Genomic DNA, 274,216 nt, shown 5'->3' on the forward strand with positions numbered 1-274,216 from the left:
TAGTAGAGACGGGGTTTCACTGTGTTGGCCAGTCTAGTTTTGAACTCCTAACCTCAAGTGATCCACCTGCCTCGGCCTCCCAGTGTGCTAGGATTACAGGCATGAGCCACCGCACCCAGCCAATACCTTCAGTTCTATATTTGTGCAAGTTGCATTCTGAGTTCTCTCTCTCCAGCAGCTTCCTACCTGACTCAACTATGCTCCTCAAATGGCCTCCAGGCTTCTGGCCTTGCCCCTGGCCTCCTTCTAGCAATAATCACAACCCCACTGGGGCTCATGGACGGTGGACAGCATGTGGGTAAGGCACAGGCAAGAGCACACACAAACTTCTCGTGAAGGCCTGGAAGTGAGATGCTTGGAAGCTGTATTTTTCCAATAAGGAAGCAAGCTCAGAGAGGCTGAGTGTCTGTCTGAGGTCCCATAGTTGCAGGTGGTAGAGCTGACACTGAACCTGAAATCTGGTTCCAGAGCTCCACCCTTGCTCCTGTTACAGGTGTAGCCTCAGATCGTGGCCCTGTGGCCCAGACTGGGGTCTGCCCAACACTTCTGGGTCCCTCCCACACTCCCCTCCCCAGGAAGATGCCCCTGAGAAGCTGGGCCACCTGGTTTTCTGCAGTCTCTGTGGCACCTGCCCCTGACCTTCAGCCAGGATCTGCCAGGTTTTAGGACATCTTAAAGGATGTTCACTCAAGTGAGAAACCTGTTGATAAGTATGTGTGCCTAGGACCAAACATCATTGTACACACAATGTGCACTGCACAATTTTACTCCATCTGTTGTCAGGAATGCAGTGATTTTGCCAACGGAAGGGAGACTGCATTGTGTTGAGAACTTTGGTTCAGAACCCAGGTTTTCACACTGTGGAAAACCGCATCCCCAGTGGTCAGGCTGAGTAAGGTAGGTGAGTGCTCCAGGTGCCACACTGCGGCTGGGTGCCAGCGTTTGCTGTGGGCCATCGTGGCAAGCGGATGACAGCCCTGTTTTCTCTTCCCCAGGGAGGTGAGGAAAACCTGTTATTTTACATTTATGGTTATTCCTTTCTGATCAGCTGCATGTTCCAGCTGGGGCATTATATGGCATCAGAGAAGGTGTTTTGTAGGTTTCCATGCATTTCATTTCAGGATGACAATGGACATGTAAAATTATTTGCTGTAAAGAAGGAGGTTGGTCTGTTGGGCTGAGCACTACCAGCTGAGCAGATGCACCCTTGGGGCCACTTGAATGCTTTTTAAATCGTTTCTAGCTCTGCCACTTGCTCTCTCTCTCTCTCTCTTTTTTTTTTTTTAAACAGCTTTATTGAGGTATGATTAATATATTGAAATCTGGCCAGGTGCAGTGACTCACGCCTGTAATCCTAGTACTTTGGGAGGCCAAGGCGGGTAGATCACTTGAGATCAGGAATTTGAGAACAGCCTCGCCAACATGGCAAAACCCTGTCTCTACAAAAAAAAATTAAAAAATTCGCTGGGCATGATGGCACACACTGTGATCCTAGCTACTCAGGAGGCTGAAGCATGAGAATTGCTTGAACCTGGGAAGTGGAGGTTGCAGTGAGCCAAGGTCATGCCACTGTACTGCAGCCTGGGACACAGAGCAAGACTCTGTCTTTAAAAAAAAAATCTGCACATATTTAATGCATAATTTGATGAGTTTGGACATAGGCAAACAGCCCTGAAACCAACAACAGGATCAGGAAAATCAACACACCCAGCACCTCCAGAGCACTCCCCATGTCCTCTTGATTGTGGTAAGAACACAGTGCAAGATTTGCCCTCAAACAAAGTTTTTTTGTTTTTGTTTTTGTTTTTTTGTTTTTTGAGATGGAGTCTTGCTCTGTTGCCCAGGCTGGAGTGCAGTGGCTCGATCTCTGCTCATTGCAACCTCCGCCTCCTGGGTTCAAATGATTCTCCTGCTTTAGCCTCCTAAGTAGCTAGGATTATGCCCAACACCACACCTGGCTGATTTTTGTACTTTTAGAAGAGATGGGGTTTCACCATGTTGGCCAGCTGGTCTCAAACTCCTGACCTCAGATGATCCACCAACCTCAGCCTCCCAAAGTGCTGGGATTGCAGGTATGAGCCACTGTGCCTGACCTATTTTTTTATTTTTATTTTATTGTATTTTATTTTGAGACAGTGTCTCACTCTGTCACCTGGGCTGGAGTACAGTAGTGCATTCATAGCTCACTGCAGCCTCAAACTCCTGGGCTCAAGCGATCCTCCCTCCTCAGCCTCCCAAGTAGCTGGGACCACAGGTGCATGCCATTACACTGGGCTAATTTTTATTTTTATTTTCATAGAAATGGGGTCTCAGTATGTTGCCCAGGCTTGTCTTGAACTCCTGGCCTCAAGCAATCCTCCCACCTCTGTGTGAGATACCGCACCCAGCTCCTTGATGTTTTTATGTAACTTCTTAAAATTAGCATCCAAATATTGTCCATGCCATGCACCTTGTGGTTCTGTTGCTCTTCCCTCCCTGGTCCCTTCTGATTTCTCGAGCCTCTCCCACCCCAAGACAGCGGGGACACCCACTTTCCCTGTGCAAAATGGCCTTCCTGTCTCCCATCTGTGCATCCAATCAAGATTCGAGGAGCACCCACTGCATGCTGAGAACTGGGGCACGTTCCTGAGGATGACCATGGTCCCTGCCATGTGAACAGCAGAGTCTATTGGAGGAGATAGTAGAGATAAGCATTAGAAAAAGAGGGCCGGGCGCGGTGGCTCAAGCCTGTAATCCCAGCACTTTGGGAGGCCGAGGTGGGTGGATCATGAGGTCGAGAGATCGAGACCATCCTGGTCAACATGGTGAAACCCCGTCTCTACTAAAAATACAAAAAACTAGCTGGGCATGGTGGCACATGCCTGTAATCCCAGCTACTCAGGAGGCTGAGGCAGGAGAATTGCCTGAGCCCAGGAGGCGGAGGTTGCGGTAAGCCGAGATCGAGCCATTGCACTCCAGCCTGGAAAGAGTGAAACTCCATCTCAAAAAAAAAAAGAAAAGAAAAGAAAAGAAAAAGAGTGGCCGATGGCTGCCGCCATCGCTGCTGAGACTCGAGGAGCCTCCCCCTGCCTGCTCCCTCCTCCCTGCGCTGATCCCTTCCTCCTGCCCCCAGCGGGCCGCCTGGTTAATTACTGCTGCCTCTCTCCAGCTTCTCCAGCTCCCACACCACCAACTCCCCAGCCTCCCTGGTCCCCATCCTGGATAATATTTACATGCCAGCCACACTGGGCTTCAGAAAGCAGGGTACTGTGACAATTTCCTTTTTATCAATGAGTCTCAAAGAAATCCATAACCTACCCAGAGTCACCCAGAACCTCTGAGGCAGGATTCAAACCCAGAAGGACCTCAGGGTCACACTGTTTTTTCCCCTAGGGTTGAGAGAGCAGAATCCGGGTGGACACTGGAGTCCCTCTGAGTTTAGGAGATGTATCAGGGGTTGGCAAACCATAGCCCTTGGGCCAAATCCCACTGCAGTCTGCTTTTGTTAATAAAGTTTTATTGGAACACAGCCACACCTGCACATTGACATACTACTTACGGCTGTTCCGTTTCTCCAATGGCAGAGCCCAGGGGTTGCAACAGAGACCATTTGTGCAAAAGCCAAAAATCTTCACTATCCAGCTCTTTATAGGAAGAGTTGGCCAAACTCTTGTGCTACATGCTTAGCAGGACACAGAGAGAGAGAAACCCGTGGGAGCCTCTCTTCGCCTAACCTAAATTACTTAAGATTTAAATTTAAAGGCACTTTCATGTAGTGGCCTATTCTTGAACTGGCTCTGAAAAGGATTCCTTGTTCTGGAAGGCAGACAGCGTGAGACTGTAGAGGTGAGAGTAAGAATCCTAAGGCCCATGTCTGAATTCTAAGCATATACTTCCCAATCTGTGCGCATTCCCTGCATGAACTATTTAATTTAAATTTTTAAAAAGAGGAAGAAAATAGCCATCTCCATGGTTTTTCCTTCTCATTGCTCCAATTCCATAACAACAAACCCTCCAGCAAGCCTCAATTTATTCAAATTCCTGAGCTGGGTTTGGAGGGGCGGTAGGCAGAAATCCTGTCCCCCAGATCGGATCGTGCTGTCACCAGAATGGGCTTGGTATTTTTTCCAGTGAGTGTCTTGGTTTGCATGAGGACAGACAACGGTGTCACACCCACGCTGGGTGCGACGGAGGAGAGGAGTCCGTGGGGAGCTGAGGGACTGCCCACTTCCTTGAAGCCTGAACTCACAAAGAGGCTTCAATGAGCCTCTCCGGAGCAACCCAACTGCCTGCCCACAGCCGGCAGAAATCAGTCCTGGCAGGTGAGTGCTTGAATTTCCCTGGACTGCCGCAACAAACACCACAGCGGGGGGGCTTAAGCTACAGGAACCATTTTCTCACTCTGGAGGCCAGAAGGCTGCGATCAAGGTGTGGGTGAGGCTGGTTCCTTCCCAGGGCAGTGAGGGGGCCCCTGGTTCAGGCCGTGCTTCTTCCCTCTGTTTCTTCACATCGGCTTACTATGGAGCATGTCTGTGTCAAAATTTCCCCTTTTTATGAAGATCCTGGTCATACTGGATTACAGCCCACCCTAATGACTTCATTTTAATTTATTATTTATTTATGTCTTGAGATGGAGTCTTGCTCTGTCGCCCAGGCTGGAGTGCAGTGGCACGATCTTGGCTCACCGCAACCTCTACACCCCAGGTTCAAGCGATTCTCTCGCCTCAGCCTCCTGAGTAGCTGGGATTACAGGCGTGTAACACCACGCCCAGCTAGTTTTTGTATTTTTAGTAGAGATAGCATTTCACTGTGTTGGCCAGGCTGGTCTCAAACTCCTGACCTCATGATCCGCCTGCCTCTTCTTGTCAAAGACAGATGCGGTGGCCCACGCCTGTAATCCCAGCACTTTGGGAGGCCAAGGCGAGTGGATTACTTGAGCGCAGGAGTTTGAGGCCAGCCCAGGCAACATGGAGAGAGCTCATCTCTAAAAAATAAAAAAATAATTAGCTGGAATTATAAATTTAAAATTTGCTCCCAGTGACTCGGGAGGCTGAGGCAGGAGAATGGCTTGAGCCAGGAGGTTTCAGTGAGCTATGATTGCGCCACTGCACTCGAACCTGGGCAACAGTAAGACTTTGTCTCAAAAATAGGCTGGGTGCAGTGGCTCATGCCTATAATCCCAGCACTTTGGGAGGCTGAGACAGGTGGATCACTTAAGGGCAGGAGTTTGAGACCAGCCTGGCCAACATGGTAAAACCCCCCTCTATCAAAAATATAAAAAAATTAGCCAGATATGATGGCAGACACCTACTAGGGAGACTGAGGCAGGAGAATTGCTTGAATCCCGGAGGTGGAGGTTGCAGTGAGCTGACATCGTACCATTGCACTCCAACCTGGGCGACAGAGCGAGACTCGATCTCAAAAAAAATAAAAAACATAAATAAATAAGTATATAAATAACACTAATCAGAATTTCTTTTCTTTTTCTTTCTTTCTTTTTTTTTTTTTTTTTGAGACAGAGTCTTGCTCTGTTGCCCAGCCTGGAGTGCAGTGGCATGATCTTGGCTCACTGCAACCTCTGCCTCCTGGGTTCAAGTGATTCTCTTGCCTCAGCCTCCTGAGTAGCTGGGATTACAGGCGTGAGCCACTGTGCCTGGTGAGAATTTCTTGTGTTCCACATTTCACAGACATTTTCACAGAATGCCCTGAGAAGCCCCATGAGGAAGGCCATGTAGGGAGAATGCTCAGAGATGGGAAGTCGCCTGTCTAAGGTCACACAGCTGAGACCTAAACAGGGTGCTGAGACCTGAACCCTGGACATCTGCAGAGTTGTCTCACTGACATCCTTCAACCACATGTGCACAGAGACAGCTGTCAGCAGGGATGCTGCCTGGAGGGAGGACAGCTCGCCTGGCGTCTGCTTCGGAAAAGTCAGGGAGAGGTAGAATGGGGCTGTGGAGCAGAGAAGATGGCTTCCAGGCAGAAGCTGGTGATGGGCCCCGGGTGGGCACCCCAGATATCACCCTAGGTGAGCACGAGGGGTTCATTATACTCTGCCTTCTTACATGGGTGCGTATTTGTCATTTTCCACCATAAATGGGTTTTTTCCAATGATCTTGAGTAAGTATATGAGATAGCCTTAACTATAAGGCCAACTTTCCCTCCATCCCCCAAACATCCCTTACAACAGAGGGTGTGGTGAATGTGGTGTAGCTAACACAAGACTGGCCATGCAGGAAAATTGCTTAGACCTGGGAGGCAGAGGTTGCAGTGAACCCCAGCCTGGGCAACAAGAGGGAAGCTCTGTTTCAAAAAAAGAAAAGAAAAGAAAAGAAAGACGAGCCATATATCAACCATTATGGAAGTTCAGTGGTGGGTACATGGGTGTTTTGTTGTTGCTATTGTTGTTTTGAGTTGGAGTCTTGTTCTGTTGCCCAGGCTGGAGTACAATGCACGATCTCAGCTCACTGCAACCTCCACCTCCCAGGTTCAAGTGATTCTCCTATATCAGCCTCTTGAGTTGCTAGAATTACAGGCACACACCACCATGTTGGGCTAATTTTTGTATTTTTAGTAGAGACAGGATTTCACCATTTTGGCCAGGCTGGTCTTGAACTCCTGGACTCCAGTGATCCACCTACCTCAGGCTCCCAAAGTGCTGGAATTACAGGCATGAGCCACCATGCCTAGCTATGGGTGTTTGTTATACTATTAACCCTACCCTTTTATGGGCTTGCAAATCTCCAAAATAAAAATGAAATAAGAAGAAGAACAAACTATATCAGTTTAAAAAGAAAGTCATCTAATCACTGAGTCTTTACAGGTTAGTCTTTTAATGATTTCACTTTGCACAGTCAACTATTGTTTGGAAAGACACTCTGTTTTGAAACAACCTCAACTGAGAAACTCTTAGAGGAAAACTGAGGCTCTAATGAGAAATTCTTAGAGGAGAAACTGAGGGAAGCAATAACAAAGGAGGCAAAAAAAAAAAAAAACCGCAGATTCAGTAGCTATTCCTGAGGGACGACCTCCCAAGTGCAGACGTTGCCTTTTAAACATGTCTTTAAAAAGAAATACTGGGCTGGGCACGGTGGCTCACGCCTGCAACCCCAGCACTTTGGGAGGCTGAGGCAGGAGGATCACTTGAGCCCAGTTGTTTGAGACCAGCCTGAGCAACATGGCAACACCTTGTCTCTACAAAAAAACAAAAATAGCCAGGCATGGTGATGGGTGGCGGTCGTCCTAGCTACTTGGGAGACTGAAGCCAGAGACTCACTCGAGCCTAGGAGATCGAAGCTACAGGAAACCGTGATTGCACCACTGCACTCCAGCCTGGGTGACAGAGTGAGACCCTCTTTGAAAAAAAAGAAAGAAAGAAAAGAAAAGAAAAAGAAACATTGGTTGTGAGGAGCGGAACCCAACCCTACAAGTCGAAAGGGGTGGGGGTGCGGATGCAGAATAAAGCCTGTTGTGATTTTTTTTTTTTTTTTTTTTTGAGTTGGAGTCTCACTCTGTCACCCAGGCTGGAGTGCAGTGGCATGATCTTGGCTCACTGCAACCTCTGCCTCCCACCTCAGCCTCCCAAGTAGCTGGGACTACAGGTGTGCACCACCACGCCTAGCTAGTTTTTGTACTTTTTTGTGGAGACAGGGTTTCACCATGTTGGCCAGGCTGGTCTCACAGTCCTGAGCTCAAGTGATCTGCCCACCTCAGCTTCCCGATGTGCTGGGATCACAGGTGTGAGCCCCAGTGCCTGGCAGAGAGTTGTGTCTTGATAAAATGACCCTCAACAGTGTCCAGAGTGTATTAAAATCTCAGAGAACTCAGAAGTGAAGAGAAGATGGTGTGTTTGGGAAAACAGAGTTAGAAGACGCAAGAAGGAGTTCTTGAAGTTGAGAACACTGATGTTGACGACACAGGTGATGGAGGTGAGTAGGAACCTGAGTGCAAAGTGGAAGAAGCGCGTCTTCCAAATTCATGCACCACATGAGAGTGAGGCAGCTGCTGTACTGTCAACCCAGACATTTACGAGGGGTGGAGCCGTGGGTTTGTTCTTCTTTACACAAATTCTACCTGGGTGTGTGTGGGTGGTCTTCCACAAGATGACTCAGGGCCCAGGCCCTTTCCTTGTGGTGGCTTCACCATCCCCTAGGCACCAGTGTCTCGGGAGGATCTTCCTGGCATCCAGCCAGCAGTTGGTGAAGACTTGGGAAGGAGGGGTGTTGGGAGTTTCCAAGGCCAGGCATGCCCACCGTTAAGTCCCAGTCTCACTGGACAGAATGTCATGTGACCGTCCTGACTGCAAGGCTGGGAAATGGAGATGACCTGCATTGTCAGGAGTAAGAGGAAGCAATTTGATGAACCGCCAGCTAGTCTCTACCCCACACCCTGTCTTATCTCACTATTGATTTCAAAATGCATTTCTAATTTAATTAATGAATTACGTTGTAAAAGCACTCTTGTGACTTTTCCATCCACAGTCAAAACATTTACATGTTCAAGATGGATAGAAAACATTTAGAGGATCCAGTTGGACATTGACTTGTATTTATGGTTCCCTTGTATGTACGACAAGTGTTAGTTCTTGGTTTGGAAAGATGTTAGCTCTAGATTCAGTGAAAAAAGCAAACTGAAGAAGAGTTCACAGCTACAGAGTTCCTACTGTCACCTGCCCATCAACAACTCGGGAGATGAGTGGCTTGGCTGGAGGGTTCGGGGTGAGACCCCCACAGTGTGGCTTCAGCATTTATTGCCTCCTGTGAAAACACGGGAGGTAGAGATGATTTTATCTTTCTGAGAAAAAATAATGTGTGTAGATGCGTGGCAAAATGTATATAAGGAAACAAGTCAAAATATTAATAGTGGCGATGCCTTGAGAATAGAAGGGGGGAAAATTTTAACAAAATACTAAATATTTTATTGCCCATACATATGGAAAAGTGCACAAATTGTGAATGTCCAGCTTGATGAATTTTCACAAATGAAACTCCCATGTGTAATCAGCACCCGATTAAGCCATAGAACATTCCAGACCCCCTTCCAGGCCCTCACTCCTCTCCCCAGGGTGGCCAGTCTGGCTCCGAATGCCCAGGCTAGTTTCCGAGGTTGTGGCCTCTGAGTCATCGTGAACGGAGCCTCCCAGGGTCCGGCCTCTTGCACTCAGACTCACACTGTGAGAGTCACCCTTGCTGTGTATGGAGTAGAGGCAAAGCTGTGCATTCCCTTGCTGTATAGTGGAGCAGAGACATTTCAGCCTTTCTTTAGGATACTTTCTATTTCTCATTTCTCTAAGGTGGAGATATATTGCTTGTATAAGGAAACAAAGTTTCAAAAATTAAATGGAGATAAAAACCATGTTGATTTCCAAGGAGAATTCTGACAAGAACCCAGCGCTGTCCTGGTTCCTCTGGTCGGGGAGGAATTGCAAAACATAACATTCTGGCCTCGGCCAGCCTGTTTGTCCACAGCGTCACCGCAGGCAGTCTCCTCTAGGGTCCCATGATCCAACTTCAGCAGGCAGATGAGGCCTGGAGCCAGGTGGGACACAGCCCGACTCAGCTAAACATAGGTGTGGGAGGCACCTCCCAGCCTGTGGGTCCCTCCTGGCCCCTTTCTTTCCCACTAAAGCCAGAGGTACAGGGCACAAAGGCAGCTGCCCCAGAAGAGCCAAGGCCAGGTGGGAGGTGCCCTGCAGAGTAGCCAAGCCTGTGAGCTGGGGCAGGGCTGCCTCTGCCAGCCATCGGCCATCGAAGAAGGTGTGCAGCTTATGCAGACCTCAGGTGATTTGGGAGCAAATCTCCCAGCACTTAGCTGAAACGGAAAGGGCTCTGCGGTCTGGAGGACATGTGGGGTACCCCTTCCTCTCCGAGGCCAGGCTGTAGGCAGGCGTTCTAGAGCCTCCCTGTCTCCCACACCACCCACACCCGACGAGCTTGCAGGAGCCTGCCTCCTAGAGTCCTCCCTCCCAACTGTGGAATGAGCACATGCGCCACATACACGCTGGTGTTCTTGCCTTCCTAGCGTGGGAAGGAGCTAGAACCGAGGGAAGGATGGCAGCCCAGAGTGTCCCTCTGCCATGTGGCTGGGGTAAACAGTTTTGCTCACATCTCCAGGATCTGCTTTGGAGGCTCAGGGGGTGGATCTGGAGCTGGCTGGAGGGCTTTGCATCCCAGCCCAACTGGCCACTACCTGTGTGGTCTTAGGAAAACCACTTCACCTCTGGAGTCTCAGTTCCGTCATCTGTAAAATGAGGATGACTGTAGGACCCAAATTATGGGGTTGTGAGAATTAAGTGGGTTAAAAAAAAGTAAAACTTTTAGAACAATATTTGACTTATGATAAGCACTTGATAACTATTATTAGGTGTGCAAACTCACACATGCACACATCCACAAATACATATACACACCTGCACACATTCATGAATATACACACATTCCAGTACACACATACACATATGTACACAGCCATGCACACAGGGACAATACACATATGTACACAGCCATGCACACAGGGAAAATACGCACATGTATATACACATGTATACACATGCAAGCACCTGACATATACGTATGCACGTTACACATGTACATACGCATACACATATGCATAAACACAGAGACACACTGACATACACACATATGTACACATGAGTCACTAGAATCTGGACCAAGGCCACCAGGGTCCAGTGGGGCCCACCCTCGGGTGCTGGCCCTGGGCTTGCAGGACTCCCAGAGAGCGCCCACCTGATGTGTCGCAGCCTGGACACCTCACCTGTCTCCTGCAGCCCCTGCCCAACTGAAACTTCATAGGAGGCAGCATAGCCTGGTGCAGACTGAAAGAATGAGCATCTTGCCATGTCTGGCGTAGTGACCTTGGGAAGGTCTCCTACTTGTTATTCATTCTCCTTATAAATTATTATTCATTCTGACTAATGGCAAAGTTGTTCCTCTTTTGGGCCAGAGGCTGACCCTGCTGTTTTAGATTGGGTTCCGTAGGCAGCCGGTTCCCTGGGAGGTGGGAGCTGGGATCCGAGTAGAAAGACTCTGTCAGGAGGGAAAAGCGGAGTGGGAGAGCAGGGTCACAGCGGGGAAGGGAAGGAGCCAGACTGGATGCAGCAGTGACAGCTGGGGCTCTATCTTGCTGTTGGGGGGTCGGGGGTGGCGGTTGTAGACAGCCTGCAAACCTTGACTCCTGTTTGCTGTTGGAGGGCAGCCCCTTGAGTCTAAACTCCCAGCACTTCCAGCCTGCCCTGTGCCCTGGCTTCTGGCGTGGCCCTCCCTCGTAGATTCATGGGCGCCATCTCTGCACACCTGTTAGCTCATACCTGGTCTTCTATTCACATGTGAACAGATACTCACGGCAGGCCTTCATGTGCCAGACCAGGGTTCAGGGCAGCGAGGCACACATGCCTGCCTGCAGGAGGCTTATCCCCATTATCTGGAAGGTTCCACAAAGCCAAGTAGGATAGGAAAGCGTGGGCAAGAATGAGAAGGAGGTGCACAAGGGCCAGGCAGCGCTGAGATCTGGCGGACTGGTAAGAATTGGGTGTGGTGGGGTTAGTTCCTCGAAAGTATATGGAGAGTCATCCTGTGACCTAGCAATTCTGCTCCTAGGCGTCTGCTCAAGAGAATTAAAACAGGTGCTCAGACAGATACCATAGCAGCATTATTCACGATAGCCAGAGGCTGGATGCTACCAAGGGTCTGTCGCTGATGAACAGATAAACACAGCGTAGTCCACGCATCCAATGTGGTGTTACTTGGCCATGAAAAGGAAAGAGGTTCTGAGTCCCACCACAGCCTGGCCTGGAAACCGTGGTGCAATTATAAATGTGACGGCATATTGTGATTCTGTGTATGTGAAATGTCTGCAGTAGGCAAATCTATAAACACATAAAGTTCACGAGTGGTTGCCAGGGGTTGGGGCAGGAGTCAGGAGGGGGAGTGGGAGTGGCTGCTAACGGAGATGGGGATTCTGTTTTGGGGTGATGGGAGTGCTCTGGCACTAGATGGATGGTGCTGCTGGTTGCAACAACTCTGTGAATGTGCCAAATGCCACTGTATTGTCCAGGTTAAAATAGGCAGGGTGGCATGGTGGCACAGACCTATAGTCCCAGCTACTCGGGAGGCCAAGGCAGGAGGATCACTTGAACCCAGGAGGCTGGAAGCTGCAGTGAACTGTTACCTCACTGCACTCCAGCCTGGGCGACAGAGTGGGATGTCGTCTCTAAAATTTAAAAATCAAATCAAATAAATAAAATAAAACGGTTAAAATAATAAATTTTGTGATGTGAATTTTGCCTAAATAAAGAGTTAGCAGGGAGCAGGGGGGATTCCAGGCCGAGGGATAAGTATCACTAGGGCCTTGGGGACAGAGGCGCTGCTCAGCATGTGTTGGAAATAGATACTGGAAGTAGTTGCTTGGTGCCACAAAGAAAAACGAGCACTGAGACAAAGGATTTTTCAGCAACGTGATTTTTACTTCCTGGAGGAAGGGGACTCTCACTAGCCATCGTGCCACGAGAGTACAATGAACAAAGGAAAACACACAAATTTATCTTGCACATTTAGGGTCGTCCTTACTGCTGTGTCTGATCTCCGTTGGCTGGAGTTAGACCTCACAATCTAAACCAAAACCTGATTGGCTAACAACTTAAAACTTTTCTAAACAGGTAAAAGCAATGGAGAGCTGGGACATGCCTGTGAGCATGTCCAGCACAGATATCTTGGTTAAAGCACAAGGACACAGAGTGTACTACGTGCCTGTAAGCATGGCACGTCTAACAGCTACATAGCACGGGGCTTAACAAAGTTTTCAGCACACTTGTTCTTTAACAAGAAAGGAAACTTTAAAAATAAACTTTTCTACTTCCCACAGCCTGGCTCCCACAGAAGCGGCAAGGCCTTGTACACAGAGCTGAAGGGGTGCAGGAGGGAGCCTCCCTGGTCAATCCCCGAGCTCAGCTAAACTACAGCCTGAGATCCGGCATGCCCTATGCACTGTCTGCTTCCTGTCCTGGAATCTTTGTCATCTGGAGGTAGGTGGATGACTGATCCCACTTCACAGATGAGGGGAGGGAGGCCTGAGGCTCAGGGAGAAGGGTGGTGGGTGGGAATAGGAAACCCAGGTCTGTCTGACTCCCAAGCCCCTCAGCACAGTGGCGGAAGTTCCAAAACCCTCCTGTGGCGAGGGCTGCTGGATTTGGTGTCAGCAGGTCAGATTCAGGAAGAAAGCTCCACTGAGGGTGGGCTCCCTGCAAACTGGGGCTGGCTCTGCTGATTCCAGAGTCAAGGCAGCGAGGGAATTGGCAGAGGACTAGAGAGAGCGCTGCCTGCCCGGAAGAGGGAGGAGGATTGCGAGAGGGAAGCTCTCACTATTACCAGGTCCCTCTGCAGATGGATGTGCTGGGGTTGGCCCTGGCATGGGCACAGCTCAGCACACTGTGACGGGGTTCATGTTGGTGGCTGCCACCTCAGGCCCGGGGTGTGGGTTGTCACATGCCCTCTGAGGCCAGGACATGATTGGGAAGAGGCGTCTGGAGGCTATGGGTGGTGGAACCAGCTGGGCCCAGGTTCCTCTGTGTCCCCTGGCCTCCTTGTGCTGAACAGGTTCCTCAGTTATCTGCTGCTGCCTAACACTCCCCCAGCCTCGGGGCTGAAGACAGCACGCATTTACCATCTCATGGTTTTTGTGGGTTGCAGAACATGGGGCTGCCTGGCTGAGTGGTGCCGGCCCAGGGATCTCACATGCTCAGAATCAAGGCCTTGGCCTGGGCTGGGGTCACGGTGGCTTCAAATGGGGCTGCAGGAGCCACTTCCAAATCACTGGCCAACCTCAGGCCTCCGCTGGCTGTTTGTGGGAAGCCGCTGTTTCTTGCTAGCTGGGACTCCATAGGGCAGATCACAGCACAGCAGCGGCTTTCCACAGAGAGGGAGAGAGGCTGAGGAAGCCGCGGGCTTTTTGTAACCTCATTTCGGAAGCGACATTGCTCCATGTCTGCCGTAATCTCTTGTTAGAGGCGAAGGTCTAAGTCCAGCCTGCACTCAGGGGCAGGAAAATTAAGCTCTCCCTTTGGTTGATCAGCATTGACTCAAGCAGCTCTCATCCACCTGCCATGTGGCTCAGGATGCTCCTCCACCTGCAGCGACGCGGCAGCTCACACACCATCCTCCTTCCTCCTGGCAGACGAGTGGTTTCACTTTTCCCTTGCAGTCTTTGTTTTTAGAGGAAGAGTGTTGAGGAGCAGAGTGCCCAGGAATCTGTCTTTAAAACCAGCACCACCAGGGTGCTCAGCCAGGGGGTTTGTAGTTTCACCGAGGCTCTGTGAGCTGCTGTGTAAACTCTGCCTGATGATGTGGCAAGAATGGGAGCTTTGGGATGGGCACGGTGGCTCACGCCTGTAATCCCAGCACTTTGGGAGGCCAGGTGATCAATACCATCCTGGCCAACATGGTGAAACACCATCTCTAGTAAAAATACAAAAATTGGCTGGGTGTGTGTGTACTCCTGTGTGTGCCTGTAGTCCCAGCTCCTTGGCAGGCTGAGGCAGGAGAATCGCTTGAACCAGGGATTTGGAGGTTGCAGTTAGCCGAGATCGCGCCACTTCACTCCAGCCTGGCAGCAGAGTGAGACTCCATCACACACTAAAGAAGTAATGGGAGATTTGGGGTCTGCAGCCTGGTGTGCGTGTTCTGGTCTTGCCACTTCCTGGCTGAGCAGCCTTGCACTCTTCCTCTAAAAACAAGGACTATAAGGGAAACGTGAACCACCTGTCTGCCAGGAGGAAAGAGGAGGATGCATGAGCTGCGGCGTGGCTGAGCTGTGGTGTGGCTGAGCTGTGGCGTGGCTGAGCTGTGGCATGGCTGCAGGTGGAGGAGCATCCTGGGCCACATTTCAGGTGAACGATGAGAGCTTCCCGAGTCAATGCTGATAACCAAAAACGTTGTATCATCCGGGCGTGGTGGCTCACACCTATAATCCGTGTTTTGGGAGGCTGAGCTGGGCAGATCACTTGAGGTCAGGAGTTCAAGACCAGCCTGGCCAAAGAGGTGAAACCCCATCTCTCCTAAAAATACAAAAATTAGCCAGGCATGGTGGCAGGTGCCTGTATTCCCAGCTATTTGGGAAGCTGAGTCAGGAGAATTGCTTGAACCTGGGAAGCAAAAGTTGCAGTGAAGAAGATTACCCCATTGCACTCCAGCCTGAGTTACGGAACAAGACTCCATCTCAAAACGAAAATAAAACAAACAAAAATGTGACATTGAATAGCAAAAAGCCAGTAGTTAAAGGATTGGACAGTGTGACGACCTGTATGCGAATCACGCATGCCGTGCGGTTTCTGGGTGTTGGCGTAGCACCAATGGCGGCAAAGCTTGCAGGGCGGGTAAGCTCTGTGGGGGCAGGGGAGGAAGGCAGAGTGGGGGTGGAACTGTAACTCTAACTCTCTAACTTTGATCTCCTTAAAGAACTCTACAAAGCAAATATGGAAAAGATGAACATTTGTTAAATCTGGGGGGTGGTACAGGGGTGTCTGGTACATGTTGAACTGTTCATAGCTGGAAATTGTGAGTGTATTTTGACAGGCTCAGTTCCATGAAGATGCTCTAGGGAGAGGCCCGGCTGGAACACCCCCATGTTGATAGGGATGCTGATACGGCAGGGCTTACGGGGGCTGTCACATTCCCTCAGTGACACACGTGTGAACACATACGTGTGTTGTGCATGCCACAGAACACTGCATCCGACCCCAGGAAGGGGGCTTGTCTGTGTGCGATAGAGTCTGACTCCATTTCTGGTAACTGGCTGCCCATGGCATTTAAGCCTCACCCTCTTGCTCTCTGCTCCAGGCCCCGGGCGGGCTAATGAGAAGGCCCAGGTGTTCCCACTAGACCTGGCGCTTGTACGAGGTTCAAACCTTCCCATGTGTGCGGAAGCCCTCGCCCACCCCACATGCTGACATGGCCCCCAGCTGGTCTCTTTCTCTTGCTACCGTAGCCATTTCTGGCCTGGATTGGGAAGCCAGCCTCCTCTCCCTGAGAGCCCCCTTCTGTGGGAGGCATGCTTCTCCCTGCACAGTTGGTACGTCTCGACATTTAAATGCAACTGCAGGTCGGTGTGGAGCTATTCCACTCCCTCTGTGTGGCCACAGCACGTTGACACCTGGGAAGCACTCCCCTCCTCATTCTGGAAGGGCGGGGCCCGGTGAGTCGGGTATTCACTAGCTGGCACTGGCGCTTTGTCTCCTGGACTCTGCCTCAGCTCGGCTGGCCGCAGCCCCTGGGTGAACCCTCTCCTCGCTGGGAGCTTGCAGGCTGGCCTCCCTCTGCCCACCGCGGTCCACGGCTCTCCCCTAGGACTGCCTCTCAACCTCAAGGCCCTCGTGGTAAGAACTGCCCCTGTCTGCAGGAGGCAGACACCTGCTTGTGGGCGGGAGGGGGCCCTTTCTCCTGGGCCAGCTCATCAGTCCTCACCGGTGTGCGGCTCTGAGCATGCACAGCAGCCCTGCAACTTTGGGGAGAACAGACTGCTTGCGAACCTGCAGAGCTCAGGCAGCGGCTTGCCTCTACCATCACCAGGCAAAGGGGCCAGAGCCCCTGATTCTTGGTGGCGTCTTAGGTTCCATGGAGTGTAAGGCAAAGGCCATCAGCAATTGTGTGGCGATGTGATTGGGCACAGGCCTGCCAGGGTCGTGCGTCCTGTGCCTGAGGTCGTTACAAAAACTGCCCTGAGGGTTTGCTGGGAGGGTTCACACCGGACCATATGAAATTGCCCTTTAAGAGATGTAAAGCAGCCAAATACTGACAATTTCTTTAAAAAAAAAAAAAAATTTCATATGGTTCATTTGATAAGTAAAAGAAACTAAACATTTTGCACCCTCCCCCAGCAACATTCACGTGGGTAAGAGGTTGGGTTACGAATCTCCCCAAGCCAGGGAGCGCACAGGCATTTGCAGCCTCTTGGGGGTGGAATCGCACACACAGGATTTTCCACATCGCTACAGCGCTGCATGGTCACTGCTGTCCAGACGGGGTCTCCCTCGGTCCACGATCCTCTCTGGGCCTGTTTGCCAGGCGAGCCTCCAGAACGCAGGCCCACAGACCGTGAAGCTGCAGGAGGGCTCTCCAGCCCCTCTGCACAGGGCTCCTACCTTTCCTGACGCCTCTGGCCAGGCCCTTCACTGCCGGGTCTCCATACGGAGAACGGGTGGCTCTGAGCCTCCCTGGGGCCGATCGGCTCGGCAGGAATTGGCTTGCATCAACAGCCTGGCTGGACTGGTGGCTGATGGCAGCAATTCAGGCACTGTGGAGAAGGCAGGAGACCTGCCCAGACACAGGCAGTGTCCCAAGAATGGGCTTCTCCGGCCTGATGACCACATGTCAAACCTGGCCATGAGCACACTCTCCTGGGCTGTCATCTGCCCCGGCTTCCTGCAAGAGGAGTGGTGGGGGGGGGGACGTGTACACCTGGGGCCCTGGCCACTCAGTATGTGGGCCCCAGACCAGCAGCATCAGCACCATCACAGAAATACGGAGTCTTGGGCCTCTCCCAGACTTCCTGGACCAGAACCTTCATTTGAACAAGAGTCCAGGGGATTCTGATGCACACAGGCAGGTAGGGAAGCCTGGCACTCACAGAACCATGGGCGGCAGAGGGTTTGCAAAGTGCCCATGCCCGCCCATCCACCTTTTGGGATTTATTGGAAAGAAGCAGCCAGACACACATACACACACGCACACATGCACACACACATACACACACACACACACACACACACACACGGAAATATTTGGAAGATGCATTTGGAAGCATTTGGAAGAGTGACTCCACACACACACACACACACACACACACACGGAAGCATTTGGAGGAGGAACCACACAACAGTCTCTCTCACACATACACACACGCAGAAACATTTTGAAGAGTGACCACACATACACACACACATGCAGAAACATTTTGAAGAGTGACCACACACACAGACACACACACGGAAGTATTTGGAGGAGTAACCACACACACACTCTCACACACACATATGGAAGCATTCTGAAGAATGACCACACACACACACACACACAGAAGCATTTGAAGGAGTAACCACACTCTCTGACACACTCACACACACTCACACACACACACACACCCTCTCACACACACACACATACTCTCACCCACACACACATACTCTCTCACACACACACACACACACACACACACACACACACGGAAGCATTCAGAAGAGTGACTCCATGCTTGCTGCAGATGTTGTGGCGCCCCGGCCCGGGTAGAGGCTCCCGTTTCCTCCTGGAAGAAGCCCTGGGAGGTGGCTGCTCTGACAGAGAAGACACTGAGGCTCTGGGGGCCTAAGGAGCCTCAGGCTGCCCAGCCAGGATGAGGTGGCATCAGGAGTTTAATGCAGACAGCCAGCTCCTAGACCGCTTGTCCCTGCCACCAGCCTCGGCAGCACATGTCCCCACAGCGGCGTTATTTACAATCAAGAGGCTGTGGGGCAATCCCAGCTCCAGCTCCAGGGCTGCCTAGGATCATGGTGCCTGTCTGTGCGCCTGGTGTCCTTCTCTCTAATTTGAGTCATGACTAACATCCCCCTTGTAGTACGTTCAGGTGCATTTGGTCAACACCACTCTGTATCAGCCCGGAATCTCTGCCTTCCTCCCTGGACTGTCTCCTCTCTCTGCCCCTGTAAGAAGTCCCAGAACCCCGGGGGCTCCTGTGGCTTCCCAGCGGGAGGAGCATGCCATCCAGCAGGCTGAGGCCCTCCTGGCTTTGGTTGCTGTGGTCGATGCTGGTGTCCTGGCTTCCACTGGCCAGTGACAGCCCTGTCTGTGCTGACCGGGGTGGCATCACCATGGGCAGCCCAGGGCAGTCCACATTCTAGAACCTAGTGCTCAGGACCAAGGGGTGGGAAGGGAAGGGCAGAAAATGATGCCCCCACCAACCCTGGTGTCACTATGTAACCATAGCTGTGGAATCTTCCCATTCAGTGGGTTCCCAGTACTTCTAGTGGGCACACGTGTTCCCACGGACAGCCATGGCCACCACCCCACTGCAAACTCCTGGGAATGGGCGGCCAGGGACACAGATGGCCCAGAATTGGTGACATGCTGGTCTAGAGCCAGCTGGCCTCCTGCCACGTCTAGTCTTCCAGAGCCCCAGAGAAGAAGCCCACCCTCCCCAGCACTGTTCTTGCCGGGTTTCTGCCCACAGTGAGGGTGTTTCAGAGGCCGTGTGAATTCTGGAGCCAGACTGCCTGGGTTCATATCCACACCCCGCTGCTTAGCAGCTGTGTGACTTTCAGCAAGTGGCTTTACCTCTCTGTTCCTCAACTTCCTCCTCTGTAAAATGGAGTCATAATAGCACACTTACTTCGCATGGCTGCTGTGAGGATTAAACGAGTTAATAATACAAGGAGCGTTTAAAAGTAAGCCCTATATAAACATTAGAAAGCTCTAAAGCAGTATGCAAAAGGTATAAACATAAAAACATTTGCTACTATTAATAGAGATAGAAGGGCACTAGCTTCCATTAAGTAGGACCATAGAAGATAATTTAATGAAATGGAAAAATGTCCAGAATAGATTGCAAAGCAAAAAAAAAGGTGAGAACCAATCAGCCTTTTCAGTCTGATCTTAATTGGTAAAACATATCTGTGTTAAATGTACATAGAAAAAAACAACTAGAAGGAAATAACCGTTAACCATCGTAAATGCTCTATAGTTTGGGACGACGATTTTCATTTTTTGTGACTTTCTGTATTTTTGTGAAATTTCTGTAATAACCACAATGGTTATAGTATGAACCAAGTGCATTTTTATGTTATGTTATGTTATGTGGTTATGTTATTTATTTATTTTCATAGAGACAGGGCCTTGCTCTGTTGCCCAGGCTGGCCTGAAACTCCTGGTCTCAAGGGACCCTCCCACCTCAGCCTCCCAAAGTGCTGAGGTTACAGGCGTGAGCCACTGTGTCTGCCCTCAGCTGCGTTTTTAAAAGCTGCTCTGCACAGTAGAGAGCTGTAGCTCATGGGCTCCCCACTCCTTTTGCTGCAGAGGAGCCCCCTTCCATCTTCCCAGAGCCTTGGCCTCCTTGGAAGGTAAAGGTGTCGGGGAGCTGGGGCAGTGGGGATGTGACAGGAACCCTGTTCTCTTTACTGTCACTGGTCATTCAATTTCAAGATGAAGATAATTATGAAAAAAGAGGTAGGAGGAAGGAAGAAGAGAGGGATAAAGCAGAAGGAATTCGGATGGACTAGCAGGAAGGGAAAGGAAAGTTTGTGATGGCGATGACGATATAAAGGATAGCAAAGATGATGCTGTGTCAGTGATATCCAAGGGCTTCCTGGAGGAAGGGCCGGTGCATTTTTCAGAGCTGCTCTTGGGCTCCCCACTTCTTGTTGGGCGGAGGAGCCACCTTTCATTTTCCCAGAGCCTTGGTCCCTTTGGAAGGTGAAGGTGTCGGGATGCTGGGGCAGTGGGGATGTGACTGGAACCCTGTTCTCTTTACCCAACTCTCCAGGAAACACACAGAGCTCCCGGGCCAGTGGCTGTGCCTCTCCCACCTCTTGGGACTTCTGTTCCTTTTCCTGGGGGTGCCTTCCGAGCAGGGCTGTGTGGACACAGTGGAGACATGTTTAGTCTCAGCCCCTGGTACACAGTTGTCCATGGATAGGAGGGATTGCTGCTGTTAACAGGGACAGTCACTTACATTCACCGCGTGCACACAGTCTCATTCTGTGCAGAGAGGAGGGGCTGGTGTTTTCTTCAACTCACAGGCTCAGAAAGGCTGTGTCATTTACCCAAGGCCACTCAGCTAGCAAGGGGCAGAGTCAGGACTGAACACAAATCTTCAGAGGTCACTCCAGGCTTCCGGAAGTTCTTTAGTTCTTATTCAGTTAGGAGATTCTGTAGCTGACCTAACTACTTGTCAGCCAGACCCATCTTCAGGTCATCAGCAACCGTACTTGCCCTTAGTTGACTGAAGGTGCTGAGCTTCGACAGTGGGTCACGTGTCAGCCACACGGGTCAAGTCCACGTCGGTTTTGTTCCTGATCGCATTCCCAGCCCTGGCCTCCTGTTTCTTGGATTCCTGAGTGAGCTGTTAAATGTTCAGGGTGAAGGGTCTGCTTTGGGGATGCAAGGGTGGGTGGGGAGGGGGTTGGAGCAAAAACAAGAGCCTTGATCCCACCCAGCTCCCCACCTGGTGAAGGGCAGAGACTTGCTTCTGCTCGCCCAGGACAAGACATGTTCTTGGCTGAGGTGGAGCTCACAGAAGCTGTCATGGGGTGGGAGAGTCACTCAGGCTCAAGGGAGCTCCATGGTCTTTGGCTCCCAAAGGGGTGGAGTTGCACTTGAGCTCTCCTTCTGTGACCTCCCCTCACGCACATCTTCTACTTGCCGATGGCCATCCTGGGACCAGCCCTTCCTCCAGGAAGCCCTTGGATATCCCGTCAGCTCTGGCCACAGTGTGGGGCAGTAGTGAGTGTCTCAGAGCCGGATTTGTCCTGGCCTGTCCATGCTCCTGAGTCACTTTCTCCAAGAACAGGCCACGGGGGCAGGACAAGACTGATGTCTTGGTTCCAACACATGCCCCATCCTCAGGGCACAAGGCTCGCCTTTGGGAGGCAGGGCTGCTACACCTGAAGTGGCGGCGGCTGGCACCACACGCTGTATTTCCTGTTCCCACAGGGCAGTGAGGGCGCAGAGCAGAGGAGGATGGATGTGGGTGAGCGTCCTCACAAAGAAGGTGAGTGGGTCAGTTGGGCTCCTGCAGCCACAGCATCCAAAGAAGGAGCTAAAAAACAGAAAGATTTTAGATTAAGCTTTATCAAAATTAAAAATTTGTGCTGCAAATGATACTAGGAAGAAAGTGAAAAGACAACCCACAGAATGGAAGAAAATATTCACAAATTTTATATCTGATAAGAGACTTGTATCCAGAATGTATAAAGATCTCCTGTAACTCAGTAATAAAAGTCTGGGCAAAGTCTCTATCAATAACTTGGAGAAAAATAAAATAAAACGGGCAGAGGGTCTCAACAGGCATTTCTCCAAGAGGACATACAGATGGCCAATAAGCACTTGTAAAGATGCGTAGCAGCTCTCATCATCAGGGAGAGCAAACCACAGCCTGACTGCACGTCTTTCTGAGGACGCTGTCATCAGAAAGACAGACAAAAACAAGTGTGGAAGAAGATTCGGAGAAACTGGAGCCTGTGTGTGCTGCTGGTGGAAAGGAAGGATGATGTGGCCGCTGTGGAAACAGTTTGGCAGCTCCTTAAAAGGTAAAAGAATACACAGTTACCATATGACCTGGCAATTCTACTACTTTTAGGTATATACCCAAGAAAGTTGAAAATTTATGTTCACCCAAACACTTGTACATGCATGTTCATCATAGCCCTAAGCTAGAAACACCCCACATGTCATCCACTGAGGAACAGAGAAAGCGTGGTCCAGACATGCAAGGGAAGATTAACTGGACAGAATAGGGATGAAAGCAGCGGTGCTCACTACAACACAGAGGAGCCTCAAAACCCAGTGCTCAGTGGAGGAAGCCAGCACAGAAGATCACATGTTACAGTTATATTCACATCGAATCTCCAGAACCAGGAAATCCAGGGAAATAGGAAACAGGTGAGTGGTTGCCAGGGTCTGGGGGCTCTGGGGGGGAATGAGGAGAGCCTGCTAATGAGTATGGGCTTGCTTTCTTTTCCTTCGTTTGCTCCTTTGTTTGTTCTGGTTTTTGTTTGTTTGTTTGTTTGTTTTTTGAGATGAAGTCTCACTCTGTTGCCCAGGCTGGAGTACAATGGTGCGATCTTGGCTCACTCCCAGGTTCAAGCGATTCTCCTGCCTCAGCCTCCTGAGTAGCTGGGACTACAGGCACCTGCAACCATACCCGGCTAATTCTTTGTATTTTTAGTAGAGATGGGGTTTCACCGTGTTAGTCAGGATGATCTTGATCTCCTGACCTCATGATCCGCCCACCTCAGTCTCCCAAAGTGCTGGGATTATGGCATGAGCCACCGCACCCAGCCCCTTTCTCCCTCCCCTCCCCTCCCCTCCCCTCCCCTCCCCTCCCCTCCCTTCCCCTCCTCTCCCCTCCTCTCCCTTCCCTTCCCTTCCGTTTCTTTTTCTTTTCTTTTTTCTTTTTCTTTTTTTTTTTTGAGACAGGGTCTCCCTCTGTCACCCAGCCTGGGATGTGGTGGTTCAATCACAGCTCACTGCTGCAGCCTTGACCTCCCGGGCTCAGGTGATCCTTCCACCTTAGCCTCCTGAGCAGCTGGGACCACAGGCGCGTGCCACCACGCCTGGCTAATGTTTTGTTTTTAGTAGAAACGGTGTTTCATCATTGTGGCCAGGCTGGTCTCAAACTCCTGGGCTCAAGGGATCTGCCTCCTTTGGCCTCCCAAGTGTTGGGATTACAGGCATAAGCCACTGCACCTGGCAGGATATGGGGTTTCTTTCTGGGGTAGTGAAAAGGTAAAATGACATTGTGGTGATAGCTTACAACTTTATGAATTACTGAAAACATTGAATTGTGCACTTCAAACAGGTGAATCATATGGAAAGTAAATTATATCTCCATAAATACTTTTTTAAAAGTTTTTCATTTTCAAATGCTAGAAAACCCAACTCAAAGTGATCTAGGCAAAAAGGGAATTTGTTGGTGCCTATTCCTTGGTCAATGGGTTGGTTCAGAGGTAGCTTGGCTTCAAGTACTGTTGGATCCAGTGTCTGAAATAGGTTGTCAGCTCCCAGGCCAAGACCATCCCACACAAGGGCTGAGCATATGGAGACACCTGAGTGCTTTTGCCCCAGTTAAGGGGTCTCTCCTTCTTCCAGGAAGCCTTTTGGCTAGGTTTCCTGGAAGAAGGCTTCCTGGAATTTACCTTCTATACAGTTCACGTCTTTGAAGTGTACAATTCAATGTTTTCAGTAATTAATAAAGTTGTAAACTATCACCACAAGTCATTTTACCTTTCCACTATCCTAGAGAGAAACCCCGCTGCCAGGCGCAGTGGCTAACCCCTGTAATCCCAACACTTTGGGAAGCCGAGGCAGGTGGATACCTTGAGCCCAAGAGTTTCAGACCAGCCTGGCCAACATGGTGAAACCCCATTTCTACTAAAAACAAAAAGAGTGGCTCGTGGGCAGCCCAAGTCCCCTGCAGGCTGCACTGGCATAGAAGAAGAGGAGGGCGAGGCCACCCTGGCCCATCTAGGCAGAAGGCAAGGTGGGGGAAGTTCTGGAAGAGAAAGGGAGCTGTCCTCAGTCCCTCATTACCTCTCAGTTGCTCTGTGATCCCAAGAAACTACTTCACCATCATATTCATACATTTGGTCACCCACATGCATGTATTGAATACGTAGTATATACAGACACTGACTGCCCTGGGGAGAGAACGTGAACACAGCAGACCTGGTCCCTGCCCTGAAGCATTTAGTGACAAGCGCTGATGATGACACAAACCCAGCCACAGGGGTGCCGAGCGCTGATGCCTTTGGTGGGTGGGAGCCCGGGCAGGCTTTCTGAAAGAAGGAGAGACCTGAATGAATACACCAGGCAGAGGGAACAGAATATGGACAGGCCGAAGCCGGCTGGAGCAGGTGGGATATGGGAACTGGAGCACGATGTGAAGACCGGGAGGCAGGCAGGCTCGGCAGACAGCAGCTCGGGAGAGCCTTGGGATCCCTGGGAAGGAGACTGGGTGCTATCTGAGGCCAGTGAATACTGAGGAAAACCTGCCTTGACGGGACAGGTGGAAACTCACCTGGCCTGGCCTGCGCGCTGCTGGAAGCTTGTCTACACCGGCCAGGGCTCCAATCCACTATTGTGACTTTTAGGTTCATCCCCCCCAGTTTCTGACCCTTTCCACCCTGGCTTTGACTTTTGGCTGCACCTGCCTTCTGGGAGTAGCTCAGCCTCTTCCCAAAGCCTTGCCCAGACTCTATGACTGTTGCTGCCTTCCTAGATGAACCAGAAGATTCACGAACGTCTTCCTGCCACCCGCTCTGCTCAGTGACCATCCGTGGGGATGAAAGAGTCGGATCCGTGGTAGGTAAGACAAAGGCACAAGGAAACTGCGAGCCACCTCAGCCTAATGAGGCCTAATCACACCTGTTAGCCCTGGGAGGCAGACAAGGAGGAGAGAGTAAATAAAAGCAGTTCATCTGGGAAGCGCTTCTTTGGATAGCTCTTCTCTCCCTTCCCCTTCCCTCCCCTCCGCTCCCCTCCACTCTTTTTCCTCTTCTCTTTTCGGAGATGGAGTCTCACTCTGTCGTCCTGGCTGGAGTACAGTGGCGCCATCTTGGCTCGCTGCAACCCCTGCCTCCTGAGTTTACACGATTCTCCTGCCTCAGCCTCTCAAATAGCTGGGACTACGGTACATGCCACTACACCTGTCTAATTTTTGTATGTTTAGTAGAGACGGTGCTTTACCATGTTGGCAGGGCTGGTCTTGAACTCCTGACCTCAGGTGATCTACCAGCCTCCCAAAGTGGTAGGATTACAGGCATGAGCCACCATGCCTGGCATGGATGTCTTTATGTGTTTGACATCCTCTTTTGAGCAGGAAGGGGTGAGTGGGACATCTGTAACTCTCTCTACAGCCATCCCCAAGTGCCATGTTGGCAATATCAGCTCATGTCAAACAAGGTCAAAACGTAGATCAGAAACAGCCACAGCTGAGTGTCTTAAAAGCCCTTTCAGACTGCACCATTCATTTTATGTGACAAGCATTGATTCAACATATGTTTAGGAGATGCTTACTGCCCATTCATGTAGTTGTTTGTTCATTTATCATTTACTCAAAAATGTAGCGATTGCACCCCTACTGTGTGCCAGACATCATGGCAGTTGCTGAGGAGAAGAGAGAAGGAGAGAGAAGAAGGGAAATCTGGCAGGGCTCCCCACTCCCCTTTTGAATGGATGAGATGGTGAGTAAAAAGAAAATTACATGGCAGAGTGGTATATGCTATAAATGGGGTACACAGGTGCTGACGGAGCTCACAGACACCTAAAGTGGCTCCAGGGACCCCGGAGAGGGTGTTTATGGTGAAGGCTGAGAGTGAATGAGTGTTCTGCAGTAAAGAGATGTGTGCACTCATTCCAGGATACACAGACAAGAAAGTAAAAGCAGTTGTTTTTTAACAAAAACAGCCACAAACCATAGGAACTTTATTTTTTATTTTTTATTTTTGACATGGAGTCTTGGTCTGTTGCCCAGGCTGGAGGGCAGTGGTGCAGTCTTGGCTCACTGCAATCTCCACCTCCAGGGTTCAAGTGATTCTCCTGCCTCAGCCTCCCTAGTAACTGGGACTATGGGCACGCACCACCATGCCCGGCTAATTTTTGTATTTTTAGTAGAGACAGGGTTTCACCATATTGGTCAGGCTGGTCTTGAACTCCTGACCTCATGATCTGCCTGCCTTGGCCTCCCAAAGTGGTGGGATTACAGGCATGAGCCACTGTGCCCGGCCACTATAAGCAACTCTCATGTCTACCTAGAGTAGAAGGGTTAAGTCACATTTGAGATATTCACAGGATGGAATACTATACAGGAAAGAGAACAAATGAACCTTAGAGACCCAGCCCCATGGGTGAATCTCGAGCACGATGTTAGGCCGGAAAGAATGCATTTGGTTTGATTCCAATCACATGAAGCTCAAAAACAGGAGAAACTAGGCCACGGTGCTTAAGACGCACACAGGCAGGTGGTAGCATTATAAAGAAAAGCAAAAGTGATCACAAATTCAGGTTAATGGCTCAGTCTGGAGGGAGGAGAAGGTTATGGTTGGAGAGGAACACACAGTGGGATTTGCAGGTTCAATAATGTTTAATTCCTTGAACTGGGTGGTCATTATCTGGGCATTTGCTATTTAAGTATTCTTTACATTATACAAATATGTGGCTTGGCCAGAGACAACTCCTTTTTTCCCAGCGAGGGGAGATTGACACACTTGAGACAGAAAAGTGTGGTGGCTGCAAGCCTGTGCTCTGCCGTAAACTGCTTGTTCACTTCCACCTTAGGTAAGTAAGTTGGCTTTAATGACATTTTACAGATGACATCTGTAAAATGATAATACTACCAGTCTCATAAAGTTGTTTTAGGATTAAATATGATGTGATAAAGTGTGTTCAGCACAGAGCCAGGCATATAAATGTAACCATTATCACTATCATTATTACTACCATAATCACCGTTCTCATAGTCCTCATCACCATCACTGTCATTGCCATCATCACCATTATCATCAAAACCATTATAATCGCAACCATCATCACCGCTATCACCATCACCATCAACACCATTATCATCACCATCACCACCACCATCACCATCCCCATCATTATAACCATCACCATCATCACTATCACCACCACCGTCACCATCATTATAATCATCACCATCACCACCATTACCATTATCGCCACCATCATCACCATCACTATCATCACCATCGCCACCATCACATCACCATCACTGTCATCACCATCATCATCACCATCATTATAATCATCACCGTCACCACCATCATCACCATCACTATCATCACCATCACCATTGCCACCATCACATCACCATCACTATAATCATCACCATCATCACTATCATCACCATTATCACCATCACCATCATCAACACCATTATCATCACCATCACCACCACCATCACCATCATCACCATCACCACCATTACCATCATCACCATCATTACCATCACCATTGCTACCATCACTGTCATCATCACCATCATCAACACCATTATCATCACCATCACCACCACCATCACCATCATTATAATTATCACCACCAACACCATCATCCCCATCATCATCATCACTAACATCATCATCTTCACTATCCTTTATATTACTGCCATCACAAACTTTCTTTTTCCTTCTTGCTAATCCATCCAAATTGCTTCTGCTTTATCCCCATCTTCTTCTTTCCTCTCACTCCTCTTTTCATAATTATCTTCATCTTGAAATTGAATGACCAGGGACAGTGCTATCTGGAGTCATGGGTAGTTCTAGATCTTAGTAAGTAAGGAAGTAAAATCATGCTTATCATTTTTTCAAATCTCTTCCATTCTCAATTTTAAATGTCTTATTGACAGAACTCATACCCCAATTTGGGGCTCAGAATTTGCTTCCTCTACTTGCACTAGAAATGTTGATCACATCTTTTCTGCCATCACAAGGGAGGACCCTGGCTCCCACTACTTGCACACAGCTGATCGAGTCAGGAAGGGACACATGACCCAGGCTGAATGTCTCTCTTAAGACTCAGGAATCCGGATCCCCAGAGTCCAGATTAGTGACTTCAGGATGGGAAGAGCAGACTGCAGCAGAGAAAGCTGGTCTGTGGAGGGCAGAAACACGAGGCAGACTGGTTGGCAGCAGAGATGCAGGGCCCAGTAAGAGAGAGAGGCTGGGGTCATGGCACAGTGGGAAAGTGGCCATCTGCAAGCTGGGCAGAGAACTCTCACCAGGGACTGAATCAGCCAGAGCCTTGATCTTGGACTTTTAGCCTCCAAAACTATAAGACGTTGCTGTCATTTCAGCCACCCAGTCTGCAGTATTTTGTTATGATGTCCCTCAAAGACTAATACACGGGACTTGGTAAACGTTTTCTGTAAAGGACAACATGGTAAATATTTTCGGCTTTATGAGCTATATGGTGTCTGTCACAACTACTCCACTCTTACGTGGTGGTGTAAAAGCCACTCTAGACCCACATAAATGAATGGCCATGGATGTATTTCAATGAAATTCTGTTTATGAAAATAGGCAGTGGGCTAGGTTTGGTCTCTGGGTCACAGTTTGTGTGATGCCTGGCTTCAAATGACAATTTTTTCCTCCCAGAAAATGGAAATTATGACAAGATGTGATGGGGAATGCTTGTCTCAGCTCCATGTGGTTTTAGGTGGGTGTCCTGCCTGGGGTCTGGAGGGTCTACTTTCAAGATGGCATACTTTTATGGCTGTCAAATGGTGCTGGCTGCTGGCTGGGTGTCTGGCTGGGGCTGTCGGCTGGAGGACCTTGTTTCTCTCCTTCTTGGCATGTCCAGGTGCTGCTTAGGCTTCCTTACAGCATGGTGACTCGGTTTCAAGCTTGACCACCCCAAGATCATGAGGTGGAAGCTGTGCTGCTGTTTATGAACTGACCTTTGAAATCACATTATGTCACTTTTGTGATAATCACACACTGGCACAGATTCAGGGGAAGGGAATGCAGAGCCCTCCTCTCAACAGGAGGGTGTCAACCCCACACTGAAAGAAGATCAGGTGGAATGGGGGATCTTGTGGACATTTCACAGTGTTATGGTAAACACAGGCAAAGACAAGAAGGCAAGCACAGATAAGATGATTGTGGCTCAGTTCTTTGGAGACCAACAGGCTTTTGTAGGATGAAGGGGGAACTTCCTTTCCGCAGTACAGTCAGGGAGCCTCTCTGGAGCTGAGACAGGAAAGAGTTCATGGTCTACTGTTATGGGAAGAGGCACCAGTCAAAAGAGCAAGGACCCACGCCTGGAGGCCAGAAAGGGTGCAGGTTGGAAGGCCAGGCAGACGTGGGCTTGAATCCTGTCCAGTCATTATTTTCCCTCTGGCAAGGCACTTTACCTTGGTGGGACTAAGTGAGTCTTTTAAAAAGGAGTGTGCAATTCTACATCAGTCGAATCCACGAGATCACCAATGTGCTGTCTTATCCTAGTGTCTGGCTCACATGTGGGTTACAGCTTTTTTATCTTTCTCCCTGGCTTTTGTTTTTAAATGGCTGGGTGGTACTATGTTTATAGGCTTGGAGAGTTTCCTCCCAAATGAAATCAATACTGCCAGCCCTACTTTACAGGGGAATGATTTCCAAATTGCACAGAACAAATGCCTCTAATAGCTGCCTTTCAAAGACTACAGCCTGTCAGTGCTGGAGTGATGGACTACAGGAAATGAAAAAGGGTCAGTTGGAGTTGGGGACAGGGGCTTGGAACTGCAAAGGAGTGGAGTGTACACTGGCTGAAGGTGGAAGGTGCTGACTGGTAACTGCTTGGAAGTAATCACTGTGTTCCAGTAGGAGCTCAGTTGCAATCCACTGTTTGTGTGAAGGCGGGCTGCTGATTCAGCAGCAAAAGGGTTGGAAATAAAATGGAAGAAATAAAAAGTAGAGCATAGGAGTGGTGGCAATGTTTATTTCAACAGGCAGAGGGCTGGGCCTCTCACGCAGGAATCCATGACCCTCCTTGCGCGGCTGGCCTCCAGGAACATTACTTCTTACTTCCAGAACGTTTACTGCATGCTGGGTGCTTAGCTTTTGAATTCCCACGGTAACCCTACGGGAACTATGTCATCTCCATTTTACAGATGAGAAAACGGAGCTCTGAGACATTAGGTGACCGCCCAAAGCCACACTGCTCGTGGGCCCGGGGCCAGGATTTGGACCTGAATCTCTTGAGGACAAGGGTGTAGTTCCTTTGGCCCACACATTTACAATAGGGAAATTTTCATGGACATGAAACAGCGCAGAGATGCTCTTCATCCCCATTTAGATGAACAAGATAAAATAAATGGAAAGAAAATCAGAAGTTTGAGGACACCAGTGTCGGCCAGGAAATAGAGAACCACCAACCCAGGCACGCTGCAGGGTAAGAGGTCAATTGCTCCAGATGTTTGGAAAGCGATTTGGCAGCTTCCAATAAAGTCCAAGATGTAGCTGGTCCTGTGATGCCACCGCAGATGTGTAGAGAATTTCCGCAGAGGGGCAGAGGGAGACAGTGCTAGAAAGCTCACTGAATCACTCTAACTGCACAAAACAAAACAAAGTAAGCCCATTGCCCTCAATGTCCCTCGTTGACTGTGGGTGTATGAGGAGGTGACTGTCCTCCTAGCCGCCTGTACTCTGGGGAGGGGGCTTCGGTGCCCAAGGCAAGAGGTTGAGATTGAATTCTGGGACTCCAAGGAGGGGCTGATTTTCCTGAGAGCCCGGTGAGCCAAGAGTGGGGACCATCGTGATTCTCTCCACAGGGGAAGAGCTGAGCAAGGCCTCTGGCTGATTGGAGGCTCCGGAGCGCACCTCTTTTCCAGTCCTAATCTCAGGCTCCAGGCCTGGCTTGCAGTTCCTGGCACACCGCGCTGTGAAGTTACCGGCCCACACTCCCAGCGCGGGGACCCTGTGTAGTCTCCCCACCCCCATCAGCCCACAGCACCGGGCTGCTGCCATTTCCCTGCAAGCATTCCAGGAGGGCTGGGGCCGCCGGCTTCTGCCTGACGATTTATGGTCCAGGAAATGCATTTTAAATGGGTCCCAGGATGCTCGGATCCAAGAACCAGACACCATCTCTCGGAGGGTGGCGGAGGGTGAGAGTATGTGTGGAGAGAGACCCAGAAACGCCCGAATGGGGGTCCCACTCCCCCAAAGCGCAACTGTCCCCGAGTGTGTGGGGGGAGCTACCTGTTGGCCAGGGCGCACGGAATTCGGGTGACTTTGCTCCAAGATACGTGCGCGTGTCCCGACTCTCACTTAATTTATAGGGGAGAGGGATTCGACAAATCCCTGTTTTCTGGGGTAAGCCCCCTCCCCCGACCCTTGGACCCAAGCTGCCCGGAAGGAAGAAGGAAGGATTGTTTGTCACCGGAGAAAACCACCTGTGGTTTGCAAAGGGCCTCAGTCGAGTCAGGGGCAGGCGGGGCAGATCCGAGCCCAGTGGGAGGGGCGACTCGCGGGGGCGAACAGGGGCAGGGGCGCCCAGCTCGCGGGGCCTGCTCTGCGGGCCTCACCGCCAGGTTCCCTGCAGGGGGCCGAGGGCGCCCTGGGTGCTGGGAGCCTTCCCATTACGCAGTTCCTGTACCTTTAAATCCCAGTCCCGGAGTGGGCGGGGGCGCCCCAGCTGGACCCCGGATTCCAGGCCGGCGGGGGCTCCGGGAAAGCCCCGGGAGGGGAGCGCGGGGCGGGGGGCGCGGAGGGCGCGGAGGGCGGGGCGCCCGGGGTCCCCGCCCGCGCGTCCTGCCGCGGCCCTCGCCCGCTGGGCCGCGCCCCTCTCGGGGCCGCCGTGCTCCGGGGGCGGGCGGGGGCTGGGGCTGGGGCGGGGGCGCGCGGGCGGGCGGGGTGCGGGCGCGCGCCGCGCGGCCTGAGCGCGCGAGCCGGGTCCAGAGCGCACGCCGCCGCCACCGCCGCCGCCGCCCGAGCCGCCGCATTGCTGCTGCCGCCGCCGCCCCGCGCCCGGCCCGCGGCCCCCAATATGGTGCAGCCGCCCGCGCCGCCGCCCGTGCCGCCGCCGCCCGCGGGCCCCGCCGCCGCCCTCGGGCGCCCGCAGCGCGGCAGCCGCAGGTGGGGGGCCGCGGCCCGGGCCTGAACCGCCCCCTGCCCGGCCTCGGCGCGGCGCCCTCCCCGCGGGGCTGCCGGCGAGGGGCCCTCGCCGCTGAGGTGGAGCCGCGGGCCCCGCCGCCGCTCCTGCCCCCTCCCTCCCTCCTCCCCTCCCCCTCCCCTCCGGTCCTGTCTCCAGCGGGAGCGCGAGACGCTGGTCAGGCTCCGCGGCGCAGCTCGAAAAGAAATAATCGCCACCGATTGACTGAAATTCCTCCGGAGCCGGCGCCGCGGCCGCCCGCGACCGAGACCGCGCTCCGGGGCCGAGTCCGCCTCTCCTCCGGGAAACGCTCGCGACCCGGGGCCGCCGGCGGCCGCGACTCCGCTCTGCCGATCGCCTGAGTCCGTTTTCGCCGGTTGCGGGATCTGGAACCGAGTTACATGCATGTCCAGTGGGGGCAGGTTTAATTTTGACGACGGAGGGTCCTACTGCGGAGGCTGGGAGGACGGCAAGGCGCACGGCCATGGCGTGTGCACCGGCCCCAAGGGCCAGGGCGAATACACCGGCTCGTGGAGCCACGGCTTCGAGGTGCTGGGCGTCTACACCTGGCCCAGCGGCAACACGTACCAGGGCACCTGGGCGCAGGGAAAGCGCCACGGCATCGGCCTGGAGAGCAAGGGGAAGTGGGTGTACAAGGGCGAGTGGACGCACGGATTCAAGGGGCGCTACGGGGTGCGGGAGTGCGCGGGCAACGGGGCCAAATACGAAGGGACCTGGAGCAACGGGCTGCAGGACGGCTACGGGACCGAAACCTACTCGGACGGAGGTAGGTGCCACGGACCGGGACGGACCGGGGCGGGAGGGGACCTGCCCGCGATCGCGCTCCTTCGGTGGCTCTCCCGGGAAGTTGAGCTGCGCCCTCCGCTTGGGCCGTGGGCACCAGGGGCGGCCTTTCCCGGGCTTCCCTGGAGGCCATGGTGGCTCCTGGCTACAGGTTGCCCCGCTGCTTGGTGGGAACAGTGCCCCTGTGCCAGCTGAAGGGTGTTGGGGGCTTTCAGGGGGCCGAACCAAGGGGGGCCCAGCAGAGCATCCTTGCGTCGGACACAGCAGGCCGGATACCTGTGAGAAGGGCCAGGCTGGGCCCGCGGCCCCGGGGAACCCAACAAGGGCAGAGGGGGCTGGGCGAGGGCCCCTCCCCTTGTTGGCTTTGCCCCCCACCCTATAGGCCCCCCGTCAATCAGGCCCCAGATTCGCTTCTGGTGTTCCTGCGGCGGCGCCCGAGGGCCTTCCTCGGCCCGAATCGGCCCAAGCCCAGGGAAAGGGAGTGATGGGGAGCGCTAGGGGCGGGGGATGCCAACCCGAACCAAAACAGCCAGGCAATAAACTTCTAGGTGGTTGGACGCGGGCTAGCGCTGTCGAAGCAGGCTGCTGGAGGGAGGAGGGAGGCCCATCTGCTCAGTGAGAGCCCAGGAATCTCGCCTTTCAGTGGCTGCATCATTTTCACCATTAGTTGAGGGAATCGGTCTGTTCCTTCATTCTAAGATGCCACCACATTCAGGGCAGAGCCGGGGCCGGAAGCCAGGGAGCTGCCTGCTCTTGCTCCTGCTGCTGCCGCTGCCGCTGCCGCTGCCGCTGTAAGATGGTTTCTGTGCAGGGAGCCTTGGCTGGCTCTGCAGCTGCCCGCCTGCCCAGATACTCCGGATATCCACTCCTCAGTGCACCTGACACGCACGGAGCCGGGCCTTTCCTGGAAGCCAGACCCCAAACAAACAAACTGGCTTCCCCAACCCGTCCACCCCCATGTGGGAGCTCATTCTCAGAGGCGTAGGTCCCCTGCCTCCCTCGGGCAGCTCGCCTGTTTCAGGCATGGATGCCTGGGAAGGGAGTGAGACGCAGCAATGACTCGTGCTTCTGCCGGGAATAAAAATCCTGAGCGAACGTGTGCTTCGGTCCTCCCCGCCCGATCGCCGCCTCTGAGTGTCATGAAGAAAGCTCGGAACACCTGCTCCCTGGCCACATCCAGGAGTGGCGGGGGGTGGGGGGGCGGCTGGAGAGTAATTATTATTTTGGCTTATGCAACTGAAAAGCAGGGTTCCTTATTACCCGAAGAGGAGGAGGAGTCTGGGGCAGTTAATTATATAATGCTCCTGCCTGTCAAAGCCGTGCCCAGCCCCGGTCTCAGGCGGCCTTTTCTGTGCCGTTTTTGTTTTCATGGAGCAGGTTAGAGAGCTTCCCTGACCCTGGGGCGCTGAGGGACGGGCGGGAGCAGTCGGTGCTCCCTTGGTTCCAGGCTGTGGGCCTGTGTATGTGTGTGTGTGAGCGCGCGTGTGCAGGCACAGGGAGGCCCGGGCAGCAGATGTGGGTGGCTGAGACAGGCAGGCAGCCTGGCGCTTCCAGCTGGGCTGTTTGGAGCCCAGGGGCTGCTGTCTCCCTCAGACTCTGGCCATGAGGCTCTGCAGAGCCATCCTCAGGAGTGCTCCCGTCCCAGCTGGCTCCAGGAGGACTGTGCAGGCCTGACTCACGCAGGACATGGAGAGGAGAGGGCCCAGGGCTCTCGTTGTCTCTGATCCCCAGATCCTGAGAATATCTAGGGGTGAGGCACCTCGCTCTGCCCACCCTCCCCAGACATCTCCAGTGTCCTGAGGAATAATTTCTTTCATTCAACAAATACTAATGGCACGCTTCCCGGGAGCCAGGTGTGCTAGGCTCTGGGAAAACCACACTGAGCAAAGCAGACACAGGTCTTTGCTTTCATGGAGCTTATGTTTGAGGGAGAAGGGGTGGCACTGTGTTGTGACTTTTTGGGGAAGAGAGGATCTGATTCTGTGGCTGGCCCTGAGTTTAGGATCTGATGGGTTAAGGGGAGGGACGTTTTTCTCTGTGGGTCGACTTCCCTGGGCTCTATACTCTAGCCAGCCAGCTCCCTCAGCGTCCTGCTCCCCTAAGCCCTTCCCCTCCTGGTGGTCCTGCCTGATTGTGTCCATTCTACAGATGAGGCCAGTGAGGCCCAGGCTATGTGATTCAGGAGTCCAGGGCCCACAGCCTTTGGCCGCAGGGGTTCCCGATCTGTCTGAGGCCAAACCCCCCTTGCTTCCATACCACATTGCCTGGAAGAAGCCCAGATTGTCAACATTCTCTCAAGGGGTTTGCAGTTCTTGGCTCTCCCATAGGTGAAGCCAGGCAGGCATGCAGATGGAGGGCTTCAAAGCTGGCTCTTCCTTTTGGTTGGCGACATGGCATGACAGGAAATGGAATTGACCCTTCTGGTCTGGAGGACTCAGGCCTGGACATCTGGGCTGCTTTTCTGGAGGGCTGTCGGCTTCCTGTTGGAGTGACTGTGGCACTGAGTATCCCCAGGCAGGCCATGAAGAGAGCCTGAAGGGTGTGGGGAATGCCAGAACAGGGCAGAGGCCTGCATGCCTCCTTCCTAGTCAACTGGTGGGTGGTGACAGTGGTGTCTGAGGGGCAGTGAGGAAGGAGTTAATGGTCGTAGCTCCACTCCAACTTTTCTTTTGCACAAGAGATGGGCAAATATTGGGCAGCCATCAGCAAAGCTCTGGAACCTTAGCCCAACTCTTGGTGCTGACTTGGGCAAATGGTGATTTTCATGAATGATGCACCAACAGCCAGTGTATTCCACGTGCAGCTGGAATCGGTGTGGAATTTCAGCTGGGGCCACCTGTGCCAACTCCTCCTCCTCCTCCAGGTGTGTCTCCCCTTAGGGTACTCCCTGACTGAGCTGACTAGCTTCTAGTATTTGCATGGTGAGGCCCGGGGGTGTGGGGTACAGGACCACCTGCCTGAAGTCAACCCTAGCTTGCATCCTGGGCTTCAATCCCTGCCCTACATGCCCTGTTTTGTGACCTTGGGTGAGTTACTTAACCTCTTTGAGCTTGTTTCTTCATCTTTACAAAAGGTTGATAACAATACCTGTAAGGTGGGTGAGGATAAATTGAGAATGGGGTGCATGGCTATGCCAGGAGTATAATAAGCATTCATTATTATTTACCATTAGTTTTATCATTACAGTTCCTAGGCAGTGCATGTCACTTGTAATGATCATTATTAGAACCAATATCTGGACATGAGAATGGTGATCATGTAAATGATGATATATAGCAACATCAGATACTTACTGTGTGTTAAGCCTGTGGCAAGTTTAAATGAATTATAGCTCTTAATTTTTATACCTCTAGAGGGTGGTTTTCTTGTTGTTCCCATTTTCCACACTGGGAGGTGGAGGCTCTGAGTGGGTGTGGCTTGGGAGGAACCGGGACACACTCAGGACAGCTGTCCCAGAGCCTGAGCTTTTGCTAGGTACACCTCTCTCTAAATGCCCCTGTGCAGAAATACCTTCTGTTCTTTCCTCTCCTTCATATCTCTTCTGTTGTGGGTATGGTGGCCCAGAATTGCAGGTGAATGCCTCTGTACAGACGTGCTCACCCATACCCTGCCCGGGACCCCTTGCCCCCTAAGACCCAGCATGCATGCCTATGCTGCACTGAACAGGTAGATCTTTCCTTTGGGTGCTGTGTACACAGAACCCCTCGAATCAAAAGTTTCCCCCTCCAATAAACCCTCCTACACCCTGAGAGATATGAGTCATCTCACGCCCAAGCCTCTCCCCCTCATACTCAGGTCCCGTTCACCGGCCCAGATTCCTCAGCCCACACAAATCACACACACCCACAGTCAGAATCAGATCCCCCCAGGCGCCTGCGCGCACACACGCGCACAAAACACCTGCTATCCGGAGACATTTTCCATCCGTCCCCTAAAACGCAGCCACTGTGCCCTCCTGGCCTTGTTTGCTCCCCACTGGACAAGGACTGTGAATCTCTACCAGCCTTGTAAATGGGGAGCTCAGATGACAGAGGCAGTGGTGTGCTTTGCTTCCATTTTAAACACGTTTATGCTGTTAGTACCCCTTTTAGGGAGAAAAATCCCTCGTTAAACAAAATAAACTACCATTGGGCATATTCTTTGTGCTTGGCTATGACTATGTGACAAGTGAATTCTTTTTAAAATGAGTGCCCAGGTTAGGAGGAAATAGGTTCATTGGTGTGGAGATGATGCCAGCGGAAAGTCACTGCAGAAACAAGCGAGCCCTGAGCAGTTGAAGATGAAAGCGTTTTCTCCCAGATTCTCTTTCCGCTACTTTGGGGGACGGGTGGTAAAAGGCTTTGTAAGGTGAAAAGAGAAGGGAAGAAGCAAACAGCTAGTTTTTTGTTGCCAGTTATAGCTGAGAAAGATATGTGGCTGAAGAGCACCGCTACCCACGTCAGCCCTCAGGCCCTTTGACGGGCTTTATCTGAGGAATCCTGAGATGAGCTGGCTGGGGAGTAAGGACCAGCACCTGCCTACAGTGGCGAACTGGAGTAGTGAGTGAGCAGCCCCAGCTGACACGGAGAAGGAGAGAGAGAACTCCGACCTCTTCTTCTCTGAGGACATCCAGTGGGAGAGAGCAAGAGGGGTAGGGGTGGGAGTGGGGGAAGGAACTGCTGCTGTTCCTTCCAAGACTTTTTCTTCCTGTTCTCCCCAGGCCTCCATGACTCTAAATATGACTAACTCTCAACTGTGAGCTAATAATGTTGACTGTAACGCCCTTTGTGTCCTTAGATGACAAAAAGAGTTGTGAGTACTAGAGGAGAGGGTGATGTTGGTGTGAATTTTCCACAATGGTCTGTGTCTCTGTGGATGGGGCGCTTCCCCCGCTGGTAGTTTCCTGGCTGTGAGACGCTGCGTGGTGGATGGTGCCACTGCTGCACAGGGGTGCTGGCTAGAACTTGAGCAAGGTGCTGGCTTCCTGTCTGGAGAGGAGAGGAGAGGCAGTCCCTTCAGGACCTTGGAGAGCGCTCCCGGCAGCCTGGGCTGCCTGGATGGCTTGCCTGCCTGCTTTCCCTCCAGGCATCCTCTTCAAGCCATACCACCTCCCTTTGCCAGTGGCTGCCTGGCCCCGGACCCTCCAACACACGTGACCACCAGAAGTGTGTCTGTGCTTGCGCCAGATGTGGGGGCCATGCCTGCGATCCCAGCACTTTGGGAGGCCCAGGTGGGAGGATCACTTGAGCCCAGGAGTTTGAGACCAGCCTGGGCAACATTGTGAGACCCTGTCTCTACAAAAAATACAAAAATTAGTCGAGTGTGGTGGCGCGCTCCTGTGGTCCCACTACTCAGGAGGCTGAGGTGGGAGGATTGCTTGTTCCCCAGAGGTCAAGGCTGCACTGAGCCAAGATGGGGCCACTGCACTCCAGCTTGCTGACAGAGCCAGAATCATCACAAAAGAAAAAAAAGGAAGTGTGCCTGGTCCTACTCTGTCAGTGCGTGGGCTCCACAGTCCAGGAAGTGCCACCACTTGGCATGCCTGCCTATTTTTTCACCCCCACACTGTCCTTCCTGAAAAAGTAAGTGTCTTCTGCAGGTCACACCCTCTTCTGGCCAACTGGGAGAACAGCTCCCAGCTTGTGGAGGTGGGTTTGGGGTCAGACCTAATTTTTTTTTGTTTTTATTTTATTGTTTTGAGACAGTCTCCATCTGTAGCCCAAACTGGAGTGCAGTGGCACGATCTTGGCTCACTGCAACCTCCGCCTCCCGGGCTCAACCGATTCTCGTGCCTCAGCCTCCTGAGTAGCTGGGACTACAGGTATGTGTAACCACATGTGGCTAATTTCTTTCTTTTTTTTTTTTTTTTTAGATGGAGTCTCTATCTGTCGCCCAAGCTGGAGTGCAGTAGTGTGATCTCAGCTCATTACAACCTCTGCCTCCCGGGTTCAAGCAGTTCCCTGCCTCAACCTCCCGAGTAGCTGGGATTACATGCACCCGTTATGTCTGGCTAATTTTTGTATTTTTAGTAGGGATGGGGTTTCACCATCTTTGCCAGGCTGGTCTTGAAGTCCTGACCTCGTGATCCACCCGCCTCAGCCTCCCAAAGTGTTGGGATTACAGGTGTGAGCCACCGCGCCTGGCATAGCTGGGTAATTTTTTGTGTTTTAGTAGAGACAGGGTTTTGCCATGTTGGCCAGGCTGGTCTCGAACTCCTGGGCTCAGGCGATCCACCTGCCTCAGCTTCTCAAACTGCTGGGATTACAGGTGTGAGTCACCACGCCTGGCCTGGGGTGAGACTTTATAGTAAGATGTGTAGAAGTTGCTCTGAAGTCTAAGGTGTATTCCTGCCATAGGTTGTGTGTGTTCAGTTCTCTTGGAGCATAACAGGGTCATAAGTCCACACCCTAAGGCAGACAAAGGAATGACTTGTCTGTATCAGTCAGTGAAACTGTTTTGCCACTGTTCTCTTTACATCCACCTTGACGGATGATTCCTTTAGACTAGCGGTCCCCAAACTTTTTGGCACCAGGGACCAGTTTCATAGAAGACAATTTTTCCACCGACTAGGATTGGAGGATGGTTTTGGGAGGATTCAAGTGCATTATATTTATTGTGTGCTTTATTTCTATTATTATTACATTGTAATATATAGTGAAGTAATAAGACAACTCACCATAATGTACAATCAGTGGGAGCCCTGAGCTTGTTTTCCTACAACTAGATGGTCTCATCTAGAGGTGATGGGAGACAGTGACAGATCCTGGGACATTAGATTCTCATAAAGAGTGTGCAACCTAGATCCCTGGCATGAGCATTCCTGTGCATTCCTGTGTGAATCTAAAGCCACCACTGATCTCACAGGAGGCAGAGCTCAGGCAGTAACGCAAGTGATGGAGAGCAGCTGTCGATAGATGAAGCTTCTCACAGCTCAGTTACCACTCACCTCCTGCTGTATGGCCTGGTTCCTAACAGGTCATGACCAGCACCAGTCACATTTCAAGGGCTCAGCAGCCACATGGGACTAGTGGCTGCCATGTTGGACAGTGTAGATCTAGAACATTCTATCAGTGCAGAAAGCTTCATTGGGCAACACTGGTCTGGAGTGTAAGCTTCATAGGGGAAGGGATGTGTATCCATTGCTGGTCACTGCTGTGTGCTCAGTGACTAAAACAGTGCTGGCATGTTGTAGTCAATGAATATTTGTGGAAGGGATGAACTGTGTGAGTAAATGTGGTGGTATTTGGTAATTTTGTTTACCATGATTATTTCACATGCCTGTTTCATTGCAAGACCTTAGAACTGGACATAGTTAAAGGGAAGTTTTCCCCTGAGACCCTCATGTCCACAGGTCAATCTCACTTTACAATTAGCATTAAAACGAGGCAGGTGGATTACGAGGTCAGGAGTTAAAGACCAGCCTGACCAAAATGGTGAAACCCTATCTCTACTAAAATACAAAAAAATTAGCCAGGTGTGGCAGGGGCACCTGTAATCCCAGCTACTCGGGAGGCTGAGGCAAAGAATTGCTTGAACCCAGGAAGCGGAGGTTGCAGTGAGCCAAGATCGCACCACTGTACTCCAGCCTGGGCAACAAAGTGAAACTCTGTCTCAAAAAAAAAAAAAAAAGAAAAAGAAAAAAAAAAAAGCCAGGCATGGTGGCTAACACTTGTAATACCAGTGCTTTGGGAGGCTGAGGCAGGTGGATCATGAGCTCAGGAGTTCAAGACCAGCCTTGCCAACATGATGAAACCCCATCTATACTAAAAATAGAAAATTTAGCCAGGCATGCTAGCACATGCCTGTAGTCCCAGCTACTCAGGAGGCTGAAGCAGGAGAATAGCTTGAACCCGGGAGGCGGAGGTTGCGTTGAGCCAGATTGCACCACTGCCCTCCAGCCTGGGCGACAGAGTGAGAGACTCCGTCTCAAACGAAATAAACCAGCAAACAAACAAAACATGCCTGTTCTAATTCCTTGATCAATTTTGTTTGGTGGTTGGCTTTGTCATTGCTTCTTAAGAGACTGCTAGTGTTTTATATCAGAAAGATGACGGTGTTGGATGCAGTGAATAATGGAGTGGTATCATTCTAATGATGAGAAGCAGTCATGACTGGGAGGCATTTTTGGACAACGATTTAATGAGTAACATTCACTGCAAGATGTGAACAAAGACACACAGAAAGATGAGTATCCTCCAGTCTGCTTAATTTCTCGCTATCTTTTTACTGCTACCTTTTCCTTGGCTCGATTCATTCTGTCATCGGAGAAGCATTTGCCGAGTTCAGACTGTGTTCAAGGCACAAAGACAGAAAAACTCAGGTCCCACCTCAGTGAATCAGCCCATAAATATTTGCTGAGTGCTATGTATGCAGTACAGAGTTTGCAGTAACATAGAAAAACAACCAAATAAATAAAAATGAACATGCAAGAAAATAGGATGTCATATATCCTATGAGAAAGAATAAGGAGTCTGAACAGGGATGCGAAGCCAAAATACATGGAATAAGTCAGGGTTTCTCATGCCACAGCGGGGGTCCTGAATGGAAATGCCACAGGGCAGGGGCCTGAGGAGGGGAGGAGGGGGGTGTGTGTGTCCTTGAAGGAGCAGCAGAGGCTCCCAGGGATAGGCAGCGCCTGAGTTGAGTCTGGAAGGGCACTAGGGTGATGGTTGTTATCCCAAGCCTGAGGTTGCAGACTTTGTTGGAGGCTGTGTCTCCCTTGGCCTCAGTTTCCCTGTCTCTTTGATGAAGTCATAACATTTTTTCGTTCTCAACATGTGCCATCTCCGTCTTTCCCAGGGATGTCATGGGTGTTCTCGACCCAGGAGGGCTCTCTGGTGCAAACGCTTTCCAAAAACCCTGAGAGTCGCTCTGTCTGCTGCTGGTGGAGTCTTAAGTTGGTCAGGATGAGGGCTTGCCTCTGTTTGCTGCCCTACGGCAGTGCTTCCCAAGCTTCAGTGTTATAAGAACCACCTGGAAGGTGTATCAAGACAGATAGCCAGCCCCACCCCTGAGTTTCTGGGCCTGGGATGCCACCCAAGAATTTATATTTCTTACAAGTTTCAGGCAATGCTGAGGCTGCTGCTCTGGGGACCTCACTTTAAGAACCACAGTCCTGGCCAAGCCGGTGGCTCATGCTTGTAATCCCAGCACTTTGGGAGGCTGGGGTGGGCAGATCACGAGGTCAGTTGCTCAAGACAAGCCTGGCCAACATGGTGAAACCCCGTCTTTACTAAAAATACAAAAATTAGCTGGGCATGGTGGTGCATGCCTGTCATCCCAGCTACTCAGGAGGCTGAGGCAGGAGAATCGATTCAATCCCTGGGGGCGGAGCTTGCATTGATTGCAGTGAGCCCACGTGGTACCACTGCACTCCAGCCTGGGTGACAGAGTGAGACTCTGTCTCAAAAAACAAAACAAAACAAAACAAAACAAAACACCGCAGTCCTGGTCTTATGCCTCGTCACCCTGGCTACACATTAGAGATAGCAAGAGTGAGTCCCTGGGAGACTGTTAGAAATGCAGGGTGTCAGGCCCACCACTGACTTCCAGGGTCAGAGTCTGTGTCTGGAGCTGCTCAGGCGTCTCCAATGCAGGAAACACTGCTTTAACACACTCTTTTTTTTTTTTTTTTTTTTTAGACAGAGTCTCACTTTGTCGCCAGGCTGGAGTGCAGTGGCACGATCTCAGCTCGCTACAACCTCTGCCTCGCTGGTTCAAGCAGTTCTCCTGCCTCAGCCTCCCGAGTAGCTGGGACTACAGGTGCTCACCATCACGCCCAGCTATTTTTTGTATTTTTAGTAGAGACGGGGTTTCACCATGTTGGCCAGGGTGGTCTCGATCTCTTGACCTCATGATCTACCAGCCTGGGCCTCCCAAAGTGCTGGGATTACAGGCGTGAGCCACCGCACTGGCCTAGTGCACTCATTTTAATCATAGCTGTTCATGGGGTTCATCTGGGTTGCTTTAAAAAATGCAGATGCCCAGGCCTCACCCATAGGTGATGATTGAGGTCCTCTGGGTGCAGCCTGGGCCTTGGAATTCTTTTTTAATTTTTTTGAGGCAGAGTCTGGCTCTCTCTCAGCCTGAGGTGCCGTGGTCTGATCGTGGCTCACTGCAGCCTCTGCCTCAACCTCCTGAGTAGATGGGACTGCAGGCGTGCACCCCTACACCCAACTAATTTTTATATTTTTTGTAGAGACAGGGTTTTGTCCTGTTTCTGAGACTGGTCTCAAACTCCTGAGTTCAAGTGATCAGCCCACCTGGGTCTCCCGAAAGGCTGGGATTCCAGGTGTGAGCCATTGCGCCCAGCCTGGGATTCTTTTTTGAACATTCCAGGTGATCCTAAGGCCCGGCACAGGTGCAGAATCACTCTTCTGGAGCATCGGTAGCTGGATGTCACTTGAGAGCTTTGATAACTGACCCATGCCAGGGTCCATGCAAGACCACTGACATGGGAAACTTTGAGGCTGGTACCCCAGCCTGAGTATTTGCTCAAAGCAAGCAGGGCCTGGAATTGCAGCTGTAGGTAGAGTTGTTCTAACTCTGGGTCAAGTGGTTAATGAAATTAATACAGTACATTAAAATAAAATGAAATATGTTAGAAAATTTCTAAGCACAATACTTATATTTCTTTTTGTTTTTTGTTTTTTCTTTTTTCTTTAGTCTTTGAGATGGAGTCTTGTTCTGTTGCCCAGGCTGGAGTGCAGTGACGTGATCTTGGGTCACTGCAACCTCTGCCTACCGGGTTCAAGAGATTCTCATGCCTCAGCCTCCTGAATAGCTGGGATTACAGGCACCTGCCACCATGCCCAGCTATTTTTTTTGTATTTTTAATAGAAACAGGGTTTCACCATATTGGCCAGGCTGGTCTCAAACTCATGACATCAGGTAATCCTCCTGTCTTGGCCTCCCCAAGTGCTGGGATTACAGGCAGGAGCCACTGCGCCCGGACAATACCTACATTTCTATAAGGAAAAGTGCTGCTCTGTTTCTGTGTCATCTTGTGGTCTTCTCCTCTGTGTCTGTGTCCTCTCCTTTTCTGTTTCTTTCTTTCTTTCTTTCTTTTCGAGACACTTTTGCTTTGTTGCCCAGGATGAAGTGCAGTGGCACGATCTGTGCTCACTGCAGCCTCTGCCTCCCAGGTGAGGCAAGCAATTCTCTTGCCTCAGCCTCCCGAGTAGCTGGGATTACAGGTACGTGCCACCACACCCAGCTAATTTTTGTACTTTTAGTAGAGACAGAGTTTCACCATATTGGCCAGGCTGGCCTCGAACTCCTGACCTCAAATAATCTGCTCGCCTAGGCTTCCCAAATATTGGGATTACAAATGTGAGCCACTGTGCTCAGCCTCCTGTTTCTTATAAGGACACCTGTCATTGGATTTAGGGTCCAGCCTAAATCCAGAACGATCTCAAGAAGCATATCTTTGGGGGGACACTGTTCTACTCACTACAGTGTCTTACAGATTTCAGTGGGAAGGTGCTGCAAAGCCCATGCATTTGTCCCTTGGCATCTTCAGGGGATTTGTTCTAGGACACCCTGGAAATACTGAAGTCCTTGGATGCTTAATTCCCTTGTAGAAAATGCTATAGTATTTGCACATAACCTATACACATCCTCCTGTGTACCTAATGTCATCTCTGCAGTACTTACAATACCTAATGCTACTTATACCATATATTTTGTATTATTTTATTGTACTGCTGTTTTTATTGTGTTGTTTTTATTTTTATTTTATTTTATTTTTCTGGGATGAAGTCTCACTCTGTCACCCAGGCTGGAGGGCAGTGGTGCAATCTTGGCCCCCTGCAGCCTCTGCCTGCCAGGTTCAAGCGATTTTCCTGCCTTTACCTCCCGAGTGGCTGGGATCACAGGCACCCGCCACCACACCTGGCTAATTTTTGTATTTTTAGTAGAGATGGGGTTTCACCATGTTGGCCAGGATGGTCTCAAACTCCTGACCTCAAGTGATCTGCCCACCTCAGCCTCCCAAAGTGAGAGGCATGAGCTACCATGCCCGGCCTGTTCTGTTGTCTTTAAATATATTTTTGATCTGCAGTTGATTGACTTTGTGGATTGAGAACCTGAAGCTATAGAGGGCTGACTGTGTCTGATAACCCAGGACTGCAAGGTCAGGGAGTTCCTTTCTTTCTAAAACACCTATTTTGTCCCAAGTATTGTGCTGGACATTTTTATCATAGATGCCTCTTACATTTCTTAAGATAATGCCTGGATATATGGCAGGCCACTCCTGGGTCACACTTGCTGAGGTCATGCAGCTGCAACGTTGTTTCCAGCTGCAGAGTTGTTTCCAGTGCCCCAAGATGCGTTTCTTAATGGAGCCAGCATTCCAGCTGCCCCCTTGCTTTACAGATGAGGAAACCGAGGCCCACCAAGGGAGGGCCTCTGCCCCGGGTCTCACAGTGAAGCAGGGGCAGAGAGGTCTTGGTGGGCCTTTGCCCAGCAATTTGTAAACTTGGGGGTCTGCCAGTGTGATGTGGACACAGAGCTGGGTGCTCCCTCCCAGGATAAACCCAGATCCCTGTACACACAAGGAGCCTCGCATCTCCTCCCAGGATAAAGGCAGGTCCCTGTAAACATGAGGGGCTACGTCCCCTCCCAGGATAAACCCACATCCCTGCACACATGAGAGGCTGTGCGTCCCCTTCCAGGATAAACGCTGGTCCCCACACACATGAGGGGCTGTGCATCCCCTCCCAGGATAAATCCGCATTCCTGAATACACGAGTAGCTGTGTGTCCCCTCCCAGGATAAACCCAGATCCCTGAATACATGAGTAGCTGTCTGTCCCCTCCCAGGATAAACACTGGTCCCTGGTCCCTGCATGCATGAGGAGCTGTGCGTCCTCTCCCAGGATAAAGGCAGGTCCCTACACACATGAGGGTTGGTGGCTCTTCTGAGGGTTCACAGGTTCCCGGCGACCCCACCACAGACCCCCAGATTAGAGAGAACCTGTCCATCCTCTGTGGGGCCTAAGTGTGCCTGGATTGATCTCATTTTGTAGTGAGTAGAAAAATAGGCCGGGGTCAGCAGATTCCTACTGGCCTGGTGAATCAGAAACGCGGTTCAGGCTTGAGTAGACCCAAGCTGAGTTGGTCTCTCACCTCATCTCCTTACGAAGGCCCTTGGGGTCAGCATCCAGGCAGCGCTGGATGCCCAGAACCTTTCTTTTCCTGAGCTCTCCTCCCCCAGCTTGACTTGGACTTGAATGTCAGCTGTTGTGGTCCTTTCCTGCCCAGCGAGCGGGGCCGGGCACTGGGGGCTTCCTCTGCTTCATTCGTTTCGTCTCTTGGTGAGGAAAGCATGGCTCCCCCATTTTCCAGTGGGAAACTGAGGCTCAGAGAGACAGCGGAAGTGAGAAGTGATGAAACAGGGACTCTGTAACTCCAGTCACGTCTGAGTCATCTGACCAGGCCTCCCTGAACCGGGCTGCCCAGAAGGGAGCCCAGGAATGCCCGGGAGGGTCACACAGCCAGGGCTGTTCAGTGCAGGCGGTCCTGGGACCACCCCTTGAGAAGCCCCAGTCGCCTTCCCCCGTCTGCTTCTGGAAACAAGGAGAGGAGGCATTGCTAGAGGGAGGCGGGTGGGGGCAGAGACCCAGTCTGTCAGGGTCAGCCCCGGGCACAGCGCCCGACAGCAGAGGAGAGCTCCGGAAGTCATGGCTGGATGGATCAATGATTGGTCAATCAGCCAAGCTCTGAGGGACAGGCGGGGTGGTCGGGATGGAGAGAGGGAGAAAGAGCCTGCTGGAGGGAGACAGCACATGCAGGGGTGCCACAGCCGGAGCCCGCTTGGTGTCCAGAGAGCCCTGTGGCTGCTGCAGTCGGGACGGGGCACGGGGTCTGAGCACAGAGAGCGTCCAGGCCGGCGGGGGATGTTGGATCTTGTCCAGGACGTGGGAAGGACGCTGTCTGATTTAAGCAGAACAGCAATGCATTCTGGTTTTGTATTTTTGTAATGAAAACACTTTATTTTGAGATCACTGTAGATTCCCAGGCAGTGGTGAGGAACAGATCAGAGATCTGGTGTCCGCCTCATCCCGTCTCCCCTGAGGTAGCATCCTGTGAAACTGACGGTGTGTGGAACCGGATATTGACATGGACACAGTCAGGATGGGGAGTACCTGAGCCCCGGGATCCCTCGTGTTGCCCTTCTATAGCCACACCCCCTGCCCCTGTACAGCAGCCTCTGAGCTGTTCTCCAGTTTTTCAGTTTCGTTTCCAAAATGCTCTGTACACGGAATTGCAGTTCATCTTTGGGGCTGGCTGTGGTTACTCTGCCTCATTCGCTGGAGATTCTTGCAGGTGTTGCCTGTATCGGTAATTCCTTCCAGGCCGGGTGCAGTGGCTCTTGCCTGTAATCCCAACACTTTGGGAGGCCGAGGTGGGTGGATCAACTGAGGTCAAGAGTTCGAAACCAGCCTGGCCAACATGGTAAAATCCCATCTCTACTAAAAATATAAAATTACCTGGGCATGGTGACATGTACCTATAGTCCCAGCTACTTGGGAAGCTGAGGCAGGAGAATCACTAGAACCTGGGAACTGGAGGTTGTAGTGAGCCAAGATCATGCCACTGCACTCCAGCCTGAGTGACAGAGCGAGATTGTCTCAAAAAAAAAAAAAAAAATACAATATTTCTTTCCTTCTTACTGCTGGGTGGTATCCCACAGTGTGGAGGGACCACAGTTTGTTTAACCATCTGTCCCTTGAAGGGCATCTGGGGTGTCTCCAGCGTGGGGCGTTGTGAATTTAAAAAGCTGCTGCCAGCTCCCAGGTCCAGGTTTTCCTGTGCACAGACGTCTTTGCTTCTCCAGAGTGGGTGCCAGGAGTGCTGTTGCTGTGCTGTGTGGGAGTTGTATGGCTGAGTTCAGGTCATCACTCTGGTGCTGGGAGGGCAGGGAAGTGGGGGGCCAGAGAGGAAGCTGGGGGTTGTGGGAGGAATACCAGGTCTAAGTAGGGGTGCCTTGTCTGAGGAGTGGAGATAGTGGCTGGGTCTGGTGGGGGCTGTGGAGGCGGGGGCCAGGGATCTGGGGCTGGGTGGTCCTGTCTTTGAGGGGATTTGGAGAAGGAGCAGGTGTGGGGGCCGCGAGTTGCCTATGAAACATGCCCAGCAGAGAAGCTGTGCACAGCCGGGGTGACAGAGCGAGACGCTGTCTCAAAAAAAAAAAAAAAAAAAAAAAAGAAAGAAAGAAAAAAAAGAAACTGGTGCCCTGGAGTGCTGGGAGTCAGCAGCTAACTTCTTGCCTTGGTGGCTGGACCCGACTTGGTGCACAGTGCCAGGGCCAGCACCCCCATCTGCTCTGTGTCTGGAGGGGCTGCTGTCAGGCAGAGGTGGCTATTCTGAAATCCTACAGGAGTCAGGGGGAGAGAGGGTTTGGGGCAAGAACAGCTCAGACCTGGGCAAGTGGCTCCAGGGTGGTCTGGGCCTGGTTCTGAGCTCTGTGAATCCAAGTCCGCAGGGCTGGGGCTGGAGTGCCTTCTAGCTCTCAGGAGCATTGGCCAGTGCAGCCCCCAGGGCTTCCCCTCCCGATTCTCCCTCTGAGAGAAACGTACCCACCCACAGTCACCAGCGGGGAACAGTTGCTGTGCAAACACCCGCTACGGTCTCCGTCAGTGGATGCAGCCAGCCAGGCCCACAGAAGGCTGTGGCTGAAAGGCCGGGTGTATTCCTCCTTGCAGTGAGGGTGGACCCTCCCCCAGGAACCTCGGGGCGAGAGGGTGTTGGGAAGAGCCCGTGCAGGGTTGGGGTTTGGGTGGGTGGTGGGGAGGGGAGGGTCTAGAGATCTGGGGCTCAGTAGACCAGGAGCTGTCAGAAAGTGGGTGATTCTCTTGTGGGTGCCTTGGCCACTGCCCCTGGTCTCAGCTGAGGTGGGGATGATGGGTGTTCGTGGGTGGCACAGTGACCTGTTTTTGTCTCACTCTGCTGTGATCTCAGAGTGACCTTGTCTGCGTGTGGTGTTCTGGGAGATGGTTTTTGTCCAACAGAAGAATGACGCAGCCTGGTGGGAGCTCCAGGTGTCAGGGTGCCCCTTTAGGTGCTGCCTGCCTCAGAGCTGCCTGCCTTCGGAGTCCTGCACTGGTCCTGTGCTTCCCTGCGCCTCCAGGACTCTTGGGTGGTGGCTCAGGGGAAGTTTCTAGAAAGCCCAGTCATTTACTCCTCTCCTCCTGGAATTGGTTCTGAGGTCAGCTTCCCCGGGGGCACTCAAGCCTCTGTGAGCCAGGACAGAGTGGCCGGAGTGAGAACAGGTGCCACTGACGTTTGGTGGTGGTGGTAGTGGGGGTGTCTCCAGCTGCGTTCCCTGCATTCCCAGTCCTCAGTGATCACCGGGTGCTGTGGTCTTGGCTGCAGAGGTGGGTGTATACAGCCCCTCCTGTGGCAGGACCCGGAGGGAGAGCTCTCTCCTCTGTGAGGCTGTGGGTGTGCCAGATACAGGCTCAGAAGAAGTTCAGTGAAGAACTGAGGGCTGGGACCTGCAGGAAGAGCTAGGGGTGCACGGGGTCTGGGGGAGCCCCAGAGATGGTCAGGGTCTTCTGATAAATCAGAGCACCCCCCAGAGACCCCCTACCAGAGGCCCAATCCCGCTCCAACCCTGGCAGTGGACCAGGAGCATGGGCTGGGCTGGGGAGATAGGATAGCTGTGCATTGCTCCCCACTCAGCCTTCGGTCACCATTCCAGGGCTGGCAAGGCACTGGGTGTGTGAGAGGGCCCTGGGGTTCCAGTGTCATGGAGGACTTGCCTTCTCTGCCATGGCCACTACTACCTGGGTCCTGCTGAGGTGTAAGGCCAGAGGGGGACCTGGCGGAGGTCGGCTGTGGGCAGGGCACACCAACGGTGTCCAGGCCCCTCACAGGCCAGCCCTGCAGATTCTGGCCCAGTAGTGGGGGCCTCGATGGAGGGGTCACTCTGCTCACCCGAGACACTGCCCAGCCAGCCTGGGTCCCAGTGTGGGCCCTCCCTTGTCCTGGCCTTCTTGGAGCTGTCTGGCCTTGCACGCTGCAGACCCTAAGAACCCTCCTTGCTTGGGCGTCCCTCACCCCAGGCCTGGCTGACACCAGGAGCCAGTGTCCATGGAGGGCTGCCAGGGGTGGATGCTGCTGTCCCTGGCCCATTCCTCCCTGGCTGACTGCTCTGACGTCTGGCAGAATGGGTGTGAGGCTCATGGCTGGCTCCCTGGCCAGGTCAGGCTTGAGGGTAACCCTATCCCGGGATGTTTGCTCCCACTGTGTGGGGACGTGCTGTTTCTGTGAGTGACAGAGTCACCGACGTGGCCAGTGGCGCTGTGGGCTGAGGCAGCTTCTAGTTTAAGGAAATGCTAAATTTCAAGTAAAGCTTGGTGAAAGTAAGGATGCAATTTCATTCCCTAAGGAAGCACCCTCGCCTTCCCTCTGTGGACCTCTTGGGAGCCACAGAGCCCAGGTGACCCCTGTTCTCACCCTCCTCCTTTAGAGCAAAAGTGGTCCCTGAAATCTGAGGCTCCCTCTCTCAGTCCTGAGCCAGTCCTGCCCAAATGCTCCCACTTCTCGGGGGCCACAGGGACTCTCAGGGCAGATGTTGGGGTGTCTGTGGAGGTTTAGGGGCATAGCTCAAAAACTGTGGGGTCCTCCCTGGGGACCACATGCCCAGCTGTGGGGTCCCCCCAGGTGGCAGACAAGCTTTCTGGGAAATCCTCCTCCTGTGAGAGCCCCCCATGGAGCCCCTGTCATGGGAATGGAGGGTGTGGCCATCAAACATGGCCTTGGCATTGCCAAGAAGTCTAGGCGTGTCCCTGCAAGCTGGGAGGGGACAGTGTAATTGTGCAGACCCTCCAGGGCTGAGGCTGGGGCAGCTTCCAGAAGCCAGAATGTAGCTGTCACTCCTCAAATGGAGGGTCTCCTCATCCTCTGATTGCAGAACAAGTGCGCCTATAAGCCTGGCTTTTAAAAAATATAGCTTTACTGACATATAGTGCATACACTGTCCAGTTCACCCACGTAAAGTGTACAGTCCAGTGGTTTCTAGAACATTCAGGCTTGTGTCACTCTCACCATATTCAATTTTGGAACATTTTCATTCTCTCAAGAAGAAACCCTCTACCTAGTGCTCATTCCCCCATTCCCATGCTCCCTGCCCCGGTGACCGAGGCTCCGTTTTCTGTCTCCGTGGGTTTGCCCGTTCCTGGCATTTCACTTGCGTGGAGGCACATGCTGGGTGGTCTTTTGTATGTGGCTTCTGTTGCCCAGCGTTGTGTTTTCAAGGTTCACCCATGTGGGGGCTGTGTGAATCGATTCCTTTGTATCGCTGACTGATGTTCCACTGGGGCACACTGTGTTTTGTGTGAATCTTTGTCACCAGCTGCTGGAGGTTTGGGCTGTCTTGAGTCGTGCTGCTGTGGACGTTTGTGTGGTTTCGTTTCCTCCTCGGTGGAGGCGGCGGGGGTGGCCTGACAGGGTTGCAGGGTAGCTCTGGGCCAACTCTCTGAGAAGAGCTGTTAAACACATATCCAGAGCTTCTTTTATTTTTTACTTTATTTTCTTTTTTTAGACAGAGTTTCACTCTGGTTGCCCAGGCTGAAGTGCAGTAGTGCAGTCTGAGCTCACTGCAACCTCCACCTCTCGGATTCAAGCAATTCTCCTAGCTCAGCCTCCTAGGTAGCTGAGATTACAGGTAGCTACCACCATGCCTGGCTAATTTTGTATTTTTAGTAGAGATGAGGTTTCCCCATGTTGGCCAGGCTGGTCTTGAACTCTTGACCTCAAGCGATCTGTCCACCTTGGTCTCCCACAGTGCTTGGGATCACAGGCGTGAGCCACTGCACCTGGCCTTATTCATTTATTTATTTTTGAGATGAACTTGCCCAGCCTTATTTTATTTTATTTTATTTTCAGACGGAGTCTTACTCTGTCAGCCAGCACACCTGGCCCACGGGTTCTTTTAAAAAGAGACTGGGAGGCCAAGGTGGGCAGATCACGAGGTCAGGAGTTCGATACCAGCCTGGCCAATATGGTAAACCCTTATCTCTATTAATAATAAAAAAAAATTAGCTGGGTATGGTGGCATGCGCCTGTAATCCCAGCTACTCGGGAGGCTGAGGCAGGAAAATCACTTGAACCCGGGAGATGGAGGTTGCAGTGAGCCAGGATTGCGCCACTGTACTCCAGCCTGGGCAACAAAGTGAGACTCCATCTCAAAAAAAAAAAAAAAGAGAGAGAGAGAGACTTCTGGAAGCTGAGGTCTTTTCTAGGGTCACACCTGGGGCCTGACCACTGGACATGGTGAGGTCTGTGTTTGGAGGAACTAGGAGGACGGTGAGAGCTGTGACTACTGGAGCACGCAGTTGGTGCCAGGCATCGGAGTCATTCCTGAACCCTCAGTGTTCCCTCCTCGGGGGTCTTGGCCAGTCCCTACCCTCCTCCTCCACACCTGCCCCAGCAGCCTGCAGGTCACCAGGGCTCAGCCCCCTCGTCAGCCGCCGGGGACCCACCTGAGAGGTCTGAACCCTGCTGTCAGGGCTGCAGGGTCATGGGCCATTTTCACGGAGGGGCTGCTGAGCAGCAGGAGCAAGGCCAGCACGCACCTGCCGCTGAGGCCTTGAGCAGGAAGTGGCAGGGAGGAGGAGGGGGGAGGAGGAAGGGAGAGAGGAAGAGCGGGGAGAGGAGGAGGTGGGGAGGGGGGGAGGAGGAGGGGGGAGAGGAGGAGGGGGGGAGGAGGGGGGAGGAGGGGGGAGGAGGGCGGGCCCCACCTGCTGGCCTGTGTCTCAGAGTACACACCAGGGGGACATGAGGATCTCACAGGGATTCCTGGGAGGCCTCCATGAGGCTGTAACAAATGTCATGCCAAACCCCTGTCAACTCCGGTGGGTATGGCACAGGGTTCAAGGGCTGAAGAAGTGGCCAGGGCTAGCAAAAGACACCTGGGGTTTATTGGGGGCCACAGGGCGGGACGGAGGGGAGAGTGCGACTGGCTGGGCGGGAGAACCGCAGCCGCCTGCAGACAGCGCGAAGTTCATATGGCGTGTTCACCCTGTACCTCCGCTAACCGCCTCCGCCTGGCAATCTTCATTCAACCCATACTCAGGGCCTCAAGCCCCCGCACAGCCTAGGTTCCACAAGACAGGCCAGGGGCTCAGATGTTCTTCATAGCCAAGGAACCAATCTCCAGGCTGGCCACTCCCGGATTCCTTAGTTCAGGTGGTTCTTGGCGAATGCATAAGTTACTGCAGTGGGGGGCATTTACCCTACAGCAGGTATTCGGTGGGGCAGGAGTCTCCTTGGGGGTGCCACGAGCAACAGTGGCTGGGGTCTAGCATCCGTGGGGCCACTCTCTTTACTTTGTGCTTAGTAACTGTGTCTTCAGCTGGGTGTGGTGGCTCACGTCTGTAATCCCAGCACTTTGGGAGGCCGAGGTGGGTGGATCACGAGGTTGGGAGTTTGAGACAAGCCTGACCAACATGGTGAAACCCTGACTACTAAAAATAACAAAAATTACCCGAGTGTAGTGATGTGTGCCTGTAATCCCAGCTACTTAAGAGGCTGAAGCAGGAGAATCGCTTGAACCTGGGAGGTGGAGGTTGCGGTGAGCCAAGATTGTGCCATTGCACTCCAGCTCGGGCAACAGGAGTGAAACTCTGTCTCAGAAAATAAAAAGGAACTGGGTCTTAAAGGCAGCCCTGTGGGGTAGGAATCATTTGTATCCTATACTTCATTTTATGCACGTGCAGACTGAGGTTGCCTCACTAACCCCAGGCTGTACACTTATCCCCATGGAGCTGGGATGCTGGTGTCTTAGGATGGAGCCTATGCACACAACACCCACCCTGCTGCCTCTCCTTCTGACCGCGAGTCCTCCAGGAGGACTGGGGCTCTCCTCCCAGGACCACCGTGGCCGTTGAGCCCAGCACCCTGGAAGCTGAGGCCTGAGGCTCAGAGACAGGGTGTGGGGGGCCCCTGCGCCCAGGTTTTCCCTGAGGCTCTGGCTCATAGCTCCACATCTCCAAGGGCCTGCCTGAGCCCGGCTCTCCAAGCCATGCCCCGAGGGGGCCGGCTCCCTCCCATGCAGTCCTCAGCCTGAGAGTACCACACTCAGAGCCCCCCGGCCTGTGGGGTTGTGCCCATCCAGAGCCCTGGCCCTTGGGAAGAGGGGTGGTTGGAAATGCCCATGTTCCAAGGGAAAGTGGCGGGAACAGGTGCCTGCTGGGGGCCAGAGGATCGCAAGTGAAGACGTGAGCTTCACTCATGCACAACTCTTGAGCAGCAAGACTGTCGGTCCTAAAAGATCATGTAAAAAGAGGAGGGCATGGGGGCTCATGCCTGTAATCCCAGCACTTTGGGGAGGGCAAGGTGGAAGGATTCCTTGAGGCCAGGAGTTCAAGACCTGCCTGGATAACATAGCAAGGCCCCATCTCTATTCTAAAAATTAATTTTTTGAAGATAATTTTATAAGAAAAAGGTGGTTGGTGCTGAAATAAGAATCACCTGGGAAGCTCTTGAAAGCCTCGTGTCCCGGCCTCCCCCAGCCCTGTTCAATCAGCATCTCTGGGCCGGAGGGCGAGACCAGTCATTAGTTTCCAAAGTTCTCCAGGTGATTCCAACTCAGACCTCTTTGCCCTAGAGCTGTGGCTCAGCTTGAGGAGCGTTGGGGCCCCTGGGAAGGGTGTTGAACCGAGGTTGTGGGGCCCCAGTCCCCAGTTCCTGATATAGCTGTTGGGGTGAGCTGAGAAGCCGCTGCAGAGCCTGCTTTTCAGAGTTTCCAGGTGGCACCACCAGCTTGAGAGGACTTGGTGCCACTGTAACGATAACAGCAGCAGCCTCCGAAACCTTCTGTAGGCCTCTGTGTGCTCACGGGTTAGACCACCAAGACCACCGTGCAGTTTACACACCAGACCCAGTGCGGGCCTTGTGCCCAGTGCTGTCTAACTTTGCAAATGCAGACCCATTCCCCCAGTGCTCTCGTAGGTGGAGACGTTGGTCCTCGTTTTACAGGAAAGGACAGTGAGGGGACCGTGACCACTGTTAGTGCCGGCATCTGGCTCCAGCTCCCAGGCTCTCCTCTGCAGCTTGGAGGGAATGATTTTTATCTCCATCTTGCTGATGGGGAAACTGAGGCTCAGAGAAGTCAAGGTCTGCGTCAGGGGTCACGCATCTAGGAAGCTAACAGACCGGATCCAAGCTCAGATCTGCCCAACTTTTGGCCATGCGGGCGGGGAGTGGGGAGTCTTCTTGGAGAGGGAGCAGCCCTGCCCGGACCCGTGGCGCCGTCTCTGCACAGGTAAAAGCATCAGCCACGCACTAGGCCGGCCACCCCGCACCTCGTAGGCATTTCCACTAACCCTCCTGTCTGCCAGGCCAGCCCATGGGCCCCACTGCCTCCTGGGTGAGCATTCCCAACATCAGAGCTCTGGGCAGTGAGGGGAGCATGGGTCCTTATGGGCAGGCCTGGGAGGGGGGCCCTTCTGTGCTACGTCCCCTCCCTGCCTCCCCTGTACATACCCACGTGAGAATTTGGGGGAGAGGGCTCCAGGGAGGAGGGAGGAAGCCCAGGAAGCCAGGGTTGAGGGCAAGGGTCAGTTCCTGCTTGCCCAGGCCCCACAAGGCACGCATGAGGCTAAAATTTCGGAAGGCAGCAAGAGGACGCCCAGGTCTTCTGGGTCTGTGTGTCTGATCGGCCCACCGAGGAGAGGACAGTGTTGGTGTGGATGGGTCAGAAGGAGCGTCAAGACCCTCCCACAGCCCAAGACAGGATGGCCCTCGGGGACCAGAGCCCCCATGCTGGGTACTGGGCTGCCACCTTGGGCAGTGCTCTCCCCAGCTGCCGCTCTTCGGAGCAGACACTCCTCACTGGCATCTGCCCTCCTGGGTGAGTGAGTGAGGGAGGGTCTGGGTGGGCTGTGGTATGATCAGAGCCAGAGGTGGCCTTCGTACAGAGTGTGGGTTTTGGAAGCAGACACGCCTGGTAGGGGTCCTGGCTCAGAAGCTTCCCCGACGTTAGCACCTGGGCAAGTGGCTTAACCTCATCACTCAGTGTTGGAATCTGTAAAATGGGCATGACAATATGCTAACGTCTCCCTTGCGGGGCTGTGCAAGGTCAATTCAGTGGCCTGTGGAAACCCTTAGCGTGATGAGTGACCTTGGCGGCATCAGCCTTAATGGTAGGTGGAAGGAGAGCCTTGCTTTCCCCGGTGTGGTTGGAATAAGAGAAAGCAGAGTTGGTCCCCAGCAGGTGTGGCTGGGAGGATGTTCCAGGGCCAGTGGGAGCACTAGGGGGTCACTGTGCTCCCAGTGGACAGTGCGGCTGATAGGGTCTACAGCTGAGCCCCACTTCTCAGCCTTGCCCTGGACCCACAGATCAGCCAGAGTCACTGCGTATGGGGCTTCCCGGTGGGATGGGAATGGGGATGAGGGGGGAATAGAAAGGCTGGGTCCAGAGTCTCCAAGGCTCCTTCCAGGCTCCAGGGATAGCCTGCGGGGAGGGCTCGGGTCTCCACCTCTGGTTGCTCTATGGCCTTGGGTAAGTGACCTCACCTCTCCAAGCCTCAGCGTGCTGTGGGGGAAGTGGCGCCATGCCTGCTTCTGTCTCAGTGTTGCATGAGTGCTTCTGAGCAGCAGGTGCCAGCAGACTGTCCTTCAGACGTGGCAGCTGGGATTCCTGACTGCTGGCGACTGCTGGGGTGGCTCATGAAGGTTTTTCTGTCCCCTTCAGGCAGCTGACGCAGGAGATTTAGTAAAGATAACGTATATTTGACTTAAAAGAATGCCGTGTATTCTGAGATTTGGCCCCTCCCATCTTTGTGGGGTTTTTTTTTGGGGGGGGTGGGGGAGACGGAGTCTCTCTCTGTTGCTTGGGCTGGAGTGCAGTGGTGCGATCTCAGCTCACTGCAACCTCCATCTCCCAGGTTCAAGTGATTTTCCTTTAGCCTCCTGAGTAGCTGGAATTAAAGGCACCCACCACCATGCCCAGCTAATTTTTTTTTTTTTTTTTTTTTTTTTGAGACGGAGTTTCGCTCTTGTTACCCAGGCTGGAGTGCAATGGCGCGATCTCGGCTCACCGCAACCTCCGCCTCCTGGGCTCAGGCAATTCTCCTGCCTCAGCCTCCTGAGTAGCTGGGATTACAGGCACGCGCCACCACGCCCAGCTAGTTTTTTTGTATTTGTAGAGACGGGGTTTCACCATGTTGACCAGGATGGTCTCGATCTCTCGACCTCGTGATCCACCCGCCTCGGCCTCCCAAAGTGCTGGGATTACAGGCTTGAGCCACCGCGCCTGGCCTAATTTTTGTTTTTTTAGTAGAGACAGGGTTTCACCATGTTGGTTAGGCTAGTCTCAAACTCCTGACCTCGTGATCTGGCCGCTTCAGCCTCCCAACTTTGTGGGTTTAAAAAAAAAATGGATGTGAAAAAGACATTCCCTTTATTTGTAATTGCTAAAAGTTGAAGGCAACGAAGATGCTGTTAAACAGGGAAGCAGAGAAGCAAGCTGCGGTAAGTAGCGAGAGGACGCGGAGCAGCCTCAAATGCGTGTTGCTCCGAGGGAGAAGCCCATGTGAAGAGCCGTGACCTGTGGGGTTCCACCTCGACGGCTTTCTGCCAAAGGCAGAACTCTGGAAACAGTGACAAGATCGGTGGTTGCCCAGGGTTGGGGGCGGGAAGGGATGGACAGGCCGAGCTGGGAGGATTTGTAGGGCAGTGAAACTACTCTAATGGCGAGTGCGTGTCAGGATGCCTTTGTGCACACCCATGGAAGGCATGGACCCTGATGAAAACCGTGGCTCTGGTTAATATCGTATCAGTGTTGGCCCACCAGTTGCAACAGATGTCCCACAAGATGCTATTATCAGGGGAATGGGGCGCGACGGGGTACAGTATACGGGAACTGTTTGTACTTTCCACTCATTTCTCTCTCAACCTAAAACTGCTTTAAAGAGTTTTTTTTTTTTTTTTAAAAGAAAAAGTTGAACAATGAGAACACATGGACACAGGGAGGGGAGCATCACACACTGGGGTCTGTTGGGGGAAAATGGGGGAGAGACGGGGGGGTGGGGAGAGATAGCATGGGGAGAAGTGCCAGATATGGGTGAAGGGGAGGAAGGCAGCAAATCACACTGCCATGTGTGTACCTGTGCAACAATCTTGCATGTTCTTCACATGTACCCCAAAACCTAAAATGCAAAAAAAAGAAAAAAAGACCTATTGTGATGAACCAATGTGGAGAGTGGAGGAAGCATTGTTAAAATGTTGCCTGGAGCCCACGCTGGGCGCCACTTGGGGCGTGGCAGCTCCTCGAGGTTGACTTCCTCTGAGTCTTGTCCCCACAGCACAGATTAGTGGACCTCCAGCCCCCACCCTGGGCACTGGAGGCACTGGCCTTCCGAATCCCTTCTCACCTGGGTGGGGTCAGGATGCACCTGGGTCCTATTTGCTGCTCTCCTCGAGGTGAAGATGAACCTGGGTCCATTTGCTGCCTGACTCTAGGGTCAGCTGCTGTTCTTGGCACCTCCTACCCTAGGGTGGTGGTGCCTGCACGTGGTGCTTGTGGCCTTTGGCGTGCCCACCCTGTCATAGTCATCTTCCTTGCCCTCATCTGCAGACCTTCTGACACCACCTCTGCTGACTCCTCTCCCCTTGTCCTTCTGAGGAGATCGTGGACCTGCCCTGTCGGTGCCCTTTCCTGGCATTCTCCACCAGCCTTCCAAAGACGCAGGGAAAGGGCATACACCAGCTAGTCTTCCATGGGGAGCAGGACTCCACCCACCTCGACAATGTAGGAGTCCCCTCTGAGCCTGAGTTTCCGTGGCTGGAAAAACAAGGTTAATATCACTATTGTGAGAATCTCCTCGTAAAGGTGTCTTCCCATCCCGTCCTCTTTAAAATTTTTAATCCTTACTGAGATATTATGTGCCCATAGGTTTAGTTGTCATTTGGTGCTAAAAACAAAATAGAGCTTGGAGCAAAAATCATGTGCATCTTTAGAGACTGACCACCACGTTTCCAACTGCGTGTTTTGCCATTTCCTGGTCTCATGCTGACTTGTAGCCACTATCTGTTGGCTTCCTACTGTGGTAGATGGACATTTTCAGTCTCTTAGACCCTCCATCCTCCCCCAACACCAGCTATGTTCAATATTGTGTTATCACATTTTTTTGTTAAATCCATACTTGATGTTCTTCATTATGGCTATGTAAGTATTCTTACTGCCGAGCCAGGCAATGGAGTCTGGTTCTATACACTCCTCGTGCATAATCTGAGTTAGTAATTGTCTTGCTTTTTTTCAATTGCAGTTTTCTTTAGATCACCCGTTTTTTTTTCTTCACCTTTCCACTTCTCAGTGAAACACTTCTCAAATGTACATTGTACTAGAGCAGTCCTGCCAGATTCTCTCAGTACACACAAATGTACAAATATGTTTGTTTATTGATTGATTGCCTTCTTCCCAATTCTTCCCCAATCTTCCTGGATATGTCCTTCATCTCTCATGTGTTTGATCTCCTCACGTTCCCTTTCATGGTTTCCTCCCTCATTTTGATGGAGGACATCCTGGAGTAGCTTCTGAAGAAAGGATGCATGGAAGATAATGTTTTTGTCACTTGATTATTTGATAAATTGTTATGTGTAGAATGCAAGGTTGAAAATCATTTTTGCTCATAATTTGGGGCAGTGGGGATGCAGTTTTCCACTGACTTCTAGGTTCATTGTTGCTGTTGAGAAGCCCGTGCTGTTCTGAGTCTGGTCCTTCATTTGTGGTCTGTTTTGTTTTTCTCTGGAAGCTTTTAGGGCCTTTGTTGTTTGAGTCTTGAATTTCATACCACTGTGTCTTAGTTGGGTGTCTCTCCCCTCATTGTGTGGTGTCTCTGAGCCCTCCAGTCTGGACACTCAACACCCTTCCATTCCAGGAGACTTTCCTGTTTAAATTTTTGCTCATTTTCCTTCCCTGCTTTCTATTTCCCTGTCTTTTTTTTTTTTTTTTTTAAAGAGATGGAGTCTTGCTGTGTCATCCAGGCTGGAGTGCAGTAGCATGGTCACTGCAGCCTGGACCTCCTTGGCTCCAGCCCCTCCTGAGCTGAAGCAGCTGGGACTCCAGGTGTGCGCCACTATATACGACTAATTTAAACAAAATTCTGGCTGGGTGCAGTGGCTTACACCTGTAAACCCAGCACTTTGTGGGGGCCAAGGCAGGTGGATCACTTGAGGCCATGAGTTCGAGACCAGCCTGGCCAACATGACAAAACCTTGTCTCTACTAAAAACACAAAAATTAGCCAGGTGTGGAGGCATTTGGGTCTTCTGGGTGAACCCTTTAAATTTCTTACTGTTTTGCCTACCTCTTTTTTGTTGTAGTTTTGGAAAGATTTTTTTGATTTTTATCTTCCAGCTCATTTAACAAAATGTTTCTTTTAGCCACCATACTTCTAATTTCCAGAAGCTTTTTTACCCTGAACTTTTTTTTTTTTTTTTTTGAGATGGAGTCTTGCTCTGTCACCCAAGCTGGAGTGCAGTGGCACAATCTCTGCTCACTGCAACCTCCGCCTCTTGGGTTCAAGTGATTCTCCTGCCTCAGCCTCCTGAGTAGCAGGGATTACAGATATGTACCATTATACCCAGCTAATTTTTGTATTTTTAGTAGAGATGGGGTTTCACTACGTTGGTCAGGCTGGTCTGGAACTCCTGATCTCAGGTGATCCACCTGCCTCAGACTCCCAAAGTGCTGGGGTTACAGGTGTGAGCCACCACGCCTGGCCAGTCTTTCCTTTTTAATTCCATTTTTTTTTCCTTTTTGTATTTTATCTCCGAGGATTTAAATTCTGGTTTCTTGATGTCTTCTCCCACCCATTGCATTTTTTGATTCCCCTTAACTTTTTTTTAAAAAAACTTTTTTTGTATGTTTTTGTCTTTTTCTTCCCTGCCCAGGCTTCTTCTCATGTCTGAGGACCCTTGACTGTTCATATATTGAAGTAAGTTACCAGAAAGCTAAGTGGAAACTTCTGTATGTGGCAGTCTTCGCTTCTGGCTGCAGTCTGGTTTTTTAGAGGAATTTTCCACCTCTCTCCTGGATGAAGTCATTCTCCCTGTTTGGGTGGGGAAGCGGGCAGGGTCTCTTGACTCAGAATGAGCACTTCCTCAGTGACTACTGAAGCACTGGCAAAAAAAAAAAAAGAAAGAAAAAAAAAAAGAAAAAAAAAGAAAAAAACAGAATGCACACTTGGATGTCAGTCCTGTGCCTCCCCTCCTCCTCTGCCTGGTGCCTCTGGGGTGGGCTTGTGTGAATCTGTTTGCTTAGAAACTTTCCTTCCTGGGTCTGCAGAAGGAGAGAAAACATTCTTCCTTTCATTCACTGTTGATATTTTCTCAGTGATCTGGCTTTTTATCTTCTCTCTTGGTTTGTCCTAACTTGAAGAGATGGAGTCTTGCCCTGTCACTTAGGTAGGAGTGCAGTATCGTGGTCACTGCAGCCTTGACCTCCTGGGTTCCAGCCCTTACTGGTCTGAAGCAGCTGGAACTACAGGTGTGTGCCACTACACATGACTAATTTAAACAAAATTCAGGCCGGACATGGTGGCTCACTCCTCTAATCCAGGCACTCTGGGAGGCTGAGGCAGGCAGATAACCTGCAATCAGGAGTTCAGGACAGTATGACCAACATGATTAAACCTCAACTCTACTAAAAACACAACAATTACCAAGGCTTGGAGGTGTGCACTAGTAATCCCAGCTGCTTGGGAGGCTGAAGCAGCAGAATTGCTTGAATCTGGGAGGTGGAGGTTGCGGTGAGCCAAGACTGTGCCACTGCACTCCAGCCTGAGCGACAGAACGAGACTGTCTTAAAAAAAAAAAAAAAAAAAGTTGGTAAAGATGGGGTCTTGCTGTGTTGCCCAGGCTGGTCTGGAACTCTTGGACTTAAGCAGTCCTTCCATCTCAGTTTCCCAAAGGGCTGGGGTTACAGGTGCCAGCCACCGCATCTGTGCTGTCCTAACTTTTACTTCATGATTTCTATAATCACCTTGCTCGAGACAGAGTTCTGTTTCTTTGCGCAACCATCACAAAATACCACAGACAGTGTGGCTTGACCCACGGTAGATTTCCTTGCAAGTTCTAAGGTGGGAAGGTCCGGGTCAAGGTGTGGGAGAGTTGGTTTTTCTTTGTCTTCATGGACTTGTCTCTGTGTGCCTCTGAGTCTCTTCTTAGAAAGACACCAGGCCTATTGGATTAGGGGGGCCCCCAGGGCCTTCATTTTTAACTCAGTCACCTCACTAAAGATCTTAACTCCAAACAGTGTGACATTCTAAAGTGGCAGAGGGTGAGGGGGGCTGGGTAGGCCTTAAGCATTCCCATTTTGGAGAAACGCAGTTAAGCCCGTAATGAACTCCAGTGGACATAACTATTCAGAGTTCTGCTAAGATTAAACTTTATCTGATGGGCTGGGTGCGGTGGCTCACACCTGTAATCCCAACACTTTGGGAGGCTGAGGCAGGCGGATCACCTGAAGGCAGGAGTTTGAGACCAGCCTGGCCAACATGATAAAACCATGTCTCTACCAAAAATATAAAAATCAACTGGGCGTGGTGGCGGGCACTTGTAATCCCACCAGTAATCGGAAGGCTGAGGCAGGAGAATCGCTTGAACCCAGGAGGTGAAGGTTGCATGGAGCTGAGATCACACCACTGCATTCCAGCCTGGGCAACAGTGAGACTACATCTCAAAAAATAAGTGTCTGATGTTGGTCCTAACAACGTGGGGGACATGGTTGCTCTTACAGTCTTTTCTGAGGATAGTTTGTTCAAAACCGTAGCACCAAAACCTTCCTTTTGAGCAAGCAATTTCATCCTAGGAATTGATCCTAAGGATAAAGTTTAACAACATAGAAAGATTAGCTGTCAAAACGGAGGAGTGACCTGAATGCCTGTGGCTTAGGATTAGCTTGTAATTTATGTGCTTGTGGAACATCGTGCATTGGATGGGGCCGAAGTGGGCGCAGAGAGACAGGAGGGCCAGGGCAGGTGGGGAACACGGGGCCGCCCCTGGAGAAAGGAGCCCTGGAGCTTTGTGAACGCCATCTCTTGGCCAGCACAGGGCTCTCCTCATTCTGTTAGACCGGTGCCCAGGCCCTGGTTTCTGCAAGGGTTCCAGAGGGGGACACAACAGGCAAAGACCCCAAGGACAGGGGTCTGTTCTGGGGCGTCTTGGGCAGAGAGGAGGTTCAGGGGACAGAAACCCAGCCAAAGTGACTCAAGTAGAAGGTGGGTGCTGGGCAATACGCAGGCTTGAGGGGTGTCGGAACCGGGAATAGGGAGGCCATGGGAAGCCCACAGGAGTCAGTTCTGAGTCCCCTCTGAGGGTGGAGGCCTGGCTGCCTTCCTGGTGGTGCCTTTTTCTGCCTTTCTCTGTGAATTGGCTTCTCTGCCTCCCCGTCTCCAGGTGGGAAGGGGTCCTGCTGGCTTTGTCTGCTCCCAGCTGCAGAGCCAGCTCCTGGGACTCCCCTGCCATGGGCACATACTGGTGTGGTTGGGGGAGCTAACTGGGGTTTGGTCAGCTGTGATGGGAGGGGGGGCTCTGGTCTGTGCCCACCCATAGGAAACAGGCCCTATAGGAGGCAGATGAGGCCAGCCAGCGTGAGTCAGTGGTCCAGTCCACAACAGAGGCTGTGACCTGCCAGGATGGGAGAGAATGGGCTTTGGGGTTGGGCCTCAGCCCCGAATTGGCAGGCTGAGAGACCCTCTGTGTGGGCCTTGGAATCAGCTCCGCATAGGTTGCAGTCTGACGCTAGCTAGGTGACACTGGGGAGTGATTTTACCTGTCTCAGCCTCAGTTTCCTTCTCTGTTAAGTGGAGCTCTGAGGTCCCAGGGTAGCGTGTGCATGAAAGCTGACCTCTGCCTGCACGGAGCTCTGGAAATGTTTCCCCTCTTCCCCCTCACTGGACCCTGGGATGGTTGTGTTACCCTTGGTGGGGAATTTTGGCTGCCGGTCCTCATGGTTCGGTCCATGCACGAGTGAGTCTCTCCCAGGTGGGGTGTGGCCTCGAGCTCCGGTCTGCAGTGGGCTCCTTGCTCCTCCCAGCAAAGGGCTGGCCTTGCCCAACCCTGGGGCCTCTCAGATGCTCTTTGGGGGTGTTGACCTGGGTGGCCCCTGCACCTTCATGACCCTGAGGAGGTGGAGCACACAGTGGGGGCTGCGCTCTCCCAGCTGGGACCCCAGGCTCTGAAACTAATGTTTTGGAAAGAATGTCAGCTGACGTGCCGGGCTCAGGAGGAAAAAAAAAACACGTGTGTGAGATGTGTGGACCCTGGTGAGAGACAAGCAACAGTAGAGCCCGTCGGCCACACGTACCCGCAAGGCCAGGGGCCTGGGCTTAGCCAGCTCAGGGGTGCGCTGTCCTGGGGCTCTGGTTTCCAGACGCAGATGATGCCGCTGACCATATAGGCCAGGCACCGAGTGACCATCCCAGCAGATCTCTGAACAGTGTTCCCTGAGCACTAGGAATGCAGCTTCCTTGGCCGAGCCAGCCTGGCAGAGCAGGAAGGGAGGGCCATGGCCCTGTGGGGGACGCAGGCACGGCTCGAGTGACACCTGCTGGCGGGCTCATCTTGTCTGCTCTCCTCTGTGAGTCTGTGGTGGTTCTAGTCGGGCAAGGTTTAGGGGGCTTATTCCTCACCTGAGATCTGTCCACACCTCCCGACTGCGTCTCATGGTGTTTGGGCCATCGGTGGGTGAGATGGCCACAGCAGAGCTGGGGGCACCTGTGTGCTGAGGCAGCACCGACACCCCCTGCAGCCATGCCCTCCTGAGAGGGTCTGGAAGGAACCAGGGCACCCCCACCAATCCACTTGCCTCTGGGGTGCCTTCCAGGGCCCCAGGGCTGGGGTGACTGGAGCAGACAGGACATGATTCAGCTCTGGGGGCCATGCTGACTGAGACAGACCCTTGCAGTGGCCGCAGGGATGGGTAGCTTTGTCTCCCCAGCACTGGGTCCTGACTTTTTGCATACAAGCCACCCGTTCTGCAAGTGACTAGTTGGGTTCGATGGAACAGGCTTTGGGAATCGGTACCTTGGATTTGACCCCCACAACTTTGGGTCTTGACCTTCGGAGAGGCTCCACCGCCTGCCCTGCGGTGGGTGGGGGCATTTTGCATGTGCGCCATCCAGCTCAGTTGCCCTCAGCCACAGCTGGCCGCCAAGCATGAGGGTGTTGCTGGCACAGCCAAGGAACTGAGCCCAGACTTTTTATTTACTTAATAAGCATAAATGCGAAGGGCTAGGGGTGGCTGAGCTGATTGTGAGTGCACCCAGTGGCTCATTCACAGTGGCTGTCACTTTATTGAGCCACCGAGGGAGGAAGGGGAACAACTGTCGTGAGTGTGGAGGCCCAGCCTGTCCTCCATCTGGGGGAAGCCCTGTCCCTCACTGCCTGTCTCCTGGGCCAAGCAGCTCTGGTGCCCACTGCTGTGGGGTGATGGGGCCAGGCTACGCAAGCAGTCATGACAGAGCTGAAGGGCATGTGCGTTCCTGTAGCCAAACCCCTTCTCTTATCGATAGCAGTTATAAAATCATAGCTGTGTTCCCACCAGAGGCAAAAACCCAACACCGTGCAGTGGCAAACACAGGGCAAGATAGGCTCCGTAGCCCTCGTTACTGTGGGCTGGGAGGTGTAGCCAGAGCTCCCTCAGCATCAGCTTAAACCTAGAGGTGGGTGTGATTGTCACCCCATCTTACAGGTGGGGAAGCTGACCGAGGTCTGAGATGTGACTGACCTCCCCCGGGCGTAGTGTAGGCAGCACAGTGGGACCTGCACATGGCTGCCTGGTTGCGGTGCACACGCTTCTTGTACTGGTGGCCGGAGGGCAGCATGGTGGGGATCAGGCCTCCACAAGGCCCTGTCGGCCACGGGAGTTTGCTCCTAGATCCTGGGTCCCTGACTGTTTTCAAAGCTCCTAGGACCTGACCAGCATTCCTTTGTGGTAGGAGTTGGAAGTCTTACATCTGTATTTTTATTTTGCTGGGCTTCTCCCTCCTGCTCTGCTACCCTCACTGTATTCTTTTACTTGCACAGTGTAAAATTAACCATTTTTAGTTTATTTTTTTGAGATGGAGTTTTGCTCTAGTTGCTCATGCTGGAGTGCAATGGCACAATCTTGGCTCACAGCAACCTCCGCCTCCCGGGTTCAAGTGATTCTCCTGCCTCAGCCTCCTGAGTTGCTGGGATTACAGGCATGCACCACCACGCTAGATTAATTTTTTTTTGTATTTGTAGTAGAGATGGGGTTTCTCCATGTTGGCCAGGCTGGTCTTGAACTTGTGACCTCAGATGATCTGCCGGCCTTGGCCTCCCAGAGTGCTGAGATTACAGATGTGAACTACCACGCCTGGCAGAATTAACCATCTTACCGTGTACAGTTCAGTGGCATTTGACGCATTCACAGTGTAGTGCGATCATCTCCTCTATCAAGTTGTAAGCCATTTTCCTCACCCCAAAACCCCGGCCCCACGGGCAGCCACTGCTGGTACTCCTCCGGCCACCATCTCTTTCCATTTCTAGATTTGCCTGTTGATGATACAGAAGAGTGAGTGAGGGTGTGTGTGTTTTAAACACAGGCTGGTGGTACTAGGTCTCTCCTGCTCACCTTGCGCCCGCATTGGGCCTGGGGTGTGTCCTGTGTGCACGTCTTTGACCCCCAGGGAAGAGGGGGCCCAGTCATGTGCTGCACCAGTGTGGAGTCTGAGGTCATTACGGACAAAGTTGGGTGAGTCTCCAGTGACTCCCAGGCCCTTCTGCTCTCCTTTTCAGAGCTGGGGCTTCCTCAGGGACAACCCTGGGATAACAGCCACCACCGGCCGTCTGTGCTTGAAGGCCACTGCACTTCGGGGTACACTGGGCAAATGTTGAGGGAAGGCAGATTCCTTGCACACCCGGGGTCGGCTTCTTGCTTAAGGACTCTAGATGCCCGCCTCCTGGGTGGTGTTCCCACGCTGAGCTCCATTGGGGGGTGTGACCAGCACACCGGGGGGCCCAGGGCGGTCCATGTTGTCAGAGCAGTGCTGCTTTGTATTTTTCTTTATATATATATAAATTTTTTTTTTTTTGAGATGCAGTTTTACTCTCATTGCCCAGAGTGGAGTGCAGTGACACAATCTCAGCTCACTGTAGCCTTTGCCTCCTGGGTTCATGGAAACCCAGGGTCCCCAGTAGCAGATCTTCAGGCTCTGTAGTAGCTGGGACTACAGTTGCCTGCCACCACATCCTGCTAGTTTTTGTATTTTTAGTAGAGATGAGGTTTCACGATGTTGGCCAGGCTGGTCTTGAACTCTTGACCTCAGGTGATCTACCCAACTGGCTCCCAAAGTACTAAGATTACAGGCATGCACAACCATGCCTTGCTAATTTTTGTATTTTTAGTAGAGATGGGGTTTCACCATGTTGGGCATGCTGGTCTCCAACTCCTGACCTAAGGTGATCTACCTGTCCGACCTCCCAAAGTGTGAGATTACAGACATGAGCTACCACACCTGGCCTCTTTTTAAAATTTTTAAAGAGATGGGGTCTCACTATGTTGTCCGGGCTGGCTTTGAACTCCTGGGCTCAAGTGATACTCTTGCCTCAGCTGTGTTTTGTGTTTGCTCCAGTCCTTTGCTGGTGAACAGACATGTTCACTGGATACCTAAGTGCCTGGACCACAGGGCACAGGGCGGGGGTGATGTTCATGGCCGGGACCCTGCTCTCCCAGAGGCTACTGGGAAGACACAGGAGTGACCACCATGGTCCATACACCAGGACTGCACACAATGCCAGGAGGGGTGGGCTCAAGAATTGTGGTGGGATGGTGAACATGAGGGTCCCGCTCCCCTCCTAGGACAAGGGCTATGTAGGAGGGGACAGGTTGGGGCTGAGGTGGGTGGCCTTGGTTCAAGACAGAGCTTGGGAAGTGAGGAGAGTGAGGAGCGTGCGGGACCTGGGGTCCCTGCTCTGCTCACCTGCCGAGAATGAGCCAGTGTTGGCCTCTGGTCTCCATGTCTGTAGAGCGGCTTCCCTGCTTCCACTCCTATAGAATGAGAGTGATAACATCCAGCCATGGGGTGGTGTGGGTTTGGGGACAGGACACAGATAAGGTGCCCCAGTCCCCCTTCCTGACCCCAGCCTGGCGTCCCCCCTGTATCCAAGGGAAGAAGCAGGGGTCCGCTTAACAAATCTCACAGGATGCAAAGTATGGTCCCCAGCCTGGTGCCTCTGCAGTGAGCCCAGGATGGAAGGTAGCCTTGGCATGTGGGAGGACAGGTGAACCTGGATCCAGGCTCTGCTTCAGGTGACAGCCCTGGGTTCTAGCCCTGCTCCTTCTGCTTCCTGGCTGTGTGTTTTTGGGGCGGCCACGGCCCTCTCCAGCCTTAGCTGCCTCACCTGGGAAGAGAGGTGCAGGGGTTTTATCATGATTGTAATAGTTGCCATCGACTGAGCATTAGCGACTTTCCAGCACCTGAAGGCAGTTGCCCTGTCATCTGCACAACTGCCCTTCCCCGTTACAGAAGAGGAGACTGAGTCATAGAGAGGTGAATGCAGACATTCCCAAGGTTGTAGATTCAGAAGGTGTTGAGTTGGGATTTGAACTGGAGTCTGTCTAAGGCCTCCTGTCTCCTTCCTGACCTTGGAGCCTTTCACACTTCATGGTCCCACCAGACCCTGCGTGAAGCTCCTGGTGAGCAAACGAGGCAGCTCCACCTTAAAAGCTGAGGGAGAGATACACGTCACCTAAAATGTCCCATCCCAGTCATCTTCACCAGAACTTCCTCCATCATCTTCCCAAACTGAAACTCACTCCCACTAAATGCTCGCTGCGCGTTCTCCCTCCCGGCCCCTGGCACCCTCCATTCTACTGTGTCTAGGAATCTGACGACTCTAGGGACCCCAGGAAAGTGAAACCCCACAGGATTTGCCCTTCATGCCTGGCTTACTGTACGCTGCACGATGGCCTCAAGGCTCATCCAAGGAGCAGAGGGTGTCCGGCTTTCCTTCCTTTTTAAAGCTGAGTGATATTCCACTGCATGGCGGGGGATCACGTCATTTTTTCCATGATGTCTTCACTTTTCAGCTGTTGTTCCCAACTGTGTCTGTAAGCTGGAACATGCCTTGACGGAGGAGGGATGTCTGGGAGTATGTGAGCCTTTCCTCTTTCCAGGATGATCCTTCACTTTGCAGGGGCAGCCCACCATCCTGGACTTCCAGCTGAGGGGCGGCCAAACTTTACAAATACAGGCTGTCCAGCTACATTTGAATGCCGCAAAATCCACAAATGCTTTCTATTTTTATTTATTTGTGTAGAGACGGAGTCTCGCTCTGTCACCCATGATCTTGGCTCAGTGCAGTCTTCACCTCCCAAGTTCAAGTGATCCTCCTGCCTCACCTCCCCAGTAGCTGGGATTATAGGCACCCACCACCGTGCCTGGCTATTTTTTTTTTTTTTTTTTTGTATTTTTAGTAGGAATAGGGTTTCATTATGTTGGCCAGGCTAGTTTCAAACTCCTGACCTCAAGTGATCCACTGAACTCGGCCTCCCAAAGTGGTAGGGTTGCATGCGTGAGCCACCCTACCCAGCCAACCAACGTTTTTTAAATATAATTAGGTCCCATGCAGTGTGTCCTCTAAAGAACAATGTTGTGTTAATCTGAGACTCGGATGTCCCAGGCATGCTGTGTCTTCTGACAACCCTGTCCACAGCCCTCACGAAAAGGGCTGCAGTCTTGGGGTGAAGGGAAGGGCCCTGCAATGGCAGCCTGTGCCCAGCTTGGACTGGCCATGGGAAGGCCACTGTCCAGGTGGATCTGGCCTTTGTTAAGGGCCACCCCCCGAGACCCACCAAGTCTGGTTCCCGTTTCCTCTTCACAAACTCCATCTTGGAAGAGCATCTGGGTGTGGAGCAAGCCACAAGGTTTCCCTGCATATGGTCCACACTGGAGTGCCAGGTAGTTTTGAGTCAGCTGGTCAGCTGGTCAGCTGGTCAGCTGCCCCTTCTGCCTCTTCTCCACACCCATCACAGCTGCCTCCAGTGCTGGGACCTTTGGGGAAGAGGCTGAGGCTGACATCTGGTAGGATGTGTAGCGGTGCTGTGGGGTCCTTGGGTCAGGTTCACACACATCCCTGCTCTCGCAGCCCTCGGCCTTCTGCAGGAGAAGGTGCCACGTGCTAGCAGATGCGAGGGCAGGAGCTCCATCACCAGAGTCGGAGGTTTGTTCCGGCGTGGATGGCAGCGAATCACTCCTAGGTTAGCTGCCTCCCCAAGCAGCTTTGGGTATAGAATGACCGACCAGTGTGGGAGTGCTGACGTCCAGACCCCTTGCCTCAATGTGGGACAAGGCTGAAGCTGGCCTCCCGCTGAGACCACCACCTCACTTGGCCCTGTCCCGGCTGCCATGTCCTTCCCCTGGCACCCCCACTTTTCCTGCCCCAAATCTATCCAGTTCACAGTCTTCCCAGCACAGGCTCTGCTCCTGGAGAAGCTGCCCTCAGGCTGCTAGCTGATAACTTTTTTATTTTGCAGTGGAGTGCAGTGGCACGATCTTGGCTAGCTGCAACCTCTACCTCCCAGGTTCAAGAGATTCCCCTGCTTCAGACTCCCAATAAGCTGGGAGTCTACAGGCATGCGCAACCACACTGGGCTAATGTTTTGTATTTTAGTAGAGACGGGTTTCACCATGCTGATGGTCTTGATTTCCTGACCTCATGATCCGCCCATCTCGGCCTCCCAAAGTGCTAGGATTACAGGTGTAAGCTGCCCATCACTTTTTAAACAGAGGCTTTAGCTCGTGGCAGGTGCCACCATCTTTTGGAGTGAGGTGGCCTCAGGGCCTCTGGTCAGGGCTACAGCCTGATGCGTGGTCTTTGCATACCCGTCCTCTGCCCCAACTGGGCCATGTGCCGCATGGGGTGTGAGGGGCCTGTGTTGCAGCTCCCTCTGGGGCTCGTGATGTGGTTGAGCTGGATGGTGCGTTCTGGAACATCTAACACCCTGGCTGCTGTCCTGAGTCAGGCCACAGTGTTCTCCTGCTGGTCCAAATGCCGTGGGTGCTGGGCGTGGGGGCTGTGGGCCTGGGGACTGGGGTGCTTGGAGGTGCTGTGGAGGAGGAGTGGGGCTGGCGTGGAGCCCGTGGGATTTGATTGGAGAGGTGGGAGTTTGAGAGGAGAGTGTGTACAGAGCCTTGGGTAGAAAAGGCTGGGGAGGGTCAGGACCCCTTGGCGGTGGTGGGTGAAGCTGTCAGGGTGTGGGGATACTCCTGGGATGGACAGGTCACTTAGGGCTGCACAGCTTTGTATTCCACACTTAGTTTGGATCCTGCCCTCTGGTGTGGAGGGTGTGAGTGGAGGGGGCCTCGCCGGGGAGGGGGAGGGGGAGGGGCAGCAGAGAGGGGAGGGGCAGCAGGGAGGGGATGGCTGCTTTGCTCTGAGAGATGGCGGCGCCAGCCACCTGTTGCAGCCTCTCTGTTGACAGATACAGGTGAGGAGAAGGAAGGCAGCAAACCACACTGCCATGTGTGTACCTGTGCAACAATCTTGCATGTTCTTCACATGTACCCCAAAACCGAAAATGCAATTTAAAAAAAAAGTAAAAAAAAAAAGAAAAGCCTTCCCTGAAAACGCAATGCCTGATCCTAAAACTGGTAATTGACTAATGATATTAAAAGTCAACACTGATATAGTAATACTAAAAAAAAAAAAAAAGCAACTGGCAGAACAGAAGCAGCTGCTGCCAGCTCCCATCCATTTTATCCTCTGAAAAGAGAGATTGGGGTGGCCAGGTCCTCATTTTTCACGAGACAACAGAGATGTGAACTTTGATGTGAAATCTCTTGGTTTTGAGATGTTGCCAGGTAATTCCAATTTATTTATTTTTTAAAAACAGGGTTTCACCATGTTGGTCAGGCTGGTCTTGAACTCCCGACCTCAGGTGATCCACCCGCATTGGCCTCCAAAGTGCTTGGATTACAGGCGTGAGCCACCACACTCAGCCTAATAATTCCAATTTTTTATGAAAACGCCGGTGCGGCAAATGAAACTTACATATCCGTAAGTCTTGGCCTCTAGACCTCTGGTGTGCAGCCTGTGCTACTGTGAGTTGGAAGTGTGCTGGGATGGACCCGCTGTTCTCCCTGCAAAAGCCCTTACCAGGGTGGCACATCCACTCTGTCATTGCCTGGCTGCAACAAGACGCTGGAATGACTAATGACACTTGAGGTTTGCTGCGATGGGCCCCGTGCTGAGACTGGGGTGGTCCTCACGATGACCTGTGGCATGAGGAGCCTTGGTTCCATTCTACAGGTGAGGAAAATGAGGGCCAGCAGGGCCCAGACACTTGCCTGAAGTCACAGCTCACAGAGCAAGACAGGGGCCCAGGTCTGCGGACCAGGTTTCTTATTTTGTTGTGGTAAGAGAAATACAAAATGTGCCACGTTACCCACTTTTAAGTATACAATTCAGTGGCATTAATGACTTTCACGGTGTTAGGTAGCTGTTGTCACTATTTACCTCCAAGTGTTTCCCGCCATCCCACTGTCCCTGTTCAGCACGGACTCCACACGCCCCACCCTAGCCCTTGTACCCACTGTGCTACTTTCTGCATCTCTGAGTGTGACTAAGGACCCTGTGTACCTGGAAGCTTCCAATATGTGGCCTCTTTTGTGCCTGGCTCAGTTCACTCCACGTAATGTCTTCAGGTTTGTCCACGTTGCAGCCTGTGTGAGAATGTCCTACCTTGTCAAAACTGACTGGTGTTCCGTTGTATGGATGGACCGCATGGAGTCTGTGCATTTACCTGGTGGTGGACTTGGGGTTTGCTGTTACCTTTCCAGCCTTGGGAACAGTGCTGCTGAGAACCCAGGTACACAGGCAGCTGCTCCAGTCCTTGCTGTCCCTTGTTTTGGGGATATCGGGTCTGCTAATTTTATGCCTGAAGGTCATGGGCCACTGCCCCTTCCCTATGCCCTCTCTTCCATGGTGTGCCCACTGTGTGGTCTTCCACACTCTTCTTGGATAACTCCAGCAATGGGGAGCTCACTGCCTCCCAGAGTAGCCCACTCAGTGCTGAGCATGTAGCACACGTGTGTCCCTGCAGCTGCCATTTGTCGGCCCCCTGACCCTGGGTGCATCTCCTTGTCCCCACCTCGGAGCTTCCGTGTTCGCTCTGGGTTCTGTGGTTCTGACTCTGCACCACAGACTCCAATGTCTCCCTTCTCCCTCAGTGGTTTCCAAGAGAGAACAAAATCTAACCATGAGAAGTAGGATGGAGGTGTCTTCAAAAATAGCCGCTGGTGATAGAAGTTGTAAGAAGGTTAGCCGGGTGCGGTGGCTCACGCCTGTAATCCCAGCACTTTGGGAGGCTAAGGTGGGTGGATCACCTGAGGTTGGGAGTTCAAAACCTTCCTGACCGAAATGGAGAAACCCGGTGTCTACTGAATATTCAAAAAATTAGCCGAGAGTGGTGGCGCATGCCCGTAATCCCCGCTACTCGGGAGGCCGAGGCAGGAGAATCTCTTGAGCTCAGGAGGTAGAGGTTGCAGTGAGCCAAGATGGTGTCATTGCACTCTAGCCTGAGCAACAAGAGCAAAATTCCATCTCACAAAAAAGAAGTTGTAAGAATGCACTGTGGTGTGTCTGCCTCCACATACCCCGCAGCAGGTTTCATCAAGATAGGAAGCACGCTAGTAGTGGTGTGGCTTGTGCCTGTAATCCGAGCACTTTGGGAGGCTGAGGCGGGAGGATCTCTTGAGCCCAAGAGTTAGAAACCAGCCTGGGAAACATGAGACCCCATCTCTACAAATAATTTAAAAATTAGCAGAGCATAGTGGAACGCGCCTGTAGTCCCAGCTGCTCAGGAGGCTGAGGCAAGGGGATCGCTTGAGCCCAGGGGTTTCTGGCTGTAGTGAGCCGTGATGGCATCACTGCCCTCCAGCCTGGGCAACACAGCAAGAACCTGTCTCAAAAAACAATTAGAAAGCTCAGGCAGGCCTGTGGCTGCTTCCACCCTGTCTGTGGCCAGACTGTGCCCAACCCTGTGTCACTAGGCACTCACCCTTTACTCATTGTCTCCCCAGGGACCTACCAGGGCCAGTGGGTCGGTGGCATGCGCCAGGGCTATGGCGTGCGGCAGAGTGTCCCGTACGGCATGGCTGCGGTCATCCGCTCGCCCCTGAGGACGTCCATCAACTCCCTGCGCAGCGAGCACACCAATGGCACAGCCCTGCATCCTGACGCCTCTCCGGCGGTGGCCGGCAGCCCGGCGGTGTCCCGCGGGGGCTTCGTGCTCGTGGCCCACAGTGACTCCGAGATCCTCAAGAGCAAGAAGAAGGGGCTGTTTCGGCGCTCGCTGCTGAGCGGCCTGAAGCTGCGCAAGTCGGAGTCCAAGAGCAGCCTGGCCAGCCAGCGCAGCAAGCAGAGCTCCTTCCGCAGCGAGGCGGGCATGAGCACCGTCAGCTCCACGGCCAGCGACATCCACTCCACCATCAGCCTGGGCGAGGCCGAGGCCGAGCTGGCGGTCATCGAGGACGACATCGACGCCACCACCACCGAGACCTACGTGGGCGAGTGGAAGAACGACAAGCGCTCCGGGTTCGGGGTGAGCCAGCGCTCCGACGGGCTCAAGTACGAGGGCGAGTGGGCCAGCAACCGGCGCCACGGCTACGGCTGCATGACCTTCCCCGACGGCACCAAGGAGGAGGGCAAGTACAAGCAGAACATCCTCGTCAGCGGCAAGCGCAAGAACCTCATCCCCCTTCGGGCCAGCAAGATCCGCGAGAAGGTGGACCGCGCTGTGGAGGCCGCCGAACGGGCCGCCACCATCGCCAAGCAGAAGGCTGAGATCGCGGCTTCCAGGTAGGTGGGTGAGGGGGCGGGGGGCTTTTCTCGGTGCGCGGAAGGTGTCTGTGAGCCTGGCCTGTTCAGTCCAGCTGTCCCTCGAGGCCTTGGGCTGGGTTCGGTTTGAGGCCTACGCTGCTGTTTTTCTCAAACTATGTCCCATGGAACCCTAGCGTTCCCTCTAGGTTCTCAGAGGGGACTGTGGGCAGGATTGGTGCAGGGAAATGGTTGGTTTGTGGGGGTTCAGAGACCTGTAGACTCCCTTGAAACCGAGTAGTGTCTCCGTTCTGTATGCTGATGTTTAAAACGTTGGTGGGTAAAGAAGGTGGCTTTTCTGTTGGTATAATGCATCAGACCACTGATGTGCTGGCCAGGAGGGGTGATGCCACCAGGTGGGGGTGGCAGGGCCAGCACTGCAGGCATGTGGGAGGTAAAGTTACAGAGGCCTGCTGTCTGGGTTCTTTCTGGTTCCTGCAAGATGACTGCAGCTGGAAGGCCAGTTGCAGGTGCCTGGTGAGGGGCTCACATGTGCCTGGTGCTTTGGGGCAGCTGCTGTTCTGGGTGGGCTGCATGACTTACTGGTTTTGGGGTCTAGTGGGGCCTCTGGGCCCTGAGAGGAATGGGTGCAGAGGTAGCTTATGGGTGGGACCCACGTGGCTTGTGGGTGCCTTTAGGGGTGGGTACAGGGTGGGCCTTCAGGGCTGGAGGAAGGTACCTAGGGTCTGGTGAGCATGTGAGCCTGGGGCTGGTCCCAGCGAGGCTGTGGCCAACAGGAGCCGCCTGTGTGGGAAGTTTCCCTGCAGAAACCCAAGGGCCCCACAGGTGTACATTTGGATGTTAAAGTAGCTGAGGTTACTCAAGGGCTTTGTCAAGACCTGGGAAGGCATTTTAGGAAGCCCAGAGCCTTTGCTTCCCACCTGTGTTTGCTTTCCTGGGCCAGAGGTGGGCCTTTGGAGTAGCCCCCAGAGTCTTGGGGCAGGGATCTGGGAGCTTTGAGGGAAGTCCTGGGCTGCCCAGGCAGGAGGCTTCCACGGGGACGTTTCCCTGCATCTTTCTGGATGCTTCTGTGTTCGAAGCCCGGGGCAGACATGGCATTCTTCCAGGAAAGCTCCCAGCTCCCCTACGGCTCAGGCCTTCCCAATCTGTCGCTAATTAAACTTCAGCCACGTTGGTTCTGATTTCAGTGACCTTTGATCTATAGTGAAAAGCAAAAGCGGTGGCTGTGGTTTGTTGGCAGAAGATGCCGCTTGCAACTTCTGTGGTTTTAGAGGGAAACGAGATAGATTCCAAGAAGCCTAAAGAAACGTGGAATACCACCTGACATCGAGGTCCAAAGCGCTCTGTTTGCCTGGTGTCTGCCCCCCAAGATGTGTTCAGGCAGGAAAATAAACAGGAGCCCATGTGTGGCTACTCACCTGGTATTTTAAGAACAAATTAGATTCAGTAGTTATTTTTTCCATCGTAAATGTAATGCTTGTTCCATAGGAAAATAAATAATACTGAAAAGGGGGAAAGCTGCGCTATCGAGCTGATGAAACAACTGAGCACTCTCTTGGCGCATTTTGGTGAATTTCTTTCCTCCTTGATTTGTTGTCTTTTGTTTTTCGACTCTTTCTATTTTGTGCATTTGTGACCCTGGTGGACAAGAAGTTTGGGGTGGCTTGGGTGCAGCAGCATCACGGATTTGAGGAAGCTCATGGCAGGTCCCGTGTGACCTGCAGATTGGTTCATTACTTCATCACTTCATTAGTTCTCGGCAGCTCGAGGACTTGGCAGAAAGTGCCCTGCGGGACTGAGCCTATTTTATAGCCGTGGCACCGGGAGGATGTCCATAGGACTTGGGGGACACGAGACGTCAGGCCGTTTTCAGACAAATTACCCTAGACATTAAGAGAAGCATCTTCCCGTTAAGGAACCGAGGAAGATGGACTGAGCTGGGGCCAGCATAGGTAAGGAGCTGCCTCGAGGCAGGTTGTCAGCCTTTCTGGGCCTTGGCTTCAAATCTCTGAAGGCCTGTGAAGCCTAGGGTGTAACAGCTCCCTTTTTGGGGCATCCAGAACACCCGCCTGGGGTTTTGGGGGGCCCACGGGGTCTGTGTGTGGGAGCCTTGGTGGGGGAGGGGTCTACTTGGAGGCGGGACCTATGTACAAGTAGGCAGCATGCTGGAGTGAAAGCCCGGGAGCTGGGCCGGAAGGGTGAGACCCAAGACCCCTGCAAAGGAGCCGGGGCCAGGGCAGGGTAGGTGAACCTCCTAGTGAGTCCCCAGCCTTGGCATGGCCAGTGCCCCTGCATCTCCTGAGGAGGCATTTTACTTTATGGGCAGAAGAACAGACAGATTTGTGGAGGGAGTGAGAGGGAAGGGGCGGGTCTGCAGGCCTGTGCACTGTGGAACTGGCAGAGCCCACCGTTCCCAGCCTTCGAGACCCTGCAGCCCGTGCTGCCTGGCGGGTTGGGCTCACCTTCTGTACTGGCGGAGTCACTGAGCTGACTCCATCCCTTCGCCTGAGCAGGTGCCGTGGGCAGGGAGGTGGTTCCTGCTTCCGACATGACTAGGGTCTTGGAGCAGCTCCTTTGTGAGAAAGGAACTGGCTCCCCTGACGTGTCCTGCTATCTACATGCACGGCTCTGTGTGCCACTCATGGCCTCCACACTGCCCTGCACAGCCTACACATCTGTGCACACCCATGGAGCCGGGATGTGTGGCCATAGGTGCACCCAGGTGAAGGGCGGTGTGGCCCCTCCTTACCCTCATCTCCTGGGTGGTTTCTAGGTCACTGGTATTTAAAGTGTCTAAGAGAGGAGGCGTCAGGCCTCAAATGGGTGCTAGGAACTGGCTTCTCACTCTAACCTCTGACACCCACAGACCCATGTCCTGCCTGGGTTGTCATGGCCGAGTGCCCCAAGCTAATCACCTCCCCTCTGTACTGGGTTCCCCACTGGAGGGGGCGGGGCTCCCTGCTCCCTGTGGTGGCTCGGTGTGGGCTGGGCCTCTGGGGCCTCTGGTGCCCTTGTCCCCCAGCCCTGCTGTGAGCCAGGCAGGGGAGGCAGGTGTGTTTGTGACGGGTTTGACTCTTGGAGGCGGGAGGCGACACAGTGTTTCTGGCCATCAGAGGTTGGAGGATGAGTCTCCATTCCGGGCTGCAGGGCCTGGAGCTGTGTTTTCTCAATGGGATTAGAATTTGGAAAAAAAGAAAACAAAAAAGGAGGGGACAGAGTCCGTGGCCCTGGAGAGCGAAGCTGATGAATGGCTGGCTCATGCGCCCACAGCCCCGGGGCCGACCCTCCACTGGAGCGTGAGCGTGGCTGCACCACGTGGGCTGAGGAGTCACTGGCCCCGGGCGGGCTCCTGCTACTGTCACAGCCGAGGACTCCAGGGAGCTACAGGGTGGCTGGCGCTGTCCTCGCCCGCCCCGGCCGGCAGGGCTTGTCAGGCTGTGTGAAGTGAGAAACGGTTTGCTGTGTCTTCCGCAGAGGGCCGGGCCCTTACCCCGAAGGCAGGAAGATGGGACAGTGTTTTCCTGGAAAATGGGGCAGCAGGCGTGGAGCTCAGAATCTGAGAGGTGGTGCTGTTGTTCCCACCTGGCAGGGGGCAGGCTGAGGTCCCATGCTGCTGAGGGGATTGGCCCCAGAGGGTGGGAGCCTGGCCTCAGCCCCAGGCCCTGGAGTCACTGTGGGTTCTGAGGGCCACGATGCCCTCCTTGGCCATGCGACATCATTGTGTGGGATGCGCCCAGGGTTTGGAGCCTTCGAGGCTCTGCAGGTGTCTGGGGGGCTTGTAAAGATGGTGGTCAGGCCTCATGCCTCAGACTATCGCATCGTGTCTAGGTGGGGCCTCAGGACCTGCATTCTGACCTGGTCCGATGGACTCAGATGCTGCTGGCCTCAGAGCCCCTGGCTGTGTGGGTGCTGCACCCGGAGACCTCAGCCCCACGGGGAGGTGAGGCATCACACGCACAACCGCAGTACAGGTGGGAGGCCAAGTCCAGCCCAGCGAGAGTGTGGCAGTGGAGAGGAGGGAGGGGTGAGGTAGGTGGTTCCAGGAGATTATGTCGGGGTGAGACCCTCTGCTGCAGAGAGGGGCAGGCAGGAGCTGGTGGCCCCCTGGAGCTGAGGTCAGGTGAGAAGGGGTTGCAGTCTCCCCGTGCCATTCTCCTGTGGGGTCCTGCTCACCCCAGTGGGCACTCTGACTAGTGAGTCTGCTGTGTCACCTAGCAGTGGACCACAGGGTGTTGGCCCTCCTGCCTTCAAACACTTAGGGCATTTTTATGGCCCATCTCCTGCCAGGAGGGCACATGCAGGGCACCCTTGCACAGAATTGCCTGTCCCAACACCCTCACTGTGCTTGGCAGCCATAGTGAATCCATCACAGTCCTTGAAGCCTGGGTTACTCTGGAAGATGAAACTCAATGCTGTTTGTGATCTGCTGCTCACTAGTAGCCCTGGGTTGGGAATCGGGATATAAATGTGTTGCCCATACTAGAGAGGAAAGTCCCGAGGAGTGACTTGGCTTCATTTTCTTTTCTTGTTTTTTTTTTTTTTTTTTTTTTTTTTGAGATGGAGTTTCGCCCTTGTTACCCAGGCTGGAGTGCAATGGCGCGATCTCGGCTCACCACAACCTCTGCCTCCTGGATTCAGGCAATTCTCCTGCCTCAGCCTCCTGAGTAGCTGGGATTACAGGCACGCGCCACCATGCCCAGCTAATTTTTTGCACTTTTAGTAGAGACGGGGTTTCACCATGTTGACCAGGATGGTCTCGATCTCTCGACCTCGTGATCCACCCGCCTCGGCCTCCTAAAGTGCTGGGATTACAGGCTTGAGCCACCGCGCCCGGCTTTTCTTGTTTTTTGAGATGAAGTTTTGCTCTGTTGCACAGGCTGGAGTGCAGTGGCGTGATCTCGGCTCACTGCAACCTCCGCCTCCTGGGTTCAAGCAATTCTCCTGCCTCAGCCTCCCGAGTAGCTTCGACTACAGGCATGTGCTACCACACCTGGGTAATTTTTGTGTTTTTGGTAGAGATGGGGTTTCACCATGTTGGCCAGGCTGGTCTTGTACTTCTGACCTTGTGATCCGCCCGCCTCAGCCTCCCAAAGTGCTGGCATTCCGGGCGTGAGACACTGCACCCTTGTTATTTGTTTGTGTATTTTTTAGCAGAGATGGGGTTTCTCCATGTTGGTCAGGCTGGTCTGAAACTCCCAACCTCAGGTGATCTGCCCACCTCGGCCTCCCAAAGTGCTGGGATTACAGGCGTGAGCTATCGCGCCCGGCCATTGCTTCATTTTCAACAGCCAATCCCCTCTGCCCCACAGTTCTAGTAGAAGCCGAGCTGGGGGCGATGGGACAGATTGTAGCCTGTTTCTCCTTCCCATCCCCTTCCTCACCGTGTGGCCCGTGGGACCTGCTCAGAACCCCAGGACAATGGTTCATGGCCCAGGAGGCATCTCAGAGTGTGACCCATGGGCTGCCTCTGCTGTAGGAGAGGGAGAGAGGGGGCAGCTCATGTGAAAGCCATGCCCCCTGCAACCTCGCAAAGCCTGCAAGAGCTCAGCCCGAGTTTGATCGTTTGCCATCATTTCTGCTGGGACCCCCGCTCTGCCTGCATCTCATGTAAACGTTGCTGTGAAGAGATGCCAAGGGGTTTTGCAAAGCCGAAGCCCAAGGTGAGAGGAGGAGGAAGGATTATTCTGAGGGCCAGGCACACCTCATTTCTGTGGGCTTCCCTTCCCTGTGCTTTGCAGATGCTGCGTTTTTACAGAGGGGAGGTTTGTGGTACCGCACGTGGAAGAAGCCCACTGGCGCCATTTTTACAACAGCATGTGCTCACTTCGTGTGTCTCTGTCCCATTTTGCTGATTCTCACGACATTTCTAGCTTTTTCATGGTTGTATCTGTTCATGGTGGTCTGTGATCAGTGGTCTTTGAGGTTACTACTGTGGTTATTTGGGGATGCCACACGTTGCACCCATATGAGACAGTGAACTTAAATAATCTGTGTTCCAACGAAGCCTTCAACCAGCCGCCCCTCCATCCCTCTCTCTCTCTCTTCCCGTCTCCCTAGCCCCTGAGACATGACAGTATTCAAAGTAGGCCAATTAATAATGCTACAATGGTTTCTAAGTGTTGATGTGAAGGAAGAGTCTTACATCTCTCAGTTTAAATGGAAACCTGGAGCAATTAAGCGTAGAGAGGAAGGTGTGTTAAAAGCCGGGACAGGCTGAAAGCTCGGCCTCATACACCAGGCAGCCTAGTATGGAATGTAAAGGAAAAGTTTACAAAGAAAACTAAAAGTGCTACTCCAGTGAATACATGAATGATGAGAAAGTGAAACAGTCTTATTGCTGATACGGAGAAAGTTTTAGGGTCTGAATAGAAGATGAAACTAACCACAACATTCCCTTAAGCCAAAGCTTAATCCAGAGCAAGGCTCTGACTCTCTTTCATGCTGTGCAGGCTCAGAGAGGTGAGGATGCTGCAGAAGAAAAGTTGGAAGCTAGCAGAGGTTGATTCATGAGGTTGAAGGAATGAAGGTGCTTCCAGAGCATCAAAGTAAAAGGTGAGGCAGCAAGGGCTGATGGAGAAGCTGCAGCGAGTCACCCGGAAGATCTGGCTGAGATTTTTGATGACGGTGGCTACACCAAACAGATTTTCACTGTCGATGGAATAGCCTTCTGTTGGAAAAAGATGCCATCTAGGACTTTCATAGCCAGAAAGAAGCTAATGCCTGGCTTTGAAGGACAGGCTGGCTCTCTTGTTAGGGGCTACCACAGCTGGAGACTTCAACCTGAAGCCCGTGTTCATTGACCATCCCAAAATTCCAAGGTCCCGTAAGAATTGTGTAAAATCTTCTCTGTCTGTGCTTTAGAAATGGAACAATAAAGCCTGGATGGCCACACATCTGCTTACAGCATTGTTTTTTTTTTTTTTTTTTTTTTTTTTTTTTTTTTTTTGAGACGGAGTTTCGCTCTTGTTACCCAGGCTGGAGTGCAATGGCGCGATCTCGGCTCACCGCAACCTCTGCCTCCCAAGTTCAGGCAATTCTCCTGCTTCAGCCTCCTGAGTAGCTGGGATTACAGGCATGCCCCACCATGCCCAGCTAATTTTTTGTATTTTTAGTAGAGACGGGGTTTCACCATGTTGACCAGGATGGTCTCGATCTCTTGACCTCGTGATCCTCCTGCCTCGGCCTCCCAAAGTGCTGGGATTACAGGCGTGAGCCACTGCACCCGGCCCCACAGCATGGTTTCTGGAATAGTTTTAAGCCCACTGTTGTGACCTACTGCTAAGAAAAAGATTCCTTTTGGCCGGGCGCGGTGGCTCACGCCTGTAATCCCAGCACTTTGGGAGGCCGAGGCGGGTGGATCACAAGGTCAAGAGATCGATACCATCCTGGTCAACACGGTGAAACCCCATCTCTACTAAAAAAAATCCAAAAAAATCAGCTGGGCATGGTGGCGCGTGCCTGTAATCCCAGCTACTCAGGAGGTTGAGGCAGGAGAATTGCCTGAACCCGGGAGGCGGAGGTTGCGGTGAGCCGAGATCGCGCCATTGCACTCCAGCCTGGGTAACAAGCGAAACTCCGTCTCAAAAAAAAAAAAAAAAGAAAAAAGAAAAAGATTCCTTTTAATATATGATTACTCACGGAAGAGCTCCCATGGAAATGTCCCAGGAGATGCATGTTGTTTTCATGCTTGCTAACATAACATCCAGTCTTCAGCTCTGGATCCAGGACTGATTTTGACTTCCAGGTCTTGTTATTTAAGAAATACATTTTGTAAGGCTATAGCTACTGTAGATGGTGATTTCTCTGATGCATCTGGGCAGAGTCTATTGAAACCCCTTCTGGAAAGGATTCACCATTTGAGATCTTGTTAAGAGCATTTGTGATTGAAGAGTGGAAATCAAAGTAACCACATTAACAAGAGTTTAGAAGTTGGTTCCAATCCTCATGGATGACTTTAGGGGCTCAAGACTTCAGGCCGGGTGCAGCGGCTCACCCTTGTCATCCCAGCAGTTTGGGAGGCTGAGGCAGGCAGATCATGAGGTCAGGAAATCAAGACCATCCTGGCCAACATGGTGAAACCCCATCTCTATTAAAATTAAAAAAAAAAAAAAAAAAAAAGCTGGGCGTGGTGCCAGGCGCCTGTAGTCCCAACTACTCGGGAAGCTGAAGCAGGAGAATTGCTTGAACCCAGGAGGTGGAGGTTGCAGTGAGCTGAGATCGCGCCACTGCACTCCAGCCTGGTGGCAGAGCGAGGCTCTGTCTCAAAAAAATGAAACAAAATAAAAGACTTTGGTGGAGGAAGGAACTGCAGACATGGTGGAAATGGCAAAAGAACTGGAATTAGAAGCAGAACCTGAAGATGGGACTGTGCTGATGCAAGCTCATGATCACACTTTGAAGACCATAGAGTTGCTGCTTAGGGGTGAACGCTGGCGAAGACGCTGTAGACAGTGTTGAAACGACAACAAAGGTTTAGTCTGTTTCTTCAGCTTGGTCAATAAAAGCAGCAACAGGGTTTGGAGATTTACTCCAGTTTTGAATGAAGCTCTACCATGAGTCACATGCTATCAAATAGCATCTTACAGCACAGAGAAATCTTTTGTGAAAGGAAGAGTCAATGGATGCAGCCACCATTGTTGTCTTATTTTAAGAAGTTGCCACCTCAGCCTTCAGCACTGACCACCCTGGTCATCCAACAGCCATTAACATGACGCCAAGACTCTCCACTGAGGGCTCAGATGATTGTTAGCGTTTTTCAGCAGTAAAGTATTTTAAAATTAAGACTCGTAATTTTCAAAGATATAATGCTACAGCCCACTTAATAGATTACAATATAGTATAAACGTAACTTCTTTCTTTTCTGAGATGGGGTCTTGCTCTGTTGCCCAGGCCGGAGTGCAGTGGCTCCACTGTGACTCACTGCAACCTTGACCTTCCAGGGCTCAAGTGATCCTCCCGCTTCAGCCTTCCAAGTAGCGTGTGGGGAGGGTGCATGTATCTGGGCTAGGATGGCCTGGGCAGGGTCAGCCCTGGTCTATCCTGGAGGGCAGGCAGGTGCAGAGCGTATGGAGGTGGCCGCCTGATGGCAGCACCGACTCTTGTGAGTTGAGGCCCTTGGATGTCCCTGGCGGTCAGCAGGACCGTGGTGGCAGGCCTGTGTGCTGGTTGTCAGCTGATGTCCCTGTGATTTTTCCATGTGAGTGCGGCCTTGACTGGGCATGTAGATCAGAGGTGACAAGTCCTGGCATCTCTACCACTTTTCCTCCTGCCCTGCACCCACTACAGACACAGCTAATTGGTGGCTGTGTCCAGAGTCTTCTTGCCAGACAGGCTCTTCTGGCAGCTCAGGACTGTCCTGCAGGCATAGCGGGAAGTGAACTGCGAGGTGAGGTTAGGCCCCGGTTGCAGAGGAGCACAGTGCGTGGTCTCCAAGCCGACGTCAGTGCCTGGACGGGACTGGAACTCTCACCCAGGCCCCTGCTTTCAGCCCTGTTCCTTCTTTCGCACCTTTCACACCCAGGCTGGGTTCGGAAATCCCTATTGATCGTAGCCTTGAAATGTCCTCTGAACTGCATTGCTCTGGGGATGTGCAAAACCCAGGGTGAGGCCTGCTCAGAAAGGGACTTCCAGATCCCTTGGTGTCTCCAGCACCTGCTGTGTGCCTGCCCCAAGCCAAGCCCGGGTCTGAACTGTGCCCGGGCCCCCGTCTGTCCCCGCTCCGCTCACTGCCGTGGCTTCCTGGCTGCAGGGCTCTCCATGAGTTAGGGATCTCCGCTGGCCGTTCCTGGAGCTGAGGGTAGAGGGAGGCACAGAAGCAAACCCTATAGGTGGGCCCGGGGAGGGTGGGTGATTTACAGAAAAGTTGCCTGGGACACTCTGATGGGCCATCTAGGAAATGCAGCCTTAATAGAGGGAGACTTTTTCGAGTTTTTTTGTTTGTTTGTTTGTTTTTTGAGGCGGAGTTTCACTTTTGTTGCCCAGGCTGGAGTGCAGTGGTGCAATCTCGGCTCACTGCAACCTCCGCCTCCCAGGTTCAAGAAATTCTCCTGCCTCAGCCTCCCAAGTAGCTGAGATTACAGGCATGCACCACGACAGCCAGCTAATTTTGTATTTTTAGTAGAGAGGGAAAGGTTTCTTCATATTGGTCAGGCTGGTCTTAAACTCCTGACCTCAGGTGATCTGTCTGCCTCGGCCTCCCAAAGTGCTGGGATTACAGGCGTGAGCCACTGCGCCCGGCCAGTCTCCATTTCTTGACCTTGTGATTCACCCCTTTTGGCCTCCCAAAGTGCTGGGAGTACAAGCATGAGCCACCGCGCCCAGCTATAACTGATTATTTTAAGCCCCTCAGTGGGGTTTCTTCATTTCTTGGAGAGAACTGTTACTCAGCATTGCCATGATAGCCACTGACTGAGGCAGGGCCTGGCGGGTGGCTCTTGAAGGCAGATGGGAGAATCCTGTCCACGTGCTGTCTTCCCACCATGAACTCTAGCCACACGGGACCACTGCTCCTCTGGACCACACGCCTCATCTTCCTCGTGTGAGTCTCCTGCCGCTGCAAACCACCACAAAGGGCTCACAGCAGCAGAAACGCACTCCCTCATTGAGCATCATCAGGGCTGCACTTCCTCTCAAGGCTCTCAGGAGGACCGTCCCTGCCCCTTCAAGCTCGAGGCTGCCCCTTGGGTTTTGATGTGTTTTTTTTTGTTTGTTTTTGAGATGGAGTCTTGCTCTGTCACCCAGGATGGAGTGCAGTGGTGCAATCTCAGCTCACTGCAACCTCAGCCTCCTGGGCTCAAGAGATTCTCCTGCCTCAGCCTCCTGAGTAGCTGGGATCACAGGCGTGAGCCACTACACCTGGCCCTCCCCTGGGTTTTGAAGGCCCTGCCGTCCCCTTGTCCCCATCTCACCGTCCTTCCCTCCTTTCTCCTAGCTCCCTCTCTCCCTGTCTTGGTTCTGATTTCCTTCTTGGGTGGAATTTCATGTTCCAGCAGGTGATCTATGTGTCTCAGGAAAGGCCATTGTGTCTGTGCTCACATAGTCCTTAAGGTTCCCAATCCTGGAGCTGGGGAGAGACCCGTTTCTCCAGGGCTTCGAAAGGCTTCGGTTGGCTCTGCTGAAGCCCCCTGCGCCATCCCCGCCTGTGAGGGATGGAATGTCCGATTGGCCGGGCACGTGCTCGCTGCAGATGTGAGGGCAGGTGGTCGTGAGAGGCGCATGCTGAGCAGCAGCTCCCCTAGGACGTGGGTGGGGAGGGCCTTGGAGGACGCTGTGAAAACCCATGTCCCAAGCCCGGGGAAGCGGTGTGGGGGTTCGTTCCTCACAGTCACAAGGAATGTTCCAGTGCCCTGTCAGTTTTCCTTTTCCTTTTTCTTTCCTTCCCTATCCTTTTCTTTTTTTTCCTTTTTTCCCCTCTCTGCTTTCTCATCTATTCTTTTTTGAGACAGGGCCTTGCTCTGTGGCTCTACCTCCTGGGCAGCTGGGACTACAGGTGTGCCCACCTGTCGTTTTATTTTGTTATTTCTTAGTATTACTTCTTTGTAGAGACAGGGGTCTGGCTATGCTGCCCAGGCTGGTCTCAAACTCCTGGGCTGAAGCAATCCTCCCGCCTCAGCCTCCCAAAGTTCTGGGATTAAGGTATGAGCTACTGTACCTGGCCCAATTTTCTTTCCTTTTTTTCTTTTCTTTTGAGTGTTACTCTGCTGCCCAGGCTGGAGTGCAGTGGTGGAATCTTGGCTCACTGCAACCTCCACCTCCCAGATTCAAACAATTCTCCTGTCTCCGTCTCCTGAGTAACTGGGATTAAAGGCATGTGCCACTATACCTAGCTACTTTTTTGTATTGTTAGTAAAGACAGGGTTTCACCATGTCGGTAAGGCTGGTCTCGAACTACTTACGTCAGGTGATGCACCCACTTTGGCCTCCCAAAGTGCTGGGATTACAGGTGTGAGCCACCACGCCTGGCCCAGTTTTCTTTTTATGGAGGTATGTCCACATACTATAATATTCGCCCTCTCAAAGTGTACGATGCAGTGGTTTTTTGTGCATTCAACAAATTGTGCAGTCTTTGTCAGTGTCTATTTCTGGAACATCTTCACCTCCCAAAAAGAACCCTGCACTCAAGAACGGTTCGTCCCCCTCCCTGTAGCCTCTCCCTCAGGCTCTGGCAACGGCCAATCTCTTTCCTGACCCTGTGGGCTTACGCACCCTGGACCTTCCATGTGAATGGAACCATACAACGCATTCTTTTGTGCCTGGCTTCTTTGACTCTGCGCTCTGCCTTCAAGGTTCACTGGGGTTCCGGGTTGTAGCGTGTGAGGGCGTTAGGGCTTCTGTCACTTCCACGTATGGCTGAGCGATACCCCCTGTGTGGATAGAGCACGTTTTGTTCATCTGCTCGTTAGCTGGTGGACATCAGTGTTGCTCACTTCTTACCTCTTACGAATAAAGCTGTTATGAACATTGCATCCGCATTTTCGTGTGGCTGTGTGTTTTCACTTCTCTCGGGTATACACCCAGGAGAGGAGTTGCTGGGACCTATGGTGACTCAGTTTAACTTCCTGAGGAGCCATCAAACTGTTTTCTTTCTTTCTTTCTTTCTTTCTTTTTTAAGACAGAGTCTCACTTTGTCGCCCAGGTTAGAGTGCAGTGGTGTAATCTTGGCTCACTGCAACCTCCGCCTCCCAGCTTCAATTGATTCTCCTGCCTCAGCCTCCTGAGTAGCTGGGACTGCAGGAGCCTGCCACCACATCTGGCTAATTTTTGTATTTTTAGTAGAGACAGGGTTTCACCATGTTGGCTGGGCTGGTCTTGAACTCCTGTCCTCAGGGGATGCACCTGCCTCGGCCTCCCAAAGTACTGGGGTTACAGGCGTGAGCCACCGCACCGGGCTTCATCAGACTGTTTTTGACAGCAGCTGCATGGGGATGTTCCCGCTAGCAGTGCCTGAGGGCTCCATCATGACGGTGTCCTCGCCAGCACTCAGCGCCGTCTGCCCGCTGCTTACAGCTGTGCTGGGGGGTGTGAGGTGCACCTTGCTGTTGCTGTGATTTGCAGTCTGTGGAGGCTGATGGCGGGGAGCGCCTTTCCATGTGCCTGTTGGCCATCGAATATCTGCTCTAGTGAAAGTCTACAGCTTAGGTTTCCAGTAAGCATTCACATCTCCTTCCGTGTTGAGTGTGTTTATATGTTGGCCTCTGCCTCCCTGCCTGAGACCTGGAGCTACCCGAGGGCAGGGCCCTGCCTGGTTCTGTGCTCAGGAGAGGTCTGGGCTGTGAGTTTGGTTAGGCCCCAAGGGACGGGGCTGTGCGGCTGGTCCCAGGTATTTCCCTGGCTCCACACCTGCCTCACCAGGCACTGTCTCAGAAAAGAAGCCGGGTCCCCGGGGGCCAAACCTGAGGGTAGCCCGTAGGCGCACATGGCTTTTGCAGCTGTGGTGGGAGGCTGGGTCCTTGATGAGCTCCCCTTCTGGAGCTCTTCTGTGAGCTCTGACCGGTGTTCTGCCCGATTCTTGCAGGAACCGGTGACTACTCGGCCTGGGTGTAACCACATATGTCCGCTGGCCGCCTGGTGGCCTTTGACAGGAACATGTGCTAAATCCCTGTTTGGCTTCAGGAAAACGCTGTTGTTGCGAACCAGCTCCTCTTTGTTGCAGGTGCCCAGGGGCGTGCCTGGCGAGTTTCCTTAGCCTGGGGCCAGTTTGCCTGGGGTCCGCGGGCAGTGCCTGGGGTCAAGTGTCTTGAGTGAGGCCCTACTTGGTCCCTCCTTGAAGGTCTGGCGGGGATGGAGCGGCATCAGCAGTAACCACAGGGAGGGGAGTGCCGAGGCTGCTGCCGGGGGCTTCCTGAGCCTTCCCGCCACCCCCCTGGGGCCCTTGGGCTGCGTATGCACACAGTCTACCGGGCCCTCCGACCTCCCGGCATGGCCACCAGGGAAAGTGGCTTCACTTTGCTGAGCCTCAGTCTCCCTGGTTACAAAACAAAGTGATTTTCTTTCTTTTTTGAGACGGTCTTGTTCTAGTCTGTCCCTCAGGCTAGAGTGCAGTGGACAATCACAGCTCACTGCAGCCTCGACCTCCTGGGCTCAAATGAGCCTCCCACATCAGCCTCCTGAGTAGCTGGGACCACAGGCATGTGCCACCATGCCCAGTTAACGTTTTTATGTTTTGTAGAGATGGGGTCTCACTGTATTCACCAGGCTGGTGTCTAACTCCTGGCCTTAAGAATTTTCGGCCTCAGCCTCCCAATGAGCTGGGATTCCAGGCGTGAGCCACTGTGCCCAGCCAATAATGTTCTGTTTTAGTTTCCTGTGTTCCCTAAATAATCACAACTGTTTCCAAGGGTGACATTCATAACATGTAACCAGTGCAGCCCAGACACAGGCCCGCCTCCCAGCCCCCCACGTAGAACCCCTTTGGCTGTGTCATGGTCCCCGATTCTACTCTGCCCGCCTCGTAGGAGGCTCTAGATTGAATGAGGTTCAACAGAAGGTGCTCACTGTGAGCCTTGCCCTGAGTCCACTCAGCGGTCTCACTTGCCTCTCTGTTGTTGCCACCGCCCCCCCATTCCTTTCGGCCATGTGCCCTCCTGGCCTCTGCACAGATGTCCTGAGTGGGACTGCTGAGGGTGGGGCATGGCTGCGTGGCAGTGGAGACTTGATAGTGGGTCCCTCGGGGCATTGCTGGCAAGCTGCAACCCCTCAGAGTTAACTGATTGGGGTGCATGGCTGTGAACTCCCTCCCTGAGCTGCTCAGCCCAGTGGATGCTGTGAGCCAGGCGCCCTGCGGGTGTCTCTGCCTGTGTATCTTCTGGAACATTCTCCTTGGTGCAGGTGGCATGATACCTATTTTACAGCCCAGGGAACAGATTCTTTCATCATGTTCCTTCCAGCTGAACCCTCAGCTGGAGTCACCCCAAAAGCCACAGGCAAGAGAGTTCCCACAAAGGACTGGACACAAATCTTCCTGAGGTCAGGGGTGGGCTGGGATTCCAGAGAAGGAAGCTGTGAAGCTGTGAACACCAGAGTGACCAGTCCATGGCCTTTGTTGGCAGACTCATAGAGGGGGCTGCCACTTCCTGGGAACGGGGAGATGAGCGAGGTTCAGCCTTGGTATGTCCGCAATGACGGGATCAGATTTCAGAGTCCTATGAGGGTGAAGGACCTTGGCTGAGGGCCAGGGCCAGTGTCCAGGCTTGATCTTCCAGTGTTCTGGGGCCACAACCTGAACAAGTGTATCAGTCAGTGCCTGGGAATGTTCAAGGCCCTGGCTTGGGTTCAAGGCTGCAGAAAAAGCATGCAGATGGTGGGTCGGGGGTGGTTAGGACAGAGGAGGAGGAATGGGGGCCACTGCGTGCCTTGGCTGTGTGCTCTTCTGTCTCCTGGAGTCTGCCTTCCTCCTCTGCCTCGTGGCTCAGCTCGGGCTGCCGTAACGAAATACCATAGACTGGGTGGCAGAAATGTGTTTTCTCCCAGCTCTGGAAGCCGGACAGTCCGCTTCTGGAAGAGCACAGTGCCTGTGGGGTTCTGACAGGGCCTCTGTCCTTGGGCTCCTTCTCACTGCGTTCACAGGGCTTTCCTTGGTGCATGGAGGGGATCTCCATTTCCCTCTTATTGTAAGGCCACCAATCCCATTCAGATTAGGGCTCCACCCATGTTGCCTCATTTAACCTTAATTACCTCGTTAAAGGCCCTATGTTCACATACAGGCACCTTCGGAGTGGGGGCTTCACATAGGAACCTGAGGGGGACTCAGTCCACAGTCCCTGGTGTGTAGGAGGAGGCCAGGCCAGTACTGAGCACCCTGCCTATGAGCGAGCCTTACTTCTCAAAGAACAGTAAAAAATTAAAAAGGAGGAGGCCAAACTGATCAGACCTAAAATAACAGCACCTCATGAATGAGCCTGAGAACATGCTGCTGAGTGAAGGAAGCTGGTCACAAAAGGACAGATGTGGCATGTGAAATACGTAGAACAGGTAAATTCATGCGGACAGGAAGTGGACTGGGTTACCAGGGGCTGGATGAGGGAGGAATGGGGAGTGGCTGCTTCATGGGTGCAGGGTTTCTGTTGAGGGTGATGACAGTGTCCTGGAAGTAGACAGAGGTGATGAATCCACAGCGTTGAATGTACTGAATGGCACTGAACTGTGAACTTTAAAATCATTTAAGTGGCAAGTTTTGTTATGTATATAAAAAAGGACTTTGTACTAAACAGGAGAAACTCATTTCTCTCAAGTACCAGTCACTCAGTATGGAGACTGCGCTGAGGTCATTGTGCCCAGGGCTGTTTTGTCCCTAGCCATTCCATCTCTCGGGTGTGACCCAAGCTCACCTCCACAACCACAAGAAGACAGTGAGCTGGTCCTTTAATGATGCAGCCCAGTAGTTGCTTGGGGACTGTGCTCACATTCTGTTGGCCAAAACTTGGTCATGTGACCTCACCTTGCCGCAAGGGAGGCTGGGAAATGTAGTCCTTCATCTGGAAGAGGGCATCTGCCTGGTTGACAGTGGGGCTTCAGTGCTGTGAGAGAGGAGGGCTGGTGGCTGCCAGGGATGGACAGCTGTCTCCACCACACCTGGCCTCACAGTCGTCACACTCCAGGACATAAATGTCCCCTCTGTGGCAAAGTCTTCCCTGGGTGTTGAAGGGACTGGGGACCCACACCCTGGTCTTTGCAAGATGGCCCCCCTGTTCCAGACAGCACCATGTGGCCCATGATTCAAGTGTGAAGATGCCACCTGTGCATTAACAGGCCCGATGCCAATCTGGGCGCAGGGCAGGTGCTCAGTAAACGCTGAACAGATGCCTGAGAGCTGGCTACTAAAGTGACCTGGGGAGGTCACAGGCTACCAACCAGTGCATGGCGTTTACAGCCCGGCTCGGGAGTCCTGCCGGGGATTCTGTGTTCTCTGCTTTTGAGAAAAGGGTGGGAGAGTTAGGACAGGAATTTTCTGTTTTCCTCCCTCCCTGCCTCCGTTCCTTTCCCGTTCTCTCCCTCCTTCCCTCTTTCTTCCCCTCTCTGTCCCTGCTGTCTTTTCCTGTCTCCCTATCTGCCTTGCTCTCTGTCTCTCTCCTGTCTTTCTCCATCTCTCTCCCTCCCTGCCTCTTTCTCTCACTCTGTCCCTCCCTGTTTCTGTTTTTGTTCCCCTTCTCTCTCCTCCGCCCAACTCCTCTGTTTCTCTGTGTCAGGCGTCCCCAAACTACAGCCCGCGGGCCGCATGCGGCCCCCTGAGGCCATTTATCCAGCCCCCCCGCCGCACTTCAGGAAGGGGCACCTATTTCATTGGTGGTCAGTGAGAGGAGCACAGTATGTGGCGGCCCTCCAACGGTCTGAGGGACAGTGAACTGGCCCCCTGTGTAAAAAGTTTGGGGATGCCTGCTCTGTGTCTTCACCTGTGGATTCCTGAAGCAGACCCAGGGCATGACACAGTGGAAGACAGGCACCAGAGGCATCCGGGTGTCCCCCGTGTCGGTGTTTGTAAGGCAGGAGGCCCCAGCAGGTGGAGCAGGAGAACTCACCTCCTGCAGTGAGGGATCAGAAAGAGCTGCCTTTCCTGAGCCCCTCTCTCCTCCAGCCACCCGTGAGCCCCTCTCTCCTCCAGCCACCCGTGAGACCCTCTCTCCTCCAGCCACCCGTGAGCCCCTCTCTCCTCCAGCCACCCTCACCTGGGGCCTGATGAGAGGATCATAGCAGATTCGGACTTGCTGTGGGGCTGGCGCTGAGGCAGGGGTGGGTGGCCCCTCAGCCCCCGTTTTCTCCTTCTCTCCAAACCCAACCATCCCAATTAGTTATTTGCTCAGCAGGGCAGCTTGACTGGCTGGTGCCTTGCTGGGTAATTACATGAAGCAGCTGAATAAGGGTGCAATTGCTGGGGGAGGCACAGTTGCAGACCTGGGCTGTCACAGCCCGGGATGGCTGCAGCAGCCACAGCAAAAGCCATGCAGCCCACCCCATGTGTGGCCTTGTTGAGACGGCTGCTGTGGCAGCTTTGGCAGTGGCTTGCTGCGGTGAGGTAGGTGGCGGCTGCCTAGGCAGAGGCTGAGGAGGATTGTGAGGCTGAGTCTGGGCTTACAGAGGGGCCGTGATGGGTTAGTAATGGCTGTCCCTGGCAGACAGGAGCTGCTCACTCCTTAGCTATGCAGACCCCAGCTTCCTGACTTGAGCACTACAGGGATAGCTGTTCACTTCTGCTCCTACGTGCCTCCAGCATTTTCCCCCCATGGGGGAGAAAATGGCTAAAATATACACAGTGCAGCCCGGTGCAGTGGCTCATGCCTGTAGTCCCAGCACTTCGGGAGGCCAAAGAAGGTGGATCACTTGAGGTCAGGAGTTAGAGACTAGCCTGGCTAATATGGCAAGATCCCCTCTCTACTAAAAATACAAAAAGTTTAGCTGGGCTTGGTGGTGCGTGCCTGTAGTCCCAGCTACAGGGACTAAAGGCATGAGGCTGAGGCATGAGAATTGCTGGAACCTGGGAGGTGGAGGTTGTATTGAGCCAAGATTGTGCCACTGCATTCCAGCCTGGGAGACAGAGTGAGACTGCCTCAAAAAACCAAACAACCCCCCCCACCCCCCCACACAACATAAAATGTATGCTTTTGGCTAGGCGCAGTGGCTCACACCTATAATCCCAGCACTTTGGGAGGTTGAGGTGGGTAGACCACATGAGGTCAGGAGTTTTGGACCAGCCTGGGCCAACATGGTGAAACCTCATCTCTCATAAAAATACAAAAATTAGCCAGGTATGGTGGTGCATGCCTGTAATCCCAGTTAACTCAGGAGGTTGAGGCAGGAGAATCGCTTGAACCCAGGAGGTGGAGGTTGCAGTGAGCCGAGATTGTGCCGCAGCTTGTAACCATTTTTAAGTGCACAGTAAGTGGCATTAAGCATATTGTGCAGCCATGACTGCCATCTGTGTCCAGAACTCCTTTCACCTTGCAGAACTGAAACCCGGCACTCTTTAAACACTAACTCCACCTCCCCGAGGTTCCCCCCCCCCCCCGCCAAGCCTGGGGATTAAGCACCTAGAAGCTGCTGTCTGGGGCAGGATAGCATGGCCCTGTTCCACCCCTTCTGGGCCCATTGAGCTCTGCTGCGGAGGGGATTTCTTTCTCTGACACTCCTAGTCTGGGGGTGGGGGGGCACCAAGCCCCAGCCCTGCTGCCTGGAAACCCCGGGCAAGTGGTGTCACCTCTCTGTGCCTCGGTTTCCACATCTGTAATGAAGAGCTGAGGACAGGACCTGCCTCCAAGGCTGGGGAGAGATGACGGTGCACAGGGACCAGTAATGAGAGAACTTTCCAGGCCAATGGCGTCCCTCTGAGAAAGACTCTCCCTGGATTCTGTTTCATGGAGTTGAGTCTTTCCCCAGAGCAAACGCTTTGAAACTGTCTTAGGTGGACAGAGGATGCTGCTGGGAGGGCACAGAGGACTTCCGAGGAGCGAGGTTTCCTGGGATTGAGTCCCAGCATGAAGTGAAAGGGGCTTTCCCAGAGAGTCTCTCCCACAACTCTGTTCCAAAGTGACCAAGCTAATTCGGTTCCGTCCAGGGCCACAGGCAGGACTGGGAACCACTCCCCATGCTCCTGTTCTGGGGCTGCACAGACCTGTGAGTGCACCAGGGTCTAGCACATGGCCCTCGCAGTCTGCGCAGCCCAGTACCAGTTTCCCAATTTTGTAGAGAAAGCCCCAGCTCAAGGCCATATGGGTGGGGCCCTAATCTGATGGGATTGGTGGCCTTACAAGAACAGGAAGAGAAGATCCCGTCCAGGCACCACTGGACAGGTGAGTCTCTGCCTCCTCACCAGCTGCCTCTTCCACAGATGACCCCCTAGTCACACCATCATATCACCTTCCTGAGCCTCATTGTGCTTGTCTGTAGGAGGGGTGCCTCCTTATGGTGTGTCCACATAAGGTTGGAGAGAAACAGCTCCGCCCAGTAGTTACGGGAGTCCCATGCCCTCCAGGACACAGGCAGGCGGATCTCCCATAGCCTGTCCCGGTTTCTCTGAGACTCAGTTTTCCCGTTTGTCCAATGGAAGGACAGTGGTACTGGCTGTGAGAATCCCTTACCTAAAATGACTGGGATCAGAAGTGTTCTGGATCTTGGCTTTCTTTAAGTTGTAGAATATTTGTATACACATAATAAGATATTGTGGGGGTGGGACGCAAGTCTAAACACGAAATTTGTAACACTTAAGTTTCTGGAGGCTCCCCAGGGAATCCGTTCCTCAGCCTTCCCAGTTTCCAGAGGCTGCCTTCGTTCCTAGGCTGTCGGCCTCTCCTTTGTCCTCAGAGCCAGCAGGGCAGCCTCTCCTCTCCTTGCTGACCTCCTGTCCCCCCTTACAAGGATGCTTGTGTTTCAGTGGGACCCACCTGGATAATCCAGCGTCCCCCTTCTCCTGATCCTTCACTTGGTCATCTCTGCAAAGTCTGTTTTGTTACGTGAGCGGACATTTTCACAGACATGCTCTGGGGATCAAGACAGAGACATCTTTGGGGGCTGTGATTCTGCTGACCATGCCCTCTTCTGGGCCTGCCCTTTGGACCAGAGGACAGCATTGGACTCTCTTTGAGGGGAGCAAAGCCTCCCGCCCTGAGCATGGGCTGGACTTTGGGGGACTAGCAATGGGAAGGGGTCGACATCATGGGTCACCACTGTGTGTGACTGTCCAGGGAGGCTGAGTGAGGGAAGAGCCGAGTGTCTGACTGGGGGAGAGCCGAGGACATACCTCACTTTCTCCTGAAGACCAGCTGTGCCTGCGCAGAGACAAAGAGTCATGGGACAGCCCCCTCCTGCTGAGGGTCCAAAAGCAGGGTCAGCACCTCGGAGAGTTCCCCACAGGCAGCTGCAGGGCAGGGAGAGAAGTCATGGGGCCTTAGATGGGGAACCGGAACGTACATGGTTTTCTTTTTTCTTTTCCCTTTTTTTTTTTTTGAGACAGATTCTCGCTCTGTCACCAGGCTGGAGTGCAGTGGCACCATCTCAGCTCACTGCAGTCTCCACCTCCCGGGTTCAAGCAATTCTCCTGCCTCAGCCTCCCGAGTAGCTGGGATTACAGACATGTGCCACCCCACCCAGCTAATTTTTGTATTTTTAGTAGGGACGGCATTTCATCATGTTGGCCAGGATGGTCTCAATCTCCTGACCTCATAATCTGCCCACCTCAGCCTCCTAAAGTGCTGGGATAACAGGCGTGAGCCACTGCGCCCGGCCCTAGGGTTGTGGTTTTCACTGCATCAGATGAAAATGCAGCATTTCTCCCATTATGAAGCTGGGGCTCTGGCCTGCAGCAGGAAGCTTGGGGTATTTCGATGCTCCATACATGTCCCATCCTCCGAGGGGCACTGATACCCCCACAACTCCTAAGTGGCCATTGATTTGACGCTCACGGATACATCCTGTTATTTAGTATGTTAATTCAGAAGGATATGCATGGCTGTCTCACAAATTTGATTTGATTTTTTTTTTTTTTTTTTTTTTTTGAGACGGAGTTTTGCTCCTTACTCAGGCTGGAGTGCAATGGCGCGATCTCGGCTCACCGCAACCTCCGCCTCCTGGGTTCAGGCAATTTTCCTGCCTCAGCCTCTGGAGTAGCTGGGATTACAGGCACGCGCCACTATGCCCAGCTAATTTTTTGCACCTTTAGTAGAGACGGGGTTTCACCATGTTGACCAGGATGGTCTCGATCTCTCGACCTCGTGATCCACCCGCCTCGGCCTCCCAAAGTGCTGGAATTACAGGCTTGAGCCACCGCGCCCGGCACAAATTTGATTTTTAAGCAATTTAATATTTCAAAAAACTTGGTTTCCTTGTAAATCTGAACCTTTTATTTTCTGTGTCTATAGTCATCCCTCAAGAGGGATCTGTAGGCCTCTCCTGCCTGCCCTGGGTGCAAGGACGTCCCGAAGCCCCAGTTGCGGAGTCTGAGCTCTGCTGCTGTTTCTCTGTGACTTGAGGTGAGGGATCCTGCGCTGCCAAGATAGCAGCCCCCCGCCTGGGGAGGCGAGTGTCAGGCCCCCGGCACACTCAGTCGATGTTTGAGGATCCGGTGGGCGCTGAATGAGTGTTTCTGTCAGGAGCACATTCTGCATCTCCTAAAACCCAAACCAAAACGACAGCCGGACTTCCCCCCCGCCGCCACCCCCTGGCTGCCTGACTTTAATAGGCTCGTATCTGATTTTTTTTTTAGGATTGTCAGCCTATGGGCCTGGGTTTACTGTATGGTTGTTTATAGTGGAATTGGGTGTCTTGTCCTGATTTGTTTTCCAGGATGTTTGTTTTGGAGTCAAGGGTCTTTGGGGTGGATGAGGCAGGAGAACCAGGCTCAAGTGAGGCTCTGCCCCCATTTCCTGGCCCCTGGTGGCCCCTCCAGAGTCTGTCGTGGTTGTAGACCCCAGTCCCCACTGACCATGCTGAGAGTTTGGGAGTAGTGCATACCTGCCATGGGGGCTTGACTGTGAGGCTATTTTCCTCTAACTCACCTTGAAGTTAAAATGTAGCTCAGACCCTCCTCAGCCCCCATGCAGGGTTGTAACTTCCTCCACCTGACTCCCTGTGAAATCCACCCTCGACGGGGCAGCCTGGGACCTGGGATGGCCCTCTCTGCCTGAAACCTTTCAGGGCTTCCGCTGCCTGCAGGGAAAAGCACAGGCTCCTTTCACAGACTTCCAGCATCCCATGGGGGTGGGTGCTGCCTGCTTGGTAAGCCCTGAGGTCACTAATCTGAGCTGTCACACGCTGTTGGGCACCAGCCTGTCTCTTTGGTCCATAAACACACCATGTTGGGTTGGCAGGATAAGTAGGCAAGTTTTGATCTAGGGCTACAGATTTCCTGGTTGTATTGTTTCAAGGTTAATTTTCTGTCTTTCTCTCTCTTTTTTTCTTTCTTTTCTTACTCCCGCAGTGGAGTCATGCCCTATCACCCAGATTGGAGTGCAGTGGCACAATCTTAGCTCATTGCAACCTCCGCCTCCCGGGTTCAAGCAATTCTCCAGCCTTGGCCTCCCAAGTAGTTGGGACTGCAGGCCCGTGCCCCCATGTCCAGCTAGTTTTTGCATTTTTGGTAGAGACGAGGTTTCACCATGCTGGCCAGGTTGGTCTTGAACACCTGGCCTCAAGTGATCCACGTGCCTTGGCCTCCCCAACTACTGGGATTACAGGCATGAGCTCTTGTGCCTGGTCAAGGTTAATTTCTTGGTAGTGATGGTTGGACAGTCAGTTTTGCTACAAAGCTTGTTTTGAAAACGAGAATTGGTTCCCGCATGATTGCTCTATCAGGGAACAGTTTGAAGATAACACAAGTTTTGTGTTTGCCTTTGTGAGATTTCACCCACCAAAAACCCTGGGTGAACACAGCCACTGCCCACAGCGTGACTGATGGGCTTGTGTTCACAGAGGAACACACAGAATGTATACGCGCCTCACACAGCCCCAGCTGCCCCGGGCACCCCATCCGCGTCAGGGCACCCCATCCTCATCAGGGCACCCCATCCACTGACCCTCCTCGGCCACTACCACCAGCTCTACAGCACACCTCCCTCGGGAAACTTACAGCATTCTCAAGCCCAAGTGCCATGTTGATGTGTCTCTCAACCCCTTAACCTGTGAAACCGTGCTGCTGTTTTTATTAGGGCTCCTGTCTGTTTCGAGTGCCCTTCCCCTCATCCTGCTCCCCAACAAGCCCTGTGGTTTTGACTGCGTGGTTTTGCATGCAGTGATTTCTAGGAACACAGGTGTCGAGTTGTAGTGGAATCTTCTATTCTGTGCCCATGTGAGGGAATGGCCTTGTTTTGAGGAAATCAGCGCTGAAGTACTGAGGGGTTAAAAATAATACAGTCAGCCAGGCACCAGGGCTCACGCCTGTAATCTCAGCACTTTGGGAGGCTGAGGTGGGTGGATCACTTGAGGTCAGTGATGCCTGGCCAACATGGTGAAACCCTGTCTCTACTAAAGATACAAAAGTTAGCCGGGCGTGGTGGCAGGCCTCTGTAATCCCAGCTACTCAGGAGGCTGAGGCAGGAGAATCGCTTGAACCCGGGAGAAAGATGTTGCAGTGAGCCAAGATCATATTACTGCACTCCAGCCTGAGTGACAGAGTGAGACTCCATCTTAAAAAATAGTACTAGTAATAATACGGCTGTCTCCTTCGCCACTGGAGGCTGGGGTCAGGGTGGAACAAGAGCTCCCCGGTGAGCCACCCCCAAGTACAGGCCACCAGCCTTCCCCATCCTTGCTGCGGTGCGTGAGTGAGTGTGTGACCCACAGCTCACATGTGGGGACACTGAGGTCCTGGGGGCTTTGTGACTTGTCCAGGGTCCCAGCTAGCAGGTGGCAGAGTGGGACCTACATGTAGAGGCCCGAGGAAGCATTGAGGACCCAGGTCCCCAGGGTGAGCCTGGCCCCTGAAATCCCCTGCCCGGCACGTTAGCCTGTCCCCTGAAACCACCACTACACACCGTTGTGTGCGTCTTCACAGCAGAAGGCGTCTCCTCTGTCTCTTTGCTCCTGTTTGACAAACAGCTGGCACTCAGTTGCTGCTCCTTGAATGGATAAACCAGGAGCCGGGTGACCCTCTTCCTTGCCCGAGCTTGTCCCTTTGACTCCAGGGAGGGAGGCCTTGAGTACCACCATCGTTAAGGGAGAGATCACTGGCCCGCCCCTCGTCTGAGAAGCCAAACTAGAACCTTCTTCCCGGGGTGAGCTCACAGGCTTCCCTTCCAGGACCCCCAGTGCTGGATCCCCCAGCTGGTCAGCGGCCTGGGACCTTCCGTTTTATCAGGGTCTCCCATTGCAAAGCCCCTGCCTGGGCTGGCTTCCCTGGGTTTTGATTTCTTCCCGATGTGCAGGCTCTTGCAGTGGGGTCTGACCAGGTTGCTCTGGAGAATGGACAGCACCGTCCCAGCCCAGCTGTGACCTGCTGACCCTAGACCCCACACTGTGCTTAGTGCGTGAGGTCTGGGGGAGCCATCTTTGGAGTATCCTGAATCTGGGACCCAAGCTCTGAGGGAACGACCTCCTCTGAGACCCCCACGGACCCCCAACACTGTGGGATGAGCCCCGCACCACAGATGCTGAGACAGGCCTAGAGAAGTAGAGCCCCTACCCCCACACCCATATAGCTCTAAGGCCTGGCCTCACCTGCAGGCAAGGGTCCTAGGAAGCTGGGGATGGGAGCAAGGTTTGGAGAGGCGCCCAGAACCGCGGCTCAGCACGGTCTAGAACTGGCCCCGCTTCCTCCCGGCTGCCCTGAGTCTGCTTCTGTCAGACCCAGCCTCCCTCCTCGGCCCGTTCCTTTCCCTCTTTGATGAGGCTGATGTGACAAAGATCTTTGCTTCCCAGAATGTTCTGTCCCTGGTTGGAATGCTGGTCATTGGGACACAGCCTGTCCTCAGCTTTGAAGTCAGATTTCATCACTGTCCCCAGGCAGCTGGCCGGCCTCCGCCAGCCTCAGCCTGGCCGCAGCTGGCACCTCCAGCAGGCGCTAAACCAGGGGTGCACATGGTCCCGCTCGGTCCATGGGCAGATCAGCAGATGCAAGTATAGGATGCCCTGCCATTGAATTTCAGATAATTAACAGGTAATTCTTTTTTTTTTTTTTTTTTTTTGGATAGTCTCACTCTGTCTCCGAGGCTGGAGTGCAGCGGTTCGATCTCGGCTCACTGCAACCTCCGCCTCCCCGGTTCAAGTGAATCTCCTGCCTTAGTTTCCCTAATAGCTGGGATTACAGGCACCCACTGCCACACCTGGCTAATTTTTGTATTTTTAGCAGAGACAGGATTTCATGATGTTGGTCAGACTGGTCTTGAACTTCTGACCTCAGGTGATCCACCCACCTTGGCCTCCCAAAGTGCTCATACTACAGGCATGAGCCAACATGCCTGGCCTATTTTTTAATTTTTTTTTTTTAATTTGGAGGCAAACTCTTGCTCTTTTGCCCAGGCTGGAGTACAGTGGCACAATGACGGCTCACTTCAGTCTCAAATTCCTGGGCTCAGGTAAGCCTCTCAGCTCAGCCTCCATAGCAGCTGGGACTACAAGTGTGCACCACCATGCCCTACTTTATTTATAATTTTTTTTGTAGTGGCGTGTGCCTGCAGTCCCAGCTACTCAGGAGGCTGAGGCAGAAGAATCGCTTGAACCCGGAAGGCAGAGGTTGCAGTGAGCGGGGATCGGGCTACTGCACTCCACGATGATGCCTAGCGTCAGAGCAAGACTCTGTCTCAAAAAAAAAAAATGTTGTTTTTGTAGAGACAGTGGTCTCAGTATGTTTGCCAGGCTGGTCTCAGACTCCTGGGTTCAAGCCAGAGGGGGTTCTGGGCTGGCGCTCTTGGTTCTCCGGGGTGACCTTGCTCAGACCCCTCCTGCCTTGGCCTCCCACAGTGCTGGGATTACAGGCAGGTGCCACCATGCATGGCCACATGATGGATGATTTTTAATATAAGGGAACCCCTAGCGTAACTGTCCCCATGCCCTTGTGAGGTGGGCAGTGTTGTTGGCCACATTCCATAGATGGGGAAACGGAGGCCACAGGGGCTGAGCAACCTGCCTGGTCACTCAGTGGGTGCCTGGCAGGGCTGGGATCTGAACCCAGGCCCTCGGCTCCTGTGCGCCTCATCCATAGTGGTATCAACTTCCTGCAGCTGCCGTGACAAAGCACCACAAACCAGGCCTTAAATGCAGAAATGCTGTCCCCCACCTCTGGGGCAGAAGCCTGAGATCAGGGTGTGGGAGGGCTGCGCCCCCTCTGCAGGCTCCGGGGAGGGTCCCTTCCGGCCTCCCTGGCATGGCCATGTGGCCTGTTGCTGCTGTCTCCATGTCACGTGGCCTCGCCTTCTCTGTCTCATATTTCCCTCTGAGCACAGCTGTGCTTGGATTTACAACTCACCTGTGTAACCCAGGATGCCCTCCTCTCAGGAGCCTTACCTTGATCCCATTCACAGGTACGCTTTTCCCAATGTGAGTGGAATATTCTGAGGATTAGGACGTGGCCTTGCCTTGTTGGGAGCCACCATTCAGCCGACTGTCTTTGCCAGGCACAGGCAGGTTGGGACAGTGTCGCACTCTGATCAGAACAATCGCCCTTCTCTTGACCGCCTTACTTCCCCAGCCCTGTTCAGAAAGACAGAAGGAACTCCTGTCCTGCCCGCACTGAAGTCTGGAGTGTGAGGACCCCTTATGTGGTCTTGGGAGGCCAGGTGGGTCACGGGCACAGGACAGCATCACAGGCAGGGCCTGGCATTGGAACGCCTGGGTCTTCGTCCTCACCTGTGACAGCGGGGGTCCTGGCCAAGGTCTCACCGCTCTTAGGACCTTGAAGATGAAGGGGTTAGATGCTGACCCCCTAGAGCTCCCCCTGGCTTAGGATCAACATGCTTTTTCTATAAAGGACTAGAGAATATTTTAGGCTTTGCTGGCCCTGTGATCTCAGTCACATGCTCTTCTCTGTTGTTGGGCTGCATTTAGCCTGTGGCCGTGTGCAGAGACCCCTGCCCTTGGCGGACACTCCGACTCCACCTGCAAATCCTGAGGTCTCACCAGCTCTGAACAGGCTCTGTGGCTGCAGAAACTTGCCTTCTGACTCTGTGGATTTTGCTGGTTTTCCCTGGAGATCCTGCCTCCTCTGACTGCTGCTGTGATGAACGGAGCACAGCACCCGGCTCCGTGCGCCAACATTTGGTGTCTTGCCCTGGCCGAGCCTATCCCCACTTCCTCTCCCTGCCCCTCCGGCTGCTCCGGATCCGCTGGGACGCCCTGGCCTCTTCACCCAGCTCTGTGCAGCTGCTTTATCTAGAGGCTGTGGCCGGTGCACGCATCTGATAACTGTTGCTGTCACTTATATTTAGTGGTCTGTGTTTGTGGATTCCACCTGGGTCTGTCCCTTCTCCGTGTTGCCTGAAGGCAGTTCCCAGGCTTGTGTCCTGCACCTCTCTGCAAATGCCCTTTTCAGATGCTGTTCAAACCCTGGCCCGGCTCATGGGAACTGGGGGGAGTGAGTTCCATCAGTGAGCCTTCCTGCCTCCCTGTTCAATGGTGATGACATCTCTCCTCTGTCGGACCACGGGAGAAGCTTCACACAGCACGGCGTGGCCGGCATACTCCTCCTACATCTGTCACAACACATACAGTTTACTCTTTTATAAATGGGAGAAAAACCCCTATCCTTGGGGCTTGTCAGGTCAGAATTAAATGAGCTGAGCCAGGGCACACGTGGGGGTCGCTGAGCGTTGGGTCCTGTGCCTGCTTTTCTTGGTGGGTTCTGGCCACATACCTCATCTGGTTCCATTGCTGTCAGAGTCTCTAAATGGGGCCATTTGTGCCCAGATCCCAGCCCTGGTGCTCACACCGTCACAGGCCACAGAACTGGATTCCAGACACTGCCTCCTCCACTGTCTCCACAGTGAAATGAGAAGGGACATCCCTGTGGAGTTATAACTTGCACCCAGACTGTCCCGCCCCCAGCTCCCACCGCCTCCGGCCACCCCAGAGGCAGTTCTCTGTGAATCTTGCGCTCGCCTGGGTGTGGGCTCCAGGGAACTGCACATGCGTTACAAACATCTCATTAATCTTCTAGGAGGTCCCATGAGGCTGGGCCTGTGACAGCCGTGCCCTTGGAGGACTGAGAATTAGCAAGGAAATGGCTGCTGCATCTCCAGGTGGCACAAGGCTTGGATGCGCGGCTGGCTTCCATCTTGCACCACGTCTTACCCTGGGCCCTCACGCCCATGGTGTCCTCTGCAGCAGAGGTGCAGGCAGTGGCCCGGGATCTGCAGCCTCTGGTCCACCCCCAGTCCTGCAGGAATCTCCATCATGTTAGTGAGATGTGGGATTCGGGATTCAGGATGCCTACCTGCTGGGTAGGTTGGGTGCTGAGTGAGGCTTAAAGCCCAGATGGGATGTCTGAGCTCTGCCATGCCTGACTTCGGAGGGGCTGAAAAAAGACTTGGTTATCTTTTTTTTTTTTTTTTTTTTTTTTGAGCTGGAGTACCTCTCTCTTGCCCAGGCTGGAGTGCAATGGCATGATCTCAGCTTACTGCGACCTCCGCTTCCCAGGTTCAGGCGATTCTCCTGCCTCAGCCTCTTGAGTAGCTGGGTGGCCTGCCACCATGCGCTGCTAAGTTTTATATTTTTAGCAGAGATGGGGTTTCACCATGTTGGTCAGGCTGATCTCGAACTCCTGACCTTGTAATCCACCCACCTCAGCCTCCCAAAGTGCTGTGATTACAGGTGTGAGCCACCACTCCCTGCCAAGACTTGGTGATATTTAGGCTAATAGATGGTGCTGTGTCACAGCTGGGAAGAGGGAGGTCTGCAGCATAAACCTGGGTCCCGACTCCTCTGGCCACTTGTCTGTCACTCTGGCAGGTTGCCTGGCAGCCTCTGAGCCTCAGTGTGCTTCTGTGAAGTGGGGAATTTCTGTGAAATTCCTAATTGTTGAGTCATCTGTCCAGGGGGTGCTCCTGGACAGATAGCATGGGAGTGTGGATGTGGCCCACGGTGAGAGCTGTGTCTGCTCCATGCTGAATGTCCACAGCGGCAAGACGGGCCTGGCTTGTGAAGGCCGTGAGGACGGTGGGAGGGCCGCGTGGTCAGAGGGGGAGGTGGGACCCCGCAGGGACACGGAGCCAAGACAGACCCCAGCAGAAAAGGGGGAATGACAAGAAGCCCAAGAGCTGTTGCTGCTGACGGGTGGGTGCAGCCCGTGGGCAGCCAGTGTGAACAGACTCTGGGGTCCTCTGTCCTGTTAGGGGACCTGAGGAACAGAGAGGTTGCAGCAGCTGGCCGGTGTCTCCCGGCGAGGGCCGGACTGCATATGGGGCTCAGAGGCTATGGGCGTGCCTGCCTGTCTGTGCCAGCTTCAGCCGTGAGGCCATGGGTGGTCCGAGGCTGTATCCTGAGGCTGTGGAAGCTCTGCCTTCATCCTTCCTTTCACAGGTAGGGATGCAGGGGTGAGGACTCCATGGTGCCTGTGAGATAGCCATTTCCTAGACCCCCAAGGCCCTGACGGAGATAGGCCCACCCTCAGGAGCAGAGGGTGAGGTGGGGTCTGCACTGGCCAATGTGGGTGACTCTGGCACCCTCGGAACCCAGCAGCAAGGGTGGAGGTCTGTGGGGAGCCAGCCGCAGCCACCAGCATTGCTGGAATGGCAACCTGCAAACAACCTTGGCCTCTGTTGACCCTGTCACCATGGTCCTGGGAGAAGCTAACCCACGTGTGGCGGTTGCAGGGTGGGCGGGGAGGTTCTCCCGGCCAGGCCTGACTGATGCCCCTGGTGCTTGCTCCCTGGGGTCCCCTGCGGTCTGGCCTGGCCTTGCCATCAGTTAATCTATCAGTAGCATTGGGCTGGGCACCAGGATCCAAGCAGTAGACTGCAGGCCAGGGCCTGTCCCGTCTAGTGACCTGTCGCTGTCCCAGGTCCTGGCCAGCATCCTGTCGGTCCTCCTTCCAAGCCCGTGCCTGAGCTGTGTGATCCGCCTTTCCTCCGAGTACTCCTCAGACAAATCCCTGGAGCACCCATTGGGTGCCTCACACTGAGGATGGGATGCCGGGCACCACACAGCCCCAGTCCTTGAGGAGCTGTTGGGGGGCAGCGCTGATGAAAAACCATGGCAGTACATTGATGTGTCACTTCAGCAGGGGCCTATGCAGGGTCTCGCCTTGTGCCAGGCCCTTTTTTTAGGGTGGGGGATGAAGACCCTGTTCCCGTGGCGCAGACGGTAGCGATCTGGGGACTCTGGCAGCTTGTATGGGGGAACAGGGAGGCGAGGGGTCAGGAACGGGCTTCTCGGGAGAAGTGACATTTGGTCAGAGGCCCAAGAGCAGGAGTCGATCCTGGCCCTCCCTGAACCAGGGTGGTATGACCCCTCCCCTCAGGTGAGGGCAGTAAGGGTGGTACCTGGGGCTGGCATCCTGGGGCTGTGACTGGTACAGTCGCTTGGGACCCCCGCCCAGCAGGGCCCTGCATCGAGTTGAACACTGGTCCTCACCTTGAAATTCCTAATTGTTGAGTCTTCGGAACTTGTGCTGGGGAGTCCAGTGAGACAATGGAATGCATGCAGAGGTCTTTGGAGCTTCAGCTCATGCACAGACACCTCTGTCTGCTCCTCGCCTCCCCAGCAGGCTCTCAGCTGCCTGCCCCAGAGACCAGGCCCCACCTGACCCCTTCATCACCCCAAGGCAGCCACTGGGTTGTGTTGGAGGAGGGAGGCCCACACACCACAACTGTCCTTTCCCCATCTGGGCTTGCTTCTGTCTGCTGTGGTTGGGGCAGAGGCCGGGGAAGGAAGTGACCACCAGGCCCTAAGAGCAGGAGTCACCCACACGACGCCTGCACCCAGCCCTGGGGTCCAGGCCACCCGCACCGGCTCAGCCCTGCTCCGAGCTCCCGGTGCTGGGATCTCCCACTCCTTGGTGTTGCCAGACCCTCCCTGGGCCCAAGGCTCCTGGAGCTTGAGAACCCCCTTCCTCCCCGACCCGCGGAGGCTGGGCCGGTCCTGAGTCTATTCCAGACGTAGAGCACAGACCTGCTTCCTTCTTAACTGAGTGGAACAGAGTGATTTTGAAGATAAGCTTTCAGCAGGGCAGTAAAAAGGCAAACTGGGAGGCTGTTGATGCAGCAGCTTCTAAAACCAGTTTTTAGGTAAATGTATCTTCTGTCCGTGGAGGGTGGCCGCACCCAGCCTGGCGTCAGGTGCCTGATGGGGTTTGTGCTGCGTTCAGTCCCAGGCGGGTGCAGGGCTGGGCGGGTGGAGATGCAGTGCCCTCGCTCAGCTAGGTCTAGGGGTGTGGAATGAGGGAGGAGAAGAGGGTGCACTGAGTCTGAACATAGGCTGTGGCCTGTAGGTGAGGGGAGGTGGCAGGAAGGAAGGCGAGGTCAACTCCTAAAGAGACTCGATTTCTAACACTCCGGGAGCCCTGCGGTGTCACGGCAACTGGCACGAGTCCGTCTCCATCCCTCCCCCACTCCCAGAAACATGGTCCCAGGCTAGTGGGCTGCTCTCTGGCCTGGCCCTGCTCCCAGACCCCGCTGTAGGTGGTAAACACACCAGCCACACCCTTGGCAGGAGTTCCATCCCAGGGGCCTCACTCACGGTGAAGTCAGGGGATGGCGGGCAGCTTTGGGGAGCCTCCTGAGCACCAAGGTGCACACATGAGGAGTGGGCATACTGGCCCCCCTGCCGTCCATCACTTTTCATGCTGTGTGGTGGGAGAACAGGGCTGGCTTGAGATCTGGCCTGGATATTCACAGTGTTGGCAGTGAACATTCTGAGTGGTGCAGGTGATGAGGACACAGTCGCAGTTGGGGGAGATGACCACAGAGCAGGGCATCCATGAGGCAGGCCACGTTTAGTGGCATAAAAGTGGCATTTATAAGTGGGTGGTGTGTGGAATGGGTAGTTCATTAAACGGCATGGGCTGCTCAGGTGGCCATCGGGGAAAAAGGTAAAGTTGGATCCCTACCTCATACCAAATAACTTCTAGGTGGATAAAAAGTTCAAATGTAGGCCATGCAGTGGCTCACACCTGTAATCCCAGCACTTTGGGAGGCCGAGGTGGGTGGATCACCTGGGGTCAGGAGTTTGAGACCAGCCTGGCCAACCGGGTGAAACCCTGTCTCTACTAAAAATATGGAATACTACCCAGGTATGGTGGCACGTGCATGTAATCTCAGCTACTTGGGAGGCTGCGGCTGGAGAATTGATTGAACCTGGGAGGCGGAAGGTGCTGTGAGCCGAGATCACGCCCTTGCACTCCAGCCTAGGCGACAGAATGCAGCTCTGTCTTTGAAAAAAAGTTTAAATGTAAAACATAATAAAAGCTGGTTTGCTTGCTGCATAAAACACTTCTACAAATCAACAAGAAAAAAAAAACCAACTGCACTCTTAATAACAGAAATATAAATTAAAACAGCAGTGAGATAATGCTGGATTTCACTTGTCTTGGGAGAGATTTGAAAAAAAAAAAAAAAATACTGATTTACTGAATTGCAGATGTGAGGAAACAGGCCCCCTCATGCTTTGCTGGTGGGGATGTAATTGTTCTCTCCTCCCTGGAGGGAAAATTGTGAATCTCTAGCAAAGTTCAGACTCCAGGAACATTTAAACTGCAGTTTTGATTCAGCAGTCGAGCTATGGAAATGTCTTCTGAAGATGGATTTGTGTGTGAAATATCTATACAAGGTTATCTTTAGTACGTGAATTGTAATAGGCAATAGAAGACAGCCTTCATGTCCGTCGGCATGGGCAGACTTGCTGTGTTTTGGCACGGTCATTAAAAAGAACAAGAGGCTGGGGGTGGTGGCTCATGCCTGTATTCCCAGTACTTTGGGAGGCTAAAGTTGGGAGGATCACCTGAGGTCAGGAGTTTGAGACCAGCCTGACCAACATGGTGCAAACCCGTCTCTAGGAAAAATACAAAAATGAGCCAGGTGTGGTGATATGTGCCTGTGATCCCAGCTACTTGGGAGGCTGAGCCAGGAGAATTGCTTGAACCTGGGAGGCAGAGGTTGCAGTGAGCTGAGATTGCGCCACTGTGCTCCAGTGTGGGTGACAAAGTGAGACTCTGTCTCAAATGAATAAAAATAAATAAATTTTAAAAATAAATAGAATGAGAAAAATGTGTTTACTGATACGGAACAATCTCCAATATATCGTTAGGTTTAAAAAAAAGCAAAAGCAGGGGCAGAACAGTGTGTGGTGGGCTAACACTTGTGTCCAGGTTTCTAGTATGTGAGAGTGTTTGAAAACGGGAGCCTGTCCTGTGACGGAGTTTTGTGCAGACATGGAAAACAAAAGGCATCTTAGTGACCTCCTAAGCAGGTACACCATGACATAGTAAAAGCAGAAACAAGTCATTGGAAAAAATACGTAGAGTATAGGCTTGTTGGTGTGGCAAAAATAAGGTGTGTATGTCTATAATCAATGGAGAAGAGGAACCGAAAGAGAACTGACCAGAATGAAGAGTCGTGTTCGTGGGAAGCTGAATACATGTGGAGGGGGCTGAAGGAGTTTTACTTTCATTCTCTACATTTTAGAATGTTTTATAAAGAAATTATATATTACTTTTGTATATATTTATTTAAAATGGAGTCTTGCTCTGTCACCCAGGCTGGAGTGTAGTGGCTCCATCTCGGTTCACTGCAACTCCGCCTCCTCGGTTCAAGCCATTCTCCTGCCTCAGCCTCCCAAGTAGCTGGGATTACAGACACACACCACCACCCCTGGCTAATTTTTGTATTTTTACAAAATGCAAAAAGACAGGGTTCCACCGTGTTGGCCAGGCTGGTCTTGAATTCCTGACCTCAGGTGATCCACCAGCCTTGGCCTCCCAAAATGCTGGGACTGCAGATCTGATCCAACAGATCTGATCCACCATGCCCGGCCAACTTTGTGTATTTTAAAAAATAAAGTATCCAGCCACAATCGCTGAGGATAACCGGACTGTGGAAGGTTTTAAACCCATGTCTTAAGGATGATTTCTGCCACCCCATGCCCTGCCCCCAGGCAGATGCCTCTGGCCCTAGTTGGCAGAAGTTTTCACTCCCCACTGTTTCCCTAACTTGCTGACCCCTCCCCTGCCCCTGGGCCTTTTGAGTCCTGGAGCTGTCTTCCTCCTGCCAACTCCTCATGCCTCCCAGGCCTCGGCCACTCCTGCTTCCTCTGGGCCGATGCTGGGCACCAACCCAGAATGTTGGTGATGCTGATTGCTCCAGTGAACCCGTCCAGGCTTGCTCTTGCTCCTTGGCAGCACCTGCCCTGTGCTTTGAGGCCCTGGCACCTGTACAGGTCCAGCCTGTGGGTGTGCCCTGTTCGTGTGTGCTGAGCCCGTGGACACATGAGCCCAACAGACAGTGCTGCAGCCAGAGGCGGCCGGCAGCCCGCAGCGGCACAGCCGTGCTGTGGGAAGACCTTTCTGTGCCTGGTTCACTGCAACTCCAACTTTCTGTGTCTGGGGCTTTTGTTTCCCACACTCCTCCTCTGACTCTTCTTGTTTTCCTCCAGGAGTATGGCTTTCTAGAGTTTTGTCTGATTTTGTAGCACAATTTCTTTTAACTTAAAAAGGGACTCCACAGTGAAGGTTTAGAGGTGGTCCTGGCTGCAGCAGGAAGCACGTATGGGGCACCTGCTGCCCAGGCCTTGTTCCCTGGCATCACCTCTGACCCAGGAAGGGCTGGGGAGGGGACCACCTTTCCCCACCTTTCACACGTGTGCATTCCCATCCTATTTCCCACCCCGCCCGCCTCCAGGCTGCCTACGCCTATGCCCTGCTGGCCCTTTGCTCCTTAATTCCTCTCTGAAAGAAATGCTTTCCATGAATCAACAGCAAAAAGAAAGCAGATCAGCCACTGCCAGGAGCTGGTGGGAAGGATGGGGAGGGCAACTGATGGATACGGGGTTTCTGTCACAGGGGATGAAAGGGCTGTAAATTAGATGACGGTGACGGTGGCCCGCTTCCGTACACGTGCTAAAAACCATTGCCTCATACGCTAAACGGCGGTATGATTGCTGTCTGCGTAGAATGTGCAGTCCCCGGAATGTGTTCTTTTTATGTGTTGACCTTTTTATCAGCTGTCTGCTCGATGGGACCCGAATCCCTGTCCACAAGGAGCTCGTTTCCCTCTCCCTTTCCCTGTGTCCTAACCCAGCAGTGTGTTTAGCTTGTAGTAGACACTCAGTCGACCGACAGCTTTTTGAACGAATGGATCCATAATGCACCACGTCACTCTGACTTCCTTCTTCGTGTTTGTGGCATATAAAGATAGTGTTTCTGATATCTTCATTTATGGCATATAAATGATACCTCAGCTGGGCACGGTGGATCACATCTATAATGTCAGCACTTTGGGAGGTCAAAGCAGGCGGATCACAAGGTCAGGAGTTCAAGACTAGCCTGACCAACATTGTGAAACCTTGTCTCTAATAAAAACACAAAAATCAGCCAGGCGCGGTGGCGGATGCCTGTAGTCCCAGCTACTTGGGAGGCCGAGGCAGGAGAATCGCTTGAACCTGGGAGGTGGAGGTTTCAGAGAGTAAGATTGCGCCATTGCACTCCAGACTTGCTGCCAAAGCAAAACTCCGTTTCAGAAAAACAAGCAAAATAAATGATACATCAGTAAAGCTGCTAAAACAGTAAAACTTGCCCAGCAGGTATCCATCAGGTATCTTACCAGCATCAGAACAGCAGGGCTGCGTGCTTCTGCGCCTCATCCCATGAATCTTTGCAGGGGTCCTACAGGGGTCATTCTTACTAAGCCTACTGCACAGGTCAGGAAACTGAGACTCACACATGATGCAGCTGGTTCCAGGTAAAGCAGCTGGTCACCCCCGAGGACAGCATCACCCCATCATACTCTCACCATTTGATGATGCCCTCCAGGAAGTCTGGGAAGTGGTGATCCATAGGAGCTGGCCGGGCCAGGGGGCTCATTACAGAAGATATGACTTGCCCATTCACTAATTCACAATTCACTCGTTCAGCATAACACCCACCTGCGAGTGTGAGTGTGTGCCAGGCCTGTGCTGAGCAGGGTGGCTCACAGTGAGTAAGGAAGACTCTTTTCTGCCTTCGAGGACCACAACCACAGAACTGTGTAAACAAAGTATGGCCGGAGGCCGGAGCTTGTGGAGATGGGGATTGAGGTCAGAACTGTTTTTCCAAGGAGTGATTTTTGGCATAGGATTGAAAGTCACGAAGGAATTGAACTTTAAGATGCTCTAGGCCGGGCGCTGTGGCTCACGCTTGTAATCCTAGCACTTTGGGAGGCTGAGGTGGGTGGATCACCTGAGGTCAGGAGTTCAAGACCAGCCTGGCCATCATGGTGAAACCCCATCTTAAAATAAAATAAAATAAAAAAGACTGTCTGGTAGGGTTGGGTGTGGTGGTTCACACTGTAATCCCAGCACTTTGGGAGGCTGAGGTGGGAGCTTTGAGACCGTAAGTTTGGAATCAGCTTGGGCAATACAGACCCCATCTCTAGAAAAATAAAAAAAATTAGCCATTTGCAGTGTCTTCCTACCTTCTTGGGTGGCTGAAGCGGAAGGATTACTTGAGCCCAAGAGTTCAAGACTGCAGTGAGCAGTGATCGTGCCACTGCACTCCAGCCTGGGTGACAAAGGGAGACCCTGTCTCTAAAAAATGAGAATACCAACTGGCCAGGCATGGTGGCTCATACGTGTAATCCCAGCACTTTGGGAAGTTGAAGCGATTGGATCACCTGAGGTCAAGAGTTCAAGACCAACCTGGTCAACATGGCAAAACCTCGTCTTTACTAAAAATACAAAAATTAGCCGGGCATGGTGGTGCACACCTGTAGTCCCAGCTACTCGGGAGGCTGAGGCAGGAGAATCGCCTGAACCTGGGAGGCAGAGGTTGCAGTGAGCTGAGATCACACCCCTGCACGTCAGCCTGGGCAGCAGAGCCAGACTCCATCTCACATATATATACACACACATATACATATATATATATATATATATATATATATATACACACACACATACACATATATATATATATACACACACACATATATATACACATATATATGTGTGTGTGTGTGTGTGTATATATATATATATGTATATATATATATATATATATATATATATATATATATTTTTTTTTTTTTTACACACACACTCACTAGTGGGCTGAATGGTGTCCCCAAAAGCTATGTCTGTCTGGAACTGCACTTCCACCTTCTTGGAATAAGGGTCTCTGCAAATGGATTTAGTTAAGGATCTGCAGATGAGATTCTTCTGGATCAGGCTGGGCCCGGATTGAAGAACAAGTGTCCTTGTCGGCAGAAGAGGAGAGACACGTGCCAGAGGAGGCCACGGCAGGGCAGAGGCTGAGAGGGGAGTAAGGCTGCCAAGAGCCGCCAGCAGCTGGACAGAGGACAGATGGAGGATTTTTTTTTTTTTTTTTTTTGAGACAGAGTCCACTCTGTCACCAGGCACTAGGCTGAAGTGCAGTGGCAAAATCTTGGCTCACTACAACCTCCGCCTCCTGGGTTCAAGCAATTCTCCCATTCTCCTGCCTCAGCCTCCAGAGTAGCTGGACTATAGAGCATGCCGCCACAGCCAGCTAATTTTTTGGTATTTTAGTAGGGACAGGGTTTCACTGTGTTGGCCACGATGGTCTCGATCTCTTGACCTCGTGATCCGCCCGCCTTGGCCTCCCAAAGTGCTGTGATTACAGGCATGAGCCACTGTGCCCGGCTGTGTTCTAAAGCCTTCTAATGGAGGCGTGACTCCTGGATTTTGGACTTCTGGACTGCAGGACCGTGGGAGGAGGAGTGAGTGTTAAGTCCACCTAGTTAGTGGTTGTTCATTCCTGTAGCCCAGGACACTTACACAAACCCCGTACCTCAGATCCTCCCCTTCCCACTGCTGCAGTCTCAGACCTGGGCAGTGGGGCACCTGTGTGTTTGTCCCCTGGGTGCCCAGGCTCAGCTGAGAGCTCCTCAGCCTCCTGTCTGTCCTAGCCACCCTTAGGAGTTCAAGTAGCTGGACCTGCCCATGGCCCAGACGCCCTTCCTTCGTTGCTTTGGGTTTCTCTTTTTCTTTGAAAAATAATATACATATTTTTTGACACACAGTCTCACTCTGTCACCCAGGCTGGAGTGCAGTGGCGCAGTCTCTGCTCACTGCAACCTCAGCCTTGCAGGTTGAAGCGATTCTCCTGCCTCAGCCTCCCAAGTAGCTGGGACTGCAGGTGCAAGCCACCGTGCCTGGCTAATTTTTGTATTTTTGGTAGAGGCAGGGTTTCACTATATTGGTCAGGATGGTCTCAATTTCTTGACCTTGTGATCCGCCCACCTCCGCCTCCCAAAGTGCTGGGATTACAGGCGTGAGCCACCACACCTGGCCTGCAAATATTTTAAATGAAAAATGGGGGTAAGGGAAGATGCGGTCTAAAGATAAAGAGAGGGTTCACCTGTCAGGGCTAGATCCAGAATGTTCTCTGGCTTTCCAGACTGCTCTGATTGCAGACTTCCTGTCTTTAACATCCATCCTAGGTCTAATCTGATGAAACACGCTTTCCAGGGAATCAGGGCGGGCTTGGGCTCTGCAGAAACTTCTCTCTTCCATCCTGCCACTGGGAAAAGCACATTAATATACTTGTAGGGAGAAACTGTTACCTTCTTTTCCTGCCCTTCAGCTGTGTGAGCTCTTCTTTGACTTTAATGGTTTTTAACCCCCTGCGGATCCCTGCCTTGCCCTGCTGGACGTGTTCAGGAGGTTGGGAAGCTGGTGCTCCCTGTCTCAGCTGGGTGATGCCGGCTGTCCGTGTGCACATGTGTGGGTCTGGCCTGCATGTTGACCTGCTCCTGGGCCAGGGCCCACAAGAGAGCCTCAGTCCTGGTGGCCAGCATCTGGGAGGCGCAGCCATGCCCTCTCTTACCTCAGTGCTCCTCCAGGCACTGGCGGGGGGCCTCTCAGCACACACATCATAGCTGGTCCCGCCCTGCCCATGGCTCTTCAGAGGCCCCCAGCTGGTCTTGGGAGAAGGAGGCCTGTGTGGGCCAGCTTTCACTGCAGCCACCGCCCTCTGCTCCAGCCTTGGGTGCACCCCAACCCCATCCCAGGTCTCCGATGCAGTCTCCCAGGTGCCCCCAACCTGTATTACCCTACTGCTCACCCTTCAAAGCTCAGCTCACTGTCACCTCCTCCAGGAAGCCCTCCTTGACCAAGTTGGAGTCTGTGGGGGCTCCTAGCAACACTCCTGCCCCCTGCAGGGCTGCATGACAGTTCCACCCACAGCGATGGTGATTGTCAGTCAATGCCTGTCTGACCCACTGAGGTTCCTGGGGACAGAGCTGGGTCTGCCTCCCTCCCTCCCAGGGGCCCAAGGAAGGCGGCTGCCAGAGTGATTGAAAGTGGAGACCATTCCTGACTCTGGTCTCAGCATCCCTACCAGGAATGCGGAGCCAGGGACAGGGGCCTTACTCAGGCCTGTGGGGTACCAGCCTCAACCCAGGGACAGGCACCCAGCTCCCAGAACAGCACCAAAGCACGAACCCCAGCTGCGTGGCAGTGTCTCACCAGCATCTGCAGGCTGGACAGAGCCTGGCCCTCTGGAGAGATGGGCGGGGCGGTTTCTACCCAGACCTCGCTGTTTCCCGGGATTTCCTTTCAGGGTGTGGCTTGGTCTGCGACCGTAGTCTTCCCGATGGCTCATCTGCCCCTGGAGCTGTCCCACGCTGGCCCAGCCGCTGGTTCTAGGTACATCTTCTCCCTCCCAGCCTCCCTCTGTGCCAGCCCCAGAGGCAGACCCCAGAAGCAAATGAAGCTTGCACTCTAGGCCCTGGGGAACTCACAGCTGTCCGCGTAACATTTTCTATTTTTTGTCTCAAAGGAGGATCCCCCAGGCATGTAAGCCTCATGATCCACAAAACCTGGCCTTCTCCCAGGCCCCTAACTTCTACTATCAGGGCTGAGATGCAGGATGGTGCCCCATCCAGGATGCAGGCTCAGCCAGGTTCGCAGCACCAAATCCCCCGGAGGAGGCTGAGGTCAAAGCTCCTGGCGCCTCTGCTCAGAGGGTTGGGGCCTGGGAATCTGCATTTCTGTGATGCACCCCCCCACACACACACACACAAACCCTCCCCAGGTGATGCTGCAGGCCTGGGGACTGCACAGGCCCTGGGCACAGGTGGGGACACCCCTGCAGGTTCCACCTGTCCTGAGCATGGACCCCACTGAGCTGCACCTACTTCCCTTCCTAGATGGGAACCTCTGGCTGTGCTCGGACAGGTCTCTCAGCCTTCTAGCCCCTGGGGCTCAGTCCACCCAGTGCCTGGCTCCAGAGTAGCGCTTCTTCTCTCCCTTGCCGGATGGGGGGTGGTCTGCTGCTCCCAGGCCCCAACTCTCCTGGCCTTGGAGAGCTGGCCCCTCTTTCCTTCCCCTCCGGCCCGCTGCTCTTGGAGGGGGTCAGGTGGGAGGAGGACACTGGTTGAGTGTGAAAGTCTCAGTGTCCAAGGCTGCAGCCTCCCATGGCCAGGACCACCTGCCCTGGGCACCCTCTGCATTTCGGGCCCCTGTCGGGGCTCACGGTGTGATTTTGCAGGGGCCTTTGAAACATTTTCAGACAGCTCTGTCACCCAGCATGGCCCTGTGCCTGCTTCCAGTTTGAGGACCCCACAGGCCTCAGACTAGGAGGGTGGTCAGTGTCCCCGTCTATGAAATGGGAGAGCAGTGCCCCTCCCCTCACTGAGCCTGAGGGTTCAGTGAGCTCACAGAGGCCGAGCCTGCTGCGAGGTATCTCGTGGGGCCATTCTCAAGATAATTTGAGCCCTGCCACTGCTCAACAGCCACTGGGCCTGCAGCACCCCATCCCCCACCACCCACAGAATCCATCTGCCCCCGAGCGGTGTCCAGGAAGGGACAGTGTGCCATCCCCCTCTGAAGGCACCTCAAGCTCTGGCAGGGTCTCTGGAGACTCCTCTTTTTCCCCACCAAGCTAGCAAAGGCTCCTGCCTGTCTCTCACCCCCCAGAGGGGCACCTCTCACAGGGCTGGGAAGACCCTTCAGCTGGCCCTTGTCTGCCACTGCCCTCCCCCTCAGGGAGCCCCTGGGAGCAGCCGGGTACCAATGGCTCTGGAGGGTGGGTCCTCGGCTCCTTGATGTCTCAGCCCCGGGGTGACAGGGCTGCCACTCAGCGTCCTTCTCCAGGGGTGTCCGCAGTTTCCAAACCGGGGAGTCGGGAGCTCTGGAGCAGTGTGAGACACAGGCCGGCTGGGAGCATGCCGAGGCGGCACCCACCAGGGAGGACCCTGCCAACCCTGTGGTGCTGCGGCTCCTGGGTGGCAGGGCCCTTCTCAGTGTGGGGGAAGGCTAAGATCCAGTGATGGGAGGGACGGTGGTCCAGTGATGGGGGGAGCTGTGGTCCTGTGATGGAGGGGACTGTGGTCCAGTGATAGGGGGGCTATGATCCAGTAATGGTGTGAGCTGTGGCCCCATGATAGTGGGGGCTGTGGTCCAGTGGTGGTGGGAGCTGTGGTCCAGTGGGGAAGAATATGGTTTTGGGGCTTTTCGGTCTCCACATTCTACAGATGGAGAGACTGAGGCTGTAGGGGGCCAGCAGGCAGCCCAGGTCCCTCTGCGGATGAAGGGCCGGGGCCAGCCAGGGCTGGCACTGCAGGTCCTGAGCCATCTGCTGACTTCAGTCTCCTGCAAGGGACGTCCCCACCTTCCTGGCCCCTGCGTTCATGGCAGGTGAAACCCTCAACGCAGAGGCTGTGTCTGACGCTGTGTGGCCCTTTTCCTGGCCAAGTTTCTCTGGAGCTACTCCCTGCCCCCTCTCTGTGCCCCAAGCAAATTGCCCCGGAGTCTTGGGGTGCTCTCTCTCTGTCTTGGGGGTTCTGAGAATCTCAGGGTAGGGACAGCGTGTGAGAAAGGCAGGAACCAGGGAGTGTGAGGGCTCTCTTGTGCCTCTGGCCCCACTTCTGTGACTAATGAGCCCTCGAACCCCCTGTTAAGAGGCAGGTTCCGACTCTGGGGGACTGGGCAGGGCCTGTGTATCTGCATTTCTGGCCAGCTCCTAGTGTGAACGCCCTGGCTGGGGCAGCCTCAGCGCAAGACAGTTACTTGGGGCCTCAAGGCCTCTGGCTCCCCGCTATGGCTTCTCTTCCTCTCCTCCTCTTAGTATCTTGTTCCTTGTTCAGGTGAAAACTGGGTGGGAGGTGGCCCGTCCTAGTCAGTGGCTGAGCCTGGCACTGAGCTGGCTACTGCCTCTGCCCACCCCTTGCTGAGCAACGCTAGAAAGTAGGGCCCGGGGATCCTAAGTCCAGCCTTCTGAGAGCGACCAGCCTGTTGGGGGGCCTGCAGATTCCACCTCCAGGCCTGGGTCTTCCTCTGGGCACCTGTGGGAGACAGGGCGTGGCCTCCCCACCCAGCTGCCTCCCTGGCAGAGACAGGGTTGCCTTGGCAACAGCACCTGAGGAGGAGGAGGTGCTTGCCCTGGGTGTGCTGCTTTCCCTGTCTTCAGTCAGGGAAGAGGCTGGCTTCCTCTGGTGGAGGGGGGCGGAGGATGGCACAGGGTGGCGGAGGGTGGTACAGGGTGGCACAGGGTGATGGAGGGTGGTACAGGGTGGCGGAGGGTGGTATAGCGTGGCACAGGGTGGTATGTGGCGACAAAGGGTGGCAGTGGCTCTCCTCCTTTGCCTTGGAGCCTGGTTTACTCTGGGCATCCCTGAGCCACCACATTGGTGGGATGGGCTGGAATGGAGGGTCTGAGGGTGGCTTCAGGGCCTGCGATGATGGCCAGGAAGGAAGCGCTTCGGGAGTGGAGGGGCTCTGTGCCCCGGAAGGAAGTGGTGTGTGGCTGTGCCAGTGTCCCTGGTCTGCTAGAGCCAAGCACCCCCACCTGGGGGCTTCAGCTGCAGGCATGATCCCCTCACAGTCTGGAGGTCCGAGGTCTGAGACTGGGGGTTGGCAGGGCCGGTGCCTTCCAAGGGCCCGGAGCGGGGACCAGGTCCAGGCTGCATTCCTCAGCTTGTAGCCAGGGGTCCCTCGCATCCTCCCTCAGGGCATGTCTGTGTCCAGATCTCTCCTTTCAGGATAACATGACAGCATCCTGACCACCCCAGTCCCCAATGTCACCTCACCACGTAGAGAACCCTTTGGGTCAGCTGCCGTGTTTCCTGGTTCTGAGTGTGGAAGTGCGCTTAGGCGATGTGGCCCCAGGGCCCTCCTAGGGGGTTCCCCACCTGCTCCTCCATCTCTGTGGGCCTTTCTTCTGCCTGGCACAGAAGATTGCAGCTAAGGCAGGAATAGACCATGGTCTGCGAGCGCCATGGGTAAGGTAGCCCTGCTCGGGGGCAGCGGAGCAGCCACCTTGACCGTCCTTTCAGTTTTCTCTGCTCGAATGTAACGCGTTTTGTTGTAAAACACAAAAACAGTGTGAAATGCAACAGTCCTCTCCTGTTTATAGACGTCCATCATAGCGGATAAGAGCCCGCCCTAATGGCCTCATCTTAACTCGGTCACCTCTGTAAGACCCTGTCCCTGAACAAGGTTCCAGTTGTGGGTGCCGGGGGCAGACGCCAACCATCTGTTTTAGGGGACATGGTTCAGCCTGTCATGTGTGTACACCTCCCTAGCAGAGCTGAAAGTTCTTTCTGCAGTGAGAAGAAAAACCCCTTTTAAAATAAGGACTGTCCACCATGTCTTTTGGCTGCAGCCACCTGCTGGCCTGATGGGCCTCTGGGTTCGAGATGCAGACCCCACCCCTTCCCCCTGGTGTGATACTGGGCATTTCCTTTCCTTTCCACGGCCTTGTTCCTCATCTGTGAAATGGGCAGTGTGGGGATTTGACCTTCCCCCAGTGCTCCCCTGGTCTGGCTCCCGACCCACTCAGTGGTCTCTGTCAGTCTGTAAATGTGGCCAGCTCCTCCATCTCCAGCCTGGCCTCTGCTCTCACATGCAGCCAGCGTCCCCTGCAGTGTGTATGGGCAGGGAGACAGGTAGGTGGGGGGAGCGTGGAATGGAAGGGGGAGTCTGAGTCTGGAGGACCTTCTGAGACCCCCTGAGAAGCCTCAAGAGTGTCCCTGGGTAGAGCCTGTTTCTCCTCAAGGATGTCACTCCCCTTTAAAAATGTAAGGCTGGATGCAGTGGCTCATGCTTATAAACGCAGCACTTTGGGAGGCTGAAGTGGGAGGGTTCATTGAGACCAACTTGGGCAACATAGCGAGATCCCCTCTGTACAAAAAAATGCAAATATTAGCCTGGCACAGTGGCTCGTGCCCACGGACCCTCTGTCCATTACATAAAAGGCCTCTCTGGGAGACGCTGGGCACTGACCACACCAAGGCTGGCCGGCCTCTGCCCCAAGAGCTGGGGGCTCAGTGCAAGAAAACTCAAGGCCAGACTTTGTAAAGGACGTAGACGTGGTGTGTGGCGCCCTCACCTGTCCAGTGTGGTCTGGACTTGTGATGCCACTTCCCCAGGGCCCCAGTCAAGTAGCTCAAGTCTGGCCTTGAATTTTCTCATCTGCAAAATGGGGGTCTTACATTCCTCATTGTTGGAAACAGACGAGTTGTCTGCCCGATGCTGCAAAGAAAAATCCGCTCTGAGACAAAGGATCTCTCAGCAAGCAGGTTTTGCTTCCTGGACTGCGGGAAGGGCACCCTTGCTAGCCATCACACCATGAAAGGACAAGGAACAAAGACACATTTTTCCCTTATACATTTGAGGTTGTCCTAGCTGCTGTGTCTGATCTTTGCTGGCTAGAGCTAGACCTCACAGTCCAAACTAAAACCCAATTGGCTGACAACTGAAAACTTACTTAAACAGGTAAGGGGCATAGGCTGGGAGCTGGGACATGCCTGTGAGCATGCCCAGCACAGATCTCTTGGTTAACGTACAAGGACATAGAACGTACTATGTGCTTATAAGCATGGCATGTTCAACAGCTACATAGGGTAGGGCTTAACAAAGTTATCAGCACACTTACAATTTGTTCTTTAACAAGAAAGGAAACTTGAAAGAGGAACTTTTCTACTTCCCACCCTCATGGAGCTGGGGGTGGGTCACATTACAAATGCATGCAGAGGGCCAGAGCACAGCCAGGCTGTCCACCAGGGCTCTGCGTCGGGGCTGTGGTCATGTCTCCTGCAGCCCTGTGACACTCAGTACCCACCCAAGGAGGAGCAGTAAATGTTGTGATTCCCACTAAAACTAAAAGCTGAGTTGTCTGCTGTCAGCCTCATCATTGAGGACCGAGTGGGTGAGGGCTTTTCTGGGACGCAGATGCTGAGTTCTCGTCCACGACATCCCGTGTATTAATAATTATTGAGATACGTTAGTCTGGGGCTGCAGGCATTAAGAATGCATTAAAAGGGGGAGCGTACCAGGCAGCCGCCTGGGAGGGCAGGCATTTGCACAAAGGGGAATCGGGCTGCATTTGCTTCTTCCTGAACTCTGGCTGTCCTCCGCCAGCTTCTCTCCAAGGGAAGTGCCGTGATGGGCTCCGCCCTGAGGATTCGGGGTCCCCCGAGGCCCCTGCTCACAGCCAGGAGACCCACAGAGAATGTCTGCACTGGGGCAGGCTGCCTCAATTTGGGGCACTTGGAGGCTTGAGGGAGAGGTGTCCTCACGGAGCGGGGACTGAGCCAGGTGGAAAGGACTGAGTGAGGGGAACAAGGAGCCATCCATGGTGGGGAAAACCACGTTCTGACAGGCCAGGCCATGGGGGTAGGGACCCCACTGTGGAATTGTGGGCTGTGGGTTCTTGTGGCCCCTCTTCCAGCAGGCAGGGAGAGCTGGGGCACTGTGGGTACGGTGCTGGCAGGGCAGGAGCCCTCAGCTCAGGGGTCGAGGAGGAGGAAGAGGGCTGTGTGCCATGAGCTTGTGGCTGGGCCAGTTCCCCTGGGGTGTGGGCGAGAGGACAGTGGGGTTGTGAAGCGGGCTCCTAGCAGAGTGGCTGCACAGCAGGTGCGAGGGGGGTCGAGGTATGGGCTGAGAACTCTGGAGTTTGCTCCTTCGGTGGTCCTCCAAGCGAAGTCCCTGCACCAGTGGAGGCCACCACCTCACCTGGGAGATTGAAATGCGGATTCCCAGGCCCCAGGCAGACCTGGGGAATCAGACACTCCAGGGGTGGGTCAGGCCATCTGGGTTTTAATCTCATCCTACACATATCCCATTTCCAATTAAAATCATATTCCCAGGTCTAGGAGGAATGAACATTTTGGGAGACACCATTTAATCCACTGCAGGTGCTGAGGGTGGAATTGGGGGGCCACCGCAGGCCCCACCCAACCCTCCCTCATGTATAGCCTTGGCCTCGTCTTCCATTGGCTATGGCTCTGTCCCCTGCACCGTCCACAGCAGAGGTGGCCTGGTAAATCCTGCAGTCCGCTCCCAGGTGGGAGGAGCCCCAGCATCTGGCCTGGCCAGCCCACGGTCCGCAGTGGCCCAGGAACCAGGCATGTTCTCACTGCCTGCCTCTGGGTCATGGAGCCGGATATGGGAGCCTCACATGTAGGGCCTGGCATGGCCAGAACGATCACATGTTACCAGAGCAGGTTGCAAGAAAGGCAGGGTCACGAGGTGACCAGGTGGTGGTGCTACAGTGCCACAGTGCAGGTGTGGGGGCCCTGTGTCACCACAGCTTGACCCTCCTCAGGTGCGAGCCACAGGCGTCAGGGGCCGTTACTCCTCAGCGAATGGGGCGCCCCGCCGAGGCCTGGTGTCTTATTTATACTGAACCTCTACAGTGCATTGGGGAATTGCCTTCTCTGTGCGATGCACTTGTCTCGGCTTGTTATATTTTAGTGTTGGCACTGCGTCTTTTTATATATGTGTGAACGTATATATGTAAATACACGTATGATGTTGGTGAGTTAACGTTGGTGGTAGTTTTACTAAGCAAAGATGTGGGAACCAAATACTGGCCCCTCTGGTGAGTTTCCCATTGGCTGCTGTGTGCTGTGTGTGTGGGGTGGGGGCTCTGTGGTCCAGGTCTGGACGGCTCGGGAGGCACAAGACCCCATCTTCTCCAGGAGCTTCCTGGAGTGGGAGAGACGTTCACAAAGTCCCAGCCACCGCACAAGTCACGGTCATTCTGGAAGGTGCCCTGGGACAGGCGTTTTCCTACTTGTTTTGGCTTCCGGGGAGCTCAGAGCCTGTTTTCCTTCCAGTTCTGGGTGATTCTCAGGCGGGAGCAGCTGCATGGCTGACTTCAGCTTCTGAGTCCAGGCCCAGCCATGTTCAGACCACGCGTTTTTAGTTTTGGGGCATCGCAAATCCTCCTGGAATCTGATGAAAGCCATGGATCCTCTACTTGTGGGAGGACCATGCAGAAAACTTTGAGTACAGTTTCAGGGGACGGACATAGCACCCCAAGACCTGGGATCGGAGCCCCTGCAAGATGGAGGGGGGCACCCTCTGGCTCTGGGAACCCTGGTGTGGGGCATTCTCAGCGGCTTGCCTCATTTCCTGGATACAGGTTCTTGGCTGCGGTTTTTATTACTCTCTGTATGTAAATATCATAGATGTATTTTCTTCTAGTAAAATTGTTCATGGTTAGCACAGTGGAATTTTGAAAGGAGGAAGCCGTCTCAGCAGTGTGTGCTTCCCAGGACAGGTGTGGCAAAGATGGGAGGCTCCGGCTTCGTGGAAGGTGCCTGTGCCCTGCCGGGTGTCTGTTAGTCCTCACCTCCAGGGCAATGGTGCTGGGAGGCGGGGCCTTTTGGAGGTGATGAAGCCGAGGATAGAGCCTCGTAGTGGGGATTATGCCCTGACATAAAAGGCCCCAGAGAGTGCCCTCACCCCTCCTACCGTGATGACATAGTAGGAAGGTGCAGTCCAGGACTCATGTCTGCTGTTGATGAGCCGCCAGAGCTGTGGTGCTTTGCTGCAGCCTGAACTAAGTCGGGAACTGTGAGGAAGAGGCCTCCTAGGGAGTCTGCTCGGAGGGGGGACTGGCATTGTGCCTCAGTTTGCCATGGCCACCAACATGCCCCCCTGGAGCCAGCATACCTGGTAGGAAGAAATGGAACACCCATGGTGCTGTGATGCACAGAGGCCCATGTTCTGTCTTTGGGGCATCAATCTAGGCCCTTGCCTTATGAAGGGCAGGGAGAGGCCAGAGGGGCAGCGTGCCCAGCCACTGACAGGAACACTGGTGCCTCTGTGGCACACATGGGTGTCGGTGTCATCCTGCAGCTGGGTAAGAAAAGTGCCCACCTGGCCAAGTCCCAGGGTTCCAAGTCAGAGTTGCTGTGATTATGGTCCCACAGTCAGCAGTGGGGCAACAGCAGGAAGCAGACAGTGCAGCGGCCTGTCACCATGTCCGCCCTGCGGGGTGGGATCGTCCAGGCTTGGACTCTTTCTGTGCATGTCCAAGTGTTTGTTGATAGTGAAATCAGAAATGTTTTCTTTTTGAGACAGTCTCACTCTGTTACCCAGACTGGAGTGCAGTGACATGTTTTCGGCTCACTGCAGCCTCCAGCGCCTGGGTTCAACCGATCTTCCTGCCTCAGTCTCCCAAGTAGCTGGGACTACAGATGCACCCACAGCTAATTTCATAATTTTGGTAGAGATGGGGTTTTGCCACGTTGCCCGGGCTGGTCGTGAACCCCTGAGCTCAAGGGATTCTCTTGCCTTGGCCCCTCAAAGTGCTAGGATTATAGGCCTGAGCCACCACCCTCTGCCTAAAGATGTTTTCAAGCATGTCCCAGTGAGTTTAATATAGGAACAATGTCTGAGCCAAGCCTGTTGTTTGGGGGGGGGGGGGGGGGTTGGCCTAGGACCTCCACCCATACACCCTGTCACCTGTGTTTCCTGCACCCCTGACATTCCTCCCTGTCTCCCCCAGGACCTCCCACTCTCGGGCAAAGGCCGAGGCAGCCCTCACAGCGGCTCAGAAAGCCCAGGAGGAGGCGCGGATCGCCAGGATCACTGCCAAAGAGTTCTCCCCTTCCTTCCAGCACCGGGAAAATGGTGAGTCTCACCTGGCTTGACACTGGCATTGTTGGGAACAGGGGGTGTGTGGATGGCCTGACAGCCGTGGCAGCACATACGTCCTCCATGGTGGGCAGGCTTAGATGGGGTTGGTCGAGCTGTTCCCTGCCCAGTGTCAACCTCTTTGCTGGAAGGTTATCTGTGCTGGAGCTGGGCCTGGCACTGTGGGATGCAGGTCTCACCTGTTCCTACAGCTGCATCCTTGTGGCAGCACGTGTTGCTTGCCAGCTGTCCCCAACGGTGAATGCCCACGTGCCTGTCCTCCCCCAGTGTTGCTGTAGAAGCTTCTGTGATGGTGGGACTATCCTGTCTGTTGGGTCCAGCATGGCAACCACTAGAGCTGGGTGTGCTGCCGGGGCTGACTCGACCCCACCTTGACCTGAACTAACCTACAATTAAACATACTCAGTGGCTGCTGCGCTGCGTCAGTAAGAGCAGCTCCTGCTGTCCCCTAGGAAAGAGCTGGAAGCTCCTGCCCCATTTAGGAACCTCGTCCCCCCTTTAAGGGGGGATCTTGGGTGATAGGGCACAATGACAGGGGCATGGAATACTTGGGAGGTGGGCACAGAGGCCATAGCCACTGCTTCTCCTCTCCTACCTCCCCTGGAAGCATCCTCTGCACCAGGAAGTCCCAGAGAGGTTAGGATTGCACTCCCTTAAGCTGAGCTCTGACCGGCCAGAGGCACTAGGAGCAGAGTCTGCATGCTGGAGGTCATTCGCTGTGGAGCCATCGGTGTCCCTGTGGTCACTGTCAGTGTCTCTGGCATCTCTGCCAGTCCCTGAATTTCCTTCTCCCTGGTGGTCCTCCTTGCCTCCCCCATGACCACGTGGTGGGGCATACACTGGTGGGATACACACTTGTGGGGCACACAGGTCATGGGCATATACATGTGGGGAGTGGGTGCGGTGCCCCAGGATGGACAAACGGAACAGAAGGCGGCAGAACTGAGCATCAAGGCTGCAGCAGGGAGGTGGCTCGAAGGCGCTGGATCAGACCTGCAGAGCCTTCACGAGTAGTGCCCCTGCCTCTTCACCGTGATGCTTCCCGGGGTGTTACCCGCACAGGAGCTTCTTTTAGCGGAGAATGCCCCGCCCCTGGTGCTGGGAGTGGGGGTGCCCTCTCGGGTGCAGGTCTGCTGGCCAGCCAGGCCTGATCTCTGTGCTACCGTGGGTCGACAGCCTCACAAGAAAGTGGGTCAGGGGCCCACCGACAGGGTATGGTGCCTGGCCTGCCAGGGCCCTAGCGTCTAATATATGAACATGGGTCCCTCAGAAGTCCCATTCCAGCTGGGGAGCAGGTATGATCAATGGACATGATCAGGGGTATCTGACAGGGCCAGGGCTTCCCACCACAGGCAGAGAGGTTGTAGGAGAGCCCAGGGCTGTGTGCACCTGCCCACACAGATCTGCAGTTTTGGCACGAGCAGGACAGGGATGTGCAAGGGGACGGGGGTCCAGGACCCTACTGGAGATGAACGTGTAACTGTTCCCTGAAGGGTAAGAAACACCTCATTCTTGAGTTTCTCTGAATGGAATAAAGTCCAGCGTGGCTCCTGTCTTGGCGGGAAACAAAATCCCAGTACTGTTCTTGGTTCCTGCTATGTGTAGGGGAGTCCCAGAGCTCCAGAGAAGTCGTGGGGCTGGTCCTATGACGCTGCCCTTCCCTGTCCAGGCCGTGGGGTCAGAGCTGCCAGGGACTGAGCCGCTAGCAGACAAGGGGGACACTGCTGGCTGCAGAGCTGTCCCCTGGGTCCTGCGGTGGCCTCTCATTCCCAGGAGCCCCCGGCCGCTCTTTGGAGACCAGGCCTTCTCGACCCTCTATAGGGAAGGGGAGCCCAGCCCCAAGACTCGAGGCCCCAGCGGCCTCGCACAACTGGGTGGGGTGTAGGGGGAGCGACCCTGGCACTGGCTGTTTCTAGCACCCTAAGACACAGTCCCAGGCAGGCAGCGGTCTCAGCAGCCTTAAATGTGACAGCCTGCCCTGGCTAGGCAGGTCGTCAGTTAGGGCAAGGGGTTTCCTCTCACCCTCAGGACAGGCAAATTAGTTCACCCCCCATTGTCCTTGAGCGCTTTCCAAGCCATGGAGTCTCCCTTGTAGTCTGGGGCAAGCTTGTCTTCCTCTAAGTGTCTGTGGGGTGGGGAGACCACAGAGGGCTTTGGGGGCCTCAGTCCCCTCCTTGCCTGCAGTGTTTCAATGAGTGGGAAGCATCTGTTGCCCCAAGGTTCTGCCTGGCACCCTGGCCAGGGGAACCCCATCCTCACAGGCAACGCAGCCTTGCTGCAGAACATGCAGGGTGACCCCGTCTGCTGTTGTCTTGTCCCCTAACAGGGCTGGAGTACCAGAGGCCGAAGCGTCAGACCTCCTGCGACGACATTGAGGTGCTGTCGACCGGGACGCCCCTGCAGCAGGAGAGCCCCGAGCTGTACCGCAAAGGCACCACCCCCTCTGACCTGACCCCCGACGACAGCCCCCTGCAGAGCTTCCCCACCAGCCCCGCAGCCACCCCGCCACCCGCACCTGCCACCAGGAACAAGGTCGCCCACTTCTCGCGGCAGGTGTCAGTGGACGAGGAGCGGGGTGGGGACATCCAGATGCTCCTGGAGGGCCGGGCCGGGGACTGCGCCCGCAGCAGCTGGGGCGAGGAGCAGGCCGGGGGCTCCAGGGGCGTCCGCAGCAGTGCCCTGCGCGTGGATGACCTCCGTGCCCGAGGCTTGGGCCGCAAACAGCCTGGGAACCCCAAGCCGCGGGAGCGGCGGACGGAGTCGCCCCCCGTATTCGCGTGGACTTCCCACCACCGGGCCAGCAACCACAGCCCCGGGGGCACCAGGCTGCTGGAGCTGCAGGAGGAGAAGCTGAGCAACTACAGGATGGAGATGAAGCCCCTGCTGAGGATGGAGGCGCAGGAGGTACACCCCCAGAAAAGACGCTACAGCAAGGGCGGGGCCTGCCGAGGCTCAGGGGACGACCACCGCCCTGACGACCGGGGTTTTGGGGTGCAGAGACTGCGGTCCAAGGCCCAGAACAAGGAGAACTTCAGGCCAGCCTCCTCCGCGGAGCCCGCAGTGCAGAAACTGGCGAGCCTGCGGCTGGGCGGTGGGGCCGAGCCCCGGCTGCTGCGCTGGGACCTGACCTTCTCCCCGCCCCAGAAGTCCTTGCCTGTTGCGCTGGAGTCTGATGAGGAGAACGGGGATGAGCTGAAGTCCACTACGGTGAGTGGGCAGCCACTAGGCTGACCCGGGGAGACAACTGCTCCACTGATCTGGGGTTTCCTGAGGTTTCCAGCAAGGGCGCTGCTCCTCTGTTCCTCTGCAGGGGTGGAACAGGGTGGGGGGACAGCTGGGAGGGTGGCAGCCTCCCCTAGGCAAGCCCTGTAGGGGCAGGTGTCACAGCTCTTTCCTTGAGGGGACTGCCCCGGGCTGTTATCTAGAAAGCACACGAACCTCCTGCCTTCCAGAAGGCGTGGGACCCCTGCGCTCCACATAACTTCCTCAGTCCCAGCTGCTCGGCAGAGTCAGGCCCCTGGTCAGTAGCCTTGGGCCTTGGACGTTGAGCTCCCTGCTTGAGTGTTATGTCCTGGACAGGAACTCAGAGGCCTAGAAACAGCTGGGGACGGAGCTGGGGGGGTCAGATCAGACACCAAGCAGTGGGGGGACTGCCAGCCATGTTTTATCTCACGTGTGGGTTAGGCTTGGAGCCAGCTCCTACGTGAGGTACCTATGTGTTTTGAGTGCCCCCGAGCCTCCCCCAGCACCCCCCACCCCACCACCCTAATTCACTCCTCCAGGGCAGGTGGCTTGGAGGGAAGAACAGCAGCCCCTTGGGCTAGACTCAAGTGTGTGAGGCTGGGGGTCCTGGTGCCTCACACAGAGCTGACTTCCCCTTGACGGGACCCTCACCCTGCGAATCCCATTCTGCAGCTACATACAGTGGCTACGTAGGGTCAGCCCATGGCCAGGTCCTCACCCACCAGGGCTCCGCCTGCCCGTGGTGGCCCAGGTAGTGCTTGGTGCCTTGGTTCTGGGTGCTGAACCTAAGTGCTGCAAGACCTGTCTGGCCCTTGGGTGTAAGGATGTCGGGGGCTGTCTGCAGGGGGTGCTCAGGGGGGCCAGTGGTAGGTTTATTGTCGACCTATTGAGAGGCCCATTTTTGCCTCTCCTGGGCTCCACTGCGCATGTCTGTCTTGCTGTCTGGTTCTTAAGATGCTTCCCCTCCCCCAAATGCCCACAGAGAACAGCCCCCTGCGCTCCTGCTGGGACCAAAATACCAGCTCACACTTACAACTTGATTTTCCCCATCGCAGCCAGAGACTTGTGCACATGGTTATTTTAGGAACAGCCAAGTGATGGGCAGGGTGGGAGGTGCAGGGACGGGTTCTATTTTTAGCCTGCTTGATGCGCTGGCACTTGTGGGTGCTTTTAAATGAACCTCCCTGGGGTCAATGCGTGAGTTGGGGACAAGTGCCAAGCTGGCCTCTGGGGTGTGAGCTAGCTATGGGACAGCCAGGGTGCTGCATGCTGGGTGTCAGGCCCATTCTCCAGCTGGGGCTCACTTGGGGGTCCCGTCAGCCACAGCATGGTGTTCCACCTCCTTGGAGGTGGCCGCCCTGGGGCACCTGGCGCTGGTGCAAAAACTTTTCCCTCCCCTCCTCTCTCCCACACCTTGGGGGCTGTGTCTTCTGCCAGGTCTAAGGGAGATGGGGTGGAGAGGCACAGTCACTGCTAAGCACTATCCCGGGCCCTGTCTGTGGGAAGGAGGGGCCTGTGCCAGCAAGCATCCATGTCAGGGGACAGGTGTTGGGGCAGTTAGGTGCCAGACTGGGCTCTAGAACCTTCAGTGTCACCCCTGGAGGGGCACAGCTCTCTGCCCTGTCTCCCCTGGGCCACCATGAAGGTCTGGGGAGCTGTCTGGCCATCCCCTTCCACCATTCCCAGGCCACCAGTGGCCACGTGATGCAGAGCTCACGAGGGTCTGGCTCTCATCCACTCACCCCCTCCCCCACAAGCAGAGGGGTCATAGGTCCCACTGGCCACACATGGGCCCAGGATTCTGGCTTACACAGGGTCCTGGCAATTCAGGGTAAAGTCCCTCGGGAGGGAAGCAGAGGTTCTCCCTACAGCTCTGGCGCTGAAATGAATTCTAGGGCCCGGTTTAGTTTCCCTCTCTGAAATGATGGGTGTGACCTGATTTTGGGGTCCAGGATCGGGGGATGACTGGGGAGACACGGCCTCCCTCCTGCAAGCAGTCACACCCTCACCCACAGCGTGTGCACCTGCATCCTGACCTAGACCATGGATTGGACTGGACTGGGGCTGACAGAATAGGTACCCCTGACTACTCCACTCCATCCCGCTCCCCAACTGCAGGCCAACCAGCACCCTGGCCCTTCCTCCGAGCTGGGGTGGGCGGTTTTGCTCCAGGGATGGCATCAGTGGGCAGGGCTGGGCTCTTGCCTACCCCATGGGGGCTGACCTGACCCAACCCAGTTGTCACAAGGCCCAAGACTCACAGTGCACCTGCCTGAGGTCATCATCCCTTGGAAAGCTGGGCTCGGACCACTGTCCCTGGTGCAGAGGGCTCGGAGCAGTTTCCTTTCTCTGGCTGAGTGGAGGCCCTCGCTGCTACCACACCTCCACTTCCATCTGCACACCAGGTACCTGCTGGGCTGGGAGGTTGTGGAGGGGGTGAGCCTGGTACTGCTGTGGCTGCTGTGCCCCCTGGGCAGGACCTGACCCTCGGAGGACCCTCCTCTCTGAGCAGCATCCCCAGGGCGACAGTTTACAAAGCCCTGTGCTGGCTGTAGCTCAGCTTGTTGGTTAAGAAACTTTCTTGGCTGGGCACAGTGTCTTAACCATGTAATCCCAACACTCTGGGAGGCCAGGGCAGGCGGCTTATCTCAGGTTGTGAGTTCGAGATCAGCCTGACCAACATGGTGAAACCCCGTGTCTAATAAAAATTAAAAAATTAGCTGGGTTTGGTGGCACGCACCTGTAATCCAAGCTACTCAGGAGGCTGAGGCATGAAATCTTGAACCTGGGAGGCAGAGGTTCCAGCGAGCCGAGATGGTGCCGTTGCACTCCAGCCTGGGCAACAGAAGACTGTCTCAAGAAAGAAAAAAGTTTCTCAAGCCAGTGTCTCCAGGACATGCAGGGTCCAGTCCGCAGTGGGAGGAGGCACGTGGGCCTGGGTGATGATGATGGCCACGATGTAGACTGGCGGGGCGGCGCTGGCAGCTGGGGGAGTCCCTCCCGGGTGCAGTGTGGAGCCTGAGGATGACGTCCAGACATGTTGCTTTCGCGCTAACAGGGATGAGAGATGCTCACTGGCACCTTGTCCTCAAGTCCAAATGCAAAACCGCCAGCTTGGGCTGGGCAGAGACAAGCACTCACACCCATCATCACCACCACCGCGCCGAGCAGTGTGTGCTGGCACAGACCGCGTGAGGAAACCATGCCAATGCATGGGGTGGCCAAAGCCTGGCCAGGCCACAGACAGGGCCACGATGAGCAGTGCAGCCCAGGGCATGTGGTAGGCAGCTCCTGGAGACCACAGGGAGGAGAGGTGGGAACCCAGGAGTGGAGTGAGCACCCAGGTATGGGCAGGACCGGACCAGGAAGAGGGGCAACAGCTTGCTCAAGGCAGGGTGTCTGCCCTGGGGCTTGGAAGGGGTGAGGGTGTGGCTGTTTCAGGCCATCTACTCAAGTAGGCCCCCAGGGGAGACCAGCCTGGGTGCTGGGCTCAGGGCTGTCAACGCCAGCTGCGACGTTGCGTCATCAGGGGCACAGCGCATGCACAGGATGAAACTGACCCTGGAGGCAAAAGGGTCCCTTGGCCAAATAGAAGAGCAGGAGGCGGCTTCTTGCCCATGGGATGTGGCATCCGAGCTTTGTATGGGAACCACAGGCTGACTTCCCAGGAGGGATTTCTCCCACTGGGGCCCTGCAAAGTAGCCCGTGGTCCCCATCCCTCCCCCGAAGCCACTGTCAGGCCCTGCTCTGCAGGTGTGGCCATGGAGAGCTGACTTCATCGTGGGTACCTGCTGTTCTTGGGTAGCTTTACTGAGAGAATTCATGGAGTATTTGGTTCACCTGTCCAGAGTATGTAGAAGTCATTGGTTTTAGTGTATTCTGCTAACTCAATCTAGATCAGTTCCATCACCTGAAACCTCAGTGCGCATAGTCATCCCGTCCCCTCCTCCGCTCCTGGCAGTCCCTGCTCTGCTTTCGGCCCGGGGGGTCCTGGTGCCTGGCTTCCCTCACAGCATGCGTCACTCCTGCCCGCTTCCTCTGGCTGAGTGGTGTCTGCTGTTACCTGGACCATGTTGAGCTGCCTGTGCATTCATCCGTCGACAGATAGCTGGTTTTGCTTCCACTTTGGAGCTGTTTTGGACCCCAGTGCTGGGGGCATGTCGAAGGTTTTGAGTGAGTCTTGAGTTTGCCCGCTTAGATTTATGCCTGGGAGTGAACTGCTCCGTCACAGGTAGTCTCTCTTCCATACTCAGAAGCCATCAGCTGGGGGTTCCCAGGACAGCAGGTGCTTCCTGCTTTGTGGGGGCGGGGGGACTGTTCAGACTCCCCTCATTGGCTCCTTGCTGCAGGCTGGAACAGGCCTTGCCTGAGGCCACAGGCTCTACTCAGTCTGTAACAGAGAACCCGTCAGGTCTTTGAAATTTGACCACAAAAGCTCCAGACTTAGGGGCTTAAAGGAGTCCACCAAAAACCACTCTGGTAACGGGGAGAGGAGAGCAGCCAGCGCTGTGGTATGTGCATCCTGCGACCTTCAGAAGACCTGGTCTGTCCGTAGTGCACCACAGCTGGACCTCTGTGCTAGGAAGTGGGGGACTCAGTGTGCTGGGTAGAAGCAGGCTTCGGGCAGGTGCCCACACAGCTCCTTTCCCCAGTGGGGTCCACCTCTCCTTCCAGGATGCTGTGAGAGGTAGAGCGCGGTGATGGGGGGGGTCCAGCACAAGTGTCCTCTGGAAGCAGACCCTGGACAAGGCTGTAGGGGGTGCCCTCCACCATTCCTGGGCTGGGGCCACCTTCTATAAGGTGCTGTTCCCTGTATCTACAGGGTGGCCCCCAGGCCTGCCCTTCCAGGAGACAGGAGCTTCCAGCAGCCTTTCCCAACCTCCATCCCTGAGGGGCCCTACTGTCCCTCACCCCTGCCTCGTGTGAGCAGCACAGTGGGGAGTAGGCTGCAGGAATCACTGCAGAAGGGTACCCTAGGAACAGGCTCCGGCGGGGGGAGATGCGCGTCTTACCTGGCCCCGGCACGCATGCAGCAGGTGGCAGCTCAGTCTGAATGCCCAGGCTATGCTGCTGAAGGGGGAGCCTGGCACTTGGGGCTCTTGCAGAGGCTGAGGACCCGTAAGCAAAAGCATCAGGGACCGTGGTCCAAGTCAGAGGCAGCTTGCAATTGGACACAGCCGTCCAGAGCCAGTTGACAGGAGGGGAGTTGTGTTGAGGAAGGTGTACTTACTGGCCTGTGGGAGACCTCTGAATTCCAGGGCCACTCTGCTGGGCCACATGTGACACTGGCTGTGGCAGCCGCCTGGGCACTTCTGAGATTCTGATCACAATGCCCGAGGTCCCAGTTCCACAGAGCAGGAGAAACCTGCTGACTGGCACAAATGCAGCCGGCACCGAGACGCTGGCTTACAGGGAGGCCTGGGTGGGTCTCTCTAAGGGGGCCCCGCCCCGGAAAAGCTGGTGCTCAGGTCTCAGGGATGCCAGGGAATTCCAATACCAGCAACCTCAGGCTTACAGGCAGGAGGGGCTTCTCTCCCCAGTCTGGACTCCAGGGGCTCGAGTTCTGGTGTACCTTTGGGGTCTAACCATTTCTAAAACCCTCACTTAGACTTTCGCCCTCCTGGGTCTGCTTGTTTGTTGAAGAGAAGTGGGTGGGAGGTGTGGTGGTCCAGGCAGAGGCCCCGCGGCCGTTGCTCACCTCTTCCCCTCGCTCTCTTCCAGGGCTCAGCTCCAATCCTGGTGGTCATGGTGATCTTACTCAACATTGGAGTCGCCATTCTGTTTATTAACTTTTTCATCTGATGAGATTGTCGTGGTAGCAAAAACAGGAAAAGGGTAGGAAAAGAGGACATCAAAAGCAAAACCACAAGCAGGGAAAGACCGCAACTCGGACAGCCCAGCGACTTCCAAGTCCTCTCACAGAAGAACCACATGATTGGGTATCACTCACAGTTTGCCTTTTTTTCTGGGTAATGTCTTTTGGATTTTAGCCAAAATTCTTTGCTTGTATAACACTCTGCTGTGTGGCATGGCAGAAGGAGGCCAGCACGCAGCCCCTCCAGCTCCAGGTGGAAAGAGAAGGGATCCCAGCACATCTCCAGTAACAGAGGACGTCATCCTCGTGATCACATGTCCGAGCTTGGGTGTGGATGGAGGGCAGCCCCCTGAGCACCTGGCTCCCGTCGACGAGAGTGGATTCGCTGCTTCCTCTTTCTAGAACAGATGGGTGACAAGTATGGGTGGGAGGCGTGGGACAGGTGGCCCACCGCCGTGGGCAGTAGCCCGGCCCTTCTCTGAGATCTGTGCTGCACAACGAGGAGGGGGTGGGACCGGCTGCCTCTTCCCCGAGACACGGATGCCATGCGGGCCCTTCCCTCTTCTCGGCACTGCCCCCGGCCTTCCGTGAGAAGCCGACTCCCCACACCGAGTTTTAAAGCAAAGCCCTTTTCTTCTGCTGCCCATTCGCTGTCGGCCCCATTCGGCCGTTCCCCCACCAGACCCCAGGGAAGCCAGGCCCACTGCGATCCCGGAAGCCAAGGGGCTGTGCCCTGGAGTCGGCCTTATGCCAGGGCTCTAGGTGTGTACGCTTGGCGTGCAGGGTGGACACATGGGCTTCCGTGTCCCCAGCAGTGAGGGCCCTCCAGGACGCCTTCTCCCATGGTTACTGACCTCCACGGGTTTTCACATCTTTGTACTGTGCCTGCCTCAACTTCCCCAAAAGATATGCATATTCCTTCCAGATGCCTCAGTGCTACACCAGAGCGGGCCTGGTCCCAGGACAGGAATGCAGTTCCTCCCTGTGGCTTCAGACTTCCTGAGAAACTGTAGCATATCCAACACCACCCCAAAAATGTACAACGTAACTTGTTTCGGTCCAAAGCAGGTTCCTTATGTTTCTGCCTTCCCCGCCAGGGTCGCTCCATCACCCACACAAAGGAACAAGGTTTGCCAGGATGTCCGAGTGCCCGGTGGCCTTGGCTCTCATGTGCATGGATGTGCCTGAGGGGTCCAGGCACGGCCACACATGGGGCCCTGTGCCTGGGGAGGCGCTGCAGGGGCTCCCCGTCCGGCCGTCTTGGGGCCACAGCCCGCCTTCTGGACTCTGCCTTGCTTTGCTTATGTTGAGCTGTTTCTCTGCTACCTTTCGAGCAGACTTCTTTACTACACTGCACTGGATTGCTATATTTTTAACCAGAAATAAACTAAAGATTAGAGCATGTTCCAGTTAAATTCAGTTTTATTGTTTTCCGTTACACGTTCACTCCCCGTTTCTGCTGGCAGTCTGCTTTGGGGGGCACAGGAGAGGGAGGGAGAGCTGGAGGTCATACATTTCTGATCATGTTGCTTTCTAAAGGGATGTGACTTCTTTTTGTACATCTTACTTTTCCGATTTTTTTAATACCAAGTGGTTGCTGCAGACCTAAAGTGAACCAAATAAAGATTCCTGCTCTTTGCAGCTCTAAGAATCACCCCTGCTGGGAGATGTGTTTTGTAGTTGTCTGCAACTCTTTGCAAAGATCACAGGCTGCTTTAGTATGTTCCAGTAACTGCATGACACACAAGTACCTGTGAGCAGAATACATGTTCACATGAGATGCACACAGAAGCAGGGGTCTCCGAGTGAAGCCTTGCGGATCCAGGCCTAGGGGCTGTCATCTGCTGCAGTGCACAACCTAGAAAACGAAGCCAAGGCCCGGCCCCTTGCCTTCCAGCAGCAAAGGCAGAGGCAAGGGCCACTTCTCCATGAATTACAGGAAGATTCAACCAGGCTAAAATGCACCTGGTCAGGGAGAATCCAATCTGTAATTCATTTCCAAACGGGGTGATCAAGGAGAAGGCTGCTTTCCCACCTGTCTGGAGCCTTGGCCTTCCTTGATGGGCGCGCAGTCCTTCCACACGGGTGCAGGGCTGTGCGCTTCCCTCCACACAGTTGGGCACGGCAGTGTGTGCCAGGCCGGTTGCTGCTGCATGGAGAATCTGACAAGTTTTCATTCACCCAGGGCAGCCTGCTCAGAGCCATTTGCCTTCCCTACAGCCTCTTCCAAGCTTTACCTGTACAACCCAGAGGCCAGGAGAAAGCAGCAACTTCCCCTGGAGGCAGCAGCGTGGTCTGGGTGTGGGGTGGTGGACTGCCATGGGCCAGACTGGCGTCTCCCTATCCTTGCCACCCTGCGGACACGTCCACCTCTGGCCCGGGGGCAGATCGGGACTCCAACCCTGCCCTGGAAGAGCTGGAGAAGACCCGCTGCCCTAGGGCCTCTGGTGACCCTGTGTGTGCCCATGGCTGGCCAGTTCTCCTTACCAGTCTCTGCACTGTGGGTGAACCGGTACCTTCTGAAGCTCAGGAGTGCACAGAATGTTCCTGGCTAATTTCGGGCACCTGAGAGACATTACCCATGCTTTCGGATCTAGGACCATTAGGTCACAGGATTCCCAGAGACACAGATCAGGCGTGCAGTGCCTGAGCCAAGCTCACTGACAAGGGGGACAGAGGTGACGTGGAAAAGCACGGCAGGCACGAAGACGGAACGCGCAGCTTCCCGTCCTCTGCAGTGCAAGCACACCGCACAGGCAGGCCCTCTCCTCTTGTGGCATCCCAGCGGGGCTGTGAAGATACACACTGTCGAACAGCGGGCCCTCCCCTGCATGCACTCAATTCACTCCCCGTGAGGCCCCAGGCCAGGCCATGGGTCAGCGGTCCACAGGGCATCACAGTCCAGGCCCTAACCACACGGCCACCCCGCCTCACCTACAGCCGTCAGTCACCCCAGAGCACTGCAGACCTAAAGGGAGCGCCTGAGCAAAAAGCGAAGTGTTTCTGTTGGTCACGCTTTTTGAGTTCAGGATTTCGGTTGTCCTTTACTACTTCGCCAGGAAGTTTTATCGCCAGCTGGACCCATGGGAGCGAAGAGGCCTCGGGGCCTATGGCGGCCCCCAAGCTGCTGGCGCTCCTGGGCTGTGTCAGGGCAGCACATCCAAGACCTCTCCCCCAGCGTCTTCATGGGACGGTGCGGATTCCAAGCTCACGTGCAGTAAGTCGAGCTCATGCTCGGTTTCTTGGATCCTAAGTCTGGTCCGACTGTTCTTGCCTTTGGTCTTAGAGATTTGGCATCAAGGTGCCTATTAGATGTTTGGATGTCACCTTCCATAGCTGCAGGGGCTGTGACCGCTTCTCCCTTCAGCCGGCTGACAGTGCCTTGCACAGCACGCTTGAGGACATCAGGACACTGCCCTCCTGCAGCACCTTTAGCCTCGCCCAGGCCACGGTCTGCCTCTGGCCCAGGCCCAGAACCCCAATTCCAGATAAGGCAGAGGGAGGAGGTTAGAGGGCAAAGGGATTCAGCTTGGGCACCTGTTTTAGCTTCTCTGGTGCCCAGGCCATGTGTCAGGCAAGGCCGTCGGAACGCAGAAACTCAGGAAGTGATCATACCCGAGTGCCAAGAAGGTTGCTGGCTCAGCCTTCAAACAGGCAAGCCAAAGTGCAGCTGCCTTTGTTTAAAGGAAAAAAAGCCACGCTGTATTTTAACCATGTGCCCCATGCCTAAAAAATGAACTATGGAACGCATGCTGGGGCGGGGGCGAGTGCCGGAGAGGGACAGAACCAGGGTCCAGGGCAAACCAGGAAGCCCCCAAGGGCCAGTGCTTTCTGACCAGTAGAGGCAAGGGCCGGCACCTGGCACTGGCTGCAGAGCGGCAGTCAACGCTGTCAGAACAGAGGAACTCAGCCACCCTGGTCAGCAACACGGTGGCAGGATGCTCAGGAATAGGCAAAGCCATGCTCTGGAGAAGTGAAATGCTCCTCCCAGACTGCGGCCTACCCATGAGGAACACATGATTTTTAAGTCTGTTTCTTCATGAACCCGAAGTGGAAGGGCCTGAGCTGTGAATGCGGCCACAACATTCTGTGCCAGCTTGTTCCCAAGCCTGGGAGACACAAGCAGCCCCGTGACGGGGACACGTCACGCGGGAGCTCACTCCATGCGCGTCTGAGTGCCAGGCCCAGGCGGCCGGGTTTCTGGGGTTGGCAGAGAAAGCCAGGCAACAACCTCACACCCCTACCTCACAGCCACTCATCCGCCTCGTCCACTCCTGGCATTTGGCATAAACATCCTCTCTCGGACACGCCGTTCTCATGCGTCTAGGCCACCTGCTCAGGCCCACACTGCCCGCCTGTCTGCCATCCTTCTTTCCTGCCTTGCCTGTGCCTCAGCTGCACCACCACCACTTGTTAACAGCTGCCACCCACACCGAGGAAGCCCCTTCGAGCCCAAGTAGTGGCTGAGGTAGGGGCCTCTGCTGTGCACCTGCTCCCCGGGGCCCTCCCAGCAGTGGCTGTGGGCGTTCTGCTCTGTCCTTCTTGGTCATCTTCTGCGGCCTGCAAGAAAGCTCAGCCCAGCAGCCACGAGGCTCCTTGCAGACGTCAACACTGGGTCTGGTCCCTTGCAGAATAATGCCGGGTCTGAGCCATCGACCTGAGGCTACCGTGAGAACTTCTGACCCCCAAGATCAGAACAGTCTTCAAGTACCAGAGCTTCCTGCGCGATTTTGTGTGGAACCGACCAGGAGATTCCACCAGAGCTGGCTTCAACCATGACCACCAATGGCCTCCCAGACCAAAGGCTGCCTCCCCTGACCACTATAGCCAACTCCTCCTCCACAGAAGCTCTGCCAGGCACCGAGGAGGACCAGTCTGCTGGGGGCTCCCAGGCCCTGGGTCAGGCTGAGAGAGGAAGAAGGGTGTAAGGGTGTGGGGGCAGGGGGGTGAGTCCTGCAGGGCAGTGTCTGGCCCATCCTGCACCCCCAGACTGGGAACCCCCAGCTTTCTCATATGGGCATCTGGGGAGCCAGGGTCCTCAAGTACAGCCACATCAGAGCAGATTTCCTCACGCAGCACCTTCCCGGACATCCACAGCCTCCTTGGGGTCTGGCACTCTGCTGATGCCCCCTCGTGGACACGGCGCAGGCCTCTCTAGCTGGACCCTGCTCACCTGAACCATCTGCTGTTTCCATGGAAACCCCATCCCCAGAGCCCAGCAGAGATCAAACCCGCAGGGGCCTCTGGGCTAGGGGAACCACTGGGAGGGCACACCCTCGCTCACCCTCACTCCAGCTGCGGAAGCCTCACCCTGCTGCCAACACCTCTGCAGGAACTTGGACCTACAACGGGGTTAACCCGCGTTTTCTTCCAAGTCTGCCCCGGCACATGTCAGCTGTCTGCTACTACCGTGCACAGTCATTCTGTGCAGTGACAGAGAACTTTTCTTACTGACGAAGTGGTTTAAAAAGTTACCTGAGCCTTTCTGCTTTGCTTTTAGCTGGAAAGAGCTTGGTTACTTACAAAATGAAAATCAAATAATTTTCCTAAATGAATGTAACAGTTTAAATCATACTGTTAGGAAAGCAAGAAACACTGTCAACAGTGAAGAAAAATTTTGCTCCTTGTAGTAGTTAAACAACGTCTGACCCTTTGGAATGCCTGTCTCGTCTCATGACAAACCTGCATCTTTACCGGCAGTTCTTCCACTGCAGAGCTGCGCGGTGGCCGTGGAGACAGAGCTGGGCGGCATGTGGAGGCTCTTCTGGCTTCTGAGCGGGAAACGCGCGGTGAGCACAAATCTCGATTCCTGCGGTATCCGGGTCTGCACACACGGGGTCCTGTGTCGCTGGCTCACCCGCGGTGGCCGGAGCATGCCTTCCCCAGCCCCAGCTCCTCACTCGGGAGCTACTGCGTCTGCAGGCAGCGTGGGACCAGGGCTTGTCACAGCCTGTCAGTGAATGGAGGACACAGAAATAACCGGAGAGGCAGGCTCTGCCCTCTGGGAGCGCACAGGCGATTTTTTAAAATGCAAGCGTTCATGTAATTAAACGTCCCCATTTCTGTCTCTCGGGACGTGGTTACTCGATCTCCTTCTCCCCAGCCAGAGCTCTGTAAACCTGCGCCTCTCACGCCTCAGTGATGCCTCTGAGTCCTGCCTCTATGGGTGGCTCCCCTGGGTAGCCTACAGTCAGCGGGGGCTTGGAAGGGCTCTGAGGGTTCAGACAAGGAAAACAAGGGGCGTGAGCTGGGCTTGCGGAAGCTGGGTCACTGTGATACCTGCATGACCCTCGGCCGTGACCATGCATCAGCTTCCAGCAGGGACTGCTTGGTGCCTCGGGACACCACTGCCAGCAGGGTCCCGGTGACCCAGTGTGGCCAGGCCCTGGATGGCACTGCCGAAGCTCTTGTCAAAGAGAAATGAAGGTGACTGCAACCTGTGCCAGGAGCCACGTGGGTTATGAAAACGAGACTGGCCTCCAGGGCCCACGGCCTCCCAACAACACTCTTCAACTGCCCAGGAGAGCAGCGGCCACTAACAAGTTCCTTCTAAGCACAGAGGAAGGCAGGCTGAGGCCGTGCTCACCACAGATAGAACTCGGCCCCTTCTCCATCCCCCAGTCCTTCCAGGGGAAGGCAGAGTCTTCCCCGATGAAAGCACATGGCACCACCTTCTCACTGCGGCGCCCGAGGGCCACATCCAGCACAGTGTCTCACCTCGTTACCTGAATGTCACGTGGAAGGTGGCTCCTGAGGGCACCCTCCAGCTCCCAGGCAAAGTCCTGGAAAGGGTCTCTCTCACCAAAGGCATCTTGGCATTTGGCCCCTCAGTGACTTTGTAACTGTCACCTAGCCAATGGCATCCTGCTGATACCAAGTCAATTAAAAAAAAATCAGATGTCAAACTGCAATCAACACTGCTCTCATCTAAAAACAAACACAAAGTAACTTGTCTGACAAGGATTTCTAAGTTCAACGGGTGGTTCCCTTGATGATCATTCTATCCAACACCCTCCACCGATTTCACCTACCAACCAGCAAGAAAGCTACCACTTGTGGCCAACTCCTCCAATTCATCCTCACACAGAGCACGGCCTACGTGGGAAGTGGGGAGAATGGAGAACAAGACAATTCATACTTAAGATCCCACATAGCTCTGTGAGGAGCTGTGGCCCTGCTGCCAAGTGAACCGGCCAGACTCCTCACCTTGCACGTCCACCCACCCTCCAGGGAGGGGTCCGGGGGCCGTGTGGGAGGGCTGGAGCTGAGGGAAAGGCTTCCTAACAGCCAGCCGTGCACCACACGGAGGAACCGGGCGAGAAGGCAGCACCGAGGATGGCGTGTCCCAGCGCTGCTGCACCAGCAGCTCCTGGGACACAGAGGCCCTGGGCTTTTGTGCCAGCCGCTCACGCCCTATGGTGGCTATCTGGACACCGAGTGGTTCGGTTCTGTAAAACCGGGCTCCAGCAGACAGGGCAGACCACAGGCCCGTGGGGCAGGCCCAGCTCTGCAGAGGACTCCACCATCCTGAGTGTTGTCGCGGGTCCCCCACAGTTCCACATTTAAGGTGCGCTGTTGGTGTCTGAATGACAGCTGCTCTGGGATGGGAGCTTATCTGTCTCACCCCCATTGGTTCTGATCAGCATCCTTCATTCAAACCAAATATTCAGCAATAAAAACAAAATGCTTTCTGTACCAGACAGTGTATAAGAAGTTTCTTCCTCTGGGCTTTTGTCATTTTTCTTTCAACCTGGTTGATTCCAAAGCACGTTTCCTTGGAATCCCATCTAATTAGTGACAGGCTCCTCTGAAAGAAAAACAGTATCTGCTAACAGACAACTGCATTGAAGCCACCAAGATCTTTCCATTCCTTCCTCCAAAAGCAGGAGGGAATAAAGAACCAGCCACACAACGGGGTCCATCTTCTGAATGAGGAGCCGAAGAGCCCGGGCGGACCTAGGTAGAGGTGTGGGGACGTAGACCTGGCCGCCTGCGCTCTGGCTTCCCGGCCCTGCCCAAGCACCTCCCAACCGGCTCAGCGGAGTGTGAAGCATCCTGATGCCCAGGACTCGAGACAGAGTGCCCAACTGGCTGCCAAAGCCTGACAACACAAACCCAAGCTGCAGCCCTCAGGGCAGACGGGGAGGGCCAGCGCCTGTAGCCTCACCCCGGCCGCACTGTCACCCAGGTCTGGATGCAGCAGACGTGTCCCAACCAGGGAGCAGGCAGTGCCCAGAGCCTTCCGCTTTCTCATCAGCTTTCCCATCAAGTGAGAATGGAAGTCTCAAGTGAGGTCACACCCATGGCAGTGGGCGGGGCCCTCGGGGCCAGTTCGAGTGCCGCCTACCCATGCTTCCGGAACACCTGGCTGACCAGGGGGCTCAGTATGTGCCCCTGCTGGGGAAGAGCCGGCCAAGTGCCCAAGATGATCCTCAGATGCGACAGTTCTGAAGCTGCTGCCCCAAGGTGACCTGGGTGTTGCTGGGCCCACCTGGAGCGTGGGGACAGAGTGGCCGAGGGAGCACAGAGGTGCTCGCAGGTGCCCACCGTCCAGTCAGCTTCTAGCCCTCTCCCAGCAGCACTTGCACCTGCCCAATGCTGGCTCCACCAGAAGGGGAGTCTCCTCACTTGCCTTGTTTTCAATCCCACCTAAGAAATGGGACGACAGTGGTTACGTCAACCCCATCACCGAAAACTAAGGACCCTATATTCCCACTGTTCAAAATATTTAAGATACACAAAACACTGCACGAGGTGTGGTTTCAATGCTCACCTTTTCATCCCAATTATTCAAATCAGAATTGGCCTTCAGTCTTGGATGGGGGCGAGCGTACCACAGCCTTCGGGGAAAAGGGAGCCGCAGCTCTGGAGCCAAGAGGAGCTGGATGGGGACACCCGGTGGCAGCCATGTGGGGACGGTGGGAGCCCTTGCCCTCCGGACTCCCTGTCATTTTGCAAATGCCAACCCTAAGCCCAATGGGGACAGGGACAGGGATGGCCCCACACTGTCCCCCAAAAGACTGTGCAGTGGCCGGGGAACTCTCAGGACAGGCCACGCTGCACGTGAGGAGCCTCCCACCAGGACACCTGTGAGGAGTGAGCTGGCAGCACTTCGCACAGACTAGAACTGGGAGGCTGTGCCCTGGCCACAGCTGTGTCTGAGTTTCTGGGCGTCAAAGGAAGATCCCAGGCGAGAGAATGCACAGGCAGCAGGCCCTCTTCCAGTTTCGCAGGGGGAAAGGCCCACGAAGCACAGCATATTCCAGGGTTTCCAGCGCAGAAACCTGCTTCCCGAGGGCCCCTCGAGTCCATGGTTCCACCTTCCACTGCGGGGCGGCCTTGCCCTAGGCCCAGCCCTGACCCCAAGAGGACTGTGGTGTGCCCAGGCCGCACAGAAGACAACCTTCTTGGTGCTCTCGTTTCAGGTCCACTTTATTTTACACAACACACAGACTGCTGAGGGAATCCACCCGCACCGCACTCGGTTTAACTTAGGCCCAGCACGGCATCAGAGACTAACTCATGGGAGCACGTTTACACCCTGGCCTGACCCCTTCAGCACCTTCTCCTGGTCGTCAGGGCACAGGCTGCCAAGAGCGTCACCCAACACGGCTGGGTCCTGAGCGGACGTTGGCACAGCACTCTCCAGGCGCCCCCGGCAGGGGCTCTTCAGATGCGCAAGGAGGAAAGAAAGACACACATTCAACCACAGGGAAGGCCTGTGCAGTTTAGAGAAAACTGACCACAGGAGCAGCACTCACTACCAAGCTACCCACATTATTCCAGGCACCACAGCATTTAAGAATTTAAACAGCATCTACAAAACAAAGCTGAATTCTACTAGAAATCCGATAAACACGGAAAGCCTTTCACGAACAGCCGGCAGCCGCCACCCGTGAGCCCAGGCTGCTCACCTCAGTCCTCCGCGCTGCTCTCCTCTGCGCTGTCCTCGTCCTCACATCCACCCTCGGCGCCCTCGACCTCCTCCTCACTGTCCTCTTCTGAGTCTGTCTCCTCCAGCCACTCTTGAGTTTCTTCAAAAGCACAATCAACACACACATGTCAGCACAGCCTGGGCAGGCCAGGGGAGCTGTGGGACGGTAGTGGCCACTTCCTGGGGAGATTCCATATTCTTAAGAAGTCGGCTGGGTGCAGTGGCTCATGCCTGCAATCCCAGCACTCTGGGAGGCTGAGGTGGGCAGATCATGAGGTCAGGCGTTCAAGACCAGCCTGACCAACAATGGTGAAATCCCATCTCTACTTAAAAAAAAAAAAAAAAAAAAAAAAGAGCCGAGTATGGTGGCATGCACCTGTAATCTCAGCTACACGAGAGGCTGAGGCAGAACTGCTTGAACCCAGAAGGCAGAGGCTGGAGTGAGCCAAGATCGCACCACTGCACTACAGCTGAGTAGTCTGAGTGGGACTCCCTCTCAAAAAAAAAAGAAGAGAAAAAGAACCATAATGTGAAATCAAACTCCTCTTTCCCAACTACTTTCAGACCCACAAAGAAAACAGAACGTGTTCCCCTGGGCCTTAGGGCAGAGATGCAAGACGGCAAGCATACGAAACCACCCCCAGAAGGCAGCATCTGGCCAACCCTCCTGCCACTCTCTCCCGGCTCACAGGCTCTTAGACAACAGCGAGCATCCTGCACCAATGGTTCGCACCATTCCCCAGATTTGTGGATTTTGCTTTAGTTTTAGTCTCAGATCTTTAAAAACGACATGGTGGCTTGAGCCCAGCAGCCACTGGGGAAAAAATGGAGGACGTGAGACTCAGCAGCAGAGGGACCCTGGGTCAGGCAACAAGGCCAGAGGTGCAAACCCAGGGCCTAGGGGCCCAGCGCAGACGGCCGCCCACAAACGAGCACGCTGTGGATGACAGAGCAGCAGACGCCCCGTGCCCTGTGCCGCCAGAACCACGGCCCCCGTCAGCACCCGGAACGAAGCAGGGATGTGCCCAGGGTGGGCCCCCCTTTCCACCACACGGTCCGGTTCTCACGTTGCTCTGACCGTGGAGGCAGGAACACAGGCCCGGCGAGGCACATCAGCACAGGCCGCCTCTGTTCAGCTTACACGACTGTGGGCTCTGGCTCCCAGGCACAGAGGCATCAAGCCCCCTGGCTCACCTGGGTCCATCTCCACCAAGGTCTTCCACGCCTCCATCCTGTGCAGGTCCAGGCAGTGCAGGTCGCTGAGGGTGACCTGACGGTTGCCGGCCTCAAACATGCCCCCATAAACGTAGAGCACCCCGTGCTTCACAGCCAGCATGGCGTTGGAGCGTGGACACGGCCCGGGCACGGGGTTGCCGGCCTCCTCGGAGCTGTCTTCATCCTCAGACTGGGGCTGCCCTGCTGAGCCTGGGGCGGCCAGCACCTGCTTAATGGTGACCACGGTCCCATCCTCAGCCACCACCTCCTTGACTACCTCCACGGGCCCTTGGGCGCTGGCTTCCCCACACGCCTGCTCGCTGCCTCCTCCTGGCTCCTCTTTTCTGCCCCGCCTGCGTTTTTTCTTCTCAGACTTGGGTCCCTGTTAACAGACCGAGTGAGCAGAGAGGCAGCAGCTTCAGTGAGGCAGGGATTGGTCCTGCTACACCCACGAGGCCAAGCAAAGGTTTGCAGTAACTGCCCACAAGCACGGAGAATAGCTGACCCAGGAGGACACCGCCCCTGACCGCTCTGGATGCAGACACTTAGGGCCGCAGGGGCATGCTCCTATCTCCCACTGGCCTCACCATCCACTATGGGGCTGGAGGAGGAAACCCCCCTTCGCATGTCCTCACTGAGGGGTGGCCCCCACCTCCACTCAGAGGTGGACATGCTTACCAGAACCCAGACTCAGTGCACCAGCCCTCAGGCTCCAACGCTCATCCTGGGAAAGCTCAATCCACCCACAGTGCTGGCTCCCAGAAGGGCTAGGTAAGCCAGGTTGAGGGGCTTCCTCCTCTTTTCCAAGCAAGACGGATGCTGGGACCCACAACCCCAGCAAACAAGCTGTAAATACACTACAGACAGTGAGCGAGAGACAGGCCCTTCCTCACCAAACGTGTCTAAAGCAGAGCTCTCGAGTCAGGTTGCCTCCTGCAGGACACCTGTCCGTCCCTCTTTGTCCCACTTCTCTGGCTGGGTTGCAGGGGTCAGTCTGGACCCTTCCATCACAAAATGCTGCCAACTCATGAGACGACATTTGCCAGGTCACCTCCAAATTTTCCAAGGATCACTACCTCTAGATCAACCCAAAGTCAGCTTCAGACTTCTAAGATCCACTTTGTCTCTGGACTGTGCCACAATGAGTTTCAAAAGCGAAAGCTCTCTGAGGTCCTCAGTAACCCTGGGGAATGTCAAGGGCCCTGAGATCACAGTCTGAGAACCCTGACACTAATTCTTCCACTGGGGCCAACACGCTCTCTGAAAAGCCACACAGAAACCTGTGCAGACTCTGGAGGGACTCCTCTGAAAACTGGGAAACCGAAGCGGACTTTGGGTCCAGAAACAAACCCTCGTGTTTCCCCAATTTCCGGCCCAGGTGCCACCACATGTCAAGAGCAGCTCCAGGAGTTTGCCACCAACAGGGACCAGCCCTCCTGGGCCATAGCCCTTTCTGGTCCAGCTGACCTGGTCCACTCAGAGACCCTGAGGCCAACTGGGGGGCCCACTTCTGGGGCTGTCACCTACTATCTGCCTGTGCTTGGCTCAGGCAGACAGTAAAGATGGTGCCAGGAAAGCAGGGATGCTCCAGTGCAGTAACAACCCAAGCCGGTCTGCACCAGAACCTCCGGCAAACTCTCCTCACACAGAGGGCCGGGGAGGTCCCAGGCACCTTGGCCCAGGGCAAGTAACTCCCGAGACAGAAGCACCACCAGCATCCAGGATGGGCTGAAGGGACCGTGACCAAGGGCTCCCAAGCCCAGTCGCTCAGGACACAGGCAGAGACAGGAACTCCCACCCCTCCTGAGGGGCCATGCGCTTTGGGGCCCCGACACCTGAAGGTACAGGAGGGAGGCAAGGAGGGCAGGGACCCGAGTTAGGGCTGTGTACCACGGCACATGCTACTCAGAGGCTGCCCTACCTTCAGCTGTCCTGCAAACCACCGGTTCCTGGTGGCATCATAGAAGTACAGATCGTTGAAGAACTCTCCCTCCAAGTTCTCCTCCTCTTCCTCATCACAGACACCCCCGAAGAACACGGTCTGGTGATTAGGGGCCGTGGCCACAGAAAAGCCAGACCGTGGAGTGGGCTTGACCCCCGAAGGGTTAATCCGAGTCCACACCCACTTGTCTGTCAAAAGAAAACAAGCAAATGGAATAAAAACAGAAGAAAAGAGCCAGGCCAGGACATGCTCAGGAACCCCGGTGCCCCTGGAAACGGGGTAAATGAAAACTGTCAGACTTCCGGCAAAAACTCTGCTCCCTCTGCAGCAAGACACCACTGAACACCCCATCGAGTTCCACCTTTCTCCTTAAGAGAGCTGGCAGTCAACAGCTTTCCACACATCCGGCACCTCTATCTATGGAGCCGCTTCAAGCCACAGAGCAAAGGCAGGGATGAGGCGGAAGCGGCACACGAACTAGACTGGCATGGCAGAGGGGCTTCCCAGGGAGGCCGCTCTGCACGAGGACCCTCCATCCAGGGTTCCGAGGCCTACACCAGCCCCCCTTAGGCACGCAGTTGGCCAGCTCTACTTTAGGAGGGCTCCGCTTCACGCTGTTTCTCGGCACACGCCTATGCGACATGCCAACCCTCAAACACAGCCCAATGTGAGGTGCAGGAACTGTCTTCCCACCACTTCTAAGAGAAAGAAAGGAGATTTTTTTCTCTCCTCTAATGAACATTTGGAAAAAAAAAAAAAAAAACAAAAAAAAAAACAGAAGCAGCAAAGGGCCGCATTCCGCGTGGTGCGAGCCATCACCCATCCATGCCCAGTGCCGGTGCGGCTTTGGGGCCATCCACCTCATTCCCGCCCGCACCACCTGTGTTAACAGGGCAGACCACCAGAACTCGCCAGTCAGGCCAGGATCCTCTCTAGTTACAGAACCCCACACACGCAGTGTGCACAGCTCCCCCCACAACGCTTTCCTCCTGGGGGCTGAGGAGCTGGGCACACTGGCTCCGGGCCACCCTAACTGGAACAAAGTCCAGCATCCAGGTTCGAGTTCACTGTGGTGTGAGCTGGGAAAGTGACTGAAAGAACAAGTTCTCATCAGCCGGGGGTGCAGTAAAGCAGGGCCATGGGAGAGGCACCTGGACCTTCTGACAGGCAAGTGGCTGTGGACTCAGACTAACCCTTCGGGTACTTCTGAGGCCTCAGCCTGAGGAATTTTAGTGCAAGAAGTGGGTACAGACACTTTGCACAACGGTCCCCTCTCCCAGGGAGGGTGGAGAACTTGCCATGGGTCACAAAGGCAGACCTGTCCTAGGCACTAGGTCTCCTGGGTCTAGCCCAGCCCTATGGTCCCAACCCACAGCCTCCCGTGAGGGAGCTGTCCCCCAGCTTCCTACGGCCACTGGGGACGCTAAGCTCCACGGCAAACACTCTCAACCCACACCTCCTGCCATCACTCCCTTGCTCTGGAGCAGGAGCAAATGCCATTTCTCCCTTTATTTATTTATTTATTTATTTATTTATTTATTTAAAAGATGGGGTTTCTCCATGATGGCCAGGCTGGTCTTGAACTCCTGACCTCAGGTGATCCACCCACCTCAGCCTCCCAAAGTGCTAGGATTACAGGCATGAGCCACCGCACCCGGCTATTTGTTCATTTTTGACACAAGGTCTCACTCTCTCATACAGGCTGGAGTGCAGTAGCACGATCTCAGCTCACTGCAGCCTCCATCTCCCAGTCTCAAGCAATCCTCCCATCTCAGCCTCCTGAGTACCTGGAACTACAGGCACACGCCAGCACACCTGGCTAACATTTTTTTTTTTTTTTAAAGAGATGGTGTCTCACTATGTTGCTCAGGCTGGTCTCAAACTCTTGGCCTCACGCAATCCTCCTACCTCAGGCTCCCAAAGATTATAGGTATGAGCCGCTGTACCCAGCCAGTAACACACACAATTATTTTTGTCAAAGTCGAGAAATTAATGATTGAAAAGGAGCCGCCCACTCCCATCCCCCTCTTGCTCCACACGTGTGCGGCTTCTCCCCCGCCTTCAGATGTCTGTGAGAACACATGGAAGCAGCCAGTGGCAGGAAATGTGGTCACCAGTTCATCTCAATGCAGGAACCCACACCAAGGAATACAGAGCGTGTCACACATGGAAGGTGGTGAGTAGCTGACACATCCTGGGCCCTGCTGGTGCCAGAGCCATGCAAAGAAGCTGTCCCCTGAGTTACCCCATGTCATCCTTTTAAGAAGTTCCAGAGAATGATTATCGTCTCCCTGTATGAAAATTTTGATTTAGACACAAGTTTAGCTAAAAGCTCTTAGAAATCTAGGCATTCGACAGCACGCTGAATTCAGTAACTCCTACTGCACAGTGGGCACAGCTGTCCTTGAAGGCTGTCATTGTGATGGCCAACGGCAGTCTCTGTGACCATTTCCAAAGGTCTGAGGATGAGCAATGCCGGCCCCTGGCTGGGCAGCCCCACACCTAGCCTACTCGGCGGCTGCCCACAACCACCCAAGAGCAAGTGCGTCACCACAGTGCCAGGTGGTCCCTGTGACTCCTATGGCTCATACTCAAGGCCCAGGACGGCTGTCCTGCAGAGCTGGAGACCCTTGCGGGGTCCGTCAGGAAGTGCTGAGGAAGATCGTGCTCACTGGGCCACAGAGGGCTGTCCACAGAGTATCAGCGCCCATGCAGCTGAGTCAGCCCGTCATCAATGCTCCCACAGGTGACCGCCCAGCAGGCGTTCCTGTGTCTGCAGACACCAGGACTACGGAGCCTGTTCTACCCACCCCACCCACAAAGGGACCATCTTGGCGGGCCCTCCACTCCAGGCCGGGTGCAGGGGCTCAGCGCCAGCCCCACATCCATGGGTGTCTCACTATGTTGAGGCTTGGGCTTTACCTACCACCAGACAGACCAGCCAGCCCCCACCCTACCTTCTCTTCCATCCTCTGGCTTCAGCAGGAACATGTCTGAGTGCCGCGTGCCTTTGTCCACGTCCTTCTTGACTCTCTGCAAAGGAAAGGAGCTATGTGAGAACCGGGGGCACCTATAGTGACTGCTCACAGCCACCCTCGCTGTGGGCTCATTTCGGACAGAAGGGACTGGAGGCCTTTCCCGCAGACCACCCTAAAACTCCAAAGTGTGCCTGCAGTGTGCTCAGTGCTGCTGCCACCTGACAGACAGGCATCATCCCTAAGACTGGGGCCATCTGAAGGGGCCACCTTTCCAATGGCCACGATCACACAGTACACCAGCGTGCTCATCAGAGCGCACACAGCTTCCACGGCAGCCCTGGGGCCTCTAAAACACTAGAGAGCTGCTCTTCATTCCTGGTTCCAGCAGAGTCTCAGTTCTCGCCACCTTTCAAACAACATGATTCAGGCTTTGGAGCATAAATCAAGTTACTACTGTGTGCAGAAGGCAGCCACTGCCCACTTAAAGACTTCTCTAAGCTTCGAGAACAATAAAGTCCATGTCCCTTAACCCTTAGTCTTCTGCCTCAAGTGAGCCTCAGCACCCCGGCCCAACCAGGCATACCATTCCCCAGCACCCACGATCTATGTCCTGGCGCCACAACCTTTACCTCAGACCTAAGGTGGTAAGGGAGACGCCCAGCAAAACGCGTGCCCTGGGTGGAAGGACCCAGTCCATTTCCATCTCATCTCTGTATCTGTCTACACTTTAATTCTCTATTTTTTTTAAACAATAATCTGTAAAAGTTTTACTACCTAAGGATTTTCACTCAAAGAAAAATGCATAGCAACACCAAGCTTGCCGGATGGTGAGTTAACAGATACACTTTCTTACTGGAAACTTAGCCAGCTTCAGTAACATTTCTGAATGAAGCATCAAGTTACTATGGCACATTTTTAAGATTGATCCAGCAGTGTTTCCTCTAATTTTAATTTCTCCCTTTCATTTAAAGTATTAGCAACAGCATCATTACATGAATTGTCTAGAATGTCCTCGCTTAATCCATTTGACCCTCATCAGTATTGAGCTGTGCCCTGGGTGTGTTCACTAACATTCATTTCCCAGGGACTGACCAGTACTCCGCAGCTCTGCCAGCCTTCTCTCCAAGGCCAGTTGTTTATCTCAATTCTTTGTTGTTGCTCTTCCGTTAGGCTTTCACTTGACTCAGAAGATGAGTTTGTCAGAAAGGGATCTCACTCAGCAGCAGTGACCGTACGTTCATTACTTTCCACAACTTCATCACTACTGCTAACAAATCTTCATGTAAAATAGGAAGATGAAGCCGAATTCGTTTTAAACAGGTCTAAACTTCCTTTTTACTTCCCAGGTATTGAACTCTGTCAATAAAACCCTCAAGCTACAGTTTAGGGAACAGTCTCTGTGCACAGTGCCTCCGTGTGTCTGAAGCGCGTCTTCAGGTCTTCAGCCTCATGACATCCGCCTTTGAAGTTTGGCTTATCAAACACATGCCTAAGGCTGGAAGTCCTCTGGGCATCCAGCCTGGATGTATTTCTGTCAGCTGTTCTCTCTGGAGGTGCAGGCACAGGTGCTCCACTTCCTGACTCTTCATCAGGCTCAGCTCCTTCACCATCTTGTCTCTCAAGAGAGGCTGGACGTGAGAAAGGAGGAAAAATTTCATCTTTTACATGCTCATAATCTGGTATGTCAATCATGCCATTCTCCTCTGGTTCTAGCATCTTTTCCTCTCATGCAGAAAGCCTAATTCTCTATTTTTAATACATTATTTTAGAAGTTTCATGTTTACAGAAAATCGAGACGACAGTACCAAGAGCTCCCACAGGCCTACACCAGTGTCCCCTGGGCACCAACACCTTCTTCTCCCTGGTGCCCTCGTGACGGCTCAGGAACCAGCACTGACCCGTTCCCGTGACTGAAGCCCACGCTTCATTCAGAGCCCCCAGGGCTCCTCAGGTCCTCCTGCCCCGCCATCCCACCCAGGGTCCCACAGGCCATTTTGTCCTCTTGCTTCCTCAGGTTCCTCTGGGCCGTGAGCTTCTCCAGGTCCCCTTTTTTCTGAGGACCATGATAGCAATGTAGACAGCTTGGGTGTTATAGAGTGCCCCTCTACTGGGACTGTCTGCTCTCTTTCTCATGATTAGACTGGGGTTATGAATCATCAGGATGACCCCAGGGATGAAGTGCCCATCTCATCAAGTCCCATCAAGGGTCTATACCATCAACAGGACTCATCGCGGTAGACCCTGACCTTGACCGTCTGGTTGAGGTCGTGTCTGGCAGTTTCTCTTGGGCTATGCTCTATGGACTCACAGATACTGACACGAACTGTGGTCATGCTTCCGCGGTCACAAGGGTATTGACAGACTTCGGATACGCTCTACGTTTCGTGGATATTGACGTTTCGTGGATATTGACGTAGACTTCAGCCATACTCTGTGGTCCCTGGGTACTGATGAAGACTTCCGGTACGCTCTACGTCTTGTGAATACTGACATAGACTTCGGTACGCTCTATGTATTGTGAATATTGACGCAGACTTGGGGGACGCCTGGCCTCATGGAGAGGTTGGACGTGGGAAAGGAGGAAAAATTTCATCACATAATCTGGTACGTCAATCATGCTCAATTTCATGCTCAGGCTGGTCTTGAACTCCTGAACTCAAGCAGTCTGCCCACCTTGGCCTCTTACAGTTCTGGGATTACAACGAATGTTGGTTTTCAATGGTATTCTCATTTGAATATGGTATTCTCATTCTCTTTTCTCAATTTCATGGATATTGATGTAGACTTCTGGTTCGTTCTATGTCTCACAGATATTGACACAGACTTTGGGTACTTGGGTACACACTGTGGTCTTGTGGATATTGATGTAACTTTGGGTATGCTCCGTGTCTCATGTAAGTAGCTGAGCCTGATGAAGAGTCAGGAAGTGGAGCACCTGTGCCTGCACCTCCAGAGAGAACAGCTGACAGAAATACACCAAAGCTGGATACTGAGAGGACTTCCAGCCTTAAGGCACGCGTTTGATAAAGCAAAATTCAAAGGTAAAGGTCATGAGGCTGAAGACTTGAAGATGCTCATCAGACACACAGAGCACTGTGCACAGAGACAGTTCCCTAAACTGCGGTTTGAAGATTTTACTGACAGAGTTGGATACCTGGATATTGTCACAGACATCAGGTGCACTCTGTCTCACGGATACTGACAAAGACTTTGGTTCACACTACGTCTCACAGATATTGACAGACTTCCGGTTCACTCTATGTCTCATAGATACTGACAGACTTTGGGTACATGCTATCGTCTTGTGGATACTGATGTAGGCTGGGTACGGTCCATGTCTCGTGGATACTGACCAAGACTTCAGGTACACTCTGTCTCACACATATTGACACAGACTTCTGGTACACTCTATGTCTCATAGTATTGACACAGACTTTGGGTACATGCTTTGGTCTCGTGGATATTGACACAGACTTTGGGTACGCTCCTTTCTCGTGGATGCAGACACAGAGGAGAGACTGGCTATGCTCTGTCATCACCCATCTTTGTTACTCGCGTTGTTCAATAACACAGAGCTGCCACTCGGGAGCCTTTATGGCTGTTCCTGGGTCCCTGTGACTTGCACCTTCTTGGTGGGTTTCTTTAAGCACTTCCTTAGGCTCTGGCACCATAAGATGCTCAACTCTTCCCGTATACCTCTGCTCAGCCCTAAAATTAGCCCTTTCTTCAGGAAGTCCTGGTTCCCTTTAATAGAGAATACCATTGAAAACCAACATTCGTTGTAATCCCAGGACTGTGAGAGGCTAAGGTGGGGCAGACTGCTTGAGTTCAGGAGTTCAAGACCAGCCAGGGCAATGGCAAAAACCCATCTCTACCACAAACTACAAAAATCAGCCAGGCGTGGTGGCATGCAACTGCAGCCCCAGCTACTCCCAAGGCTGAAGTAGGAGGACCACGTGAGCCTGAAAGGCAGAGGCTGCAGTGAGCCAGGATTGTGCCACAGCTCCAGCCTGGATGACAGAACGAGACCTTGTTTCAAAAACTTTAAAAATTGGCCGGGCGCAGTGGCTCAAGCCTGTAATCCCAGCACTTTGGGAGGCCGAGGCGGGTGGATCACGAGGTCCAGAGATCGAGACCATCCTGGTCAACATGGTGAAACCCCGTCTCTACTAAAAAAAATACAAAAAATTAGCTGGGCATGGTGGGGCGTGCCTGTAATCCCAGCTACTCAGGAGGCTGAGGCAGGAGAATTGCCTGAACCCAGGAGGTGGAGGTTGTGGTGAGCCGAGATCGCGCCATTGCACTCCAGCCTGGGTAACAAGAGCAAAAAAAAAAACTCCGTCTCAAAAACAAAAAACAACAACAACAACAAAAAACTTTAAAAACTAAAGAAAGAGACCAAGATTTGGACACTGGATGTGTACACTGCTGCTGGGAGTAGGGTTTCTAGGCCCTCCCATCTGGTAAAGCAAGGAAATATTTGTTTACAGTTCCCTTTCTTATAGCTAATATGTACTGTATTTACTATAATGGAAGAAAAACATTTTCCTTTTGAAACATGAAAATGATCCACTGTCCACAAAGACTCTGGATTTTCACCTGGGCCCGAGTGTCCTAAAACTAAGATGGCTTCAGAGCGACCTGAATCTCAGTAAGTGAAAACCGGGTGTGGGTCTCTTTTATTCTCCTGGAAACATCTGTGCAATTCAAGTGATGCACTTTCTAAACACTACAGACAGCAATTGAGACTAGTCTCTTTTTGTAGCAGGTTGATAGAAAATGGCTGTCATTTCTGTGCCTGCTTTTCCAAACCTGAAGGCCTAGCATTATTGGGACCTGAACTGAAACCCAGAGACTTCATCAGCTGGGGGGACAAGGAAGGAATTCAGTGACGTCTCCGTTTGTCATCACTTACATCATTGCTTAGCTTCAGCAGGTCTCTGTCTCCTTGTAGTACCCTGCACCTGTCTATGTTAACTGTCTTGTTTTGTTGACAGCAACACTTTCTTCTTAGAACTAACAGAGCCTTGCTCTGTTGCCAGGCTCGAGTGCAGTGGCACAATCTCGGCTCACTGCAACCTCCGCCTCCTGGGTAAAAGTGATTCTTCCACCTCAGCCTCCCAAGTAGCTGGGACCACAGGCATGCGCCACTATGCCTGGCTAATTTTTTGTATTTTTAGTAGAGACAGGGTTTCACCATGTTGGCCAGGATGGTCTCGATCTCTTGACCTTGTGATCCGCCCACCTTGGTCTCTCAAACTGCTGGGATTACAGGCGTAAGCCACCATGCCCAGCCTTTGGGGGAATCTTTTATGCTACCGTATTTCAGTACTTTCCCTCCAGACCATGGAAGCCAGAGAACTGGAGCATGTTAGAAGGCCTGCTCTGCTCACACACGTTCACAGGTTCCTTCCATGAGTTCCTTCTCAGCAGAGGGCTGGCCGGCCACACCCTCTAACAGGGCCATGGGTCGACCTCCCCAACAACCTCTAACTCCTTCTTCTACAGCAATTTCTTCTCTTGGGAGTGTTGTGGCTTTTCCCAAAATCCAACTTACCTATCTTCAAAGAAAATAACACACAGCAGCCTTGCTGCCCTGTTTGTCTGGATCCCCTGTGCTCAAGCTCTATTAATGGACATCGAGCCAGCTTTGCATTCATGCAGTCTTTCCAGAAAAACCGATTAGACTATATTAAAGAAGCCAACAGAATCTGAACGAATTTTTGGAGACGTCAAATTTCCGTCTAGGGAATAAAACGGACCTCGGGGTCACTGCTGTTTTAGGGACGAGCCCTTCACATGCAGCTTGGGAAGGGCTGGTGTTAATGCCGCCCTAACCATAACAGGCAGAGGCGCTACAGAGAAGCTTTTTTTCTAATCAGACTTCACTCTAATACACTATGGCTGGACTTCAAAGACATCTGCGAGAGGCATCAAGCATCAACACTGAGTGTGAATGCAACAGGGATGTCTCTGGAATTACTTAGCATCCAGCTGAGACACCAAAGCGCAGGACAGCTGAGCCTGAAAGTTTGGAAGGGCACTGGCCACACAAGCCACGTCCCAACGGGCTCCACCTCCCACAGAATGGAGCACAGGCCACCTAGCTTAGCCTGCAGCCACGTCCCCTGACAGGCCACCCACCTCCCACAGAATGTAACATAGGCCACCTAGCTTAGTCTGTAGCCACATCCCCTGACACGCCACCCCGCCTCCCACAGAATATTGTACAGGCCACTTAGCTGAGCCTGCAGCCACATCCCCTGACGGACCCCCACCTCCCACAGAATGTTGTACAGGCCACCTAGCTTAGCCTGCAGCAAGTCCTCAGTGCAGCCGCTTCAGCTCACCCAGCTGCAAGCTCAGACACCAACCCATTTCAACCATCAGGAGAGCAGAAGCCACTGCAGGGCCACCCCAAGGACCCCGTTGTTGGCTCAGGCCTGGTCACAGAGGGGTCCAATGGTGCAGTGGTGGATAAAGGCCGTCTACGGCTGCGGAACGTGTGGCGGAGGAGGCGCCTGGGAGTGGTCCTCAGAGAGGACAGCGCTGAAGGCAGCCCCGGTGTTCCCAGAGAACAAAATCAGGCAGGGAGAGGGTGTCAATTCCAAGCAGACGTGTGTGAACACAAACCACAGGGGCCACTCCTTCCCACATAGCCCCAACTCCTCACCACTGAGCCTGTCCATCCAGGTACCTGGGGACGGCTCCTAAACCACCGTCACTAGACGCTGGTCCAGCGGCCCATCAAGAGCATGGCTGGCGCAGGCAACGAGCACACACACCGCGCCCTCCTCCTCACACAAGCACAGGTGATGCGCCCCTGTGGAGATGCCGCACCACCTCAGTGCACAGCGGGCGTCTCAGGTTTCGCAGGGCTGTGTGAGAGAGGGACCCATGACAAGAGGACTCCCACCAACTCGTCACGTGACAGCATGGGCTCGCGCACACCTTCTTGGCAGGGCTACTGCTAAAGTAACAGCCTGCCAATTACGCCCGGCATCACTTCCGGTTGGCCTCCGTCTGTGAGGCTGTGCGAGAAGCCCGTGCCTGTCTGCTGCCACAGCCGCAGGCTCTTTGGGGACACTGCTGCCAGGATGGCTTCCGCAGAACCAGCCAGCAGTCCCCACCACACCTGCCTCTCCACTCAGAGGAGCCTGGTCCAACTATGTGACTGTCGCCACCTGGACAGGGCTCTGCCTGCCGTCTGTACCTAAGCTGGCCCCAGCACACCTTTCCGTCCACCTGCACCGTGGCCAACGGCCACTCAACACCTTCCAGCCAAGACTTCCTCTGGCACTTTCCAAAACTCACTATTTTCACCTTCTCCATTAAAAAATATACCCACAAACGGTCAGATGTGGTCATGTATCTGTATCGGGACGTGAGTAAGAGCCACTACTGTGCCCAATTCCCCAGCACGAGACAAGCTGACCCATCCCGCAGCCAGTGACCCAGGAGAGCTGGTCACAGAGCTCAGGGGCCCAGTGGGATGGAGCTCTGGCTCTGAGATCAACCAGCGTCTCGAGTGACACAATCCCCACACTTATGACGACTCAGGTCTCCCGAGCCACACGATCCTCACACTTCCGACGGTGCGGGGATGTCTGATTGCGGTCTTCCAGGAGCTCGACTCCCAAGTGGCAAATGGAAGGAAGTTCTGGCATCTCCTGCGTTCTCCACGGCCGCATGGAAACAGTGACGCACGCGGAGAGCAGCCCTCTCCTGGCTGTGCTCGGACCCTGTCTCCTGACCACAAGGCAGATGACAATGGCTGAAACCAAAACTCAGCCAGGAAGGAGGGCCCCGTCCTCAGCACTAGGTGATAAACCTTCCACGGTTGCGCCCCTCCACCATCCCCATCCAAATGCCATTTCTACAGTCACACCTGCATCTCCCCTTCAGGCTGGCCTCATGTGCCACCTTCTCCTTAGAAACCTTTCCGATTCTCTGAAGGAGGGACAAGCCCCTCTCTGGAAGCTCCCACAATGCCAGAAGACACACTCTAAGGACTACGTCCTTGCACATGTGGATACTGGCCGGGTGTCTGTTGTCCCACAAGTTGTATCTTTTGTTAGGATACAAGTCATCATAGTAAAAGCACTACCTGGACCCAGACTGACTTGGAATTCACAAAACCTGGTTAAGGTGACCGCCAAAGAGGTCAGTTCTTCGTGGCAGTGCAGACGCTGGGGGGTGTTTCAAGTACTCCCTAGGCTACACAGATGCATCTCCTGAGGGAGCCTGAGATGGGATCCGGTTATGGGAGGAGGAAGGTGGGCAGGTGTCTGTGAATCCCTCTTAATCTAGAGCCAGGCCCAGCCCCAAGGTCAAGGCTCTGAGCACTACTGTCCATTTCATGAACCTGGGCTCTTCACAAGTCAAAGAACTCTGCAGCCTTGCCACACGGAAGCAGGGTCAGAGAAGGCTCCGCTTGGTCTGATGAAACGCTGTCAAGCACGGCACTGTCCAGGCACTGGGCATGCAAGTGGACAAACATCCGGCCCTGTGAGACTCTTCTCTGGGCTGGGAGACAACAGCCAAGTCTGTCTCCAGCAGGGAGGGCGGTGAGTAGGAGGACAAGGACGCAAAGGTGGATGGAAGCCCAGAACCATGGGAGTTCTGTGCAGAGGAGACTGGCCTGACTTGCATCTCTGCAGCTCACTCTGGCTACTGCATGTGGCATGGTCCAGAGACGGCAGAGGGAGAAAGACCAGGCCCCAGGGAGGCACAAGCTCTGGCAGGAGAGCGGAGAGTAGAGTACATGGCAGCTGGCAGGGATCAAGTGCTCTCCCAGCCACCTCTACTTGCTCAGTGAAATGTGAGTGAGGGTGGGTGGCGGCTGGCAGGACCCTCTGGGAGCATGGATGGGGTCTGTGGGGGAGAGGCGTGTGCCCATGGTGTGTGGGGCCTTCTCTGGCCTCTGGGCTGCACAGCAGCACAGCACAGCTGGGTCCCGCCACGAGGACAGAGCATGCGGGGTGGCGGGTAATGACGCTGGAGCAAGGATGAGCTTCCTCCAGCCCCAAGCTCAAGCACAGGCCACGTGCCGAGGTTTCCGTCAGTTCCTGCACACTGCTGCCACCGCGCAGCTGACCACCTGCTTCAGCCTAAGCCCACTTCTTTTTACGCTCCATACCATTCACAACTCAAATCTCTCACTAATTCCAGTAAATCCCCCATGAATCCAAACAGACAAGCTTTTCGCTTCAACTCCAAAAGCCACAGGCTCAGAGCAAAGAGCTACTGAACTAAGTGGATTGAGATCATCCACCGTACGACTGAGGATGGGTGCACACGGCTGGAGGCAGCAGCTGCTGAGGATGACGGGATTCTGATGACGGTGATACGAGCTTAGCCGGTCTGACTGCTCACCATCCTGCCTCACTCCACGAAGCATCTGCTGGGATAAAGCACTACACCAGGCATCCCGCCCAACTTCTGGCCCAGTCAGCCTGCTCTCAGTGCCCTCCCGGACGTCAGAGTATCTAGACGAGCCTGACCAATGCAGCCACTACTCCAGAAAATAAGGGTGATTTTCTTTGTCCAGAACAAAAGATGACCAAGAGAAAAATCGGATTCAGGTGTGAGCCACCCCATCCAGCCACTGTAAACATTTGAAAGCAACGGCAGAAACCTTCTGTTTACTACTAGGTCTTGGAATCCAAGTGGTCATAAAACCATCTGGGAGAAATGTTTTCCACTGATACTGCAGGAGCAGCTCAGTACCCACAGACGCTTCTCCCAGGAGCTCTCCAGGCACAAGGGCCCCACTGCTTGGGGTCTACGCTATTTACATAAATAAGCGATGGCTCACAAATACATGATTCTCATTATCTAACTAGGCAACAGGAAAACACAGGCCTGACACGGATAGTCTGACACTTCCTTGGTGCCGCTTAAGAAATGAGGTGAAAGGAAAAATGCAGCCACTGCCAGCTTCCCTGGTGCGAAGGCGTCCTTCCTACCTCCATCAGCCTACCCATCAATAATGCAGTCACACACAACACCAGTCCCAAGCCATCTCCTTTCCACATGTCACATCTAGGAAGTGCTTACTGCAGACTGGCCATTAGCAGGCTTGCTGTTCCTTAACTGACCTGCCCTGCCAGCCTCCCGCCTGAACCCTGCACTATCTGTGCCAGCAGAGCACCCGCTCCCTCTCAGGCACTGCCTTGCTGACAACAGTTCCCTAGGGAGGAGCTCAATGCCCCCCAACATTCAGGGTTCTTGCCGTCCTCACAGACCTCTGAATTCCGGCCACGGCGGGTTCGCCGACTTTACCAGACGCACTCTGCATGATTCCAACCCTCCTCCGTTGCTCACGAACTTCCTCTTGTTTGGAAATTCACCCTAACCATCTCCTTCCTTCCAATCCTTAGGTCCCAGCCCACCCTGTGCCTCCCTCTTCATGGGTCTGCCTGCTCTAGGACAGTTGGTACTCACTTGGGCCTCTTAGCTGCAGTCTTGGCCAGTAAGAATGAAATTTAAAGCTTACAGAGACCCCAAGTCACACACTTTATGAAGTGAACACTCAGTAACACATCCCGAATCCTAAACTTGACCACCTAAAAGGACACTTGACGTACACTAAATAAGCATTCAGTGTCTTCCATGTTTTGCAGTTGAAGCTAAAAACAAAGAGCATTTTCCTATAGCTGCAAGAAAGCAAATCCCCTGGTGGGAAGAACTACAGAGAAGAAGGGGGTCTAGAGGCACACCTCCACTTGCAACACACAGGTTGCCGCTCCAGGAGGGAAACTGAGGCACGGGATGCTGGCCATGGTCTCACAATCACACGCAGGAGGACATACCCACTCAGAAAGACCTAGGCTGACTCTAGGGGGGTTACCTGTCTTCCTTGAGGGAGCTCTGCTCACAAAACAGCCCAGAAGTATTGGGCCAGCCTTTCTTTCCAGTGTCCAGAGAAGACACCTTCTCAGGACACTGCACATACCACAGCAGGCAGGAAAGAAAAACCGAATGCTGCGAGGACTGGAGGGGAAGAAACCCATCTGCAAATGGCACATCGAGACAGAAAACCTGAAAGCACCTCGAAGACCAATCACTAGAATAACTGACCATCAGTCAGGCTGCAGGCGCCAGGCTCAACACACAGAAAGCCGCTGTATCTTAACATGCTCCCAACAGGCAGAGATGCCATTCTGAATTCACAAAGAATATATTCTCTAGTCACAACGGAATAAGCAGAAGTCATGACCAATAAGACGTGGGAAAATCTCGGGCCGGGCGCGGTGGCTCAAGCCTGTAATCCCAGCACTTTGGGAGGCCAAGGCGGGTGGATCACGAGGTCAACAGATCGAGACCATTCTGGTCAACGTGGTAAAACCCCGTCTCTACTAAAAATACAAAAAATTAGCTGGTCATGGTGGCGTGTGCCTGTAATCCCAGCTACTCAGGAGGCTGAGGCAGGAGAATTGCCTGAACCCAGGAGGCAGAGGTTGTGGTCAGCCGAGATCGCACCATTGCACTCCAGCCTGGGTAACAAGAGCGAAACTCCATCTCAAAAAAAAAAAAAAAAAAAAAAAAAAAAGACGTGGGAAAATCTCAACGACCTGAAAATTAAACAACACACTGAAGCAATCCACAGTTCAATACAGCCACAAAGGAAATGAGAATCTATTTTAAATTCATTGATAAAACTTGTAAAATGTAGTTAAAATAGTTGTTTAAAAAACTGAAAGAGAAAAGCCGTATGATCAATAAATGCAGATAATGGATTTATCAAAATGTTCCGACTCATTTATAACAGAAATTCCTAGAAGAACACAACACAGAATGTAAAGGACATCTGGGAATCAGCCATAGCCAGTGGTCCTGGCGGTGGGTGTCTGGGCACCTTCCTCATGGGATAGAATAGCCCCCAGAAATCTCACTGCACATTTCCATTCAACACTGCACTGGGGCCCCAGCTGCTGCAGTAAGACAAATGAGGAAATCAAAGGCATAACGATACCAAAGGAGTAAGCAAGGCGGGGTGCGGTGGCTCACGCCTGTGATCCCAGCACTTTGGGAGGCCGAGGCGGGCGGATCACGAGGTCAAGAGATGGAGACTATCCTGGCCGCGGTGAAACCCCGTCTCTACTAAAAACACAAAAAATTAGCTGGGCATGGTGGCGTGTGCCTGTAATCCCAGCTACTCAGGAGGCTGAGGCAGAAAAATTGCCTGAACCCAGGAGGCAGAGGTTGCAGTGAGCCGAGATCGTGCCATTGCACTCCAGCCTGGGTAACAAGAGCGAAACTCTGTCTCAAAAAAAAAAAAATTAGGCTTGGTGGCACGTGCCTGTGGTCCCAGCTAACTCGGGAGGCTGAGGCAGGAGAATTGCCTGAACCCAGGAGGCGGAGGTTGCAGTGAGCAGAGATTACGCCACTGAACTCCAGCCTAGCGACAGAGCAAGACTCCGTCTCAGAAAAAAAAAATAAAGAAAAAAAAGGAGTAAGTAAAACTGTCCCATTTGGGTATTACATGATTGCTTTCATAATTTTAATGAATCTGATAAACTAAAAATAAAATTCAGCAAGATCACAAAAAACAAGGCAAATATACAAAAAAAGGTTTTTTTTTTTTCTGTTTTCTGTTTTTTTGTTTTTTTGTTTTTGGTGGAGTTTTGCTCTTGTTGCCTAGGCTGGAGTGCAATGGCGCGATCTCAGCTCACTGCCACCTCTGCCTCCCGGCTTCAAGCAATTCTCCTGCCTCGTCCTCCCGAGTAGCTGGGACTACAGGCATGCGTCACCACACCTGGCTAATTTTGCATTTTTAGTACAGATGGGGTTTCTCCATGTTGCTCAAGCTGGTCTCAAACTCCCAATCTCAGGTGATCCGTCCACCTTGGCCTCCCAAAGTGCTGGGATTACAGGCGTGAGCCACCGTGCCCAGCCTAAAATGTGTTTTTATATATTAGCAAGAAATAATTGGAAAGTATAATTTCAAAAACTCCACTGACAACAGCATCAATAAACATAAATTTAATAACATATAAGTCCTTTACACTGAGAAATAAAAAACAGTGCTGAAAAAGATGACAGAAAACTGGCTGGCCATGGCAGCTCACTCCTGTAATCCCAGCATTCTGGGAGGCCAAGATGGGCACAGGCCCAGGAGTTCAAGACTAGTCTAGGCAATGTGGCAAAACCCACCTCTACAAAGACACATAAAAATTAGCTAGGCGTAATGGTGTGCACCTGTAGTACCAGCTATTTGTGGGGCTGAGGCGGGAGGACTGCCTGAGCCCAGGCCTAGACCGCACTGAGCCAAGATGGCATCACTGTACTCCAGCCTGAGTGAAAGAGTAAGACCCTGACTCAAAAAAAAAAAAAAAAATCCAACACAAAACAAAAATAGGCCAGGCTTGGTGGCTCATGCCTATAATCCTAGCACTTTGGGAGGCCAAGGTGGGTAGATCACGTGATTAGAAGTTTAAGACCAGCCTGGCCAAGATGGTGAAACCTCATCTCTACTAAAAATACAGAAGAATTTAGCCAGGCATGGCGGCAGGCGCTTGTAATCCCAGCTACTCAGGAGGCTGATGCAGAGAATAGCTTAAACCTGGGAGGTAGAGATTGCAGTGAGCCGAGATGGCACCACTAACCTCCAGCCTGGGTGACAGAGAGAGACTCCGTCTCTTTTAAAAAAAAAAAAAAAAAAAAAAAGAAAGAAAAAAAGAAAAAGAAAAAAGAAAAAAGAAAAGAAAACCAAAATAAATGGAGAGATAATCCTTGTTCAAGGATTGGAAGACTCAAAGTTATCAAACCTCCCTAAATTCACCTACAGATTGAAAGAAACTCTATCATGATTTCCGGCAGGCTCCTGCAAAGGTTTTTTGCCCTTTTTTGTTAGATATCTGCAAGTTCATGGTAAAACATATACAGAAATGTTAAGAACCCCGAACAGTTAAAACAACTTTAAAAAGCAGCAGTTGAATGACTGGTACTCCAGGAATTACTATGAAGGCGTAAAAGCAAGGATGGTGAGATACTGGCATCAGGACTGACCTGGATCACAACAGAGCCCAGCAACAGAACTATACTCCTGCAGTCACATGATTTCCAACAAAGGTTCCTAAGGTATTCAACGGGGAATAAAAGGCCTTTTTTTCTTTTTTGAGACAGAGCCTCGCTCTATTGCCCAGGCTGGAGTGCAGTGCCACAATCTTGGCTCACTGCAACCTCTGCCTCCCGGGTTCAAGCGATTCTCCTGCCTCAGCCTCCGGAGTAGCTGGGATTACAGGCATGTGCCACAACTCCCGGCTAATTTTTGTATTTTTTAAGTAGAGACAGGATTTCACCATGTTGGCAAAGCTGGTCTCGAACTCCTTACCTCAAGTGATCCACCTGCTTCAGCGTCCCAAAGTGCTGTGATTACAGATGTGAGCTACCACGCCCAGCCTAAAGCCTTTGCAAGAGATGATGCCGAGATAGATGAGTATCTGTGGGGGAAATGGATGAGCCTCAATACCTACACCTCATGCTACTCTTGAGAATTATTTCAGGGCAGGACTAATTATTTATCACAGGACTAATTGTAAAACCATGTAATTATTAGAGAAAAATTTAAGAAAATCTTTGTTACTGAAAATAAACAAGGTATCACAGATAGTAACAATCATAAAAGAAAAACATAAAAAATTAGATTTTATCAAAACTCCTTTTACTCATTAACAAACACTTAAGAAGGCAACTAGGCAGGCCACTACTGGGAGGGTGATTGTAATACACACACCTGAAAGGGCCTACTCTCCAGAATGCACCTCTGCGCCTTGCTAACAAAAATACAACCCATTACAAACAGCAGAAGCTGTGAACACACACTTCAGGGACAATGTACATATGACCAGTAAGCTCACAAAAAGCACTCAACACCAGCAGTCCTCAGAGAAATATGAATTAAAACCACAAGATACCACACATCCACCAGAATGGCTGAAAACATAAAGACTGATGCCATCAGGCTGATAAGAACCAAAACAACCAGTACTCCCTGACATTTCCAGCACAAGTAGAACTGGCCACTGCTTTGGGAAGACAGCTGACCAATCCTTATTACATAACACCCACACCCACCCTAGGGTGCAGCAGTTCCACTGTAGATACCCATTTACCCAAGAGAAACCAACATGTAGCCACACAAAGACTCACATGGACATGCCCATAGCAGCTTTATTCACGGCTAATCCAAGGGCTGCATCTTCCCAAGAATGGAAACAGCCCAGGTGTCCATCAGCGAAAAACAGAACCACAAACTGTGGGATAGTCATCTCATGGAACACTTCTCAGCACGAAGCAGCAATGAACAAAAACAGGCAGCATATGTGAGTCTGAAAAGCTCACTGAGTGAGATTTGCTCAAATCTGGGTGACTGTGTTTAGCAGACGCTCCAGGACAGGCAGATCTGATACGGCAGGAAAATCAGAGCAGCCTCACCTCCGGGGGTGAGGGCAGGGGAGCCAAGTGGTAAAGGCAGGGCAGGACCAGGGTGTGGGTCACACGGTGTGCACACTTGTAAGAATGTGTGCCCTCGGGCAGGGCGCGGTATCTCACGCCTATAATCAGAGCATTTTGGGAGGCAGAGGCAGGTGGATCACAAGGTCAGGATTACGAGACCAGCCTGACCAACATGGTGAAACCCCATGTCTACAAAAAATACAAAAAATAAATTACCTGGGCATGGTGGCTCATGCCTGTAGTCTCAGCTACTCAGGAGGCTGGAGCAAGGGAATCGTCTGAAACAAAGAGGTGGAGGCTGCAGTGAGCCGAAATTGCCCCACAGCACTCCAGCCTGGGCGACAGAACAAGACTCTGTCTCAAAAAAAAAAAAAAAAAAAAAACAAGAACGCATGCCCTCGCTGGGGTAAGTTATGCATAAGAAATGACCCTGGACCTCAACTTGATCATATGCATGCTGGAGTATTTACAGGGAGGACGTCTGCACTTCCCTGTGAAATACATCAAAAAAGACAATGGAGAGATGGCGAAGGGTACAGCTATGTAAACAGACACGTGATGAAGCAAGTACAGCAAAATCTTAATGGAAGGACCTAGGAGGAGTACATAAGTATTCCCTGGAAAACTCTGAACTTAGCTGTGTCAGAAAGTTTTCAAACTATAAAGGATTTCGTAAAACCCTACAATGAGATACCATTTTGTGCCTCTCAGATTCACAAAAATGTAAAGGTTGGTGAGGTGTGAAATGCGAGTGAAGCAACAGGAACACTAGGGTGCCGAGGACTGAGCCTGCGCCAGCCACATCTACAGAGCCCACGCCCCACAAGCAGAATGCCTGGTGTGCATGTGGAAAATCACGCCCCACGGGCAGAATGCCGGGTGTGCACGTGGAAAATCACGCCCCACGAGCAGAATGCTCGGTGTGCATGTGGAAAATCACGCCCCACGAGCAGAATGCCAGGTGTGCATATGGAAAATCACACCCCACGAGCCGAATGCCCGGTGTACATGTGGAAAATCATGCCCCACGTGCCAAATGCCTGGTGTGCATGTGGAAAAACATGCCCCAGGAGCAGAACGCCCCGGTGTGCATGTGGAAAAACACGCCTCACCAGCAGGAGACACTAGCACCCATGCGGAGCACATGCTCCACCAGCAGGTGGGTGCAATAACATTCCTGTCGGCGCTGTTCCCAGCTTACAAAAGAAAAAATCCCATGAACAGGAGTGCGGAGAATTTCATTCCACAGGAACTACTATGCAGTAGTGATTGCCTACGAGGCAGGAAGGAGACCTTCGGAACGCGGAGTCGTTCACACTGCACTGCTGAGAGGAGTGTGGATGAGAACATATGGCCCTAACAGTCGCACCAAGTTCACAGAGGAACACCATCTCCATTTCTAATTCAATAAAGAGAACTGTTGATATGAAACCAATGAGTCATCCGCTGATGAAACTGGAGGCCACAGAAAAGAATGCACGTGTCCTCACGCCGCACCTACCTGTTTCGAGTAGCCCCCGTAGAGGATGATGCCGCCTTGAGGAGAGACGGACATCTGGCAGCCTGATCTGGGTGTGGGCCCCGTCCCAGCCGGGGACAGCTTGCTCCACGTGAAGGTGTCCAGGTTAAAGGCATACACGTCGTTGTAATAGATGTAATCCCTGGTTAGAACAAAGCAACATCGTCAGGACCAGCAACTCTGGAAAAAACGCTGACATTAAAAACAACCTGATTTAAACTAAAGGTAAATTTCCTACTGTTTGGAAAAACCTCACACCATTTTTCTCCTCTGCTCTCACACCAACATAACAACCAACACGGAAACGTGGGCGTTTTCCCTGCAGCAAGCCACAGACACCTGCCGTATCTCCCAGACTTCAATCTTGACGCTAACCACCTGGAGGCAGCCCAACACTTTTACCAAGTCACCTGTTTAACTGAAGTGTGAATCTACATGAAAGGACCGCAAGCACGTGAGTTTACATTTGAAAACCAGAAATAATGCTGACCCACAAATGCACAGGAACTTTTTTTTTTTCCAATTTGAGAGCTGGTACTGTTTATTAACTGAGCAGCTTAGAAAAATAATCATGGTAGACACCTTAGTTCATTCTTTTAAGAAGCCTGTTGATCTGGTCCTCCCTGTTCCAGCATCTCCATCTCCTACAAAACCGGTGGTTTTTTCTTCATTCCTCCTTGTGGAGAAGACGATTCAAAGGGCCACAGGAAGTTACTGGCTTCTTTGAAGCGTTTTCCAACAGTATACATCCGATGAATCAGATCTTCCATGCAGATGATGCCACATTTTCCAAGAGATCAAGCAATCAAAGCGTTATCTGTCAAAGGAATTCACTTCTTACTGATTTTGTCATAATCCACGTTTGAAGATCAGTCATTTACTGACTTCAGATTTGGGTTCCCACATGCAATATATGGCTCTAATCCTCAGCCTGGTAACGGAAGCTTTGTTGAGCTTCACAAAGGTTCCCCTGAAGATGTGAGGAAGGAGAAGCTGCAACACCTTTCTGGCCTGTGGCCTCACACTGCTGAGACCTCTGATCCTGATGACCAATGCATTTGGGTTCTGTAGGTATACAGAAGTTGCCAGCTTTCCTTGCCATCCTCGCATTCAATTTTCGGTTCTGCACATCTACCTATATTCCTTATGACAGAACTTCGATTTCTAATAGGTAAGCTTCCTCCTTGGCTTTCGAAACATCTTTTGGGCAAACTTCTTTCTCAGGCACTTGATCTTCAGCTCTGTGAAATTCCTTCGCTGTTTCTTAAGGGTTTCTGGCACAGCAGGAACCTTCTCTTCTGCACCCTCCATGGTTCCAGCCAGAAAAAGAGCGAGGCATAGGAATTTAATCTGAAAGCCATACTGTATTTCCTCACACAGTCAACACAAGCACAGTTACATTAGGTTACTAGGTGTGCAACTTGAAGGGCAGCAGTGAACGACACATTTAACTGAATGATCAGAAGGGAGGGAGGCGCAGCCTGGCAGGAAGCTCGGTAGGACACCGAGTGGAATGCAGGCTGAGCAAGGGGGCTAGGCGCTCTCAGAAAACTGCAGACCGCAGGAGCCAATCCTCTGCACCTGAGAACACAGCAAGGCAACGAGGGATGTTAACAGAATGCCCTTAACATTTCCTGCCTTGCTCACTACCTGCCGGACCCAGCACGCAGACTGCATAGGGAAGCGGCAGCTTTGCTGGAGGGATGGGGAGACTCCGTGGCACACCCAGAACGTCCTGTCCTAACGCGGGACTTTGACAGAATAATTGTAAAAGAGTAAGACGCTGCTCTTCAGCTACTCAAAAAGGAGAGCGGAACTGATTTAAGGAGAGAAAACATGGAACAGCAAGCAGCTCTAGCCCTAGTCTGAAGTACCTGGTTTTCTCCTCCTCGTTGCTGTTTTGTGTGAAGCAGGAAAAGTCACAGGGTGTCTACCCAGCACCAGTTGCCACACCTGGTTTTCAGATAAATATACTGGGCGCACTGGGCTCATGCCTGTAATCCCAGCACTTTGGAAGTCTAAGGCAGGTGGATCACTTGAGGTCAGGAGTTCAAAACTAGCATGGCCAATATAGAGAAACCATGTCTTTACTAAAAATACAAAAAACTAGCCAGCCTTGGGGGCAAGCACCTATAATCCCAGCTATTTGGGAAGATGAGGCACACAGTTTGAACCTGGAAGGTGGAGGCTACAGTGAGCTGAGTAACTTATGAGTTACCTCGGCTTCCTAGTCTTATTTTTTTTTTCCTTACATAAATCTCTCTCTGTCGCCCAGGCTGGAGTGCAGTGGACCATCTCGGCTCACTGCAACCTCCGCCTCCTGGGTTCAAGCGACTCTCCTGCCTCAGTCTCCAAAGTCGCTGGGATTACAGGTGCCCACCATGCCTAATTTTTTATTTTTTAGCAGAGATGGGGTTTTGCAAAGTTGGCCAGGCTGGTCTTGAACTCCTTACCTCAGGTGATCTACCAGCCTTGGCCTCCCAAGTACTGAAATCCTAGCACTCTGGGAGGCCAAGGTGCTGAGCCACGAAGCCCAGCAGCTTTCTCGTCTTTAATGTGAGATGATGACCTGCTAGTGACAGCTTGTTCTTGAAGAGAATGAGTATAAAAACATTTGCAAACCATTCAAAATGATAGCACTGTCCCATCCAGGTAACTCCTTTGAGGACACAAAACCATGCCTTGTTATGGTTTGAATTTGTCCCCGACAAACTCATGCTCTGATCCCCAGAGTGCAGTGTTGGGAAAGAGGCCTGGGAGAGGTGTGTAGGTCAGGGGCGCACTCCTCGTGAGCAGCTTGGCGCGGTTCTCCGCTAGCGTGAGCTGCTGCTGCTGCTGCTGCTGCTGCAACACTGGATTAGTTCCCACGTGTGTGCTAGCATACAGTGAAACCTCTTTTTTTTTTTTTTTTTTTTTTTTTTTGAGACGGAGTTTCGCTCTCGTTACCCAGGCTGGAGTGCAATGGCGCGATCTCGGCTCACTGCAACCTCCGCCCCCTGGGTTCAGGCAATTCTCCTGCCTCAGCCTCCTGAGTAGCTGGGATTACAGGCACGTGCCACCATGCCCAGCTAATTTTTTGTATTTTTAGTAGAGACGGAGTTTCACCATGTTGACCAGGATGGTCTCGATCTCTTGACCTCGTGATCCACCCGCCTCGGCCTCCCAAAGTGCTGGGATTACAGGCTTGAGCCACCGCGCCCGGCCAGTGAAACCTCTTTTTAAAAATTACCCATTCGCAGGTATTCTGTTACAGCCACAGAAAACACACTAAGATACTTCTTTTTGAGTCGGAGTCTTATTCTGTCACCCAGGCTAGGGTGCAATAGCACAATCTCGGCTTACCTCAACCTGTATACCAGGTTCAAGCAATTCTTTTGCCTCAGCCTCCCTGAGTACCTGGGATTTCACGTGTGCACCACACCTGACCAATTTTTTTGTATTTTTAGTACAGACGGGTTTTCACCAGGCTGGCCTCAAACTTCTGGCCTCAAGTGATCCACACACCTCAGTCTCCCAAAGTGCTGGGATTACAGGCAGGAGCCACTGCGCCCGGCCTTAAATACCTTTTAATCTGAATTACATTCTTAAAATTTCCCCCCTTGTAAAGTATTTAAGCATTTGGAGCCCCTTTCCCCCCAATTCACAACATTAATGAGAATATATTTGTAAAGAAAATCTGAAACCTGGCCAGGCGTGGTGGCTCACGCCTGTAATCCCAGCATTTTGAGAGGCTGAGGTAGGCACATCACTTAAGGTCAGTCATTTGAGAACAGCCTTACCAACATGGTGAAACCCGGTCTCTACTAAAAACATAAAAATTAGCTGGGCATGGTGGTGGACACCTGTAATTCCAGCTACACAGGTGGCTGAGGCAAGAGAATCGCCTAAACCCAGGAAGTGGAGGTTGCAGTGAGCCAAGGTCGCACACTGCACTCCAGCCTGGGCAACAAGACCGAAACTCCATCTCAAATAAAAAAAAAAAAAAAAAAGAAATTCTGAAACCATAACTGAGCCCAGTCCATACCACAGTGTCTCAGCCCATGGTGGGGGGAAGCTGAAAAATTCCATCACCTGCCCTTCCTCACCCACCCAACACAGTCTTCCCCACATGGCTGAAGAGACTTATCATGATGCACCAAGAATCACCAGAACGCACAACTGGACTCGCAATGCGACAAAGGTGTGACTGGCACCATCACATCCATCGAGATGCTATTTCCGAAAGGACCAGTAGAGAAAGAGCTTCAAATGAGGCCCCGGAGATAAAGACAGCCATTGTCTCTCACACCGCAGGAAGCCAGCAGAAAGTCCTTCAGAAAAGATGGCCTTCACCTTACCCAGAATGCTACTGCACCTGTGACACCAACAGGGATAACCAGCTCCCCTGCATCTTGCTTTTCTGGACTGAACTAAGGAAGCTCAAGAATATACATGAGGCCGGGCGCGGTGGCTCAAGCCTGTAATCCCAGCACTTTGGGAGGCCGAGGCGGGTGGATCACAAGGTCGAGAGATCGAGACCAACCTGGTCAACATGGTGAAACCCCGTCTCTACTAAAAATACAAAAAATTAGCTGGGCGTGGTGGCGCGTGCCTGTAATCCCAGCTACTCAGGAGGCTTAGGCAGGAGAATTGCCTGAGCCCAGGAGGCGGAGGTTGCGGTGAGCCGAGATTGCGCCATTGCACTCCAGCCTGGGTAACAAGAGCGAAACTCCGTCTCAAAAAAAAAAAAAAAAAAAAAGAATATACATGAGCAGACGACAGGCCTACAACAATCAGAGCGCCCGTGGCTCACCCTGGGCAGCCATGCCGGCTGCACCAACATCCACATGACATCAACAGAGAACTACTGGCATCCTCTTAGGGTATCACTGTGGAAGGTATGCTATTGCTGCTTTCCCGGACAGGAGTGTTTTTAAGTTACTACAGACCAGTGGCTCTCAAAGTGAGATCCACTGGCCAGCAACGTCAGCATCACCTGGGATCTTGTTAAAATGCAGGCTCTTGGGCCTCACTCCAGCCCTGAGTCAGAGCCACAATCAGCACTCTAACCAGTACTCCAAAGTATTCCGAACCTGGGTAAGGTTTTAGAATCCCATGTATTCATTCATTCATTCATTCATTTAAACAAAGTCTCACTCTGTCACCCAGGCTGCAGTGCAGTGGCAGGATCTCAACTCACTGCAACCTCCACCTCCTTGGTTTAAGCGATTCTCCTGTCTCAGATTCCTGAATAGCTGGATTACAGGAGCCTGCCACCATGCCTAGTTAATTTTTGTATTTTTAGTACAGAAAGGGTTCACTATGTTGGCCAGGCTGGTTTTAAACTCCTGACCTCAAGTGATCCACCTGCCTCACCCTCCCAAAGTGTTGGGATTATAGGTGTGAGCCACTGCGCCTAGCCAAAACCCCATTTTACATAGAACTAGCCACATCATTTGCAGGGCCTGGTGTAAAACTACAATGTAGGGTCCCTTGTTAAACAAGGTTAAGAATTTCAATACGGCCGGGCGCGGTGGCTCAAGCCTGTAATCCCAGCACTTTGGGAGGCTGAGGCGGGCGGATCACAAGGTCAAGAGATCGAGACCATCCTGGTCAACATGGTGAAACCCCCTCTCTACTAAAAATACAAAAAATTAGCTGGGCATGGTGGCACGTGCCTGTAATCCCAGCTACTCAGGAGGCTGAGGCAGGAGAATTGCCTGAACCCAGGGGGTGGAGGTTGCGGTGAGCCGAGATCGCGCCATCGCACTCCAGCCTGGGTAACAAGAGCGAAACTCTGTCTCAAAAAAAAAAAGAATTTCAATACGAACACAGCATGAAGCCAGTGCGAGACCAGGTATGTGACCCTTCATACTCAAGGCCCTGTGTGGCTACCCACGCCAAGGTCCGGTGAAGCTGGAGGTGGGAGAATGGGCACATCTTTGTGTATTCAGAATGTTCTTCCCGTAAAAAGCCCACCCCTTAACGCTTCAGGAAAGAAAGATTTTTCCATTCTTGGTACCAACCGTGTACTTTCATGGAAGCCACCAAAAAGGATCAACTGTCTCTTCCAGGCCACCATCCGATGTCCACTCCGACCCGAAGGACCCCCTGTTGATCTAAAACCAAAGAAACAGAAAAACACTATGAACCTGCTTCACTGCTGGTTGCTCTAAAAATGACAACAAACAAAACCTAATTTCGCACTGATTTCTGCTGTGCGAGCACTCACTGCTCACAAATTAAATGCCATGAGCACCAAAACCATCTGATGAGAGCCTCACCAGCCACTATAAACTTCAGGATCAAACAGGGAAGATCTCCATGACCCTGGAGTGCATAAAGATTTCTTAGGTAGAATATTATAAACTGGACTCCGTCAAAATACAAAACCTCAAAAAAAGGCAAAAGACAGACTAGGAGAAATATTTTGAAACACATGACTAACAAATGATTTGAATCCAGAATACATAGAGAATTCCATTTTTTTTTTCTTTTTTTGAAATGGTGTCTCACTCTGTAACCCAGGCCGGAGTGTAGTGGTGCTATCTTGGCTCACTGCACTTCTGCCTCCCAAGTTTAACCAGTTCTCCTGCTTCAGCCTTCTGAGTAGCTGGGATTACAAGTGTGCACCGCCATGCCTGGCTAATTTTTTTTGTATTTTTTAGAAGAGATGGGGTTTTGCCATGTTAGCCAGCTTGGTCTTGAACTCTTTTTTTTTTTTGAGATGGAGTTTCTCTCTTGTCACCCAGGCTGGAGTGCAATGGCGCGATCTCGGCTCACCACAACCTCCGCCTCCTGGGTTCAGGAAATTCTCCAGCCTCAGCCTCCTGAGTAGCTGGGACTACAGGCACGCGCCACCAAGCCCAGCTAATTTTTTTGTACTTTTAGTAGAGACGGGGTATCACCATGTTGGCCAGGATGGTCTCGATCTCTTGACCTCGTGATCCACTCGCCTCAGCCTCCCAAAGTGCTGGGATTACAGGCTTGAGCCACCGCGCCCGGCCTGGTCTTGAACTCTTGACCTCAAGTGATCTGCCCGCTTCAACTTCCCAAAGTGCTGGGATTACAGGCATGAGTCATTGTGCCCGGTCCAGAACTGTACCTTCTAACAATAAGATAAATGACTCAATAAAAATACAAACAAAAGATTTGATCAGAAAGTTCTTATGATATAAAAATGGAGGAAAAAGATGGAAAATGGCCAATGAAAACAGGAAAAGATGCCCACCATCACAAGTGGTCAGGGAAACACGTGCCTAATCCACCGTGACCTCCTACCACACATGGCTGGGCACCTGAGATCAAGACAACATCGAGTGCTGAGGAGGCCGCGGGGTGGCTGGACCCACAGCACAGTGAGAATGCAGGACAGTGAAGCCCAGTGACTGTCTCCTGTAATGTGGAACATAAACCTGGTGCACAACTTAGCAATATGACAATAAACATTTACTCAAGAGAAAGGAAAACAGTGGTCCGCACAAGACTGACATGCACATGTTCACAGATGCTCTCGGAACTGTCACCCCAACAGCCGAGCTGTCCTTCAGTGGGTGAATGAACAGCGTGCGCTGCTGCCCACACTGGGGAAGACTTCTCAGAAACAAAAGGGAATCATCTACTGACGAACACAGCAATCACCTCGCTGAACGAAATCAGGCTCCGCTGGACTCCACGCACACGGGCGTCATAAACGCGAGATGCCACCATGGCCCACAGTGGCTTTGCGGGGTAGGTGCCGGGAGGGGACCAACTACAAAGGGTAGGAGGGTGCTCTCGGGGGTGACGAGAAGGCCTATGTCTCGACTGTGGTGGTGATTACATAGGTGTGCATATTTCATAACGCTCATCTAACTGTATACCTAAAAGGTATGCAAGTTATTGAATTTTATTTTAATTGTGCCTCAATAACACTGATATAAAAATATACAGCAATAAATACAAAAAGCAAATTTAAAACCTCAAAAATATACAAATAATAAAAACAAAACTGTAATCAACCTCCCTAGAAATCAAAGAATTTCAAATAAAGCAGATACCGTTTCATTCTAACAACTTGACAAAGATGTTTAAGAAACAGATTCTTTTAGCTCAGAGGAGTTTACAAAAAAAAACAAACAAAAAAACATTCTTTAAAATACTGCATATCATGGGAGAATGCTCAAAAAAACTAAGTGAAAGGCAGGATGCAAGGCCAATCCTATTCCTGATTCTATATGGGGGTACTCAGTGGTTTTCTGGTCTTGATTCTTTCTGCATCTCCCAGCAGTCCTCCAGTGAGCAGCCGTGACTGTCACAACCAGAGAGAGGAGCAACGGGAAGAGAGAGGAGCAACGGAACAGAGTGGGGTGGGGATGCGGCGCTGGGGCAGCAGGTGCTCAGAAAGCTTGTAGAGGTGTGTACACAGGCCACGGATGTGCAGGGCGCCCAGGTACAGAGGAGGCCAAGCACAGAGAAGGCCGAGCACACAGGGAAGGTTTTGGGCTACAATATGGGCCTCAACAGGTACGTGTGCTGGGACTACCGAGGAAATCTCCTAGAGCCACAAGCACCAGGGCAGGGCCTTAAGGGGGGTCAGTGAGCAGAGGCGCTGCGGCCATTCCCTGGGATCCTGATGACTCGACTCACCTCCTGCTTGGGAATCCACTCCCCGGGATCCTCACTGATGACCCACCTCGCCTACTTAGGAATCCATTCATACGCACTCTCTGCCTGGCCCTCCAACCTCTCCACACAGGTCACAGCAACTCTGGGCTGCAAAGGATAATTACAGCTTTCATCACACAAGTCGGTGCCTACTTAGACAACGCATTCTTCCGCCCTTTATTTTTCTGCATGTTACACAGCAATCCCCCAAACCCACTTACAACATTTTCTGTAAAAGTCCACAAAGAGGCAAGTACCCTAAAAACACATCAAGACATGGACTCTATAAGTTAAAAGGAAGCTTGAGTGATCTATTCCAAGTTTACAAAGTTCAGAGGGATCATTCACCGAATCACCAGGGTGACTCCCAGGGGGCTGGAGCAAATTCCATTCTCACTGTTCACACGCAGGTTCCCACTGGCTTCTCTCCTCCAGCACCCTCCATTCGCAGCATTCCTTTTAGTGGCACTCAGAATGACCACCACACCCATCCGTGGAAAGTCAACCAGAAGCAAGCAGTCCCTTTTTCTAGACATCCATTCTACTAATTCAACCTGGAGCTGGTATGAGCCTTTGGGGTGCGTAGCGGGACCTCCGCTCACTAACTCTCTACGGAGTTCTGCAAGTTGGCCTCACTTCACAGTTCCACAGACTCCACAGCAGCTCCATCCCCTCCTGGCTGGGTGCCCCACAGGACAGCCATACAACGGATACAGCACATGCAAGAGAATCGATTGTGAAGAAAACCCCACACACATGGGGCAAGAAATGAACCCCTTCTTGCTGATCCATTTCCTGATGGATTACTTTTTAAGAACAATCTGAGGACCAGACCTTCATTCAAAACTAAACCACTGTGTTTGCATCCAAGTCTGCCTCAAAAAAAGAACTGAGTGCTGTCACTGCCATCCCCGTCCAGCAACGGAACACAAGGCCTGGGGCTGAGGGGTGCCCCCGGCCACCCTATGGGCGCTAGGGCGGGGCCTCCTTCCGCTGCCTGCATGGGAATCCCACCGGAGTCTCATCCTCTGGCTGACACAAAGGACTCAATTAACTTCTGTGGCAGTAGCCAAATATCAGTGTTTTGTACCTAAAAAGGGAGAAAACTTCCATAAAAATACTCCACATCCCTCTTCAGAAAAATAGTTACTTCAAAAAGCCCGTTTATATTTGAATCCCCAACAGGCTTTGCAACTGCTGTCATGCCTAAATATGGAGTCTTAAAACATTCACATTTCCTCCTGAGCCAGAAGTCTATGGACATCACGGAATACAGTGGGACATGGTGGGGGTGGTTGCCTCGAGGCTCAGAAGCTGCACAGAACAGAAGGCCAAATGGGGCAAGCTGCCAGGCAGTGTCCCCACCAGGCCCCTCCAATGGGCTGTGCCATGACATTAGCAGAAAACGGATACACACCAGATAACCCCACAAGTTCAGGGTCCAATCAGAGGTAAGCATTCCATATGCAAATGCTTCTCGGAAAAATTCTGAAGTCTGTACCTTACAAAATTCTACAATATACAGTCTCACACTGCTTAATGACAGACAGGTTCTGAGAACAACATATTGCCAGGCAACTCTGTCACTGTGCTGTCAAAACTGTGCTGTCAGAGTGCACTCACACGCTCCTGGAAGGCACAGCCCGCCACACACCTGGGCAGTCAGGAGAACACACTGCTTCTCGGCCACAAACCTGGACTGCATGGTACTGTACCAGACACTCTAGGCTACCATAACAGGATGGCAATTATTTGCCTCAACACAAAAAAGGGAGGTAAAAACACAGTATGATCATTCTAGGGAACCACCAACACATGCGCAGTCCGTCGTGGACAGGAATATCATGACAAAGCCCCACTGCAGGACCTGCCGCACCTGTGGCCTTCAGACATCTGCTGAGCGAGGGAGCAATTCCTACCATACCCCTGACGGTCCAGGTCACAGGGGCTGAGCCAACAGGGAACTCAACCTAGTCGGTCATCCTCAGATTAGAGGAGCCCTGTCTCTCAACAGTGGTTACAGAACAGCCCCAGGAGAGCCCTGAGCAAGCACCTCCCCTTTCAGTTCAAACACATGCCTTTGGAATTCCGCCCTGCTCCTCCGAGGATCAGGTCCATCAAATAACAAATGGTGACAGAGTAAAAACGGGACACTTAATCACGGCGTGTGGCATGATTAGCAGCCATCTCCAGAACTCAGGCAGCCTATAAACCACACCCTTTTCTCATCTTAATGATGACCATTCACAGTAAACCACCATTTGTGGAGTATTTATTCCATGCTGCGCCCAGTCCTCTTATATGCATTTATCCTCATTTTACAGATAAGAAAATCAGCAGGGCGTGGTGGCTTACGCCTATAATCCCAGCACTTTGGGAGGGTGAGGCAGGTGGATCAGGAGTTTGACACCAGCCTGGCCAACATGGTGAAACCCCATCTCTACTAAAAATACAAAAATTAGCCGGGCGTGGTAGTAGGCGCCTGTAATCCCAGCTACTCAGGAGGCTGAGTCAGGAGAATCACTCAAGTTCAGGAGCCAGAGGTTGCAGTGAGCCAAGATCATACCACTACACTCCGGCTCACCTCCTGGTTTCTCTACAAATCAGTCTCTCTTTACGTACACCTGAGTTCCACCTCCGTCCTATCACAGACTCAAACGATCATCATTCCCTGTTGTGCAAACTGCACAACGGGGAATACACATACACCCTGGCTTTCCAGCAGGAAAGGTTCCGTCTTCAGGAGCTACTGCTGTTTCCTGTCCATAGAACCCAGATGTCCATGGAGTCAGAGAGCCTCAGAACATGTAACACAACCCGCCCTCACCCACGCCTACAGGGCAGAGCAAGGCGTGTCCATTCCCAGGGCGACCTGTACTTCACACCTGAGACTCTCAGAGGCCAGCCACTGTAAGGTGCTGTCTGCCTGACTGCAGCTGACTCGTTGCTGTCCTTCATTACAGAATCATAAAATAACAGAATCACCCTGATGAGGTGCATTCTCCAGGAAACTGACTTTCACTCAGATGCAGCTTTAGCTGACGACCAAATGATAAACCCTTCCTCACATCAGGAGGTAATATTGTATGCGCGTGCACGCGCGCGCACACACACATACCTGTATCTTCACGCAACCAAACAATATCAGTCATCTCCCACGTGCTCCAATGCATAGAAAGATGTATGCACTGTCCATGAATGTTCACTGCAGCATCACCTGCAATAGCAGAAAAGTGGAAACAGCGCAAGTGCCCGAGAGAGAGCAGATAAACAAAACACAGCCCACCCACACACCAGCGCGCCGGCCACACCGCCGGCCTGCCACCAATAATGCCAGCACACTGTCCACACGCCAGCATGCCGTCCACACACCAGCACACCATCCAGCCACAGGAGTGAGGCGCTGATGCCCAGGACAGCAGGACATGTCCCGACAGACCACACAGAAAGAAGAGCCCGTGACAGAGGCCACATAGTTTGATTCCGCTTTTAAGAAATACCCAGAATAGGCAGATCCACAGACGCGGGCAGCAGGGACCAGCGACGGAGGAAGGTGAGGTGACTGCCGGGGAGATGGGGTTTCTTTTTGGGGGATGAAAATGCACTAAATTTAAATCACCGTGTTGGTTGCACAATTCTGTGAATATGCTAAAAACCACTGAATTATACTTTTTAAAGGGTGATTTGATGGTATATGAATCACATCTCAGAGAAAGCTGTTATGAAACACCTATCGGGCACGGTCCTGAAGTGGCCTGGCCTCCATCTGTGAGACACAGACGATCCCTCAGACGGCTCCAGCTCAGAAACCAATGGAGAGAAACCAATCTCCCCCCCCACCTCCCCGCAACTCCTGCAGGGGCAGGGAGAGAAGGTGGCGAGTGCCTAGAGAAGCGCTTGCTGTCACGTGTGGCAGGCGGATCTAACCAGGCTGTGAGTGTTTAAGCCAGCAAGCTCAGCAGGCAGGGCAGGCCCACCATGATGGAGGAGGGAAACGAGAACTCCAGCACACCGACCAGACACACGTGCGGCCCGAGGGGGAGTCCCCACTCTCTCTCTCCTCCCTATCCCAGAGGCCCTGGGCTGGGCAGCACAACAGGAGGTGGTCAGGTCGGGGGGCGGGGAGAGGGGAAACCCTACTTTGAGGGGCTCCCAGGAGCAGCCACCTCCCCTCCTGCTCCAGAGCCTGACGCTGGGAGGGCCCAGGCCTGACTGGACCATGGCAGTGGGGCGGGGTGTGTGGCTCCTGCCTTCCTGGGAGCTGCCTGCACCCCCAGCTGTGACCCGTCTCCACCATGATACACCTTTACCAAAGGAAAATCCTCTGTAAACACTGGATGCTGGCCTTGTTAGTGTTTCACAGTTTCTAATCACTCTTGCCAATAACCACAGACAGACCTTAAGTCACCAGCATCTGTTCACATGGGAAAGAAAAGGGGTCTTCCAACCCTTCCTCTTCCCAGCCCTCCCCACACCCACCATGATTAACACCACCGCCCTGAGCACAACTCCTTCCTTTGCTTCAAACTCACATGAGCACACGCACATTTAAAACATACAGAAATAAAAATAAGAAACAGCACATAGACCTATGTTGCAAAGTCAGAACGGGGCAGCTCTACAGGCACCTCCCACTCAAGGTCGAGACTGAAGAGACCTCAAAATAGCTGCAAGCGCTGGCCACAGGCAGCCGTCCAACGAGGCGGTGACGCTCACATGCCTGAGTTTTCATCTTGACGTCGCCATTACTATTTTCCTTCCTTTTCAAACCATTATGAGGTAGGTATTCCTATCTGTTGCTAGAATGGAGAAGAGGATGACAGACTGTTAAGAAGTAACCACATGTCATCTTGTCTGTTGCTAAAATAAAGAGGATGAGACTATTAGAAAGTATCCACATCACCCACATCACCCTATGTGCTATAAAAACAGCCACAAACCAACCAAAACACAGGAGACAGAGCCTAACAAGAGCTGACCTGCACGGAGGGCCATGCGCCCGTCAGGAACCCGGCTGGATCACCGGCTGAGCTCCACCTCTGTCAATCCAGCAGAAGCATCAGATTCTCACAGAAGCGTGAACTCTACTGTGAACAGGACTTGGGTTGCAGGATCTAGGCGGTGTGCTCCTTAGGAGAATCTAATGCCTGATGATCTGAGGTGGAACAGTTTCATCCTGAAGCCATCCCCCAACCCCACCATTGGTGGAAAAATTGTCTTCCATGAACTATCCTCTGGTGCCAAAAAGGTTGGGGACCACTACTATACATTAACCCAACTCAAGTCAGAAGCATCCCAAAATACGTATCACTGTTAAAAACGACAACAAGAGGCACTCTATTCTGCCTTCCTACAAGACAAACCTTAAAAGCCAAGGAGTAGACTACTCCAGATACTGAGTTCAGACTCTGTACCTTTACTAATATTTAATTCCTACCGACTTCAGTTCCCTCAGCTGAAAAACTCGCCCCACACGCGTCAAAAATATTCACTAAAAAAAGAATGCACACAAGAAAAAAGAGAAACCAAAACAAAACAAAAAGACTGCACAGTGTAGGACTGGATCATGGTAGCAACTTCTACTGTTTCCTGATGAGCTTTTCCTGGAATTCTGAAAAGCCATAAAGCCCACCCCAAGGGGATTCTCTCACACTCAGCACAGGGCCTGCCAAAGCAATCTCCCTCAGAAAGGGCAAAAGACAGTTTTCACTGTGGCTGAATCTCCTTTCCTTTTAGATTAAAAAAAAAAAAAAAAAAATCAGACAAAAACAGCCAAAGTAGTCCTCTCTCAGCAGTGGCCACGTAGCGCATGAACCACCAAGCCCAGTTAGAGGCAGCACGGCACCAGGATCCCACACGCTGCAGCGCAGTCCGAGAAATCGACAGGCCACCTGCACCCTGCGGTCCCCAGCACCGTCCCCAGCTATGCTAGGACATGACCATCAATCAGGCTGCACAGCACTCAAGAGCCTGCCCCGCCAAACCTCGGGAGAATGCTTCCATTCTGCAGCCTTGAGTAACTTCAAAAGCAAAACCTAGGCTATTCTCATTGTTAAGGCTCTAAGAGGTATTTTACATGCATATTCTTACTTCTTACAAGTAGCAGCTAAAAAATTTCACATCTGCTGAAAAGTATTCAAAATAAGCATGCCTTCCACCAGTCACCGAGGCTGAGCAGATCATAACAGGACTCTGCCTATGGATCAGAGCCATCAGGACTGGCATCATGGAGAGGGTGCAGAGAAAAGTTAGGGTAAAACACACATTCCTCAACCTCACCTCAAACCTGCTCTGAATTGACTGATGTCTGCAGTGGGAAGGCAGGAAGGAACATTCTCCTGGGCTCCCTGGGGGCTATGTGGAGTACAAAGGTTTCAGAACCACCACACACGGTCCTCTTCTCTGCCAGTGGACGGCTCTGCTGGCCACTGGACCAGGAAAACCCCCTACTGCTCTCTAAGCCCAGAATCAAAACACAGCCGCCCTAGACAAGCTGCCCATAAGGCCTTCCTATCAGGGCAGGCCAGACTCATTCTGCAAGGTGCTGCAGCTGTAGTCCAGGGTCTGCCAGTTATGAAGCGAAGGTGAGCACAGAGAACACAAGGAAAATCCCAACACAGGAGTGTCCCGCACAGGCATCACACTAAGAGTCAGCCCTCCACCAGCCAGCATGAGCACTGACTTGAGGCTTTTAGGAGAACCATTATACACGAGGTCAAAGGCTTTATAAATGTGTATGCCTTGCACTCTGATTTTGTTTTTAAGTCATGGGGCCTCACTGTAGCCCAGACTGCAGTGCAGTGATGCAATCACAGCTCACTGCCACCTTCAACTCCTGAGCTGAAGTGATCCTCCCACCCCAGCCTCCCAAGTAGCTGTGTGTACACATGTACCAGCATACCTAGATAATTTCTTTGTTAAAGATGCGGTCTTACTATGTTGTCCAGGATAGTCTCAAACTCCTGGGCTAAAGTGATGCTCCATACTTGGCCTCCTAAAATGCTGGGATTACAGGCATGAGCCACTGCACCTGGTCTTTACTCTGCAATTTTACTTCCGGGCATTTTAAAGTTGACTAAAGAATTAAAAATAAATAAATAAACCTAACTTCCCAGGGTGTTTAGTGGTTACGATTTGACACTCTCACCACCACGGTCCAGGTTTAAATTTTTAAATAAAGAAATAAACTCAACCAAATGGAGAGATGTACAGTGTTCCCAAGGGGGAAGACTGTGGATTATGATGGTGTCACTCCGTAAATGCAATTTATCAGCAAATGCAATCCCACTGAAACTCTACTGGACTTTCAAAGTCAGAATTTGAGGGCCGGGCACGGTGGTTCATACCTGCAATCCCAGCACTTTGGGAGGCAGAGGTGGGCAGATCACCTGAGGTCAGAAGTTCACGACTAGCCTGGCCAACACGGCAAACCGTGTTTCTACTAAAAATACAAAAATTAGCCAGGCATGGTGGCAGGCATCAGTAATCCCAATACTTCGGGAGGCCGAGGCGGGTGAGTAACAAGGTTGAGTTTGAGAACAACCTGACCAACATGGTGAAACCCTGAATCTACTAAAAATACCAAAATTAGCCAGGTATAGTTGCAGGCACCTGTAATCGCAGTTACTCAGGAGGCTGAGGCAGGAGAATCTCTTGAACGAGCAAGGCAGAGGTTGTAGTGAGCTGAGACTGCACCACTGCACTCCAGCCTTGGTGACAGAGCTAGACTCTGTCTCAGAAAAAAACAAGAATTTGAAAAACTGATGGTAAAGCTCATGAAATAAAAAGCAAAGACTTTAAATGAGAAAAATCTTCCAAGCTATCAAAATATACCATAAAGCTACAGTAATTAAAATCACATTAAAAAATATCACCAAGGGCCGGGCGCGGTGGCTCAAGCCTGTAATCCCAGCACTTTGGGAGGCCGAGGCGGGTGGATCACAAGGTCGAGAGATCGAGACCAACCTGGTCAACATGGTGAAACCCCGTCTCTACTAAAAATACAAAAAAAAAATTAGCTGGGCATGGTGGTGCGTGCCTATAATCCCAGCTACTCAGGAGGCTGAGGCAGGAGAATTGCCTGAACCCAGGAGGCGGAGGTTGCGGTGAGCCGAGATCATGCCATTGCACTCCAGCCTGGGTAACAAGAGCGAAACTCCGTCTCAAAAAAAAAAAAAAAAAAAAAAATATCACCAAGAAAAGATCAGTAAATCAAAAGAAACCTCAGGAACAATACAGATCTCATGTGCACATACAGTGTGCACGTACTGGGTTCGCTAGATGTGTACTGGCAGGTGTGTACACATACGCAGGTGCATGCACAGACATGCTCACATACATGCAATCATGCATGCACACACATGCATGCACAATCACAAGCACAGGCGTGCCAGCACACACACTACCTATGCATGCACACATGCTCACACTCTCACATACACATGCATGCACACAACCATGCATACACACAAGGACATGTACACACGCTCGCAAACGTGCATATAATCACATACGCATGTGCACACACGTGCACACATGCAGGCTTTTTTCCAAGCATATGTTGTTCTGCATCGTTTTTTGGAAATACTTTTGTACATGCATTTTGTACAAACCATGTACAAATACGGCCTGCCTCGTGATGCCTTCTGCCCAGCCTGCTGCTCTGCTTCACAGGGCACCACCTTCCCTGATATGAGCTCTGCTTGATGTTGCAGGTGAATTCTCCCCACCAGTCACTATTTTTAACTTTCCCTGTGGTGTCCTTTTCCACACAAAGACCTTTCTGTTTTATATGGGCAAATCCATTCATCTATTCTGGCTTCTGCTGAATGTCTTGCTCAGGAAACCTTAGCTAAGATGTGCTTGGAGCTGGTACACAATAGAAGGGGGTCACTCACATTTAAGGTCTTCAAGACAACATCGGGACAGGGCAGAAGAGGGCAGTTTGAGGCCATGAGGACAGTCAAGATACCTGGTGTTAATGAGGGCAAGCGCTCAGCACCCTAAGCTGACTACATGGTGGGAGAGAACGTGGTAAGGGACCCGGCCATCTGCTGTCCAACATCATCTCCCGCAGACCATTTGTTACCATTGTGAGTCTCACCAGGGCCTTCACACCCGAGCAGGGCTCAAGGTAAGGCGTCTCCCAATCACAGACACGTGAAGCAGCAGTAACCAAATCCTGCTGAGCAGCAGACACACAGAAATTAAGCTGCTCAGCCCGGCAGAGAGGCTCACGCCTATAATCCCAGCTACTCAGAAGGTTGAAGCAGAAGAATCACTGAGGCCAAGAGTTCAAGACCAGCCTGGGCAATATAACAAGACCCCATCTCTAAAAAAAGAAAAAAAAAATTTTTAAGCCGGACACAGTGGCTCACACCTGTAATCTCAGCACTTTGGGAGGCAGAGGCAGGCAGATCATGAGGTCAGGAGTTCAAGACCAGCCTGGCCAACATGGTGAAACCCCGTCTCTATTAAAAGTACAAAAATCAGACGGGTGTGGTGGCATGTGCCTGTAATCCCAGCCACTTGGGAGACTGATGCAGGAGAACTGCTTGAACCCAGGAGGCAGAGGTTGCAGTGACCCAAGATCGTGCCATTGTACTCCACCCTGGGGGACAGAGCAAGACTCCATGTCTTAAAAAAAAATTTTTGTCATGCACAGTGGTGCAACACCTGTGATCCCAGCTACCTGGGAGGCTGAGGCAGGAAGACCACTTGAGCCCAGGAGTTTGAGGCTGCATTAAGGTGTGATCACACCACTGTACTCCAGCCAGGGCAACAGTAAAACTTCGTTTCTTGAAGAAGGAAAAAAGGAAGGGGAGAGAGAGACAGAGCGAAAAGAGAGAAAGAAAGGGAGGAGAGAGAGAGAGAGAGAGAGAGAGAGAGAGAGAGACAGAAAAAGGAGAGAAAGGAGACAGAGACACAAGACAGACCAGAAAGAAAAAGAAAGAGGCCGGGTGCGGTAGCTCAATCCTGAAATCTGAGCACTTTGGGAGGCCGAAGCAGTCGGATCACCTGAGGTCAGGAGTTCGAGACTAGCCTGGTCAACAGGATGAAACCCCGTCTCTACTAAATAAATAGGTAACAATAATAAAAAAAGAGAAAGAGAAAGAAAAGGAAAGAAAAAGTGAGAGAGAGAGAGGAAGAGAAAGAAAGGAAGGATTAATTAATTTAGGGGCACACTCTCAATTTCCTGACCTCCAAATCTGTACTCAGAACAGGCCGTGTCTCCTTATCAGACTCATACTTCACATGCCCCTCCAGGACCAAGGGTGACCTGCGGACCCACCAGTCACACCCTGGATGCCAAGGCAAACATCTCAAAGCAATGCTTTGCCAGGTCTCCATGACCCCCAGAGGTCTCCCTTGCTAATGACTACTTAGGCCCAGCAGAACCAGAAATCATCACCAGAGACAAGGTATCTCCACAAATGATGATTTCGGCAAAAAGAAGACAGTGAAGGACATAATTCCCCTGTAATTAAAACAAGTCTCCTGTTTTAATTGTTCTAATTACAACAAGAAAGCATTCAAGTAACAAGATGTCTGTTTATCAGACAATCCTGACCCCGGGCAGCTACCTGGATGTCCTGTGTGTGGACGAGCCAACAGCATGGGATGCAGCTGGAGCTGCACACGAGGGTAGAGGCTGCCACCCACAGCTGCCTGCCCAAGAGACAGGCCAGGGCCAATCCCAAAGTGACCAGGCACCCACCGTGTACCCCATTTCCCTTGGAAATGCTATTTAAAATGGTATTTACAAAAATTAATCAGGCTGGGCATGGTGGCTCACGCCTGTAATCCCAGCACTTTGAGAGGCTGAAGTGGGCGGATCACAAGGTCAGGAGTTCAAGATCAGCCTGGCCAATATGGTGAAACCCCATCTCTAGTAAAAAAATACAAAAAAATATTAGCTGGCCTGGTGGTGTGTGCCTGTAGTCCCAGCTACTCAGGAGGCTGAGGCAGAAGAATTGCTTGAACCCAGGAGGCAGAGGTTGCAGTGAGGCGAAATCTCGCCACAGCACTCCAGCCTGAATGACAGAGCAACACTTCGTCACACACACACACACACACACACACACACACACACACACACACCGATTTGCCAAATGTGAACAATCAAATCAGTCCCAAGTGGGCTCTGAAAGGAATAGCTACAAAAAGCAAGAGACGACGACTCCTGCTGAGTGAGAATACTTCAAGTCCGTGAGTTTTGAGACACGCAAACCCATTTTCAGCATCGAGGTTATTTCCTGATTGCTGTGTCTACTAAAATCATGAACCTTTTCCAAAGCAAGCATGAGAAAGGGGGCTGAGAAGCCAGGGAACCCTGAAACCCACCCATACCACAGCGCCTTCCGGGTCCCGCTGTAAGGCTATGGTCACGCCCTCCTCCAGCACACGGGCCTAGTGCAGCGAATCCACCTGCACGCACCCTCGATGCAACGTGGACTCTTCATCTGACTGGTTAACACTCCCGGCCTCGAGCCAGGCACAGCAGTGGAGTCAACAGAACAGACCCTCCAACACCCCAACACCCCAACAAGGCTCACCGTGACATAACAAAGCTGGGGCTCCACAGTTATGGAGCACCACCGTCCTCCAGCCGAAGCCCCGGATGCAGAGTAGGCCTGTGTGCAGCGGCCTGCCTCCAGGGAAAGGGACCTCTGCTCTGCCACTTTAATGGCAGGAGATGGTGCCTGTAAGGGTGAGTCGCAGCCATGGCAATCAGGCCAAGCCACACCTAACAACTCTACTTCAGTCTGGCATTTCACTAGGCTTCTTCTTCTCTTCAAAAACTGATAAGCAAACACACCATCTGACTCTACACAGAGACAGACACACAGCTCCTGACTCACGGGAGACACCGGTGGTACATGTGCATCAGAAACCCGGCAGTAACATTCCCAACAAAGGGGAAACCAACAGAGGCTGAGTGGGTTCACTCAAGAGAAATGCCTCTGGCCAGCTCCACTGTTTCTACACCAACTCCACATGAAAAGAGCACGTACGCCCTTTTAGTAAATGACACGTATTGATGGCGATCGGCTCCCCTTCCAGCAAGCAGGTACCTACAGCTGCCTCCAAGGGTGTACGTGAAGGCCACAGGAGGAGGACGGGAACATGGCCAGAGAGAGGCTGGCGGCGGATGATGGGAGGAACCTGGAGAGCAAGCCCAAGGCACGGCTGCCCCAGCTGATCCTGGCAGTGCTGTCACCAAGGCCAGGCAGCTGGCGCCCTCCACACCTGGGCCACACTTCCCTGTGAAGGGTCCAGAGAAAACGTGGTCTCCTAGGACCCAGCAAGACTGGGCTCCCGGACCGCGGCCCAGGATCCTCCCAGCCCTGGTATTCTGAGGTCTGCTCCCAGCACTCAGGCTCAGCACGTGAGCACAGAGGAGCCATGTCTGGGGCTGAGTTTCTCATCTGGCTTCTTACTTGACTTGTTCCCAGGTCTTGGTGGCCAAATGCAGTACCCAGAGATCCTTGTAGTGGTAGAACTGCTCTCCATTGGGAGAGGCAAACTCCCCTCCAAAGACCCACAGCTGTCCACCACCTTGAGGCACCATCACCGCCTGTGAAAAGAAAGGAGACAAGTCAGGCCACAGTCACACAGCAGCAGGGCCCGCTCCATGGATGACCGGCAGTGGTGAGTACTTGAGTACCGCACGACTGTCCCAGCTGGCCTTCAGAGTGATTGGCCCACACTCCGCCACTGTCCTCTCCTGCCCCCCTAGGCTGCCGGCCTCCAGAGTGACCAGCCCACACTCAGCCACTGTCCTCTCCTGGCCCCTCCAGGCTGCTGGCCTCCAGAGTGACCGGCCCACACTCAGCCACTGTCCTCTCCTGCCCCCCCGAGGCTGCTGGCCTCCAGAGTGACCGGCCTACACTCAGCCATTGTCCTCTCCTGCGCCCCCCACCCCCAGGCTGCCGGCCTCCAAAGTGACTGGCCCATACTCAGCCACTGTCCTCTCCCGCCTCCCTAGGCTGCCGACCTCCAGAGTGACTGGCCCACACTCACCCACTGTCCTCTCCTGCCCCGCTAGGCTGCCGGCCTCCAAAGTGACCGGCCCACACTCAGCCACTGTCCTCTCCTGCCCCGCTAGGCTGCCGGCCTCCAAAGTGACCGGCCCACACTCACCCACTGTCCTCTCCTGCCCCCCTAGGCTGCTGGCCTCCAAAGTGACCAGCCCATACTCAGCCACTGTCCTCTCCCGCCTCCCTAGGCTGCTGGCCTCCAAAGTGACCGGCCCATATTCAGCCACTGTCCTCTCCTGCCTCCCTAGGCTGCAAAATAAACATCCATTTAAATGTAGGCAATGCCATATCCCGTAAGTGGACACAGCTAGTTACTTCAAACATGAGCAATGGCATGGTACAACCTAGCAGTGTCTTATTTTTTAGTATCTATAATAAAGCTGTCCACCTACTGTTGCTCATCCCTTTCCTACCTATTAAGTGCTAACTAAACTACCCTCCACAAGTACAATGCACACATAGAAGAAAGTGTTCATGGGCCGGGTGCGGTGGCTCACACCTGTAATCCCAGCACTTTGGAGGGCCGAGGTGGGAGATCAGGAGGTCTGGAGTTTGAGACCAGCCTGGACAAGATGGTCAAACACCGTCTCTACAAAAAAGTAGCCAGACTTGGTGGTGTGTGTCTGTAATCCCAGCTACTCGGAAGCCTGAGGCAGGAGAATTGCTTGAACTCGGAGGCAGAGGTTGCAGTGAGCTGAGACAGAACCACTGCACTCCAGCCTGGGAGACAGAGCAGGACTCCAGTCTCAAAAAAATAAAGATTCAAATGCAGAAGGCATCTTAGTTACCTAATACAATCCCAGTTATTCAATATGATTACAAGATTCAGGTCAGAAAAAGCAAGCGAATGGCCAGTCACAAGCCTGCAGGCTCCATAGCAATCTCACACCAAACCCCAGAGATCCATACTTCCCAATCTCACCAACACCACACTGCAGAGAAAAACCCTTAAAAACAAACCAGTTAAAAACAAACTATGACAGGTCAGGCCCAACTGAAAACCACAAAGGCTTTCATGGCATCAATTGTTTAAGAATGTAGTTAATATCAGTGATTAAAACAGAAAAGAATAGGTAAGAAAGGTCAGGCCCAGCGGCTTACACCTGTAATCCCAGCACTTTGGGAGGCCGAGGTGGGCAGATCGCTCAAGGTCATGAGTTTGAGACCAGCCTGGCCAACATGGTGAAGTCTCATCTCTACTAAAAATACAAAAAGTGAGCCAGGCATGGTGACAGGCGCTTGTTATCACAGTTACGCAGGAGGCTGAGGCAGGAGAATTGCTTGAACCTGGGAGATGGAGGTTGCAGTGAGCCAATATAATGCCACTGCACTCCAGCCTGAGTGACAGAGTGAGACACTGTCTCAACAAAAAAAAAAAATAAAATCCAGGAGTATAAAAATGTAATTTTTAAACCCGCCCAAACACCTGCAAGCCTGCATCTGCATGGGATGTTCACTAAGCTCAGGCAGGCAGGTCCTCCTCACAGAACCAACTTCATTAGCAAGTGACTTCTAAGCACAGAATCAGCAAAGGGGGAAAAAAATATTTCAGAGGAATGTGTGAATCATGCTGTGGTCGCCTGATGCGATGATCTTTCTCTGCACTGGAGAGGCAGGCACTGCAATTATTTTTTGTGCAAGTCCAACCGTACCAGAGTCAAACCAAGGATAAGGACAGAGTACTCAACCTTCCAGAGCTTACAGAACAGCTGATGCCGGGGCCCCTTCCCCAACAGGATGTGATGGCTCTGACTGTGCTCTCCCATGTAAGGAACCAGCTGGCGGCATGCTAAGTCAGAGCTACTTCTCTGTTACCCATTACCACTCGTTTTCTGCTGATACAATTGTTTTCCTTCCACCATGCATACCTTTCCCAAACACCCAGTTCTACCTTCACCATCTAGTCCAGACCGTGGGCCTCAAGTAGGAGAAGTGAGCATTCTGCCGGTGGCCGGGACACGCTAGGCACACCACCAGGTATTTTACATGGAATATCTCACACAATCCTCAGGTCCCCTGGGGAGCAGGTGTTCACCCCCCTCGTCTCACAGTGAAGAAGCTGAGTAAGGAATCCAAGGCAGCCAACAGTAGAGCCTGGGGATCTCATGGCCCAGCCCCTCTGCAGCAGCCACCGTCACCTATCAACTCTCCAGACTCTCACATGGGAAGAGAGGGAGGGCGGCTGTGAGTCAGTAAGGACACTACCTGGTGAGCGCAGCGCCTCGGAGGTGGACTGGGGATGTCGACTTTGGTCCAGGTGTCCTTTCTGATATTGTAGACATAGAGCTCATTATACAAAAAAGTCTGCAGGAAGGAAGAGGAGTGTCACTGTCATGAACGATACACTTCCAAGAAGCGCTGACAACAGTCTTAAGCATTACGATTCCCTGGGAAACTGACATCCTAAAGCAATGTAAACCATACAGCGCAGGGAGGCCATGTGGCTGGTTCCCTGGGGCTGCTGGGATAATGACACCATGGAAATGACCGGATGCCCACCAGGCCCATGAATCTGGAAGGTACTGAAAGCCCCTGTTTATTAGGATTGGTCATTCTTCTAATTAAAACCTAGTTTTATTTATTTATTTATTTTTTAGACAGAGCCTTGCTCTGTCGTCCAGGCTAGAGTGCAGTGGCATGATTTCGGCTCACTGCAACCTCCGCCTCCCGGATTCAATCGATGTCTGCCTCAGCCTCCCAAGTAGCTGGGATTACAGGTGTGTGCCACCACACCTGGCTCATTTTTCTATTTTTAGTAGAGACTGGGTTTCACCATGTTGGGCAGGCTGGTCTCAAACTCATGACCTCAGGTAATCTGCCCGCCTCAGCCTCCCAAAGTGCTGGGATTAGAGGCGTGAGCCACCACGTCCAGCCAAGCCTAGTTTCTAAATGCACAAAAACTCAGAGAAGAAGATGGACAAATGCAGTCAATCCCCCAGGGGACATCCCAGGCTACAGGGAAGGTGAGCTCCTGCTTTGCTGTTTCACATACAATTCTGAAACACAGATCCTTCTGGCCTGCTCAAAAACAAAAAGTAGCCCTACAATTTATCCGCACTTTGCCTATTTAAGACAACCTAAAAGCTGAGGGTAAAATCTGGAAACCCACTGGGAGGAGGAACAGAACCATCACCCACAACAAGGGCCGCGCCCATCAAGAGCAACGCCAGCAGAGCTGGGCTCAGTGTAAGTCCCAGGAATGGAGACTCCAGCACCACTGATGTCATCAACAGTCACGCCAGTGCCTGGACGATCCTGGTGACATCTCATATCAGGCCTGACAGCTCAAGTGCGTGCTATGAGGTAGGTGAAAGGGCCAATGCGTATTTGATGTCACTGCCTTAACTTTCTATCAAATGATACTCATGCCATACAGGAAGAAAAGAAAAAATATATATACTTTACTTTTTGGCCATTGAAATATTCACCTCCGAAAAGGATTAATTCATCTTTCTCAGGATGAGCCAAGAGGGAGGCATTTAACCTACAAGAGATACAAGCAGCAGGTCAGCAGGTCTCCCCGAATCCCCACCTGAGCGCCGTCCCCTCCCTCACAGAATCCTCTATCACCACAGAACGGTGCCTCTACGCTTCCTTAAAAGAGAGCCTGGCATCCAGAAAATCAGCACAGGTGTCAACCTCTTGGCCCCTCTACCAGTGCCCAGGGCCACACTCCCAGGACAGCCCTGGAGCTGGGCTGACACAGTGTCTAGTTGTTTTTTTAAAAAAAAAAAAAAAAAAAAAAAGTCCCTAAGCAGGAAGAAGTCCAGATGCCCCTATTAATGTATCAAATGTTCCAGAACTGTCCTTTGTTTTCTTTGAGATGAAGTTTCCCTCTTGTCACCCAAGCTGGAGTGTAACACCACAATCTCAGCCCACTGCAACCTCCACCTCCTGGATTCAAGCGATTCTCCTGCCTCAGCCTCCTTAGTAGCTGGGATTACAGGTGCCCGCCACAATGCCCAGCTAGTTTTTGTATTTTTCAGTAGAGATTTTGTATTTTTTAGGGTTTCACTGTGTTATCCATGCTAGTCTCAAACTCCGGACCTCAAATGATCTGCCCACCTTGGCCTCTCAAAGTGCTCGGATTACAGACATGAGCCACCACACCTGGCCCTCAAAACTGTCCTCTTTTAAAAGCCTATCCTCTCAAATCACCTCAAAACCGTTCTAAAAATTTCAGTATTGGCCGGGCGCAGTGGCTCATGCTTGCAATCCCGCACTTTGGGAGGCCAAGGCAGGAGGATCATGAGGTCAAGAGATCGAGACCATCCTGGCCAAAATGGTAAAACAATGTCTCTACTAAAAATACAAAAATTGGCCAGGCATGGTACCAGGTGCCTGTGGTCCCAGCTACTTGGGAGGCTGAGGTGGAAGAATCACTTGAACCCAGGAGGTGGAGGTTGCAGTGAGCCAAGATTGCATCATTGCACTCCAGCCTGGTGACAGAGCAAGACTCCGTCTCAAAGCAAAAAAAATTCAGTATCTAAGTATTTCAATATACATGCCAAATACCATCTAAAAAATATAAACTTTAGCCGGGCACGGTGGCTCAAGCCTGTAATCCCAGCACTTTGGAAGGCCGAGGCGGGTGGATCACGAGGTCAACAGATCGAGACCATCCTGGTCAACATGGTGAAACCCCGTCTCTACTAAAAACACAAAAATTAGCTGGGCATGGTGGCACATGCCTGCAATCGCAGCTGTTTGGGAGGCTGAGGCAGGAAAATTGCTGGAATCCTGGAAGTGGAGGTTTTGGTGAGCCAAGATCATGCCGGTGCACTCTAGCCTGGGCAATAAGAGCAAAACTCCGTCTCAAAAAAAAAAAAAAAAAAATGCCGGGCGCGGTGGCTCAAGCCTGTAAACCCAGCACTTTGGGAGGCCGAGGCGGGCAGATCACGAGGTCAAGAGATCGAGACCAACCTGGTCAACATGGTGAAACCCTGTCTCTACTAAAAATATGAAAAATTAGCTGGGCATGGTGGTGCGTGCCTATAATCCCAGCTACTCAGGAAGCTGAGGCAGGAGAATTGCCTGAACCCAGGAGGCAGAGGTTGTGGTGAGCTGAGATAGTGCCATTGCACTCCAGCCTGGGTAACAAGAGCGAAACTCCGTCTCAAAAAAAAAAAAAGAATAAACAGTGTTTCCCAAATTTCTGTCACCGTGAATCCTTTTTTGCTTAAACACCTATTGATTTTCTGCAGAAAAGTACCAAACACAACTTGGGAAACAGTCCACACAGGGCCCAAGCTGAGGCCCCCACCCAGCTTGCAGCCACACCAGCCCAGGTGTTTCTACCACACAGGCAGGTGAAGTACTGACACAGCTGATGTCATGCCCCATTTTCCAGGGAAGTCACATAGAGCCAGTTCTGAGGGTATGCACATTTAAAAACTGGTCATTCTAGCTGGGTGTAGTGGCATATGCCTATAATCCCCGCAACTCAGGAGGCTGAGGCAGGAGAATTGCTTGAACCCGGGAGGTGGACGTTGCAGTGAGCCAAGACAGCACCAACTGCACTCCAACCTGGGTGACAGAGCAAGACGCCATCTCAAAAAAATAAAATAAAAACTGGTCATTCTCATGATTTTAAGGTCATATGATTGAGAGGTAGGAGGCTGGAGGTTATTAAGGTTACCAAACAAAAGGTCTTAATCTCATGGTAGCCGATTCAGTAACTGGCCCTCCTTTTAAGCAGCATTTCCAGTTGACCCAGGGAACTATCAATACCTTAAATTATATCCTGACATGAAACCTGACTTGTAGGGAACATTCCTTATGGAAAAATTCTAAAATATTAAAAAAGGAACCAAAACCAAAAAATTTAAAAGGCCAGGCACGGTGACTCACACCTGTAATCCCAGCACTCTGAGGAGTCAAGGTACGTGGATCACCTGAGCTCAGGAACTCAAGACCAGCCTGGGCAACATAAAAAAAGTCTCTACAAAAAAATAAAAATAAAACCAATCCCCAAAGTGGCTTTCCTCAGGAGCACTGGTATATCAGAAGCCTTAAAGCAACTCAAATGAAAATGCACATTTACAGCAGGTCACAGTGGTTCATGCCTATAATCCCAACACTTTGGGATGCTGAGGCAGGTGGATCACCTGAGGTCAGGAGTTTGAGACCAGCCTAGCTAATATGGTGAAATGCCATCTCTACTAAAAACACAGATATCAGCCAGGTGTGGTGGCGCATGCCAGTAATTCCAGCTACTTGGGAGGCTGAGGCAGGAGAATCACCTGAACCCAGGAGGCAGAGGTTGCAGTGAGCCAACATCATGCCACTGCACTCCAGCCTGGGCAACAGAGCAATATTCCATCTCAAACCAAAAAAAAAGTGTACATTCACCACGCGTAACTTACATTTGGCAATGAGGACAAAACTAAAGGGAAAAACAGCCAGGCAAGGTGGCTCACGCCTGTAATCCCAGCACTTTGGGAGGACCAGGGAGGTGGATCACCTGAGGTCAGGACTTCAAGACCAGGCTGACCAATATGATGAAACCCTGTCTCTACTAAATATACAAAAATTAGCCAGGTGTGGTGGTGCACTCCTATAGTCCCAGCTACTCAGGAGGCAGAGGCAGGAGAATCACTTAAACCTGGGAGGCAGAGGCTGCAGTGAGACAACATCGCTCCACTGCACTCCAATCTGGGCAATAAAGCAAGACTCCATCTCAAAAAAGAAAAAAGGGAAAAATAAAACTCAAATCCTAATGGACATTAAAGTGAAACCAGGAAGGACATCTGCCTTTCAGAGTAGCCTCAACAGGGGGCCACTCTGCTCAGGGACTCATCACAACGCTCCTCCCACCTCTGCGCAGGTGATAATCCTGCCTCTGAGGCCAGTGGGTACAGCTTGTCAAGGCAAAGGCAGCACAATCACCACCCCCCACTTCAGAAGGGCTGAACACTAGCTTCCACTTGGGCCTGCAACAGCTTTATTCAGAGGGTAAATCCTGCAAGGTTCATCTCCTACTGAGGGAGATAAAGCAAGTTATTTCTCATTCCAGCTCATCCCACATGGGTTTGAAATCCTGCAGGCTTGGAATGTTTGTACATAACTTTCAAATTCATTTAAAATGGCTTATACACAATTTATGTTTAACAAACTTTTCACATGAGAATTTAAAAGCACTACAAACACAGCAAAAAGCCATGGTGATTTTCAGCTTTCTGCCTACAATATGCTCTTTTAAAATACCTTAAGAACCAAAGAAGCCAGGCACAGTGGCTCACACCTGTAATGCCAGCACTTCGGGAGGCTGAGTGGATCACCTGAGGTTGCAAGTTCAAGGCCAGCCTGAACAACGTGGAGAAACCCCATCTCTACTAAAAATACAAAATTAGCTGGGCATGGTGGTGCATGCCTATAATCAATCTCAGCTACTTGGGAGGCTGAAGCAGGACAATCACTTGAACCTGGGAGGCGAAGATTGCAGTGAGCCGAGGTCATGCCACTGCACTCTAGCCTGGCCAACAAGAGGGAAACTTCCTCTCAAAAAAAAAAAAAAAAGCTTACTGGGGTAGCGCTCTCATCCACACATCATGACCCTTCAAAGACCTTTCAATCCCGGCACAGGAGCCCGGTGGGAGCAGCTGTGCTGGAGTCCCCGGCCCCTGGTTTCTGCAGGACAATAAGGCTGAACAGCCGCATTCCAGTTCTTCCGAAGAAAGGAACTGAGAACAGGTTTTAATAATGAAAAAGTCTCAAGTGCCTGGTCATATATGAAACACGGTGCTATTTAAAGTAGTTTTTCAATTTATAGAAGAAAAAGAAACAGACACACAATGCAAAAAAACACGACTTGCTCACCTTGGTGAAGGCGGGGAGCACGGAGTTTCCACAATCTGCGTCTTCTTGGCATCGAGTGTCTGGAAATGGGCTATGAGCGCCTCCAGGTCCTCCTAGGAAAACAAGCAGGCACACGTGAGACTCGTTCCCTGGATGTGCCACGGAGTCACTGCCTGCTCAGCTTTCCTCCCAGTCAGTGCAACTGGACTGGGCTTGGTCACGTCTGTGAACTGTAACACACTGTGCCTGTGTTTGAAATGCAGAGTTCAACACACTCCAAAGTCACCAGAGCTGGACCTCAAAGGTGGTTTATTAGAAGCGTAAATGTGTGCTCCAAATATCACCTCATTCCAAACGCTTAACGCTCCACCTGCAGGGCCTTCCATTAGACAAGCCCTAGCTACTTCCCCGCAGGCACCCTCAGTGCCTCTCACGACCCAGTCCCGGCCAGCGCACCCGCCTGTCTTCCAGTCTGCAGTGTCTGATACATTTCTCACTCATTTACTTCCTCCACACTCCTCTACCCCAACAAAATAATAAAATAATAAGCTCCACCAGAGCAAGACTTGCGACTGGTTAAAACGCTGCCTGCACAGCAAGGGCTCGGCACACACCAGCTGCGGTCTGTGGAAGCTCTCGAGTTTTCCTAGCATGGAGGGTGACTTAAGGCACTGAGCGGAGCAGCGCTGGAACCAAGTGTTCCTGCCTCAGCCAGAGCCCATTTCCCAACACTCACGAGACACCCCAGCCCGACAGCTCAAGCTCCTTCTATCCTCAGCTGTCCTTCTTGGAGCTACAGACATCTGCAGATCATTTCCCTCTCCAACCCCACCTGGCACCCAGCCCTCACTCCCCGAGCTACACGGGCTTCCTCTCCGTTCATTCAATGAACACACACCACGTTCCCTCATCCTCAACAGCCACCTCGCGCCATCCGTGTTTCCTTCAGCCCACCCCTCAGTCTCAGAGTGAATGTCAATCCCTCCCAGTCAGAAGCTCTCACAGCAGGACACACTGCTTAGAAGTCTATATATGTGATATTTAAAACATGTAAGGTACAGAACTTTATCCAAGACACTCCTGTGCACCGTTCCCAGGGTAAGGAATACAATGTCTCCCGCGTGTGGCACCCAAACATCCCCCAAAGTAACCACTACCTGGAACTCGGAGCTTATTAGTCTCAAGCTTTTTACACTTCTATTACACACGCGGTCCCTAAGCAACACGTAGGACTGTTTTACAGTTTTAAATCTCACTAAATGGGCCGGGTGCATTGGCTCACACCTGTAATCCCAGCACTACGGGAGGCCAAGAAGGGTGGATCACGAGGTTAGGAGTTTGAGACCAGCCTGGCCAACATGGTGAAACCCTGTCTCTACTAAAAACACAAAAAATTAGCCGGGCATGGTGGCAGGCACCTGTAATCCCAGCTACTCAGAGGAGGCTGAGGCAGGAGAACTGCTTGAACCCCGGAGGCAGAGGCTGTAGTGAGCTGAGATCACGTCACTGTACTCCAGCCTGGGCAACAAGAGCGAGACTCCGTCTCAAAATAAATAGCTATTAAATGGTATCATACTGCATTCTTTCAACTTGCTTTTTTTTTTTTTTTTTTTTTTTGCTCAACAAGGTTAAACAGTTCAAATGCTAACGTCTATGAACTGAGAAAGCTTTGCCATTGCTACTCTAAGGCAGCAGTCTTTAAACTTGAGTAAACCTCATCATCACTGGGTGACTCAGGAAGAGCAAGGTGGTAGCATCTGGGTGACGCTGGTGGCCTAGTCAGTAATAGCCTCTCCACGGTGACATTAAGCTGAATGCTGAGAAGATGACAGGAGTATGGCTAGGGTACAAATAAGACCACAGACAGAACTCGGCACGTTTGAGACACTAAAATAAAAGCACTCTAGCTGGAGGGAGCCCAGGGAGACGCTGGAGAGGCAGGCAGAGCCAGGACCAAGAGCAGGTGCCACCAGGTGATCTGATACGGGAGTCTCTCAGAGCAGAATTCCAAGCTGCCCCCAAGATCCCCCTTCCCCCAATAATTCCCAGGACTGTCAAATAATGAGATTACCACTCTCGTGATTAGGTTGCATTGCAGACAGCTGAACTTGAGAGAGCGATGATCCTTGTGGACCTAGCCAAATCAGATGACCAGTTATTTTAAAGGTTTTGAGGATTCATTAAGATAACATAAAAATCCCCAGGCCTGACACGCACGCTCTCTTACAGAAAGCTACAGTAACAATCACCTACATACTGGGCGACGGAAGGACACATGACAGTTAACAACTGGTTACTGAGTGCTTGCTTTTTACCAAGCACCATTCTGAAGATGCCACACAGGGAAACTGACTTCCTGTGCCTCGACCCTAACCAGCAGTTCATGCCACTGCACTCCAGCCTGGGCGACAGAGCACGACTGTGTTTCAAAAAAAAAAAAAAAAAAAAGAATGTCAGAGCTAAGAGGAGGGTGAGGGAAAAGTCCAACTCCGTTATTTGAACGATGAGTACATGGAGAGATCAGCGATTTAGGAAGAAAAGGGACAAGGCAATGTGGTCAAGAGCTCCGGATTGGAGACATGGGGTCACATCCCAGTTCCTACTACTTCATGGTTCACCTGCTGTTCTGAATTCCTGTCAAATGGGAACACCAGTGCTGCGGAATTCACCTAGTTGTGAGCTTTCAAGCCCAGGTAGCATGTGCCTGGCACACAGCAAGCAATAAACACTGGCCATGAAAACTGCCCCGGTTAGGAAACCCATGAGCAGTAGCGGAAAAACACTCAACCCCAAGTTCAGGACTCCCCCTCCCCCGCAGACCCTGGGCTGAGGACCAGAAGGAAGAAGACAATAGTGGTGGCCGCCATCAGCTGCTATGAGATACCCTGCGGCTCCAGGGCCTTCTTCACTTACTCAAGCCCATCTGCTGCTCACTCCTCAGGAATGCTGTGATTGTGCGACCTCTTTTAAAAAATGAGAAGAGTGAGGTTCAGGTAAAGCTAAGTGTCTTACTCCCAGACCAGGCATCTTGCAGAGGCACTCCCCAGACTCAACCCCAGGTCGTCCCACGCCAAAACCCTGCCTCTTCCCACCACCCAGCTGCCCCTTAAAGGGAGGGAGACGGGGGAGGAAACGCAGAAAAACGCCTGACACACCATATGAAGAAAAGCAAGCACGTTCAAGGGGAAGCTCCTTCGTTCTTCGCGAAGCGGCCGGACGCACGTGGAGACTCGGGAAGGGGCGGGCGCCGCGCAGCCGACCGGACACGGCACCGGGGCAGTTCCTACGGCACCGGCTCTCCCGCGGGACCGGCGAGGCTCCCACAGCGCACACGAGGACCCACCACCCCGGGGGACGCAGGGGCTCGGCCCAGGCTGCACGGCCGCGGCGTCGGACCGCTAGGTCCGATCCGTCCCACTCACCTCCTCCTTCCGCGAGCGCTTAGACACCTTCTTCTCCATCTTGGCGGCTGTCTTCTCCGCGCCGCGGCCCTTCTTCTCCTTCTTACCCTTCTTGCCCATCTTGCCGGATCCGAGGCCACGGCGCAACGCCAGAGGAAACGGCGCGCGCTCTCCGCCCGGAAACAGGTGTTCGTGGGGCGGAGCGCGGCCGTTTCCGGGCTAGACGCACAGAAAGGGCGTCACTTCCGGCCCCGAGTCCGAGTCGCTTCCGGGTGGAGGCACGCCTGGGCTCTTTCCTAGGTTCGGTCTTGGAGCTTGGTCTTTGGCAGCGGGCTTCGTGGCCTCGGACTCCGCGTAAGGTCCGGGAGAAGACGACCCGCCCCGGGCTGGGCGCGGTGGCTCATCCCTGTAACCCTGGCCCTTTGGGAGGCCCTGCCCGGCGGATTGCTTGAATCCAGAAGTTCGAGACCTGCCGTCCCCAACTTTGCAAAAGAAGATAATTAGCCGGGCGTGGTGGCGCGCGCCTGTGGTCCTGGCTCCTCCAGAGGCTGAGGCGGGAAGATCGCTTCACTCAAGGGATTCCAGGCTGCCATGAGCTATGATTGCGCCACGGCACCCCAACCTGCGCGACAGAGCGAGACCCTGTTTCAAAACACAGAAACCAAAAACGTGGCAACCCCGGCCTGACATACCTGGGACATGCTCGCCATTCTCACGCCCTGTGCCCCCACCTAGCCAGTCAGTCCCCGTGTCCGAGGAGACGCGCCCTCTGAGTTTTATTTTTATTTTTTGAGACAAGGTCTAGCTCTGCCGCCAGTCTGGAGTGCAGTGGCGCGATCTCGGCCCACCGCAACCTCCGCCTCCCGGGCCCAAGCGATTCTTGTGCCCCAGCCTCCCGAGTAGCTGGGACCACAGTTGCCCACCACGGCCGGCTCATTTTCTGAGCTTTCCGAGGACGCACGTGGCCCGTTTAGGCACATTGCTTATCCCTGTGTAGAATTGCCTAAGTATTAGCCGCATTCTTTCCGCGTGGACCAATCAAATGAATGCTGTGGCCTCACTCCCTAGAAAAAAATTTCATACAGTTACAAGGGTTTGCAGACCCTAAATAAGACAGTCCTTTCTACCATCCCATTTAAAATGTGCCAGATAATGGCCGGGCGCGGTGGCTCATGCCTGTAACCCCAGCACTTTGGGAGGTGGAGGCAGGCGGATGATGAGATCAGGAGTTCGAGGCCAGCCTGGCCAACAGCATAGTGAAACCTGTCTCCATTAAAAATAGAAAAAAATTAGCTGGGCTTGGTGGCAGGTGCGTGTAATCCTACCTACTCAGGAAGCTGAGGCAGGAGAATCGCTTGAACCCGGGAGGCTGAGGTTGCAGTGAGCCCAGATGGTGCCATTGCACTCCAGCCTGAATGACAAGAGTGAAACTCCATCTCTTTAAAAAAAAAAAAAAAAAAAAAAAAGTGCCAGATGCTGTTAGGTACTAAGGACCTGTCCTCAAATGTCCTAGTATGGAGGACGTTTGTGTCCTCATTGGTAGGCTAGAGCTAATGATAGCATCCTGCAAGGGTCCTCAATTTGTGGAGCCTGAGAAATAAAGACGGGTAAGATCCAAGTGTCTGCTAGGAAACTGTACTCGAGGATTTGCCTCAAATTACATAAGAAATGGCAAAATCATCTGCAGAGCATGGAATGTTATGATTTGAAAGAGCAGAGTACAAACGCTCATCACTACTTGGAAGATGTCATCTTTGGACTTGTAATCAAGGAATGAGGCAAATTAAGGACAAAGACAAGCCAAAATTTGGCAAACAGAAAGCATAAATCAGAATATAATCTAGTTTATTACTTTGTGTGTGACTCAGCTTTTAAGTTACCTTAGATCGGCTTGGGCTCAGGGAGCTCATGCCTGTAATCCCAGCAATTTGGGAGGCTGAGGCAGGTGGATCACCTGAGGTCAGGAGTTTAAGACCAGCCTGACCAACATGGTAAAAACCCGGCTCTACTAAAAATACAAAATTAGCCAGGCGTGGTGGCTCATGCCTGTAATCCCAGCTACTCTGGAGGCTGAGTCAGGAAAATTGCTTGAGCCTGGGAGACAGAGTTGCAGGGAGCTGAGATTGCGCCAGTGCACTCCAGCCTGGGTGACGATGAGACTCCATCTCAAAAAAAAAAAAAAAAAAAAAAAGAAGTTACCTTAGATCCAATCAATGACTAGTCACTGAGCAGCCAAGGAGGAATGATTTTCCAGCCAACTCCAAGCCTTGTCTATAAACCTAATTCTTTTTTTTTATTTATTTTTTGAGAGGGAGTCTTCCTCTGTTGCCCAGGCTGGAGTACAGTGTCACGATCTTGGCTCACTGCAACGTCCACCTCCCAGGTTCAAGTGATTCTCCTGCCTCAGCCTCCCAAGTAGCTGGGATTATAGGTGCCTGCCACCACGCCCAGCTAATTTTTTTTTTTTTTTTTTTTTTTAGTAGAGATGGGTTTCTCCACGTTGGTCAAGCTGGTTTTGAACTTCCGACCTCAGGTGATCTACCCACCTCAGCCTCCCCAAGTAGTGGGATTACAGGTGTAAGCCACCGCACCTGGCCTCATAAACCGAGTTCTTTAAGAAGAAAAATGAAATTTGGGGAAATAATGAGAAGAAAAGGTAGAACTGGCTGAAGGTCATCATGGTCTCCATCACTGCTTGTAGGAAACCTATATGATGGTAGGAAAAAACCAAGAACCGCCGGGCGCGGTGGCTCAAGCCTGTAATCCCAGCACTTTGGGAGGCCGAGGCGGGTGGATCATGAGGTCAAGAGATCGAGACCAACCTGGTCAACATCGTGAAACCCTGTCTCTACTAAAAAAAATACAAAAAATTAGCTGGGCATGGTGGCGCATGCCTGTAATCCCAGCTATTCAGGAGGCTGAGGCAGGAGAATTGCCTGAACCCAGGAGGCGGAGGTTGCGGTGAGCCGAGATCGCACCATTGCACTCCAGCCTGGGAAACAAGAGCGAAACTCCGTCTCAAAAAAAAAAAAAAAAAAAAAAAAAAAAAAAAAAAAAAAAAAAAACACCAAGAACCAGTTAGAAGCTGAGCAAAAAGGAGCTGGAGAATTTCACAGAAACCCAGCCTCAGCATCTAGACATGATTACCTTCTATGATGAGCTGCAAAAGGCAAAATCCTCACTATCACCCTGGGGAAATAGTTCTGTCCCCTCTAGGCTGCTATGACTTTAAGGACATATCTAATCCTTTAATACTTTTCTAAAAATACTGGGTAACCCTGAAGCAACGCACTTGAAGCAAAATGGCTCTTCATTCACAGTACGTCTATGTGCAATACATTACAATGATGCCCACTTCAGGCCAGCGAGAGGGAGTGCATACGACCTACTACTAAAGATTTAGGAGGATCTTGTGGACCCGGGGTTTAATGCTTTTATTATCTGAAAGAAGCTTGTAGCTAAATTAGAAGGCTCTTAGATTATAGGTGTCATGGTGATTTACGTGAGATTGAAATTCTCATTACTGAGAAAGACAGGGAATGGAACATCTAAAATGAGACCAGGTCCTAAAATAATCAAAAGGTTAAGTACAGGGCTCTGTTTTAAAATCCACAGTTTTGAAACTAATGCATTCCCTTTATCAATAACTTGCAGAGTGTATCTCTTGTGTGATCAGGCGCCCTCTGCTGCCTGCAAGAGGAAGTGCAGAAGAGAAAAATTATTAATACTGGACTAATTACCTTCACCACAAGTAATCATTGCGATTGGAAGGCTTTGCCAAGTGTGGTATGGATTACGTGGTTCTTTGTACGTTTCTCATCTGGAAACTGGGAAAGTTGAACTGGTTCACCTACTACACAGGATTATTGGGAAAATCAAGTGAAATAATAATGAAGCTTAGGAAAGTAAAAAAGCAAAACACAAAGTTGGGTTTTTTTTTTTTTTTTTTTTGAAATGGAGTCTTACTCCATCACCAGGCTGCAATGCAATGGCATGATCTTGGCTCACTACAACCTCTGCCTCCCAGGTACAAGTGATTCTCCAACCTCAGCCTCCCAGGCAGCTGGGATTACAGGGGCCTGCCACCACACCCAGCTAATTTTTGTATTTTTAGTAGAGATGGGGTTTCACCATTTGTCCAGGCTGGTCTCAAGCTCCTGACCTTAGGTGATTCACCCACCTGGGATTACAGGCATGAGCCACTGCACCCAGCCTTACTGAGTTTTTTCTACTTCTTTGAATCCATTCCAGAGAGAAGAATAAGATTTCCAACTATAATCAGGAATTTATCCATGTGTTGCTTATATACAATAAAGTGTATAGGTTTCAAGTGCGCACATGTGGCCAGGCTGAGGCAGGTGGGTGCTGAGAAGCAAGAGGAATTACAGTTGGCTCCTGGCCTCTGAGAAGGGCCCCGGCTCAGGAGAAACCTCAAGGGTTGAGGAGAAACAAGTACAGAATTTGTCAGCCTTGAAGTTCCACATTGGAAACGTGTGTCCCTGGGTAGGGTAAATGGATCACCTTCTTCAAGATTCTGCAATTTCTTTTTTGTGTGTTTTGAGATGGAGTCTCACTCTATTGCCCAGGCTGGAGTGCAATAGTGCGATCTTGGCTCACTGAAACCTCCGCATCACAAGTTCAACAGACTCTCCTGCCTCAACCTCCTGAGCAGCTGTGATTACAGATGCCCGCCACCACACTCGACTCATTTTTTCATTTTTAGTAGAGACTGGGTTTCACCATGTTGGCCAGGCTGGTCTCAAACTCCTGACCCTAGATGAGACACCCGCATCAGCCTCCTAAAATGCTGGGATTACAGGTGTGAGCCACCGAGCCTGGCCAATTTTCCAATGTCATAGCATAAAGCAATATGTGATGTTCTTCTAATTAAAACAATAAATTAGTCAAGGTGTAGAATTTAATATGTGTTAACACTGTCGAGGTCAAATTAAAATAGAGGGCTGGGCACGGTGGCTCACGCCTGTAATCCCAACACTTTGGGAGGCCGAGGCGGGTGGATCACAAGGTCGAGAGTTCGAGACCATCCTGGTCGACATGGTGAAACCCCGTCTCTGCTAAAAATACAAAAAATCAGCTGGGCGTGGTGACATGTGCCTGTAATCCCAGCTACTCGGGAGGCTGAGGCAGGAGAATTGCCTGAACCCAGGAGGCGGAGGTTGCAGTGAGCCGAGATCGCGCCATTGCACTCCAGCCTGGGTAACAAGAGCGAAACTCCGGCTCCAAAAAAAATGTGTCCCTGTTTGTGTGGAGACAGGGTCTCTCTATGTTGTCCAGCTTAGTCTTGAACTCCAGGCCTCAAATGATGCTCCTGCCTCAGCCTCCAAAAGTGCTGGGATTGCAGGCATGAGCACCTGGTCTGCCTGGGATTTTGACTGGGAATGCACAAAATCTATAGATCAGTTTAGGGAAAATCGATACTTATTATTCAATCCATAATATAATATGCTTCTTCAATTATTTGGGCCTTTTACAACCCTCTTTGAGGCTAGGCACAGCGGTTGACACCTGTAATCCCAGCCCCCCCCCCCCTTTTTTTTTTTTTTTTTTTTTTGAGACGGAGTTTCGCTCTTGTTACCCAGGCTGGAGTGCAATGGCGCGATCTCGGCTCACTGCAACCTCCGCCTCCTGGGTTCAGGCAATTCTCCTGCCTCAGCCTCCTGAGTAGCTGGGATTACAGGCACACGCCACCATGCCCAGCTAATTTTTTGTATTTTTAGTAGAGACGGGGTTTCACCATGTTGACCATGATGCTCTCGATCTCTTGACCTCGTGATCCACCCGCCTCGACCTCCCAAAGTGCTGGGATTACAGGCTTGAGCCACCGCGCCTGGCAATCCCAGCCCTTTGAGAGGCTGAGACGGGTGGATCACTTGAACCCAGGAGTTCAAGACCAGCCTGGCCAACATAGTGAAACCCCATTTCTAATAAAAAATAGAAAAATTAGCCCGGTGTGGTGGCATGCGCCTATAGTCCCAGCTACTCAGGAGGCTGAGGCAGGAGAATTGCTTGAATCCAGGAGACAGAGGTTCCAGTGAGCTGAGATCCTACCACTTCTCTCCAGCATTGGCGACAGAGCAAGACTTCATCTCAAAAAAAAAAAAAAAAAAAAAGAATCCCAGGACTGTGTAGATGATGAGTATCACTCACATGATTAGGTGATATTTTACGGCATAGTTGACTAATAAATGGGTGTTGTTTTAAGCTGCTAAGTTCATAGTAAATGTTTAACAGCAACAGGAAACTCACGCAGTCTTTCACGGTTGAGTATGATATTAGCTGTAGGTTTTTCAGAGCAGCCCATTATCTAGTTGAGAAGGTTCTATTCTCCACCTAATTTGCTCAGAGTTTTTATGAGAAATGGATGTTGAATTTTGTCAAATGTTTTTCCTGCATCTGATGATCATATTTTTTCTTTATTTTAAAGAAATCTACTACTGTGGCAAATTGGCTGGGCATGGTGGCTCATGCCTGTAATCCCAGCTCTTTGGGAGACTGAGGTGGGTGGATTACCTGAGATCAGGAGTTGGAGACCGGCCTGGCTAATCTAACCTGGTGAAACCCCATCGCTACTAAAATACACAAATTAGCTGGGCGTGGTGCTGTGCACCTGTAATCCCAGCGACTCAGCAGGCTGAGGAGAATGGCTTGAACCTGGGAGGTGGAGGTTGCAGTGAGTTGAGATTATACCACTGCACCCCAGCCTTAGTGATAGAACAAGAGTCCATCTTTAAAAAAAAAAAAAAAAAAAAGACTTTGGAGGCCAAGGTGGGCAGATCACCTGAGGTCGGGAGTTCAAGACCAGCCTGACCAACATGGTGAAACCTCATCTTTAAAAAAAAATAAAAAAATGAAAAGACTGAGGACAGTGGCTCATGCCTGTAATTCCCACATCCGGCCAAGGCGGGCAGATCATGAGGTCAGGAGATGGAGAGCATCCTAGCTAACACAGTGTAACCTTGTCTCTATTTTTAAAAATACAGAAAGTTAGCCGTGCATGGTGGCATGCGCCTGTAGTCCCAGCTACTTGGGCTGAGGCAGGGAAATTGCTTGAACCTGGGAGGGAGAGATGGCACTGAGCCGAGATCACACCACTGCACTCCAGCCTGGGTGACAGACTGAGACTCAGTCTCAAAAAAGAAAAAAAAAAAAAAAAGGATTTGGTTTGCTAAAATTTTGTTAAGAAATTTGGCATCTATATTCGGGAAGGATCAATATTAGCCTGTAGTTTTCTTTTCTCTGAATATCTTCACCCAGTTTGGTATCCAATGAATACTTTTCTCATAGAATAAGCTAGGAAATATTCCCTCCTCTTCAATTTTCTGGAAGACTTGATATAGAATTGAGAGCGTTTCTTGCTTAAATGGTTGGTAGAACTCACCAGTGATGCCAGCTTGGCCCAGAGTTTTCTTTGTGGGAAATTTTCTAACTACATATTCAATTTCTTTAATAGATACAGGGGTATATAGCTTATTTACTTCTTGAGTGAGCTTTAATCGTTTGTCTATTATTATTATTATTATTATTTTTAGATACAGTCTTGCTATGTTGCCCAGTCTTTTTTTTTTTTTTTTTTTTTTTTTTTTTTTTTTTTGAGACCGAGTTTTGCTCTTGTTACCCAGGCTGGAGTGCAATGGCGCAATCTCGGCTCACCGCAACCTCCGCCTCCTGGGCTCAGGCAATTCTCCTGCCTCAGCCTCCTAAGTAGCTGGGATTACAGGCACGCGCCACCACGCCCAGCTAGTTTTTTGTATTTTTAGTAGAGACGGGGTTTCACTATGTTGACCAGGATGGTCTCGATCTCTCGACCTCGTGATCCACCCGCCTCGGCCTCCCAAAGTGCTGGGATTACAGGCTTGAGCCACCGCGCCCGGCCTATGTTGCCCAGTCTTGCTTGTTGTACAGTGGTGTGATCTTGGCTCACTGCAACCTCTGCCTCCCAGGTTTAAGCAATTCTCTGCCTCAGCCTCCCGAGTAGCTGGGATTACAGGTGCCCACCACCATGCCTGGCTAATTTGTGTATTTTTTTTTTTTTTTTGAGGCGGAGTTTTGCTCTTGTTACCCAGGCTGGAGTGCAATGGCGCGATCTCGGCTCATCGCAACCTTCGCCTCCCGGGTTCAGGCAATTCTCCTGCCTCAGCCTCCTGAGTAGCTGGGATTACAGGTGCCCACCACCATGCCTGGCTAATTTGTGTATTTTTTTTTTTTTTTTTGAGGCGGAGTTTTGCTCTTGTTACCCAGGCTGGAGTGCAATGGCGCGATCTCGGCTCATCACAACCTTCGCCTCCCGGGTTCAGGCAATTCTCCTGCCTCAGCCTCCTGAGTAGCTGGGATTACAGGCATGCGCCACCATGCCCAGCTAATTTTTTGTATTTTTTTAGTAGAGATGGGGTTTCACCATGTTGACCAGGATGGTCTCGATCTCTTGACCTCGTGATCCACCCACCTCGGCCTCCCAAAGTGCTGGGATTACAGGCTTGAGCCACTGCGCCCGGCTAATTTGTGTATTTTTAGTAGAGACCGGGTTTCACCATCTTGGCCAGCTGGCCTTGAGCTCCTGACCTCATGATCCACCTACCTCGGCCTCCCAAAGGGCTGGGATTACAGGCGTGAGTCACCACACCCAGCCAATAGTCTGTCTATTTTTAGGAATTTGTCCATTTTATAAATTACATGTTGAATTTATTGGCCAAAAACTGTCATAATAGTCCCTGATTAATCTTTTCCTATCTGTAACTCTGTAGTGATGTCATCTCTCTCACTCCTCACATTGGTAATTTGTCCCATCTCTTTCTCTCTCTCATTTTTTTTTCTTGATCAGTCTAGGCCAAGTTAGAGGTTTATCAACTCAGCATTATTGATCTTCTCAAAGAATCCAAATTTTTATTTTACTAGTTTTTCTCTATTATTCTTTTTTTTTTTTTTTTTTTTGAGATGGAGTTTCGCTCTTGTTACCCAGGCTGGAGTGCAATGGCGTGATCTCGGCTCACCGCAACCTCCGCCTCCTGGGTTCAGGCAATTCTCCAGCCTCAGCCTCCTGAGTAGCTGAGATTACAGGCACGTGCCACCATGCCCAGCTAATTTTTTGTATTTTTAGTAGAGACGGGGTTTCACCATGTTGACCAGGATGGTCTTGATCTCTTGACCTCGTGATCTACCCACCTCGGCCTCCTAAAGTGCTGGGATTACAGGCGTGAGCCACCGCGCGCCCGGCCTTTTTTTTTTTTTTTTTTTGAGATGGAGTTTCGCTCTTGTTGCCCAGGCTGGAGTGCAATGACGCCATCTTGGCTCACTGCAACCTCCACCTCCCGGGTTCAATCGATTCTCCTGCCTCAGCCTCCCAAGTAGCTGGGATGACAGGCCTGCACCACCATGCCCGGCTAATTAGATATTTTTTGGTAGAGACAGTGTCTCTCCATGTTGGTCAGGCTGGTCTCAAACTCCTGACCTCAGGTGATCCACCTGCCTTGGCCTCCCCAAGTGCTGGGATTACAGGTATAAGCCACCGCACCCAGCCTTTCCTTCCCTTTTTTTTTTGAAACAGGAGTCTCAGTCTGTCGCCCAGTCTGCAGTGCAGTGGCATGATCTTGGCTCACAGCAACCTCCACCTCCTGAGTAGCTGGGACTACAGGTGTGCATCACCACACCAGGTAATTTTTGTATTTTTAATAGAGATGGAATTTCACCATGTTGGTCAGGCTGGTCTCAAACTCCTGCCCACAAGTGACTTTCCCCCCTTGGCCACTTAAACTGCTGGAATTATAGGCATGAAACACTGCGCCCCGCCTATTTCTGTTTTTTTAGCCGAGGTCACTAATTTCAGACCTTTAAATGCTTAGTGCTATCAATTTACCTTTAAATATTGCTTTTGCTGCATCCCACAGATTGTGATATATTGCATTTTGATTTTCATTCAGTTCAAAATACTTCCTAAATTTCCTTTTGATTTCTTCTTAGGCCCGTGATTACTTAGAAGTGTATTTTTTAGCTTCCAGTTATCTGGATATTTTCCAGAGATCTTTCAGGAAAGAAATTTTTTTCCCTAACTGCTTTACGATTTTATCTCATTCTGCAGTTTCACTAACATGAATCTAAATATTGGCCGGGCGTGGTGGCTCACGCCTGTAATCCAAGCACTTTGGAGGCCAAGACAGGTGGATCACCTGAGGTTGGGAGTTCAAGACCAGCCTGACCAACATGGTGAAACCCCATCTTTAAAAAAAAATTTTTTTTTAAATAAAAAAATGAATTTAAATATTAATGTTATTTTATTTATTTTTAAATTTTATTTTCTTTTTTATTTTTTAGTCAGTCTCACTCTGTCACCCAGGCTGGAGTGCAGAAGCACAATCTCAGCTCATTGCAACCTCTGCCTCCCAGGTTCAAGTGATTCTCCTGCTGGGATTACAGAATAGTTGGGATTACAGGTGCCCACCACCACACCCGGCTAATTTTTTAATTTTTTAATTTTTTTTTTTTTTTTTTTTTTTTTTTGAGACGGAGTTTCGCTCTTGTTACCCAGGCTGGAGTGCAATGGCGCGATCTCGGCTCACCGCAACCTCCGCCTCCTGGGTTCAGGCAATTCTCCTGCCTCAGCCTCCTGAGTAGCTGGGATTACAGGCACGCACCACCATGCCCAGCTAATTTTTTGTATTTTTTAGTAGAGACGGGGTTTCACCATGTTGACCAGGATGGTCTCGATCTCTTGACCTTGTGATCCACCCGCCTCGGCCTCCCAAAGTGCTGGGATTATAGGTGTGAGCCACCGCGCCCGGCAATTTTTTGTATTTTTAGTAGAGACGGGGTTTCACCATGTTGACCAGGATGGTCTCGATCTCTCGACCTCGTGATCCACCCGCCTCGGCCTCCCAAAGTGCTGGGATTACAGGCTTGAGCCACCGCACCCGGCTAGAAGCAGCTTTTAACCTCCTATCAACAACAGGTAGCCAGGGGTTGATGGTGAGGAAGCCAGGAAACCAACATGCCCCCTGTGTGAGGCTGCAGGTTCGCACCTGTCTCCCAGGGGCTGTGTGCCCTAACCCTAGCCCAACACAGCCAAAGCCTCCCTTTCCTGCATGCAGTCATCAGAGATGCCAGATAGAGGGAATACAGGGATCAAAGCCATGCAAACCTGTTGCTAAGTATGTATTTGAAAAAGTAAAACTTCTTCACCAAATACTTCAAGACACGGATGATTCTCAAAGTAAGGAGATTTTTTTAAATCCTATAATATCAATGTTTTGGGCATCTGGCTTCTTGTTTTTTTATTCTTTTGAGATGGACTCTTGCTCTGTCATCCAGGCTGGATGCAACCTCTGCCTCCCAGATTCAAGCGATTCTCCCTGTCTCAGCCTCCTTAACAGCTGGGATTATAGACGCCTACCACCACACCCAGCTAATTCTTAGTATTTTTCAGTAGAGATGGTTTCCCCACGTTGGCCAGGCTGGTGTTGAATTCCTGACCTCAGGTGATCTGCCTCCCCCAGCCTTCCAAAGTGCTGGGATCACAAGTGTGAGCCAGTATCCAGTCTTCATTCACTGTTTATCAATAATTTTTTTTTTTTTTGAGACAGAGTTTCACTCTGTTGCCAGGCGCCAGGCCGGAGTGCAGGGGCGTGATATCGGCTCACTGCAACCTCCGCCTCCCAGGTTCAAGCAATTCTCCTGCCTCAGCCTCCCAAGTAGCTGGGACTACAGATGCATGCTACCACATGGAGCTAATTTTTATGTTTTAGTAGAGACGGGGTTTCTCTGTGTTGGCCAGGATGGTCTCGATCTCTTGACCTCATGACCTGCCTGCCTTGGCCTCCCAAAGTGCTGGGATTACAGGTGTGAGCCACTGCGCCCAGCCCTGTTTATCAATACTTTTTTAACATTTAACAAAAAGTCCAGCATTTTGATCCTGGGACATAAGGTGAATAAGGCAAGGCCAGAGGGAGATTAAAAATCTCCTGCAAGAGACACTCAGCACGTGAATTATCACAATGCACCGAGTTTCTAGAGTATTGTTAGTACCATAGAGGAAATGTTGTGAGTAGGAACATCCCGACTTATTGGAAATCAGATGATAGGAATGGCTTTTTCCGGTATGTCTTTGAAATACTGGACAGCAGTGAACCAATTCTCCAGCCGAGATTCCTAGTATAAACTTGGGTGTGCTTCTTTGAATGCAGCAACCCTGGGCTGGGGGCAGTGGCTCATGCCTGTAATCCCAGCACTTTGGGAGGCCAAGGTGGGTGGATCACAAGGTCAGGAGTTCAAGTCCAGCTGGCCAAGACGGTGAAACCCTGTCTCTACTAAAAACACAAAAAAATGAGCAGGCACGGTGGCAGCCGTCTGTAACCCCAGCTACTCAGGAGGCTGCAGGAAGAGAATTGCTTGAACCCCGGGGGCAGAGGTTGCAGTGAACTGAGAATCACACCATTGCACTCTAGCCTGCGTGACAGAGTGAGACTCCATCTCAAAAAAAAAAAAAAAAAAAAACCATAGCAACCCTCAGATTCTGGCATAGATGTGTCTGCTGCATTTCACCTGCTCTGTACTAACGTATCATTCACTAGTGTTGCCAAGAATAGGAAGATGTGCTTAGCGCTGCACTCAGAATGAAGGTTTCAGGACCACATTTCCGTGAAGTATAAACATCTGGCCTTCACCAGGTGGTTTGTGATGAGAGTCTGTGGAGGAACCGTGAGGGAAAAAAGCCCTTCTTTTTTAGAATTAGGGGGGTTTCAGTGTGATCTGTTTCCATGGCCAGGCAGCCAGAATTTCAGGGCCTGCCACTATGAACCCTAAGCATACATTGTTGACTATGGGATTATCAAGCTGGAAAACAGCTTGTTCCTGGGCTTAAGAAGCCAGATGCTCAGGGCGTATGTGGTGGTTCAAACCTGTAATCCCAGCACTTTGGGAGGCCAAGGTGGGCAGATCACAAGGTCAAGAGTTCAAGAACAGCCTGACCAACATGGTACAATCCCATCTCTACTAAAAATACAAAAATTAGCCAGGTGTGGTGGTACAGGCCTGTAGTCCCAGCTACTTGGGAAGCTGCGACCAGAGAAGCACCTGAACCCGGGAAGTGAAGGTTGCAGTAAGCCAAGATCACACCACTATACTCCAGCCTGGGTGACAGAGTGAGACTCTGTCTCAAAACAAAAAAAAGGGCCGGGCGTGGTGGCTCACGCCTGTAATCCCAGCACTTTGGGAGGCCGAGGCAGGTGGATCACGAGGTCAAGAGATCGAGACCATCCTGGTCAACATGGTGAAACCCCGTCTCTACTAAAAAAATAAAAAATTAGCTGGGCATGGTGGTGTGTGCCTGTAATCCCAGCTACTTGGGAGGCTGAGGCAGGAGAATTGCCTGAACATTGCCTGAACCCAGGAGGCAGAGGTTGTGATGAGCTGAGATTGCGCCATTGCACTCCAGCCTGGGTAACAAGAGCAAAACTCCGTCTCAAAAAAAAAAAAAAAAAAAACAACAGTGAATGAATAATGGCCCCAATGACTCATAACGGGGTGCAGAAAATGTTTATCCAGCATGGTCAGAGCAGGGAAATGTTTTTATTGGTCAAATATTTAATTTAATTAATTAATTTATTTATTTATTTAAAGATGGGGTTTCACCATATTGGCCAGGCTGGTCTTGAACTCCTGAGTTCAGGCGATCCACCTACCTCGGCCTCCCAGAGTGCTAGGATTACAGGCATGAGCCACCATGCCCGGCTGGTCAGATATTTTAGTAATATAATTTGCTGTATACAGATCATCACATTTCAAAGACTAAGAACCTTATGCATTTGATATTTTAAAAAACACAAGTGGGATAAAAGAGAAGATTTAGAAAAATCTCACAAAGGCACACAGGACTGGTGAGTAGATTTACAGCTGAAGGGATGGGAGAAGCTGGTTCTGCCTGCATTCTGAAGCAGACACAGCTTGTGTCTCCATTGGGCAGGACATGGACCGCATAGGGCTGGACAATCTACTGCAAATCTGTAACTCTGAACTTTAACACATCTTTAAAAAATTTGCTATCACCAGCGCCATGGCTCACGTTTGTAATCCCAGCAGTTTGGGAGGCTGAGGCGGGCAGATCATGAGGTCAAGAGATTGAGATCATCCTGGCCAACATGGTGAAAACCTGTCTCTACTAAAAATACAAAAAAATTAGCTGGACATCGTGGCACATGCCTATAGTCACAGCTACTCAAAAAGGTGAGGCAGGAGAATTGCTTGAACCTGGGAGGAGGAGGTTATAGTGAGCTGAGATCGCACTGTATTCCAGCCTGGTGACAGAGCGAGACCCTGTCTCAAAAGAAAAAAAGAAAAGAAATTGTTGTCAGGACCAGTCACAATAGCTCATACCTATAATCTCAGCACTTTGGGAGGCCAAAGTGGGCAGATCCCTGGAGGACAGGAGTTCGAGATCAGCCTGGTTAACATGGCGAAAACCCGTCCCTCCTAAAAATACAAAAGTTAGCCAGGAGTGGCGGCAGGCACCTGTAATCCCAGCTACTTGGGAGGCTGAGGCAGGAGAATCACTTGAACCTGGGACACAGAGGTTGCAGTGAGCTGAGATCATGCCATTGTACTGCAGCCTGGACAACAAGAGCTAAACTCTCTCCAAAAAAAAAAAAAAAAAAAAAAGAATTTGCTGTCAGCTCTCACTCTGATTCATATCTCATATTTGCCTATGTTTCTTTCTTTTTCTTTTTTTCTGTAGCCTCGGGTGAAACAGAGGGGACTGCTGAAGCTGCCGGAAACACTGTGAATGTTGAAAGTAAAACACAGACTTGGTTATTCCGGGGAGCTGGTGGAAACACCCAGGGTGAAAGCCAGGCACAGGTGGAATTGCTGAGAAGTCGTGGAGGCCTCCTGCTCCTCTGTCTCCTGCCAGATGTTCTATGTGGGGCCCCACCAAAACATGCCTGGCACGCCAGTCCCTCACATGTTCCCTGGATACGGGGAAATTGTTTACCAATGACTTTATATATCATGGACATGTCTCTGCATCACACGCTATATAAACTCAAACAGCCGGGCGCGGTGGCTCAAGCCTGTAATCCCAGCACTTTGGGAGGCCGAGGCGGGTGGATCACGAGGTCAAGAGATCGAGACCATCCTGTTCAACATGGTGAAACCCCCGTCTCTACTAAAAATACAAAAAATTAGCTGGGCATGATGGTGCGTGCCTGTAATCCCAGCTACTCAGGAGGCTGAGGCAGGAGAATTGCCTGAACCCAGGAGGCGGAGGTTGCGGTGAGCCGAGATCGCGCCATTGCACTCCAGCCTGGGTAACAAGAGCAAAACTCCGTCTCAAAAAAAAAAAAAAAAACAAAAAAACTCAAACAGCAATGAGAAGCCACTGGACACATGTTGCTGTGGCCAAAACCCAGAGCACGGACAACACCACACACCGGCGAGGATAGAGGAGGGGGGCATCTTTTCATGTAAGTCATGATTTCTCCCAAAGCAGAACACCTCTGGGATACCCGTGCTGTGCAAAGGTTGGGATACAGCGGGTGGGTGCCTAGAAGCCAACTCCCACCTTCCAGAAAGTAGGGTCAGGGGACATACTCGCCAGGACACCAACGCGAACCTGTGGCCTCCCACGGGGAGCACACATGGTCCCCAGTTGCCTTAGAGTCTGATCACGGACGCTATTGCCAGGGCTATGTGAAGGTGGCCCTGGCTCCTCCGTCTCCCTGGTGACCCAGGGGACCCTGATGGAGATGCGGCTATTTCAGGCCAGGGCAGCAGCCGGCCGGCAGGGGGCGACAAGCACACGACCCACGAACACTTGGCCCTACCCAGGTGCACACAGCGTTTGCACATTAACATCCGTTTAATAATAATAAAAGAGTAAGCAGCAAGAGAGAAAGCCGGAAATCTGGGTGACTAGACTTGCTGCATTTCTAAATGACCAGAGACGACGTAGGCTGAGCATCCTCCCCCTCCCCTGAGCAGGTCCCCATTTCTGACCTTTGACTCCCAACCCCAGGCAGGAAGAGTCAAGGGTCAGAAATGGGGACCGGTTGAACGGGTCTGTCATATACATTCCTCGGTAATAGTATGTTCAAAGTAGCAAGTGGCAATCTGTTTTCTTTCTTTCAAAACAGGGTCTTGCTCTGTTTCCCAGGCTGGAGTAGTGGTGCGATCTTGGCTCACTGTAGCCTCTGTCTCCTGAGTTTAGGCAATCCTTCTGCCTCAGCGTCCCAAATAGCTGGGACAGCAGACATGTACCACTACACCCAGCTAATTTTTTAATATTTTGTATGGAGACCGGGTCTCATTATGTTGCCCAGGTTGGTCTCGAATTCCTGGACTCAAGTGACCCACCTGCCTCAGCCTCCCGAAGTGCTGGGATCACAGACGTGAGTCACCATGCCTGGCCAGCATTTTGTTTCCTCTTTTCTTGTTGTTGAGACGGAATCTTGCTCTGTCACTGAGGCTGGAGTGCAGTGACGCGATCTTGGCTCACTGCAACCTCCACCTCCCAGGTTCAAGCAATTCTCCTGCCTTGGTCTCCTGAGTAACTGGGATTTCAGGTGCCTGCCACCACGCACAGCTAATTTTTGTATTTTTGATAGAGATGGGGTTTCACCATGTTGGTCAGGATGGTTTCGAACTCCTGATCTCAGGTGATCTGCCTGCCTCCCAAAGTGCTGGGATTACAGGCATGAGCCACTGCGCCCGCTCGGCCTGTTTCCTCTTAGCATCACATCACTATGGTCCAGGTGCCTCAGGGGCAGTGCAGGCCTGGCCCTTTTTCTCCCTTCAAGGAGACGGTCTGAGCTTTCCCCAAGGCGTTCATGAGTTTCCTGGGGGCTCCTACCTGGCCGGCAGCTCCAGGAGCCAGGGAAGGGTCTCTTTGAGACATGGTCCCACCAGAGGACAGACAGAGCCTCGGAGACATGAATGTCCTAGACCATGGGACTCGGACTCCTCACCCCACCCGCCACACCTGCCAACCCCCTCCCCACCGCACCTGCAGGGTGGCAGGAAGCCTGGGTCATTCAGCTTCCTTAGGCCACGGTGGCTGATGCAACATGGCTCAATTGAGTCCAAGCACCAGGCTTGCAGTGTCCGAGTCGGCCGCCAGGGGTCAGTCCTCGCGCACACAAGCCAGCCTCAGGAGCCCGGCAGCTGCAGGTTGCAGACATTGCATCATCTTCCCCCGGACTAAGAGGAAGGATGGGGACCAGCCCGCAGGCGGGGCTGAGCCTCTTGGCAGAGCCCTTTGTCAACGTCAACAGAAGCGTCTGGCGTCCTTTCTGATTCCGGACGTCAAGGCGGCTGCCCCAGCACTCAACCAGGTGGTTGGTCCCCAGGCAGCCGCTAGGGCAGGGCTACTGGGTCTCACCTGGCCGAGGGGGAGTCAGGACGCCCTCTGAAGCAATGTCCCGAAATCCCGAATTCACTCCTAGCCCCAGGTCCGTAATGTGCAAGAAGCTACATTCTTGTTCCAAAGTTACAAGCAGGGGCTTTGGTGCAGACATGGCGATGGTTTGTGAGGATGAAAGCAGGGAAGAAATAGTACTTTATGTTCCCAGCGTTGTCACCCACAGCCTGCAGATCCACTTCCTCTTCACAGCTCGGGCCACAGAGACCACATGTGCCAGCCTGACCCAGCAGTGGGCACCGCTGCATCCCTGAGATGTTCTGCCCAGGTGTTCTGCCCAGCTCTCCTCATCCACAGAGGACAGAGGGGGTCAGGGAAAAGAATATGAATCTGACGCTGGGGACATTGGCAACCCGTGGAGTCACCAGCGCCTGGCCTCTCTTCAGTGTCTGTGGAGACCAGTAAATGACTGCTCCACTGTTCTGAAAATAAATGAGTGGCCGGGCGCGGTGGCTCAAGCCTGTAATCCCAGCACTTTGGGAGGCCGAGGCGGGTGGATCATGAGGTGGAGAGATCGAGACCATCCTGGTCAACATGGTGAAACCCCGTCTCTACTAAAAATACAAACAATTAGCTGGGCATGATGGCACGTGCCTGTAATCCCAGCTACTCAGGAGGCTGAGGCAGAATTGCTTGAACCCGGGAGGTGGAGGTTGCGGTGAGCTGAGATCGCGCCATTGCACTCCAGCCTGAGTAACAAGAGCGAAACTCCATCTCAAAACAACGACAACAACAACAACAACAACAACAAAAACCAAATGAGTGTAGAAACGATGTTCTTTTGCTCCCTGCCTGGTGAGAGACGTGACAGCCAAGGGCTCAACGCAGGAGTTGAGGGTTTGCTTTTCATCCTAATCTTCAAGGTGATCATCTTCAAAGGATGTGAGAGGGTAAGAGCTGAGCTCTGCTTTCCTGAAGAGAGAACCACACGTCCCCCTCAGCCAAGCTCCCAATCCAGCTTCCTGTGCCTGCCTTCCTCCCTCCACCCACACCGCCCTTCACCCTCTCCCCACTGCTCAGCTTTTGGGAGCTATTGCCTGTGGCTCCTTATTCATTTACTTTTTTTTTGAGACACAGTCTTACTCTGTTGCCCAGGCTGGAGTGCAGTTGCACAATCTCAGCTTATTGTAACCTCTGTCTCCCAGGTTCAAATGATTCTCTTGCCTCATCCTCCCAAACAGCTGGGATCATAAGCGTGCGCCACCATGCCAGGCTAATTTTTGTATTTTTAGTAGAGACAGGGTTTCACAGTGTTGGCCAGGCTGGTCTTGAACTCCTGATCTCAAGTGATCCACCTACCTTGGCCTCCCAAAGTGCTGGGATTACAGGCGTGAGCCATCACACCCGGCCTCATTTACTTGTTTTGATACTTTTTTTTCCTTTGGAATAATCATAGGTTTGCAGGACAGCTAAGGTAGTTCCTGGACTTCTCCCACAATCGTCCTGCATACAGGGACCCACTGGTCAAAACTAAGCAACCTGCCGGGCGCGGTGGCTCACGCCTATAATCCCAGCACTTTGGGAGGCCGAGGCGGGTGGATCACGAGGTCAAGAGATCGAGACCATCCTGGTCAACATGGTGAAACCCCGTCTCAACCAAAAATACAAAAAAATTAGCTGGGCATGGTGGCGCGTGCCTGTAATCCCAGCTACTCAGGAGGCTGAGGCAGGAGAATTGCCTGAACCCAGGAGGCGGAGGTTGCGGTGAGCCGAGATCGCGCCATTGCACTCCAGCCTGGGTAACAAGAGCGAAACTCCGTCTCAAAAAAAAAAAAAAAAAGAAAAACAAAAAACAACAACAACAACAAAAAAACACTAAGCAACCAACATTGGTATATTGCCATTAACTCAACTCCAGAGTAGGTTTGATTTCACTGGGTCTCTTCCCACTTATATCCTTTTACTGTTCCCACCCAGGATCCCACGCAGGAGACAACGCTGCATGTGGCTCACTTTTCAGTCCAGAGATTTAGACCCTAAACCATCTCACCCAGTGTGGCTCCAGGTGTGTGGCTTCCTGCGGCTGCTGCTAAGCGGAAACACACCAAGTCACGGTGCTCAGTGGCACGTACATGCCTCTGCAGCCTGTGAACCCGGAAAATCTGAGGCAGGTCTCAGTCAATCAAGAAAGCTTATTTAGTCAGGTCAAGGACACACGCTGTGGTGGTGTGCTCCTGTAATCCCAGCTACTCAGGAGGCTGAGGCAGGAGAATTCCTTGAACCTAGGAGGCAGAGGCTGCAGTAAGCTGAGATCAAGCCACTGGACTCTCTGGGTAACAGACTGAAACTCCGTTTCAAAAAAATAAGTAGATCGGCCGGGCGCGGTGGCTCACGCCTGTAATCCCAGCACTTTGGGAGGCCGAGGCGGGTGGATCACGAGGTCAAGAGATGGAGACCATCCTGGTCAACATGGTGAAACCCCGTCTCTAGTAAAAATACAAAAAGTAGCTGGGCATGGTGGCGTGTGCCTGTAATCCCAGCTACTCAGGAGGCTGAGGCAGGAGAATTGCCTGAACCCAGGAGGCGGAGGTTGCGGTGAGCCGAGATCGCGCCATTGCACTCCAGCCTTGGTAACAAGAGCGAAACTCTGTCTCAAAAAAAAAAAAAAAAAAAAAAAAAAAAAAAAAAAAGGTAGATCAAATGGAAACACTTCAGCTATGACAGGAAAGATCCTCTTTGGAAGGACACCTAGGTAAATGAAGGGTAAATTATTTCATTAACAAATGAGTAGGTGACTTTGTAACTTTACTGCATTTGCATAGCGTGTACACCAAGTTAGTAACTTTGTAACTTCCTTTAGCCTGTCCATTTACACAGGGCATACGCCAAGCAACCAATGGAAACCTCTAGAGGGTGTTTGAATCCAGGAAAATTCTGTCGCCAGGTTCTCGAGCCCCAAGCTGTGAAGCATGCTCTCATTTTCATAAATCTCTGCTTTGCTGCTTGATTCTTATCTTGCTTTGTCTGTGTGTTTTGTCCCTCCCCCGGTAACACAGTCTCAGGAGATCCTCAGGTGGCGGGGGCACAGCTTGTTTTCATACATTTTAGGGAGACACGAGACACCAATTGATATATGTAAGATGAATACCGTTCCATCCTAAAAGGCAGGACAACTCAGGCAGGCAGGGTCTTCCAGGCCACAGGTAGGGAGGGACAAAAGGTTGCATTCTTCTGAGTTTCTGATAAGCCTTTCCAAAGGAGGCCATCAGTTAGGCACTTATCTCAGTGAGCAGAGGGTGACTGAATAGAAAGGGAGGTAGTTTTGCCCTAAGCCTCCCCAGCGGGACTTTTCCCTTTGGCTTAATGATGCTGGGGGCCACAAGATTTCTTTTCCTTTCACAAGCTGAAGAGGCGGTGGGAGCCGCCTTTGGCGCTGTCCCCACTGACCTGACTCAGGCCTTCCCCTCCCTTTATCTGCATGGGCCTCTTATCTCTGCAGTTGCCTTACTCAAGAGATTCAGCCTAAGTGTCAGCCATTTACTCAGGATAAACCACAGCTCCTGCTGTAACATCACCCCTTGCTGAGAAGTTCTCTCGATGGAACCATCTAGAATCTTGGTAGTCACAGGCTAGGTGCGGTGGCTCACGCCTGTAATCCCAGCACTTTGAGAGGCCGAGGCAGGCGGATCACTTGAGCTCAGCAGATAGAGAGCAGCATGGCCAACATGGTGAAACCCCGTCTCTACTAGAACCACAAAAACTTGCTGGACCCGGTGCTGCTGCCTGTAATCCCAGCTACTTAGGAGGCTGAGGCAGGAGAATCGCTTGCACCTGGTAGGTAGAGGTTGCAGTGAGCCGAGGTCGCGCCACTGCACTCCGGGCTGGGCGACAGAGTGAGATTTTGTCTCAAAAAAACAAAGAATCTTGGTAGTCATGGGGATTGAAGCCTCTTTGGGAGTCCTGTCCCCTTAGTCCTTCTGTCCCTGTGGCTCCTCACCATGAAGTGCCAGCTCCCACAGTCCCCAGGCCAGCCTGGCTTAGTGCCGCCCACCCTCCAGTCTCTCCCGACCCCCCATAGCCAACAGCGGCCGGAGATCACACGAGGCCACACAGCGTCCAAATGCCGACAAAGTAAGTTATTGACCAAGAAAGTGAAAGGGGGAGCTTGCTGAAGCGTTTGCCCATACCACTGCGCAAGATTGAGGCTTCCACTCAAGCAGACAGAAGCCACCCACAGATAAGAATACACAAAACAGGCGCAGTGGTTCGCACCTGTGATCCCAGCACTTGGGGAGGTTGAGGCAGGCGGATCACGAGGTCAGGAGTTTGAGATAAGCCTGACCAACGTGATGAAACCTCATCTTTACTAAAAATACAAAAATTATCCAGACGTGGTGTCACATGCCTATAATCCCAGCTACTCTGGAGGCTGAGGCAGGGGAATCGCTTGAACCCGGGAGGCAGAGGTTGCAGTGAGCTGAGAGCACACCACTGCACTGCAGCCTGGGCAACAGAGCGAGACTCCATCTAAAAAAAAAAAAAAGAGGCTGGGCGTGGTGGCTCAAGCCTGTAATCCCAGCACTTTGGGAGGCTGAGGCGGGTGGATCACGAGGTCAAGAGATCGAGACCATCCTGGTCAACATGGTGAAACCCCGTCTCTACTAAAAATACAAAAAAAATTAGCTGGGCATGGTGGCGTGTGCCTGTAATCCCAGCTACTCAGGAGGCTGAGGCAGGAGAATTGCCTGAACCCAGGAGGCGGAGGTTGCGGTGAGCCGAGATCGCGCCATTGCACTCCAGCCTGGGTAACAAGAGCGAAACTCCGTCTCAAAAAAAAAAAAAAGAAAAGAAAAAGAAATTATGGTTTAGGAGTCATGAAGCCAAAAGCTACAAAACTCGTGATCTTCCAGTAACTTCAGATTTTCCAGGAACTCATCTGGAGTGTCCGTGCAGGTCACAGAGGTTACCATGGTGTCCGTGGTGCCATCAGTCAGCCTAAAAGACCTTACACTGAGAAACTGGCTCAGTCCAGGCAGCGGGCAAGGTGAACACATGGAACAGTGACAATACCCCTGGCTTTATGTTGCAGATCAAGGAACCAAACACAGGCAAACTCAGCTGCGGGCTCAAGGCTGCCCAGAGGGTCAGTGACTCACAGGGTGCAGCTCCTCCTGGCCTTTATTTATTTATTTAGAGACAGGGTCTCACTCTGCCACCCAGGCTGGAGTGCAGTGGCGTGATTATGGCTCACTGCAACTGAGGAAGGAGACCCTTAATTCTCTTAAGCTTCTAAGAGCCCTTCACCCTAGACATCTACATAGCATTTTTTTTTATTTTTATTTTTTTTTTGAGACGGAGTTTCGCTCTTGTTACCTAGGCTGGAGTGCGATGGCGCGATCTCGGCTGGTCTCAAACTCCTGACCTCAGGTGATCCACCTGCCTAGGCCTCCCAAAGTGCTGGGATTACAGCTGTGAGCCACCTCACTAGGCCAGTGGCCTGGAGTTTCTGTTTCTGCATTCAGTCTGCTGGATGGAGCATGTCATGTGGCCTCTGGAAAACTTCACTGCACACTCATGAGAGAATCCCTGGAATTTTTGTTTTGCTTTCTTATCATCCTCTTTGCTTTTTTGTGGGGATTTGGAATGTTCACAAACTGTGCTGCCACTGTCATCTTTCCAGGATCCTTCATAAGATTGTTGATAAGGGAAAGGGGTAAGAAATAGAAGGTGGGCTGGGTGTGGTGGCTCCCGCCTGTCTTCCCAACACTTTGGGAGGCTGAGGCGGGTAGACCACTGGAGCACAGGAGTTTGAGACCAGCCTGGACAACATGGTGAAACCCTGTCTACTCAAAATACCCAAAAATTAGCCGGGCTTGCTAGTGCACACCTGTAGTCCCAGCCACTCTGAAGGCTGAAGTGGGAGGACGGCCTGAGCTGGGGAGATCAAGGCTGCAATGAGTGGGATCCACACCACTGGATCCCAGCCGGGTGACAGAGTGAAACCCTGTCTCAAACAAAAAGAGAAAAAGAAAAAAGAAATAAATAGAAGCATGTCTATTTCACATTGTACCAGAGAGCTTAGCACAAAAGGCAGGACAAAGAAATAAAAGACATAAGGTTTAGAAAATGTAGAAAATTTAAAGAATGTACTGATAATCTATTAGAATTAATAGGTACATTTACCTAGGTTGCTGGATACAAGATCAACATACAAAAACTGGTTGTTTTTCTATATATAAGCAGCAAACAAAATGAAGCAAAAATCTTAAAAGTTACCATTTATAAAAAAACATCAAATACTTAAGAATAAAACAAACAGGCCGGTGCAGTGACTCACACCTGTAATCCCAGCACTTTGGAAGCCCAAGGTGGGTGGATCACTTGAGGTCAGGAGTTTGAAACCAGCTTGGGCAACATGGTGAATCCCTGTGTCTATTATAAATAACTTGGTGAATCTCTGTCTCTACTAAAAATACAAAAATTACCTGGGCATGTTAGTGTACACCTGTAACCCCAGACACTCAGGAGGCTGAGGCACAAGAATGGCTTGCGCCCAGTAGGCGGAAGTGGTGGTGAGCTGGGGTCGCACCACTGCACTCCAGCATGGGTGACAGAATGAGGCTTAGACTCAAACAAAAACAAAAACAAGCAAACAAAGAATAAATCAAACAAAGAATTTGCAAGACCTCTACACCGAAAAGTACAAAACATTCTTGAGAGACATGTAAAGAGACCAAAATAGCCGGACGCTGTGGCTCAAGCCTGTAATCCCAGCACTTTGGGAGGCCGAGGCGGGTGGATCACGAGGTCGAAAGATCGAGACCATCCTGGTCAACATGGTGAAACCCCGTCTCTACTAAAAATACAAAAAATTAGCTGGGCGTGGTGGCGCGTGCCTGTAATCCCAGCTACTCAGGAGGCTGAGGCAGGAGAATTGCCTGAGCCCAGGAGGCGGAGGTTGCGGTGAGCCGAGATCGCGCCATTGCACTCCAGCCTGGGTAACAAGAGCGAAACTCCGTCTCAAAAAAAAAAAAAAAAAAAAAAAAAAGAGACCAAAATAAACGCAAGGCTAGATCTTGGTAACCGAGAGAAGACTAAATATTAGAAAGATGTCCGTTCTCCTCAAACTAACCTATAGAGTCAACACCATTTTCTTTTTTTTTCTTTTTTTGAGACAGGGTCTTGCTCTGTCGCCCAGGCTGGAGTACAGTAGCTTGATCTCACGTCGCTGCAAACTCTACCTCCCGGATTCAAGCGATCCTCCCGCCTCAGCCTCCCGAGTAGCTGGGACCACAGGTGTGTGCCACCATGCCTGGCTAGTTTTTGTATTTTTAGTAGAGACGGGGTTGCCCCATGTTGGCCAGGCTGGTCTCGAACTCCTGACCTCAGGTGATCCTCCTGCCTCAGGCTCCCAGAGTGCTGGGATTACAGGCGTGAGCCACTGGGCCCAGCCTTCAATGCCGTTTTCAGCAAAATCCCAGAGGGTTTTCCATTGCAGGAGTGTAAAAGCTGATTCTAAAACTTAAATAGACACGCAAAGAACTGGGAATGGCAAAGGCAATATGGGGGAAGAAGAGAAGTGAGGAGCAGGGCGTGGCTTTCCAGCTGCCAAGGTAGTGGGATGGCACATGCAAGGTAATGAACAAGTGAGAAGCGGGACATGAGATTTCACAGGGCCCCAGAGGCTGTTCCTTCAATTCCAAATGAGATCGATTCACAGTACAGTCCCACAGTTTACACCAAAAGAAAGGAAGGCAAGTAGGGTGAGCATATGGTCATGAAACCTTCCCTGACTTTTTTTTATTTTTATTTTTTGAGATGGAGTCTCACTCTGTCACCCCAGGCTGGAGTGCAGTGGCACCATCTCGGCTCACTGCAACCTCCGATTCCTGGGGTCAAGCAGTTCTCCTGCCTCAGCCTCCAAAGTAGCTGGGATTACAGCTGTGCGACATGACGCATGGCTAATTTTTTTTGTATCGTTAGTAGAGATGGTGTTTCGCTATGTTGGCCAGGCTGGTCTCCAACTCCTGACCTGAAGTGATCCACCTGTCTTGGCCTCCTGAAGTACTGGGATTATAGGCTTGAGCCACCACACCTGGCCCACTGTCCATTTCATAATGGCTCACCATCCATGGGAAATCTACTTCATTTATTTACTTAGAGACGGAGTCTCACTACTGTGGCTCAGGCTGGAGTGCAGTGGCGTGATCTCAGCCTCACTGCAGTGTCTGCCTCCCAGGTTCAAGTGATTCTCCTGCCTCAGCCTCCTGAGTAGCTGGGATTACAGGTGTGCACCACCATACCTGGCTAATTTTGTGTTTTTAGTAGAGACAGGGTTTCGCCATGTTGGTCAGGCTGGTCTTGAATGCCTCACCTCGGGTGATCGCCTGCCTCAGCCTCCCGAAGCACTGGGATTACAGGAAGGAGCCCTGGAGCCTGGTGTGCTTGAGACCCTATGCTCTTCTCCCACACACCACAGCAAACAGCTCTGAAGCACAGACAGCTCCTGGCCTTCCCCAGCTGAGCTGAAGGCTTCTCCTGGGCTTTCAGTTCTTGGGCCAGATTTTGCCCAGTTGCCAGGAGGCCGCAATTCCACCAGGCAAAGCCAAATATACTCATTTGTTTTTTAAATTAAGACATGGCTGGTGAATTTTTGGACCTAAGTATAACATTGGCAGTGGATGACGTTCACTGCTCAAGGAGGTATGTGTTATTGAAACGGCCCAGAAAGCTGCCCTTGGCCGTTTTCCTTATTTCTGATCCAAGCCTCATGCAGGACTGTGTGGGTGCTGCCTGCAGCTTTCGCAAACGATGGAAAAACGACAGGAGGCCTGAAAGACCACCAGGATAGCTGAGAGAGACCCTCAGACTTGTTCCATCAGCTTGGGGAAGTCATAAAGCCATTGGAATGAGATCCAAAGGATCCAGCAGTTCTTGGGTCCTTTCAGCTGTTTCATCCCTTGGGAATTAACACATAGGATCCGAGCGTTCTAACATACAAGGGCAGGAGAGGAGGCCAGGTCATGCCCCGAGCATGCCAGGTCATGGTCCTGGTCACGTGGCAGAGGGAACCGCTCTGTGCACGCAAGGCAGGAGCTGACTTGCAGGGCCTCTGAGTCACGGGAGATTCGGGAGTCAGTCCAGTGTACGCTGCGTGTTAAAGTGCTTTAACAAGGATGCCAAGGGCCTCCTTCAAAATGCGGCTCCCTCACTGTCCGCCACGAGTCGTTGTGAGGAGGGGCTCCTGGTCATAAGCTTCGCCTGAGGCCTGTGCAGCATCCCGCTGGACACCTGGGTCCTCTCCCCGTGCAAAGAAAGCCCAAACCCACTGCTTCTCTTTGGCCATTAGCTTTTGGCCTCTTCAAGCCGCTCGTTGGGGTCTCCATGGTCTCTGGTGGGATTCTCGCTGGGAATCAGGTGTGCATCAGGTTTTCCATCTTTATTACCCAGAGAAGACTGGCTTCACTGGCTTTCACTCTACTTGGCTAGCGGACACATCTTTTCAGCCTGGGCAAAAGAATCCCATGTTGGAATTATCCAGAGATGATTATATGTTTCGCTGTAATTAACCCAGCAGAGCCCTAGGGCGCTCCCTGAAGAATGGGGCTGGCATGGCAAATGTACAAGGAAGCTGGCTCTCCTCGGCCCTCCCAGGCATCTCCACCCTCCCAGCTCCTGGGGCTCCCCCTCTCAGAGAGGAGCAGGCCAGGCCTGACTGCCAAGACATGCGGCATCATTTACCCATTGAGGTTACACAGCTTGGCTAGCAATGGCACCGAGCCAATGACTGTTATTCTCTGCTGTCTACAGTGAAGGCCATTTGTTAGTGGTGGGTTAAATAAACAAGGATTCCTGCTGGGCACTGTGGCTCAGGCCTGTAATCCCAGCACTTTAGGAGGCTGAGGCGGGTGGATCACCTGAGGTCAGGAGTTCAAGACCAGCCTGGCCAACATGGGGAAACCTCGTCTTCACTAAAAATACAACAATCAGCTGGGTGAGGTGGTAGGCATCTATAATCCCAGCTACTTGGGAGGCTGAAGCAGGAGAATGGCTTGAACCCGGGAGGCGGAGATTGCCGTAAGCCAAGATCACAAGACTGCACTCCAGCCTGGGTGACAAAGTGAGACTCTGTCTCAAAAAATAAAAAATAAAAAATAATAAAAAAATAAATAAACAAGACTTCCAGACCATGGGTGGAGATGACCAGCTAGAGAGTTGGGAACAATTCCCGTTTCACTGTGTGGTTTTATTCCAGTTGGAAAGTTCATCTGTTGAAGTGCACAGACAGCATTCAGAGGCTGGAGACGCCAGCATCGGCCCAACACACAGTGCCCTCTGTTTCCCCGGCCCAGGCCAAGAGCTCTTTGTGTGTCTGAGTGACTGGTCAGTGACTGGGCAACAAACCCACGCCGGGAGACGCACGGCGAGCCAACTCCACCCACCAGCCTCTGGGGAGCCTGAGGACCACCTGGCACCCAGCCAGTTCAGGCACCCAGAGGCCTCTGCTCTCCTGGAGCTCATGACAAGTCAATAAATGCGCAAGACGGTTTGGGATCCTGATGAATAAGTTAAGCAGGGCGAGGGAACAGGAAGGACGGGGCTCCTGCATGCGAGGGCGTTGGGAGGGAGCGGCTCCCGGTGTTGACATGGGGGTAAAGGTGGGGAGGTCAGAGAGGCCGGGCCCATTCACACGGGGTGGGCAGGGGAGGGATTTGCTCCCTCTGGAGGCTGCAGGGGAGGGTTCTTCCCACCTCTTCCAGCTTCTGGGGTGCACCGGCTTCCTGGGTTTGCGGCGTGTCCCTCCAGCCTCCGCCTCTGTCCTCACGTGGCCTTCTTATAAGGATACCTGTCATTCCATTTAGGGCCCATCCTAATCCAGCATGACCTCATCTTAACTCATGACACCTGCAACGACCCTGATTTCAAATGTTCTAGGCTCCGGTGGACACAAATTTTGGTGCTTTGTTTGGTTTCTGTGGAGCCTTGTGTGTGGGAAGGGACAGGAGAAGAACGAAATTCCAGTCTGGGGCAGATTATTATTATCCCGCCTGCAAAATTTAAACGTGACACAAACCAAAACCTTCTTGGAGAGGCCTCTGCTCAGTCAATCCAGGAATATTTACAGAGCAGCTGGTCTTGGGCTCAGCTCTCCGATTTGCACTGTGGTACCTGAGAGGGATTGGTGATTTGCTCTCAAAACATTCCCAGGCTGCTAACCAAGAAGACGAGAACAACGTGCTAGTTTTCTTTTTTCTTTTTGAGAGAGTCTCGCTCTGTCGCCCAGGCTGGAGTGCAGTTGCGCGATCTCAGCTCACAGCCACCTCTGCCTCCCAGGTTCAAGCGATTGTCCTGCCTCAGCCTCCCAAGTAGCTGGGACCACAGGCATGTGTTGCCAAGCCTCGATAATTTTTGTATTTTTAGTAGAGATGGGGTTTCACCATGCTGGTCAGGCTGGTTTCGAACTTCTGACCTCGTGATCTGGCCGCTTTGGCCTCCCAAAGTGCTGGGATTACAGGCGTGAGCCACCTCGCCCAGCTATTTTTCAAGCAATAGATTAAGATATAACCCACCTCCCGTACAATTTGCCCATTTAAAGTGCACAATTCAATGGCCATCAGTTCAATGACAGAGTTCTGCAGCCATCATCCCAATCAATATTAGAACATTTTCTTTTCTTTTGAGTCGGATCTCATTCTGCCACCCAGACAGGGGTACAGTGACATCATCTTGGTTCACTGCAACCTCTGCCCTTGGGGTTCAAGTGGTTCTCCTGCCCTGGCCTCCCGAGCAACTGTGATTACAGGTGCCTGCCACCATGCCTGGCTAATTTTTTTCTTTTTTTTTAAAGATGGGGTTTCACCATATTGGCCAGGCTGGTCTTGAACTCCTGACCTCAGGTGATCTGCAGCCTCGGCCTCCCAAAGTGCTGGGATTACAGGCATGAGCCACAGCACCCGGCTTAATTTTTGTATTTTTAATAGAGATGGGGTTTCACCATATTGGCCAGGCTGGTCTCAAACTCCTGACCTCAGGTGATCTGCAACCTCGGCCTCCCAAAGTGTTGGGATTACAGGCGTGAGCCACCCTGCCTGGCCAAACATTTTGAGACAAGGTCTGGCTTTTTTTTGAGATGCAGCCGCAGCCCAGGCTGGAGTGGAGTGGCACAATCTTGGCTCACTGAAACCTCTGCCGCCTGGGCTCAGGTGATCCTCCTACCTCAACCTGTGGAGTAGCTCAGACCACAGGCACATGCTCTCATGCCCAGCTGATTTTATTATTATTTATATATTTATTTGCCTAATTGAAATGGGGTCTTGCTATGTTGCCCAGGCTGGTTTTGAACTCCTGAGCTCAAGTGATACACCTACCTCAGCCTCCCAAAGTGCCTGGATTACAGGCATGACCCGCCGCGCCTGGTCCCAGCCAATTTTTTTTTGTATTTTTGGTAGACGTGAGGTTTTACCATGTTGCCTACGCTGGTCTGGGGCTGAGCTCAAGCAATCCACCTGCCTTGGTTTCCCGAAGTATAGGAGTGAGCCACCATGCCCAGCATAATTTCTCCTTTTTAACTTATTTAGAATACACAGGACTGTATAAAGCAAAGATTATCACATCACCTCAGGGTTTGTAATGTACATAGATGCAATATGCAAGACAACAGTAGCGTAAAGCATGAGGGCTGGGTAAGTACGGTCGCAAGGCTTCTACACTTTATGTGATGTTTATATTTCTTTTTTTTTTTTTTTGAGACAGAGTTTTGCTGTTGTTACCCAGGCTGGAGCGCAATGGTGTGATCTCAGCTCAGTGCAACCTCCGCCTCCTGGGTTCAAGCCATTCTCCTGCCTCAGCCTCCCACGTAGCTGGGATTACAGGCTCGTGCCACCATGCCCAGCTAATTTTTGTATTTTTAGTAGAGATATGTTGACCAGGATGGTCTCGATCTCTTGACCTTGTGATCCACCCGCCTCGGCCTCCCAAAGTGTTGGAATTATAGGCTATTTCTTATCTGTGAAAAGATATACATCTATTTTAGAATTAGCCAGCTGAACTCAGTTTACACGATCCCAGTTTTGCTGGCAACATCCAAAGCATCGTAACCAGGAGCCAGTTGAACCCATGCCTTCTTCTCTCCATCAGGCCAAATCAGGGTTCTCGCCTCGGCCACATCCATGTCCTAGAGCGTCTCCACAGCCTGTCTGACCCGGAGCTTGTTGGCTTTAACATCCACAGTGAACACACGTGTGTTGTTGCCTTCTGTCCTCACGGCGGACTCAGTGGTCAGCAGACACTTGACGATAGCACAGTGGTCAAGTTTGTTTCTCCTAGAGGCACTCTGCCGAGGATACTGGGGCTGCCTCCGGAGTCGCAGCGTCTTGGGCCGCTGGAAGGTCGGTGATGTGCGGATCTTCTTTTTTTTGTGGCTGTGGACACCTTTCAATGGTGCCTTCCTGAAAAGCTTTTGCTTTGGCTTCGGCTTTAGGAGGGGCAGGAGCCTCCTTCCACGCTTTCAGCACCATCTTGTGAAAAGGGCGTGATGCTTATATTTCTAATACTGAGTAGTCTGTGGAAAACTTAGGGTAGACATGGCAATCCCTAGAGCAATGAGGAGGAGTAGCTAAAAAGCCACAGTTCTCACTTCAAAATGCTAATGCTTGGGCCAGGTGTGGTGCCTCATACCTGCAATCCTGGTACTTGAAGAGGCTGAGGCAGGTGGATCACTTGAGGTCAGGAGTTCGAGACTAGCCTGGCCAACATGGTGAAACCCCAACTCCACTAAAAATATAAAAAATAGCCGGGCGTGGTGGTGCACATCTGTAATCCCAGCTACTAGCGAGACTGAGGAGAATTGCTTGAATCCAGGAGGCGGAGGTTGCAATGAGCCGAGATTGTGCCACTGCACTACAGCCTGGGAGACAGAGCAAGACTTCATCTCAAAAAAATGACAGCTAATACTTGGAATAGAAATTCCACCTTGACCACTTACTGGCTGTGTGATCAGAGGCAGGTCTGTCAGCCTCTCCAAACTTCACCTCTCATGGGAATTGAAAAATCCATGCTGTTTACCCTCTAGGGTGTCCCAGGGGATGAAATGAGGCAGTATCAACTGTGCACTGCGTTTCGTAACCTGAGAAGCATTGTTAGCCTGCACGGGGTCCCTTTCATTCAACAGAATTCTCGCATGCCAGAGATGATGGTTTCCTCCCTGTGCCCCAAGAAAATAGAGAATGCCTCTGATTTCAGGAGACAGCTGAGTGAAGGACTGGTCTTCTTGGCAGGGGGTCACATCTCAGTCAGTCGTTGGTGAGGACCTCTGATCCCACCTTCAGGTCCAGGATCAAAGGGGTTGTTCCTATTTCCTTAGGAGAGAAACCAGAGGCCTGGGACTTTGTACAATTTCCTAGGCAAAGGTTATGCACACACACACCCTCTCCAGCCCACAGGAAACGCGCATGTCTGGAAGCTCGGTGATCGTCATCACACATAAGCGGTTTCCAATGGCTGAGGGGACCTGGTGGGACAGGTGAGGTGGCCAGTCCCAGGTCCTATAATGGCTTCTGGCACAGCTGGGATCCCTGCTAACTGGGCAGAAGGGCTCTCTGCTCATCCTGCCACCTCGGTGCCCTGTGGACCCTGATCAGTGGTCTGAAGCCAAATGCCCTGGTGTGCCCTCCCCGAGCGATCCCTTTCCCCACCTGAACCCTTTGGGGTTCCACTGCTCACCAGGTGTGAGAAGTAAAAAGTTCCTCTTTAAAGTTTCCTTTCTTGTTAAAGAATAAATCGTAAGGGCGGGCGTGGTGGCTCACGCCTGTAATCCAAGCACTTTGGAGGCCAAGGTGGGCAGATCACCTGAGATCGGGAGTTCAAGACCAGCCTGACCAACATGGTGAAACCCTGTCTTTAAAAAAAATAATAAAAAAATAAAGAATAAATCATAAGTGTGTTAATAACGCTCTGTTAAGCCCTGTCCTATGCAGCTGTTAAACATGCCATGCTTACAGGCACGAGAACATTCTATGTCCGTGTACTTTAACCAAAATATCTGTGCTGGACGTGCTCACAGGCATGTCCCAGCTCTCCATTGCTTTTACCTGTTCAAAAAAGTTTTAAGTTAGATCCAGGTACGGTGGCTCACGCCTATAATCCCAGCACTTTGGGAGGCCAAGGCAGGTGGATCACAAGATCAGAAGTTCACAGACCAGCTTGGCCAAGACGATGAAACTCCATCTCTACTAAAAATATAAAAATTAGCCCGGCATGGTGACAGCACCTGGAGTTCCAGCTACGTGGGAGGCTGAGGCAGGAAGATTGCTTCAACCCAGGAGGCAGAGGTTGCAGTGAACCGAGATCATGCCAATGGACTCCAGCCTGGGCAACAGAGCAAGACTCAATCTCAAAAAAAGAACAAGAAGAAGAAAAGTTTTAAGCTATTAGCCAATTATGTTTTAGTTTCAATTGTGAGGTAGGGTTCCAACCAATGGAGATCAGACACAGCATGAAGGACAGCCCCAAATGCATGAGAGATCAATGTGTTTGCTTTTCCTTTGTTCATTGTACTCTCAAGACAAGATGGCTAGTGAGAGTCCCCTTCCTGCAGTCCAGGAAGTAAAAATTGCTTTGCTGAGAGATCTGTTGTCTTAGTGCTGATTTTTCTTTGCGTCACTGAGCATCTGTTTCCAACACCAGGGGTGTCGCGTCAGAAATTACACCGAACAGCACCTGTTTCAGAGGTCCAGCCTACTCCTGGCCCAGCCCAGGCAGGAGTTTCCCCAGCCTTCCGGAGCCTGGGCAGTGTGCTTAGACACCAGGAGACTGTTGCCATTTTCTGGTGACACACCAGAAACCAGGCAGCCGATGGTCCCAGAGGGCCAGGTCTAAAGGGAGTCACCGCCAGGGTGGGTATCCAGGCCGCAGAACACCCATGGAAAAGCTGAGGTTTCTGGCCAGAGAGCAGAGCCCTCTGAAGGCTGCGTCCTACAACATCTAGGTGGATGCCCTCAGCAGCAGGTCGCTTTGTTCCGGGGACTGTCTTTGAGGGGAAATGGCCAGGGAAATCTACCACGGCCTAGCCCAGCCCTCGCAATTAGCCTCCTGCACATCCCAAACACGTTCCCCGTGTTAGTTTCCACTGCTGCCCAGATCCCTCCGAGCAAGCTTGAGAAAAGCCTGACCCTGTGTGTGTCAGCTGTGTGAACCCCCTTTGACCTCTCCAGTCCCCAAATGATGCTGAATCTCCCGCCCGCTGCTGGGCCCCGGCTCGCCTCTGGGGAGGCCCTCAATCCTCTCTGCTTTGATCCTTCCAGTGAGATCATGGGAGAACTGAAGGCATCGGGTGCCGCAGGGCACATGTACTGCGATAAGAGCCTTGGACCGCCAACAGCAAGGGACGCTGTGGAGGGCTCTCTGGAGACCCCCAGGGCACTGAGGCTCTGGTTCCTCAACCAGGAGTCTCTCTGCAAATTGCTGTCCAGGAGCTGCTCTTGGCTAAAGTAAGGTCACATCCTAGGCCACGGTCCCTCCTAGGTGGCCCATGTGGAATCACTGGTCAGTGTCACATGAGGAGAATTAAAGGCTCGAGCCCCGTAACCCAAGGCATCACTGGATTGGATCATTGGGGGCCTCTGTGGCCACCATGCTGCCTCAGCCCACCTCTGCCAGATCCTGCTCGCTGCACTCCCCCTACGCCCCTACGCCCCCACGCCCCTGCGGGCATCACTCCAGACGATGCCTGCCTGCCAATGTTGTCTCAGAGCCTATTTGTCGCAGCAGCAGAAAGCACAGGCATGTCAATGGCTTGAAAACTAAGCCTTCTTTCTCATGCACATCAAGTCCACTAGGGGTCCAGGAGGTTCCCCAGGGTGGCTGCTGCCAGGGGAGGGCCCACAGGTGACCGGCACCGACCCCTGCTTGCCCAGCCATCGTGCAGAGGATGGGGAAGGTGAACCCCAGCGAATAAGGGCTTTCACCAAGAAGCGACGCCCATCGCCTCCACTCCCAGACCACTGGCCTTCCCGAAGTCTGAGACTAGAATTCCCACCCATGCGTAAAGAACTGGGGATTAGTGAACAGCCGTCACATCCACCAAATGTTTCAGGAAAGTGAACGTATGTTTGCATGTGTGTAGACTGGGGGCCTCCTTCTAGACAGAGCCCGGTCCTCTCAGTCTCACTGCCCTCTTTTTATTTATTTATTTATTTGAGACGGAGTTTCGCTCTTGTTACCCAGGCTGGAGTGCAATGGCGCGATCTCGGCTCACCGCAACCTCCACCTCCTGGGTTCAGGCAATTCTCCTGCCTCAGCCTCCTGAGTAGCTGGGACTACAGGCACGTGCCACCATGCCCAGCTAAGATTTGTACTTTTAGTAGAGACGGGGTTTCACCATGTTGACCAGGATGGTCTAGATCTTTTGACCTCGTGATCCACCCGCCTCGGCCTCCGAAAGTGCTGGGATTACAGGCTTGAGCCACCGTGCCTGGCCTTTTTATTTTTATTTTAAAAAAATTTTTAAGATGGAGTTTCACTCTTGTCACCCAGGCTGGAATGCAATGGCACAATCTCAGCTCACCACAACCTCCACCTCCTGGGCTCAAGCGATTCTCCTGCCTCCGCCTCCCGAGGAGCTGGGTTTACAGGCGCCCGCCACCACAACCAGCTGATTTTTTGTATTTTTAGTAGAGACGGGGGTTTCACCATGTTATTGTCCTCTTTTTATAACAGGTATTTTTGAATGCCTCCTTTCAACCCTGAAATGAAATCCACAGAAACTATAACTTGCCAATACACAGAATTTTAAAACATCAGCTGGTCGCGGTGGCTTATGCCTGTAATCTCAACACCTTGGGAGACCAAGGCAGGTAGATCACGAGGTCAAGAGGTCGAGACTAGCCTGACCAACATGGTAAAACCTCACTCCTACTCAAAATACAAAAATTAGCTGGGCATGGTGGCAGGTGCCTATAATTCCAGCTACTTGGGAGGCTGAGGCAGGAGAATCACTTGAACCTGGGAGCGGGAGGTTGCAGTGAGCTGAGATAGGGTCGTTGCACTGCAGCCTGGGTGACAGGGCAAGACTCTGTCTCAAAAGAAAAAAAATAAATCTACATGATACATATTGGACCATCTATACAGGAGAAATAAATCAAGGCAGAAATAAAGCATGAAGAGAGCAATGACTGGCAATAAAGCGATACAAATCTCAAGACGTCAATTCTCAGGACGCACTTTGCTGGAAAACATAATAAAAACACAAATGCTGTACCCACAGGTAAATTTGCTGTCACTGCAGCAGGGACAAATGCCGGCAGCAGCAGGAGCACTGGGGCACACATGCCAGGGTGGGGATTTTCTACAACTGTGAGCATCTCCTGATAAGCTTCCAATCAGAACCCAGAACCTTCATCCACACAGTAGTTTCATCTCTACAAATATCAGCACTTATCAAAACTGGCCAAAGCAGCTGGGCGCAGTGGCTCACCCCTGTCATCCCAGCACTTTGGGAGGCCGAGGCGGTAAGATCAGTTGAGGTCAGGAGTTCAAGACCAGCCTGGCCAACATGGTGAAACCCTGTCTCTACTAAAAATACAAAAATTAGCTGGGTGTAGTGGCAGGTACCTGTAATCCCAGCTACTTGGGAGGCTGAGGCAAGAGAATAGCTTGAACCCAGGAGGTTGCAATGAGCCAAGATCACACTAGTGCACTCCAGCCTTGGTGACAGAGGAGACTCCTTCTCAAAAAAACAAAAAACAAACAAACAAAAAAAAAACAGACAAACCCAGTTTTTGTCCATTGGCAAAACATAGTAATAACAATGTTGGCCAGGCACAGTGGTGCATGCCTGTAAACCCAACACTTTGGGAGGCCAAGGTGGGCGGATCACCTGAGGTCAGGACCAGTCTGACCAACGTGGAGCAATCCCATCTCTACCAAAATAAACAACAAACAAATAAATAAATCAATAAATTAGTCAGGCATGGTGGCACATGCCTGTAATCCCAGCTACTCAGGAGGCTGAGGCAGGAGAATCGCTTGAACATGGGAGACAGAGATTGCGGTGAGCCGGGATTGCGCCCCTGCACTCCAGCATGAGCAATGAGAGCGAAACTCCATCTCAGAAAAAATAAACAAAAAACGGTCCGGGCGTGGTGGCTCACGCCTGTAATCCAAGCACTTCAGAGGCCGAGGGGGGCGGATCACCTGAGGTCAGGAGTTCAAGACCAGCCTGACCAACATGGTGAAAACCCGTCTTTAAAAAAAAAAAAAAAAACAGGGCTGGGCGCGGTGGCTCACGCCTGTAATCCCAGCACTTTCGGAGGCCGAGGCGGGTGGATCACGAGGTCAAAAGATCGAGACCATCCTGGTCAACATGGTGAAACCCCATCTCTACTAAAAATACAAAAATTAGCTGGGCATGGTGGCACATGCCTGTAATCCCAGCTACTCAGGAGGCTGAGGCAGGAAAATTGCCTGAACCCAGGAGGTGGAGGTTGCGGTGAGCCGAGATGGCATCATTGCACTCCAGCCTGGGTAACAAGAGCGAAACTCCGTCTCAAAAAAAAAAAAAAAAAAGAAAAAGAAAAAGAAAAAATAAATAAATATAAATGAAAGGCCAGGCTCAGGGGCTCAGGCCTGTAATCCTAGCACTTAGAGAGGCTGAGGCGGGCAGATAACTTGAGGTCAGGATTAAGAGACCAGTCTGGGCCGGGCGCGGTGGCTCACGCCTGTAATCCCAGCACTTTGGGAGGCCGAGGCGGGCGGATCACGAGGTCAAGAGATCGAGACCATCCTAGTCAACATGGTGAAACCCTGTCTCTACTAAAAATACAAAAATTAGCTGGGCATGGTGGCACGTGCCTGTAGTCCCAGCTACTCGGGAGTCTGAGGCAGAAGAATTGCCTGAACCCAGGAGGCGGAGGCTGCGGTGAGCCGAGATCGTGCCATTGCACTCCAGCCTGGGTAACAAGAGTGAAACTCTGTCTCAAAAAAAAAAAAAAAAAAAAAGAGACCAGTCTGGCCAACACAGTGAAAACCCATCTCTACTAAAAAAGCAAAAAAACAGCTGGGCGTTGTGGTGTGTGCGTGTAAACCCAACGACTCGGGAGGCTGAGGCAGGAGAATCACTTGAACCTGGGAGGCGGAGGTTACAGTGAGGAAGATCCCACCATTGCACTACAGCCTGGGTGACAAATGGAGACTCAGTCTCCAAAAAAAAGGAAATTATTCGCCAGTTGAGGCGGTTCACACCTGTAATCCCAGCACTGTGGGAGGCCAAAGCAGGCAGATCACAAGGTCAAGAGATCAAGACCATCCTAGTCAACATGGTGAAACCCTGTCTCTACTAAAAATACAAAAATTGGTTCTTCGCCGAGAGTCGCCGCGGTCTCCTGCTTCAACAGTGCTTGGACGGAACCCAGCGCTTGTCCCCCACCCCGGCCGGCCGCCCACAGCCAGCCCTCTGCCACCTCCACACCGCGTCCTCGGACCGCCCCAAGGCCCCCGCCGCCTCTCCAGTGCCGCGCAGCCACCGCCGCCGCCGCCTCTCCTTAGCAGCCGCCATGACGACCGCATCACCTTCGCAGGTGCGCCAGAACTACCACCAGGATTCAGAGGCCGCCATCAACTGCCAGATCAACCTGGAGCTCTACGCCTCATATGTTTACCTGTCCATGTCTTACTACTTTGACTGCGATGATGTGGCTTTGAAGAACTTTGCCAAGTACTTTCTTCACCAATCTCATGAGGAGAGGGAACATGCCAAGAAACTGATGAAGCTGCAGAAACAACGAAGTGGCCGCATCTTCCTTCAGGATATCAAGAAACCAGACCATGATGACTGGGAGAGCGGGCTGAATGCCATGGAGTGTGCATTACATTTGGAAAAAAATGTGAATCAGTCACTACTGGAACTGCACAAACTGGCCACCGACAAAAATGACCCCCATTTGTGTGACTTCATTGAGACACATTACCTGAATGAGCAGGTGAAATCCATCAAAGAATTGGGTGACCACGTGACCAACTTGCGCAAGATGGGAGCACCCCACTCTGGCTTGGCAGAATATCTCTTTGACAAGCACACTCTGGGAGACAGTGATAATGAAAGCTAAGCCTTAGGCTAATTTCCCCATAGCCACAGGGTGACTTCCCTGGTCACCAAGGCAGTGCATGCATATTGGAGTTTCCTTTATCTTTTCTATAAGTTGTACCAAAACATCCACTTAAGTTCTTTGTACCATTCCTTCAAATAAAGAAATTTGGTACCCAGGAAAAAAAAAATACAAAAATTAGCTGGGCATGGTGGTGCATGCCTGTAGTCCCAACTACGAGGGAAGCCGAGGCAGGAGAATCGCTTGAACCCAGGAGGCGGAGGCTGCGGTGAGCCGAGATTGTGCCATTGCACTCCAGCCTGGGCAACAAGAGTGAAACTCGGTCTCGAAAACAAAAGAAAAAAAAAAAACAGAAAATTATTTATGTGCGTAATGGAGGGTCTCTAATTTCACAGCATGCCCGGCGGAACACCTGGCTTCTCACTTCCTTGGTCTCCAGAAGAGTAAGAGGGAGGCGCTGGTGCACCCCTGAGTAGCAGAAATGGAAGAGGATGGGACAGAAGCTGGTCACAGTCAGTCCAACACATTGTGTGTTCACTTTGTTTTTAAGACGGAGTTTTGCTTTTGTTGCCCAGGCTGGAGCGCAGTGGCATAATCTCAGCTCACTGCAACCTCTGCCTCCCAGGTTCAAGCAATTCTCCTGCCTTAGCCTCCCAAGTAGCTGGGATTACAGGCATATGCTATCACGCCTGGCTGATTTTTGTATTTTTAGCAGAGATGGGGGTTTTCCATTTTGGTCAGGCTGGTCTTGAACTCCCAACCTCAAGTGATCTGCCCGCCTCGGCCTCCCAAAGTGCTGGGATTACAGACATGAGCCACTGTGCCTGGCCACATTTTGTGTTTCTAACAGTCCTGCAAGAGCTATAGCCCCTGCCACGGCTCTCCCTGGTTGGAGGGCTGGGAGCATACCTCTTCCTTCCCTAGGGTTCCATGTCTTCACCTCTCAGTGAGGATGTTGGCCAAGCAGATCTCTTGGGCCTGTTCCAGCTCAAACCCGAGGGTTCTCTGACCAGTGCAGTCAGAGCAGAGGCGCCCAACGGAGACACAATGGCACAGAGAGGTGCCTGGCCAAGAAGACCCCAGTGTCAAGCTCCAGGCTTCTGCTCCAGGTCAGCCTGGAATAGAAACCTGCAGATGGCAGGTGGACCTCAGGAGGAGGCGGCTCTTGCCCAGAGTCTGCCATGGGAGGCCCCTGAGGGTACAGAGCACCCCAGACTGCACTGCTCTCTCCCACGGTCTGAACTGCCAGGGGTGTGAGTCCATCAGTGGACGAGACCACCCCTCCCAGGAAGCCAGTTTCTCCGCACCCTCCTGTGTGACCTGCAGGTCCCTCAGAGACCAGTGGGCACCTAAGAGGGTGCGGCTACGGCTGTTTCCTCTCAAGCTGAGAAAGTCCCATGAAACAGAGCAGACCTGGCTGTTCAGAGGGTGGCTGCCAAGTCACAGTGCAGCTCCTCTCCCAGGCTCCAGGACCTTTCTGGGAGCTTCCACCTCTTCTGCTGCTTCCTGTGTCACACGACGCCCTGGTCCCCTCTGTCCTTCTGTCATCTGCACACATTGAAATTGCACGGGCCTCCAAGGCTCCTGCTGTAGCATTTCTGCCATGAGGCCTCCTGGGATGACCCCTTAACTCCACCTTTCCAGGAAGGCACCCGCTTAGTCAATCCCACAGCGCCGGACGGACACGTGTTCCATCAGTCACAGAAAGCAGCTCTTGCAGCCAGGCGCAGTGGCTCAGGCCTGTCATCCCAGCACTGTGGGAGGCTGAGGCGCGTGGATCACCTGAGGTTGAGAGTTCTAGACCAGTCTGACCAACATGGTGAAACCTCGTCTCTACTAAAAATACAAAATTAGCCGGGTCTGGCGGTGCTCATCTGTAATCCCAGCTACTTGGGAGGCTGAGGCAGGAGAATACCTGAAACCCAGTAGGTGGAGGTTGCAGTGAGCTGAGGTTGTGCCATTGTACTCCAGCCTGGGCAGCAAGAACAAAAGTCCGTCTCAAAAAAGAAAGAAAAGAGAGAGAGGAAAAAAAAGCAGCTCTTGTTGCCAGCTGGTCACAGAGACACTGGGGGCCTGAGATGGACCAAGCGCCCCTCACATTTTCCCTGGAATCCCTCACCGCTGGGCCATGCGGCACCTGGATGGTTGGTGCCTCTCTGACCTCCCACCCTTCCTCCTCCCCTGGTCAACCCCAGGCTCCTGCCCTCCTCTTCTGTCCCAGCTGAGTGCCAGGAGGGCCCATGGCTCCTTGCAAGCTCCCACCCCCACTACTGTGTTTGGAGTGGGGTTTCACTGACACAAACACCTGTTTCTGTGCCAGGCACTCACACTTGTAATCCCAGCACTTTGGGAGGCCGAGGTGGGTGGATCACCTGAGGTCAGGAGTTTAAGACCGGCCTAGCCAACATGGTGAAACCCCGTCTCTACTAAAAATACAAAAATTAACAGGACATGGTGGCGCCCGCCTGTAATCCCAGCTACTTGGGAGGCTGAGGCAGGAGAATCACTTGAACCCAGAAGGCAGAGGCTGCAGTGAGCCGAGACTGCACCATTGTCCTCCAGCCTGGGTGACAGAGCAAGACTCCATTTCAGAAACAAACAAACAAAACACCTGTTTCTCTGTGGGCACCTGCCACCTCTCGCAGCACAACCATAACGCACTACAATACCGCAGAGGCGCTTAGCTTCCTTTTTATTTTTTAAAATGTCTCCTCATAGCCCCTGCGGCATCAGGAGTGAGGAAGAGAAGGCAGGAAGCGGCCGGGGTGCCAAGCCCATCCTGCCGCAGCTCACCCTGACGGTGGTCTGTGCTGTCACTCCCTGAGCGTTCGTCTGCCTGATGAGGCTGGCAGCTCCCAGAATGTGCTGGTGGGGGTTCATTCATTCTGGGACTGTCCCATTCCTGGTACAGGGCCCTGCATCAGACCACTGCCGCCCAGTCCATATAGCACGGGTGGGGCAGTGATGACCACGCACTTCCTTCCTGCTGTGTCATGGGATGCGGGGAAGAGTAGAATCCAGTAGCAATTCCAGGCCAGGCCCCAAGAGGCTGGCGGCTCCCACATTCCCCACTTTGTTTTTTTTGAGACAGAGTGAGACAGAGTCTCGCTCTGTCACCCAGGCTGGAGTGCAGTAGCGCAATCTTGGCTCACTGCAACCTTCACCTCCTGGATTCAAGAGATTCTCCTGCCTTAGCCTCCCAAGTACCTGGTATTACAGGCATGTGCCACCACACCCTGCTAATTTTGTATTTTTAGCCCTGCTAATTTTTTTTTTTTTTTTTTTTTTAAGACGGGGCGTTACCACGTTGGTCAGGCTGGTCTTGAACTCCCAACCTCAGGTGATCCACCCGCCTTGGCCTTCAAAGTGCTTGGATTATAGGCATGAGCCGCCACACCCGGCCTAATTTTGTATTTTTAGTAGAAACGGGATTTCACCATGTTAGCCAGGATGCTCTCGATCTCTTGACCTCATGATCTGCCCGCCTCGGCCTGCCAAAGTGCTGGGATTACAGGCGTGAGCCACCATGCCCGGTCCATCCTTTTTCTTAGAACAGTCGCTCTGGCGCAAGGAGCTTCCATGTGAGAAACCCCACCACCCAAAGACTGCCAGGCAATGGGGAGGCCACGTGGAGAGACAGTTGCTTGAGCAGTCCCCGGGATTCCAACCCTCCCAGTGCAGGGGTCACACACGCGGACGAAGAAGCCGTGAGAGGGCTCCAGACTTGGCCACCACCTGACTGCAGCCGTCGGGGAGAACCTACACAGAACCGCCCGGCTGAGCCCAGACTGTGCCGGACTCTGGCACTGCTGCAGTATTGTCCTCAGCCTTACGTCTTGGGCTTATTTGTTCTGCAGCAATAGGTAGCCCAAGCAAGCAACTTGGTGGGGACCAAAACAGTCTCCCGCTCTGGGGGACGCACTGTTAAACAGCACTCCCTCTGGGCTGACACGGTCTCAGGAGTGGACGCCACCTCTGTGCAGAGAAGCAGACGCCCCACCCTGGAGTTGGAGGAGTCCAGGCCAGAGTGCACGGGGCGATGTGAGTCACGGGCTGGCGCCAGGTGCTTCTGTGCAGTGAACAAACTGCAGCTATATGTAGCGGCCCTTCCGAGAGCTCTCATGGCCGAGATGACGCAGGAAGAGACCGTGATGAGCGCTCCACCACCATCCTTCATGACATCCTTCCTGACTTGCAGTCCACAGAGGGGCCCCTTCCTGGTGCTGGGGAAGTCTGTGCAGTAGGGGCCTGGCAGGATGCCTGACAAAGAGAAGTCGGATGCCAGGAGACTGTGGAGGAGGGCACTGGCGGGCTCAGCAACTCACGGGTCAGGACCTGACACTGCCTCCTGGGCATAGGTCTGCAGTCACTGCTTGTCCCAGCCTCGTTTGCCCGACCAAGCTTTTTTGAAGTTTGGTGCCAGGAACATCAACAAGTGTGCTGATGTGGAACGGAGAGCTTCCTGCCCCCCATCTGTGGCTCTTCTGCCCTGGAGGCACCTACCCACTCCCTGTATCCCTGCCTGCCCAGAGCTGCCTGGTGTCATTATCCAGCCCTGCCCCGCCCAACCTGAAGGGTGTGGGCCTCCAGATCCCCTCTGCTGTGTCCACCTATTCTAGACCGAGCAGCCTCTCTTGCCCACAGGGTCTCTCTTGCCCACTGTGGTTTCCAGCTGGGTTTGTGCCTGGGTTTCCTCCCTAGCTTCCTGTTGCAGCTCTACTGTGGAGCGCGCTCCTCTAGGAAGGCCAGCAGCTCCTCCCTGCTGCAGGGATCTTGTGGCCTTCTGGTCCCTCCCGTCCTCCCTGAGCTGGGGGGGGCCCTGCTCCTGCTCTCTCGGAGCCTCAGTCTCCCAGGCCCTTCCCACTCTGGCAAATACTCCCTGAATCCCACCCTCCCACCCACCACATTCGCGCCACCACCTTGGCTGCGGAGGGTCAGAGGGAAAACAGCATGGCTTTGACGAGCCTCTGTCCTGAGGACTCCTGGGATGACCCTTGACTCCACTTTTCCTGGAAGGCACCTGCTCAGTGAAACCCACAGCACCTGGACAGACACTTTGTCTCCAGTCTGGAGCTCTCAGGGGCAGGGGCAGCATGAGGAGAAAGAGGGTGGAGGGGCCCTCATCCATCCTTCCCCAGAGGCCGACCTTTCCTGGTGGTCTCTGGGACCTCGTGGCCTCCGGGCCTCCAATACCGCCCAGCCACGTTGCTGAGGGCGAGGGACCAAGTGTCTCCCTGGCCCGCTTCCTCCCGTGTCAGTCATCATCACACAGAGCCACACGCCCGCCTGCCTGTGGCTCACCCAGCGGGGAAGGAAGTGAGAGCTGAGACCTGCACACAGCGCCCCAGGCAGCTGGCCCCTGCCCTGTCCTAGGTGCATGGACCGCCGACTTTCCACAGGGCCCTTTTCTTTTTTTTTCTGAGATGGAGTCTTGCTCTGTCACCCAGACTGGAGTACAGTGGCACGATCTTGGCCCACTACAACCTCTGCCTCCCGGGTTCAAGAGATTCTCTTACCTCAGCCTCCCAAGTAGCTAGGATTACAAGCACGCGACACCACACCCAGCTAATTTTTTGTATTTTTAGTAGAGTCGGAGTTTCACCATGTTGGCCAGGCTGGTCTCAAACTCCTGACCTCAGGTGATTCATCTGCCTTGGTCTCTCAAAATGCTGGGATTACAGGAGTGAGCCACTGTGACCAGTTGGCCCTGTGTTCTGATACCCGAGAAGGTGCAGCTCACCTGATTCTGGGGTATAATTGGGCCCCCATTTCTCCCAGAGGAAGTCTGAGCAGCCCAAGCTGAGCCCGCTGGCTCTAAGAATCTGAGTTTACGTGGGATGAGTAGGGCATGGTTTCCCCTGCTCTGGAGGATGGTGGGGTAGACTGGGGTAGGGTGGGAGCCCAGCCCGGGGCAGTGGGGCAACAGAAGCTGTAGGAAAATCAGCCACCCAGGGGCCAGGACCACAAGCCTGAAGGGACAGCCAAGGGGACTGGACATCAGAGCAAAGGGCGGAGGGCAGAGGGACAGGATGCCCAGCAAGGCCCCCCCCAGCTCACCCCCTCCAAGAACAGGCTCTTCCCATGAAGTCACTGCAGCCCCCCAACATGGCGGATGTGGCAGCTTTAGGGTGCCTGGGGATACAAAGGTGACCAAGTCACACCACTGTGGTCATGGGACGTGTGGCTGAGGACGAAATCTATCAAACTCCCTTAACCTGACCCAGGCTTAGAAATTCACAGACACGCATACATGTGTCAGAAACAGAAGTGGCAGGAACCCTTCTCTCAAAGGAGCCATGTTCTGCCCAGACCCCTGTAGCCCCGCCCCACATCCCGCCAGGTAGGGCTGCAGCTGGCATCCCCGCACCCTAGGCCCCTCCCTTTGCGGCTGGGGCACCACCCACCGCTCCTTAAAAAGCCCACCACTCCCTTCCATCCCCAGGTCTCAATCCTGCCAAAGGCTGGAGATTCTGTTCCCTGGGGTCATTTCCCCAGCAGCCCAGCGCCCACCCAGCCCTCACAGGGCCTGTCCTGGGAGACACCCGCAGGGCCGCCTTTAACGTTCTCTCTCCCACTTCTGTGCCCACACGCATTTGTAATGGATCTGGAAGGAGGGGGCTTCCCTTTTCTGTGGGTCTCTCTCAGGTCCTCCTTCCACTGAGCTCTACAAGGCCCCACTAATTGCTCTAATTGCCTTGCCGTGTAGACGCAGCCCCTTCCCAGCCAGAGCTGCCAGGCAGGGCTGTAACTCACACTTCTGCTTTAATCACATCTGCCTCTTGCATCAGCCACCAGCCTCTCTTTCATCCAGCACGGGAGGGTGCAGCTGGGCAGAGCAGCGTTGGTATAAGCTCACTAAGCTGCGGTGGCTGGCTCGCGGGTGGGATGGGAATGGAGGTGCCCCAGGGCTCCTCTTTTACCCCAGGACACGTTACACCCTTTGTACGCAGGCTGACACCCGCGCAACTGGAGATGATGGGTGTAACACGGTCTAGTTGCTCCTGTGAGCTGGCGTGACACGCGCTGCCCCAACCTGGGACAAGGCAGGCTTTCCTGTGAGTCACCCCTGAAGGCATGGCTCCCGTAAGCAGGGGTGGGAGGGCAGGGAGGGTGGGGTGGGGCCCCTTCAGGAGTCAGCCCTGCCCTTTAATTCACACAGCCACAGTGGGAGCCAGGATGGCTGTCTGCGTTTTGAAACGCTGTCATCCATGGAGGGCCAGGAAGGGGGAGCATGACCCAGGCGCCTCACAGAGCACACATATGCAAAGCCACACAGTCCACACCCCAGCAGACACGGGAAAGAGGCTTGGCCCCCCAGCTCCCAGGGGTGCTGCTGCTGCTGCCTGCAGCCCTATGTTTGCGGCTGAACTTAGTTCTTAACCAGGGGATACCTGGCAACATCTAGAACACGGGTGTCCAATCTTTTGGCTTCCCTGGGTCACCCTGGAAGAAGAATTGTCTTGGATCACACATAAAATGCACTAATGATAGCTGATGAACTAAAAGAAAATTGCAAAAAAGTCTCTCTTTTTTTCTCTCTTTTTTTGTTTAAAGACAGGGTTTCACCATGTTGGTCAGGCAGGTCTTGAACTCCTGACCTCAGGTGATCCACCTGCCTTGGCCTCCCAAAGTGCTAAGATTACAGGTGTGAGCCACCATGCCCAGCCAAAAAGTCTCATGATTTTTCTTCTCTCTCTCCTTTTTTTTTTTTTATTAGAGACAGGGTTTCACTATGTTGGTCAGGCTGATCTTGAACTCCTGACCTTGTGATCCACCCGCCTCGGCCTCCCAAAGAGCTGGGATTATAGGCGTGAGCCACCACGCCCATCTAAAAGGCTCATGTTTTAAGAAAGTTTACAAATTGGTGCTAGATGCAGTGGCTCATGCCTGTAATCCCAGGACTTTGGAAGGCGGAGGCGGACAGGTCACTTGAGGTCAGAAGTTCGAGACCAGAGTGGCCAACATGATGAAACCCCATCTTTACTAAAAATACAAACATTAGCGGATGTGGTGGCGGGTGCCTGCAGTCCCAGCTACTTGGGAGGCTGAGGCAGGAGAATTGCTTGAAGCTGGGAGGCCGAGGTTGCAGTGAGCTGAGATTTGCATCACTGCACTCCAGCCTGGGCGACAGAAAGTTTATCAATTTGTGTTGGGCCTCATTCAAAGCTGCACTGGGCCATACGAAGCCAGTGGGCCTCAGGTTGGACAAGCGTGGTGTAAAATATTTTGGGTTGTCACAACTAACTAAGGGGGAGGGTGCTGCTGGCCTCCAGCTGGTGCAGGCCAGGGATGGTACTGAGCATTCTACAATGCACGGGAAACAACCAATTAGCCCCACAGTAAAGAATGATCCAGCCCCAAATCCCAACAACCAAGACTGAAAACCTAGGCTGGGAGAGACAGTGCTGTCATCGATTGGTTCTGTCTGCTGAGGAACGAGCCCCTTAATCCTCTTAAGCTTCTAAGGGCGCTTCTCCCTAGACTTCCACATCGCATTTCAGTAGGAGAAGTAAACGCTGGCCAACCTCAATGGCACCCTGAATCGCACTCCTGCAGATCGCAGGCATGGTGTGGAGGAATCTTTCTGGAAGGCATTGTTTTTACTTAAACAGAATCAAACCCCCACCTAGGTCACATACTCCACGCCTACTTCAGGGACCGAGACCATTTCACATGTAATTTCTAGCACCGTAAGCCCAGGACCTTTCACATGTAAATTCTAGAGGTGTAAACCCAGGACCCTTTCACACGTAATTCTAAAGGTGTAAACCCAGGACCCTTTCACATGTAATTTCTAGAGCTATAAACTTTTAAAAAGGCAAGAGTTTTCTTTGCCGGGGAGCTCTGCTGTTAGGCAACTAGGCCACGGCTGCTCCCAGCCGAATAAATCACCCCTTTCTTCCCAGTTCGGTGTTGGAGAGGTTTGTTTCGTGACCTTTCCTGCTTCATGCCACTGGCGCAAACAGGGCGGTGGTGACACCTGCAATCCTTGTCCCGCCCGGCAGACTGTCCTGAGCGTGTAAAACCATCTCACCTACCACAGTTGTCTCTAGGACCTTTACACCTACAGTCTGTTCGCTCTGTGAGCTCCAGGCTGAGGAGAGGTGCTTGGGCCTGGGCCACGTTACACAGCTGTGTGGGTTCTGCAACGCGCTGGCCTCATCTGGACTGTTGTTTTTTTGCAGATGGTTTTTATACAGGCCAGAAGTTGAAGTCACAAAGAGCTACAGGGCCTAGCCAGACCCAGGAGAGAGATGAGAGAGGTGGGCAGGTGGTTAAGTGCAGGGGCACGCCGTAACCAAGGGGCAGCAGGCTGCAGCACCAGCCACTTCCATGCTCTGGGATGGTCAGCCCCAGATAACCAAATCTTCCATTTTTTTCAAAAGGAAGTCAAAAATTTTTCTTCTTTTTTTTTTTTTGAGATGAAGTTTGGCTCTCGTTACCCAGGCTGGAGTGCAATGGCACGATCTTGGCTCGCCGCAACCTCCGCCTCCTGGGTTCAGGCAATTCTCCTGCCTCAGCCTCCTGAGTAGCTGGGATTACAAGCACGCGCCACCATGCCCAGCTAGTTTTTTGTATTTTTAGTAGAGACGGGGTTTCACCATGTTGACCAGGATAGTCTCCATCTCTTGACCTCGTGATCCACCCACCTCGGCCTCCCAAAGTGCTGGGATTACAGGCTTGAGCCACCGCGTCCAGCTAAAAATTTTTCTTTTTGAAATGTGAAATCTGTGGGGTGTACCTTAGCCTCTAAAACTGCTGGGATTACAGGCATGACCCACCGCAGCCAGCCAGGAATCTGGTTTTTTTTTTTTTTTTTTTGAGACGGAGTCTCGCTTTGTCACCCAGGCTGGAGAGCAATGGCGCGCTCTGTGTCTCCCACCGTGGCCTCTCCTCTGCACGTGTCTCTGTGTCTTTTCTTCCTAATAGGACAGTAGCCATTGGCTTTGGGGTACACTCTGTTCCAGTGTGACCCCTTCTTCTTTTTTTTTTTTTTTTTTGAGACCGAGTTTCGCTCTTGTTACCCAGGCTGGAGTGCAATGGCGCGATCTCAGCTCACCGCAACCTCCGCCTCCTGGGTTCAGGCAGTTCTCCTGCCTCAGCCTCCTGAGTAGCTGGGATTACAGGCACGCACCACCATGCCTAGCTAATTTTTTGTATTTTTAGTAGAGACGGGGTTTCACCATGTTGACCAGGTTGGTCTCGATCTCTCGACCTTGTGATCCACCCGCCTCGGCCTCCCAAAGTGCTGGGATTACAGGCTTGAGCCACTGCGCCCGGCGTGACCCCTTCTTAACTACATTTGCAAAGACCCTGTTTCCAAAGAAGGCCACGCAAGGTTCCTGGAGACATGTGCAGGGGAGAGGCCACGGGAGACATGGAGACACAGGGCAAGGGCCACAGAGCGGCAGGGCCATGAGAAGACAGGGCAGGGACTGAGCAGTGTGGCCACAGCTGAGGAACAGCTGCAGCCAGGGGCAGGAAGTCTCTCCGGAGCCTTCGCAGGAGCGTGGGCTTGCCTACACATTTGGTTTGGAAACATTTTTTTTTTTTTTTAGATGGAGCCTTGCTCTGTCATACAGGCTTGGTCTAAGCTCAAGCTAACTGCAATCTCTGCTTCCCAAATTCAAGCAATTCTCCTGCCTCAGCCTTGTAACTGGGACTGTAGGCATGTGCCACCACACCTGGCTAATTCTCTTTTGAGGTGGAGTCTCACTCTGTCACCCAGGCTGGAGGGCAGTGGCATGGTCTTGGCTCACTGCAGCCTCTACCTCTCAGGTTCAAGCAATTCTCCTGCCTCAGCTTCCAAAGTAGCTGGGACTATAGGCACCCACCACCACGCCTGGATAATTTTTGTGTTTTTAGTAGAGACAGGGTTTCACCATGTTAGCCAGGCAGGTCTAGAACTCCTAGCCTCAAGTGATCTGCCCACCGCAGACTCCCACAGTGCTGGGATGACAGGTGTGAGCCACCGTGCCCAGCCTTGAGTTTGAACTTCTGTCCTCCAGGACTATGAGAGGATCAATATTCAAGCCACCAGCCAGCCATCTGCTGCAGTGGCTGTAGGGAAGTAAAGCAGCATAGCCTTAGGTGGGGGGTGGGGGAGCGAGGTGGGAGATGGGGGGTGAGGTCGGGGGAGTGCTGTCACAGGCATGGCCGATGCAGAGATGCCCTGTAGAGGCATCCTATATGGGACCCCCGGAAGGGTTTCCCCACAGCTTCCTCCTGCCCCTCTCACATCCCCCAGGGAGCAGCAGGTGCTTCGCCACTTCTGACCACACTTCAGCATTCAGCACCCCCCCCCGCCCCCATCACAGCACTGCTGTGGCCCACAGAGCCCAGAGACTCTACGAGAAACATCACCATTGCCTTTTGTTGTACCACTGAGTCCCCTGGAGCTTGCCCCAGGGTCACAGCACTGAGGCCAGGGCCCAAAGCCAGCACATCTGGCTCAGGCCTGTCCACACCTTCCCGACACCTGTGGCTTCCGCAGCATCTCCACTGTCCATCTCTGCCCATCCTGGAATCAGGCACCATGCTGCTGGGCCTCTGCACTCTGTGGGGTCCCCGCAGATCAGAGGACATCCCTCAGGTAGCCGGGAGGTGCAGAGGCACCACCAACACCCAAGGCATCGGTTCCCCTTGCAGGGCTGCTGGACAATGATTCTCACCAGCCCAGACACAGCTGTGGCATTCATGTCCCCAGCTGCTATAATTAGGTTCTACAAACCAGGCAGCTTTAACAACACACACTGAGCTGGGCGCGGTGGCTCAAGCCTGTAATCCCAGCACTTTGGGAGGCTGAGGCGGGTGGATCACGAGGTCGAGAGATCGAGACCATCCTGGTCAACATGGTGAAACCCCGTCTCTACTAAAAATACAAAAAACTAGCTGGGCGTGGTGGCGCGTGCCTGTAATCCCAGCTGCTTAGGAGGCTGAGGCAGGAGAATTGCCTGAACCCAGGAGGCGGAGGTTGCAGTGAGCCGAGATCGCGCCATTGCACTCCAGCCTGGGTAACAAGAGCGAAACTCCGTCTCAAAAAAAAAACAAAAAAACCACACATTGAGTACCCTGCAATCCTGGAGGACTCAAGCCTGGAATCCCGAAGTCAGCAGGACCTGGCTCCCTCCAAAGGCTGCAGGGGAGGCTCCTTCCCTCCTCTTCCGGCTCCCGGTGGCCCTGGAATCTTGGCTCCTGGCTGCTTCACTCCAGTCCCTGCCATCCTCTTCACACAGCCTCTCCTCTGTGTGTCCAAATTTCTCCCTTCTTTTCTTTTTTTGAAATGGAGTCTCACTCTGTCCCCCAGGATCATGGCTCACTGCAACCTCTGCCTCCCGGGTTCAAGCGATTCTCCTGCCTGACCCTCCTGAGTAGCTGAGATTACAGGCACCCGCCACCATGCGCAGCTAATTTTTTATTTTTAGTAGAGATGGGGTTTCGCCATATTGGTCAGACTGGTCTTGAACTCTTGACCTCGTGATCCACCCATCTCACCCTCCCAAAGTACTGGGATTACAGGCATGAGCCATAGTGCTGAGCCAATTTCTCTCTTCTTATAAGGACACCTGTCATTGGGTTTAGGGCCAGCCCTCTGGTAAGTGTGACTCATCTTTTTCTTTTTTCTTTTTTTTTTTTTTTTTTTGAGACAGTTTCGCTTTTGTTACCCAGGCTGGAGTGCAATGGCGCGATCTCGGCTCACCGCAACCTCCGCCTCCTGGGTTCAGGCAATTCTCCTGCCTCAGCCTCCTGAGTAGCTGGGATTACAGGCACGCGCCACCATGCCCAGCTAATTTTTTGTATTTTTAGTAGAGACGGGGATTCACCATGCTGACCAGGATGGTCTCGATCTGCTGACCTCGTGATCCACCTGCTTCAGCCTCCCAAAGTGCTGGGATTACAGGCGTGAGTCACCACGCCCAGCAGTGTGACTCATCTTAACCACATCCAAAAACACAGTTTCCCAACAGGGTCACACTCACAGATACAGGGGTGAGGACTAGAGCAGATTCTAGGGCAAACCCCACCCACACAGCTGTAGAAAAGTGCAGCCACTCCCAAACCACAGCCAGACTGAACAGAGCAGTACACAGACTGAACCCTTTCTCCAGTGGGCCTCCTGTCCTTGGCCCCGCTGGAAGTCCCTGGACAAGACAGCCCCTGAAGCAGGCTGGAAGGCTCAGGCTCCAGGCGCAGAGGTGGGCAGAGGGATCCCAGCAGCCACGAGTAAGAGGGGCAGCCCTGCCCCACACCTCTCACTTAGCAAAGCCAGAAGAGAGAAGACAGTCTCCTCCCATGCAGGGGCCTCGAAGCAGCCCCCATGTGCTGCCGACTCTGGCCACATGTGGCTGCCTGCGGGACTGCCCCCAGACTCCCCTGGAGGCCTGCTTTCTCTTAGCCAGCACCCTGGGCTTCACCAGCCACAGCAAAGCAGCCAAATTCCCCAATACTCCGAGTCCTTAGAGGCAAAGCTGCCCAAATGGGGAAGTGATTCTGCTGAGGGGATGGTCACCTGGGGCTGGGACCAGCAGCACAGAGGGATGGGTGCGATGCCCGGGCCTGCACCCTATAGCGGCCCCAGCGGCTGGACCCACGGTGACGGCAGAGCCTCTTCTGCTGCTGGAGGAAGTCAGGTCCATTCGTCCCACACCTGTCAGGAGCTTGGGTGGCTCCAGTGCTGGGCGTTGATTAGACAAGACAGGGAGGCCAGGCCTGGTGGCTCATGCCTGTGATCCCAGCTCTTTGGAGGCCAAGGAGGGACGATGACCTGTGGACAGCAGTTCGAGACCAGCCTGGCCAACATGGTGAAACCCTGTCACTACTAAAAATCCAAAAATTAGCTGGGCATGGTAGCACATACCTGTAGTCTCAGCTACTTGGGAGGCTAAGGCAGGAGAATTGCTTGAGCCTGGGAGGCAAAGGCTGCAGTGAGCAGTGATTGTGCCATTGCACTCCAGCCTGGGCGACAGAGTGAGACTCCGTCTCAAAAAATTAAAAAAAAGAGAGATTGAGACCCTAAAGCAAAACCCAAAACTATCAGAACCCCAGAAGACGACCTAGGCAATACCATCCTGGACACAGGAACAGGCAAAGATTTCATGAAGATGCCACCGAAAGCAATTGCCACGAAAACAAAAATTGACAAATGGGATCTAATTGAACTCAGCTCCTGCGGTAAGCGCTTCCTCCTGAACCCATTCTTTCATTTGCCCCACGTTTTCCCAACTCACTCATCACCCGGTTTCTGCTGCCTCTTGCTTTGAAGCCTCGAATCACACAGCGGCCGTTTATCAATCCCTTTCTCAGCCAGATGAGTTCTCAGCCCGGGGCCAAGCAGCGCCGCCAGGCCTGCGTGGAGGGCTCAGAGAACAGCTCCACAGGAGGGTTCTGCACAGCAAAAGAAATTATCCAGAGTAAAAAGACAGCCTACGGAATGGGAGAAAATATTTGCAAAGTATGCATCCGACAAAGGTATAAAATCCAGCATCTATGAGGAACTTCAAAACCCAAGAAAAAAACAACCCCATTTAAAAGTGGCCAAAGGACATGAACATACTTTTCTTTCTTTTTTGAGACGGAGTTTCGCTCTTGTTACCCAGGCTGGAGTGCAATGGCGCGATCTCGGCTCACCGCAACCTCCGCCTCCTGGGTTCAAGCAATTCTCCTGCCTCAGCCTCCTGAGTAGCTGGGATTACAGGCATGCGCCACCATGCCCAGCTACTTTTTTATATTTTTAGTAGACACGGGGTTTCACCATGTTGACCAGGATGGTCTCGTCTCTTGACCTCGTGATCCACCCGCCTCGGCCTCCCAAAGTGCTGGGATTACAGGCGTGAGCCACCACGCCCGGCCTATGTTTTTGTTTGTTTGTCTGGTTATTTTGAGATGGAGTCTCACTCGGTCGGTCGCCCTGGCTGGAGGGCAGTGGCGCGATCTCCGCTCACTGCAACCTCCACCTCCCAGGTTCAAGCGATGCCCCTGCCTCGCCCTCCCGAGTAGCTGGGACTTACAAGCACACGCCACCACACCTGGCTAATATTTTTTTTGTATTTTAGTAGAGATGTGATTTTACCGTGTTGCCCAGGATGGTCTTGCACTCCCAAGTGCAGGCAATCCACCTGCCTCAGCCTCCCAAAGTGCGAGGATTACAGGCGTGAGCCACTGCACCAGTCCCGAACACACTTTTCAAAAAAAGACATATGGCTGGCCCTGTAATCCAAGCACTTTGGAGGCCAAGGCGAGCGGATCACCTGAGTTTGAGAGTTCAAGACCAGCCTGACTAACATGGTGAAACCCAGTCTTAAAAAAAAAAAAGAAGAAGACATATATACAGCCAACCAACATATGAAAAAAAGGTATCACTGATCATTAAAGAAATGCAAATCAAAACTACAATGAGATACCATCTTAAACAAATCAAAATGGCAATTAAAAGGTCAGGCCGGGCGCCATTGCTCACACCTGTAATCCCAGCACTTCGGGAGGCCAAGCTAGCTGGATCACTTGAGGCCAGAAGTTGCAGACCAGCCTTGGCAACAAGGAGAAACCGCGTTTCTACTAAAAATACATATATCTTCTGGGTGTGGTGGCGCATGCCTGTAATCCCAGCTACTTGGGAGCCTGAGCCCTGATGCTTGAACCTTTTAGGCAAAGGTTGCAGTGAGCCAAGATTTCGCCACTGCCCCCCAGCCTGGGTGACAGAGTGAGACTCTGTCTTAAAAAAAAACAAAAAAGGCCGGGCGCGGTGGCTCAAGCCTGTAATCCCAGCACTTTGGGAGGCCGAGGCGGGTGGATCACGAGGTCGAAAGATCGAGACCATCCTGGTCAACATGGTGAAACCCTGTCTCTACTAAAAATACAAAAAATTAGCTGGGCATCGTGGTGCATGCCTGTAATCCCAGCTACTCAGGAGGCTGAGGCAGGAGAATTGCCTGAGCCCAGGAGGCGGAGGTTGCGGTGAGCCGAGATCGCGCCATTGCACTCCAGCCTGGGTAACAAGAGCGAAACTCCGTCTCAAAAAAAAAAAAAAACAAAAACAAAAAACAAAAAAAAAAACAAAGGCCGGGTGCGGTGGCTCAAGCCTATAATCCCAGCACTCTGGGAGGCTGAGGTGGTGGATCACGAGGTCAAGAGATCGAGACCATCCTGGTCAACAAGGTGAAACACCATCTTTACTAAAAACACAAAAATTAGCTGGGCATGGTGGTGCTCGCCTGTAATCCCAGCTACTCAGGAGGCTGAGGCAGGAGAACTGCCTGAACCCAGGAGGCGGAGGTTGCGGTGAGCCGAGATTGCGCCATTGCACTCCAGTCTGGGTAACAAGAGTGAAACTCCGTCTCAAAACAAACAAACAAAAACGGATGGGGCCTGATCACTCACAGCAACCCTGACTGCAGCTCCTTTGGAGAGCACAGTCTCTGAGGCCAAGGCTTGTCTGCTGGACCTTCTCCCTGGAGGTCCGGGGGCACACGGAAACGTTCCGCCCCTTCCCAGGCTCCCCTTTCAAAGATATAATGGATTATCATGGATTCATTTGCCAGCTTTTCCACCAGGCCAACAGCACCCCACCCGTGCTGGAGGGGCCCTTGCATCCTGGATCAGATACGTCCAAGGCCTCATTCCAATAAAGAGAATGATTTGTAAGTGTACCGTGATACTGAATGCTCTCTCGCTTCTATCAAACATAACATTATCTTTACATGTTCTCATAGGGAAGCTTGAAACCTTTTGCAATATCTTGAATCAAAACCATGGCACTCACAGCACGCCTGAATGTCCCCAGCCTCACCTGAGGAGTGAGCACACGCCGAACGCCCTGCTACGGAGAACTGCTCTCTGAACCCTCTGCACAGGCCAGGTGGGGCTGAGAACCCGGCGGGCTAATAATGATTGATAAGCTGCCGCTGTGTGATTGGCGCCTTCCAAGCAAGATGCAGCAGAAACCAGGTGATGAGTGAGTTGGGAAAACACGGGGAAATGAACCAATGGGTCCAGGAGGAAACACCGCAGGAAGCTACCCCAGCCCAGCCTGCTGGGGCCTGAGGCGCTGAACAGAGCTGCTGTGTGCTAAGCGTTCTGCGTGAACTTAGGCTGAGGGATCTGAGCCTGGGGTGGTTGCCAGGCTGCTGCCAAGACAGGAACATTGCGTCCCTTGTGACATCTGGACCTGAGCCATCTCAGTGTGGAAGTCATGGCCAGAGAGTTTTCTAGAACGTGAGACCTTGACTATCACCTTACCCTATCTCTTTTTTTTTGTTGAGAGGGAGTTTTGCTCTTGTTGCCCAGGCTGGGCTGAGTTTGATCTTGGCTCACCGCAACCTCTGCCTCCCCATTTCAAGCAATTCTCCTGGCTAAGCCTCCCGAGTAGCCGGGATTACAAGCATGCGCCACCATGCCCAGCTAATTTTTTGTATTTTTAGTAGAGACGGGGTTTCACCATGTTGACCGGGATGGTCTCGATCTCTCGACCTCATGATCCACCCGCCTCAGCCTCCCAAAGCGCCGGGATTATAGGTGTAAGCCACCGCGCCTGGCCAACCTTGTCTTTTTAAAAATAAAAACAAATAAAAGGGTTGCTCGCTCTCGGGTGCTGACCCTCTGTCCTGAGAGCGAGTTCCTCTGTGAGATACATTCCCAGGCACTGCTCACCCTCTTCACCTCTTTCATCCTCATCAACACCACAGAGGAAGGAAAAGAGAAGTCCCAGATGTTGGAGGAGAACAGGGGCCTGGGCAGGGTGAAGGGGAGGAGGGTGGACAAGGACAAAGGCTCTGGAGAGGCCACTGCAGGTGGCGAGAACAGGCACTGCCCGCAGGCTGGCTTGCCTGACAGATCTCCATTCACTTCAGGGATTTCTTCCAGCTATCCCCACTGTTTATGCCCTTCTAGAACATTCTGGGAAAAATCCCAGGGCTGCCACAGGTGGGTCTGAGGCATCTGGGTCAGCACTCTACACCTTTCCCTGGGATCAGAGATCAGCCACGATCCCCCAGACCTGACTCCCAGGCAGTCAGCATTCCCAGAGCCTCAAGACCCAGCCTGGGACCAGGAGCTCCTCCCGCCTCCCTGGTTCGGCTGTCGGTACAAACAACACACCCGAATGGGTGGAGCAGGGACCCCCACGTCAGGATGGTCAGCAGCATGGGTCCCGGTGCCTGGCCTAGGTACTGTGAACCCCTAGGAGTCCAGGAGGCAATGGGGAGAGGCTCAATACACCACAGCTCTCAACCTGGGCTCTGTGTCCCAAATCCAGATTTTTTTTTTTGGAGACAGAGTCTCACTTTGCCAACCAGGCTGGAGTGTAGTGGCACAATCTTGGCTCATTGCAACTGCTGCCTCCTGGGTTCAAGCAATTATCCTGCCTCAGCCTCCCAAGTAACTGGGATTACAGGCACCTGCCACCACACCTGGCTGATTTTTATATTATTAGCAGAGACGGGGTTTCACCATATTGGTCAGGTTGGTCTGGAACTCCTGACCTCAGGTGATCCACCCACCTCGGCCTCCCAAACTGCTGGGGTTACAGGCGTGAACCACCATGCCCGGCCTGCGTCCCAGCTCTGAAAGGCCCCTGGTGGTACTACCCTTCCAATCCAACTCGGTATCATCTGGCCTGACTCTCTTGATCCTCAAGACCAGGCATCCCCAAACTTTTTACACAGGGGGCCAGTTCACTGTCCCTCAGACCGTTGAAGGGCCACCACATACTGTGCTCCTCTCACTGACCACCAATGAAAGAGATGCCCCTTCCTGAAGTGTGGCGAGGGGGCCAGATAAATGGCCTCAGGAGGCCACATGTGGCCCGTGGGCCGTAGTTTGGGGACGCCTGCCCAAGACCCACCAGGCTAGGGGCAGGTTCTAGGGAGGAATGATGGATTTGACTCAGGCCCAGCTCGGTGTCCAGCTCCCGGCCTCTCTCGCAGGCTTCAAGGTGGATGAAGATGCAGGCTGCTGGGGCAGACTGACCCCCCACGACACTAGCCCCTGTGGTCGGCAGAACAGCCCCAAGACACACACCCTTCCCAGTGCCCTTGGTCTGTGGATGGACACGTCCCTCACGTGGCGGGAGAGACATGGCAGATATGACTGTGGCAAGGACCCAGAGATGGGGAGAGGGTTCTGCTTACCCAGGGAGCCCAATGTGTCACAGGGCCTTCTGAGAGGGAGGGAGCATCCAGACAGGAGAGGAGTGACGGCCGCCGCACGAGCTTTGAAGGTGGAAGAGGGGCCTCTGGAAGCTGGAAAAAGTAAGGAGATGGTGCCTACCCTGAGCCTGCAGAAGGAGCCTGCCCACACCTTGACTTTAGCCCGGTGAGGCCCTGTAGAATGTGTGTTCTCAGAACCAGAAGGTGGTGAGCGTGCGGTTTCATACCACCAGCTGTGTGGTCATCCATTACGGCCGCCGGGAAACACAGACACAGAACCCAGCCTCAGTATGCGTTTGTGGGATGAGTAGATTTGTATCTTCTTTTTTATTTTTGAGACAGAGTTTTTTTTTTTTTTTTTTTTTGAGATGGAGTTTCGCTCTTGTTACCCAGGCTGGAGTGCAATGGCACGATTCCGGCTCACCGCAACCTCCGCCTCCTGGGTTCAGGCGATTCTCCTGCCTCAGCCTCTTGAGTAGCTGGGATTACAGGCACGTGCCACCATGCCCAGCTAATGTTTTGTATTTTTAGTAGAGACAGGGTTTCACAATGTTGACCAGTATGGTCTCGATCTCTTGACCTCGTGATCCACCCGTCTCGGCCTCCCAAAGTGCTGGGATTATAGGCGTGAGCCACCGCGCCCGGCCGAGACAGTTTTTTGCTCTGTCCCCTAGGCTGGCATGCGATGGCAGAACTCTACTCACTGCAATCTCTGCTTCCCGGGTTCAAGCAATTCTCCTGTCTCCACCTCCAGAGTAGCTGGGATTACAGGCACCCGACACCATGCCCTGCTAATCTTCATATTTTTAGTAGAGATGGGGCTTTGCCATGTTGGCCAGGCTGGTCTCCAACTCCTGACCTCAAGTGATCCACCCGCCTTGGCCTCCCGAAGGGCTGGGATCACAGGTGTGAGCCACCACACCCGGCTGCATCTTCTTTATGTTTGGTTTATCTGCGACCCTCTATGTTTTTGTTTTTTTTTTTTTTTTTTTTTTTTTTTTGAGACGGAGTTTCGCTCTTGTTGCCCAGGCTGGAGTGCAATGGCGCGATCTCGGCTCACCGCAACCTCCGCCTCCTGGGCTCAGGCAATTCTCCTGCCTCAGCCTCCCGAGTAGCTGGGATTACAGGCACGTGCCACCACGCCCAGCTAATTTTTAGTATTTTTAGTAGAGACGGGGTTTCACCATGTTGACCAGGATGGTCTCGATCTCTTGACCTCGTGATCCACCCGCCTCGGCCTCCCAAAGTGCTGGGATTACAGGCTTGAGCCACCGCGCCCGGCCGACCCTCTATGTTAATGCAGACTTTTTTTTTTTTTTTTTTTGAGACGGAGTTTCGCTCTTATTACCCAGGTTGGAGTGCAATGGCGCGATCTCGGCTCACCGCAACCTCCTCCTCCTGGGCTCAGGCAATTCTCCTGCCTCAGCCTCCTGAGTAGCTGGGATTACAGGCACGTGCCACCATGCCCAGCTAATTTTTTGTATCTTTAGTAGAGACGGGGTTTCACCATGTTGACCGGGATGGTCTCGATCTCTCGACCTCGTGATCCAACCGCCTCAGCCTCCCAAAGTGCTGGGATTACAGGCTTGAGCCACCGCGCCCGGCTGTTAATGCAGACTTTTTAACAAAGTGTGATGTGCATGCCCTAAGTGTCCACCGTTTGATGAATTTCACGAAGGGGCCAGCGCCCTATACCCAGCACTGAAGTGAATAATCAGAGTGAGGCCCCATGCAGAAGTCCCTCGGTGAGAACTCGCTTCCATCACGTGCCACACAGAAGAGCATCCCCAAAACGGGCATCCACCTGGAGCCCCAGAATGCAGCGGTATTTGGGAGTAGGGGCTTTGCAGATGTAAGGAGCGAGGATGAGGTCCCACTCGCCTTAGTGTGGTAGGGCCCTAAATGCTATGCCTAAGCCCTTACAAGGGGAGGGAGGGGAGAGGCAGACATGCAGGGGAGAGGCTGTATGAAGGGTGAGGCTGAGACCCGGTGGTGCAGCCACCAGCCAGGGGACAGCAAGGACCCTCCCCAAGACTCCTCAGAGGGAGCATAGCCTTGCTGTCACCTTGACCACAGACGTCTGCCTCTGGAACTGGGACAGTGCATTCCTGTTGTCTAAGCCACCCTGTGTGTCCGTTTGTGGTGGATGTGACCGCAGCCAGAGGGCACTAGTACGGCCCCATGGCCATGTGGCCGCTGGCCACCAGCAAAGAGGAACAGCTGTGGGTGAGTCGCCCCCTCTGGCCAAGGGCAAGCCAGGGGCTCAGCTGACAGCCGCCGGCAGGTACCTGAGGAGAGCAAGGCTCAGTGCAGGCACCATCTGGGCCGCACCTCGAAATGTCCGCCCCCGGCCTGGACCAAGCCGGCCAGCAACTTCCACCCCCAGTGGCTCCTGGAAGGGACAGGTGCTGTGACAGCCACGATAATAACATTCATCACAGCCCCCGGTTGCTGGAGGTGTCCTAGGCACCCAGCTCCGTCTGCCAAATCCTCAAAGCTGCAGGCAAAGTGTTGGGGTCACACAGGACTGACTGCCCCTGGAACAGGAAACCCAAGTCAAACTGGGGAAGCTGCGAGGACATGTTGGTTTCTGCAACAGGCATCCAGAGGGAGCGTGTGCTTCCGGCGGTGTCTGCTTCCCCGCTCCTCTCGTGGGGCTCAGGTGCGGTCAGCAGCGTCAGGCCTTAGGGGCCTTCAGCAATGTCCAGAGGAGGGAAACTGCCTCCTCCAGGAGCCTGCGGCACTAAGCGGACGCTTTCTGCAGACACAGCCGGCAGGTTTTCCCCGGACCCCAGAGCCACAGCTGCTCCCGAAGCGATTCCCAGGAAGTTCAACCACAAGAACAGCCACAGCCCAGGAGCCGCCCTGGGCCTGAGCTCCCCAGAAGCGCCTGGGATCAGGAAGGCTGGTGGATCCAGGGGTGCTGATGGGTGTGTCAGAGGCGTGTGAACCAGACCAACTCCATCTTGAGTAGGGGCTGGGTAAGATGAGGCTGAGACCTAATGGGCTGCATTCCCAGATGGTTAAGACATTCTAAGTCACAGGATGAGATAGGAGGTCAGGACTAGACACAGGTCATAACGACCTTGCTGATAAGAGTGGCCAAATCCCACCAAAACCAAGACAGGTGAGACTCATCTCTAGTCTTCCTCCCACTACACACCTACCGGTACCACGACATTTACAAATGAGGTGGGCGGATCACCTGAGGTCAGGAGTTCGAGACCAGCCTGGACAAAATGGAGAAACCCTGTCTCTACTAAAAACACAAAATTAGCCAGGCGTGGCAGCGCATGCTTATAGTCCTAGCTACTCTGGAGGCTGAGGGAGGAGAATCACTTCAATCAGGGAGGCAGAGGTTGCAGAGAGCCAAGATCGGGCCACTGCACTCCAGCCTGGGCAACAAGAGTGAAACTCCCAATTAAAAAAAAAAGGAAGAGGAGGAGGGGGAGCCAGGGCAGGGGCAAGGAAAGAGTTCAGTGAGGGGGCAGCGCATGCCAAGTCCCCGAAGTGTGTCCTGGACGTGGAATGTTCCAGCAGTCAGGAGAAGGCCGTGGTGGCCTTGCCTGCAGACAGGAGGGGAGAGGGGCTCACTAGAGCTGGGGAGAGCTGGCCAGAGCGGAGGGGTGACAGCTCAGGAACGGCTGCAGAGCTGCGGCTCTGTCTGGGTGCGTGTCGTTGGCTCCTGCTGTCATCCGTGGATTCACCCAAGCCAAAGATGGAGATGGGGAACCAGCAGGCTCGGGACAGAAACATGGGCCCGTCCCTCACCATCTGCCATTAGTGGACAGCAACCCGTGCATGGGCTGCTCTGGAGGATGGCAGTTTCAGTCCAGCCTGAGTGTCTCTGCATGGCCGGTCATGGAGTAAGGATCTCAGGAAATCTCATCAGCCTCCTTCCTGAAACCAGAATGCCACACATCAGCTGCCTTTCTCAGAATCTCACAGATCCTACCCCCGTCCCCAAAATCCTGGCTGGCCTGATAGTTACTTCCTGGAGCCACTGGCCCTGCAGCCTCTGCGTCCCTTTGTAGGAGCCATGGTCTGTCTGTCTGCCCATCCATTTGTCTGCCCCTTTTGCAAGGAGCACTGTTGGCAGCTTCCACGTCTTCCAGAGCTCCCTCGGGTTTGCTGAAACTGGTTGAGTGATGGCGTTTTCTAGCTCTTTCTCTCGGTTCCCTAGAATGTAGCTTGTCCAAGCCCTGTGACGTAAGTCCGATCTGTTCATTTCACCACTGTCCCTGGCAGGAGGAATTCCTCTGAAAGGACCCCAGGATCCTGGCGAGGGGTACGCTAGGGAGGCAGCTGGTGACAGGCGCTGGGCAGAAAGCCTGCTTGTGGCTGAGAATTCTTTGAACCTTTTGAATTTTGTACTATTTGCATATACCGCCTATTCAAAAATAAGTATTTTTTTTTTTTTTTTTTTTTTTTTTTTTTTTTGAGACGGAGTTTCGCTCTTGTTACCCAGGCTGGAGTGCAATGGCGCGATCTCGGCTCACCGCAACCTCCACCTCCTGGGTTCAGGCAATTCTCCTGCCTCAGCCTCCTGAGTAGCTGGGATTACAGGCACGCACCACCATGCCCAGCTAATTTTTTGTATTTTTAGTAGAGACGGGGTTTCACCATATTGACCAGGATGGTCTCGATCTCTTGACCTTGTGATCCACCCGCCTCGGCCTCCCAAAGTGCTGGGATTACAGGCTTGAGCCACCGCGCCCGGCCTCAAAAATAAGTAATTAATTGAAACAGTGAGATCATTCTCTTTGATACAAAAAGGCAAAATCCTAACCAGAGTCCTGTCATTCCGCTGTTCTATCTCATCCCTGGCTGGAATCCATCACCCCAAACTCCCCATGCCCCAGCCTCAGCGTCTCCATCTATAAACCAAGGCCCAGGCCCTCCTTGGTGTGGGCGTTTCACTTCGTGACTCTGACTCGTGGCAGTCTGAAGCTGTGGATTGGGCCCCAGCCCTGTCTCCCTGCGTCCCACTTGCAGGCTGGTTAAATCCGTGAGTGGAGGCGGGGCTTGGTGGCTTACACCATAATCCCAGCACTTTGAGAGGCTGAGGCAGGTGGATCACAAGGTCAGGAGTTCAAGACCAGCCTGGCCAATATGGTGAAACCCTGTCTCTACTGAACATACAAATATTAGCTGGGTGTGGTGGTGAGCGCCTGTAATCCCAGCTACTGGGGAGGCTGAGGCAGCAGAGTCGCTTGAACCAGGGAGTCGGAGGTTGCAGTGAGACGACATTGCGCCACTGCACTCCAGTCTGGTGACAGAACAAGACTCCATCTCCAAAATAAATAAATAAATAAATAAATAAATAAATAAATAAATCCTATGAGTGAAATCCTCCAGGAGTGGATTCCAAAGTCTGAGAGTTCAGGACAGCTTGTCACTCAGCAAGACACGGAGGGGCCACCCAGGGCGACCGAGGACAGCAAGGCGGGCCTGTGGGTGAGAAACCCCCATGAGTCCCAATAGAAGCTCCAGGGCTGCTCCAGGGGCAGTAGGAAGGTCACGCGAGGTCTTTCCACCCTCCTTCAAAGTGGCCCCTGAAGAGGCCAGCACACAGTCCATGGAAGCAGAGACAGAATCAATGAATTTGGCTTTTAAGGAGCAAATAAATTTAGGCTTGTTGGGGTCTCAGAGGCATCTGGTACTTACATTGCCCTTGCGGTTCCTACCGGGGGCCCCAGCCCTCAGAGGCTGAGCAGCCAGGGGCAACGCTCCAGGTCGGCTGGCAGTGCCGACCCAGGACCCTCCGAGACAAGGAGCAGCCTGGAGCATCCCTGGGGCAGCAGTGGAGACCCTCATCCCTCCTCCACCCAAGCACTGGGGACCCCATGCCCCCTTCATAGCTTGTGAGGAGCCAGGGGTCCAGGGTCAAAGTCAGACAAAATCAGACGCCCGAGCTGGAGAGGAAGCGTTGGCAGATGTCCCATGGGTGGGGTCCTGGGATCTGCAGGGCACGTGGAAAAGGCCCAAAACAGAGGCCAGATGGCAGCCTTCAGTGCACACTCGAGGAAAACCACACAAGGCTTCCTGCAGCTCTGCACAGCATGGTGAATTTCCGCCCAAGTGCATCCACGGAGCCCACCCGACAGACCAAACCACCGGACAACCTTCCCAGACAGCCTGATGACTCTCAAAACTGCATTTAAAAACCACTGTTTTGATGAATGGGTGAATCAGTCACGTGATTCAAAATTCAAAAGGAACAGAAGGATGCCTCCTGGAAATGATGTCTCCTGGAAATGTGTTTTCTGCCCCACCCCAGGGACTCAGGCTTCTGCCCCCGAAATCGCCTTGGCAAAAGTCCTATCAGTGAAACAATGATAACATCAAGCTAAGCTAACCCAGTCCCTATCCTGCCTTTACCTTAATTTTTATTTTTTATTTTTTTGTTTTTTGTTTTTGTTTTTGTTTTTGAGACTGAGTTTCGCTCTTGTTACCCAGGCTGGAGTGCAATGGCGCGATCTCGGCTCACCGCAACCTCCGCCTCCTGGGTTCAGGCAATTCTCCTGCCTCAGCCTCCTGAGTAGCTGGGATTACAGGCACGCGCCACCATGCCCAGCTAATTTTTTGCGTTTTTAGTAGAGACGGGGTTTCACCTTGTTGACCAGGATGGTCTTGATCTCTTGACCTCGTGATCCACCCGTCTCGGCCTCCCAAAGTGCTGGGATTACAGGCTTGAGCCACCGCGCCCGGCCTTAAAATAATAAGGCCTTTTTTTTTTTTTTTTTTTTTTTTTTGTAGAGACGGGGTTTCACCATGTTGACCAGGCGGGTCTTGATCTATTGACCTGTGGTCCACCCGCCTTGGCCTCCCAAAGTGCTGGGATTATAGGCGTGAGCCACGGCGCCTGGCCGGCCCCCTTAATTATTAAGCTAACTTTGGAAGACCTTGGCTATTTAAATGATTGACAATAGGCCTTGCCCCAAACCTGCTTTTGTAAAGCTAATGGGAGGTCCCCAAGCTTCCAGGAGATGGGAACCAGAGTCCTGCTAAGGCACAGATACGAGGGACTGTCACGCATTATCCCAGAGATTATCCCAGAGATGATAAGATATGCAGCTTCCTCCATTACTCCTGCAAATAGCAGCACTGCTGTAGACTGAGGTATCTTTTGAGAGATCTTGCCAGGTTTTTTGCATGTCTGACACCCACAGCTCCACCCAGACTCCACAGCTCCACCTGGACCTCCAGCCCCGATACTGTGGCCCCAGCAGAAGCAATTCGGCGGCAGGACAGGTTCCTCGACTCCCTGCAAACTGCCTTTGAAAAACCCCTAATCTACGAGCTTTGGATGAGATGGTCCGAGGATGAACTCTGTCTTTCTCTACTCCAGCGCAGTGGTCTGTCTGCATGCAGCTGGCAGGAAGAACCCCTGGGGGGTGGTAGACCTGTTTTTGGTAACATCTCTGTGGGGATATAACTCACCTAGTACACAGTTCACACACACATCTGAAGTGCACAGCGCAATGGTTTGTAAACCCAAAATTATCTCAGACAAGCCTCAATGCCTGTAATCCCAACACTGGGTGACCAAGGGGGGGCAGATCACCTGAGGTCAGAAGTTCAAGACCAGCTTGGCCAACATAGTGAAACCCTGTCTCTACTAGATATATAAAAATTAGCGGGGCATGGTGGCGCATGCCCGTAATCCCAGCTACTCAGGAGGCTGGGGTGGGAGAATCGTTTGAACCCAGGAGGCAGAGGTTGCTGTGAGCTGAGATTGCACCACTTGACTCCAGCCAGGGCAACCCAGTGAGACTCTGTCTCAGGAAAAAAAAAAAAAAAGTATTTTTGCTGAGGTTAAGGGTGCGCCGTGACGCAGCCTCAGGAGGTCCTGATGACTTGTGCCGAAGGTGGTCACAGTATAGGTTGGTCTTACACATTTTTGGGAGATGGGAGACATCAATCAATGTATAAAAGATAAACGTTTCCCTGATCAGGTAGAGCCAAAAAATAAAAAAATAAAGATTAATGTATTCGGGCGCGGTGGCTCACGTCTGTATTCGCAGCACTTTGGGAGGCTGAGCTGGGTGGATCACCTGAGGTTGGGAGTTTGAGACCAGCCTGACCAACATGAGAAACCCCATCTGTACTAAAAATAAAAAAATTCGCCAGGCGTGGTGGCGCATGCCTGTAGTCCCAGCTACTGGGAGGCTGAGGCAGGGGAATCGCTTGAAACTGGAAAGCAGAGGTTGCGGTGAGCCGAGATCGAGCCATTGCACTCCAGCCTGGGCAACAAGAGCCAAACTCTGTCTCAAAAAAAAAAAAAAAAAGTTATACATACCTAGGTTCGGTCCAAAAAGGCCAGGCGACTTGAAGCAGGGAGGGGTCTTCCAGGCCACAGGTAGGTAAGAGATTAGTTTCTTTTTTTTTTTTCTGTAATCCTATTTTTTTTTTTTTTTTTTTTTGAGAAAAAGAATAATAAGAAAATGAATAAAGAAGAGGAAGAAAGAGAAAGAGGAAGAGGGAGAGAGAATGGGGGTATTGCTTTGTTGCCCGGGCTAGAATGCAGTCTAAATATGGGTATGCCTATAATTGTCCTTAATAATGGAGACATGAAAGAAAATGAGGGAAGAGAGTAACAAACAAGGAGCCAACCAACATTTCATTTAAACTTCTAAGTTGATATGATGTGGTACTGATAAGAGTGTATATTTTGTGTAAAGTGGAGAGTTCTATAAATGTTAATTACGTTTACTTGTTCCAGATCTGAGTTCAAGTCCTGGATATCGTTGTTAATTTTCTGTCTCATTGATCTAATATTAATGTTGAAGTCTCCCACTATTATTGTGTGGGAGTCTAAGTCTCTTTATAAGTCTTGTATGTCTGGGTATTCCTGTATTGGGTGCGTGTATATTTAGGACCTTTAACTCTTCTTGTTGTTGCATTGATTCTTTTATCATTATATAATGTCCTTCTTTGCTTCTTTTGATCTTTGTTGCTTTAAATACTATTTTATCAGAGGCAAAAATTGTAACTTCTGCTTTTTATTTATTTATTTTTGCTCTCTGGTTGGTTGGTAAGTCTCTCTCCATCCCTTGTTTTGAGTCTTTGTGTATCCTTGAATGTGAGATGGGTCTGGATGCAGCATACAGTTTTAGTTTTTTGTCCAAATTGCCTGTCTGTCTTTGAATTGAGGAATTTAGTCAATTTAAATTTAGAATTAATAATGATATATGTGAGTTTAATAGTGTCATTTAATATTAGCTGGCTATTTTGCCCATTAGGTGATGTAAATTCTTCATCATATTGATGTTCTTTACTTTTTGGTATTTTTTAGAAAGGCTGATACTGTTCGTTCCTTTCTATGTGTAGTGGTTCTTTCAGAAGCTCTTGTAAAGCAGGACTGGTGGTGATGAATTCTCTGAGTGCTTGCTTGTTCACAAAAAACTTTATTTTTCCTTCACTTATGAAGCTTAGTTTGGCTGGATGTGAAATTCTTGGTTGAAAGTTCTTTTCTTTAAGGATGTTGAATATTGGTCCCCACTCTCTTCTGGCTTGTAGGGTTTCTGCTGAGAGATCTGCCGTAAGTCTGATAGGCTTCCCTTTGTGGGTAACCTGACCTTTCTCTCTGGCTGCCCTTAGTATTTTCTCTTTCATTTCAACCCTGGTGAATCTGACGATTATGTGCCTTGGAGTTGCTCTTCTTGAGGAATATCTTTGTGGTGTTCTCTGTATTACCTGGAGTTGAATATTATCCTGCCTTACTAAGTTGGGAAAATTTCCCTGAATAATATCCTGAAGCATATTTTCCAGCTTGGATTCATTCTCTTTGTCACATTCAGGTACATCTATCAAGCGTAGATTAGGTCTTTTCACATAGTCCCATATTTCTTGGAGACTTTGCTCATTCCTTTTTATCCTTTTTTCTCTAATCTTGTCTTCTTGTTTTATTTCATTGAGTTGGTCTTCGACCTCTGATATCCTTTCTTCTGCTTGATCAATTCGGCTGTTAAAACTTGTGCATACTTCACGTAGTTCTCGTATTGTGTTTTTCAGTTCCATCAATTCACTTATTTTCCTCTCTAAATTTTGTATTCTTGTTGACATTTCGTCAAACCTTTTTTCAAAGTTCTTAGTTTCTTTAGATTGTGTTAGAACAAGTTCTTTTAATTCACAGAAGTTTCTTATTATCCACGTTTTGAAGCCTGCTTCTGTAATTGGAACACACTCGTTCTCCATCAAGCCTTGTTTCATTACTGATGAGGAACTGGTATCCCCTGCTGAGGAAGAGGCGTTTTGATCCTGGGCATTCTCAGCCTTTTTTGACTTTTCTTCCCCTCGTTGTAGATTTATCCATCTGTGGTCTTTATAATTACCGTCTTTGTAATTGGGTTTCTGAGTGGACGTCCAACTTATTGATTCTCAGCGCCGAAATCTGAGCAACCCACTGCGCCGACCAAATCAGTGGCATTAAGATTGATGGTGCTTTTCCGACTCTGCACCAAGAACCGACGCTCTGAGGCGCTGGCAAAACCGCCTCGCCGGTCACAAGAGTCGCGCTGGCGACCCGTGGGGCTCCTCCGCTGGGAATCTCCTGGTGCGTGAGCAACAAGAATTCATGTGAAGGTGTGGCGTCCTCTCGTTCTTTGCGTTTTCAGTGGGAGCTACAATCCCGAGCTGCTAGTGATCAGCCATCTTGGATCTCTCTCGAGATTAATTTCTGATTAGCCTTTCACTGAATGAGAAATTGACAGGGAGAGTCTCTGATGCCTCAGTCTGGTGGAGTCAAACAATAGGGCAGAGGAGGGGATGGGGCACATTTTTCTCGAGAGCAAAGGGTTGAGCTCCACAAAGAGTCTCCTTCCGGGCAAACTGCGGGAGGAATGTGGCTTTTTATCTCTGTGCCAATCTCATTTACAAAGAGAATGGGAGGCGGCTTCCCAGCTTGACTTTCCCCTTTGGCTTGGTGATTTGGGGCCCCAAGATTTAGATTCCATTCGTGATACTAGGATATTCACAGTGCCCTTCACCCCACCACAGTCAACTGAACATTTCCGTGCCAGGTGAATTCCCAGGGCCACCTCGAATTCTCCCTGGGGAGGAGCCCAGAGTTCTCTCTTCAAGCCCCAGTGACTTGCCAGCATTTTTTTTGAGATGGAGTTGGCTGGGGATGGTGGCTCATGCCTGCAGTCCCAGAACTTTGGGAGGCCGAGGTGGGCAGATCACCTGAGGTCAGGAGTTCAAGCCTAGCCTGGTCAACATGGCCAGAGACTGAGCTTGAACTGAGATGAGACAGGAGGATGCTGGGTCCGTCCGAGACAAGGCCTGATAGTGGCCTCAGTGATGCCTGAGCCCTGCTGTCCCCCCAGATCCATCAGAACAAAAATGCTTGTTCAAAACAACAACAAAAGCTTGTTAAGCTCCTCTGCCTCCCCCAAGCCCTGAACCGGGAGACCCCTCAGCCTGTTACTCCCTGGGTCAGCCTGTAACCCCCACTGTAGCCCCCGAGAGACTGGGCTGGCCAGAGGGACCTGCTGTATCTGGCCGGAGTCAGGCTCCCTCCCCGCCTCCCCCACCCATTCTTTTCAGCCCTGTTGGCTCTCTTCATAAAATAAAAGCCCCTTGCCTGACTCTGGAGACCTTGCAGACCCCGCAGTTGGAAGGAATGCACCCCTGCCGTGAGAACCCCCCTCCCAAGTTCTGCAATAATCCCTTAGGAATCGAGCTCTCCTACTAAATCCGGATTTGTTTTTTATTTGACAATTTATTCTCTGTGGAATTCTCAGCTTAACTCAAGGGATGGAGCCAAGCTCAGAAATAAAACAGGAGCGGCATCAATGGAAGATGCCGGAGGGGGGCCTCGGTCCTGCCTGGTGCATTCTGAGACCCGGCACAGGGAAAGCGTTGCCACCACTGAAGGAGGGGAAGAAGGCCAGCGGAGGATCCAGGCTCCTGGCTGCCTCGATAAACTGTCCTCCCTGCCAGTGTTTGAAACGCAGTCATTAAAGAGTGAAACTGGCATCGTGAGTTGTGCCGGAGAATATGGTGAAACCCCCCTGGAGGTGAAGAGCCCCGGAGCCCGAAACCTATCAGGGCGAGTCTGGGTCCAAGCCCATTGTGTCCTCACCGGGATCTGCCCACTGCTCTCTCCCAACTGTCAGGAGTTGTCGGGGGGATTAAGGGGATTCTCTGGGCCGTTCATGGGAAAGGCAGTGGGATTAGCTGAAGCCTCTTGCCAAGGAGGGGGTGGGCTCGGGCAGCCCAGAAGACACTCAGAGGGTTTGGAGGGGCGGTTACCAAAGAGGTAGGTCACGCCAGACACCACGGCCTTGACTTTGGGGTCTCATTTTGAGGGTAAGAACCCTGCCCTGGCTGGGGGGAGGCTAGGGCCACACACCCATTCTCCAGCTAACCTTTGCAGCTGTCAGTGAGGGAGAGGCAGATTCTGGAGGCTTTCCTCACCCTCTTTGACCCAGAGAGGATTTAATCTGGAATGAAACTGGTTGCGACTAGTTTTATGAAGGTTCTGTCCACCCAGGGCGCCAATGCGTTTTCCCCGGCTGACTTTCATCTTGAGATTGCGTTTCCACCTGCAGAACGTCTTCACCCTTTGGCTATAAGGAAAAGGGCTGGGTCTTGTAGGAACTGGACCCTTGGCAATGAACAGGTCAGTGCAGGGCCTGGTTGGTGTGGCTGCATATGCACAAGAGACAGGAATGTAGGCGTTTCTGGCTCGGGAAGAAGGTTGGACAAGCACAACAGGCAACTTTAGGGATGAGGATTTGCATTTCCCCTGGAGATGAGGCCAGGTGTCTTGCGCGCAGGTTGCGCTGTGAGGGACTGAGGCCAGGCCCGGAAGGAGGATGGGCTGGAAGGAAGGACCAGTCATGCGGATGGTGGACCAGGTGCCCAGGTCCTCCAGGTGCCCAGGTCCTCCAGGTGCCAGGTTCTTCAGGTGCCCAGGCCCTCCGTGTGTGTGGGCCCTCCAGGTGCCCAGGCCCTCCGTGTGTGTGGGTCCTCCAGATGCCCAGGCCCTCCGTGTGTGTGGGTCCTCCAGATGCCCAGGCCCTCCGTGTGTGTGGGTCCTCCAGATGCCCAGGCCCTCCGTGTGTGTGGGTCCTCCAGATGCCCAGGCCCTCCGTGTGTGCGGGTCCTCCAGATGCCCAGGCCCTCCAGGTGCTCAGGTCCTCCAGGCGTGTGGCTCTTCAAGGTGCCTGGGTCCTCCAGGTATTCAGGTCCTCCAGGTGCTCAGGTCCCAGAGGGTCCTAGGAGCTGCACCTGGGATTTCAGTCCAGCAGGACCTCACAGGGAGACAGGGTCCTAGCAAGGAGCTCTGCAGGAGGGCCAGGTACCAGGGGAGGGCCGGCCATGGGGAGATCCAGGCTTTCTGCAATTAAGGGTCGGTGAGAGGATGGGTCACTGTTTCCATTAGGAAGCCCTACTCTCCTTGGGAGGGTGCACCTGAGAAGAGGCCTCATTCGAATGCCTCTGGGACTTCTGCCCCCAGCAAACGTTCTTCCCTACCTTTCTGTCTCTGTGGGAGAAGGAGCTGCACAAACCATTAGTTTATGGTCACCATGTCCCACAGTGCTCAAGGCATGAAAGCGCCACTTGGAAGGAGGGCAGAGTTCGCAGGGCAGGGCTTGCTGGGTCCACCTGGGATGAGGCCAGGCTGTCCACAGCCGCTTTCTTGGCCTCATCCATGATTCCCTGAGCTGTTTTGTCCCACAGATCCATCAGAATAAAATGCCTGTTGACCAGACTCGAGTTCAGCGCCTCTCCCTCCCACAGGCCCTGAACCTGGACTCCCTCAGCCTGGGACAGCCGGTGACTCCCCCGAGGAAGCTGATTTGCTGTCCCTCGGGCCTCTACACCACCCCCCACACAGGAACAAAGAACAAGGCTGAATTCTTTCCAAGCTTGTTCACAACCCCTATAAAAGAAAACTTTTGGCTGGGTGCAGTGGCTCACATCTGTAATCCCAATACTTTGGGAGGCTGAGGTGGGTGGTTCATTTGAGGCCAGGAGTTCGAGACCAGCCTGGCCAACATGGTGAAACCCTATCTCTACTAAAAATACAAATTTAAAAAGTAGCCAGGCACAGTGACATGCACGTGTAATTCCAGATACTCTGGGGGCTGAGGCAGGAGAATTACTTGAGCCTGGGAGGGAGGCAGAGGTTGCAGTGGGCTGAGATTGAGATTGCACCACTGCACTCCAGCCAGGGCGAGAGAGAGAGAGAGAGAGAGAGAGAGAGAGAGAGAGAGAGAGAGACTCCACCTCAAAAAAAAAAAAAAAAAAAAAGGCGGGGCACGGTGGCTCACACCTGTAATTCCAGCACTTTAGGCGGAGGCAGAGGTGGGTGGATCACCTGAGGTTGGGAGTTCAAGACCAGCCTGACTAACATGGAGAAACCCCATCTCTACTAAAAATACAAAATCAGCCGGATGTGGTGGCACATGCCTAAAATCGCAGCTACTCTGGAGGCTGAAGCAGAATCACTTCGACGTGGGAGGCCGAGGTTGTGTTGAGATCATGCCATTGCACTCTAGCCTGGGCAACAAGAGCGAAACCCCATCTTGGAAAAAAAAAAAAAAAAGGGAATCTGGATTGGCCAGCTGCTGGGGCTCACGCCTGTAGTCCCAGCACTTAGGGAACCCCAGGCAGGCAGATCACTTGAGCCCAGGAGTTTCACTGGGCAACATAGCGAGACCCCATCTGTACGAAAAGTTTGAAAAATTAGCCAGGTGTGGTGGTGCACACCTGTAGTCCCAGCTACTTGAGAGGCTGAGGCAGGAGGATCACTTCAACCTGGAAGGTAGAGGCTGCTGTGAGCTGAGACTCTGCCTCTGCACTCCAGCCTGGGTGACAGAGCAAGACCCTGTCTCAAAAAAAAAGAATAAGTCTAGATTAGGTTTTGACACTCCCCTGCCTGTGTCCACCCCATCTACAGGGCTGGACAGAGCCTTGGCGCCCGCTCTCTGGGCACCTGTAACTGCTGGAGCCCAGAAAGGAGCCCCTCCCATCTTCCCACAGACCTGTGCCCCAGAGCCGCCACTTACTCACGGCCCCTGAGCTGAGATGGGGTGCTGGCTTCTTTTCATTTCTTCCACAAATACTGACCAGACTTTTGTTCGACCAGATCCTAGAACTGGGAGACCTGGCAGGGGACAAGGCAGATGAGGACCTGTCTTCAGGAACCCTCCCAGGGGGGTACCCATGGGTGACTACAAAAACACCCACACCAGGCTGGCAGAAGGCGCCATCAGGGCAGGTGTCTGACCATGAAGGATGGCCTGGAGGGAGAGCAGGCTAGGCTGAGCAGAAGGCAGCAGAAAGCCCTGGGTGGGGCAGAGCTTTGGGGGCTACAGGGGCCCAGCTGGGCCAGAAAAGGGGATTGGCCGGGGCCAGTTCTGGTGGGGCTGAGGCTCTGTGGGGCGTCTGCGTTTCTCTTGAGGGCAGGAGGAGCTCTGCTGTTCAGCAGGGGACTGAGTGATGAGGAACAAATCAGACTTGTTTTTCCGTTTGTTGGTTTTTGAGACGGAGTCTCACTCCGTCACCCAGGCTGGAGTGCAGTGGTGTGATTGGCTCATCGCAATCTCCGCCTCCTGGGTTCAAGGGATTCTTTTGCCTCAGCCTCGCTAGTAGCTGGGATTACAGGTGTGAGCCATTCCGCCTAAAAAGCAGTTGACTTGAAAAGGTTATAGCAGCACGGAGGGCTTTTACAACGGGAGACTTCTGCTCCCACCACAGGGTCTACAAGGAGTTGCAGGGTTAGCCAAAGGGATGTTTTTTTTTTTTTGAGACGGAGTTTCGCTCTTGTTGCCCAGGCTGGAGTGCAATGGCGCGATCTCGGCTCACCGCAACCTCCGCCTCCTGGGTTCAGGCAATTCTCCTGCCTCAGCCTCCTGGGTAGCTGGGATTACAGGCACACACCACCATGCCCAGCTAATTTTTAGTATTTTTAGTAGAGACGGGGTTTCACCATGTTGACCAGGATGGTCTCGATCTCTTGACCTCGTGATCCACCCGTCTCGGGGGATGTGTTTTTTTTTGAGACAGAGTCTTGCTCTGTCACCCAGGCTGGAGTGCAATGGTACGATCTCAGCTTACTGCAACCTCCACCTCCGGGGTTCAAGCGATTCTCCTGCCTCAGCCTCCTAAGAAGTAGCTGTGATTACAGGCATGTGCAACCACACCCAACTAATTTTGTATTTTTAGTCAGGATGAGGTTTCACCATGTTGGCCAGGCTAGTCTCAAACTCATCGCAGGTGATCCGCCCGCCTCTGCCTCCCAAAGTGCTGGGATTACAGGTGTGAGCCACCGCGCCTGGCCTGTTTTTTTTTTTTTTTTTTTTTTAAATGGGGGGTGTGTACAAGGCTAGAATATGTGTGGGGAGTTGGGGTGGGGGGCCTGAGGGGCAGTAAATAGAACAGGTTCCATGGGCCAGCCCGGTCTCAGGGAGTGGGGAGTCACAGGTTGGCCCAGGCTGAGAGGGTCCCGGTCCTGAGTTTGCCTAACAAGCATTTAGCTCTACTGCACCCCTGGGGGTCACTGGAGAAGCCGAAGGGACTCAGGGCCTGGGCCGGGCCTTGCCCTAGGTAGACCCGGGGTGGGGGCATCTCTGAGTCTCACCTAAGTCACACGGGAATGGTTTTCTCTGCACAAGCCATTTCTGGAACACAGGGGTTGGGGTTTCTTAACCTTTGCTCTTTCCAGAAGCCCGGGGCTCTTGGAGTGCTGTTGGCACCAAACATCGCAAAGGAGCTGCTTGGGTCAGGGCTGGGGGCCACTGGAGTGTCGCCAGGAAGGGGGAAGGGCCTCGGAGGCCAAGGCTGCTCACCACACTGGTGGCTCCCAGCCCCACCCTCAGCTATCACTCAGCAGGTCCCAGGGAGTTCCCAGTTGCAGGTGAGTGAGGGCTGCTCCACCCAGTGACCTCGAGTGGCTGGTGTCGGGCTGGGACAGGCAGCCAGAGTTTGAGTCCTCTTCTCTTTCTTGTGCCTCGACAAGCCCATCCCAATGGTCAAGTCCCCAAAGGGGTGCACACCTGCCAGGGCCATCCAAGGTCTCCAGCTCCAAAATTGCTTTCCAATTCCAGCCCCTTAGGGGGCAGCCAGTTCTCCCACATGTGCCTTTGAATAGCACTGAGAGGCTTGGGCTTCAACTCACAGCAGGGAAGGTACTATTAAAATGCACCTGAAGCCTACCAGAGCCCCGGGAGCGGAGCGGGGTGGGCCCTTGCTGCCTGGGTGGTCAGAGTAGGGGGCTCACACAGGTCCT

The 274,216-nt window shown here is 52.5% G+C and overlaps 2 protein-coding genes and 4 pseudogenes across 9 annotated transcripts; 2 read left to right on the forward strand and 4 right to left on the reverse strand.

The window, feature by feature from the left end:
• Window positions 1–32,125: 32,125 nt before the first annotated feature.
• JPH3 (junctophilin 3) lies at window positions 32,126–135,114 on the forward strand. Of its 2 annotated transcripts, XM_003922829.3 has the most exons (5): window positions 32,126–33,126; window positions 74,181–74,958; window positions 124,253–124,377; window positions 126,728–127,608; window positions 133,366–135,114. In XM_003922829.3, the coding sequence occupies exons 1-5, from the start codon at window positions 32,745–32,747 to the stop codon at window positions 133,444–133,446; spliced, it is 2,247 nt and encodes a 748-aa protein (XP_003922878.1). In that variant the 5' UTR covers window positions 32,126–32,744; the 3' UTR covers window positions 133,447–135,114. The 2 variants fall into 2 exon arrangements, with proteins under 2 accessions (XP_003922878.1, XP_010331997.1); XM_010333695.3 differs by lacking the exons at window positions 74,181–74,958; window positions 124,253–124,377; window positions 126,728–127,608; window positions 133,366–135,114 and adding an exon at window positions 33,692–37,759 and having other exon boundaries at window positions 32,321–33,126.
• On the reverse strand, window positions 132,052–133,233 carry LOC141581686 (uncharacterized; annotated as a pseudogene).
• A 45-nt stretch (window positions 135,115–135,159) lies between the features above and the next one.
• On the reverse strand, window positions 135,160–138,916 carry LOC104650564 (uncharacterized; annotated as a pseudogene).
• A 146-nt stretch (window positions 138,917–139,062) lies between these two features.
• KLHDC4 (kelch domain containing 4) lies at window positions 139,063–199,576 on the reverse strand. 7 transcript variants are annotated; one of them, XM_074401107.1, is made up of 12 exons: window positions 199,394–199,576; window positions 195,993–196,084; window positions 191,580–191,658; window positions 190,380–190,478; window positions 187,575–187,711; window positions 172,515–172,607; window positions 166,492–166,651; window positions 149,508–149,583; window positions 146,530–146,738; window positions 144,588–144,990; window positions 143,374–143,493; window positions 139,063–139,409 (listed from the first exon to the last, which is right to left on the reverse strand). In XM_074401107.1, the coding sequence occupies exons 1-11, from the start codon at window positions 199,490–199,492 to the stop codon at window positions 143,375–143,377; spliced, it is 1,566 nt and encodes a 521-aa protein (XP_074257208.1). In that variant the 5' UTR covers window positions 199,493–199,576; the 3' UTR covers window positions 139,063–139,409; window position 143,374. The 7 variants fall into 7 exon arrangements, with proteins under 7 accessions (XP_074257208.1, XP_010331995.3, XP_074257210.1 ...); XM_010333693.3 differs by lacking the exon at window positions 139,063–139,409 and adding an exon at window positions 142,874–143,126; XM_074401109.1 differs by lacking the exons at window positions 139,063–139,409; window positions 172,515–172,607 and adding an exon at window positions 142,874–143,126.
• Window positions 150,595–163,886, reverse strand: LOC141581688 (TIMELESS-interacting protein pseudogene; annotated as a pseudogene).
• A 37,638-nt stretch (window positions 199,577–237,214) lies between the features above and the next one.
• Window positions 237,215–237,982, forward strand: LOC101043912 (ferritin heavy chain pseudogene; annotated as a pseudogene).
• Window positions 237,983–274,216: the final 36,234 nt, after the last annotated feature.

The sequence above is a fragment of the Saimiri boliviensis genome, chromosome 1 (assembly GCF_048565385.1).
Source record: "Saimiri boliviensis isolate mSaiBol1 chromosome 1, mSaiBol1.pri, whole genome shotgun sequence".
Taxonomy (NCBI): Eukaryota; Metazoa; Chordata; class Mammalia; order Primates; family Cebidae; genus Saimiri; species Saimiri boliviensis.

Excerpts from the sequence above, each read along its gene's own strand:
- KLHDC4 (XM_074401107.1), bottom strand. The coding sequence starts at position 199,492 with ATGGGCAAGAAGGGTAAGAAGGAGAAGAAGGGCCGCGGCGCGGAGAAG. Across the intron at positions 149,584-166,491 it reads ACGGGGGCTACTCGAAACAG|AGAGTCAAGAAGGACGTGGA; the intron begins GTAGGTGCGGCG and ends TTTCCTTTGCAG. Across the intron at positions 144,991-146,529 it reads GGTTTGCAGGACAGCTGAAG|GGACCCAAGTCTGAGAAGAA; the intron begins GTAGGGCAGCCT and ends GTCTGTTAACAG.
- JPH3 (XM_003922829.3), top strand. The coding sequence starts at position 32,745 with ATGTCCAGTGGGGGCAGGTTTAATTTTGACGACGGAGGGTCCTACTGC. Across the intron at positions 33,127-74,180 it reads CGAAACCTACTCGGACGGAG|GGACCTACCAGGGCCAGTGG; the intron begins GTAGGTGCCACG and ends TTGTCTCCCCAG. Across the intron at positions 74,959-124,252 it reads GCTGAGATCGCGGCTTCCAG|GACCTCCCACTCTCGGGCAA; the intron begins GTAGGTGGGTGA and ends TGTCTCCCCCAG.